At 44.3% G+C, this 288358-nt stretch overlaps 5 protein-coding genes across 7 annotated transcripts; 2 read left to right on the forward strand and 3 right to left on the reverse strand.

The window, feature by feature from the left end:
* Positions 1–55302: 55302 nt before the first annotated feature.
* Positions 55303–59462, reverse strand: LOC133137282 (BMP and activin membrane-bound inhibitor homolog). The gene is made up of 3 exons (XM_061255461.1): positions 58983–59462; positions 57380–57658; positions 55303–56347 (listed from the first exon to the last, which is right to left on the reverse strand). The coding sequence occupies exons 1-3, from the start codon at positions 59056–59058 to the stop codon at positions 55947–55949; spliced, it is 756 nt and encodes a 251-aa protein (XP_061111445.1). The 5' UTR covers positions 59059–59462; the 3' UTR covers positions 55303–55946.
* A 4502-nt stretch (positions 59463–63964) lies between these two features.
* Positions 63965–93476, reverse strand: LOC133137361 (WW domain-containing adapter protein with coiled-coil-like). Of its 2 annotated transcripts, none has more exons than XM_061255594.1 (13): positions 93199–93476; positions 92960–92993; positions 91975–92167; positions 86476–86567; positions 78790–78905; positions 78141–78259; positions 73357–73623; positions 68769–68891; positions 67883–68034; positions 67183–67292; positions 65836–66073; positions 65203–65330; positions 63965–65038 (listed from the first exon to the last, which is right to left on the reverse strand). In XM_061255594.1, the coding sequence occupies exons 1-13, from the start codon at positions 93237–93239 to the stop codon at positions 64969–64971; spliced, it is 1683 nt and encodes a 560-aa protein (XP_061111578.1). In that variant the 5' UTR covers positions 93240–93476; the 3' UTR covers positions 63965–64968. The 2 variants fall into 2 exon arrangements, with proteins under 2 accessions (XP_061111578.1, XP_061111577.1); XM_061255593.1 differs by having other exon boundaries at positions 65836–66076.
* Positions 93477–100738: 7262 nt separating this feature from the next.
* LOC133137550 (MAGUK p55 subfamily member 7-like) lies at positions 100739–166676 on the forward strand. Its single transcript, XM_061255882.1, has 17 exons — positions 100739–100766; positions 112012–112127; positions 119819–119896; positions 124976–125056; positions 127713–127844; positions 135353–135434; positions 137215–137300; positions 137647–137721; positions 139513–139709; positions 143284–143384; positions 146834–146884; positions 153903–154067; positions 158594–158674; positions 161595–161688; positions 164641–164749; positions 165061–165204; positions 166497–166676. Exons 1-17 carry the CDS (start codon positions 100739–100741, stop codon positions 166674–166676), a joined length of 1800 nt encoding a protein of 599 aa, XP_061111866.1.
* Positions 166677–206309: 39633 nt separating this feature from the next.
* Positions 206310–231245, forward strand: LOC133137188 (homeobox protein Mohawk-like). Of its 2 annotated transcripts, none has more exons than XM_061255289.1 (7): positions 206310–206396; positions 207310–207579; positions 210312–210471; positions 213453–213606; positions 216088–216420; positions 226930–226963; positions 227578–231245. In XM_061255289.1, exons 2-7 carry the CDS (start codon positions 207404–207406, stop codon positions 227762–227764), a joined length of 1044 nt encoding a protein of 347 aa, XP_061111273.1. In that variant the 5' UTR covers positions 206310–206396; positions 207310–207403; the 3' UTR covers positions 227765–231245. The 2 variants fall into 2 exon arrangements, with proteins under 2 accessions (XP_061111273.1, XP_061111272.1); XM_061255288.1 differs by lacking the exon at positions 206310–206396 and adding an exon at positions 207133–207219.
* A 24291-nt stretch (positions 231246–255536) lies between these two features.
* Positions 255537–265228, reverse strand: LOC133136525 (Y+L amino acid transporter 2-like). The gene is made up of 10 exons (XM_061254096.1): positions 264995–265228; positions 263313–263845; positions 260999–261124; positions 260504–260648; positions 260183–260306; positions 258589–258692; positions 258236–258332; positions 257743–257892; positions 256208–256391; positions 255537–255766 (listed from the first exon to the last, which is right to left on the reverse strand). Exons 2-10 carry the CDS (start codon positions 263824–263826, stop codon positions 255687–255689), a joined length of 1524 nt encoding a protein of 507 aa, XP_061110080.1. The 5' UTR covers positions 263827–263845; positions 264995–265228; the 3' UTR covers positions 255537–255686.
* Between the last annotated feature and the right edge of the window lie 23130 nt (positions 265229–288358).

The raw sequence follows: 288358 nt of genomic DNA on the forward strand, positions 1-288358 counted from the left end.
TTAGGGACACTTTGACTCACCCAGGGCCGGATCGAACCGGCAATCCTCCAACTGCCAGATGACTGCTCTTACCGCCTGAGCCAATGTCGCCCCCAATCAAACTGAAATCCCCCTAATTCTGAAGAGTAGAGCACTCAGAGGTGGGGTGTGGGAGCCGTGGGGGGTTTCTTCTCAATATCTCCTTTCCATTCCCTCTCTTTGAAAGTCTACGTACCTATATATCTTCACTGGAGCTCTGTTGCTGTCCATCACTGTTTTTCTAAGCAAGGATGTGAAGGAGTAAGATGGAGAGCATACATCAGTGAAGCATACAGACTGTTTACCTCTAAACCCAGGACAATACTGTATGCTCCAAATAGAGTAAGGATCTAAATATTGAGACAAATCTTTCTTCATATCATTACCATCCATTTTCAGATATAGACAAGGACTATTTCCTCCATTGCAATAACCTAGACACACTTTACGGATAGAGAAAGTTAAATGGGTTTACACTATTGCATCCTGAGGACGCTCATATCCGAAGGCACTTATTTACAAAAAGATTAGTCAAAGAAAAGTAATGATATCAAGTTGTCAACACAATAGTGAATGCAATGATGTAAACTTACAACATGACTTAAAGGCCCATAGAACACACAAGAGGGAGACTGTGTATATAATTCTACGGGTCACATAAGGGATTTGAACATACGGTGCGACACGTAGGCATGTCATGGAGTACTCAAAGCAATAGCAATGCTCCGGTTTCAGAATTCAGGGCATTGCTCTGTATTGTGTTGCTTTTTCCTACTTGCTGAGTACAGGCCAGGGCACAGGATGAAGTTGTGATGTCTTCGTGACTGGCTTTTTGTCAGTTACACTGCTTTTCCCTTAACTTTAGAAAGCTGTTCAGGGACAGAGTAATCAATCATGTGAATGCACCAGATCGTGTGGTGTGAGTTTCCTCAGGAGAACACCAGCCAGACCCCTGTAATGTTTAATCCCCTAAAATATTTCCACAAAAAAAACGGCATCTTCAGTTTACTCCAATGCACATTTTCAAAGGCTAACAACGACCATGTCTTCTTTGAAAATCCCCCATCTATCATGAACGCCAAAATATACAGTGTGGTCCTCAAGTATTTGGACAGTGGTACGATTTCTGTTATTTTGGCTCTGTAGTCCAGAACATTGCATTTGAAATGAATAATATGAACAATTATATGAGCATAACGTGGACACTGTCACCATTAATCTGAGGGTCTTTAATTTAATTAATTATATTTAATGTGATTCAATATATTGGTGATCTACATTTATACACTCAGTGAGCACTTTATTAGATAGACCTGTACACCAGCTTGTTAATGCAAATATTTAATCAGCAAATCATGTGGCAGCAACTAAATGCATAAAAGCATGCAGACATGGTCAAGAGGTTCAACTGTTTTTCAGACCAAATGTCAGAATGGGGAAGTGATGTGATCTAAGTCACTTTGACCGTGGAATGATTATTGGTGCCAGACAGGATGGTTTGAGCACCTCAGAAACTGCTGATTGCCTGCTTGGGAATTTCATGCACAACAGTCTCTAGAGTTGGTGAGAAAAACAAAAAACACCAGTGAACATTCAGCGAAAACAAGTTGTTAATGAGAGAAGTCAGAGGAGAAGGCCCAGACTGGCCAAAGCTGACAGGAAGGTGACAGTAACGCAAATAACCACATAGTACAACAATGGTCTGCAGAAGAGCATTTCTGAACACACAACATGTCAAAGCTCTAAGTGGATAGGCTACAGCAGTAGAAGTCTAATAAATACCTAATAAAGTGCTCAGTGAGTGTACATAGTGCCGCCATTTTAGGGCAACATTTGGAACAAATAGCTTCATGGGTGTTTCTGATTAGTCATGCATCTTCAGTCACTTCCTTAGAGCAAGAACTTCCTTAAAACACGAGCTTCCAGGATCCAGTCTTGATTGTAGGCTTTTGATTGCCTTTGGAGTCGTGCCAATGAAAGCCAATATGAAGCTGAAAATAAAAACAGTCAAGACATGGGCCGAACAATAGGCTTACTGAAATGTTTTCTTTTTTTTAAAGGAGGAGTTGGGGTTTCTTGTTCAATACCCTTCGTGATTTATTTTTTTATGATTTATATTTTCTCCGTACGTGCTTCAGTTTGCACGCAGCCAAACAACTCGTACCTCCAGTATGACAATGGATGAAGTCAGGTTGCTAATGCAGCTTGTCATGTAGAAACGAAACATAATACTATACCAGGATTAGATTTATGACAAAAGAAAAAAAAGATTGATGTCTGCGGAAAATGCAAGTGCCTGTGGGAGGCTAGCCGAGGAGCTTCAGGGTGTCTGTAGATACATTTCCTGCCAACTTCTATTGTGAAAGAGCCTGTGATTAGCTTTTATGAGCTACGGTTCAGGACATGCCATTCACAAAACACAAAAGACAGAAACTCGCTAGCCTGACAGTACGGTTTCGAACGCAACGAATTATCTCTGGCCCTGCTGTGAGTATTTTTAAATCGCTCACGGATGACTCACGTTCACTTACGTTGAATTTAGATAATTGCACACAACAACACAAAAAACACGACGCTGACTACGACTCTGACTACAAACGTACAATTCATATCTCTCCTCCTTGAGTGCTGTACAGAGGAATAGCAGAAGATGGAGACTATTCCAATAAACACAGCCAAAGAAGCTGAATATGCACTGAGGACATTTAGAAAAAGATGCATTTTTATCACATTTAATACAGCCAAAGTAGTTGAATACGCAAATAAAGAATGAGAACGAGAGAAAGAGAGAGATTGTGTATCTGTTAGAGAAAACACAACTATCAACTGTCCCTTGCAAGAGCCTCTGAGCCATGTGACATAATTTCACCTTCAAGAACTTCACTTTATCATTGGAGCAGGGAATAAACTTCCTGCTAGATAAAGCTATCTCAAGTGAGTCGGACTACAAGGCAACCTCAGCAGAGAAAGGCCATTTAATCTTCCTTTCCACAAGGATGTTGCAACCTTGGAGCAACTGCAGATCGTTATTCATCTTGTACTGTATCACAAATGTCTTCCACAACTCATTTTTTATCTCTTCTTTTTAAGGCCATGACATCTGTTCTGTGGTCTTCATAACTAAATAATGGCCCCCATCAACTATGTCGTACTTGTTGCTTACACAATATATCTACTCAGAAGGCCAAATGGAGCTTTTGGGGAATAGTCATTATCTTCTGTGGTTGGCGGATGGCTTTCGGGGAACCGTTACTTACAATTTCTTAAACTGCTTAAGGTCTGACTGTTTATTCTGGTTTCTGCATAAACGTTCGTAAGAAATGCTGACCGCCACCGAAAACGGGCTCTCGTTAAGTAAACAGGTTTCGAGAAAGTCAAGAAATGACCCAGCAGCGCCAACCTTTCCTTTGCTGAAAAGCGGATCAATCAATCGTGGGACATTTATTCCGACTGCATGAGTGTGTTGTGAATGACTTAACCCGGCAGGCCGTGTGTGCACAGGCCTCCGGAGGGTCGCTGTATCGATTTGGGTGGCCGATAAGATGTCGTCGCTTGGGAGTCACGTCAGGAGACACGTTTACCGGGAGCTCTCTGCCGCGACGGTATCCGATATACTTCTGTTCACTAGCACCAAAAACCAAAAAATAAGTCTCAACAAGAATGATTCTAGTCTTACATTTAGACTTAAAGGAGCAGTGCACCCGTAGGATGTGATTCCTGTTGAATAACTGTTTAACTTGGAATACTCACGTATTTTAGATACTAAACAGCTGTTATCAGTTACCAGCTATGCATATTGTGTGTAAACTATAGGTTTATAATGTCGTAATAAGTCTTACATGCTACAGGTTCTTCTCTCGTGCAGTGTAGCGGTTACATACAGTGGGGCCATCTTAAAGCACGGCATGGCTGAACACTCTTTCCCTCATTGTAAAGGAGCACAGAAGCTGCTTGCGAGGGTAATGAAATGCATTGGCAGGATGTAATGTATTCCACATGTGTGCAGTGATTGGAACTCCTCTACAGTGTCTGAGTCACTCCAGAAACACTTACTGTGCTGCTACTCACAGTGTATGCATAAGGCACTGCGACACCAATATAGAATCTGGGGGTGTATGTGTGTGTGTGTGTGTGTGTGTGTGTGTACGTGTGTTCATATGTGTGTGTCTGTGCGTGCGTGTGTGTGTGTATTTGCATGTGTGTGTGTGTTCGTGTGTATGTGCGTGTATGTGTGTTTGCATGTGTGTGTGTCTGTGTGTGTGTGGTCATATGTGTGTGTGTATGATCATATGTGAGTGTGTGTGTTCGTATGAGTGTGTATGTGTGTTTGCATGTGTGTCTGTGCGTGTGTTCATATACATGTATATGTTCGTATATGAGTGTGTGTGTATGTGTGTGCGTGTACATGTGTGTGTGTGTCTGTGTGTGTGTATGTGTATGTGTATGTGTGTGTGTGTGTGTGTGTATGTGTGCACATTATGCACAGTGTAAAAGCCATACAGGACCGTTAATCAGCGTTTAATGTAAAAGATACTTAGCATAAAGCTTCTTCACTGAACTGAATGTACATATGGATTTTTGAGGCTTTTTTTCCCGGAGCCTTCCAGATCAATCTGAGGCAGGAGCGGTATCGACGCAGGTACAGGAGCGGATGCAGCGGGGGAGGGGGGAGGGGGGAGGAGGGGGGCAGGTCTGCGGGAGAGACTGGGCCGTGCAGGAGAAGTGTGGCTGGGTGGATAATGCACGCTAGGCCCCCAGCCGGGGCCCACGCATGCCGCCTGTTCATTGATTAATCCCCCGCCGTGGAGCCCAGCTGGTCTCTGTGTGCTGGAGGGGACCAGGTACCTGCCCTGCTGTCTAACCCCTCCGGCCCTAAAGTCATTAAGGACCCAGCCCTGTCCCTCAGGAACCACCTGCACCCCGCCCCAAAATGCAACAGGATCTTCCCTGCACCCCCCCCCCCCCCCAGAGCACCCCATCAGAACATCCCGTCTAAATACAGAGCACAGCCAGCAAAGAGCCCGGAGTGTCATTAAAATGTCACCTAATACAAATCGAATCGATTTTGCCCTCTTTCTGTTAAAGCTGTGTTTCGTTCTTTTTCTTCTTTCTGTCTCTCGCGCCGATTCACTGCAACCAGATGCCCCCGGTCCCAAACCCCACCCAGCGGAAATCCTGACAGACAACAGAAGACCGAATATCCCCCCCCCCCCCGGCACAAACTGTACAATTGCTTGCGTCATCGTTTCGCTGAAAAGAGGAAGAGTGGATGCGTGCTCATCCGCCGCAGTCTGGCCTGCAGACTCATTCGCTCGACAGAGAGCGCTCAGTGGATAAAAGGTACGGGCACTGTGTAACTCTCTGGGTTTCTTTCACTAAATTGTATTGCGGTTTTCTTTTCTTTTCTCTCTTCACAAAGGTAATGTGACCGGAGGCCGAACAATGTGCCGCAGGGCTTAACAAGCAGCCCCTCCTTCCCACATCAAAGGTCTGCGCTCCTGGACAGAACCCTGTAGGGATGGGTCAGTGATCAGGCGCATAATTACGTTTAATATTTTTAATGTGCTGAAAATTGTAGCGTCACTACATTTATACTATATTACTAGCCCTCTCCAGCCCCCTTCCCTCTGTGTGTGTGTGTGTGTGTGTGTGTGTGTGTATGTGCGCATGTTTGTGTGTGTGTGTGTGTGTGTGTGTGTGTGCGCGCAGGGGTGTGTGTGTGTGTGTGTGTGCGTGAGTCAGTGATGATTTAAATTCTACCTCAGTACTTGTTTAAATGAAGTAATTATATGAATGGAAAGTCCTTTTAGCGGATGTTTCATATGCACAGTATATGTTGCTAACTTAATGGTCATGGTAAACCATACAGGACGTGTGCCATCAAACACAGGATCTTCCGTTTGCTGACTTACAATAATGGGATTTTAAATTACTGCCATAATATCCCAAACAATACAATTTATCCAACAATATATCGCAGTCACGTGTATACAAATGTAAAGAAATGCATAGGAAGAGACTGATGAGTTCCCTTGGTGAAATGATTGTTTAGTTTAAATCATGAACTAACTGTACATTCCCCCATTTGTTTTACACAAATATGCAGTTTCTCTTTGCACGTGTTCAGTTTCATAGCTGTAAATCTCTTACGATTGCAACTGTATGAGCTATTTCAAACATCTTAGAAAAACAGAAACTAAGAGTCATTTCATAGGGAAATATTTATATTTATATTCATCCAGAACTAAACTCTGGCAATGCTGGCAAACTTTCATTTAAAACCAAAAATTTAGAGCCAGTTGAAAATTTAATATAAAAATAGCACAGACTCAGTGGCTACACTATTTCAATATGATGGAAAAAATGTTAAGCACTCATCTCACTGCCTTAAAAATATCAGTCTATTGATTCTATCAGTTTTAGAAAAATACATTTTCCAATCACTAAAAATTTACTTTTCTTCCAAAACATTTATTTTAATTTAAGGGTTGACCATATTCATAATGGTGTGAAAGGAACGAGACACCACGGCCATTATTCCACACAGAAGACCCATTTCCTGATGAAGAACACTTCTCTAGTATGAACTCAATGCTACTGTTCACTAGCCACCATTGGTGTGTGTGGTAACCGCAACATGCATCGCCTGTTACAGCACTGAGGTGAGAGGTTACAGCACACGCACGCCAGAGTCTTAGTGTACACCCCGCCAAACACACCAGCAGAATGGAGGGTCGATGTTTGTGGCGTGTTTTTTGATTTACTTTACTACTCGTGTGTCGTGCGCTAGCCCTGGAGTAAAACCGCCGCCTCTCCTTTGATCTGCTCCCTCTGACCCCGCCATTCTCGCCATGTTTGCCGTGGTTCAGGCGGTTGAGAGCGGTTTCTATGGCGACGGCTCCCCCGGGCACTCAGTTACGCCGCGCTCAGTCCCCACTTTGTCCCGCAGCAAACAGAATTAAGGGCCAGAGGAGCCGCGGGCTGGAGTAAACATGAGCTAATGAGGGAGCGCAGCAGGGAGCTGCTCCACCGCCCGGTCCTGCTGCCCCCCAGGACCCTGCCCCACCACCCGGTCCTCCTGTTCCCCCAGGACCCTGCCCCACCACCCGGTCCTGCTGCCCCCCAGGACCCTGCCTCACCACCCGGTCCTGCTGTCCCCCCCAGGACCCTCCTCATGACTGAGACCCTGCCCCACCACCTGGTCCTCCTGTCCCCCCAGGACCCTGCCCCACCACCCGGTCCTGCTGTTCCCCAGGACCCTGCTCCACCACCCGGTCCTGCTGCCCCCCAGGACCCTGCCCCACCACCCGGTCCTGCTGTCCCCCCAGGACCCTGCTCATGACCGAGACCCTGCCCCACCACCCAGTCCTGCCGTCCCCCAGGACCCTGCCCCACCACCCGGTCCTGCTGTCCCCCCAGGACCCTGCTCATGACCGAGACCCTGCCCCACCACCCGGTCCTGCCGTCCCCCAGGACCCTGCCCCAGCACCCGGTCCTGCTGTCCCCCCAGGACCCTGCTCATGACCGAGACCCTGCCCCAGCACCCGGTCCTCCTGTCCCCCCAGGACCCTGCTCCACCACCCGGTCCTGCTGTCCCCCCAGGACCCTGCTCATGACCGACACCCTGCCCCACCACCCGGTCCTGCCGTCCCCCAGGACCCTGCCCCACCACCCGGTCCTGCTGTCCCCCCAGGACCCTGCTCATGACCGAGACCCTGCCCCAGCACCCGGTCCTCCTGTCCCCCCAGGACCCTGCTCCACCACCCGGTCCTGCTGTCCCCCCAGGACCCTGCTCATGACCGACACCCTGCCCCACCACCCGGTCCTGCCGTCCCCCAGGACCCTGCCCCACCACCCGGTCCTGCTGTCCCCCCAGGACCCTGCTCATGACCGAGACCCTGCCCCAGCACCCGGTCCTGCTGTCCCCCCAGGACCCTGCTCATGACCGAGACCCTGCCCCAGCACCTGGTCCTCCTGTTCCCCCAGGACCCTGCTCATGACCGAGACCCTGCCCCAGCACCTGGTCCTCCTGTTCCCCCAGGACCCTGCTCATGACCGAGACCCTGCCCCAGCACCTGGTCCTCCTGTCCCCCCAGGACCCTGCTCATGACCGAGACCCTGCCCCACCACCCGGTCCTGCTGTCCCCACAGGACCCTGCAGACCAACGAGCCCTCCTTCCACAGGGCTGCTTTGTCCTAAAACTGTCCTAAAATGTCACCTGTCTCACAACATGAGCGAGGTTCAAAAGATCCGTTTATTTCCTTCATACTCCTGCTCTGGCTATATAGGGGTCCCTGGTTTAGAATGTCAGTTTGAATTTAAATTTGAATTCAAACTGATTTTTTTTGCTTTTTTGTCTTTAAAAAATATTTCTTTGAAATAAGGGCCCTCTCAATGACTCACCCGTGTGTACCTGAACACACAGGTATACACGGGTTAATCGTCACATCAACTTTTAAAGCTAATGAGGAACAATAAGAAGAATACTAATAACACTTGTTCAGTTTCATGTCCAAACCAGAGGCTGGGTAAATGCAGTCACACAGGTCTACACTCTTATTCAACCCTCCTTCCTCCCAGTGGCTTGAGCCAAAGTGACAGAGGTTCTCGTTAAACGCGGAGAACAGCAGTCAGATGTGAAATTGACCCTTGGTTCTGCGGACCCCCTCCGCCCCCCTGCGATCGGGCTATGGGGACGGGGGTACGGCTCTGTGGGGGCTCCCCCTCGGGGCTCCCGTGTGGCTGAAGAGGTGTAGGGGAGTTTGGGGGGGGGGGGGCGGTTTAATAGAGGGCCTAGCCGTGACCGCACGGTGACACCGTCCTCCATGAATGGCCGGGTCTGTTGCTGCCGACGTTCCCATGGAGGAAGTGTTCTGTTCGGGGCGGTCGGACGCTTTTTTCCCCCCTTCTCCCAGTGCAGCGTTCCAGGTACACTGCCTCACTGTTCCACACGGCCGCTCCAGACAATTTCATTTAACGGGACGTTTTATTCCCGAAGTAGCAGCCCGGTTTTTCATAACGGCCGCTTTTATTTAAGGCTTTGATATCTCCCCCCCAAACACCTCTCACACTTGAGTAGCTACACTGTTCCACGCTACGCATACACACACACACACACACACACACACACACACACACACACACACACACACGGTATACGTAGCACTCTTACTGCTTTATCAATGTGGGCTCTGATCTCCCAGCAAACATAAACATCAACACAGAAAGATGTCTGCAGACTCACTTTAATTTCTGACCACGGCCTTGCCAAACTCATGCACTCTCAAACATATCAAAGACTCCCAAGGACATCTGTAATGAACAAGAACAGAACAGAAAAAGGATGTGTTCTCCCACACAATTTTGGTATTTTTCTTGTTTCAGAGTCAATGAATGAACCACTAAGCGTCTCTGTAGGGGACAGTAACGGAGAAAGTGTCCTCATTGTCCGAGGCACTTCAAAGGCATTATAAAAAAGCACCAAACCAAACAGGAGAAACCAGTCAGGCCTACAGAGACAAACTCTTTCCACTGAACTTCGCTCATGGAAAAAAGGGAATTGTGAAATATTCATGTTTGCTCAAGCAAAATAATATTAAAATATGCATGAACAGCAGAAGGATAATAAAGTTTTTTCTGGCAGGGGGGGCGGGGGGGTTCAGTTAATGACACTAAACACACGGATATTCATTCGCTCAGGACGTATGTGGGGAAAGGAGAGGGCAGGGAAAGCGGAGCCTAGCAGGGCTGGTATCTCAGCGGGCCGCTGGGCTGATACAGTGCTGTACACTGTGGGGGTGGACAGGGGGGTGAAGAAAGACATTGTTCGCTGTCTCCGCTCGTCACCGTACCCCCTAATCCCCCCCCGCCTCCCCGAAATCCATCTCATTAGGGGGCTGACCAGACAAACCAGGCCGTGGCGAAAGGGCACTCGGACCCCTCCCACAAAGCGAGAGGCAAGATCTCTTTCTCAGAGACCCTCACTTTCATTATTTCACCACCATCAGAGATTCTGCTAAAACAAAGAATAGAAAGTTTGAAATGATATATTGTTTTATATTTCAAACATACAAATGCAAGGAAAAGAAAGGGAGGACGTGGAAGTTTGGGGGGGAGAGGGGGAGGTGCGAGTGGGAGGGGGGGGCTTCAGATGCGATTGCTGTTCAGCTGTGCACATAACAGCCTCTGACACACACATGACGGTAACTGCTTGCTAATTACAGCCCCGGATTTGCAGCGAGAGGTTGTTGTGTCACCGGGTCCTCCGGAACAATCCGCTGATTGTTGTGTGAGTAGATTGGGCAGACAGGGGGGCCTGGCCACTTTCCCTCTAATTATCCTCTCTCAGGGGCTCTGCTTCAAAAGCCTGTAAAAACAGGAGCGAGAGAGAGAGAGGGGGGAGAGAGAGCAGGAGAGACAGAGAGAGAGGGAGAGGGAGAGAGGGAGTGAGAGAGAGCAGGAGAGAGAGAGGGAGGAAGAGACAGAGAGAGAGAGGGAGAGAGGGGGTGTGAGAGAGAGAGGGAGAGCAAGAGAGGGAGAGAGAAAGGAACACGGAGAGAGGGTGAAAGAATGAGAGAAAGAGGGGGAATGGGAGCTGAATGAGCCTCACTTTGAGGTCGCGGGGTGCTGTGCAGGAACTGGGCTTTGTTTACAGAACAAGCGGTCCAGTTTAAGACACCATTAGAAGCACCCAGGATCTAATGAGTCTGGACACCCCCTTCCTCCTGTCAGACAGGCAGAGAGAGAGAGAGAGAGAGAGAGAGAGAGAGAGGGGAACAGGATTGTGCTCATGAGTTCAGCTGGCAGAGAGAGAGAGAGAGACAGAGAGAGAGAAAAAGAGAGAGAGAGAGAGAGAGAGAGAGAGAGAGAGAGAGAGAGAGAGAGAGAGAGCATTTTATTATCTTTAATAAAAGCACACTCGGAACAACTTTATTCCTCACCCGTGAAGAGGTGATACCTGCAGGTGAGTATGTTGTGCATTGTCCAATGTCCACTCACTCCCCACTCCTCCTATAAGAAGACTCATCCCTTCACAGAGTACCTTGACAAGCTATACCTTCTGCTGGAGTGCCCTAATCTATCATCACTTGTGTATCACCATATTACATATCTACATACATACATACATATATAGCTGTGTCTGCTAAATAAAATGTAATGTAATGGTAGCCAGTGTCACCGACAGGGGGGGAAACTGGATACATTGTCCCACCCCTGGAAGAAGGAGCGGGGGGGGGGGGAATAGTTTATGAAGTTCTGGTAAATATTAATGCCCCAGATGTGGGGAAAAATAGAAAAATCCCAAGGAACTTCACCCAGCAACCCTTTTGGTAGCAACATACAAAACAAACCCTCTGCTGTGTATTATTCCGGGCTAGCCCCTGTGAAGTTATCCAGGTAAGGAGTCTCATATAGTCTTTTTGCCCTGGCCGTTGAGCACCTGTTTGGTCCTTTTTTTATTTGCCGCACTGGGTATTTTCCTTGGTGGATTCATCCCAGAACGCGGGGAAGCGAATCCGACTTTGCGAACAGAAACGCTTTCAGAAATGATGCAGCCAGGCTACATTTTCTCCTGGCTGTTTCTCTCTTGTTTATTGGTCAATTTGTTTCAATGCCGTATCAGCCCAATTTATCCGACGCGATTATGAGATCTCCGAGTTTATCCTGCGGCTGCTTCTGGGGGACGTGGGGGAACGCACAAAGCCTCTTTCAGCCGTGACGAGTGTCTAAGCCAGGCTGAACTCTGCCTCACAGATAGGGCACTGCGGACGGCCTGCCTTCCGTCACAAACGCTTTCCCACAAAGAAGATGGATGTTTCCCACAGACATCCTGGAGCACAGGCGCCCACGTGTTCCATATGGCGGCCATTTTTGCGTACATTTCAGGAATGCCAGGCCTTATCTCAGCGGTTATGAGATAATGTGGCTATGTCCCCAAGCACTTTGTTCATTGAATTTTACCATTGTCTTCTGAATGATTTCCCTTTAAAATAAACTATAATGTTGCCAGAAAACAATTTAGCACAAGGGCGTCTATTGTTTTGGTTTCTTGTTCAAAATGTACATTCCATTTGGGGATACAACTTCTTAAAAAAAAGAAAAAAAAAAGAATTCTGTTTCATTTTTCAGTTCTATTCCATTCAAATAATGTCTCGCTTTATGGTCAAGTTCTGCGGGCACAGTAAATGGTGGCACTGAAATTCTACTGATGCCCAATATTCTATCCTCAGAAAAGCGGACACTGGAAAAGAATGGCAGCTGGAGGGAGCTTCTTTGTTAGACCCTGGCTGGGAACTGCCGTTGTATGGCTATATTTCCACAACATCAGTGTCATGCTCCTTAAACCACTGGGCCACTACTTGTGGTCTATAGGATGGAGGACACAGCTATCCATCCGAGACAATTACAGCAACAACACTGACATTGAACCTGCATTCTAAGGGAATGTGTACACCCAACCATGCCAGAAAAATGTACCCACCACCCAATAAGGTCCAACATCACAAACATGAGACATAACTGAACATTCTAATGCTGATGTAACAATCACGAATGGTAATTGAAAGCAGTGGGGTTCTAGAACACTGACTCACAGTAGAATGTTGGAAAGCATTCTACTTCACTCTTCAGAGGGAGAACTTCCACAATCGCCTGCTGGATCACAGAGTTTCTGTGTTCTTCTTTTACAACCTTCATCTGCTGTTGTAGGATTGTTGTGACAATGGACCCTGAGTGACCCACTGACACACGTCAGGACCCTTGGCACTCCTTAAACACCAGGCCCCTTCATTAGACCCTAATGGCAAAGCCATTTCCTAAAAGGCTTTTTGTCACCTACGCGTGACAGGGGTGTGGGCAATTAGGGTCACGCTCGCTCGTAAAAAAAGCTTGTAGAGTTCGGGTTCTGAAGCGATAGCCGAGGTGTGAATTCACACCTCATTCAACAATCCGTTGTTTAATCTGAGGCCATGAGACACCACGTCTGCGTTTGTTTTGTTACTTAAGTCAAAGCGCTTGTTTCTGTTGCGGTCTATGGAGAAATAAAGCTGGCATGACACAAGTCACATGACAGTGTCAGAATAAATAATGACATCAGTAAGTACTGTACCTTAGGGGATTGGCACATAATGTGCTCCGCATGATTGATAAACAAATGCATTAAACATTTTAGACTGAAAAAGTCTTCCTGGTCGGGCGCAGTTCTTGTGAATGGGCCCGACGGTTTGGCATACAATCCGCTGTCACCCGCCGGTCAGTTTATCTGTGGACCATGTCAGTACGTGACGTGTCTTCCTCCACCTCATGTCTGTGTGAGGTTTGGCTTACCGCAGGGTGAGACGAAGTGGGACGGTGACATCACATGCTTCAGGAGAATACACACTTATGTATGACCAATGCCCAATTCACAGAGGGATGGAGATGAGCATTGCAGCACGAGCATGATTGGTCCAACATTCAAAACGGAGTGTAAGATGAGGACAATAATTAACATAACAAAATCAAAAAAATGAATGTGTGATCTGAAAATCTGGGTTTAATACCATAATTTGTGTTACAAATACCCTTGTGAACCCTTGTGAACTGCATTCTTGTACCTACACTTATACTGTATTATATTGTACACATGTAATATTGTGGGTTTATGTTAGGGTTCCTGCTATTGGTTATAACATTCATAACTTGGTTCTTGCATTAACCTACTTACTCTGTATAAGGGTGTTTGGTAATTGCCTAAATATAAATGCACAATATTAGCTAATTATTCATGGTACATTTTTGTCTCTGTGGAGAATACACTGTAGTTAAAACCAGAAGAATAAAAATAAATAAAATTTAAAAAAAGACAAAAAAAGGTAATTTGGGAAGCGTTACCCAAAATGGCCGACTGCCCTGCAGAGGACAGGGTAAAGGTTTGGAAAAATGGGTTCAGAGCAGGACACGGCAGATCAGCATGTACATCTGAGAACACTCGCACCCGGGACACCCTGTGTGCTGAAATACTCCAGAGTTTATGGGAAAACCTGTAAATCAATCCTATTATATACGGTAACATGTGCACCCAGTAGGGTACAGCATCCATGTAGGGTAATGCAATACATGTGTCGCACTGGAAATATATACAGTACAGCGAAATGTGCGAGAGCTACTGCCACTGAGGCTATCGCCAGGGTAGGCCTGGGTCTGAAAACGCTGCCTGTGAATCAAGTCTCTGAGTTCAGGGGGTAAAACAGAACATTTCTAATATAGCCCCGTCATAAGAAAATTGCGCAATTTCATGCCTCTATACATGCAGTATATGCAATCCTTTAATTTGGATCAGTCTGTGGATTTGGTTACTGGGTTTTATAAAGGACCAGAATTACAGGAATATACAAATTACAATTTGCAATTTAGACGTTTTGCAGACGTTTGTAACCTCGCTTACAGAATGTTATGGGAAAATGTCAAACGGCACTGATTGGACTCACACTCAGCAGTGTATCATGTACAATTCATTAGGATTATCATTCATGTTATTACTTTCATAACACCAAGTTATGAATGTTATAACCAATAGCAGGAACCAATACAAAAAAATCAGTGCCATTTGGATTTTTGAAAAAGGAATGTAATGTAATATAATGTGACCTAACATCATTAAAAAGGCAATGCTCTGTAACTAATAGCATAAAACGAGGATGCTGTATACTCAGTTGCACAGCAAAATAGGAAATTGGAACAGATGGGCATTGGTAATATTTGTTCATTTTTAAATTTTTTAAAATAAATGATGACTGTTTAGACCAGTTCACTTTTGTTCATTCAGCATTTGATCTAGTTCACTAAGGCCTTTTTTCACTTTGACCAAGTACAATGGTTCATGTCCCAATCCACCCATTTGTAAGTAAAAGTGAAAAACATTTTTTTTTATGTTTTGTCTGACAGTCTATCGGACGTTTACTGAGATATCTGTGCGCCTTCTGCAGCAAAAGGGTCCCACTCAATAATTCTAGGCTTGGTAGATTACATTTCCTGGACTAATTCAACAACGCTCTGCTTTCTTGTCTAAGTGGCGTGTACTTTAGGCATTCCTGGCTACCAGTTCACACACACTCCATGCCGATTCATTGACAGCCACATGTCTTTACTTTGAATGAACAGCCGGCTAGTGAAAGTGTTTTCATATCACATTGTGATTCTAAGTCTTACAATAACACAGTGGGACTACTCTGTCTAAGAGCTGAAAGGAAGCTAATCTTCCCTCAGAGTAGCCTAAACTGAGCCTAAACTGAGCCTAAACTGGGTGCTGGGCCCAAGGCAATCACGGTTCTGCTCTCCTCAGGGCAGAACGGAGTTTGATCGAAACGTGTTCACATACACAAAGTACATTAAAACATTTTATACACTCTTTCTCAAATGAATTCTCAGACAGAAATAGCCTTTGCAGATAGGAAAGTCTATGTTTCCTCATGGAAATAACGAATAATACTGATCTCCCAGACATAGCTCGACACTGAACAGCATGTTGTGACTACAGTATCTCATATTCACTGTTGACATAACCCAGATATATGAACTGCACTCTTTTGTGCGCCAAGCCACAAGGCTTGAGGCTTTTCAGTTGCCGATATAGAGCAACTAAATCACACTGTAATGACAAAATAATGCATATAATCCACCAGACATGTTATTTCACTTTACAACAGGATGTTTTCTGATCAGATTCAGCAAGTTTAATGAGTAAGGAAACAAAAATAAGTTGCTGACTATGTAGAAAGTACTGAGTATTGAGTCTCCAAGTACTGACCATTGGACCATTTTGATTGAGCAAAGTGTCCTTCCCAGCCCTGCTTGCTATAGATACTGTATGGAAATTGTGGACAGGAAAACATTTAGATTTATACACATTCTTGTATAGTGTCATACATGGTGGTCTCACAGCCTTACTGTTGGGGTATCTGGCTAAGGTACTTGCTATTATAATGATTTATAGTCCAGGCATGTAGAATACGTTTTTCTTTTTTATCCAAACCGACTTATAAAATATGCATTCAACTTGGTCAGAAAACCACCACAAGAGCTTGAGTATATAAAGCTATAATCAAATAAGTGAAATTATCAGGATAACTACTGGAACCGATTTTATGTCAGTTAGACAGCTTGATATGCATTTTTTTATGAAAGCAATTTGGGGTTTGCACCCTTGCAATGTCAAGGATGCATGCCCCACCTGGGACAGATAGAAGACAGACAGACGCGCGCACGCACACACACACACACACACACACACACACACACACACACACACACACACACACACACACACACACACGAACAGACAGACAAAAGACAGACAGACAGACAGACACACACACACACACGAACAGACAGACAGACAAAAGACAGACAGACAGACACACACACATACACACTCACAGACACACACACAAACAGACAGATAGACAGAAGACAGACAGACGCACACACACACAGACACACACAAAGGTACATGCAGACAGGCAGATAGAGACACACACCCATGTACACACACACACTCAAACAGACAGACAGACAGACAGACAGACAGAAGACAGACAGATACACACACACACACACACACATACACACACATGCAGACAGGCAGATAGAGACATACACCCACGCACGCACACACACACACATGCAGACATGCAGATAGAGACATACACCCATGCACACGCGCACACACACACACACACACACACACACACACACACACACACACACACACACACATACACACACACACACACACACACACACGCAGACAGGCAGATAGAGACATACAGTGCTGAGCAAAAGTCTTAGGCACCTGTATAACATTCTGTACAGATAAGATTCTTTCAGAAATAGCTAAATGAAAGGTCCTGAATCAAGGAACTATACATTTTACACTACATTTGAGTAATTTGGCAGAATAGTTAAAAACCGAATCAAATCAATATTTTTTGTGACCACCCTTTGGCATTAAAACTGCATCACTTCTCTGAGATAGCCAACACTGTCCTGCAGTTCTATAAGATAATCAGCAGCATGTTCTCCAAGCATGTTGGAGAACTTGCAACAGTTCTTCTGCATACTTTGATTGGCTCCTTGCTTCTCAGACAGCCTTGATCAAGCTTTTGTGTAGAAAGTAGTCAATTGCTTAGAGTAATATGTTACTTTTTCAATTAAATACACAAATGTTTCTGTAAAATGACATGTTTTAGAAAATTAATATTTTGAAATCTCCAATGTGTTCTTTTATACCAACACACACACAGAAGTAAACACACACACACATATATATATATATATATATATATATATATAATAAAGTCTAAGGTGCCTTACACCCACACACGCACACTCACACACACACACACACACACACACACACACACACACAGACACATGCAGACAGGCAGATAGAGACACACACCCACACACAAGCACATGCACACATGAACTTTCAGACTTCACTAGTTTGGGGTCTGTCTAAAATGAAGTTGATCGCAGATCTGTGTTTTCAATGATTACCAAACCTGGGCCCTTTTCCCACGGTCTTCATCAATGATTGAACTCATCGCTGGTTCGTGGCAAAGCTGGGCTTTATAGCTGCTGAGGTCCAGTTAATCCGTTTTTACCGACTTCCCCGACTGACCTGTCTGTGAACGCGGACCCATTCGGTCCCCGGCCCTGGTGAAGACATGTTGACTGTAATGACTGTTGCGTGTGTTTACTGTCCCTCTCTTCCTGTTTCTGATTTCACATAAAGCTCAAATCATAAAACCCCCGCATTACAGTCCTGTGCCCTGTGGTTAGGACTCTCTGAGGCCTTGCTCCACCACACTAACTAATGCAAATGCTTTTCATGGGGAAATTCCTCTGAAGTCTTTTTTATTTCTTTCTCCAAAGCTGTAAACAAAACAATGTCTGCTGTGTTAGGGCATTAATGACTAATTCTTGAGTCATCGTGTACAGACAATGCACAATGTGGCTTTTTTTAGTCAAAGCTAAATGAATCGAAATGCAGGTCCAAACATGGGTTTAATATCTTTTTGTCATTAAGGTACAGCAAAAATATATTAAACTCACCTGTAAAGTATGCCAAATGATTGATGTTCGGTAAGATATATTTAAATGTAACCAACAGAATGTGAAAATGTAGAAGCGATTAATTGGAGGTACGCCCAGAGCTGGGCCTTCTGGTGGTCTGAATCACAAACGCGTTCCTGTGTCATTGATGACCTTATTGGAGCTCAAATTACCAACTGTTGTTGTAAGTGACAGTGGTCGTGGTCCTAAGTGACAGTCGTCGTCTTTACGCCAGCGGTCGGCTCTGGTCTCCCCATATATTTATGCGTTTTCCAGTGTATTGCAGTATATATTGGACTATATTTCTGTTTGATAAGGGTATGTACCTGTTCACGTGATGCAGACCGAGGTACGGGCTGATTGGAGATCTCTGGAATCCGCCCTCAGTTAGCCGTTAGCCGCGGAGTAAGCGCGCGGGTCACATGACCGCCCTGTGAGCCGTTAGCCGCAGAGTAAACGCACGGGTCACATGACCGCCCTGTGAGCCGTTAGCCGCAGAGTAAACGCGTGGGTCATGTGACCGCCCGGGGGGAATTAGCCGCAGAGTAAGCGCATAGGTCACATGACCGCCCGGGCGCCGTTAGCCGCAGAGTAAACGCACGGGTCACATGACCGCCCGGGGGGGGGGCGTTAGCCGCAGAGTAAACGCGCGGGTCACGTGGCCTCCTCAGTACATTATTAAAATGGAAGCTCCCGGGGAGAGAAGGTTTAATTAAAGAAAGCCTGCGCGTTCGCTATGTCTATAATTAAGTGATTTATGCGTCCCTTTTTTCTGTTCCCTATTTTTTTTTTCCCTCGCAAAACAATTTAACCCACCTCAATTTCCAAGGCCGTTCCTGACTGTAAGCACTGTAATGAAAGAGTGCAGGGGAAAATCTGCTCCTCATTTAGGTGAATGAGATTGAAGGAAGGAGGAACACAGAGGGGGGACTGCATCCACCACTGAGAGGCTGAGTGGTTCCATGTGTCTGTGCGTCTTTGCTGTTCTGTTTTTCACTTCTACCCCCCCCTCCCCATTAACCCCCCCGCCCACTTGACTCCCGCTGCTCCTTCCCGTAGCCTAAAAGCCCATAAACCCAGGCACGTATGTTGTTGGGAGGGGCTTAACGAGGCGCGGCCTGGGGGCCCGGCCAATCGGAGGCCCCCATCGCCGGGCTCCCGCTCCTCACCGACTGCCTGGGATGCACAGATGTTGCCTCTCTAATGACTCCTCCACCGTTAGCGTAACAGCCGTTTATGGCTGTGAAAGACCGGAATGTGGACACAGGCGGGGTCAAAACAGGTACATATGCCATAAGATTCATACAATGGTTATGTTTGTGTATTTTCACACCACAAGTTTTTTCCAAGCAACTTTGAAAAATTTGAATTGAGGTCTTACGTTGTGTACCAGTTCAATTTTTCATTCTCCTTCTATAAACTCTTATTACACAGCGGCGTGCGTTCTCATTTGACATCCGCCTCCTCATTTAATGTGTCAAATCAACTCCATACCCTTCAAAAATTGCCCCTGAAAGATTAGTTTCACACATATATGTCCTATTGCGGAAGCTTTGTTTCAGCTCGTCTTTAAGAAGCTGTGACTGATGGGCAGAGGAACATGGTGGGAAAATGTAACTGAGGCGAAGAACAGCCATTATGTTTCATGCAGCACTGAAACATAATAATATCCTTGTTAATAGTTTTAATAAAAATGGCTTTTGGACTAATAAATGAAATAATAATACGTTTTTAAAAGGTTGTCCCCCTCAGAACTAATCACTTGTCCGTAATGGGCGTAGTTTGGGGTGGGGGCTCAAGCCCCCTTGTGTACAGTTGGTAACGGTGTTAACACAAACCTCCTGTTCGAACCAAATAAAAACAGGGCTCAATTTGCCCTGAACGGAGTTTACATCGTTATCCGGAACATTCCCTCCATCCGAGTGGAGCTCTGACCTATGAAGTTTCTATACCACGACTTGTATGCACTCTTGCACTTTTGTCAAGGCCAGGCGAACCTGAAAACATGGAAAGCGAAGTCATAACCTGACCCAACTCAGACACAACAGACGACGGTAATTTAAAACATGACCGTCTAGTTGTAGGGCACATAACGTTCTGTTATGCCAGTTAACGTTACGATGCACGCGCATGCAATGACTAATACTATCTGTTTTGACACCGATAATTCAATATAGCCTCTGCCTAAGCACACTATGCCGTTATCAAAAATATTTTGGCACAGTTCACTTTAAAAACAACACCAAAAAAATCCCTCACATCACCAGTCACCTTAATCATAATATTGTGCAAACTGCAAAAAATAACATTTGCTGAGTTTCACTGTACTGTGTACTGTCATAAAATGAACACATCCCGTGGTAATGAGTTCCAGACTTTGAAAAAAACCCTTCCTTGTACAGTCAACACACTGTTATATTACTTTGCATAGGCTTACGTAATTAACAATCTGAATGACTTTTACGGTCTAATTCAATAATGAGCAAAAATTCTCTGGAAGAGTTCCTCAGTCATCCGAGTGTGTCCTTGTCATGTTCTGCCTCAGATTAACTGGATTAATAAACACAAAGTCCCTTAAATCCTCCAACCAACTTTAATACAGATTTAATGCAAGACTTCTCTCGGTAATCTTACCTTTTAAAACAGCTGTGTCACATAAAGCGCTAAATGCCAGGATATCTGTTAAAAATCTTGGTGCTGCTTTTGACCAAACAGGAAATTAACCACAGATTGAAGTAATGGGAAGCAGCAACATCCGTTCAATAACATTTTCTCTGCTCAGTGCGAGTAATTGTGGTGGAGAGATCTCGACTTGCCAACATCACAGTCAATATCGCTCCGCCACCTCTTAATTTAGCGCACACCAAAAGCAGTCTGACAGGCTAACCCCGCATGCTTATGGTGAGAGCTGAGAACACAACCTTCTCCATGCTGTCATAAATGTTTTAATATAGCCCAAGTGCAGAAAGATGAAAACTGTTACTTTTTATGAAAATGGAGGCTGATGAAAAGTGCACTCAGCTTTTCTCAAGGGGTTTATGTTTCCAGTGAGTTTTTGTGAAATTCAATTCAATTTTATTTCTACAGCAATTTTTATTGAGACAATGTGACGAAGATGTTTCACAGAAACACGAAAAATTAGGTAAGACTGCGCCTGAGCCCCCAATATCCTACATATGAGGCAAAAATATATACGGGAAAAAACTATACCTAATGTATATTAGGAATCTATAGAAGGAAATGAACATGGTTGTGCAGAGTATAGCAAAGGCACTAATTGCATAAGAATGAGCTGACCAGAGGGTTGAGGCAATACATGCAGGCCTTCAAGCTGCATCTTGGCTCGGGATCAGACCAGGAGAGAGCCAGAGAGCTGGATTTAATGTGTTTAGTGTGTGTGTATCTGTGTGTGTGTGTGTGTGTGTGTGTGTGTGTGTGTGTGTGTGTGTGCGTGTGCGTGTGCGTGTGTGTACAAGTCTGCCTGTCTGTCAGTGAAAGTGTGGACACACCTCAGGGCATGTACTTGTGCGTGTGTGCGCACACGAGTGTCAACATTAGCGCGTGCGTTAGCATGAGTGTGCGCACACGTTAGCGTACACGTGTTTGTCCGTATCCGGGCTACTCTGGGAGCAGAGGAAAGGGAAGGGTTAAGGAGAGCAGCCGCCGGCCCCGTGTAGAACGGGAGTAATAATTAATGCTAACTGACAGATCCGCCGGGCTACTGTGGAGGAAAAGAAAACAGGGAGGAGCGGAGGAGAAGAAGAAAGCGCAGTTAGCGTATGCCTGCAGGCCGCCAGCAGATTACCAGCCTCCCCACGCCAGCCCCACAGCAGAGGACAGGGGCGACACTTACACTGAACAGGGGCTTCTGGGTAAGGATGGGGGGAGGGGGGGTGGTGGCACACACTCTCACCTCCCCTCACCGGTTAAGAGACGATGGGGGGGGGGAGGGGGGGAGTGGGGGCGTTGGGTGTGTAATTACACGTACTGTATTAACCTATTACATAACCCCGGAGCGAAACCGCGGCGGGGATCAGAACCGTCTCTCGGGGTAACCGCTTTTGTTGCGCGTTTTCGGGCTCGGCTTCCCGGGAGACGGGTTATCCGGCCGATGAGAGGGATGCGGGATTAAGTATAAACCCACACCCTCGCCCCGAGTTTGGCGAGCCACTTCCCGGCCTCTTTACGTCGCATTCAGACGTTCCGCAGACGGTCTTACCCTGCGGGACCTGCTGAATGCGTCTGAGAATGACACACAAAGAGCGGAGATGATACCACGTTTACCAGCGTCACACAGAGCAGTAGAGCCAGTCGCTGCATAAACGCACTGCCAAGTTCGGGCCATAATCGGTGCCGGAGAGATTGAGGGTAAAGCACTATTCAATTATGAAAAGGTTTTTAGTATTAAACGTAGCTCCTATAAGGTCCTTTTCAGAAGCCCTCCAGCATAACTGCTTGGCACTGATGATTCAATTAAAAACTTGGGCACGAATTTTACATGTAATCAAAAGAATCCTCTGGCACAAAATGAGTCTCTCACGCCCACTAACAAACAGCCCATTTTGTCCACCACACAGAAGTCAAAACCCTGGCAAAGTCTCCTTCCAGATCGCCCACTGGTTTCCCTCAGGATGGATTCCGCCAGTGGAGGTAACCCAACAATAAACAAGGGGGCTGGAGTCATAAACCAATTATTTTCACTCAGTATAAAGCCAGCAAACTAAACGATTTATGCAGCAAATATAACATCATTAAGTATATAAAAAACAATATGTGCTGTCCTCTCAAGTGTCATAAAACTATAAATAGCTGAATTATCAATCAGGCCATTTTATAATTTTTTATTAATACGGCTGTTCGCAAAAGTTGTTGCTAACATTTTTATATAACAATAAGAAGGAAAAGAGACCATTACAAATGGGCAATACCAGTGAATTAGACTCATAAAGTCATCAGTGCTGATGCACACTAAAAAGACAGGAGCTCTCAAAAATATTACAGCAATGGAATAGCAGTTTCTGGGATGGTGGGGCCCAATGTCAGATCTTTTCGTGGAGCTTAAAACCCCTGTTGGCGCCCCTAGTGCTGGGGTGCAGCAGTTTTGTGCTTGTCAGTCCAGGTAAAGCTGCTTCTGAGTACTGTAGTCTGCCCACCCCCGCCACAGAAACACAGTAAAATCTGAGCAGGGTCACTGGTGAAACAACACAGCCGACACGGCATCGATTTAAGAACAAATCTGGAGCCCTCCCTCGGCGTGTAGTTTAAAAACACTTCTGACACGCAGTGTGCTGTGCTTCCTCTGCTCACACGCGGATGTTTTTGGTTAATATCGCGGGCCTTTCTGTGTGCAGACAGGTAATGGCCGTGTTTATAGCCTAATTTGGCTTGTCTGTTTTGCGTTACATGTCTCAGCCCCCGTAATGGTGCTGGGCGTTGCCTTTGTGAGATCACAACACCATCCAATCATATCACATCATATCATATCAGCTCAATGTCCAGATGACATCGTCACAACGTCATCACAGCGTCATCACAACGTCACAACAACGTCTCCACAATGTCTCACATCATCACAGTGTCAACAGAGCATCATCACAATGTCACCACAACATTATCACAACATTACCACAACCTTATCGCAACATCATAGCTTCATCACAATGTTGTCACAACAGCACCACCAACGCCGTCACAACACAAATCCCATTTTCTGCATGCATGGTTTTTTTTCTTTTTCCCTGTACTTTGAACTCAATTTGTACCCTATCCCAGTCCAGTTTACAGTTTGTTTATTTGTGTGTGACTGAGTTTGTGTGTGCGTGCCTGTGTGTTTGTGTATGAGTGCATGCGTGTGTGTGTGCGTGTGACTGACTGTGTGTGTGTTTATATGTGTGTGCGCGTGCGTGTGTGCGTGCATGTGTGTAAGTGTGTGTGTGTGAGTGTGAGTGTGTGTGTGCATGTGTGTGTGTGACTGTGTGTGTGTGCGCACGTATGTGTGTGTGTGTGTGTAAGTGTGTGTGTGTGTGTGTGACTGACTCTGTGTGTGTGTGTGTGTGTGTGTGCGTGCGTGTAAGTGTGTATGCGTGTGTGTGTCGCTCTCAGAAGTGACTCCGGTCTCAGGTTACAGTGGGAGCTATAGTAAATGTGCTCCAGCCTTTGAGTCCCATTGTGTGGGGCTCTGATCACAAGCAGAGGGTGGGGGGGGGGCCTCTGTACAGGGCAGGGAGCCCCCATCACCACCCGTTTCTGGTTTCAGACTGGGAGGCTTTGGCAGGGGCTCTTAGCAACCAGGAGGGAAACGACTCCCGTTATCTGATTGGGTGGTGACCCCGTGACCCCGCCTCCTTGTATGGTTAAGAGCCTATGTGCTCAGGAAAAAGGTTTTCCTGGTCTTCTTAAGTGAAAGAGCCATCAAATCAAGTACGAACATACCCAGTGAAAGCACCGTCCAATCAAACCCAGTGACAGATTCACTGAAAGGTCCAAGATTTATCAGATCTCCCTGGTTACAGTAAACCAACCCCTGGAACCAATCAGAACCTCGAATCTCCAGGCCTACATCTGATTTGTTAATACTAGATTTGTTTGGGTTTTTCTTTGGTCTTTAATTATTTTACCTTATTTTATTACTTCAATAGATTTTAAATGGAAATAGCTTGGATGCTTTCATGCAATGCAGGAATCCAGCCTGCAACAGGAAGAATTCTCATGTGCAACCTCAGTAAGGGTACGTGGCTTTCGGAGAGTTCTGGAAATAAAGAAAACAAACCGTAAATCTCGGGAGGAATGCTGAGGCATTAATGTCGTCGGCTTGTTTCTACTAGAAACAGTAACTATAGCTTTGACTACGTATTTTCCACCATATGAGAGAACACTGTGCACGCCTGCTGATCACCACACACTGTAGGTACAGGACATGGGCCCCCCTTGGTCACAGCACCACTGTAAGGGAAGACTTCAAAGCACGCAGACAGCCATCATTGAAGAGACAATGAGCCATCAGAATCAACCGAACGATTGGACATGATGAGGTAGTACCAGGGAAGTGATACTGACTGCAGTAGCAAATGTTCACAAGCTCGCTCCTCTACATTAGCCCCCCCCCCCCCCCCCCAAAAAAAACCCAAAAACACTCCGACAGCTGCCTTAGCTGACTGGAAGAGGGGGCGGGGGGGGGTCTTATGTTCTGAGAGGCTGGCACAACTGTACTGTGGGGTAAATCAGCGATGGGTAATCAACCACAGCAGTACATGTGATTAGCAACGGGAAGAATGTACACACTGTCATTCAGACTCCCTGCTCACATACCCTCTGCCGCCCAGGGAATCCCCCACACATAATCAGGTGAAGGCAGGTGTTGGTGATTTACAGTTACCGTTGTCCTGCATCTCCCTGAATGTCCTGTGTTTCAGCCAAAAAACCATCCGCCCCATTTGATGTGCTGTGATAGCTCCCTTCTTACATTTCTGTTGCATCCATTGTACTCCCAGGTTTTTTCTCACCGGCATTGACTGTTTTTCTTCACACTGGGTTTTTCTTTAGTCTCAGTAGCTGGCATTTTGGGGGTTCAGGCGAAGTTGTTGCCTAATTTTTCCTCCATTTATCTGTAAAGCATCTTTGTGACAGTCCTCTGTAAAAAGCATTATCTACTATGTCAAGAAAACCATATTTTTATTTTTTTTACCCCAGCCTCCTTGTCTCTCACTTCTCCAGTGCTCCAGAAAAGAGAGAACCCCCTGTCAGCCAATCACGTCCTGCCTTAGTCACCTGCCACCACGTCACATGACTGGCACAGAGCCATCTGGTTGGCCTTCATCCCTGGTACTCATGTTTCCATTGGACGATCTTCTTCACATTCCAGACACATAACACATCATTTTCTGCTGTATGGAGATAGCTGAGGCATTATGGGTATGGCCTGGGGGCATATTCAGCCTCTTTAAAGTCTATCAATATCAACACGGCGCCATTTAAGAGATCCATTGTATTTTACAAATATGCCTATAGATCGTTTCCTCTACTTGTTTATTTTGGAATGTGTACATTTTTTAAAGAGTATCATTAAAGGTAAGATCATTTATTTTGTCTGTGATCAGCCTGTGGCTGTTTTGCTGTCTCCTCCAATGAAGCTGACACCACATTTTTGCACAATGTTCGCAACAGGATAATAGGGAATAGATTATTCACCAAATTGCCAGTCAGTAGTCAGCTGAGTTTATGTCTAGTTAGGCACATATAAAAACCATACATTTATCATACATCAACTTCCCTTGCCCTACATAGGGCATCGTCATCGTTATCCTTCCAGGTCATAAACACATCTCGATTAATGTACATTTGATTTTACACTTTACCCAGCAGGCACCACAAACTGCCAACCATTTTGCCTCCTCGACAGGCTCATCATTGTCCTAAAGAACGCACCTCTGTCCCGCAGCCTTGCCTCTCCTCAGGCCAGATTCACGTCTTCCTGGATACCACCTCCCAGCAACCGCAGAGTGACTTGCCATCGTCTCAGGAGATTAGACCTGTCTCCCAGAAATCCCTCACCTAAGACAATAATCTCGGAGCGAAACAAGAGTCGCAGAAGGGTTTTAAGGGTCCATTATACAGACAGAACATTCCGGAGACGGTCACTGACTGCAACTGAGGGGGCTTTCCCTCGCTCCCCCAGCCCCTGTGTCAGAGAGAGGTTGACTGCACAAATCATAGCGTGTTTGTTTCTGTCTGAGCCATTGTTTGGAGACCTATTGACCCACCGTCCCCGTAATTGCTGACTTTACCTCATAGACAAACTATAATTCCGGGGCCAAAAGTGCACATACAATTGTTCTTAAGTTGTTTCACAACACTGTTTTTTTATTTTTTATTTGACGTTAAACCTACACAATGATCTTAAAAAAGCACTTATGGAGCGCTGTAAAACAGCGGTGTAATGACCGAGACCTGTAAGTTAAGAAAGACATTTTACAGTCCCAAACAGTAGGTTTTTACAAGACACTTACGTCCACTTTACTGAACATAAACCAATGTGATAAGAGAGGCGCGGAAATACAAACTGCTTTAAAGAGTTTGTCATCTCCTGGAACATGAGAATGACACAAACTCAGGTCAATGCCAATGCATTAATGCTTATTTTGGGAATATAAAAATTTTCAGTCTACAACATTAACTGACAGAATACATTTAACTCTAATAACAGCATATTTAATCCTAATTTGCCTCATATGAACTACAGTATGTCAGAGTTCATTAGCAGCTGTTTTCTGTGTGATAAGGTATGGGGGGAGGGGGGGTTGCTGTACAGACCACCACCAGTCAGGCATGCCACCAAGGATTAGGCCCCACGACCCCAGAAAACGGTGTAATAGTTTTTTTTTGAGGGCTCCTCACCCTTAAGGCACCTCTCTCTCTACAGCCCACCTCCCCAACTACCTACCACAGCGGGTTTTCTGTTCATTTTAAGACTGCAATATATATGAATAGAATATAAATATATGAATAGAGGAAAGAAGCCTACATTTCCCTTAATTTTTTTATTTCCCTACCTGTGAGAAAAAGATTTAGTGCCAACCGAAGAAACAGTGTATGACTGTCAGGTACTCAGTCTCTGCGCAGGTGTAGACTGTATAAAGTTCAGCAACACACGGTGGCGTGGTTTACGCCCCCCCAGGAGCGTGAAATCCAGCAGGACTTCCTGTCTCTGACTATTTGGAGGAAACAGGAAACCTCACAGAAAGGAAGCAGCGGGAGAATAGGGTTTCCTCAAACCAAAATTGGGTGGAGCACTACGTGATATTTTCGACTCGCTGAAACTGAACAAACCGTGTGCTGCAGAGAGTGAACTCTTTATTTTGGTTGAAGCAAGGCAACGACCAACAGCTGTGATTTCCCCAGACTCTTTATAAAAGGGAAAACATCCTGATGGATGACAGGATATGTTTTCAGGGCACTGTTGTGCATTAGCGGGATTCGTACCATCTTACACTGCATGTGCCAGTGAATAACAACACATCACAAGATGTTCAGAAACAGCACGTCCTTAATGTAGTGGCCCTACAATTTTGCTGTCAGAGATATGGTTATATTTACTCTGGATGAGCAGTGAACACAGCTACAGGCAGAATAGAGCATGGTTTGTCCTTACCCACAGCACTGAACGATGGGTAACACATTTGAAGGGCATTTGTTATTTGTGTATGCCATTTCGGTTCAGTTTTTGTGTATTGTCAGGAATTGCCTGGGGACTATGTTTTAAAAAAAAAAAACTTTATTTGGAGAGAAATGGCACAATATGAGGCTGAAAGGCCACAGTAAAACAGAAATTATGGGAAAAGCTGCAGCAAGCGGAACAGAAACAGCATAGAGAGCAACATGGGAAAGTCAAGAGAAGTCAAACCGTGAGTGCGTGTGGTGACTGCGATTCTCACCAACTGGTGTGTTTTGCTGGGAAGGGAAAGTGTTTTGATCGGTTACCATGGTTTTACAGTCTTGTAACTGGTTTCCATCAGTTAAAACATTATTGACGGCACAAGGCATCCATTAAAAAGTGATTGACTCAATTCTGACTCAATGTCTGATTCACCGAGCCTGCCTCTCATGCTACCAGCTCATTTCTTGCTGAAATATACACAAACAGGCAGCTGGGTATCTCATCCTGTTAAGGTACTGATCTGACTCTATCACCGCCCAGGGATGGGAGAAATACTCGAAGTACTTTACAGTGATGAGGGGGAAACTCACGCCAACCACCCACCCGGGTGATGCAACGGCAGCCATTTTGTGCCAGAATGCTCACCACACTTCAGCTGAGGATTTAGCCAGTTAAAGAGAGTTTCACTCAGCCAGGATGACGGGGTTCTATCGCTCACCAGCAACCCCTACTTGTCGAGAAGGCACTCACAAGTTCAGCGGTTCAGCTGCACACAAGTGGTCTTCCTCTGACTCACGTATAGACAAGCCTGACATGCAGAATGTGGTGTGATAAGAGGAGCCAGCTGACATCACATGCTTTGGTTGAGAGCACACGGTTGGCCGAGTACCCCCCAATCAGCACCAGAGATTATAGTCAGCACTGCAACGAGAGCATGATTCGCACTTGAAATCGGGGAACAAAAACCAAAGTTCTTAATTCAAATATAAAAGAAAATTAAAAGATAGTGAATGCTTCGACGATTTTCTTTCTGTGCAAAACACGCAGCGTTCAATACATCATTAAATCATCTAGAAGGTCGTTGTTAGTGGTTAAAACTTCTCCCCAAAAAAGGAGTCCCCCAAATCGAAAGGCTGTGGTGATAACCTCTTTAAAGACAGAACCAGGTCCGGCTGAAGACAGCGCTCTAGTTTTGTCTGAAGTCGCAGCGCAGGTGAAGCGGGCATGTGCAGCACACCTTCCTCAGGCCTGACCTAAATCAGACCAGGTCTTCGGGAACGTCTGCCACATTGTGTTGCCTGGAAACAAAAGAGCCGCCACGCCGCAGACAAACGGGCGTCAAATCGCCGCGGCCCCCGGGGCGTCGACCTTCCGCGCCCCGCCCCGACGCTCCCGCCTGCGTGTCTGTCCTGCGGGAGCCTGAGGCACTCCCGGGGGCCTCCGAATGACGTTTTAAACGTTCGCCCACAATGAGCACTCTGCCTGCGTGACAGGGACACCACATTAGCGCTGCACTGGGTGGTACTGGGAAACCGTCGTCAATGGACTGCATTTATATAGCATTCTTCATCCAAAGTGTGTTACAGTTAATGCCTCTCATTCACCCATTCACACACGCACACACACACGTGCTGCCGTGCGAGGCACCGAACAGCTCATCGGGAGCAATTGGGGGTTAAGTGTCTTGCTCAGGGGCACTTCCGACACACCCAGGGCGGGGGATCGAATCTTCTTCCGCCCTTACCTCACGAGCTAATGTCGCCCCCAATCTACACCCATCTCACTTACTAGCATAATGATTGCTTTTATGTACGTAGATATATTTTAAGCACCCCCACCCTGTCCTCCCCAGCCATTCTCTCCCCTGGAGCAGGGGTGTGGCAGATCTTCAGGTAAACAAACGAGAATAACAAACAGACAGAGCACACACATTTGAACATAACTAAAAAGCTGCTTAAGGATGTTCTGAAGCAGAGGAATCCAGTTTTTCGGGGGGAAAGGTTGAGAAGTCAAACAGTAGCAGGACCACACAGAAAGCAGCCCCTGTTATGTGACTCGGGCATGGGAAATAGGGACATTATAGTATTTTTTATTTTTTTTATTTCACCAAGCATTTTTTCCATTTTATTTTATCTCATTTTAATTTCATGGGGTGATGTAACCCCATGAAACAAACATCAAACTGCAAGCCAGCTTGATGCACATTTGGGCACTCGATTCTAGGATCATGTTTATCTAAAGTATGTTCATCATGCCTTGCATGGCAGCCGATTGCCGTCGGTGTGTGTGTGTGTACGAATGGGTGAATGAGAAGCATCAATTGTACAGCGCTTTGGATAAGGCCGCTATATAAATGCAGACTTTCTGTGAGGTTTACCATGTGCCATCTAAAGTTGGTGCATTCATATCCAGTCATTTAGCCGCAGCTCTTACAGTGTCTGTTCCCACAGAGGGGTGTCAAAGCACTCTCCCCCCCTGTCTGAGTCTCGGGGGTGTCAGGGGGGGGCGGGGGTGGAGAGGGAGATCTGACAGACACGGCACAGGAGAAATAAAAAGAAAACAGAAACGAAGTGTGCGCACCGTGTCATTTTCCCCCTGTCTCCCCGGCTCCACCTCAGCCCAGATGGAGGGCTGTAATCCAGCCTGGCTTTCGGGGATCTGCCTGAACCCTGCAATCTTCCTGCCCCATAATTAGCCGCCCCAGCCCGAGAGCCGTGCAGTCACTCTCAGGGCGGTTTTGGCTTCCTCTATCGACGCGCAGGAGAAGCTACGAGAGGTCCGCTTCCAGAGGGAAAAAAAAGAGGCTAAATTATAACCCTGCCGGCAAGTTCTGCTGAATCATCAGTTTTCATATGTCATTGCCTTCTCTTTATATTTCCACCGTCTTATGGAGAAGAGGTTTCTTTTCTTCCTGTTTTCTTTTCTTAAAAGAAAGAAAGGGATATTTTTGCGTGCCCAACTGCTATCTGCCCTTGGTGATGAGCTTCACAGTCCTCGGAGACCAGTCGGAGACTGACAGGCAACAATTGTCCAATCGGTGGCCTGGAAACTCAACGTGGCCTGGACTTTCACAAGTGGCTGTAATCTCCCGAGGTGAAAAGAACCTTGTCAAAGCCAGCATATGAACTTCCACTGGGAACACACAATAATTCAGAACATGGCAAAGCACTGCAGCCATTTTGAAATGGCTTCTTAAGAGAGAACTAACTGGGTACCACCCTCAGTGATCACTTCATTCGGTACACCTTTACACAACTTGTTCACAGCTGTGTCAAATCTCCCAAGGAGCAGGGGGGAGTCAAGCGGCTGAACTGCGCCTTCTCGTCCACCGGACTGCGCCGAGCAGTTTATGACGGCTCTTAGAAGTTTAACAAGGTATGTGGTTGGAAACGTAGACTCCGGGAAACCCAAGTGTGCCTCATGGAACACTGAAAGAGACCGCGGAGCGTAAACGCCAACGTCTGAGGGTCATAAACGACCTTACACAGAGCCAGCGCCCTTTCCAGACCCGCGCGGAAACTTCCGGAAGGGTATGACAAAGGTATGGAGGTATGGGCTGCAGCCACAATTTGCCACAAAGTTTTGGCCTCTGGTAATGGGTCTTTTCTAGGTCTTTTCACGGGTGGTCTAAATACCTTCAACCACCGTGCGGTTTTGTCATATGCATGTCGTTTTTTTTTTTAAACAAATTTACATTTTTACAACTTTTCACCCGCACCCCATCTATGTATTCTCTTCCTGTGCCTCTGGAGTTAGCTTGTGACTAAATCTCACAGCCAACCATTTTAAACAGTGAGGCACTGCAGGTCAGATAGTGGCAGTTGTGAAAGCAGCCTCTCTCAGTGGTGACCGGTTGATACCCTGCACATGACTGAAAGCATGTAGTGATAACCTGGGCTGACTTTAAACACGTGCTGCCCTTGACAAGACAAAACCAATTCAGTCCTCCTAGTCACGGTCGGCCAATGACATAAAGCTTGAACCTCTGTATCACTTCACCTGTGGATCATAAGCACATAACATATATGAGTATTCAAGCATGTATCTGATCAACGTTTTTCTCTTCAGATTAAAATGCCCAGAGTGAAATGCAGAACATGTCTGACCAAAGGGATGTACAGCTCTCTTTCTTTTCAGTGTGACTTCCTCTATCTGTATCAGATGGTACCACCAGGAGGGTAATACCCCTGTGAGTTTCTGCGTAAACATTTCCTGTAATGTGGACGACACTTCCCCTTGAGCACCAAAACAGCGCTGGATCAGGAAGAAAAGAAACCGTCTTCTGCTGCCAGGACTCCTCCCCCGATGCATCTTGGGATACGCAGGGAAGAAAACCCCTTTGCCGGTTATGGGTGGAGCCAACTGGTAGCCAAGCGAACTTCCTGTTCCCAGGAAAAGGAGAAGAGCTCTCTCTTATCCAGTGAATAAAGGCTGAACAGATAAGACGGAATGCCAGCAGTAATCTTTTACCGCCATCTCGCATCTGACCTGCAGCCAGCCGACCCTCTGACGGGGGGGCCTCTCCGAACACGTCCCACCAGCCCCCCGAAAACCCCACTCCCGCCCCGCCCTGCAGCAGCAGCCTGCCCTGTCATTAAAGCCCTGTGCCCCTCCTGTGTAATTTCAGGTTCTCCGGGCCTACCTGCTAATGACGAGGGTTCCCACCCTGCGCTGTCCGGACGGGCACGGATTAGAGACGGACGGGAGGGCGGCTGGAATGGCGGGGGGCGCCCCAGAAAACACCCTGGCGATATCGGGGCCTGGCGATACCGGGGCCTGGCCCCGGGCGCGGCGTCCGTGAACGCACCGCTCTTTAACGTCGGCGGGGCGCGTGCGTTTGGGAGAGGGAGAGAGACGGAGAGAGAGGGGCCCAGCCGGGGCGAGAGAGCGCTGTGTAATTAGCGAGCGTGCCGGCACAGGAGAGGAAACATCTGGAGCGGCACGGGAGCGACCCCGCTTTGATCTCCAGCTGAAGCTGTCTCTGCGCCAACAAGCCCGGTCAGGGGACAGCGCTGTGTGCTGCTGATAACACCGCTAGACACATTCACTCCTGCAGTCTGTCTGTCTCTCTTTCTTTATTTCCCCTCTCTCTGTGTCTCTCTCTCTCTCTCTCTCTCTCTGAAAATAGCAGCTCAAGCTAGGTTTGGAAGCAGCTGGTAGCTGGTTGGCCAGTTCAGACCAGCTGCATTCTTAACATCGTTTTGACCAGCTTAAGCTATGTTTTGCAACAGCTGTTAGCTGGTCATTTCAAGTTGGGCATAACTGGATTTTACACCAGGGACTTGTGTCGCTCTCTCTGTCTGTCTGTCTTTTTCTTTCTCTCTGTCTCTGTCTCTTACACACAAACACTTTCTTAATTTCTTAATTCTATGTACTTGTCGCATGACAAACATACACATATTGGTTAGAACCATAAAGCACTTCAAGCAGGTTCAAACAGACTCATAATTTATACATTTCTAATTGAGGAAAGGCCCCAACTTCTGTTACGATGTGCAGTGAATAAAGCTGACTAACTGAATTTCCTGGAATAATTGTATTGTAATTTTTTAAAGGTAGCTATGTGAGAAAATATAAAATGAAAGTAACTGTGCTGTTTTAATACGCATGAGGAGTGTGTGTGGTGGGGGATGGAAGGGGCGGGGGTGATGCTGAGGAAATGATAGCTTTCGCCATCCCGACCAACAGGTTGTGGTTCGGAAAGACAGAAGATAAATCCTCCTGATACCAAAATAAGCCTCCTTTGAAGGAATGAGGCAAGATTCTGATTATACACCTGAGTCTTTTCACAAGGTTAACTATTCATAGGCAGCACAATCTTTTTTTACACCTTTATTTTGAGCTAAATATGGTGTATGAGAGTTAGAAAAAAAGCCCCATTATTTTTATTTTGGGCGACCATAACCAAAGTCAAATAATAATTAACTAAGAATAACCAACTATCTGCCCAAGCAAACATGGAGTACGTACAAAGATATTTTACCACCCTTGTTGTAATTATCCTTCTGAGAACACCTTGGGCCAGTGGGGGGGAGAAAGAAACACCAGGCTGGTCTTATCCTGCTGACATGAGTCATTACTCACTGTATGTATGACCTGGCAGTAAACAGAAGCTCCCTTGTAGTCGTAGTGTGGCACCATGCCTGCTGAAAGTATGCATGGCAGAAGAGCTATTCTATATTTCCTCTGCACAATAACTATCTGTCAAGGTAACCAATCCACAGAGGGTATCGCCTTACGCAAAAAATCCCTCCTGGCTTGTCCGGTCTGATTTTGGTCATAAACAGATCTCGGGGCAGATTATTCCTTCTTTCGAGTCTTTGACACGTATTGTAAACCACTGAATTGTAATTGAATGGTGTGGTTGTGAAAGTGGGGAAAACACCAGTTTTCTCTCACACCTCAATATGTGAACTGGCAAAGGCGGCAGCAGGGTTGCCATAAACCCGTCAAATGTTCAAACGTCGACGTCTTTGGGCATGTTTCTGGGGAGAAACCGGGCAGAGCTGGATTCATATGGGCAGTTCAGAAGCATCTAGGTGCACTATGAGCAAGTGTTGAAGTGGGAAAATAATTTATTTTTGAATCTTACTGTATGCTTTAATGTCTTGTTTCCTATTGGTTTTCAAGCGTTACCTTGGTTCTAGTCTGTAATTTATAATATTATAAATTTTGCTCCTAATGAATTCTCCTACAAAACACTAGGTTTGGTTGGATAATTGTTTGTGGACAGTTGCTCCCTATTGTGTGGTGTCCTTAGTATGCTGTAAAACTCTTTGATATGACTGTTATAGTGGTTTTCCAACATGTTGATTTTTAGGTAGTAAACCTCACTGATATGTTAAATATTTCATAATAATAAAAAATTCTAAACAGTTGTTGGGGGTTAAAGTTTACCTCTGTGTATGCATAGCCAGTACGGAGAGAACGAGAAGTAGTGAAATGCTATTTGACCTTAGCGGTTACCTTTTCATTGTTGCTCTTTTAGCAGCAGGTGACAAGGTGCTTGGCGTAATGGATGTCTGTAGTGTGTAAGAATGCCTGGAATGACAGACTCTTTAGCTGCACTCCAAACACGACTTTCAGTGGGGTTCAGAGGGCAGGATCCCACAGGGCACGCTGGAGTTCACTTTGGCACGGCTTGTGTTTCGCCACACATATCTTACCTGTTTGCTCCAGCGGACGTGTTTATTTATTAGGGGCTATTATTTATGTAGTGTGTGTGTGTTGGAACATTTCTAGTGAAAATGGCCTTGTTTGTTTACCCTTTTTCTAGTCAGTAATCTTTTCCAACTTTCACCTCAGATGCTACCAGTCACACACAGTTTACTCAGCCGAATAAAAGAAAGGAAAAAAAAAAACTGACTGAAAGCACTTTTTTTTTTATGGGACCACACAGCACGTGCAGAAACAGGCATTATATCCCCAAATTCTGCATATTTACAAAATACCGAAGCGTGCCTCATTTCCACGTGCGCCACAGAAGCACTGGTAAACAGCAAAATGGAGGACAGCTGCCTTGTTGTGCTCTGGTGTTCACCGGCTCCACCGTTAGCCACACTGCTACACTGCTGCCATGCTAGGCATGGACTCAATCACCATTAGCTTTATCGCTGACACCATTAAGCACACATTAAGTACTATTGCTTTTCTCCTGACCCGCACCGTTTGGTGAGTTAGCAGGCACTAGAATTTCCTTGCAAGGCGAAAAACCCAGTGCACATTTTGTGTTCAGTCAAACCGATACATTTTTTTTGGAAAGAATCCAGGCTGTGGGGACCAGCAGGGTTAATCTGCGGGGGTCTCCGGCAGGGGGGTAGTCCTCTTATCAGAGAAGGTCTGGGCAGAGACAAGCGCCCGGAGCCTGTCTCCCAGGAGGCCATGGAAACGAGACGCAGAGTCAGACGCTCCATCTCTGTTCCAGCCAATGGCACCAGCAGGCCTGATAATCCTGCATATTTCTCTGTGATTCATTAATTTTTCCAAGGACGAGGTGAATGACTCAGAGCATAGCCGATAACGTCCCGGGCTTTCAAAGCCAAAAAAGGAACAAAAAAAAACCCTAAAGAAATGAAGGAAGCACAACTCTGCCCTGTCGAGGTCTTTCCTGGGGGGTATCCTTCAAAATTATCTTTCATACAACACTGAGTCTGGACAAGTGTAGATTATTTCAGGCCAAATTTCATTTTGCAGCTTTGATCTGGAGCCCCAGAGCACATGTGGACATAGACACGGCCTGTTCAGAAACGCAGCTCACAAGCCACTAAGTAAGGCATTCATTTAATCTGCAGTTAAACAGCGCAGCACATTTCTTGTCAGTTCATTTTAAATACAGCAAAAGTGCGCATTTTATAGTCTTTAGATTAGGGACAATTACAGAGTTTATTCAGGCGGAGGAGGAGGAAGAGGAAGAGGAAGAAGAGGAAGAAGATGAAGATGAAGATTGTTTGAAAAGTGAAAGTGTGAGTTTAGCTTGCGAAATTAGTCTGTGAAACATTTCATTTGGGACACTCATTTGTATAAACCAAAGGTTTTATTTTCATTTTGAGGAAGGGCCAAATGGTAGTATCTTTTATTTTTATCTGCTAGACCTACTTGTTATGCTGACATTCCTGTCTGTGAAAATAAAGAGAAAAATGAGAAAACCAAACATTGAAAAACTATTTATTATGAAAGATATTCAGTGGCTGGCAGTCAGCTCGGTAAGGGAACATATTCACTAATTCACTGCTACATGTTTTCTTTTGGCACTGCGGTAGGTGACTGGCGGGACTCACATGTTGCATACAACACAACCAAATGAAAGACATGCTACGAGAACTAGACACAGTATTACTGTATAGCACATCCAAGCAATGCAGACACTAACACAAAGCATCTCCACTGTATGCTCAACTGAGAGCCATTTCTTCCCTTGGGCAATCATTGCCCAAGACTATTGAAACAATCATCGCTGTTGCCTGCATTCAATCTGCCTTTGCCTTTAACTTTGTACCAGTAAATGCAAGCGTTACAGTTTTAAACTTTTAAATCATCACCAAATTGTTTTTTGAAGAAAAATAAATGAAAAAGCTTTATTTTCATTCTTATTCAAACTTAAGGAGAAATGTTGATTAAATGCTAGCCAAATGTATTACATACCCAGAATGCATTGCTTCAGAATAAAGAATAAAATCATCCTGAAAAGCCTCGGTGGAACTGCCAAATTCGATAGATTTAATAAGCTGTCTGCTCTCTGATATCAGAGGAAGTACAGTCGGTCTGCTAAAGATATCAGCACTGATTCTTATTGGGACACCTCTTTCATAAATCAGGGTGATATAAGGCTGTTATAAAAGCACACTGTGATGTAGAGGCGTCATTATTCATTTCCTAGACAGAGTTTAAATAATCTTTCTCTACGTATTAATCTTTTATACGGGAACATGCTACATCCAGCTGTGTTACCAGAAGTATGGAGCAGCTAAATAACCTGAGCCTGTGAATGGACCAAACACACAACCTGCTCTGGCTTCAGGTGGAAATTTTGCGATTGACTGATCTGTAGTCGCTCACCTATTTTGACCTCTCACACTTTGAGGTGTGTGCATGAACATCACAGACCTGCTGCATGCTGGGATGTGTTTATTGTATAATTAATGGCTGCGCAACAGATGCTTATGCATGTACTCATCTCTCATTTAAACAGGGGTTTCCAGTTTCTTTTGAACCTGTACATATGCACATGTGCACACAAAAATATTATGCTTTTATTCATGCACCTGCAATTTTGTGACATAGAGAAATGGTATCAAGGAAAGTTAGTATATGCCTTGACGAGGTCACAACTGTGAGTGTGGCTCTGGGGAGGGTATCATTTTATTGCCCTGCTTTGCAAATAAGAGGCTGATAAGAATCTAAACTGCTGTTCTCGCTAGGGAGTCTTTTTAACAATCTGGCATCACCGGTTTGCGGTTATATTTTATCACATTGCAGTTTTTTGTATGAAATAAATATGAACACAACAATAATGTAATGGCAGAAGGGGGAAAAGGGAATAAACATTCTGATTATATGCACTCAAAATGCCATGTTCAGCTCTAATTTGTAATATTTACATATAATTGGTTTTTTTTTTTATCCACGATAAATGTTCCCATTTACAATCACAATAGCAGGCCCAGGTGGCATCACTCCAACATCTTCAGTAACTTCAGGAAGAAGCACATTAGCAGGCCACTGCTCTGAAATACACGCTCTTTATTTTTTAAACCTTCTTGTCAGCGGATTAATTTTTCAACTGAACGGGGCTTAAGGCTGAAACTGTGTTTATGTTGAAGAGTAAAGCAGAATGCCTCGAGTCAAAGAGTCACATGTTCGGCGAGACCATCAGCTGGAGTGCCCCACCAGTGTACAAACGGTGCTTTTTAAAAAAATATTTACTTTTGTTGCATTGACCAAATCAGTTTCCCTAGGTTTTGTTCTGTCACCATAGAAACATCCCTGTTGTCTTAGGAGCATTACCGTAGCTGCAGTACTGTTAGATTATATCATAATAGTGCTATAAGAATATCAACCGATGCATTTTCCACAGCACACAGCTCACTGCAGCACACATTTTTTTACAACCATGGAAAGGCCACATAGCAATAAACTCAATATATTGAATAGTTAGTTAGACAATGGTCTTCACCGCAGACTTAAAAGTTGCGCTTTCAAAAAAATGAGAAAAAAAACGGCCATCTGAACAAATAAGTCAGCATTAACGCTTTAATCTTCAGAGAAACATATCTGCGCCAGAAAGACAAACACAGTGCGTACACAGTGTGTACACAGCTTACAGGCAGCCGGCACACAGAAGCGGAGAGAATGCAGCGCAGTGGTCGCGGCGGGCGTGCTGAACGGCACTCACGATCGCACAGGCAGCTGTTAGCAGATGAAAAGAAAGCCCATAATGGGGCCAGACGGCTGCAGAGCCGCAATATTTTTTTCCACAAAAATCCCATAATTGTTTCTAATGGAGGGGACTGGATTCAGAGTCACTTAAAAGAAGAATAAATCGAATCCATTTGACTCCTCTACCTGGAGTGGGTGGGAGCTTCCCTCCCTCTCTCTCTCTCTCTGTCGGGAAGACGTGGCTCTCCCGGCAGGTCTGAGCGTAATGCAGGCCCGCGCTTTTAGCAGAACCCACGTTCCTACATTTAAAGTTTCTGCTGTTTTTCCACACTCGCCTCTCAGGAAATACACAAGGGCACACAAAATGAGAGCGGTGAAAAAACGGTTGAAGAAGAAAATGAGAGGGTCTTCAAACTGTCTGGCCTTGCTTTGGCTAGAACTACTTTTTCACATATCCATTCATTTGTGGCCAGAGCGCAATTGTTTTATACACACATCTCATTGTGTTTCTGCGCAAAATGGAGGTTTGTTAAGAGACACGGGGTTTGGCAGCACAGGCGGAATGACCTTTGGCCTGGTTCTCTATCATCATGAAGGTTTATTTTCACATGCGTGCACCCTCCAGTGAGAAAACGCTGAAAATCATAATTATGTTCATGATGACAGTGTCTCTCCCGTTTCAGCACTGAGAGTGAAGTTTAAGAGGAGCTGTTTTAAGCTTTGCCATTCTGTTTTATTCTGTAAAAAACACACGTGCACACAGAAACGCACCCACCCACGCACACATACCTACACACAGACACACACACACACACACGGCTCAGGACTGGTTATAACCAGTCCAGAAACCGACGGCAACTTAAATGCATCGAAACACAGAAGTACAGTCCCGCTAATATAATTTCACACAAACTAATATCACAGTGACTTGACTGCTTCATCACCTTAATGTTATGCTGAGGAAAGATCTCTTTTGATGTGCAAGAGTTGGGAGGTTATTATTTAACACAAAAAAATCCACAGTATGTACATTGTTAGCCGTGTAGATTATCATGTTTGTGACCTCGCTGTGCAGCTCGGAATGGATTTTTGCGCAGGCCGAGATAAGTCATTCTCCCTCTGAAGTCATTCTTTTCCCGAACACACGGCATGCGTTGGCACACTTTACGGTCTGCAGTCTTTCCTCATCTCGCTATCTAGTTGTGAAAAGCCAAACAGAGAGGAGGTTTATACTGTGACTCATATCTCACCGACTGTTTTCTCCAAGATACAGGAATGGCACATTCTGGGAGAAGGTAGCAGTGCGTGAATGTTTGCCATTCCATTCGGGTTAACTGCACCGTTCTGCTCACAGGGCCGTTTCCTATAGGATACTATACAACTCATGCCTGCTGGTAGGGACAGGGAGTACTTTCAATATCGCAATATCGCATTTCAAACACTTTTCCAGTATTTTGTACATTGTATCCTATGAAAAATGTTGATATGCAGTAGTGCGCAAAAGAAAATTGGGCACCCCTGGTCAAAAAAGCATTTTACTTATTATTAATATCTAAGTGGACAAAAGCAAACCTGACCTGTAAATGGTACAATGTTAAACATGACAAATTTCTACATATTTTAAAGCAAGATCACTTTCGATTTAAAAACAATTTCAGTTTCAAAATAATTCAAGAATAATCCAAAATGGTTCCCATACTTTCGCACAGGGCCGTTTCCGTTTTTTATAATTAATAAACAGTAAAAAGCAATCTTGCTTTAAAATTTGCAGAAAGGTCTCATGTTAATCTCTGTACTATTTAAAGTTCAGGTTTGCTTTTGATCACATACAGATTCATTGTAACAGACATTTAAAACAGGGGTGCCCAAATTCCCCTCCCTCTGTAATTTGTATCAGGACACTTGAAGAAAACAACTTTTAGTGTTTTTTTTTAATACTGGAAATACAATATTTTTACAAAACACTTGTCTCATGTCATGTTGTCATTATTTTTAATTAAACAAAGCTTTTGCGAGTCCCTCCCTCTGCCCCACCCCTGTTCACTTTACCTGCTTGTGTTCTGTCATTTGGACAGCTCTGATTCGCTGAACCACCTGTCAGTTATCCACCATTTAGAGAAGGGCTGGTAGAATGGTTAGTACTTGCCAGATATAGTAATTCCACTACCATTAGTTAGCCCTGACGTATCTAAGGCTGAGCAAGGCTGGAGTCAGTAGGACAAGGTGGTCCCTAATACCACCTCCTTATTCTGAATTACAGGAAGTAGAACTAGACTTATGTTCTTTAGAGAGTGTTAATTACAAAGCCGCGAATTCCATCAGAGAGCTGGTATTCATTAAAGAGAATTTCAGGGGCTCAAACATTTGGGAGGGGTGTGTGCATGTGTGTGTATGTGTATGTGTGTCTGTGTGTGTGTGTGTGCATGTGCGTCTGTGTGTCTGTGTGTCGATGTGTGTGTGTGCGTGTGTGTGTGTGTGTGTGTGTGCATGTGTGTCTGTGTGTCGATGTGTGTGTGTCTGTGTGCATGTGTGTGTGTCTGTGTGTGTGTGCATGTGTGTCTGTGTGTCTGTGTGCCTGTGTGTGTGTGTATGTGTCTGTGTGTCCGTGTGCGTGGGTGTGTGCATGTCTGTGTATCTGTGTGTGTGTGCATGTGCGTCTGTGTGTCCATGTGCGTGTGTCTGTGTGCATGTGTGTGTCTGTGTGTCCATGTGCGTGTGTCTGTGTGCATGTGTGTGTGCCTGTGTGTGTGCATGTGTGTCTGTGTGTCCATGTGCGTGTGTCTGTGCGTGTGTCTGTGTGTGTGCATGTGTGTCTGTGTGTCCGTGGTGGGTGATGGATGTTAATTTATAATGAAGCCCCCCCCACAGCGGATCCTCAATTAGACAGAATTCCACAGGGAGTCTCACAGCCGTCGCCCACTGTCTGTGCCTCCCATAAGGGTGGCATTTATAAAAACAGCAAATAATGATTTCATTCAATTACGCGCCGCGCTACCGCGTGTTATTTAGCAGCGGAGGAGGAGAGAGAGAGGAAAAAACAGGGATACATTTTGTTATTGCGAAGCTGGGTGGCTTCTCTGTCTGGCGCCATTTTGTGCCGGCAGGCCCTCCTTTCACCACTTACAATGAAAAATGTCGTAACAACCCTTTCCCAACACAAAATTACCTTCAAGTAGGCCTTGGGTCCTCTGCGATGTCATTTCTCCGGCAGGCTCGTCAATTTTGTTCCAGGTTTTGAAATCTGTCAGGAAACATGGTTAAAAAATACCTGACATAAAACTATGGTCTACACAAGCAATTACTGGTTTTCTAGCAGGAAGTATCATCATGACACAAAGGCAAACATGAAAGACGTCTAATTGCACCAAAACATTACAGGTGTGGTTGCCATTTAGACATGTTAAACTGTCAGTTCCATTACTGCGTGTTATTAGCAACACATAAAAAATGCATATGTTTTTAGACACATTTTTGGAATGGCTCTGCCCATCTTGAGTTACCTTTTGTCAGTTTGCATTCTGGAGGACAGTCTGAGAGAGCTCCAGGCACTGTGCTTCTGGAATGTCTCATGAAACAGGTTGGGAATTTCCCAAATATCTTCCCCCAGTGATACGCATGTCAGGGAGAGACGCACTGCACCGGGAAACAGAGATAAGGACAAATAACATAAATTACTCTATTGTCTGTTTCACCTGGAACTGAAGCTGTGCCCCTCACATGAGGAATGCAGAATTACACTGAATCTGGAGTAAAACATGACAGCATCATCACGGAGGGAACACTGAAATTCACAGTGGAGAGAGTGACGGTACACAGTCGAAAATCAAGAGTAAAGTGGAGGTACATTCGTGTTCTTCAAGGATCACATGTCCCAAATGTACCCGGAAAGTACAGTTATGTTCACTCTGGGTACCAATGGGTATGTTTTCCAAGCAAAAATGGTACAAATTAATGGTATCTTGCTGACTCGGGGTACAGTTTTATGTACTTATAGTGTACTGCCCCGGTGACAAGCATCTGTAGCTTCTGAGGCACTTTTCATACCGTTATTCCTGAGAGTGCAGGAGGAGAGGAGGAAAAGGAGAAGAGAAAAGGCTTCATTAGGAGAGGTGGAGAAAGAGTAGAGCTCTCTCCTCCCTCGGGGAGCGTTGTAATGAGCCGACCCTCCGTCCGGTTCCTTCCTGAGCTGCTCAGCTGTACCTGTGTCCCTAAGTGCTGGCTCCTTTGAATTCTGCCCTCCCCAGTCCTCTGTTCTTTCTACTTTTCCCCCTCCCCTGATCTGCCTCCGGGGCGAAATTAAGTGACGTGCGGAAGATTGGTCTCATTAGCGCCCGCCCCCACCCCTCCACCCCCTCACTCACATGCCAGAAACAGGCCTAATGGGCACATGTCAACATCAGCATGTCTTCGTTTTGGGTTAATGGCTGTTTTGTCTTCCCACACCCTGCTCCCCCCCCCCCCCCCCCTCCCTGACAGGACCAAACTCTGCACTTTATTAGAAACAGGCTGATCAGCTGATCTGTGCCTACCCAGTGGGTGTAGGTTGTCTGCTATGAAACAGCCGCTAATATGTATTGTACAGGGGATGGGGGATATGACCTGTTGCAGAAAGCATGGATGATCTATCATCAATAAAAACAGTCATGACCCATGACTCACAACACAACATGTCATTTTAACATGACAAGCGAAGAAGGCTTACATGAGAAAAGAATCCAAGTTTTTTCTTTTTTTAATCTATTCAATGATGTGATGAGAAAATATTGTGGATCCACCCGTAATTTCTGCATTCTCCGAGTCTCGGGCTCCAGTCCTCTGCAACATAGATGTAAACACTCAGATAGTGTTTGGAGACACAGGGTCTGGAGGAGTGACTTGAGGATTCTAGCAGAACAACAAAGCCACACAGCCAAGGCTTATGTAACAGGCCCTGCACCCTGAGGCCTGAACACGCTGCAGGCCTCCTCAGAAACAGCGAGCATGCTGGGACACGAGCAGTAAGTGGGGCAATAAACAGCATAAAAACCCATATTCATATTAGAGCCGTTTTCCTGGGGAGGCCTGCAGGATATTTATTGACTTCTGCCGTAAGTGCAGTCCCGGCTGAATTCAGCAGTCTGGAAAGTTTCCTGATATTATTGTGGGCCATTTCACTGCGCTGCATCCCTGAGGAAATCTCCAGATTTTCAATGTAATTTTCTGGCAATATAGAGAATGGTGTTTTTTCTACGCAGCATCTGTTTGGAAGGCATTTGATGAGACACTAAGCTTCATTTAAGAACCCGTGTTTATACAGGGCAGGTAGAGTGAGCACGGACGCTCTTTTGCAGAAACACTCTGTGGATTTACATTTCAAAGAATCTCAAGCTATCCGGTGTCGGGTATCTTTTTCACTAAGTAGTACGCGTCATATTTTAAGATTTTTGTATTTTGAGATATGGTTTAACTGGACATCATCCTGGTGTTAAAAAAGCAAACCTGCGAGTGAGTGAAGTGTTGCATGATTACATTTTCCTGTTCAAACCCGGGTCCTGTTACCAAAAGAGGCCCTGCATTGGAAGAATTTAATCTACGTACAGTACGGGAGGTGACCTGGGGGGTATCAGAAAAAATATCATGGGGATGAACCGAGACTTTTATGAAAAGAAAGAAAAACAAGCGCATCAAGACTCCCTGATCCATGATTAGTTTGTTTGTATGCTTGTTGGTTTGAAAGACTGCTGGTAGTAGATGAGGGTAGAGAGGGGTTAGGAAAAGATTTCAGATCAGGCATTTTGGCAGAAAGCTCCCAGACCCACCATGCTAAAAGCTCCTCCGATGGCCAGTTTCATGAACTATTCATTGAGGGAACCGTGCATGTTCACTGCCACATAATATTAATGAAGAATGACATCTGAATTAGCTATGCAACCCTAATTCCTGTCAGCTTGGAGTAAGGAGAGCCTGGAACTGCAAGGCTAGGGCACTTCACTCGGGGGTTCTGGTTTAACAAGCTGCTGCAAACAGACACCAGACGTGTGTGTGGTTTCTTTAGAAAGGAGTCCAAGAGGTACGGGGTGTTCCAGATTGTTTATTTCCCTCTGTCTCTGCACCCAGCTTAACCTGCATGACAATGTGTTTGTCCACTTGTTTACTGGAAGAAATTAATGCCCGGAAACATTCCTTTTAGTTTAAACACTGAAATGGTTTAAACCCACCACAAGCAGGTACACTGTGTACTACCTCTAAGCCTCTATGATCTCTAACCCCCCCACCCCACCCCACACACACACACACATACACACACACAAACACACAAACACAAACACACACACACACACACACACACACACACACAAGCACAGAAGTACTATTCCAGCGCTAAAGCAGTACGTGGCACCAGACATTTTCAGAATGACACGGGGCAGCCCCAGACAGGGGCTGAAAGCTGATATGATGTTTGTGCGATTGCACATGAGTGGGGTGGGTGGGTGAGTGGGTGGGTGGGTGGGTGAGTGGATGAGTCGGACAGCACCGGGGGCCAGGCCTTGGGTGTGTGGTTTCAAGAACAGCCCCAGGGCCATCAATGATCACGGTCCAGGACGGTCCTGTCCAGCCAAAACTGATTCCCCTCTGAGGATATGAGGATAAAGAACCACATATTTAGGCTGGGATTCAAACATTTGTATAACAATTACAAGCAACATTTTATTTTCTTCAAAATAATGAGTTCAACAATAATTCAAACTAACTTGCCAGGTTTAGAAGAATGTAACACTTGCATTTATGTGAAAGTTAATTGAATTAAAGCCTCAGTGTTGGGACTTTACATGATGAGGGAATTGGAGGTTTCAATAAAAATAAAAATAAAAAGGCATCGTTTTCAGATAGCGTGTTGGAACTGTTTTGTCTGTGAAATGAAAGGTGACACACTCGCTTGGTATCGGGCCACATCTCTCTCTTCATCAGGAAGGAGAGTGAGGGGTACGGTTGCAGGGGCAACATTTTCCTGACCATACAGAATGTCACCGTGAGATTAGCAAGAAGGTTCCTGCTCAAAATGCTCCGTTTTTTCCCCCCCACAGTAAATTCAAAATGTCTTTAACATTCCACCAGTTGGTAGAGAACGGAGGGTCAGAATCAGTTGTATTTACTTGCTGACCTATTTTATTGGGTCTCCAATTGGTGTTAGCAAGTCACGCCACCTCCATCATCTCATGTCTATTGACCTAATTCACAGAAATTAAAACTTGCCTTACCCAGTCATATTGCAGGAAATCAATCTCACAGTAAAAACCTAACTTCCCTTTCCAGATAAAAAAAGAGAGACACTTAGAGAGTTTCTTACCACTGACCCTGAGGACTAGCTGTGCAAACTGGATTTTATCCAACTAGCAATTCAATTTGCATTCATTTCAGTTCATTATCCTAACCTGCTTATCCTGAACAGGGTTACAGGGGGGCTGGAGCCTATCCCAGCATACATTGGGCGAAAGGCAGGAATACACCCTGGAGAGGTCGCCAGTCCATCGCAGGGCACACACACCATTCACTCACACACTCATACCTAAGGGCAATTTAGACTCTCCAATCAGCCTGGCCTGCATGTCTTTGGATTGTGGGAGGAAACCGAAGTACCCGGAGGAAACCCACGCAAACACGGGGAGAACATGCAAACTCCACACAGGGAGGCCCCGGCCGACAGGGATTCGAACCCAGGACCTCCTTGCTGTGAGGCGGCAGTGCTACCCACTGCACCATCCGTGCCGCCACAATTTTCAGTTCAAATAATGTGAATTCTGAAGATGATGAGAGGTCATGCTATGGGAGATGCTGCTATTAAAACGCATTCGGTTAGAAAGGGTCAGGACCGGCAGCAACTTTGGGCTGCAGAAAATTAAACTAAGGCGAAAAGGAGATGTGTATCTCTTACTGACAACGACTAGTGGTAGGCCAGTTTTTTTTTTTTTTTTTACAGAAAGAAAATAGAAATAGATATGTTTAAGATATACATTACAGGCCAAGAATGCGGAGGTAACTGAGTGATAATTCTTTGCTGGGGTGGGTTCACTCTGGGTGTTTTAAAAGCTCTCCTTTGTCAAGGAGACAGACTTAATATACCTTTGCCTCTTAATACTTAATAGTTACACACACACACACACACACACAAAAAGAGAGGGACAGAGAGGGAGGGAGAGAGAAATAGAGAGAGAGAGCCACTCAGAGGTCAGTAGCATAAGAAATATTACTGTGATACTAAAAATATATCAATGAGTCAGTTTATAACAGTTCGTGTCTCCACAGAAAAGAGAGAAAAAAAGCATCTCAGATGTTCATCTGAAACGGTTACGTGTGGAGAGAGAGAGAGGGAGGGAGAGAAAAGAATGTGCAGAGTCTTGTTTAAACTCACCCAGGGCAGTGGGTATAGTCCTGAGTGAGTCTATAAACATACAACTGGCACTTTGACCTCAGCAGTAAACAGCTTTTCCCCCCGGATGATAAATCGCAGGGCCGGCCTCTGCCGAGGAAAGGGCCTTTTTTCTTCTTCGGTTTTTTTTTCTGTTTTTCTCCCCCATTCTCCGCTGTTCTGTGGCCTCCCAGAACCGGAGCAGGATCTTAGATTACTGTAAATCCTCTTTAGCCCTGGGGCCCCAATTAGAGCAGTGTTGGGTTACCGGGGAGGCCTGGCACTTTTTTGCTGCGACCGGACCGTCGCTCCGAGCTGCAGGAGGGCGGCCATCTTTTTTTTATTTATTTTTATTTTTTTAACCCCTCCTCTCAGTGACCCAAACCCTGCCGCACATTAAAGCGTATTTACGTTTGGAAGTCAATTGTCCTTTAAAGAGTTATATCTAGTTGGAGGGAAATTGCCAGCACAAGAGCTTGGATCAGCTCAATTGCTATTCCCATTGACAGGTTTGTTGTTTTTTTTTTTCTTGCTTCTGAGGATTAACACTCATCTCCCCACAGTCTGACCTGCTCCTTCACTATTTGGGGCAAGAACATTTGCTCAGACGTGAATTTACAGTGTTTTATTGTTTGTATGTACCCTCCCTTCATTAATAATTTCAATCCTTACTTTCATGTGCCCACGTTGATAAAATGTCTGAGTCTAGGAGCACAGATCTAGGACCAGTTCCTCATGCCCATATCCTAACCTCAGCCATTATGGCCTACAAGTTCAAACTGATCCTAGATCAGCAGTCCTACTGTTCATGGGATACGGGCTCTGACTCAGAAAGCAGGGAGAGGTGAATATGTTCTGTTCAATAACCCGGCACGTTCTTAAAAAGCCAAGGCTGATCCACATTCCTCACACATTCAGGTTCAAAGTTCAGGCTGGTCAGCGGGTGGATTCTGCTGATGATTTGAACCAAAAGCAGCCAAGTTACACCAGGACCTGACCATCATTCACCGTATACATATACACACACGACACACACACACACACACACACACACACACACACACACACACACACACACACACACACACACACACACACACACACACACACACACACACACACACACACACACACACACACACACACACACACACACACACACACACACACACACACACACGGAACATCCGCATCCCAGGGAAGATTGTTGCCAGCTCCACAGAATATTCTGGAAGGCCAAGAACTGTTTGGTTAGATATTTATACATTTGCCCTTTTCTGTGAGTGCACTTTCCACACCCATGTCAGCACTTTCCCTCTGGGTCCTATTGAATATTCTTAATCTTTACTGATATAATACAAGGAATTTGGCTGGACGTTTATAGATCTGCTCTTTCAACTGTTCTATTGTATATACGCACTTGCATACCTCTTGAAACGTATATTTCCAATCCATTACAATGCAAACGTTAAAGTAAACTGTCAATTAAACTTGGGGGGGGGGGGGGGGAGAACAGGCAAAAATAAACCAGTGTATCCAATCAGATTGGACAGAACAGGAATTTTTGACATGCAGAATTAAGGTGTTTGGGTATGTGTTGAAACTCCTCAGCTAAACTACAACTGGTTACAAATTAAATCTACTTTCACTGTGTAACATGAGGAGGGGGTAGCTGGGCAAATGAACTACCTGTTAAACAGTGACCGATTACTCCATTAATGTTGAGTCAAGGACATGCAGGCCTGCTAAAAAGTGATCTGCTCTTACCCCATTAAGCAGATTGCATAGATAGCAGAGGCATTGAATGATATGTTTTTACACTGGAACCTGGGTTTTGTTTAACAAAAGTTAGTTCAGTGATCCCCCTTAGAAGTATCAAAACAAGGCAAAACAAAATTATTCAACCTCGGTAATGTTATGGGTCCCACTGCGCACCGTGGAGTATTTGAAGAACATAATTACCGTGCATGAAAGAGCCGCGGAATGCGGACAGCAGGCTACGCGTTTCTCGGGGCCTTCGGCGTCGTGAAAAACACAAGGCACGGAAAACTGTAGAACCATAAAGCGTCATCAAACACTTTTTGTCGCAGGTTTTACTGCGGAACTCTTTTCTTCCCGGGGGAACCCATTACTTCCGCGAAAACATTGACCGCGTCCAGCATTCTGACTCGCGGCGACGGGCTTGCGCTGAAAATACCAGCAGAATCTGCCGGTAAAACGCGGAAGAGCGACTGGACGTGAGCAGCAGGCGGATTACATCTATCAATGGCTGCTACCTTAGTGAAATCGATGGTAGGAGAGGGATCTATTCAGTTCGCCGGAGGCAGGAGCAGTCTGGCGCTCTCAGAGAGAGGCCGTGGGGGGTGTGGGTATCGATGCCAGACTCCTTTCATTTCAGAGATGGGCAGGGAGTACAGTGTGATCTCCCGTTTCAGTCAGTTAATCCGCCGCCTCGCACACAATGCAAATGCATTATTTCCCTCTGGACGAACCCAGAGCGAAGCAGGCACAGTCCGGGGTGGACTTGTGTCTCCTTCAAAGATGGCTGACGCATAAACAATTCCATTAATAGCAGTTGCACACATTATTTAGTTAATTAATGTATTTATTTATTTTCTATGACTTAATCCACATCTGTCAGCATTTACTGAAGGTGTTTTTCTCTGGCACATTCTTAAAATAATAATAATAATAATAATAATAATAATAATAATAATAATAATATATATTTAATTGAACACAATACCTGAACTGAGAACTTGAAGGGTCAGTGACATTGGTCTCACAGCTCAACTGCATTTATTCAGATAGAGTACGTATATATCACAGACCCATTTCCTCTGGACTGAAAGGTTATATCAATAATTTCAGCTTGTGTATGTGTGTGTGGGTGTGTGTGTGTGTGTGTGTGTGTGTGTGTGTGTGTGTGTGTGTGTGTGTCTGCATGTGCCACAGACTCTGTGGAGCAGGATGGACCCCTGACTTACAGTCCAGTTGTTCCTAATTGCGGCGTGACTAAAAACGCAGGCTGAAAACCCTTCTCCGCCGCTTCCTTCTGCTCATTCGTTTTTCTTGTTCCTCTGTGAAGCCCTTTCATTTTAAATAGTTTGATTTGTTCCAACATGTCTGAGTGAGATTAAGTTCCTCCCTCTCTCTAAACCCCAGCCCACAGACAGAGGACGACATTAGCTCTGGAGTGCCCCAGTCTTATAAACATTCCCAACTCTATTATTTTTGTTTTGGAGAGATGGATATCTAAATGTAAACAATGCACAAGCAGAAAAATGTTTACCGGCATAAAGTCAATGGGGACAGTGTTTAGGCCATGTTTTTTTTAGTATATTAAAAGAGACCTGATATTGCAGTGCAGCATTAGAGGTTTACATTAAGACCTTGACTAATGTCCATCAGGGAACTTCTCTAATGTCTCTGTCTAGACATCCGCTCATTCGCTCCGCTGTGAAATGCACTGTTATTGGATGATTAAGCTGATTTGTTTTGTTTATATTGGGGAAACTTTCAGACGAGAGAAAAAGATCCTTAGAAACATATATAGGACCACCAAAACATCCAGTTCGATCTCATCATCTTCCATTACTTTTTTGGGTGGGTCAGAAAATAAATACAATTTGGTAGGTTCTGGTTAAATAAATATATATACAACTTAAATGAGAACTCCTTCAGGGTGGTCATGTTCAACAATTTTCACCCCACTATTTACAACACATTACTAACTGTAGGACTGTGTCCCGTTTATGTTTTGTTTTTTTACAGATGGCATCAAATTGTTTCTTGTTTTTCATTAATGTTTTTCTGTTGTGGCTGTCTTATCAATAGACAATATAGAAAATGGCTTTAAAATGTGCCCATACTCCCAACATATGTGTGTTTATGTGTGTGTGTGTGTGTGTGTGTGTGTGGAGGGGGGAAAGTATATCTTATACAGTGCATGTGCTATATTTCCAGGAAGTGAACAAAAACATAGGAATACCATTGTGATGTCACTCAACATGCTCTTGGGGAACCACAATTTTGATGAAACTGCTACTCTGGCCCTCACACTGAAACTGACCTCTCACTGAAACTGACCTCTCACTGAAACTGACCTCACACTGAAACTTCTGCTCTGGGCCTCTCACTGAAACTGACCTCACACTGAAACTTCCACTCTGGGCCTCTCACTGAAACTGACCTCACACTGAAACTACTGCTCTGGGCCTCTCACTGAAACTGACCTCACACTGAAACTACTGCTCTGGGCCTCTCACTGAAACTGACCTCACACTGAAACTGCTACTCTGGCCCTCACACTGAAACTTCTGCTCTGGACTGAAATTCGCTCTGCAGTCGCTCCCCCATTTTGACCTCTCACACTTTGAGGTGTATGCATGAACATCACAGACCTGCTGCATGCTGGGATGTGTTTATTGTATAATTAATGGCTGAGCAACAGATGCTTATGCATGTACTCATCTCTCATTTAACCAGGGGTTTCCAGTTTCTTGTTTTTGATGTGTACACACACACACACACACATACACAAACACACACACACCACCCATAACTTTGCATAGTCTCGATAACTGGGCGGAATGAAGCTGCCGTCTGAATGGATACACAGGGAAATCGTCAGCCACAGCTCACCCTCAGCCTGACATGGGCTTTGAGAAGATCCGAGCGTTAATCAGTAATCACTCTGGGGGGGTCACGGCCTCGCCTTGCCACTTTTGGCAGGTGGCTCAGGTTTGATTTAAGCCACCCTCCCCCAAAACCACCCCGACGCTGAAACGTTTTGTGCTCCGATGGGACAGGCAATGGGATCCAGAGAGCTGAGAAAATCTCGCTAACAAAACAGAGAACACATGAGCCGTTTCAACGCAGAGCTTTGTTATTACTACAGCGGTAATGGTCCCAGGGGGCCCACAAAGCTAAGGCTAAAGCCTGCTAATGACAGTTAGCTTGGTTAAACACCCCTCTAATGGAAGGTAGCAGTGGTTTTAGAGTCAGACTGGCCTGGGACTCGCTGAGATTACCCAAACACAGGGTTGTGGAAAACAAACCGAGTGTTCAAATGGCTGGCCTGTTTCATAAATCTGTCCTTCAGACATTAAAAATCTTGCTTGAAAACAACTGATTTTTTAAATGTGGGAGGAACCACATTATTCTCCTACATTAAATGAAAGCTGGATGTTATTAAGAAGAAGGCTCAGTCAATAGTCACCAAATTTCAGTCAAAACACACAAACTGTTTTCTTAACCCCATGGGTAGGCTACATTCAAAAGAGACTGGGAATCTTTCGTTTTATTTGTTGATATTACTGAAGAACAGTGTGGAAATGTTGGCCTCACCACTGGAGACAGATTGAGACTCACTGCCCCCACTAGCATTGTCGAAACTCTCTTAAACTCCGGCCTGCACCCGCCATGACTGGAGGCTACCCTTAAAGGGAGGGAACTTCTGACGAGCGTTTCGAGATTGGGTCATCACTGGGTGAACTATCCTTTTACTGCTTGTAAATTGGAAGTGATGGATGATTCTTTAAAACATTTCACTGGCCTTGAAAAAATGTGTGTACTAGCGAAACAGCTGGTTGACTCAGGGTGCAGCCAGAGGAACTCTGTAAGGCAATAGAAGGATAAACAGGAAAGCTGGACGTTTTTGTCAAATAATACCACCTTTTGGACACACACAAAGCTAAATTTGCTGTAACAAATACGAGTTACTCTGTTACTGGCTAAATCAGAGCCCAGGGATTTTCCACAGTGTGTGTCCTCTGTGTTCGGATTGCCAGTTCGTCAACAATACCATAGACACTGGAAAATGATGCACGTTCTTTTTTCAACACACAAATACTGAGTAATTTAAAATGTTTTCCTTTTTTTTCCAGCTATTGACTGAGAAGAATAACAGCAAAATATTTCGCCCTCAACTTCCAGGCATTTCTGTAGAAGTTGTATTTTTTTTTCTGTTAATGTTGAAACATGAGTCTACTAACTCATGTCCCTGGCTGCTGAAAGATGCAGTTCCAGGAAAACACATCGAGAAAAATGAATACCTCGATATCGACGACTGCAGAGCGGTCCCTGTAAAAGCCGCAGAAGCACTGAAGGACACGCAGTCCCTGGGAGACTGTGACCCTGTTCCTCTCGCTCCAGGCCCATGACTGATGTCATCGCTCCGGCTCGTGTACCGCCCTAGTTCATTCGCTCGTTTCGCAACGCACATAAGCATGTAGGCAAGGCATTGGGGCGACACGGCTCAGGCGGTAAGAGCGGTCGTCTGGCAGTCGGAGGGTTGCCGGTTCGATCCCCCGCCCGGGCTGTGTCGAAGTGTCCCTGAGCAAGACGCCTAACCCCCAAAATGCTCCTGACGAGCTGGTATGTATGCCTTGCATGGCAGCCAATCGCTGTTAGTGTGTGTATGAATGGGTGAATGAGAAGCATCAATTGTACAGTGCTTTGGATAAAGGCGACCAAATGCCAACCATTTACCTGTGCAGAAGCTCACTCCATACATTATACAATATCCAGGGCACCAGCAAAGCCAAAAGGGTTTGTGTACGCACTGGAACATATTGTAACTTTAACATTTAAAAAAAGCACTGCTGTTAGCGAGATGGAGTTTATTCCTTATCAGGTCACTGCCAAGGGACCCCCCCCCCAATGTGAGTTACAAACCAAGTTCCCATGCAGTGTAGACCAGTACACTACACTGATACCAACAACAAGGGGATAGGTAGAGCAACACCTTTTTCCCCCACTGTGCACAACATCCGTTAAACAAAACATAGTAACGCCCCCGACAAGATGGGTCAATCCCAAAATCTATTACAAAACAAGGCTGTTACGCCCGGGAAATGGGATGGACCAAACACGAACGTGTCCGTCTGCCCACAGACGAGGGGAGAGCTCTCTTCTCAATCAGCAGTGAAATGCCACTTCATACACACTGAATGGGGCGGGGCTCACCTGTATGAGTATGAATATTAAATATTAAATTAATAACGTCAATATTAAATAATCCACAATAACTTCCAAGATAAATCCAGTGGCAGCTTGCATAAAACTGCTGGAACCGACTCAATCTCACCACTGGAGGTGAGTCAGACGTGTAGTGCAACTGTAAAACAAGACAGCACACCTTTTATCAGATGTAGGCATTACCTTAAGGGCTGCTAATGAGCTCACGGTGATGCAAATCTTCAGACCTGTAAAGACCTGATCCAACATATCCGGTCCCTCAACAAACATGAATTTGTCTGAAATGCTTATTTTGCATTTTCGAAAATAATTCTGTTTTGCATTTAATAATTTACACCCCCTCCCTCCCTTTCGGCCACAATTTAATGCACCACAGAGGCCATAAAATTTAAATGTGCTAATATATTTCTAAATAAAGATGCAGCACGGAGAAATACGTCATCTGAAATGTACAACAGCCTCTTGTTTCTTGCGCTCTTATTCTGCCTATTACACATAAATAAAGTGTAAATGATTGGGGTCCTTGACTGAAGCGTTTCGATTCCCACACACCATTTTCTGGCTGGAAAGCGGAGATTGTACTTTGTCCGCTTGGCAGCTGTTCGCAGAGCCTCTTATGTTTTGGCACTCGGGACCAATGAAGGTTTCTAAGTATTTTCTGGACAAGATTACAAGAATGTTCCAGCCATAGTACTTTTCAAAAGTACAATACATAAAAGGACAATAGATTATTATATTATTTTACAATGCATTTGCCTTATCTTATTCACTTGAAAGAATAAGAACAGCGAGTTACTAAATTATGACTTTAATTTGTAATTAAATTAAGCAAAACAATTTGGTTCCACTCACCAGCACAGGAAACACACCAAACAGGTTATCCGACAAAAATATATTTATATATACTTTGAAATCTTTACAATAGGCTGAATGGAGAACCGTAAGTGGAGGAGTGTGTGCACCTAGAGTTAACACTGAATCTCCTCTTTCCTCCTCAGCAAAGTCCGTCTGTACCCTGGTCAGTGTGGTTTTCTTCTACCGAGCTTCCTCTTAAAGCAGAGCAACCTATTCTCTTTATACAAATGTGCAAATACGAGAAGTTCTGGAATCCTTCAGAGGGTCCACTGGGGGCCCTGGTGTCAGGGGCCCAATCGGAGCTGGCCGTCCTGCGCTCTCCAGTTCCAGGGGGCCCAATCGGAGCTGGCCGTCCTGTACTGTCCGGTTCGTCTCTCAGCTCCATTTTGATTCGGCTTTCGTTTCAAGTAAAGTGCTGCCTGGCACAATCGTACAGATTGCGGTACAGTTTGTTTTTTTTTCTGAACAAAAATAATAAAAACAGGAATGGAAAGCAATGGACCAGAAATGGCGTCAGTGTCAACACGTGGAAAGAACGCCTGGTTCTGCCCAAAGAGGCGGGGGGGAGGGTAGGGGGCCCATCATACGAACTCCAGCTTCCCGTGGCCCCGGTACATCCCCCAGTGCACCAGGGGCAGGTCGGCCTGCCGCATCTTGTCGCAGGTCAGGCAGCAGTTCTCGTGGCCCGTGACGGGCACCATGCACTCCAGGTCCAGCTTGGCCAGGTGGCCCTTCTTGGCCTGCTGCCCGTGGAAGCTGTAGTGCAGGCGCGACAGCATCTCCTGCCGCTGGTCCTGCAGACGCTTGTTCTCGCTGCGCAGCATGCGCAGGGCCAGCATGATCAGCAGCACCAGGATCAGCCCGCCCGCGATGGGCACGGCGATCACCGCCGCCCGGAACCACACCTCCTTGGAGGAGGCCAGCTCCTGCACCCGCGTGCCCAGGCCGCGGCTCCCCTCGGACGGGTACCGGCCGCCCTGCTCTGTGGAGGACAGCGGAGGACCGTCACACACCCGCACTCCAGCACAGAAACCTTCTCACAAACGTGCTATGCACTCTGATAAAGAGCCTGGTGCAAACATCTGCAACCCTACCCATGTCTATACTATACATACATAAATTATACTTCCAAGTATTCCTCAGTACATAATAGTATACAGGTATACTTCAGCATACTTTTCTCAAATGGTGATCATGGAGAGCCACAGGGATGGCTAGATTTTGTTATCACCTTTCTAACAGCAATTTCCTTAGACCCAATAAACCAGGGGAGGTTGAGTTATATGTGTAATTAATTGCTATAATGGATCAATAAATTGCTGAGTATTAACAGAAACCAACAGACCCTATAGCTCTGCAGGACCAGGGTTACTGTCCCCTGGATTTGGGCTAGTAGACTTGCAACTATTTTTAGGGTTAAATTACATTTGAACAGAAGTTCTGTTTTCAGCCAATCTAGGCTTCTTATTTACCCATTCGCCAAAATCATTTTTAGAAACAGTGCTATACAACTTCCCAAAGTTTAGCATCTGTATTCAGCCACAAATTGTGGTTAACTTTGATTTACAATCAAACATGCGTACAGCTGCATGCTTACAATGATAGATCGAAATATTTATCTTCATATAAAGCTTTTACGTTTCCACTTCAATAAATATGTATTCATTATCTTACTGACTTAAAATAAGTATTTGCAAGAATGGCTTTTTCCTGTGCGCAAAATATTATTTATCCTGTAAAGGCACTCTATAGGAAATTACTTCTCCCACCATAAACCTGATCTGTTTCCAGGTGCTTCGGTTAAGACATGCAACACACTGTATATTCCAAGCATAGTCTGCCTTTGATGTTACACACCAATTTAGATCTAAACCTACAAATGGTGAAAGTGCATCGTGAGTCTCTTCCAAGACGATCATCCCTCATAAAAAATGCATATCCTTTTTAATCTTAATTAAAATAATCAGCCAAAGAATAACACAACAAAGACTTCAATCGAGCGATAGTTCCTTACCTGAAGCGTCTCCTCTGGGGTGGACCAGATCGTACAGGCCCTTGTAATTACACATGTCGTCATGACAGCACTCCAGCGCGGAACCTCCGCTCTTATCATCGGAGGTCTTCGAGCTGCACACGGCACTCGAGGTCGTGTAAGGGTCGATACACCCGTGGGTAAGAGGAGAGTTCGTGTTTTGCGGGTCCAACACCTTCGTGAAGCAAGCGTTAAGCTCCGATTTGCACATGTAGCCAGTAGCGACGCAGTGAGGGGCATCGCAGTAACACCTTATTTCCCCTGAAAAGAAAGAAGACGCCGAATTATTATCCAAGATAAATCAACATTTAATTTCAAGTGTGGATAAGACAAGAAAACAATAGCTACGTAAGCAAAATGCGGGCTATAGCCTATATCCAAGTTTGAAACTGTCACATGCCACCTTAATGCTCGTAAAACATAAAAATGTCTCAGACCGTGGGATAGTTAACTATGAAAACAAAACCGCAACAGTCCAGAAGTTGTATTGGACCATGTTGTAGTTATCGGAGTAGATTACTTTGACAAAGTCAGCTGGAAAACAGCAATCTGCACGCAAGTTCAGGGCCCAACATTCAAGGTAGCCTAACATTTTACATTGTTTTAATGAAGAGCATTGGGAAATGATGCGAAAACGCGTGATCTCCTGGACTGATCTACTTAGGGAAATCACTTACATGGGTAAAGACTACATTTTCACAGCAGTGGAAAACTAAAACGACAACCAAAGACCCCCCCACTGCATATTGCTAAACTAAAGATTCACGCACTGACTTCTGTGAAAGGAGGTTTGACGGCTGAAAACGCTTACAGTGGAAGTTCCTTGCGCATAGCTATAATCCTTGGAAATTTTAAAAACACTATAAAAAACGACTGTAAATCTTATGTCTGGCTGCGGTAACAAATAACATGTCCCATTTAACCCAAGCCAGCACCTTCAGCTAAATCCGTATAAACATGTATAGCCTTGCCTAAAGTGCCTTCTCTCGGGAAACTCGCGAAACTTCCCTAAAGCATGCTTCCCTGCGCATTACACAAATACACGAAACAGACGTGGGTGACGGAGTGAACTCGAAGTGCTGAAGACAAAACGAAAACATTCTTACAGGGGTAGTTTTACGACAGTATCCTATACAACTGTTTTAAAGAATGAAACTTTGTGTAACGCTAGCAAATTTATAGACACATATAAATTGGAATTGGAAGAATACATGACTGGACGCCAAAGTTGGACGCGCACACAGTATTGAGTAGTCTATGCATTTCTCTATTACGGTCAAACGAAGGCCTACACCTTTTTGATATACAATTTCAGTCAGCAGGAGCTAGGTTATATATATTTTGAAGTTTAAACTCCATATAATGGTCACGGACATCAATATGGTAAAAATGAACGCATTTTCCTTGTCGGCTGTTTAAAGTTGCAGTCGTTCATCATTTCCCTCTCCTCTCCCGAGCTAGATTGCTATTTGACATTAAATAAGGCTGCCCCTGAACAAAATTCATACACAATGGTTCATAAAATATTGTTAGCGGAGCACAGCTCAGTTGAATTCTATTTAAAAAACTTTAGTTCGCGAGCTACCTTTCGTTAGAAGAACAGCCATCGCGCAAATTTCCAATTGAAGCCAAATGGAAATGGGATTTGAATGGCGATCCATTTACGAAAAGACAAACAAAAACAATCTTTCAAATCCACTTTGCTTGTCGCTTAGCTTCCGTCACAAAAATCCGTAGTTAGTGTTGCATGGGTGACCGGTGTTGGGACTCCCGTTAAGTGTGCGGACAGAACGCTCCAACGCGGATGCTAAAAGCATTGGCTGGATGTCCAGAGTCGCTCCACTGCATTTTACATCACCGTAACACTTGTCAGCACTGCCGCTGAAACTGGGAGCTGGCAGAAACAAAATACATTCCTTCAAAGACGAACGAATGCCACAGAATTATATCCACCAGCAATACAGTTCAATTTGTTGTTGGCATCTACGTTTGAACAAAAAAAGAATAATCCAAAACCAAAAAACCCGTAAATTCGCACACGATCCCCTCTCGCGCCAGCAGTAGCCTACTCCGAACTGAATTTAAGGGGGGGGAAGATATCGGGACACACTTCGGAGCCTAACTAGTCCCCGCCTTCCAAAAACTCATTGGCCACTGTTGTCGATAATTTACATACAAGAGTCTATATGCACTGCGATTGGTTCACCACATTGTCAAACAATTATGAATCCCTCCTACTTGGACTGATAAAAAATGCATATTTTTCAGCATACACTAGTGAAATAAATTATTTATGGTGTGTGCCAATACCGCATCAAAAACTGGGGTAAAGTTAAATTAATGAAGAAAACTCTTGTTCTATCTGCATTTGTCCGATGACTGAAAATCATTCAGTCAATTTTCAAGTCAGGATTATTCCCAAAGGCAAACGAAACATAAACAGATATTTTCTGTTCACATCAAATGTTTCCTGTTGTTCAAAATTAGTCAAAAGTATTTAACTATTGACGACACAATAAAACAATACCATATCTACAAGGGAGCATTGTGTATACTTTTGATTTGGTTCGTTTTCTGTTTTAAATGCCATTTTATTTATACCTGTAAGTGTACACTCTAATCAAATGTGCTTGAGGAATTATAGGGTACTACTTGTTGACCTTTCGCAATGTCATTTATTTTATGTGATCGTTTAAAATGGACACAATACACTTTATACTGCAACAAGTACTTTTTATATCTACACGTTTTCGAGGCATATTGTATATTTATTTTGTCCTTCATGTTTTTGGCTATGCATATGCTTTTTGTGACATGTATCAGGCTGTAGGTTAATGCGAACGGAGCCCCGCAGAATAAATGTGCCGAACGGTTCTTCGGGGTCAGACAGCATGTAGAAATCTCCACCTTCCCGATCCTCTGATTTTGGCGAATGGACGTTGCCCTGGTGGCGCAGGGCAGGCGTTTTGTGAAATCAGCAGTCCAGAGACGAGCGCCCGGCGCCACCGAGACGACACAGCCAGGCCGACGCTCAATTATCCCCAAAACAACTCCGAGCGAAACACAGAGCTGATCGATATCAAAACCCTACCCGATCGCCTCGCTGATAGGCTGAGATCTAAAGCACTGTCTCCAGGCGTGGAAATAGCCTTAGGAAATGTATGAATAGACGTCTCTATTTTGTAGCCATACGGTGGCTTTCATCTGGGAATCTCAAGGCGTTTTACAGTACTTGGGTGGGGGTGGGGGTGTTCCTTACTGCATCAATCCAATTCTCATTAAAAACGGGCAGCAAGGCCGTAACTGCAACGGCATTGTTAACGGAGTGCAATTCCGCAATTGTATTTAAAAAGCTAAAAAAGAAAATATATTTTAAAGTTGGCTGTTGGTAGGCTACAGCTCTCCTGCATGACTTCATGATTGTAAATCTCACATTGTCTGCCTCACCCCCCTCCCCCTCTATCTGTTATCAAAGGCAATCAGACAGACTGAGAAGACATTGGCTTGCCCGCTTCCTATTGCACAAACAGGACATTCTTGCCTGCTGAAATTACAGTTCTCCTTCGCATGATTGTCTGGCGTCTTTGCAGAGAGACAATAGCCCTGGATGTGTGGTTGCGCGTATACACATACATGATTTTATCAGCCACCCACAAACGCGCTCACACACACACACACACACACACAGTTGCAGCAGTGGGTTGTTTGCATACACAGAAAACTTGATTGACCGAACCTACAGCTTTTTCAGGGCGCTTCAAGCTGCAGCAGGAACGTTGTGCTTCACGTCGCCGGTCTAATGGTGCCGTTGGGCCTCACTGTTCCTGTGACAGGCCGCGGCGGCTACGCCGTTAGCGCCGTGCGTGTCTTGGGCAGGCCTTGCTCCTTTGTGATGCGTAGCCGTAGTTGTTTTTGATGACCCCATTCGCACCTGGGTCCCAACTGCGTCCAGGCTGTGAGGGAGGTGTGATCAGGGGAGACGGGCTGGGGTGTGTGTGTGTGTGTGTGTGTGTGTGTGTGTGTGTGTGTGTGAGAGAGAGCTGCCTAACCTTCTTCCTCCAGGCTCCTTCCCAGGCTGCTGGCCTACCACAACAGAACCCCCCCCCCCCCCCCCTCCCTAACTGGCCATTTGGGATGCAAATCAGAGGTCTCACCTGAGACGGGGGATCCCTCACCCCTATCAGTGGCGCAAGAACGCCTGTGATCCCCCAATTCACCCCTGGGTTCAGGAAGAAGCCCGGATGACTACCTGATAGAAACATTCCAACACCCGCCCAGCACCGACCCCACCCCTCTGCCTTATCTGAGATGAATGCAGCCTTCAGGCTGGAAACAGATTCAGGTCACATCACTGGCCATCATCGCTTATGCCTGCCTTTGTGACAGAACGAATCGGTGAAATCAACCCTTTAAAGTGTGAGGTGACTCATATGCGATTGAAACTTTATAATGTGAAGATGCGGATATGACGATCAGGAATATCAGTTTGGATAGTTAACTTTGGTGACTTTTGCTCTGTTTGTTTGTTTGTTCAAAAAAAAAAAAAAAAAAAAAAACATGGCCCATGTCCTTATCTTTGTCGTACAGGTAGCAGTTGAAATTGTACTTACCTCTAGGGTCTTTCAGCGAACTTATCCCTGGTTATGGGTATGCACTTTGTTGTACGTCGCTCTGGATAAGAGCGTCTGCCAAATGCCAATAATGTCATGTAATGAATATAATTTAAAGCAATGGAGTTCTATAACGCTAACATAGGGGGAAGAAATTTTGGGGAAGAAAAAAACAAAAACAAAAAAAACATACTCTTCAAAGGGTTAGCCAGACTTCATTCGTTCTTCATCAGCTTTATGGACCCCCCCCCCCCACCACTTCCTCTCCAATGACCTGCTATCACAGGCCACCTTTCTGTAGATATACCACACCACCATAAAGCACTGCCACCCTGCCATTTTACACAGGCCAGCAATGCAGACCTGGGGCCGTGGGAGGTTTTATCAATGTGCAATCCAGTCCCAGATTAGATATACTCAGTGACACAACCGTTTGAGCTCCAATACTTCTGTCTGATCAGATTTCACTGGAAAGTTATCACAACTGGTCTGCTAAATCGCTTACTACAAAACTAGTATAATCATTTACTTAATGCTTATACTGGGGTGCAGAAAAAGGCACACTTACAAAACAGATCAAAGGTATCTGTGAATCATGCCAGTATCAACTGGGATAAAATCCAGTGACCAACTCATTCGGATTCAACAAAGTCTTTTAGCACCTCCTGGTGGTCACATCATATCAAAATATTGTTTCTATTCAGCACAGGTTGAATAGCAATATTTCTGATAGTCTAATATTATAATTTAGGTCAAAGAAAAAATAAAATCCACTGCATATGGACAGAAGCAGGGCTTCAAACTGCTGTTCTGGAGGTGTAGTTTCTGTGGCACCCTCCCAATCAGCAGGTACTTTCAGCCTTGAGAAAGGGTGTGGAGAGGCGTGAATCACTGATTTGCATCGGGCACAAAAGCTACAGGGACTGCAGCGCAACAAGTTATTAAACGATGTGCCCTTTGACCAATGTGACCCGTGTAACCGAAGAACTTGGGAACGAGTTGCAAATGCAGAGGTCAGAACCGAGTATTCAGGAGGCAAATCAGTGAGTGGAAGGTGCAGTCAAAGCAGGTTTTTATCAAGGGCACGCACACGGCACAGAAAAACAAAATCAAGCCACCAGGTACAATCGCGTTTTCTAAACAAATCGCGATGCAAATAAGTCTATTATGTTTTCGTTTGTTTTCATTACAGCCCTAGATCCCCAGGGCGTTTCTTTTTGGATATGTGGATGGGGACACTCGATCAAGCAGGATTTTTGGAAGCAGCCAGGAATTGCGCCGGCATAATCTACAGGACACTTTGCTCTTTGGGGGAAAAAGAAAAGAAAACAAAAAAAATGTATACATCAACTACACATCCAAAGCCATTTTCATCTTTTGACCAGGTCTTCATTATGACCTTTAAGGGGAAGTTAAAGGTAGATTTCACACTAATGCCAGGAAGTACCACTGATGTACAGCATGTCCGAGATTAAAGGGTCTCAAAACTCCAGTCAATCGCAATTTATCTTTACCGGTTCTATGAATTCCAATGGGAACAGGGCAGTGGTGCAATGGGCCAATACATGGAGGCTGTCATGTTTGACTAAGGGCCCTTTGGCACCAGAGCATGTGCAACAGGCACTTAAATGTGAAGGAATGATAGTTCAGTGTTAAGATTTTTTTTCAATGTAGAAGCACTGTCCAAAACTGCAGAAATGCACCAGGGTTTAGTTTTGAATGGACTTCAATGGGGACATGTGGTTTTTGGCAGCAGAGGCTTAATAAGCTGCAATACCTCCACCAGCCACCAGAGTTTGCAAGCTGCTGGAGGAATGTCAATCTCAGGTCCCCCCGGGCGGAGTGAAAAGCAGCTGGACTCCAGGCCTCCTGGGCCACACTGGAGGAAACCCGCTCCACGCTCTCATCCACCAGGGCCTGCATGCGTGTGAATGGAAGTAGGAGCGGGGCTCGGGGGTTTAGTTCAGTATCTTTATTACAGTATACACAGTTCACATTTGACCTTGTGACCTCCGCGTGTGGTCGGCGGAGGACAGAGCTCCGTTGCCGTGGTTTCCCGGTCACGCCCTTCTGTTCATTACATGGTGCGAAGAAACGAACAAAAAAAAGGAATAATTCATGTAATACGACAGTTCTGATACACTAGTATTCACGGCAATCTTTCTTAAAAAAAAAAAAAAAAAGAAAAAAAAAGAAAAGAAAAAAAATATTTAATTTAGTATTTTTTTTAATTTTTAAACCTTATTGAGCAACTGTACACAGGAATGAAGTGACGGGCAGGGTCCCGGGTGTTCTGGAAACACCAAGTAAAGCAGGTTTGATTTTTTTACCATTTCAAGTCGAGCTGTAAAATTGGTGTTGGTGGTGAGAAGGAATAGAATTTTGCCAGAAAGAGCAGAAACAAACAGAGGCAGTTTAAACAGGGTGAAGGGACCGGGGGCTGAGTGCAATCTCTGACTACCGTCCAACGCTGCTGTGGGGGCCCACCTAGGGGCCCCCAGGCACTGGAGACATCCCTATGGAAACGCAGCGTCGCTGAGACAAGACTGCTGGGACTGGTGGAAAGGCAAAAGCGGGGGGGGGGGGGGACGCAAGGGGGGTCCCCCCCCCCCCTGTCAATTATCCCACAGGGCTAACGTGCTCGGCCGGTACGCGGGCGTCGATCAGTCCGGATGTCGGAGCTCTCCGATAGGCCTGTCTTTCAAAGGGCTCCGCTCTACAAAAAGGTATTTACAACATGGATACATCTACAGGAAATCTACACTCAGAGGCCGCGTTCTCTTCCGCCTTTTCCCGCCGAAATTTCCCCGCGAGGCTCGGTCACCACCTCTGCCCTCGCGCTGGTCCGCCCAGCCCCGACGGTCCAAAGCCTGCCGGGACGGCGGCTCCAAAGTGCCAAGCCCGGGCACAGGACCTCGGCCCTGGGTCTCCGGCCGCGTGCAACCGGCCTACGCCCTCGCCTCAGACCATGAAGGAGTTCTGGTTCTTCAGCCTGTCCAACTCTTTGATCTGCTGTCTTAAAAACAGTATCCTGAGAGGAGAGAGAGGAGGAGGGGGGGGGGGGGGGTTCCTTAGAAAGGGCAGCCATGTATTCGTAAACCAAGTGTAATGCTCAAATTTACTTAAATTGTAAATTGACACCCTTCGTTTCTCTTTAATGTATTGTGAAATTAGGGAGTTTGGGGGCGAGCGCACCTCTGTTCCCGCAGAGTGGCCTGGATCTCACACACTCGCACTAAGGACCGCAGGTTCTTCAGCTCTGTGCAGATCTCAGACATGTAGATGCTCCCCATGTTGTGGGCTTCCTCACGCAGCCTGGAGGCCTGAAGTCAGGGTTCCCATACACATTATAAACACAATATAAAAAAACAAACAGTACAACAATAGAGGGCTAACTGGCTACAGTGGAGACAGTTTGAGAGGAAGTGCTTAAGAAATATTGTTTATACTCAGTATGTGACATTTGGTAGTGGAATCAATGTACAAACCAATGAAGTCTCATTTAACCCCTCTGTTTGTGTCCCGACACAGCAGAACATGACTGCAAAAAAACTATTGGCTAATAACGCCAAGCTAAGAGACGCTAGGCTAAGAAGGGCTAGGCTACGCGATGCAAGGCTAAGCGATGCTAGCATAAGTGATGCTAGCCTAAGGGAACTAGGCTAAGCGATGCTACGCGGCGCTAGGCAAAGGGACGCTAGGCTAACTAGCCCTAGACTAAGGGATGCTAGTCTAAGCAACGCTAGGCTATGTGACGCCAGCCTAAGATATGCTAGGCTAACCGGCGCTAGGCTAAGGAACAGGATGCTAAGCGGCGCTAGCGGTTACCTGCTTCTCCATGTGCTCGGCGGGCCAGCCCTGCACGTGCCTGATGAGGTTGTCGTTGAAGTGGGAGGCGAGGGCGGGCGTGAGGGTGCAGGCCGGCCGGGCGGGGGCCCCGGGGACGTACGCACACCCCGGCCTGGAGGAGCCGGGAGGCGCCGAGGAGGAGGCTGACGTGGAGGTGCTGTGACTGCCACCGCTGCTGTGGTTGGGGCTGGGCGAGGGACTCCTCTGGACGCTGCTGCTGCTGGAGAGGAGAACGTGTCACCCGCAGAACCCAGGAGAACCCTGCAGAACGTCAACCCTGATCTCACATCCGATAGCCTAGGCGCCAGACTGGGGCCAGGAAGGTTGGTGGTTCAAGCCCCTAAGGGTGCAGCTGTTGGGCCAGCCTAGATCAAGGCCCTTAACCCCACAATGCTCCAGGGGGGGATTGGCCCCTGCTTAATCTATCTTGCTTAGTCTTAGTATATCAACTGGATATATCTTTGCCAATAAAGGATCAGCAAAATAACTAATGTACTTACGTTATTGGCATTTGGCAGACGCTCATATCCAGAGCGACGTACAGTTGATCAGACTAAGCAGGAGACAATCCTCCCCTGGAGCAACGCAGGGTTAAGGGCCTTGCTCAAGGGCCCGACGGCTGTGCGGATCTTATTGCGGCTACACCGGGATTAGAACCACCGACCCTGCGTGTCCCAGTCATTTACCTTAACCGCTACGCTACAGGCCGCCCCATGTAATGGACACCTGCGGAAAAGTGGATGCTAGGTGTGCAATCATTCTGCTGAAAAACTTCTCCAAGCTACCGGAAAATCCCGAGGATCTAAAATAGGCCGCACGGCGGTGCTAAGGGTAGCACTGTTGCATCACAGCATGGTCCTGGATTTGGATCCCAGCCGGGGGCCTCTCTGTGTGAAGTTTGCACGTACGTACACATGGGGCTCCTCCAGGTACTCTGGTTTCCTCCCACAGTCCAACGACATGCAGGTCAGGTTAACCGGAGTCTAAATTTTCCCTAGGAATAGGAATCAGCAAGTACTGCAGCTGCACAAGTACTGGAATGAGAGACTCCTATGCTACATGAAGCAAACCGTATACTCAAACAATCTGCAGTACCTCGTGCAGCCAGAAGATGGCACTACAACACCAGAAATGTAAAAAAACCTACAAACGGAACCGCATTTCAACTGCGCAACTGTTAGCTTAAAGTCGTTTCATTGTGATTTAAGAGGTGCGTTCGGACTACACTGGCCCAGATTCGGACAAGCAGGTGGAAGCTACGTGGAGAAGGAAAAAGCAGCCCGTTTGTGATTGGCTGAGCAGAGGAGGAGGGATGTAGCGCCCTACCTCTGCCGCTGCAGCCGCGGAGAGTCGCGCTCGTGCGGTTTGTCCACGGCGACCGGTTGCTGGGATACGGTCTGGGGGTGTGGTCCTGCCTTCCCCACCGGTGTGCTAACCTGTGAGGGCAGCGGGGAGGGGGCAGAACCAGGGTCACTCAGCACGAAACGCCCAAATGCCTTTGAACGACAGATTCCCATACTGATAGGGCAAGACGGCACAGTAAATTTATGGAACACGATAAAGCAGGGGTCTCACCCTCCGGTTCTGGAGGGTCACAGTGTCTGCACGGTTTTGTGCTTGACTTTAAATCAGCAGCCAATTTAGGCCTTGGTAATGAGGCGAGTGGAGACTTCAGCCAACTAGTGACTTAAATATTTAGTGCTGAAGTCCTGCAACCTGAAGCTGCCAGAATGAGACCCCTGTGGTAAAATTACTTATGACACAGACACACAGACACAGACACAGACACAGACACAGACACAGACACAGACACACAGACACACACTCGCATGCAAACTTTTAGTATCGCAAATTAGAGGTACTTTGTAATAACGGGACACAAATGTTAAATCGCTCATCTTTCAGGGAACCCATAAAGTACACATATTAGCACAACATATTGGAGGACATACTCATTCCAGGGAGCCACACTGCTGTGACCGGTGTGGCTCGACCCAAAGGACGCACAGGAAACGCAGGCCCTTACCTTGGTCTGTGAAGACACGGGCGGCGTGTTGACCAGGGACTTCTGGGACACGGCGGCGTTGGTCTGCGGCGTGCTTGTTCTGGGTGACACGTAGGATCTGGGCGACGAGGCATCGGACGTTAATGACATCGGGGACTGACTGGACTGCTGGGCTGTGGGGTTTGTAGTTTTATTTATTTATTTTTTTTTAAATTGGAGAAAAGAGAAAATGGCAGTGAGAAAGACTACACTCTACTAAGGCAACACATCACCGCAGGACAGGGAACTAACCAACACCGCTTTCCTGTCCCATAAAAGGACAGACTCCAGAATTCACCTTCAGCCCAGGGCAGGCCAGGCCTGTTCAACCCTGTTCCAGGAGATCTAACGTCCTGTAGGTCTGCACTGCAACCCTAACAAAGCACAGCTCACACAACAGAGATCTAGCTGAACTGCTAATTAGGAGTGCCAAATTTGGGTTGAATTAAAAACCTGCAGGATGGCAAACACAGGGTTGGGCAGCCCTGGATTAGACAGACATACTGAAGTAACAGAACAGGGTTAGCAGGAGTAATCAGTTTCACCCGATATGAAGGAGAAGCTTAACTGCTGCCGTACCGAGATCTCTAATCACTGATAAATATCTGATCATAATACATGCATTATCACCATGACCTTACAAAACTGCCATAAACTACTGACCTAAAACAGCAACAGAACTCGGTTCAGCCCATGACCTGAATTTTATTACACACTGCTAATGTATATATATATATGCAACGGTAGATATTTACCAGCTCAACAAAACCAAATAAAACTGTCAGACAAAATCAAACCTAAAACCTAAAAATTGACTCACACCAATAAATATCTTGAATGAAACGGTTAGCAGACACGTAGGCCATACCTGGAGTATTGAGCTGAGCGGCTTGGGAAAGCAGAGCAGTGATGTTGAAAGCAGACGGGCCGGCAGTGAGGATCTTATGAAGCATAGACTGCAGTGAAGCTTGTGTGACCGCAGCCGTGAGGACTGAAGAGGGCAGACAAAACAGAGAAACAGACACGTGAAGCTCGGGTACGCCAACACGCCAGGAGCTACGCTACGAGGCGCGAGGAGCTAGGCTACGAGGCGCGAGGAGCTAGGCTACGAGGCGCGAGGAGCTAGGCTACGAGGCGCTAGGCTACGAGGCGCGTGGAGCTAGGCTACGAGGCGCTAGGCTACGAGGCGCGAGGAGCTAGGCTACGAGGCGCGAGGAGCTAGGCTACAAGGCGCGAGGAGCTACGCTAGAACGCGCAAGGAGCTAGGCTACAAGGCGCGAGGAGCTAGGCTACGAGGCGCGAGGAGCTAGGCAACGAGGCGCTAGGCTACGAGGCGCGAGGAGCTAGGCTACGAGGCGCGAGGAGCTACACTACAAACGCGTAAGGAGCTACACTACAAACGCGTAAGGAGCTACACTACAAACGCGTAAGGAGCTACACTATGACGTGCTAGGAGCTATGACACGAAAAGCAAGGAGCTAGGACACGCACAAAGCTATGCTACGACACAAGGCTGGAGTCCACAGGGGCAGAGGCTTTTAGATCTGTAATACACCAGAGCCACACATCATGTACGTAGACACACACATACACGCAAGCCACAAACAGACACACAAGCGGTTGCACACCTACAGGCACATACATAAATTGGACAAATACATGCATGAAACCCACTCTTAAGGTACCACTTTAACACTGTGACTATAAAATAAGAATTTTGTTCCAAATATTAATGAACACAAACATGCCTAACATGAACACAAAAGTGTGTCAAGGGTGTGTGTGTGTGTGTGTGTGTGTGTGTGTGTGCGCGTGTGCGCGTGTGTGTGTGTGTGTGTGTGTGTGTGTGTGTGTGTGTGCGTGCCCTCCCGAGTGTCACATCTGTACCAAGGCCATTCACAGCATTCATCCGTCGGTAAGCTACTGCATGATACCCGAATCACTTCAGCGGCTCTGAACAGGCCCGCTCACACAAAGCTCAGCGATGTGTACATCACATTCACTGAGCAGGTGTTCACACGCCGAGCCGCTCGCAACACAAGAGAACACCCGTGTGTTCCTCCCGAGTCACACCAGCAAGAGCGCACATCTTATCCCGGAACGCAGACGCCAGCTAAAGGCGCGGACTGAAAGGAGGACTGAAAATGAAGACCGTAATTATCGCTGCGTCCCCACTCTGCCAGGAAACCTCAGTCAAACGGGTGGGACCGAGCCACGCGGACAGGGAACATTCAGACGGACAGTAATGGTTTTCTCTGCTGCGAGAGAGACCCATCACTTCTGCTGCTGTTTTTACGGGCGGTTAGAACGGGGGAGAAATGAACTGAGAGGAACTCTTAGAGCGTGTTACCATAAAGACTTATTTACAGTTACACTCTCACGAGTCCCAGCTTTCCCGGGGCTCATTCCAATCCCTCATTTTTCTCCTCTTCATCCTATTCTTCACCGGCTTTCTTGCCCCTAGCTCCACCACGATCGGTTTCCAGGTCAGGAGCAAGTAAAAGAAAAAAGGAGGAAAAATAAGCGTTTGGAGTGAGCCCCAGGTCTAGAGAGAGTCCAGCCGGCTCTGAAATGAGCAACAGCAGCAGCCATCTTCCTGGCTCTGAATACAGCCGTCTCTCCCAGTAACATCAGCGTGTCTGTGAAACTCAGCACCATAACTAAGCCAGCACACCGCAGTCTACTAGTACAGCGTTACCCAACCTTTTCCCGTTCGTAGCAAACTTTCCAGATTTACAGCTCTCTCAAAAGCAGGCGACATGCTGACGTTGATGTGACGTGTCAACAGTAGGCCTAAATATTCCTTCAGGGGTTTAATCGAGCGATATGCATTTGAATGACATTTACTTCGTGAATGGGTTCTCTTTTTTTCCATGTTAAATTTCAAAAGGAGGATTTTGTACAACTGCCCACCCGGACGGCGCACCAGCGTACCACGGCAGCCCGGCTGGGAAAATACAAGGCTCTCAGACTGCAGACAAGCCTGCCTCACCACAGATATAACGCTGTGGGATCCCTTTGAGAATTACCCGGAAGCAGCCACCAATTGCCTTCGGCTTTATTCTAACGTTGTTTCCAATCTATTACGTGATTGGTGGAGCTCCTCTCTGCGCAAGACGAAATGAGGAGTCGTCACCATTTTCTGACGCCTGCCTCACCCCTGCGCTGGTCCCGCAGAGGGCCTAAGGGTAGAGAGGAGGCCCCGAGGCAGGGAGAGCGCATTTCCAGTTTCTCTAGTAACCTGTGCATCTTAATGACCGTCTCTCGCTCGAGCCGGAATGGCCGCTTCTGAACTGTGACTCAGCTGCGCGATAAGCACTCAGCCTTCAGCGCTCTGCGAGCTGGTGGTGAAAAAAAAAAAAAAACTTCAATCCTCAGTCAGCCTTAACCAACCGCAGGTGCGGCAAAGATACCTTTGAGCTAAAATCTGCGGAAGAGTTTAAAGAGAAAGTTTGAATACCTATCTAAAGTCAAAGCGGTTCTCAATGAATCTATGGCAGAGAAACTGCCTAAGCGCAAATCAGCTTAGCCTTCCAGCACGTAGGGCTTCTACACCGTTTCCAGTGAAAAATTTACTGCCCCTCAAGGGCGACCTTCCAGGGTTTCAAGGATGCCATTAATAAAGAAGTGACCTAAAAAAAAGCTAACGATACTTTCATTGAAAACACCAACTCTCACTGTCAACCATTTATCAAGGAGATCCGGCATTAGGAACAGACTTGTACGTGTTCCATCTACAGGTGTGGTGGGACAAAACCCTGTGGCAAAATCCAAGACCTTTCACACCACAGTGGTACACATTCAAAAGGTTTCTTGAAGTCAAGCTCTGTGGGAACCTGGTGTACACCCCAGTGCCTATGGAATGGTAAATTAAGCTCTTAATGAGGAGACCCTCACTCTAAATCGTAGCATGGTTTCCAGCAGACAGACACGAGGCTGAACTGCACACCTTACTGAGTGTCTGAGAGTGAGACGTAGTGGGGGGGGGGTGACGGGTAGGGAGACGGGAGGCTTCTGGTCTCCAGGCACAGAGGGAGGACAGGAGGGGTACAGCGGCACAGAGAGAGGACAATAGGGGCAGGGTACAGGGGCACAGATAGAGGACAACAGGGTACAGGGTACAGGGGCACAGAGAGAGGACAATAGGGGGCAGGGTACAGGGGCACAGATAGAGGGAGGACAGGATGGGGCAGGGTACAGGGGCACAGAGAGAGGACAATAGGGGGCAGGGTACAGGGTACAGATAGAGGACAATAGGGGGCAGGGTACAGGGGCACAGAGAGAGGACAATAGGGGGCAGGGTACAGGGGCACAGAGAGAGGACAATAGGGGGCAGGGTACAGATAGAGGACAATAGGGGGCAGGGTACAGGGGCACAGATAGAGGGAGGACAGGATGGGGCAGGGTACAGGGGCACAGAGAGAGGACAATAGGGGGCAGGGTACAGGGTACAGATAGAGGACAATAGGGGGCAGGGTACAGGGGCACAGAGAGAGGACAATAGGGGGCAGGGTACAGATAGAGGACAATAGGGGGCAGGGTACAGGGGCACAGATAGAGGGAGGACAGGATGGGGCAGGGTACAGGGGCACAGAGAGAGGACAATAGGGGGCAGGGTACAGGGTACAGATAGAGGACAATAGGGGGCAGGGTACAGGGGCACAGAGAGAGGACAATAGGGGGCAGGGTACAGATAGAGGACAATAGGGGGCAGGGTACAGGGGCACAGATAGAGGGAGGACAGTAGGGGTACAGCGGGACAGAGAGAGAGGGAAGACAGGATGGGCCAGTGAGACCAGCTCTGAGGAGGAGAGCAGGGTACAGGGCCACAAGCAGGGAGGAGCTGCAGCCTAATTTATTTATTAAAGTCAAAGTCAGCTAGAGCCCAGCGGCATGCTGGGTATTGAAGTCTTAGGCATGTGTGAAACCAGCACACTGCTGTGGAGGGCTGAAACTTCAATCACAGTCCACAGGAACCTGTCCAATCACAGCATCCAGCATCCACGGCAACTGCACAGCTGCCACTCCCCACAAGGGTCATGGGGTGGACTAAGGACTTTCCTCTCCATCAAAAAGCCACCCCTGTGATGCAAAGATCATTTTGCTACGGATGGGACCAATTTGTATCTTACAGGCAAGGACCTAGATCGCATGGGGGACAGGGGAAACTTGGCTTGTCCAAACAACTTTCTAAAGAAACTTTCCCCATTTGTTGATCCCTCCAAAGTTGAAATTTGATTCTACATCCCATGAAAACAAGTAGCCCCACTTGTAGGAGTTTCTCTCCTGAAACAGGCGTGTAACAGCACACGGTAGGAGTGTCTCTCCTGAAACAGGCGAGTAACAGCGCACGGTAAGAGTGTTTCTCTCCTGAAACAGGCGAGTAACAGCGCACGGTAAGAGTGTTTCTCTCCTGAACAGGCGAGTAACAGCACGGTAGGTGCATGGTCCCTCACCCTCGTTGATCTTGGACATGTCCACGCTGGCGTTGTTGAGCTGCAGGGTGGCTTGCAGGGCTGGGAGCAGCTGCCTCAGCAGCGTGGGGTCCTGGAGGAGGGGCGGGGCGGGGCTCTGCAGGACGGGGGACACTGGGACGGTGGTGGCGGCCGAACTCGCCGGCCCGCTGGGGTTCAGCCCCGTCGCCGCGGACGATGACGACGAGGTCGACGACAGAGGCTGGGAGGAGCAGGAATGGGAGGCAGGCTTGTCTGACGGAGTGCATTCTGGGAAAGGAAAAACAGAAGGAACATTTTATTAACTCTATAAACACTAAGTATTATTGATGCATCGCTATTTTTAGATTGGACACTCGCAGAGAGCAGTGTCTCCCCGCTACTGATCAGACTCGGGTCACATACAGAATAGTTCTGGATTCAAATACTTTTCTGAGCTTGTCTGCTTTATTGGAACCTATGAAACACTCCTAAAAAGTGCAAACCCCGGCTTCTGGACGTCAATTGCACCAGGCAGTCGAATACAGAAAAGTATTACGTATTTTGCCCAGATCTCCTCCTGGTACACCAACGGCACTTCAACAGCAATCGGACGACAGCCGGTACAGTAATAGCACTACTCAACTGGCACAGCAGGTCTATTGATGCACCGACAGCACCTCGGGAGCAATCAGAGGTCTCCCATCGAAGAAATAACCAAACTCCATTAGTCTTTTTCGTGAAAAAGGACTTTAACGGAAAAAGGTTTTCTGAAAGCCAACCGAGGCAAACTGAAATCCAACTCCTTGCGGGCAAACCTCTCGCACTTTCATACGAGACTCCTTTCAGGGGCAGTAAAGATGAAGAAAAGGTACACGGCGGTGTTTGAGAGCGCGAGTGCAGCGGGACGCTAGGTGACCCGGGCTCTGAAAGGCTTTGGAGACGCAGCGCTTCGTGTCTTTAGCCCTCCGGCAGGTCATTACGGTCGCCGAGTGCACACTGTGGGCTCAGCTTCCTGTACCCTTCACCGGTGTAGAGGCTGTGAAATTCGAGCCGGACCCAGAAAACGTATGGGCAGCAGCCCTAGGGGGCAAGCCCTTCCCTGCATCCCTGCATCGCAACCACAGATAGAGCGCAGGTGTAGTCCTGAGCCACACCATCGGAGATGAAAAGTCAAACGCTTCAGGGGGTTTAAATCTCATTCATAATTCCAACATTTCGATGCCTGAGGCTACTGCCAGCCCAAAGATCAGCTCCCATCAGAAAGCAGAGTCCACACTCGAAATTATGCAAGCAGGCAGGCTGCTGGGGTCTGGAGCAGATGACTACAGGAAAACTATACATACGCTGCTGTTGGAACAGGGACTACATTTCCCATAAGCCCCCCCCCCCCCCTATCTCTGTCACCTGGAACAAGCAGACTGGACACCAAGGGTGCGTTCCATCAGCAGCTCAGGGAGCACCAGGGCACACTCTGGGTGCTCTCCGGTAATTCCGAAATTCAGGGCGTTCCAAGCTTTCCGGTTCGGAAATTCAAAGCACTGCACCCTGGGAGAGATTGGAGCGCGCACAGGAGAGGCTGACGAGACTGTTCATCGGCACATCTGCTCGCTCTAATCTAAAAATGGCTGAAGAGGTGATTGCCAGTCGTAAATGAACAGATTTCTATGACATTCGAGGCACAGATGGCTGAAGTCAGAGCAGATTACCATATACAAACACTAAAACCCCAAAGCTAAAAGATAGCTGCTGAGCAGTCCATAGTATAATGTATGGGGTTGCATCATAAAGAAATGTGTTTGCCAAAACCCACCCTGTTGCAAACCTGCCAATACATGACAGACCATCTAGCACATCCACGAATAACCATTTTATTCAGGTAGGCTATAACTGCCAAGTCACCCATAATCAACCTGGTGACCAAAAATTTAATCTAATGTTGCAATTTACAGCCATTTTACTGGCCAGCTCTAATCCCAGTCATTCAGTAAACAGTTCTGCCACAAACCATCAGGTACAGAGATCAGCTTTCACCAACTAGGCCAGCTTGAATATTACCACCTGAAGAAACCAAACTAAAGTGAAAGTATAAAACTAAAAAACAAAACATTGTGATCCACGCCCTTCTAATGAAGGAGAAAACATTTGAAACGGGCAGACGTACTTGCAAAGTATGCCTATATACTAAAGTAAATGTCACCAGAGAAACTATTATTTAAATTGGGAAGGAACGGATTACACCGGCTGCATAACATTCCTTAATAAAAACAAGCCTCCTGAGATCCAAGGCAGCAGGATTTATCACAGAATTCAAATCACGTGTCAAATTTATAAAAGCACTTGGGGAAAAATATTTCATCCAAATTATGCAAGCAAGCTCAGGTGCTGTAAACAAACATCTTTCGGATTTTGCCAACACCTGAATCGGTCCATATTTTTGGTTGAAAAAGCACCTAAGCACTGTCTGAAAAGAAGAAATACCTCCACATACTCATTCAGAAAGCAGTCTTGGTACAATGTTTATGAGTGGATATAACCTCATGCACAATATTTCATATGGTTACACCTGCCTAATGCTGACTGTGTTACGACAACCTTCATAACTTGACACAATGAAAATCACAAACTAGACAAGAACCGCCAGTTTTACCAACTAATGCATGTAAATAATGGTAAATGTTCTGAATCCATTTCAATGAACAGAAAACCAACTTGACTTTAATTTCAAACAAACTCCAGATGAAACATATTTCAGACAAACTCATACAAAAATTAGCGATTTGAAAACCTAGCCCTGGAGGGCCGCAGCATTTACTGGTTTTTGTGGCTTTTAGCACATAAAAGCTACACTTAAGTCGCCGGTTGGTTGAAGGGGCCGCATTCCTTGGCTTTAATTGGCTGCCGACAGAAAAGAAAAGCACAGAAACCTCCAGACACGGCGGTCCTCCAGGACCGGAGCGAAACATCGCCGACATTAGCCACAGCTTACTGTATAAAGCGGAGAGGATGAGGGAGCCAGCGTAAACGAGCTCGGTTGCTTAGACACCCTCATTTCCCTCTCTTAACAATACCAGTCGCGTGCCGAGCAAGGCGCAGAGCAGAAATAACAGCCCCGGCTACCGCAGAGAAACCCTTTATATTCTCTGGGCATTATCTCCAGCTCGCCAAGGGTGTGTTCCCAACTGATTCTGCCCTCTGCTATTGTCGAAAGCGCTCTGAAAGAAAACGAAAACATAAAAAGCTACTTTCTTTCAAATGTGCCGTTCATAAAGCCCTCAAGCATGACAGTTATCCAGGTTACAACACTGCAACCTCACCAAACCTTGTACAGCGGTTCCCTACGTATCGAGTGCTTATACAGAGACGCAATGTGTCTATTTGCGGGGCAGAGGCGATATGGCTCTTGCCCAGGTCATGGTACCCTGGTTAGATAAACACGGTGCGTAATGTTTGCCGTTGTCCTCTTGGCTCCCAAAGATGAAATCAATTAAAAGCTAATGAGAGAGAAGAGATTTTCGGCTTCAGGCAAAACCAAGGGCACGCTGGTATTTACAGTGCCCTGGTATTTACCGGGTTTATATGCCGCATAAATCCTCCAAGTATTCTAACACTAAATACACTTCAATTCAATTGCAGCCAATTTAAAATGATTTAGAGGGAATTATCGGAGGAGACGTATTCCTCAATCAGCAGATCTGCTCCAGAATCATAAGAGGCTTAAATTAATTACGTTACATTACAATCACTTAGCAGGCTCTCCTGCCCAGACGACTCGTAAAAGAGGGGGAAAACATGAGGGTTAGTCTCAGGAATATCGCGTTTCAGTCTCCGGACCTCTGCTTTGGAGACGGCAGCAGTGCTGGAGCTCTCTGGAGACCAGTACACCTCTCACACTCAGGGGGGGGGGGGGAGCAGGGACACAGTGGCCTGCCCTGCGCAGTCACCCGGGAGACGACCCACTGAGCGCTCAGGGAGGGTGTTTTAGCCCAGGGGCACCCAGCCCTGGACCTGCAGCATCAGGTGAGGTGAGGTAATGGTGGCAAACTGCTTTAAACTGCTCCTCTGAGTGCAGAGGACAGCCGGCAGACACAAACACACCGCCAGAGCCCCGGCCCATGTAGAGATGGGTTTACAGAAGCGGAGGCTTGAGTTCAGGGGACGGTTTTCCATACCCGTTTTCGGAGTTTGCTGGGTTTTTCCCAATTACTTCTAAAAATATGCTCTTTGGGCCTTTGTGTTTCTGGAACTTGTGTCCAGTGGAACGAATTCCCATTCTGGGACACGGGTGTGCCCCGTGACTCATTACTTAAGTGGTAAGCAAACAGCTTCTGTTTTTTGTTCCAACCAAGAACCCTGGCTAAGCTAGCCACTGAGCTACATACACAAACACCACTTCACTTGTGGATTAGCACGGTAAAGCTTTTCACACAGGAGCAGTCTGCAGCTGTCATTAAAGAGTGTAGCAGGCATACATGATAATTTATAAAGCAGCAGTAATGCAGAAAGGACCCAGCTCTCCAGAGGCTGAAACCACAGACTCACTGGATCTGCTGAAGGGGGGTTTGAAATTTGGGGAGAAGTGTGAACGCAGAAAGGCCCCAGCTCTCCAGGAGCAGGGATCCACACTCACTGGAGCTGCTGAAGGGGGGGTTTGAAATTTGGGGAGAAGTGTGAACACAGAAAGGCCCCAGCCCTCCGGGAGCAGGGACCCACACTCACTGGAGCTGCTGAAGGGGGGGTTTGAAATTTGGGGAGAAGTGTGAACACAGAAAGGCCCCAGCTCTCCAGGAGCAGGGACCCACACTCACTGGAGCTGCTGAAGGTGGTGGGGGCCGCAGCCTGCATGGCCTCCCGCCGGTAGTCCCGGTCTTTGGGGAAGCTGTTGACCACGGCCGCCATCTTGCTCGCCTCCTTTTGCCGCTGCTCTCTGAAAAACAACACGCACACGCACGCACGCACACACACACACACACACACACACACACACACAGACACAGACACACACACAGCACGTCTCACGGCCGCATCAGACTGGCTGTTGCTATGGCGAGCACGGCACAGGAATGAGACCATAATAATAATAACTCTAAATGTCCCGGGGGTAGAGGTACTAGTTTTTGGCTTGATTGCTGAATGTTCCCCACCTGCTAACAGCTGTTAGAGAGGGATTTTTGCGTGTGCTTACAATACCAATCCTGTCTCGCGTTAACACAATCGTTCCTGATTAATCCCGCCCCCGACAAAGCTCCGGAGGTTATTCGGTTGCATTGTCCACAAGTTGGGAGCACAAACTGGGTGTGTCATTATTTGTAAATTCTCAATGGCTCGACAGGAAGCAGAATGTCCTTAAAACATACTGTAGGAGAGGGAGTGCCAAGCAGCAGAGGCGGTTTGCAGGGCCTATAGCGCACCGTGTCGGTTGCGGACGGCCGAAAGGCGTGTAAACGGACACCTCACCTCTCCAGCAGCTCTTTGGGTTTCTCCCACTGCGACACCTCCGTCCTGCAGTTGTAGTAGTACTTCTTCCCCGAGGAGCTGATGTGCTCCGACCAGTCATCCGCGGGCTCGTACGGCTGTGGGAAGGAACGCCATTGGTCAGCGTCGCCGCGGAGACCCGACTCGAGGCGGGGGAAAGGCCATTTTTTACGCAACCCGTCCCTTTTTTCCGAGATCGGGAAAAGGAAAACGAACAAAAGGCAGGATTTAGGTCAACTCTGATGCAAGGCCTTGCAACGCGAAACCCAGGGTGCGTTTTTTAACGTCCCTCAAACCGCGGCGCTCTCGTTTCGGGGCGAGGAAATGAGGGATGGGAAACGCTCGAGCGGAGGCACGACATTTCAGCTCCCCCCCCCCCTCCCGGCGGGCCCGGAGACGCGCCCATCTGTCACCGAACACCGGAGTCCAGCTCGTAATGCCTCCGATCGGACTGGCTGCACGCTCAGGGCCTTCCAAGGCATGCTGTGAATTTCCAATTCCATCACTTCAGACGCCGTCTAGAGAAGCTCCTACCTGACTATTTAACGCTGCCCGCGAGCCACGCGCTGCATAATGTGGAAATGTCTGCCCGCGACCGTCTAAGCGAGATGCAGGGTATCCTTAAAGGCAGCCTACGTTACAACATCAACCGCTACGGACCGTTTAAAGTATGGCCAAGATACCGGGTCACAGAGGGACAGCTGACAAAATAAAAAACAGAAATGAGAAAACCAGATCAAAGTGGATCTGTAAACGGGCAGAAGCTGTTTTTTGCCGTTATGACCAAGTCAGCGCCGATTGTGGTGGATAGCCGATAGTGTAAAATGATAAAGGGGCTGGTAGAATGCTTTTCCCCATGAGAGAGCGTGTGTGCACTTTCCCGTTTGTGAGCTCACCACAGTATTGAGCCTTCCCTTTGAAAACAACTGGACATTCCAGTTAATTAGAATAAAAAATATTGGGAATGAAGAGTTTGGGGAAGAAGCTGACAAGGACACAGGAACAAGGAAGGACAAGGAAGGGTTTGAATTTCATATTCCATTCTTAACCAACCCCAAGAACCATGGTTTTCATGGTTCATGAAGTGTAGGCAACAAACAAAACAATTTTAACTGAGATTTTATTCACACACACCACATAAACCACAAAATTGTCCCAAGGACCCCAAAATTTCAGCCATTATTAAAGTTTTTTTAATAAACTTTGCTTTCAATGCAGAAACAGCCGGTTTCTGCGTAGTTCCCTAAAGGCACACTATGGAGACTACATTACCCATGCACCCAGGACAACGCAGGCAGCATTCCCAGGGATTTGTAGGCTGCGAGTGGCCTCATACAGTGGAGACCTAAAGTCTGAGGACGCAGTACCAACAGGAGCAGACTGTTTACATTATTTATCAAGGGCTAATACAATTATATTCTCATTGTTTATACTTCTTATTCAAGAAGAAAAAAAAATTTTTATGAGTGGAAAGAAAAGTGCAGCTATTTATAGTTTGAGAGAACTAACAGAAGCAACATTAAAAGGAAGAATTCATGACGGATTCATCTTAGATTCAGTTAATAGACGGTGTAGTTGTAAATACCTCAGATATTTGCATATTGGGCTTTCAGAACACACATTTGAAAGGAGTAAAGGGTGTGGCAGTGAATAGGGAAATGCTAACCTTATGGCGGACAAACCAGATATTTACATAGCTTCCTACATCTATTTACATAGATTTCCTATGAGCTTTTGGAGAATGTTAAAGATTTGGTTTGTAACTGTTCTGAATAATGCAGTATTGAATACAAAGCGTAACTGCAGTAGCATAATTGCATTATTCCCTGAAATATAATGGAAACAGCCAGGCCTAGGATGAGTCATCAGACTTCAGTTCCCCACTATGCGTAGCCCCTAAGAAATGCGACAAAAATGTCTTTATATATATATATATATATATATATTTGTATATTCAGTACATTTATCCATAGATTACAAAACAAATGCCTCCAGCAGTTACATCAGTCAAGCTAGATTTTGTTGTACAGAAACAGACAGCTCTGGATAAGTGACAGTTAAAATGAGCAGCTCTGGATAAGTGACAGTTAAAAAGAGCAGCTCTGGATAAGTGACAGTTAAAAAGAGCAGCTCTGGATAAGTGACAGTTAAAAAGAGCAGCTCTGGATAAGTGACAGTTAAAAAGAGCAGCTCTGGATAAGTGACAGTTAAAAAGAGCAGCTCTGGATAAGTGACAGTTAAAAAGAGCAGCTCTGGATAAGTGACAGTTAAAAAGAGCAGCTCTGGATAAGTGACAGTTAAAAAGAGCAGCTCTGGATAAGTGACAGTTAAAAAGAGCAGCTCTGGATAAGTGACAGTTAAAATGAGCAGCTCTGGATAAGTGACAGTTAAAATGAGCAGCTCTGGATAAGTGACAGTTAAAATGAGCAGCTCTGGATAAGTGACAGTTAAAATGAGCAGCTCTGGATAAGTGACAGTTAAAAAGAGCAGCTCTGGATAAGTGACAGTTAAAAAGAGCAGCTCTGGATAAGTGACAGTTAAAAAGAGCAGCTCTGGATAAGTGACAGTTAAAAAGAGCAGCTCTGGATAAGTGACAGTTAAAAAGAGCAGCTCTGGATAAGTGACAGTTAAAAAGAGCAGCTCTGGATAAGTGACAGTTAAAATGAGCAGCTCTGGATAAGTGACAGTTAAAATGAGCAGCTCTGGATAAGTGACAGTTAAAATGAGCAGCTCTGGATAAGTGACAGTTAAAAAGAGCAGCTCTGGATAAGTGACAGTTAAAAAGAGCAGCTCTGGATAAGTGACAGTTAAAAAGAGCAGCTCTGGATAAGTGACAGTTAAAAAGAGCAGCTCTGGATAAGTGACAGTTAAAAAGAGCAGCTCTGGATAAGTGACAGTTAAAAAGAGCAGCTCTGGATAAGTGACAGTTAAAATGAGCAGCACTGGATAAGTGACAGTTAAAATGAGCAGCTCTGGATAAGTGACAGTTAAAACGAGCAGCTCTGGATAAGTGACAGTTAAAAAGAGCAGCTCTGGATAAGTGACAGTTAAAATGAGCAGCTCTGGATAAGTGACAGTTAAAATGAGCAGCACTGGATAAGTGAGTTCAAATGAGCAGCTCTGGATAAGTGACAGTTAAAAAGAGCAGCTCTGGATAAGTGACAGTTAAAAAGAGCAGCTCTGGATAAGTGACAGTTAAAAAGAGCAGCTCTGGATAAGTGACAGTTAAAACCAGCAGCACTGGATAAGTGACCTGGTAGCATTCCATAGATACCATGCCATAGATATCAGCCATAGATGCGATGCCATAGATACCAGCCACACCGTGTCTCGCTAAACATGCAGTCTCGAACACTTCTGAGACCGTGCCCAGACTCAGACAGAGGTACATCCTGAAGCCTGCCCACCGCTTTTATACAGATTCAGAGTTTTTAAGACCATTTTAACAGACGAGCAACATCAATACAAATCACCCTCAGCTTTTCCATAATAACAGCACTCAATCCAGAGCTTGGGCAAAGTGACACACTTCTGAAAACCTTGAAGGATAACACTGGTAATTTTCTTCTTTTTTTTCCCCCAGTATCGTCAACATTTCCTGTGAAAATACCAAAAACGAAAATGTTTCTGACATTTTCCTACCCAGTTCAGCGTTAAACCATGAAACCATTCATTTCAGTTGTGTGCTGAAGTCATTAAATACAGCTCAGAAGGACATTTCAGCATCAAATTGTTCATTTTGATTTTCAGTGTGTCGGCATTGAACGTTTTGCTAAGGTAAAACGGAAGTGAACAGGCCAGCTGAAGAATGACACGACCCACAAGCAGTATATACACTCAGTGGGCACTTTATTAGGCATTTTAGACTTATTCTTTAGACTTCTACTGTTGTAGCCTATCCACTAAAGAGTTATGATGCAATGTGTGTTCCGAGATGCTCTTCTGCATACCACTGTTGTAATGTGTGGTTATTTGCATTACTGTCACCTTCCTGTCAGCTTTTACCAGTCTGGCAATTCTCCTCTGATGTCTGACATTAACAAGGAATTTCTGTCAGCAGAACTGCTGCGCACTAGATTTTATTTAGTTTTTCGAACCATTCTTTGCACTAACTCTAGAGCAGGGGTGTCAAACTGAATCCCCAGGGGGCCGCAGAGTCTGCGGGTTTTTGCGGTTTCCTTTCAATCAGCTGCCAATTAAGGCCTTGAGAACAAGGTGTGTGGATACTTTAACCAATCAGTGACTTGAACCCAGAACACCCCAAAAACCAGCAGACACTACGGCCCTCCAGGACTGGAGTTTGACACCTGTGCTCTAGAGAATAGTGTGCATGAAAATCCCAGGAGATCAGTAGTTTCTGAGATACTCAAACCACCCTGTCTGCCACCAACAATCACTCCACAGTCAAAGTCACTTAGATCACATTTATTTATCTGATGGTTGATGTGAACATTAACTGAAGCTTCTGACCCATATCTACATGGTTGTATGCATTGCACTGCTGCCACACTATTGGCCGATTAGATAATCACAGGAATAAGTAGGTGCAATAAGGTAAACATGTTCCTAATAAAGTGCTCAGTGAGTGTACAGTAGTTGCCACGGCCTGTGTGTATTGGGTGTTTAATACAGAGAGCAATTCTCAGTGTTATCCTTCAAGACTTCAAGGGCTGGTTTCGCAGACACAGATTCCCTTTGGGCCAAATTGAGTTTTGTATGGAGAATCTCAGAATTTTAGTGTAGGATTAGGCATCCGTGTCTGCAAAACTGGCCCCAATAGTTCCAACAAAGATCAGAGAGAATACGGTCTCTGACTAGCCAAACCAATTTCACCAGTAGTCTGATTTTCCCAGGAAATATCCAATACAAGCATAATGGAGCCAGTCAAACCAATTCCCGATACATACCAAACAAACGCAAGCATGCAAAGGTTTGATGACACCACTGTGCAACAGTGTAGTGGCACAGATAAATGTACTGTCCAGGTACTGGGGAGGTACAGTACCATGAACTGCAGTAGATGGCGGCATTTAAAAAGTATCAATATGCCCCCAAGGGAAGCTTCATGTTCCTGAAAAAACCTCTTGTAAAAGTCTACATGTTATCAATACTTTGACTGGTTAAAGCACTGAACTTCCACTGACAGTATGGCTAGCACAAGCTAGCCGCTCTCTACTAATGGGAGCTTGGCAGTTGTGCACTCCCGAAAGTAGCGGTTAGCATCTTCACAAGCCGGGCCACGTACAAACGGAATCAGACGCGAGAGCCGCTTAATATATATGCACACCTTACATGTGCAAAACGCAAGGCCGGGCTGATTCAGATCACCTAGTTCTGCCTCAGACAACCCGGATCTCCGTGCTGCCGCCAGTGAGACGCACTATTCGCACAGAACTGAGAGACTGCTTAAATCACCGCTATTACGTTCCGTCTGAGTCACGACTGTCCAAAGGCCGCTCATCATCCTTCCTCCAGGTAGAGGGGAAAACTGTTGGCCCATCATAAGATAATGCATTCCCTCCGTCTGTAAAAATTAATTTAGGAGATTCCGCCCGAAGCTGCGACATGACGGGAGAGACTGCAGTGTTTTACTGGACCATAAAGAGAAAACCCTGGCTCCTGGCCAAAGCACTATGTCACTTTTATATTGTGTGGTTCCACAGCTATAGTTACCACCGCAGAACATACCGGAAAGATTCCTCAGAGTACTTTAACATAGTGAGGACTCCTGAAAATTGATGTGCTTCTAAATTATTTTTCCCATTAGCACACATCAGCTGCTGGGATGCTCCTGAATTTTTAAACTTACGAGATCCTCTGTGGAAATTTTGTTAGCACAGAGGCCGTTAGCCTAGCGGCGAGAGGCTTCGTGCTGAAGTTAGCGGTCCGCTAGCTCAATATGACGCATTCACGTTCAGCATTCAACACATTCAACAATTCAAACCGAACCAGTTATAAATAACCAGCCTATTACCAGTGGGACAACATTTTTCACTTTTGATTAATATTTCTTAAATAATCGGTTCTCGTTATAAATATTGCTGCATTTCCTTGCGCGTTCGCCTCTGAGATTTTTTTTTTAGCAGCTTTAATAAACAAAAGCTTCCCCCCCCCCTGTAAATGTTCAGTCTTTATTCAGTACGTGGCCTAATTATTCAGCAAACCACTAGAGATGAGTTCTGTGTGGGTAAGCCAACATCTAGAATTAACACTGCCACCTGTTGTAATACAATTACCCAACCTGTTGGGATATGGGAAAGTGTGCTATGCTCAGCTCACAGACACAAAGCAGGATGCTACCATAGAAAGGATGGCAGCAGGAAGAGGAATGATGCCAGGAACCACTTTTGTGTTGAACGGCTTGCTGGGACAGATGAGGACCTCCCACCATTAAATTAGCACACGTACGTGGATCTCAATCAGAGCGCAGACACTGGGTTCCCGAACACTCCAGGAAGCACTTTTACAAAGTAAAAGTAGGCCACCAAAACTACAATAATGTAAACAATTAGGCTATCTATAAAGGATTCAAATTCTTAAAATGCATGTGGGCTTCCCTGTCGCTTGTAAAGTTACAAACATTTCAGAATTTCACCCAACCTCCACTGCATATTTTATCATTTCTCAAAGATTCTACGGTTTTACTTGTTTGAAGACAACTTTTTAACTCAACAGCTAGAAATACAGACCCTCCAACAACAGCTGAAAATGGAAAAAGCGCTTAAAGAAGGAATATTAGGTTATACCTCCTAACTAATTAACCTACCCATCAAAACTAAAGTCTGCATGGCCATCTTCAGTCTCATGCATCAGATAGAGATCAGCTACAAATATTTCATCTTTGACTAAGAGGCGAGCCAATGCTTCCAATAGGGGTTATACGTGGTTTAAAAATAAAGAAACGACTCAAATTTGTTGCGCACACAGGAAGTACTCCCTGTAACACCATTCAGACTACAGAACAAGAAGTGTCTAACACCATTCAGACTGCCACAGACCAGGAAGAAGTGTCTAAAACCAACCAGCCTGCTACAGACCAGGAAGAAGTGTCTGCAGCACCATTCAGACTGCTACAGAACAGGAAGAAGTGTCTAACACCATTCAGACTGCCACAGACCAGGAAGAAGTGTCTAAAACCAACCAGCCTGCTACAGACCAGGAAGAAGTGTCTGCAGCACCATTCAGACTGCTACAGAACAGGAAGAAGTGTCTAACACCATTCAGACTGCCACAGACCAGGAAGAAGTGTCTAAAACCAACCAGCCTGCTACAGACCAGGAAGAAGTGTCTGCAGCACCATTCAGACTGCTACAGAACAGGAAGAAGTGTCTGGAACACCATTCAGACAGCTACAGACCAAGAAGAAGTCTCTAACACCAACCAGCCTGCAACAGACCAGGGTGTACCATCTGTAACACCATTCAGACTGCTACAGAACAGGAAGCTCGGGGTAAATTGAAGTCCGGGGATTAAATCAAACTTTCAACATCCTTACAATCGCAACCACACACCTGAAAAAGCATCAGATAAAGGCAAAGCCTGCTAGTTGTCCTGAAGCGCTCCCATATGTAATCGCCAAACAGGTTACGCACTGCCCAAACGGCGCTTCCCTGACACCGCAAGCCGCTAGCGAACGCCTGGCGGACGCTCTACGAACACAGTGCTTACCGTCTCCGAAGTTCTGCTGGGATTAGAATGGGAATTAGAGCTGTGCAGAGTGCCGTGGTGGTTTGAGTTCTCATGTGGAGAATAACTGGGCCCTGAAAGACAGAAAGGGAACAGAAAAGAGAAAGGGCTGATGTTACACATGACCAAATGCAGCAAAGACACAAAACTCAAAGAGCCTGAATGGTCAGCTGATCCACAGGGTATGAACCCAGAAGCAGCGTGCACAATAATGGATTATAGAGCCCCTTATCGTCACTGATGCAAGAACATGAGCACTAAGCAGATGAGCATCGCACATTAAACTACTCACATTTCCACTGACTGGAAGCGCAGCCTGGCTACAGCGAAATGTTTGAGTGCCAGAACAAAAGGAAAACACTCCCATGAGGACGCAGATAAGGGGTCACTATTAAAAAAAAGCTGTACAATTCGGAAAGCCAGTGTCGAACACAAAGGAATGTTCAAACGATACCCTGACGGGCACTGGTTTGATTATCATCAACTTTAAACTGTGCTACAAACGAAAAGTAGGCCATTAATACAAATATAAGATCACTGAAGCATAAAATTTGATCAATTATGGATTCCAAATATAAGATACAAGATACAAACATTTTAGAATTTCCATTGCAGATGTGATCATTTAGAGAGTGTCAGAGGTTCTACGGTTTGTTTGAAGACAACACGTTTTCACTCAATAGTTAGAAATACAGACCCTCCAACAGCAGCTGAAAATAGAAAAAGCTCTTAAAGAAGGGATATTAGGTTATATTTCCAAACTAAACAACCCATTTACCAAAACTAGTATGCATGGCCATCTTTAGTCTCAGTCTTTCGGTAAACAGTTCTCTAACACGCATCAGATGGAGATCAGCTACAAAGACTTCATCTTTGACTAATGAGGCCAGCCTAAGCTTAAGAGGCTACACAATGATTAAAAATAAAGAAAGAACTCAAATTTGTTGCACACACAGTAAGTTTCCAAACTACCAACAGTAAATAAAGACTGCAGTTAGACAGTTAAGATTTCTCTCTCCCCTCCAGCCTAAACTTCTCATTAAGAGACCATACATTATTTAAAATGAAAACAACGTGGAGTCTCTTAATTAGAAGTTTAGAGGAAAAAGAACCCAACCCACCCACACTGCCCCCAGCTGACAATGTGTTGGCCCAAACAGAAATGGATTTTCTTTAGTTATGGCCCAACATAAAGTAGTTGGAAACAACTATTCAACTTCTCTTATTTATTTATTTTTAAACACAAAACCTACATTTAATATCATTACAAAGACACCAACTGTATGTACCAAGGTACCCCACCCCCAATATCTCAAATGCAATTCCATACTGCATTTCCAAATTCCCCATGACCAATACTCTGACAACAAACTGTGAAGTACTGCACTAGAGGAAGCAGCAAGTGTTCCATGCATCTATAATTCGATCATAAAGCACTTATTAAACATATTAATAAAAGTAAACCAAGCCAGCTATAATACAAAAATCTAAAGAAACAAATCAAATTCCAGGTTTAGAGTTTCAATTCCCTACTCTGGGAGACTTGTCAGAAACTTGTGGTTATTTATTGTAGGAAAAATAGCAGGCAGTTGCGAACCATTACTGACATGACGCAACACCATGTTCACAAACAGCCAGTATGGAACTTCAAAACCCTTCAGAAAAATCATCACATTCGCAATTTCACAGCATCCTACCACAAGAACACACGCTCTCCTGTTAGGCTCGCCGACTGCAGTAAATCATTGAATTATCTACATTTTCTTAGCAACGGCCAAATCGCTGAATTGATTTGCGCTGCCTTTTCGGCTAGCGTCAATTAGGAGCCGCAAACAAACGGGAGAGCAAGAAAAAACGCAGTCATGGTTCCTGCATGATGTCACCCAGAAAGCACACCGAATCCTCCGGGGAGAGAAACTGCTCAAGTCTCCGAGAGAAAATTAAAGATGCAGCCAGTGACGCTGTGACCATGTGCGGCAATAAAAATGCTGCCTTGTAATTGAATTAAATTCATGCAATTAACCTTTAAACGGTAGAGGTTCATTAACTCCGTATGAATTTAAATTCACAATATTGCCTTATAAACCTAGTACTGCCAATGTAAAAAAAGATCTCATGGGAAACTGTGATGGTTCTCGCTTGAAATAAGACTATTGCAGGCCTCTGGGTAACTCATTACAGCAAAGAAAATCACAAACTTCTCACCATTAATAGTAGCACCACTGAATTAAATTTAGCGATGGTCTTCTAGCTAAATATGGTAGCACGGCCTGTAGCGTAGTGGCTAAGGTAAAGGACTGGGACACTCAAGGTCGGTGGTTCTAATCCTGGTGTAGCCACGATAAGATCTGCACAGCCGTTGGGCCCTTGAGCAAGGCCCTTAACCCTGCATTGCTCCAGGGGAGGATTGTCTCCTGCTTAGCCTAATCAACTGTACGTCGCTCTGAATAAGAGCGTCTGCCAGATGCCAATAATGTAATGTAATGTAATGTAGCACAACCCCAGAGTCTATTAAACTTAATTAACTGCAGCCAGTTGAAACTTTAATAATCACGATTTCATATGATGGTAAAAGAAACAGAGGTGGGTGTTACCAATAATGCTTCACATCAACACCCAGACATTGAAAAAGCAAAGAACAAAAAGGATCAAATTTAACAGCTAATGTTTGAAGTGACAACCAGCCCAAGAAAGTTAGCCTCCATCATTCTTAATACAATTCGATGATACAAAGCTTCAATCCCTGACTGTAAACATTTCAGTGTTCCAAGGAGCTCAACGACGGCACCATTTGATCGCGATGCCGCTGGTCCCTAGCTCTAGAGGTGGGTTGCTTACCGCGGTAAATGCGCCCTTTGACCAAACGCCAATGCCGAACACTATCAAACCAGGCTTATTGGATAAACCTGATAAAGATCAGCTGGGATCGGCACGTGTCTGATAACGGCAGACACGAGAGGGGAGTGTGCAGGGAAAGGGAACGGGTCCTCAGGCTGCGCTCCCACGAGCCCGGCAGAGGTGTGCGACAGGTGGCCGTAACCACGGCGCCGCGCTGACGGGGCTGAATAACTATGGCAACGGTGGAGGTGGGCTGGGCCTGCCATTGTCCTAGAGAAAGCCTGCGTGGCCACACCGCTCAGAGAGAAGCATGTTCCAACGACGACGTTATCTCATTAGCATAGCGTTCGGCTATATCTCTCTGGAAAGTATACTGCGGTTACATGAGAAAGAGGGCACTCTTCTGATATTGAGCTGTGTTCACCAGGCACACAGCAGGAGACTGCAAATTATAGCTAAACGAATAATCACGGTCCTGAAGTCCTGAAATGTAACCACCGATGCAAGGTGGAGGAAAGAACGACAGCTTTGCGAGGCGAAAGCTGCCAGGGCATTAGACTTTCAGACACCACCGGGCTTTTAATCGTATGGTTGTGTATCAGTCATTATCAGAGGTAGGGGAAGGTGTGGGCATTGCATCGTGCTCCTTATGCAGACCCTCTATCCAGAGCGACTGGAGATTGCTAGCCACCGGCACATACATTCATCTAATCTTTTATGGGATGTAAACAGATGAAGAGCAACTCCCAATTTTAATTTGGGGAGCACAGAACTTCCCGGAAGCCATTTCCTCAGAACCTGCTGTTCCTGGGGACGGCCGGTGTCCTCTGTGTGTGTGTGTGTGTGTGTGTGTGTGTGTGTGTGTGTGTGTGTGTGTGTGTGTGTGTGTGTGTGTGTGTGCTTGTGTGTGCGTGTGTGTGTGTGTGTGTGTGAGCAGACAGTACTGCCATTTATTTTATTTAACCTTTATTTAACCAGAAAAAAAAACACCAATGACATTAAATCACTTGCAAGGGGCACAACAAACACACAGCAAGATAAACAATGCAGATAAACTTATCCTCATACTTCTCTTACCCAGTCCCCTGCTTTTCAGAGCCACCTGCTCAGAATTTACTACCAAGCACAACATCCTGGCCAAGGCTCCCTAAACTATGGCTGTTGTCCAGGTAGGAAACACAATTTCAACGCTTCACAAAGACGGTTGAAATGGACCAGTCCGTGAGGACGTGGAGGAATAATGTGGAAAAACATTCTTTATGAATCATGGCACGCCTGCTTCTCAGGACACAAAGTGCTGGGCGGCACCGAATGAATCCTCAATCCGTACACCACTGTCTACATGACAGTTCGGTCATCGTCGTGAGAAAATAAAAAAGATTAGTGTCGTGGGAGGGAAGCAGGACAGCAGTCACGCAGTTTAGCGAAGAGAACGGCCTCAAACTGGCAAATTCACCATGCCACAGACGCCTCGCCACTCTTAAGAGCACGTTGTATTAAACGCTCGCTGAAATGACGAGACTTATGCACTCCAGTCTGTCACGGTAAGCTTTGTAGTAACAGAGCGGACCACAGCGTTTCAATGCACGAGCCTTTGATTTTACAACGCATTCATCACTTCTGTCCCCCGGAAAGCATAACTCGGTCTTGATGCCTACTGAAGTTCTAGACAGGTGCAGCAATCTTCACACAAAGTTTTTTTAATGTTTTTAAGGGGAATACACCAGTAGCAATGTCTTATTCCCAAAACTCAAGGGAACGGTTTACATGGCTACAAGTAGCCACAACTAAACGGATGACATCAACTCTGGCACACTGAGTCCTTACTTTTGAGTAGAATATCCTAAAATAAATGACTAGCCAGCCTAATTTTTATTACCGATTTAAACCTGAATGTACAATAAGGGTATTCACCATCACCCTGCCCGTAGTTACCATGACATTTTCCTGTGAAGAATGCTCATCACAGTAACAGACAATCTGGGCTCTTGATTGGCTGAGTCACTGTCAGGGCCGGGAAAACATGATGTAATTGAACCCATTAACACTCTCATTGATGAGACAGTGCAGTGCGAAATGCCACAGCTGAACGCCAATCTATTGATCATTTTATATCCGGGCCTTACAACTCGCATTATATTTTTTATGGCTGTGCCCTTTCCCTTAATTACAAGCTGAGAAAGCTCATGAGAACTCAAGCAGGGAACAGCAGAAAAACTGCCAAAGCGCTAGACAACCTGTAGCAATTCTATCAGGTGACTACTTTGCAAGTATTCTGTAATATTTAACATTTTTATTTAAAGATATATAGCTTGAACATAATTTAGCTCTTTTTTTATTTCATTTTATACAATAATACATTCTGCAAATAAGGGAGCTGTAAGGAGAGAATACATTTTGCCAGGGAGGTCCTTAAAAATTAAAATAGTCTTCTTGCATCTAATTCATAGGTTACAAAACGCTGACTTGCAGCTAGCATCTGCAGTCTTGGCAACATGTGGTTAAAACGGTGGTGGCTTCGCTGTCAAAACACTAAAACACTTCAACACTCAATAGGAACGTATACCACTTGTTAGAGGTTTTCAAGATTCATCCAACACCTCATTAACTGCTGTTAAATATATGCACGAGTCGTGATCTTACCTCCATCTCTTTCTCTGAGTCGATGCATGTACACTGCCTTTGCCTTGCTGTGTCCTGTACCGTCGCTGTGTTTATTTTCGGGACTGTCAGAGCGCCGAAGCATCTTACAAGGTGGGCTGGGGTCGGAACTGTCACGCATCTTCTCATGGCGATGATCACTGCCCGGGTGACTCTTTGATGGGTACTTAAGGGTCTAAAATGCAAATTAAACCCCAAACATTCACGAGGCAACATACATACAAATATCATACACTGTGAGGTGTGACACCGAACCAGACAAAAATACGACTTTAACAAGATGGCTTGCAGGCAATGTACGTCACGGTGCAATGCTGCAGCTGCAAAACACGACTCTGCTACCTGTCGGAGATATTCGACAGAAAATTTTACCGAACATTAAAGTATTCCTGGCTAAAGTAACACAACTAATTTCACCTGTGCGTGCAAATAAACTATTATAGCAAGTTAATTATCTGTCAACAGTAACGTTTACCAAATGTATGAACGTTATATGTATACAGCAAGCAAGCTTTGGGAATGTAGCTAGACCCACCCACTAGCTAGCCAGAAAACAACAGTCATGTAGCCAGTTAGCTAGCAAGATTAATATGGAACTTAAAAGTATTCAAAACAGAAATGTGTTCTAATGTTTAACGATAGTTGGCTAACGTTACATAATCTTGCCAACAAGTTTATCGGTATGTGGCTAGCACGCTAACGTACCTTTCTGGCCTTGACGAAATGAAAATATTACACAAATCAGTTTAGACGAAGTTAAACTTCGACGTGCAAAGTCAATTTCTTTATTCGCAAAACGAGATCTACTTTTAACTGTAATGGACAACGTAGCTAGCTAGCTAAGTCAAGTTTCTACATAAACATTAATACTTTTTTATTTTTCCGCACTGAGGCCTGTAGGTGTTCGTAAAGCCTGTGCTAGATTACCCCTTTTAATCTTATTTCTGTCTCTTACAACCATAGCTACCTGATAGGGTTGAGAATCCCTTCGGTCGTTGCACCTATAAATAGAAAGAGAAACAATTAACGTTAAAGTGATAGAAAATCGTTGACATGTCGATATTCGAAACTAAGCAAGAAATATCAACAGCCGAAACAGCTTTACTAAGTTTCTACTTATTTTGGTAGCAACAAAAATGGCGGATTTGTCAAAGCGGGGAAGGAAAGGGAGAAGAAATCGGAATATAAAAATACTGAGCTGTTTACCCATCACTGAGTCGCGGTTGTTTCCCTGCATGCATTACCATCAATGCCGTGTTAGGGTGTGTTGAGTGGAGGTGAAAGATTGACTGTTTATTTGCTTTTCTTTTTATATCTTCAGCGACTGAATCTCAGCTATTATTTCAATACTTCTGGGTGCATGAGTAGCTGAGGCTTCGCTAGTCGGAAGAGCGCCCTCGATCCATCTCTGAGTCGCACACACTAAACTGAGCTAGCGAGATATCTACACAAGAGCAAAGCGCAGCCCGTCAGCTGAGCCCCGCCTCTCCCCACAACTACATCCGGGACACTCTGGGCGTCCGATTCGTCAAAACTCGGCCAGCTTCATCCGGTCGCCGAGAACATTAATCGCCATAGAGACAACAGTCTTCTTTTAGGTTTTATTAAAAGTTCCGGTTATTACTTCCTTTCATGTTTGACGACATTGTAAAGTAGTTCCGGTGATGTGATATTACGTTATACTACGGAAGAGGATATAGTTTAATAATAAGCGTTAAAATCCGACATCTTGTATTTGTGTAATCTTTATGTTTCTTGCCTTGTTTCTTGATAAGGATTGTGATGTATGTAACTGGTATTGTAACTCGTCATGCGAAAGTTAATTGTTGCAAGGTTGAATGCTATTATTCGGTTTCGCGTTTTGGTATGGTCGACGATGTTGCACTTAAGTAAATTTTCTACCAAATCTAACAAGCTGCCCTAAATATTAAAGTCGGCGGTGCAGTAGTTCTAATTAATTGCGGCTATCGAGGATAGAAAAAGTTACTTTTGCTTCAATCTAACTGCGATTGCTTTTGCACATTTGTTGCTTATGTCTTGCTTGCAGCTGTTTTGCTTTCTCCATATTTGATAAATGCATATAAAATACACATTACATTGCTGTCTAAAATTACTTAACATCTTCGGAAGTATTGGATATATAAATACAGTGTTCAAGAATCACTTTCTGATGATTGCCTTATGATATGTTTCAAGCAGCAACAATCTACTGCCATCTGCAGGATTGTTTTATGTATTTCATGTAATAATATTCATGTATTTGTTTATTTGATCTATCTGCACCAATTATAATCCATTAAGAATGGGGGTTCGCAAACACTGAAAGTTACTGTATGCTTATCTAAGTGCAGCGTCTGGGGACCAACTCCAGCTGTGAGGCTCGTGCCTTGGTCAAGGGCAATGGCAGTACACTTAACCTGACATGCTTGTGTGGGAGAAAACTGGAGTACCAGTTATTTTATAATTGTTTTTTGCATAGGGCTCATGCTCTTGGCAACTGTAGTAAGTTCTAATTTCCATTCATCAATTTACCTTAGCTTCATGCTTCAGTTCCAGTGATTAGCCACTTGATGTCACTATAGACTATGATGCTATTATAATAATGACTGGATGACATTTTATTCTGCAAACTCGTTTCACGAAACAAGTACAGATTTTAGAAGTCTATGTTCCCAAACTGAGAATTATTTCCCTTTCTGTTTCCCACTGTAACTGCCACATGTGGGCTTTATTCACATTAGCATATTGCAAAGGCAATGCAAATCATGTGTATTAAATTAACATTACATTACATTATTGGCATTTGGCAGACGTACAGTTGATTAGACTAAGCAGGAGACAATCCTCCCCTGGAGCAATGCAGGATTAAGGGCCTTGCTCAAGGGCCCAACGGATTAGAACCACCGACCTTGCGTGTCCCAGTCATTTCCCTTAACCACTACTCTACAGGCCGCCCCAATTAACCAATTAAGTATCACCCCTTTTCTTGACACAAATGACATACCCAGAATAAAAGCACAGTTAAATACAGAATGAATGCAAAAAAAAAAAAAAACCCAAACAGGCCCAGCCTGGTGAGACCTTAGGGGTATCACAAATAATATCACAAATCACTTATTTCTGGTTTTTCAGCCTCTGTTGTAAGAACTGAATGAATGTTGAAAAATGAATATTGTATTCAAAAAGAAAAAATGCAACTGGAGAACAATACACCCAGTTCACTGTAATTGGTTGTCCTACTTGCATGTGGAAGGCCCTTTTGATGATATTTAAGACATAATTATCAAACGTGACTCATTGTAGTATTTTAAGCATAAAACATGCACAGAGTTTCCTGTGTGACATTTCTACTTCATGATTCTCCATGGCACTGCTCTGCCCTGATGCTCTTTCTTTTGTAGACCTGACACAGGAAGCACTTTTTTGGAGGCATGTTTTGCTTCTTTTTTTTTACGTTTTGAGACAGGGGGGGAGCCTTGGCAAGACCAATTTGTGCTCCAGAAAGAAACACTGCCTTTTGAACACAGATGGCAACAAATAGTCTGTGCTCAAACTCATGGAGTCAATTTCAGCATGGTTAAACCTCAGCCTTAAACCCCCTAGACCACAGGACTACACTGAACAGCTACTGTATACAAATCTGTGGAATAAGGTTTAGCGTTTTCAGTCATAATGCAGTTCTGTGATCTAGGGGTTTAAACTCTAGGTACTGTAAGCATGCTGTAATCCACTCCATGATTCTCGAGAATCTAAAATAAATTAAAGTAACGTTATCCTTAGTGTTTAGTAAAAAAGTAAAAATGGCAGTCTGTAGTTGTAATGTGGTGAGATCATGGCTGTTTCTGACCCACAGAGGGAACTGCTGTAATGTTGTCACTGCTTTATTGAGTGTTTCTGCCTGCCTGACCCATTTGGGTCAGTAATGGTGATCAGCACGAGTGCAGCCACTGAGTGCTGCTTGTTATTTGTCTTGAGGCTATGGGAGCAGTGATTCTACGCACTAACACACGCCACACACACTGTTCTCCATGCAGGGGTCAGAGGGGAGGGGCAAACTGATGACTTTGGGTGATGTTACTGGGGGGGGGGGGGGGGGGTGTTAGGATGACACATTCAATGTAGACTGGCTTGGTGTGTGGAACAGTTTGTAAAGGAGGCACATAGGTGCCTGTCTCTGTCTGTCTTTTTCCTGGTTACCTGTCCCTCTCAGATGTGTGTGTGTGGGACAGGGGTGTGTAGGTCTGTGGGAGGAGTGCAGGCAGTGTGAGATTCTCACTAATGGATGCAGAGATAAGAGCCACATCAGGTCAGTTCCACTGCTTTGCCTTTACATCTCTACCCACTGCTGTTTATAATGCTTGTGTGTGTACATGTAACATATTATGTGCTTGTGTATGCACTCATGTGGATGTGTGTGTGTGCGTGTGTGTGTGTGTGTGCGCTAATGAGAGAATGTGTGTGCACCCAGGGCGTGTGTGTGTCAACTCATGTGTGCAAACGTATAAACAAGTTCTGCCTGTGATCGGGTGAAGTTAGCTGCCTAATTTGTTTCTACTTTCGTGAGGATATTACATTATGTAGTCTATTCTAGAATCTTGTTCCATTGATGCAGGTTAGATGAGCTCAATGTGCAGTTGACATAAGGTATTTGTGGGTATTTGTAGTGGTACATGTAGTACTGTAGTAATGTAATGTCATGTAATTTGAGACTTTGCTGGGCGTTGTAGAAAGTGTAGCAGTGGTAGCATGTTAGTGAAGCGCCAGTGAATTCTGGAGATCTACAGCTCTGAACTGGAGGAGCTGACAGTCTGCCCACCCCCGGCCACACTATAAAGGCCACTTTATAGTAAAACATCAGAGCATCACTGATCACAGCGACATTTGTTTTACTCAGGGTGACTGGAGTGCCTTTATTTTCACTACAGTGCACGTCAGTCAACTTTCTCCAATGCCATTACTGCCGAGTGACACTATAAACTGGCCTCAACACCAGTTCTGTCTCTAGACTGATTTATCACAGGCCTGTGTGGAATTGCAATATCTGATTGTGTTGCCGTTCAACCTGGAACAACTCATAACAACTCATAAGAATGTGTGCATAAGCTCTGTTTTATATCAACTTTATGAAGCCTGTTATTATTTTATTCTCTGTCTTCGAATATTTGTCCTTTAGCAGTTTTTGCTGTTACTGCTATCATAATGTTGTGTTATTGATGATTTCTGGGTGCCTTCCTAGCATAACAGGAAATGTATGGCATCTGCATCTTTTTATGTAACCGCGGTAACAAGAGTGAGAGCTCTTGTATGGATGCCCAGCCTTCAAACCTCCTTTCTATTTCAAATTATGTCCTGCCCCTTTCTTTCCAGTGTGTCCTGTAGTAGATTTTAGGCCATTGACTTATGATCTACATTCCTGTCTAAGCACTGTTTGGTCACGGTGATGCAAACGTTTTCCATCTCCCTCTTCTCTCTCTTTCCCTGCCACTTTCTCCCTCGCCTCCACTGAGAAAGGAATGTTACTTCACTCTACGTGTACGTGTTAAATAAATGAGCTATGGAATTTGTAAAGTTGAAAGTCACCACTGGATAAATGCATTTTTTAGATTCAGAATTTCTCCTGTGCATACCTGTGTGTGTGTGTTTGTACGTGTGCATGCATGTGTGCACGTGTGTTCAGTTCAGTAAAAGAAATGGAAACTTTGGAAAAGTATAATAACATATCCCATGCTCTATTGCAGGACATTTTTACTGGATTGGATTGGATTGGATTTCTGTTTATTCTTCCTCTTGAGGTTCACACACAAACATGTTCATTATTAACAGTTAACATTATTGACAAGACACTATAGGTCTGATGCGCAAAACCTTTTAAGGCACAGAAAAACGGAATAACACAAGCAATGATTGAGGCTAAACAAATACCATGACCAATCATTCAACTAAAAGGTCTTGTGTGCTGAAGGCCTTAGTAAATCATACCTAATATTATGTACGGTAGTTATTTGTCTATTATTGAAGGTTTTAGCAATACTCTATACATCCACTAGATGGCAAAAGTGTCACAGGAGGCCTGTCATTCCGATAATTTTTATTTCCACATGGAGCGCGTCTCCAAAGACAGGATAGTCTGTGATATAGAGAAATGTGAAGTTTTGCCATTAGCGCTCTGAGGGATTCTTTAAGGCCTGTCTTTACAGACAGCGGGGGAGTATCTGTCTCAGGTGCAGTTTTACACACAGTTCGGTTATGAGGGGCTCGGAATGGAAAGATGGCTCGAGAGGTTCCCCTCTCTGGGTGTGTGTTTGAACTGGAACTAAAACTGCTCTTCAGTTCAGCTGGAGTTTAGTCTGTTCCAGCTGATCCTATTGGTTCATTCCTCTGGTTATTCTGCGGTTTTCAAAAAGAAAAGATGTGCAGCAAATTTTCGAAGCTCTGATATTTTTCATTTTTATTCAGTATAATTAGTTTTAACCGTGGCACTTTTCATTTTTATTTCAACGTATTTATTAGAATTTTGTATTATTGCTATTTCACAACTAGCTCTCCAGTATCTGTTGACATGGTTTCTGTGGTTTGCTCTGGCTGGGACACACTGATCTGGGTCCATTAGTATGGTCCAGAGCCTGAAATTCCTCTTTATTATACAGCCAGAGTCTTGTGACCGGCCTGATTTAGACTGTATCCCTGTGCGTGTGCTGTGAAACCTCCCTCTGCCCTAGGCCAGGAAGGACACGCCCTCTTCACCATTTAAGGTGCAAGAGCATGTGATTAGAATGTCTTAACTGAACATTCTAATGCTGATGTCACAAATTCACAATCACCACTGGTAATCAAATGAAGTTCTACACTTAGTGACCAATTTATTAGGTTAACCTGTGCACCAGCTTGTTAATGCAAATATTTAATCAGCCAATCATGTGGCATGTAAAAGAGGTTTGGCTGTTTTTCAGACCAAATATGAGAATGGGGAATACATGTGATCGAAGTCACTTTGACTGTGGAATGATTGTTGGTGCCAGACAGAGTGGTTTGGGTATCTCAGATCTCCTGGGATTTTCACACAGTCTCTAGACTTTGCAGAGGGTGTTGTGAAAAACAAAAAAAAATCCAGTGAGCAGCAGTTGTGCGGGCAGAAACACGTTGTTAATGAGAGAGGTCAAGGGTCAGACAGGTCAAAGCTGACAGGAAGGTGACAGTAATGCAAATGCGTTACTACAGTGATATGTAGAAGAGAATCTCTGAACACACAACACGTCAAACCTGTAAGTGAATAGGCTACAGCAGCAGAAGTCAGACCAATAAGTCTAAGAAATAAGTCTAATAATTACCCAATAAAATGCTTACTGACTTGGATTTTTGAAAGAAATAATATTTCTAAAAAAACTACTCTTGAAAGGGTCTATGGGGTTTCCTCCAGCTCCTGTGTGGGGAGGGGCCAGGCCTCTGTGTGGCTTGGGAGAGTCTTCCAGGTCTCCTGTGGGCTGGGGTGGCCATTCAGCTGAGGTGGAGGGCCTCCAAAAATACACAAAAATGTATCTTGCTATGGAATACCAATATAAAAGTACCTCCCACTAATTTCATGTTCTGTGGCCAGTATTGAAGCAAGGGAAGGCCCTGAACCCCGGCTCATATGATTGTGTGGCTGATCTGGGATCTGTGGATTGTGTCAGACTGCTGTTGGATGAGCTGGAAAGGCAGTTAAAGGTTTTACGCTGAGGCAGGCGTGTGAGTCGGTGCTGCAGCTGCCTCTCTGACATCAGCACAGCGGGGGGGGTCCCCTGGGACAGTAGCGCCATCTGGAGGGGCCTCCAGAGGTCACACACCCTCACAATGCGCATAGGCCCTCTGTTTCAGCACACACTCGCTCTCTCGGATGAGTGTTCAGTGCTGAAATGTGGAAATGTAGCCGTGTGTGTGTGTGAGTGTTTGAGTGTTTCTGGGTTTTTTCTCTTTTTTACTCAATACCAGGTGAAAATCTTGGATTCAGTCAAAATGAGCCTTTAATTTTTGTAACTCACAAATACTTGCAGGTGTTCATGCTGTTCTCCTTACAAACACAGTTTGGAGAGTTCAGCGGTCACTAGAAATAACTCACCACACTGTATTTATGAAGGAAATGTAGTCCAGCCGTATATTTGTAAGTGAATGTTAAGTACTGAGGACGACCATTGACTAAAAAAAGAAAAGAAAACAAGCAAAGGTAGGAACATCAAAAGGGAACACCATGAAAAACACACACACACACATGCATGTATGCATGCATACGCACACAGACAGACATGGACACACACACACAATCAGGCACGCACACACACACAGACACACACACACACAATCGCGCACACACACAGACAGGGACACACACACACACAGGCACACACACACACATTCACTCACGCACACACACACACACTGACACACACACACTCACACATAGACATGGACACACACAGACTCATGCACATACACGCACGCCCACACACACACACATATACACACACACACACTCACACTCACACACACACACACACACACATACACACACACTCACACACACACACACACACACACACTCACACAGCGGAGCCCTGTTTATTTTCTTCTCTTTGCTCCAGCAGTGTAAATCCGGTGGGAGACGAAGCGGCTCAGTGTGGTGTCGCCAATCTCACCAAACTTGGTTTCCGTGGTTCCCGCTCCCGGCGGTGTTACCGTGACGCCCTTCTGTGACATTCCCCCGGCTGGAACCATGCCGGCGCGGCCACGGAGCGACACAGGTACCGTCATCCCGCTGGGCGACGGCCCGTCGCCATGGCAGCACAGTCACCATGCTCGTCCGGTCGCCACGGCGGCCTGAGGTCAGGAATGTTCACCGTTGTTCTTGAGCCTGAGGGTAGCAGGGCAGGCTGGTCTGACCGGTAGGGCCAGCAGAGGGCGCTATTCCTTCTGGATCAGAGGAAGGCCCTGTGGCTCATCACAGTGAAGGGGAGCTGGGCTGTAAACATGCCATTAAACGAGTTGGGCTGTTAACCTCAGTTTCCTGGTCAAATAACATCACATCCTACATCACCTTGGCTTTGAAAACCCTCCGCATTCCCTATCAGTCCCCATACATGAAAACATGTGCATACCCTTAGGAATGAAGTGGAAAAATGAAGTGGGTCAATATTGTGAAGGCAGGCAAAAATAATAGATACACTATATGTCAATATTCTCTCTAATATCTCTAAAACAATTTACTTTATTGTTACTGTTGATTTGTCATTTAAGGTAATTATCGTCACCGCAATTTTCATGGGGAGCAAAAATGTATGGAATCAATGATTGATTAAACTAAGGTATGTGGTGACAGTCTTGAAGGTTTCAATGGAAGTCAATTCAAGGTTTTTGGAAGAGGGTTTTTTTTCGGGAATATTTTGGGGGAACAAAATGTTTCTTGCAAAACAAGTCCAGTGTCAGTTTGAGAGATGATCTCTTTTCTCCACAAACTGCTTCAAATAAGTCAGCCTCTCTCCTCCCAGTGGGACAGGGATTACGGGAAAAGGTGGGAAAACCAGGAACGGCGAAGGTTAAATAACATCTTTCCTTCTGGATCCAGGCGTTTTGCAATGATTACCTACCCGTAGTGGAAATTCTCGGAGGCAAATTGGAAAGCCAGACCACCTTATAACCATACCGCCACATGAGAGAGCTACAAGCGCAGGGCAGTAAAAACCGCGCGGAGCTACAGGTCTGTCCTTATTAATAATCCAGCACGGCTTTATTAGTGCAATAAGAGGACTGAAAAAAATGGAAAATGTTTGTTGGTCCAGCTGCTGAGAGCGGTGATGAAGGAGAGGTGGCTGGATAAGTGACAGGAACGATCCCCAGCGCATGAAACATTCATAAACAACAACACAAAAGCCCCTCTCTGTGCGTCAACGGCTAGAGCGGGGAGCTGAAGCTCCATCGCGTCCGCTGGTTTATGGTGTGCTGCAGCGCTGGAGTCTTAAGTCATCGATTGGCTTTGACTCCAAACACCCTGTTTTCAGGACGTATATCGGCTGCTGATTGACAGGAAATAGCACAAACCCACAGGCACAGTTCCCCTTCATAACTGGAGGGCCACAGAACTGGAGTTATTTGAATAGGTCAAAGGACCCTCAAGGACTATTAACAAAAATCTGAAATAAAAACAGCAAAAATGCTATTATGATAATTTTATTTGTATCACTGATATATTTTTATTGTACATTTATACACAATATGAAATTTCATATCCCTGTAGCATGACCTGAATGTAATTTTCTGAAAGTCAATGCATTTTTGAAAGCTAGCCAAACCACGTGTTGTTGCTTAAGCCAAGCGCATGTATCATCACCGGCTAGAAGAGCTGACATGTCCAACTGAACTCTGTAACCATATGTGCGAGCGCGTGTGTGTGTGCGTGTGTGTGTGTGTCCGTGTGTGTGTTTGTGTGTGTGTGCATCTGTGTGTGTGTGTCCGTGTGTGTGTTTGTGTGTGTGTGCATCTGTGTGTGCGTGTGTGTGTGTGTGTCCGTGTGTGTGTTTGTGTGTGTGTGCATCTGTGTGTGTGTCTGTGTGTGTGCGTGTGTGTGTGTATGTGTGTGTGTCCGTGTGTGTGTGTGCATGTGTCTGTGTGCATCTGTGTGCTTGTGCGTGTGTGTGTGCGTATATGTGTGTGTGTGCGTGTGTACGTGCACATGTGTTTGTGCGTGTGTGCATCTGTGTGTGTGTCTGTGTGTGCGTGTGTGTGTGTGTTTGTGTGTGTGTGCATCTGTGTGTGTGTCTGTGTGTGTGCGTGTGTGTGTGTATGTGTGTGTGTCCGTGTGTGTGTGTGCATGTGTCTGTGTGCATCTGTGTGCTTGTGCGTGTGTGTGTGCGTATATGTGTGTGTGTGCGTGTGTATGTGCACATGTGTTTGTGCGTGTGTGTGTGCACGCATGTGTGTTTTGTGCGTATGTGGGCACACGTCTGCTCATTGTATGAATACACCAGGCCCGATACGCGCAGAGCACAACAGTTCAGTGTGCATCACTCAGAGTAAAGGTGCAGTGCGCGATAGTGGACAGAATGTGTGTCAGGCATCTGTTCTTGGCTAAGGAATTGGCGACGCCATTTCATTTATGAGTGAAGGTGGATGATACAGTAATGTCATTACAATTTCTCGTCCTTCTGGGGATTCCATTTGGAAAAATAAAATATGGGACTGGATGTATAATCAGATAACCTGACTGAATTCTCAAAATTATTCTCTCCGGCCAAGTAAGGCATTATTCCCTTTGGTTTATTAAACTCATACTTCCCCTTAAAAGCCTCCTGAGCACAGTAATCTGTCCTCGATGTATAAATGGACATTATTTCTGCGCAGGACAAACACGCGCTTTGTGATAAACCGTTTTATTAGAACACAAATGCATTTGATCTAAGAGGAACCTGCTTTTTATCCGGACATCTTTCCTGCTTTGTACAATTACATATGTTATGGCAATTGAGATTCGCTGAATCAAACCAAAATGTTAAAAGTTAAAAATACTGTAAAACCGGTCTTAAATGCTCCAGTGGGAAGACTTCTGGACAGGCTGTGCATTCATTCTGATTACCCAGGAGAGAAGAGTGCTCATAGGAGCCACCTGTAGCTCAGATCTTTACACACTGTCCTACGACGTGGCTCTGCTCAGCAATGTACTTTCTGAGGTAATACAGATCGACTACCTCGATGAAAAGCAAAGCAGCACTTATTCTGTACTTGAACTTGCATCCTCCCCGTTCCCTAATCTCCTCTTTCTGCCTCCATAGCAGAGTGTCGCGTCCAAGTGGCATGTGGAAGCGCAGCTCAAATCGAGTCCAGCTCTGGACGTGAACCTTTAGCCACCAGATCAGAAACACGTGTGACTACACAGACAATGCAGAATGCTGTGCCAGACCTCCGTTTTCCGCGCGCACACACCACCTCTCCAGCATTGACTCGTGTTTGGATCCTTCGTTCCTTCAAGGAATATTTTTTTAATTTGTCAGTAGAAATAAGAGGCTTTGATTGTGCGCGCTCTTATGCGCTGTGTTGTTAACAGGCCATAACTCACGGCTGATTGGGTGAGGTCTGTCGGTCTCGGTAAGACTGGTATTAAGCAGGGGGGGATCTGTTTGCAGATTGAAGAGCACAGTGAAATGTACTGACACATGGTAGCAGTTCTATGGGTGCAGGGAGATGTGCTGCTTAATGTTTCTCTCTCAGGTCTGCAGTCTGGAGTTCACATGCTGTGTCTGTCACACGGTGTGCGTGAGTGTGTATGCGTATGTGTGTACGCGCACACTTGTGTGTGTGTCTGTACATGTGTGCATGTGTGTATGTGTGTGCATACGTATGTGCATGCATGCACATGTTTGTGTATGTGTGTGTATGTGTGTGCATGCGTATGTGCATGCATGCACATGTTTGTATGTGTGTGTCTGTGCGTGTGTGTACGTGCTTGCATGCACGTGTGTGTGTGTGTGTCTGGGCGTGTGTATGTGTGTGAGTGTATGTGTGTGTATGTGTATGTGCATGCATGCATGTGTGTGTGTATGCATATGTGCGTGCATGCACATGTGTATGTGTGTGTATGCGTATGTGCGTGCATGTGTGTGCATGTGTGTGTATGCATATGTGCTTGCATGCACATGTGTGTGTGCATGCGTACGTGTGTATGTGTGTGTATGTGTATGTGCATGCATGCTGACGTGTGTTTGTGGGTCTGGGCATGTGTTTACAGGTTCTCCATGCATCACTTGAAGGGGATTAGCCTGTTATTCTCATCTCCTCACACAGGCAGACAGAGCTGCATGATTCACTCATTGTCCTGTCAGTGGGAATAGTCCATGCCCAGGAAGCAGCTCTGTAATTGGCTGAGGCCGAGACTAATGTGTCAGAACATACTGGTTGATGGATTCTGCTTTTACAGAAGCCACAGGTGTCCATTAGTGCATGTCCATTAGCGTGTGTTTGTGTCTGTACCTACAGTAGTAGCTTATACAGTGAGCTCCATAAGTCTTAGATCATGTTGTTTTCTGCTCCGCATTCCAAGGTCTCGTACAGCTCTCTGTATACCTGCACCAAGGAAACGATTGAACACACCCGACTAATCAGAAACACCTGTTAAGCCATTTGTCCCAAACATTATGGTGCCCTGAAATAGGGGGACTATGTATGAAAAGTGCTGTCATTTTTACAGGGTGAAATCAAAATGTATAAAAAACTGTCATAAAAGTAGAAAATCTGTACTTTAACTACATATGAATTATTAGATTGTTGAGTACATAGCCAAATCACGTAAAAAAAAAAGAAGACTTTGTCCCAAGGCTTCTACAGCTCACTGGGAAAGTCGGTCCCGTTCAGCAATGCATTTAATGACCTTCCTGCCCAAGATGGATCCTGTCCAATGCTTACAGAGGTAGCAGGTCTCCCTCTCCCCATAAGCTCTGCTCCAGTGCAGGTTATGGGTCCTGTTTGACTCTTCAGACTCAGACTCTCTTATGGCTTGTGTTTGCTTGCACCCGATATGCACCCTTGGTCATTATTCTCCCTGTGAAATATTATCAAAGGCCTGATAGCAGAGACAGACACGCAGACACGCAAAGGAGGAGAAACCATCTTGCCGAAAAACGCATACAGTTATTAATTTCAGCTCCCCCCCCCCCCCCCCCAATTCCATGCTCTCCAAATGAGGTAGCACAGTTGTGCTATAATCAGTGTAACAATAACAAAACACCGTGCTTCCCCCTGTATTCCTCCTCATTAAACACTGGGGGTTTACAGTTTCCACTAACGCGGCCATGAGCGATATGACAAGTGCGGCGGTGTCCGGTTTCTGTAGACCAACAGTAAGTTTTTCCACGCCGGCGCGAAGAATGCCAGGCATGTGGAACGTGTGACACAAGAGCTCGGAGAGAGGGAGAGAGAGAGAGAGAGGGAGGGAGAGAGAGGGAGAGGGAAGGAGAGAGGGGGGAGAGAGAGAGGGAAAGAGAGGGAGAAAGAGAGGGAGAGAGAGAGAGAGAGAGAGAGAGAGGGAGAAAGAGAGGGAGAGAGAGAGAGAGAGAGAGAGAGAGAGAGGGAGAGAGAGGGAGAGAGGGAGAGGGATAGAGAGAGAGGGAGAGTGGGATAGAGAGGGAGAGAGAGGGAGAGGGGAGGGAGAGAGGGAAAGAGAGGGAGAAAGAGAGGGATAGAGAGGGAGAAAGAGAGGGAGAGAGAGAGAGAGAGAGAGCGCTCACTGCAGGAGCGCTTCATCCGTTTCCAGCCCTCTATGCGTCCCGTAGGAACTGGACTCACAGCACTGCCGCAGAGCTACACCACCGTAACAGGAGGATTTGTTGCCACTGGAAAACGGCCCTGTTTCCAATTTACTCTGCATCAGAAAGAAAATTTCCACTTGTTTTTTTTTTTTTCTCAAATGGAGGGTGGTGGATTCGGGGGTGGTGGTGGTGTGTTGGGATTTGGGATCGGGGTGTGTGATTGGAGAGTAATTTTTTATTTTATTTTTATTTTGCAAAAAAAATGTATAAAACCTTACGCACCTCGTCCAAAGTACACTCTGTGCCGAACAGGTCATCGTTATTTAACTGGCTGGTACTCGGGCTCAGTGGTACTGATGTTGCGTGTTTATGGGCACTAAAGGGGTTCTGAGACGAGATTTTGGGTCTCCCACCCAGATTCAGCCTTGGCTAACCGAGCCATAGCCTATGCCAGTCCTGACCAGGTCCTACAGAACCACAGGGAGTGCTGCTTTTCAGTGTTACCCAGAAGTTAGCTGATGAATTTAAGCAGATGTTTACACACTTTTTTGGGTCTGAACTGGCCTGCTGATTTTCATTTGAAAAGAGAAACCAAACACCTGCAGCTCTCCAGTACAGGGATAGCTGCCTTTGATTTACCGTCTAAGTCAGGACCTGTAACGAGTCAATGTGAGGGTGTGTGTGGGATCTGCTCTCTTTCTGTGAAGAAAAGAAAGATGTGCTTCTATAACTTCTCCAGAAAACACAGCAGGTGGTGACTAGAGAAGCACACCAAAGCCCTTTTTCCATGAAATAATTATATCACTACAACTAATAATTATATCACCTGCAAAGTATGGAATAACCGCTGAGAATTGTGTGCAGCAGGAAGGAAGATTGTCTCCTGCTAATCAACTGTACGTCGCTCTGGATAAGAGCGTCAGCCAAATGCCAATAATGTAATGAAATGTAATCACTACAACTAATAATTATATCGCTACAGCAATTAAAATTATATCAGAACTTTTTTATTGCAACAATGCTAATGGAAAACAAGTTAATTTGCCATATGCTAGACTAATTTGTTGGATTAGAGTAGATCTGATTTGATTTAGTGCAATGGAAAACGAATGTAACGATACAAGGGTGTGGCAGTTGAAACAGGCCAGTCTTCATCCGGATCTCAGTACCTGTAACGAATCATGTGAGGGTGTGAGATGGATCTACTGGGAGAATACGCATTTACAAAAATCCTTTTTGACATAAAATATATTTGAAAATATATTTGAGAACAAGTTTTGAAGATTTAAAAAAAAATCCTTAAAACATTTCATTGGTCTCTGCTGTTTCATATCGTTCCATCAAGAAAATTTTCAGCCCATAAACTATTTCAGGACTTCAACCATCGACATTTTGTTTGGCGAACAGGCACGGAGCACAAATCATGTAGCACAAAACAAACAATAACCTGTTTGTCTGAAAATATTATGAATGTGGCCAGTGCACAGTGTGCATGCAACCAATTAGCATCTGCGGTGAACCTTCTTCATTTCAGTCTTCTGCGGTGAACAGTTTTTTTTTGAGGAATAGCTGGAACTCACTCTTGGGGGGAAAGAAAGCTTGAGGTCAGTAATGAAGTGGTTGTGGAACAATAAAACATAAATAAATCAAGTCTGAAATGTTTGGATCGTTAGCTTTGATAAGTGCGCTTGGCCAGGCGCGGGGCGGTATTTCGATGTATGATGTCATGGTGTTTGATGTCTGAGCTCCGTTGCTCCGGGCGCTCGCCCCCGTCCAAGTTCCCGCGAACGCGCCGCAACCGCTGACACCGGCTGGAGGAGCGCGGACCAATCGCGGCGCGGGAGCTGACTCTTATTGCAGGCTGGCCGGCCCTGCGAACCCTGCAGCGAGAGTGATTGATTGCGACCGCGGTGGGTGCGGAGGTTTTTCGCTGCCTCGCTGCGCGGAGGCTTGTCGGAGCCAGCGACAAGATAAGAGCCGGTTTCATTGTGCCCGAGTTGTTATTTAGTATCAGCGGGGATCCAAGTTCATGTGGCCGTGCTGAAAATAGCCTCCGGCTTGCTTGGCGGTAGGCAGCCCGCGCTTAAATTGATGTACGTGGGGAACGGACTGGACATGGCGAAAACTAGCGAATAGTTTGGGTCTACCTGTAACTCCATTTATGATCTACGGGAGGCTATGCATGACTACAGACGAGAGTGCTGCCACACTTCTGTTATGAAGAAATGCAGTGCCTTCTGAAACAAATATGTCAGGGAGTGTTTACTATTGCTAAAATGTACATTCAGTGAGCAGGTGTTATGGCTGCAGGACCGGCTGGAAAGGGGTCAGTGCTGTGTCTGTGATATCAGGTGACCTGCTGGGCAGGGAAGGGGTCAGTGCTGTGTCTGTGATATCAGGAGACCTGCTAGGCAGGGAAGGGGTCAGTGCTGTGTCTGTGATATCAGGAGACCTGCTAGGCAGGGAAGGGGTCAGTGCTGTGTCTGTGGTATCAGGTGACCTGCTGGGCAGGGAGGCATTGGCCATGCTCTGAAAGAGGGGGTTTGAGCAGAAGCATCCAGTGAATTTTGAGTACAAGGTCCCACTGAGGTATTGGCCTGTGATGCACCCTCCTCCTCCAGATGTGAGAGGTCTCCAGAGGTTTTTTCTGTGCGAGTTCATCTTTGAGAGCAGAAGTGACACACTAGTGCATAGGGTGCTACTATTTTCCAGAACATCGGTGCCTTTTCCAGTAAACATCCACGGCAGGTGGATGGCAAGAGAGGCAAACATAGTTGGAAAGTTCTCACACGTAACAAGTGGATATTCGAGATGACTTACAAAATGGCTTGAATTCATTTTCAAACAAATTCACGTCCCTTCAAATTTCCCTGGTCTGAAATGAAGAGAACATTTAAAAAAAAGTGGCTCCCTTTTCTCTTTCTCTCACTCTCTTTCTCTCTGTGTTTTTCTTTCTTTATGTACTTTATTTCCACATTTTACGCTTCTTGTGTGGTTCTTGGCACGTCCGTGGCTCCATTGATGGCTGCTGGTGGACGCTAGCGAACGCAATGAGCTGTGCTAAAGAATCTGAGAGCAGCATCAAGGCTCACGGAAGCGGCCCCTTGCCTAGATTTATTTCACAGCCCATTGGAGGCTTTGCGAAACAACAAAGACCCTCCGCACATTGAGAACGCGGGGTTTCTTAAACCTGTCGAAGTGCTACATCGCTAACATCTGAGATTTTTCCATCATGTTCGGTCATCCATCCATCCATCCATTATCTGAACCCGCTTATCCTGAACAGGGTCGCAGGGGGGCTGGAGCCTATCCCAGCATACATTGGGCGAAAGGCAGGAATATACCCTGGACAGGTCGCCAGTCCATCACAGGGCCATGTTCGGTCACTGAAATGTAAATAGAGAGCGGGCAGATTCCGGGATCGTGACGGTACGATGTTGAACGGGAAAACCGTGCTCATCGTTGGGTCAGGAAATAAAAACATATTCTGGAGGCCCACCTTTCCTGGCATGTTCCAACGCTGCTGATCTCTCTCTCAGAAAGGAACTTCTATCAATGCTATCTCTATCAGAAATGATCTCTCACTGCTCTCTCTCTATGATAAATGATCTCTCACTGCTCTCTCTATCATAAAGGATCTCTCACTGCTCTCTCTCTATGATAAATGATCTCTCACTGCTCTCTCTCTGTCATAAAGGATCTTTCACTGCTCTCTCTATCATAAAGGATCTCTCACTGCTCTCTCTATCATAAAGGATCTTTCACTGCTCTCTCTCTATCATAAAGGATCTCTCACTGCTCTCTCTCTATCCTAAAGGATCTCTCACTGCTCTCTCTCTCTATCATAAAGGATCTCTCACTGCTCTCTCTCTATGATAAAGGATCTCTCACTGCTCTCTATCTATGATAAAAGATCTCTCACTACTCTCTCTCTCTTCTGGAAATAACCTCTGACTGCACAACCAATGAGAAAGGCTCTCTCATGCGAATCCAGCTGATCAGACAGTCAGCCAGCTCCACTCAACACACAAGGCTGGTCCAGTCAGGCTGTCTGTGATATTTCAAACTCAAATCAACAAGTGATCGCTTCCCCATACACCCAAGTATCAAATGACTTCTTTGAAAAAAAGAAGACATTTCTCCGTCTGTTCGAAGTGGTGCTGGTCCAGAGAGGAGCATGCAAGCCAGACTGTAACCCCCCCCCCCCCCCCCTCTAAAGGTCCAGCCCACCTGTACCTGACTACTGATGACTTCCCCACACGTCCCCGCCCCCATCGCCCGGTGGGCTTTAAACCTTTCATAATTTCACCCGGCCTTCACATTCCCAGCCCGTAAAGGAGGCGGTGGGGCAGGTGCTCCTGGCTTTGACCATCCGCACGCTCCGATCGGGGGTCCCGCGGGCCTGACCCGGGGTTCTGAGCCCTCCCACAGACAGGTGTGTGTGCAGGAAAGAGCTCCCAGGACACATATGAGCCTCCGTCTTATAGAAGGTGGATGATACGATATAGCTACAGCATGAGCCTCTTGTAAAGGTGAATGATAGAACCTCACATAAAGTGTGGTGCACTGTGTTGCCTGAGGAGGAAGGTATGCACTTTTGTGCACCTGGGCCATGAGGGTCCTTATGAAATACATATGTGGTCTTAGGGTTAAAACCTACAGAAGAGTGGATCTCCAGGAACAGGATTGGGCAGCCCTGCTTTTCTAGCCTCTTTTCAATTTGAAGCTAGTTAGCTGCAGAAAGGGATAGATTACCCCCTGCATTTCTCTATGTGGGATTTGAGTTCAGCTCATTTATCCTGTGCATCTGTGGTTCGCAGAATGCAGTCTGAGGCAGAGAAAAGGAAGGAAAGGAAAAAGAATGGCAATGTCCTCTGTCTTTTGCTGTTTGGTGATTTATAACACAAACCATCATGACAATCTCCACAGGGGCTGTCTGCCCTGTTCAGCTGCACAGAATGGATTTTTAAATTACATTTAAGGGGAGACTGATGAGGAGTAGAGGGAAGGAAAGAAAGACTGCACTCCCAACTGAACTCAGTTTGGGAGTGTAGTGAACTTCAAACAGGTAGGGGTGATCTGGTCTTCGGAAATTAAACTAGCAATCTTTCTGTATAAGTTGCTGGTGCATATTTGTGTGTGTGTCCGTGTGTGTGTGTGTGTGAGGGTACGTGGTGTCTGTGTGTGTGTGTATATATGTGGTGTCTGTGCGTGTGTGTGTCTGTGTGTGTGTGTGTGTGAGGGTACGTGGTGTCTGTGTGTGTGTCTGTGTGTGTGTGTGAGGGTATGTGGTGTCTGTGTGTGTGTGTGTGTGTGTGTGTGAGGGTATGTGGTGTCTGTGTGTGTGTGTGTGTGTGTGTGTGTGAGGGTATGTGGTGTCTGTGTGTGTGCGTGTGTGTGTCTGTGTGCGTGAGTGAGGGTATGTGGTGTCTGTGTGTGTGTGTGTGTGTGTCTGTGTGTGTGTTTGCATGCATGTGTTCGCATATGTGTGTACATGTGTGGTGTCTATGAGTGTGTTTGCGCATGTGTATGTATGTGTGTTTGCGTGCATGTACGTGTGTGCGTGTGTGCGTGTGTGTGTTTCTGTGTGTGTGTGCGCGCGTGTGTGTGTGTTTGTGTGCGTGTGTGCGTGCGTGTTTCTGTGTGTGTGTGCGCGCGTGTGCTTGTGTGCGTGTGTGTGTGTGTGTTCCTGTGTGTGTGTGTGTGAAAGTATGTGCTGAGCAGTGATGGCCAGCTCTCTCTCCTCCTCCCCCAGGTGTGTGTGACCTTGTGGCAGCCCTCCCCTCCCAGATCCAGCCCCATGTGACCCGGCAGGACTGCACCTTCCTACAGAGCATGCTCACAGAAGGGGGTCTGCTGTCTCTGTTCAAGGTAACCAGCACAGCATCTGCTTCACAATCTCTCTCTCTCTCCCACTGTCTGTCTTATCTCAAGGGTTGCATAAATGTAACACAACAAATCACATGCTTTCTATCATATTTGACACAATAATTTTACAAGACATGTTCATAAAGAATAGCCTTTGCATAGCACTAGCTTATGAAGCTGATTAATATAGTTAATAATTATGTCACACAGGCTGTATGATGGCTTTATCTTCTGGCCTAGTTTGACTAGGATTTTATAGTTCTTATGCATTTGCCTGGCAAAAGACTTTAGAGGATGATGGTAACGCTCAGTTAAGCTTTTTGATAGTCTGTCAATTTCAAGTAATTTCAAGGTTTTTGTCCGAGTATGTTTTGTCAACAAAGTTTCTGTCTGTGATTACCCACTCCACATGCAGTACGCCTTCGTGGTCAGCGAAATTGGGAAACACCAGAGAAATGAATAATGACTGAAATTATTTCCTTGTCATTAATAGCTCAGATTGCAAGACTTAAATGACCTCAGTGAACGCATACATTGGCCTATGTAATTATGAGGTCTGTGTACAGTGCGATTTGTGGACTTTTATACCATTCTGTGTTTCTGGGCACTGATTCACCGAAATGTTCCTCTTAAAATAATTGCCCCTCGGTAGAATAAATGTACACTACTCCCTCCTTTTCTAATCTGTTTTCAATTAGGTGGGGGCATGATGTCACTGCCCTTGTCTCAGAACTAGTTGTAAAAGAAAGTTCTGTGGGCCGGCTTGTGCTAGCTTGGGTCTGTTCGTTGAGCAGGAGTCTTTCAGACAGGTGGCAGGGGAACGGGGAATTGGAGAAGGGGGGAAAGAGACAGGGAGATCTACGTGAACTTAACAGAAATGAGGAGATTTACAGAGATGAAGATAAACAGATGGACGAGGGGAGGCTGGGAGATTTACAGGGACGTGGGCAGTGACAGATATGCAGAGATGCAGACAGAAAGAGTTGCATTGATAGTGACCAGACAGAGATTTAGAGGGATTGGGAAGATTCATATGATTTGTGAATGAGGCAGAGAAGTTTGCATAAAACTGGACAAAGAAGATTTCTTATATAATTTAATTTAACAGCGTATTTTGACTGAGCACACATGCATCGTCAGCAAAGCCCGCTTAATTCCACCCCAGTAGCTTAACCTGCATGTCTTTGGTTTGTGGGCTGAAACAAGAGTACCCAGAAGGAACTCACACAGGGACAGGGAGAACATGAGAGCACACAGCCTCTGTCGAGATTCAAACACAGGACTTACTGTGAGGTGGCAGTGCTATCCACTGCACCTCCATGATAATAAAAATAAGAATAAAAAAGTAGTTGAGAGTTTAGGGAGCTGGGATTGCAGGTTTAATTCCCAGGTGGGGCTCTGCCATTTAGGTTAAGCACCTTGAGCAAGGGACTTTACCTGAATTGCTTCAATAAATCCAATAAATTGGATTCTTTGCATATTGAGGCCGCAAACTGGATTGAAACTGACACTGTGGCCCCCTGGGAACATAGGTTGACATATCCAGCCACGTCTACGCAACACGGAGCAAAGACAGCATCAGTGGAGAGAGAGAGAGAGAGGGAGAGAGAGAGAGAGAGAGAGAGACTGTGGAGGGACAGGCTGACGTGTGCAGACAGTGCCAGGGTTCGAGGCTCTGGGTGTAGGAGAGGGGAAATGCCGGAGGAGCACGGTCAGAAGTCCAGCTGCTCCGCAGCTGTGGAGGTCTGGTCAGGGGGCCTGGAGCTCCTCGCTCTTTTTCGGGAAGAGTTTGGCAGCTCAATCATCCAATTACCAGCATTCACCAGTGCACACTGACAGCCCTAACCACACGGGCTCACAGGCACACGGCTGACCACAGGGGCTGCTTTTCCTTTCATTTCATTGATCTGTTCTTGGAATATGGAGTATGGCACGCAGAAACTGGACTGCACAGGAAATACTGCATGCATGAGGTTTGTGTCTCTTCAAAACAATGTGCTTCTTTATCCTGTCTGTTGGTTTGTTCAACAACAGCGGAGTTCTTGACAACTGTCTTGACAACTATGGCCAGTTCCCCAGTGTCCTGGCTACAATCATCTCCAGTTTAAGTGGTTCAGCTCTCTCTCTCTCTCTCTCTCTCTCTCTCTCTCTCTGTTCACTGAACCAATATCTCTCTCTCTCTCTGTTCACTGAACCAATTAAACCCTTTGAGATAAAAAGCTCTATGTAATTTACACCAATTATTATTAATTGGGTACAGCTACTGTTGTTCGCATACAGAGAAAACTTGACACAAGCAGCTCAGTTTTGCTTCAGTAATAGTGCAAACACTGCTCATTCCAGAAGATCTCTTGAAACAGCTGGTAGCTGATTGACCAGATCAGACCAGCTCCCAGCTCAACATGGTTTAGCTGGTTCACCGGTTCAGACCGGCTCCTAGCTTGACATGGTTTAGTTGGTTCATCAATTCAGACCAGCTCCCAGCTCAACATGGATTAGCTGGTTGACACGGCTTGACCAGCTCAAGCTACGTATGTTTTGAAACAGTTGGTAGCCGGTTGGCGCTTATACAGCAATACCTGGGATACAGGAGCCTACTCACCTTATTGGATGCTTGGAGAACCCCAGGGCGCAGGTGTGGCTAGCCTCAGCCGTCACACCTCTGCCGGATAGAGCGCTACACACAGATGGATTACAGGTGTTCAGGAGTTCACGGGGACTGCGTCAGACTCTGACAGGTGTGCAGGAGGCAGCAGTCAAACAGAAGCTCCCAGTGCCTGGGGGAGGCAGGTACTGCAGGGAGCCCAGAACAGTCTTCCTCGAACAGAGCCAGAGCTGGAGGACCGGGCCCCCTCGTAACTCAAAGCCTGCGTTCAGCTGGTACGGCGCAGGTCGCAAACACATCCTTAAAATCAAATAAAGTATGATCTACGGGGTGGGATCTGTCCAAAATATGCAACATTATACTCAGGTCTGTGGGCAGCATTCCAAACAGCGGTGAAAAAGAACAGACGAAGCACTCAATGACTTCCTCAAGGTTTGCGTACGCAAACTTTTTAATGTTATTGCCAATGTAGGAAAGTATGTGATGGATGGACCTGGCCTTATTAGCGAGCGCCCCCCGACTGAGTGTAGAGAAAAACCCAATAAAATAATTGCTGTGAATATCACTGGCGATTTTCGGGGCTAAAAAGTGTTTTTTTATGAGCTAAACCAAATGGGCTTAGAGGACAAGCCCATGGGTTTTACCTTAGGGAGGAGACAGGTCGAGCCAGGGGATCACAAGCGTCCAAATTCGACTGGTGAGCATGTGGGATGAGAAGAAGTGGAAAAACACCATCCTTTACCGTCCCCTATAGGGCTTCTTCTCAGACTGTGCGCAGCGCCCCAAAAATAGAACGAACAAAACAAGAAGCCAATGATCTTCTAATTCACTGCCTTTCCCCTTGTATCAGATTCTGCTGAATGTTTTCAATTTGCCTCGACAATTCAGCTGTGTTTACAGTCCGGAAACGTCCATAAATCACCCGAAATCACTTGCTTGATGAACGCTCGTGTCTGCAACACAAGCCGCAGTGCAACACAGTGTTCTCAGATTTTTTAAGAGCAGTGAATTCAGATATAAAACACGTATATGCTAAAAAGGAACATGGTTTAAAATGTCTGTGGTTTTAAGCTCAGCAGGGACGCATGCAACTTCCACAGTAAACAGAAACGGTTCAAGATTTAGGCAGAGTGTGTTCTAGGGTTACAACAGCCATACAGGATTTGTGTTCATAAAACAAAAATCAGAGGGGTTATGGTAGATGGGGGTTATGAAGAATGCATAAGATATTGCCTAATTCCATTCTTTTATCACCAAATTATTGTCCTACTATTCTTGTCATTATTATCCTTACATGAAGTATATTACATGGTGAATTGTAGTAACATCCACTTCCACAATTGATTGACCAGGGGCCTGTTCCACAAAGCAGGATTTCTGAGTTAGGCAGCCCTTTTTACTTCACTCCATGTTCCAGATTTGCGATGGTTCTGGGTTTTACTCAGCAATTATCTAGCTCATTCAGTAATTCTGTTTGTAGAACAGGCCCCAGAACAATACGTCTTTCGCGTTAGACCATCAAGAATAATCATTAAAAATTTGAAGAACAAGCCTACCCTATTTGGTTGGGTCATTGCACCAAAACGTTTTGGACTGTTACTTAGTAGGTGTTTCAAAATAGGTCCCCACTAAAGATTTTTGTCTCCATCATGTGAATGTGTAAAAATTTGTCCCCAGCAGGATATAAAAACAAGAGTGCACATACGCACGCACATACGCGCGCGCACACACACACACACACACACACACACACACACACACACACACACATTGTGAGCAGTGGTTACTGGAAAACAGATGTGGCCGGGGAGCAGTGTGATTGAGATTGATTGGATATTCTGTAGTTGACAGGATTTCACATTCAAATGCTTGTGTCTGCCTTCCCTGTGACAGTTAAGCCCCCCTCCTTCTCTTCTCTATATCTTTTTCTACCACTTTTCTCTCTCCATTCCCCTTATTCTCACCCCTCTCTATCCCTCTCTCCACTCTACCTCTCAAGCTCTTTCGCTTTCTCTCTAAATGACCAATTCAATAATACCTTATTGGCAAACAAAGTTTCCGGAAAGTTCAGGAGATCCACACCCACACCCCCACCCCCCATCCCCTCCCCAATCCTTCTCTCCTACTATTCAACCCAGACCCTGTCAGATTACCAAAACATTGAGAGAAGGTCTAATGCTTTCGTTTTAATTTCCACATGAGACTGCTCTGGGGAAACGTTTATTTAGTGGCACGTGCCCCGCTATGCTAACAACGTGGAGCTACACACTCGCAGAGTGCCAGGTCTTAATTCGTAGTGGCGCATCAACACGGCAAGTGTATTTTCAAATTCATACGTGTTCCGCAGGGAGAGGAGCATACAAATGCTCTATCATAGTTTTGCACGGAACGCTTTGTTCAGTTGTGTTCTTTTTGCCCCCACAGAGGGGGTGGAGTCTTTGTTTAAAGAAAGTACGCTTGAATTTGATTATATTCTGTATTCCCTTGCTGTTTTTTTGTTTTTCCTTGTCCTCTTTGACCTTCATTTTTTTGTGAGCTTTGGCCATTACACGGTGACTCCCCAAGCTGTATTTTTTCCACCGCTCTTTCGAATCGGTCCAGAACAATGTCTCACTGGGACCAGTAAAGTCTTTCCTATAAAACATTAAAGCAAGGTAAAATATTTTAAATTTGAGATGCAGATGGATAGACACATTCCACTGTAGGCGGACAGTTTGTTGGACCCTTGGCTGATGCGTAAACAAAGGCACGTAATTGCACGTTCTTTGAGCGAGTGCATTCCGCAGTAACTAGCCCCACTCTCTGGAAATAACCAGAATTATGGTGAGGTCATTTTTGGGACTTGCAAGGGGAAAGCAACACATTTTTCTCTTCGCACATTCTAAAACAATAGATGAACTACATGTACTAGATGTTAATTTCCCCCCCTACAGGTCAGAGGGCAGATAACTGCAGCTTAGCCTCCATAACTGACCTCAGGTTGTATTGTGTTGGGGCTGCCCTGACTGTTGCAGTAAAATCTGTATAATGCTTTTGTGAGACATTGTTTGCATGTTACATGATGAGTTTAACTTCACACGTCATAAAAAGGCTCTTGGCATGCACTGTCTGTGTATTAAATAAAATGAGATAAACAGCTGAATATTCATTGAGCAAACCCGTCAATTATAATACCATTGTCATAGAAAGGGCTGGGACTGGATTATGTGTCATTCAAATGTGATTTATTGATATTGCGCAATGTTGTATGTCCATGCAGTATATGAAAATATCGAAGTCTAATCTGATCTCTATTGCTGTGCCAATGATGCAATCGTCAGCTTGTCTCAGTGCCCTATAGTTTTTTTTTTTTAACTGTTTTCCATTGATAATGAATAATGAAGTCACTGGAAAAATAAAAAGAATGATTAATTTATTTATCAACATTTCAGCTTGCCAGATCTCAACCATTCACCACATGCAGCCATTTTAGAGGAAACAGAAAAATAAATGGCGTCATCATTCCTGCTAAATTTTTTTTTTTTAAGTGTCCAGTAAATACAGAATGCCTGTAATTAATTTCTGCAGCCTTCTGAAGTTTACTGAGGTTTTACTGTTTACTGAATACATAAGTGAAATAAATAGCCTTCCATTTCAGCTCCTTTCCTTGTGATCTGATATCAATGGACTTTCTGACAGATAATTGGCCTGGGATTTATCAACATTCGTCATGACTGGCAGTACAATAAAAAGTATTTATTCATTTATTTTTTTCTACATGCACAAACATCTAATGCTTACCTGCTGCCGAGGTCAGTGGTGGTCTGTATTCTTGCCTATTTGACAACGTGCCCCCCCCCTAAAATTGGGTGTGGCTCCCAGTCCTGAAAGGAAAGGAGAACAGTATGTACAGAGTGACCCCCTACCCGCCTTCCCCCTGTATCCCGATCTTCCCTCTCACCCCACGTGAACCCTAGTCTGAATCTGCTCCCAGGGGTGCCCCCCCCCCCCCACCCCCATTTAGACTGTGATTGACAGGCTGCACTTGCCGCCTTGGTCCGCTGGCTCCTCGGTGAGCTCTCTGATACCCCACGCACCCTCCTGTCTGACCACAGGCCTTAAACCATGCATGCCAGGGGCTCCAGATGAACGCTTCACTGCTGATTGCCCCAGCATGGCAGATAGCTGGGATTTTATACTTTTTTAAGTACTATTTTTGTTTTATAATTTTGGATCGGGTGGGGAAATGTTGTTTTGAGATGCCTGTTTCTTTGTTTCAAGTTTTTCTACTTTTTCTGTATGAATTCAGGAGGAGTATTTCAATTAATCTACCAGATTTTGTTTTTCAAATGGAAAAAAGGCTGTTTGCACCTTACTTTGTTGGTAGCCACTGAATTAATAAACATGTCATTTGTATACGGTACCTTCACTCTTTAACAACAAACATAAAAGTTTTATTTCATTGTTATGATTAGAGAGAGAGTGAATACAAAGTACAATGGTGTAATTGCATAGTAATAACAATGCAATAACAATAGTAAAATCCCTGACACGTGTAAGGTGGTGTTGTGTGCAGTGTGGCCAGTTCACTATGTGCATTGGTCTTCTGGGCTGTGATTTGGGCTCTTGTGGGAGAAGGGGAAAGGTTGGTGGCTGATGTTTCTGTGGATGCAGTGTTTTTCTCTGTGTGTTTGTCTCTGTTGGTTTTGATGTGTGGACACATCATCATCTTGCTTAATCCTTGGCGTGTGTGGGGATTAACGATGTACCACTGAAATAAGACAGAGAGTGATCCTGTTAATGGACTGTACAGAGTCTGGTTTTTGCATAACTCACCACCCAGCATGCACGCACATACACACACACACACACACATATACACACGCATGCACGCACACACAGACACACACACACACAGACACAAACAAACACACACATACACACACTCACACACATACACAGACACACACAAACACACACATACACACACAAATACATACACACACGCATGTACAATACACACACAGACACACACACACACGCACACACACACACACACACACACACACAGATCTTCATTACCGAGCCCAGAACTCTTCTCTCCTCATAGATTCATGAGAGGCTGAATCAGTTCCAGCACCAGAGTCCTTCCCCAGTCCTGGTCTTTGCTGGAGCTCTGGCCTATGAGGTGAGTCCTGCTGTAGAGCTATTCCTGTGAGCTTAGGCCACTCACTTTGTACAGGTAGCCCTGTTGATTTACACCACTCATTAATCCCACATTTTGTTGAGCTATCTCATTCCATTGCGGTATCCGTGTTCGTACATATCCTTTATTCTATAGAGCTAGTCCCTTATTCTATAGAGGTAGCCCTGTTTGCACATAGGTTATCCCTCATTCTATTGAGGTAGTCCTGTTAAGTCATATCTTTCATTATGTGGAACTTTACCTGATGTGTATTCAAGACAGCGAACGTTCACAGCAAACTATGTTTGCGGCAAACAGATACTGGATTAAAATTAGCATTTAAAATAAATAATTCCTTCTAGTTCGCCACCTGTCTTTTTAATTCAAATGGATGTGACTTAGGTCTAACAATGCTAGCTGGCTGATTAGCTGCCTACCTGGGACTTGAAAGGTAAGAACAAATATTACATTGATTAAAGGGCATCTTATTGTCAATTTTGTTCTCCGCAGCCATTTTTGTTCACCACTCTCTACCTTTTCAACCTTTTAGCTAATGTTAGCTAATGTTGTGGCAAACAGAAAAAAAATAGGTAAACATTAGCTAATGTTAGTTAACTTTCACGGCCTTTAAGGTCTTGAGGGCACGTCCGTTTCCTGCTAACACTCATAGCACCCGGAGGGAGGGTGATCCGCCTGGTGCCGAATTCTGTTTAACCAATAAAACATGAAACTCTGTAATTTTGTGCCCTGTTTGTGTATAACCCTCGCGCGGCGGAAACTTGTGCCGTCGTTCATGTGGAGCTGCCCTGTCTGCTTGAGCACTTAATCTGTGGAACTGGCCACGTTGGCTAATGCTCACGGAACACAGATGATCCGATTTCACGTTGCTCGTGCTGGCTGGGAATGCCATTTGCTGTGGCTCTGGCGGGCGTGCCAAGGATGTGCCAGCCTCGACACTGGCCAGATTTTTTTGTCCAGAATGTTATTGAAACTAAATGCAACCGCCCTCCCCCCAGTCCCCCCTCCCCCCCACCCCTGGCTGTATGACGTATCCAGATTCAGATCGGAGCAGACACTTTAACATGGATCCTCTTGCCAGGAACCAGTTGTCACGGGTGGAATGTGATTGATTCTGACCATAGACAGCTCCAGAAGCGTAACGCCTGAGAGAGACATCATCCAGTGATTCCAGGACAGCTCCCGTGGAGGATTCCAGCGTTGCACCAAAATATTTTTCGACTTTTTCACGGTCGTAGAAACGTATCTGTGTCCGAGAGTTAGGCTTGATATATTTCCAATAAATGGGTTCGTACATAGCCCCAGACCCGTTTCTCTGTCTAGGTTTAACTGCTGTGTGTTTCATAGAGGTCTCAGGGCTGGTTGAGGGGGTCGTTTGGATGGGGGGAGGTGGGGGGGGACAGAGTGACCCTCCGTCCGCCAGGGATATCCTCCACACAGAGACTGCAGGGCAGCATCAGAGGAGACCTGAATAAGACGGATGGGACAGAGGGGCGCTCACTGACACAATGAGAGAAATGGCGGATAAGAGCAACGAGGCATACGAAGGAAATAAAAGTAAAAAAGATCTCCTGCTGTACCTGTGATAGGGATTTAGCAATCCGTCTCGCTTCCAGACGTCAGTCAATGCGCTCCACCTTGGATATGATGGATGGGGATGGAGAAGGCGAGGGTGAAGGGATGTTTAATGTTCTGAACTCCTGATATGTCAATCCACATAGCTGCACTGTATGAAAGAGACATCTCTCTCTCTCTCCCTCTCTCTCCCCCTCTGTTCTGCTAATCCTTTGGTGCCGTACGGCGCTCTATGGAATAAACACCTGTGCTGACTGACAGGTAGTGAGTCTGGCCGATTTCGTCATCGTGTGAACCCCAGGCTTGGTTCACGATAATCAAAACTGAATTATTTTTGCTCTTCGGAAAGACAGATGCGGCAGCAATACGTTAGCGTTTCGCAAGCTCTCACTCTACAGGAGAGGAGAGGTGGGCCAGGTGGGTGTGGAGTGTGTGTGTGTGTGTGTGTTTGACCGTAGAGGGGAAAGGAAGCTTTACCAAAGTGTAAGCCCAGTAGCATTAACAGACTGGCTGGCTGCTCTCAGTGTTTCTTTAGGAAAGACTTCCTGGTCCCTGGGGTGGGATATGAAGGGACCAAGGACACAGAGGGGCCGGAGCGTCCAATAGGAGAGCGCCTTTTGTACGACGGCTCTTCGCCGCAAGGTCACAGACTCCAGAGCCACACGGTTTTGGCCAGTGCGTGACACCACAGCGGAAGGCAGACAAATTATGACAAATTTCGTCTTGCCGGGGCCCAGTTCAGACAGAACCTGAGTAAACACAGATGGATTTATAAGCAGAGCTTGAGAAGTGAGCGTACACTTCCAAATCTATTTATTTACTGTTGCGTTCCCTCCCTTAGGCTTTGGTGGATACCTGTTTTGAAATTACATTTCTTCGTGACTAACCGCCTTGGCTCTATCCGGCGTTTTAACTGCCAGTCTCCCAGTTGTTTTGTTTTCACCCAGTAATTTACACACGATTTCGCAAAAAAAGACATTACTCAATATCAGCCTTAAAAGATTTCATGCAATTGTCACAAAATATACATTTACACCAGCTTGCATGTCTAATTGAAATGGTTAAATGCATTCCAAAAGGCAGGACCTGTCAGTGCTATTTTGTTTTAGTTGTCGTGGAGCCCCTTCAGCCAAAGGCTTAACAGGAGTCAAAATAACGGATTTTGATGTAAAATGCATAAGGAGGGCACATGACGGCCCCCCACCCCCACCTGCTGAGGTGAAGAAGCGGTTGTTCATGGACACATACCCCTGTAGTTATCACTCCTAGGGCTGCCTGTAGCTTAGTGGTTAAGGTACATGACTGGGACCCGCAAGGTTGGCAGTTCGATCCCCAGTGCAGCCACAATAAGATCCGCACAGCCGTTGGGCCCTTGAGCAAGGCCCTTAACCCTGCATTGCTCCAGGGGAGGACTGTCTCATGCTTAGTCTATTCAACTGCACGTCGCTCTGGATAAGGGCGTCTGCCAAATGCCATTAATGTAATGTAATGTCCTAGAAGCAGATCAATTTCTGCTTTAAAGGCCAGCTCTCTTTACAATCACGATAGACTCTGTGGGAGAATAGAAGCCTGCTGCCCCGGTGCCTCGGTTGGTTGAGGGTCACCTACGCCCAGCTACGGTGTATTTTCTGATGTTTCCCTCATCGCTGGGGAGACGATTTCTTCAGATTACACACCTAATTAAAATCATCACTCCGCTGCAGCATGATACGAGACTGACTCTGCTTGCTGGTTCGGCCATATTTGTGGAAACGCTGTTTGGGTTTGTTTAGATTGTCTGTTCCAGATATTTTTGGACTGCCCTGTCTCCTGTCTGATTCATCTGCAGCTTAGAAGCTGTACGTTTGGACGGCCTGCCTAACATGTATAAGGATCCAGACACTAACAAAATAACAAGAAACACAGTTCATATTTGCTTTGCAACATCTGTTGTTCCCATGACAACATTGAGCTAAACATCGTGGGCAAATTCCTCAAAACATAAAAATAAATAAAATAACTATTGCTTTTATATATTTAAATTAAATTAAATTGTTTAGAGTATTCATGTGGATTTAGCCTCTACATCTCTACACTTTTACAAATAGAAATGAAAGACAAATATGGTTGTGATAGAGTGATATCTATCCTGTAAATTGATCATTCAAAAATGGAAAGCCAAATGATACATTTTTGTGTTCAAAGTAAAAAACTAATAAAATATGACGGGAGGGAAATGGAAACGGTGAACATTGTGTGTGGCATACGATCCCCATGTCCGACAGGTCTTTATTTCTTAAAGGCTTTTTTCTCAGGAGTAAGTACCGTAAAGGGTATTCGCTGATGTAAAGCTGAGGATGCTTACCAACAAAACCTTGAAGACCCCAAACACAAGCTAGACAATACATCCTAACAGGTTGTCCTTCACAATTAACATTCTGTCGTAAGTGAATTGAACTAAACTTAAAAAAAAAAAAAAATGTTTTTCTTAGCGTAGCGCACACAACTTTGGCTTTGCCAAACTGCATTTGCGAAGAAAAAGATGAACTCTTGCATTTAATCGCGAGCCAAAGTTAAAGACAGATGTTGACTGAATCCAGGCCATAGATGTGTCTATTTTTCTTTTTCACCGAACATTACTAAGTCTGCGCTGCTGCCTCTCCCTGAGATTGCCCTGGACGTGCTCCTCGCTCTGTCTCGCTCGCCACAGCCCGCCTCGCCCCTCTCCCCGCCCTGGAAACTGCGGGGATTCTTCAGGGCTGCAGCGAACATCAGTCACGGACTCCCCGGAGTGCTGGAATTGGATCTGTCTGAAGAGATAAAAAACCTGCGAGGGATAGACAAGGGAAGGGCCGTATCCGCGTCTGGATTTCATTCCAACCTCTGGTCCCAATTATACCATTAGTGCAGTCATTTGCTTGAGCTGACATTTTAGCTAAATTCTTCCATAATTTCATGAACTTCAGCTGGGCTGTTCGTGGTGCTGTCTGAATGGTTTTGCTGTGGTCCGATCTACCAGCGTACTACTGCTGATTTGTAAAACTAAGTGGCCAAGCAAGTGAAGTGAGAGTGACTGGTGGAAGGAAAAAGCAATGGACTCGCAGGCCACCCAGAAATGGGCAGCGGTGTCGTATAGTGGTTAGGAAACTGGAACTCCTACCCTCCAGCCGTGTAGCTAACCTTAACTGCCCCGGTAAAGTGTTGAGTTGATTTATGTAAAAACATGTTAATAGGACTGATCTGTTCAAGTGGCTGTGGATAAAAGTGACTCATTCATGCCTGTCAAATTAAGCCCTGTACAAGTTCCCGTATCGATGTAGTTTTGCTGAAATCTTAAAATGCTTTAATTCCGTAAAACAGGAACATATTTCCGACGACTGTTTACACAAGAGGTGGGTCACAGATTACTGATTATTGACTTCTCTTTCAAAATAGAGCATCTTTGCAAGCTGTGTGATAGAGTACCTTTTCAATGATGGAATATCTTCACTGTGCCCTCTCCTCCACCAGCTGTCCCGGGACCTCCAGAGCCAAGCTGACAGAGAGGAGGTCAAAGAGCTGTCCGAACTTCTCGCCAACCCCCACATCAAGGTGAGCGATGTCCCAGCCCTGCCTCGTGCCAAAGCCTGCAGTGTTTTCTATCCGATTAGAAACAGAAATCATTTGACCCGTACAACACAGCCTGCATCGCAGCAACATACATCATCCAGTAATGTGAAAATGTTGGGATCTGTCTTTGGGAGGTGTTTGATGGATGGAAAAAAACTCAAATGGGTTAGGAGGAGTCCCCAGGGGCACCAGGTCTGTGTAAATCACCTCCCCGCCACATGTAAGCCAAGAGATGAGCTGAAGAAGCACTGCGCACCACTGCAGGTTTATCCCCGGCGATTACAGCCAAAACGGAGCCGTTTTTTTTTACAAGGGGAAATAAATCAAAGAGCGAGGTCCTGCTCTCTTTCATACTCACACATGAAGAACAACAACACGAAAAAAACACACTGCATCACAGCAACCTCCGCAGACGCTCACGCTCTACGGCTATTAAAGACCTCATTATCGCAGGGTTGCCCTAAATGTTTGATTTTATTTTATTTGAACCGCTTCCCTTAACAGCAGTGGCGGAGAGCGTAAGAGCGCGTATCGCGGGCCGGCTCCGCGGCAGGCCCCCGGAGGGCTACCGCTTTTTTTCGAGGATTCTTCGCTAACGGGATCCCGATGGCGGCGGCTGCAGCCTCCCCGCTTATTTTGACAAGTCGGGCGATCTGTTTTCGCAGAGCTCCACATTGTTTACAGCAGAAATAAATATGTAACGACGGCACGGAGCGCGGTCAAGCGCCGGCCGCCGCCCCTCCCCAAACGGCGCGTGTTTTAGCGGAAAGCCGTGTCTGGCGCGAGAACGCAGCTACACCCGCCGCACCGGGAAGTTTATTTACTTCGAGGAAATCAGCCTGAAATCCAGTTTGGCTCAATTACGGTCGAGTCAGTGCCTGTGATACATCGCAGGGCTCCCTTCGCGATGAGAATGTCTTTCGCCATGTGTTACCTATTAGCATACCTGTGCCGCTATTAGCTATTGTTTCTTATTGTTTTTTCGCTGGCTGTTACTGGCTGGGCTCGTCATTAGTTGAAAGGGGACACGGGGACAGTGGGTAATGAAATCCTGCGAAACTGGGAATTACATTAGGCTTTATTGTTATAGTGCGCAGGGCAGGGTGAACTGGAGGTGAACAGGGAAGATGGTGCTTGACTGTGGATTTGTAGCAATGGCGGTGGGTGAGTTAGCCACCTTAGTGTGTCTGTCAATGGGCAGAGCCACTAAAAGGCGAGAAGTTAATTGGTTGTGGAACCTGCTCCACAAAGCAGGATTACTGAGTTAGCTGCACTGAGTAAAACCCTGGCCCCGCCCAAAATCTGGTACACAGACTGAAGTAAAAAGAGTTATTTCGGGTTATACTTTGCGCAGTTATCTGGGTAGCTCAGTAATCCAGCTTTGTGGACCGGGCCCCTGGACTCCCTGGAAGAAAAGATATTATATCTCAGAGGGACGTTCCTGGACGTTAAAGGATAAATAAAAGATGAAATATTACTCTAGATCAGTATTGAGGCCTGTAGGCTGTGTTGAATGACCTGAGTACACCACCAGGACCTCTTTCACGGAAGTGAACTGAACTTCCAAATCGTCATGCTCTCGAAACCGTATCTGTCCTGTAAATCACGCTGAGTAAAAGTTTCCACTACATAAATAATTAGATTTACCAATAAAATAAATGCAAAAAATAAAAAATAAATGGGTGGAAAAAAAAAATCTCCTAGAAGGAATTAATTACGGCAGGGGACGGATAGAGAAGACCAGGCTGATGACAAGGACGATGAAGACGATTACGGCGATGAAGATGAGGCTTACGTCGATGATGATGGTGATGATAACGGTGATGATGGTGATGATGAAGGTGACAGGGGACGCAGGCCTGACTCCCGTTGTTGAATCCCTGCCCGGACTTCCAGTGCACGTTGGCTCCAGCCCATCTGCTCTCTCAAGAACAGCTTGAGGGATGCATGACTGCCTGCTCACTTGCAATAAAATATTGTTTTTTACCGAAGATTTATTTCTCTGAGGCATGTGGCTAGAAGATGTTTCGCAGAAGAAAAAAAAAAATGTTTCCAGACTTGGGGATAATGAATTGTTAACTTGTTGGCAAAATAAACGTCACAATTTAGTAAATGAGGCTCTTTATATTGCGGAGGCTTGAGTTTTCTGACTGACTGACGTGTTCATTGGGCCGGTGTTTACTTTGCACTGTTGTACATTTGGATTTCCACTGGAACATTCGGCTAAATGCCGGTGGTTAGTTTAACTGGTCTACAGCATCCAGGTGCCTTGATTAATACTGTAGATCTCGGCTTGCTGACTAGCAGCTTCTCTGTGTGGTCTGTGGTTGGGGATGAAAAGAAACATATAAAAACGACATTGAGCTAACCGTAGAAAATTAGATGCCTGGCATTCGGCGGCTGCTACCGTTTTTATTATGATTTCAAATATTTGATCCTAACTATGTTCCATAGCCCGGAGGGATCTGTAAAATGCACTGTGAAATATCCTGTGTGAAAACAACTCAAATAAAAAAAAACATTTGATCTAAAAAAAACAAAAAAAACACAACTTCCCATTTTCTTCCTGGAATGTACTACAGTGTAAGTCCACCAATCTCTTGGCAAGATACAGGTGTTTACTACAGTCTGTTTACAGCGTCTGCTCTCTGTCCACGACGCTGTGGCACAGAAACGCTTTGGACCCGTCCTGCCTCCTCTTCCCAAAGACCTGGATGAAGAGCGAGACTCTGTGAAGATCATCCAACTGGTCAAGGACATGGAGCCACTCGTGAGTCACGCCGGCCATTCTGAATTTACTGCGGTTTAGTTATTCATTGTATTGTGTATCTCAAAGATTTCCTCAATAATGAAAATGAGCCTTGTGCTCGTTATTTCAGGGACGAAAGTAAGTTAACAAAAACTTCACCGAGAGGAAGCGACTCGGGGTGCTTTCTTCTTCGTTCCAGCAAGTCGAAGTTATTGTGTTACGCATGTAAAACTTGACATCTGTGCTCATCTTTTTCTTCCAGGAATGTGGAAATTCAATTAAATTCAATATTATTTGTCTTGCGTTGTTTACATGGCGCATAGTGACAAAGGAGCCTTACAGAGATCCAGGCCTGAACCCTGACTCTGGCATGCCTAGGGTGACTGTGTCACGGAAATATTCCCTGGCTGGTAAAACGAAGAAACCTTCGCAGACAGGGAGCCCATATGCTGCTGGCTGGCACCGGTCGATGGAAAAAGACTCATTACAAAATACATGTGTAATAAACAGAGAAATGACAGTACATAGACGTGAGTGACGGTGCGTAATTGAAGCCGGTCAGGGTGACTCTGTTTGTGATGAGAGGGCTGGGAGGCCTGGAGGGGTTGAATGGGTGGTGCTGACTGATGGGGGACAGGCGTGGGTCTGGAGCTGTCTGGAGCGGGGTGCTCGAAGTGGGGAAAACAGGAGAAAAAATCCGCTGGATGTTGGTAAGCAAAGCAGGGGCGATGTTTATCTGCAATAAGGAAAATAAACAGTATTGAAGCGTAGCGAGAGGAACAAAGGTAAAGGGCCAACACAGTCACGAGGGCAGCCATGAGACAAGAGCCAACAGAGATGCCATGCATGATTCAGTGACAGCACTTAGGGCTCCGTCTATCCCAGACTCTATTGTTAATGGCAGCCACCCAACCCTGTGCCTCAGCTATAGGACTGGTTTACAAAATAGGTCTTAAGCCTAAGATTTGAATTTAAATGTTGTACCTGGAACACAAGTAGGCAAATTCATGATATGAAAAGTCTCTACCATCTCTGGTACATTTCACTACGCTAGGAATCACACTGAAAAGCTAACACTGGACTAATGTGGACAAATCTCCTTGTTCTGGTAAAAAAATAGTCTAACCTTGAAGTACCAAAAGCATAGATTGGTATAAAATATGGTGGCATTTTCGTCTCTGTACCAATATGAGAAGTCAAATATTGATGATTGATTTTGGTCCCAGAATGTCCGTATGGTGCATCCCCATACACAGCGCAGGAGGGGCAGGTGTGTGGAGACAGTGTGCACTGTCTGTCCCTCTCACCCCACCTCTCCTCTCCAGTGCTCTCGAGACACCCTGCCCCAGCCCTGACACCAGGGCGGGGCCTTGAGCCTCGGCCGTCCTTCATGAGGTTTCCCAAATTGCGGGCTGCCAGCCCAGAGGAGGAAGCCGGCATGCCGGACTAAGTGAAAGCAAAACAAAAACCCTCCGGGAAAGAAAAAGAGATTATGGGTTCCGTGTTAGAGCCAGGCTGGTGCAAGTTATTTGTGTGTTAAAGGGCAGGGCCGGCAGACAGACTGCGGTCCTCCGCGGTTGCCTGAGCGACAAGGCCACCGCTGGGTTCATTCTCATATTCTAAAGGGAGCTGTGAAACTTAAACTTTGACCTTTGACCTGTGCCTGACCTTACATGCTACGAGGCACTTTGTGTTTCAGAACCAGCTGTGAAAGAAGCAAGAGCGAGGTGGGGAGGCAGGGAAAACAACGTGCTGCACTGTTCTGGTGATTTCTCCTGAAGAGCCTTTAAACCCAAACTGTCTGGGGCTTTCACCTCCCCCTTCAAACCAGAATATTTTCAACAAGGAATTTCATTGAATCAGTCTGAACTGAAAATGACATCACTACATCACCAAATCTCAATAAACAGCGGAAGTCCTACTCCCAGGCTTTGTTGGCCCCTTGCGGATCACCTGCTCCGGGGAGATCACAGTAATACAGTATGCACAGCCCTTGGATGACTTAACCCTTCCTCACGAACTTCACTGGGATTAGCTGAATGGATGGGGTCTCAGTCCTGCTAATTAATGGCATGAAGTCCATGACTTCATTCCGCGTTTCGGGGAACAGGCAAAATTGAATGTTTAATGATATTTCCTCTGTACACCCACAGAAACGAGAGCTGGGATCTTTATTTTACCAACCTGGCAAAGAATAGCAAGGATTCGGAAAGGGACATACCCACATGTGGGACCTCTTTAAAAAACCCAGGGGCAGCCACACATTTTATTGAAAGAACATGTTATTTTCAATTAGCATACAAAAACCTTGACAATCCCGAAGGAAAAATTGATGTAGCTCTGCCAAATCTACTGTTACATAGTGAATTAATAGCTTTTTCTCTTAAGACTCCTTGATAAATACTAATATTAGTTATACAATAGTGCAGTAATACAGTTTTAATATTATTATTAGTCTTATTTGGTATTACTATTGTTCTATTATGAGAATATACAGTACATATGTAGAGTATAAGTGAAAATGAGTGTAGGTTCAGTACGACTTAGTGGAGTGCACCTGTCTCTTCTCCCAGTGTGGCTATCAGTTGTAAAGCACTTTAATAAAAGTGCTATATAAAGAAAATATAAAAATAAAGACCTATTTTATCACAAGCAGACACACTCACTAGGGTGCACACCTATCCCGTGGAAACCCACCAGTGTTCTCTGGTGCATTTCACCAGTGTGCAGTGTGTGGGTAACCGGGAGCAGAACTGCCTATCATCACACTGGTGATGTGGACTGGGGTTAAAAGGGCAAAGCTGTCATTTTAGCACTGCCATTGATATACAATTGTGGATATTATTTGTGGATACAGGAAGATGTAATTTACATTTATTGCAGGAAGCATTTCGCCTTGAATACACCAGCCACTCGATCCTGAGGTTTTGAGTGATTTAACGTTTTTATTTTCCCTGTAAGACCTACACCTTCTTTTTATCTCTCATAACTCACGTTTTTCAGCTTTCTGCAAACACATGAGTACTCTGCGCACTTTATCCTCTGCCTCACCAGTGGCCGTCCTTTTGAAAAGGACGTTCTGAAGTTGTGTTTCCTCGACGGAATAATTTACCTGAACATACCCTCAAAGGCAGAGATACAAGGATGCCGTTGTGTTCTCGAGCTCTGGACGTGCACAAGCGCTCGTCTAGAGCTGAATTTGCGGGCGATTTGCCACAACCGCGCACCCATTTCACCCGGGAGTTTTGCTGTGTGATTTCAGAGGGGTTGTGTAATGAATGAACTACACAGCATTAACACTTTTGAGGGTCTGAGGTAAGAGGAGGTGAAATGAAAACAGGACTGTTTTACATTACCCCCGTCGGCTAGCTTCTAGCAGGAATTTCCATGTAATTATCTCGACAGTAATGTGTGAGGTTAGGACCAGGGTTACGGAAATAGGAAAAGAGGTTTCAGAGCCACGATCTTGGTAGAATTTTATGACTGCAATCACAAGCGCTTTAATAAAACAGGTGGAGAGGTGTGCTCTGGACCAAATAAAGGGGATAAGAGCACTACTGGGGAATGGGGTATAAAAGCGCTTTAATAGGAAGCACACCGTACAAACCACACTTCTTTTCTCCATACTCTCTCCTTTGGTTATGCTCCAGTAGTGTCTTCCAGCTGGGCTAGCAACCGTAGCTTCACGGTTCTGCATCAAAGCCCATTATTGTCTCGTGTCCAGATATGATCTTTCAATATTTTCATAAATAGCATGCATTTCAAAAAAAGAGTGGCACTGTATCAAACCCAAGATTGCATTTATTTTTATTAACACAATATGCGAGGTAAAAGACCCGAATTTGAAGTGCCGCACAACTTGATATGATTGCTGGTAATTGCATTGAAGAGCTATTTTCCAATGTGTCCGCTTTTGTATCTGCATTGATACCATCTGGATGGAAAGGAAGGAGGCTGAAGTGTTTTCAGTGGTGAATCTGTACTCATTTTGTGAATACTTTGCTCAGATCTAGTGTAAGCAGAGCTATTGTTCGACTTTTCAGTCCAATATAATTTTGCCACATGATAAATGGTAATCTTAGGTGACGGTCCTCAGACAATACTCTGATTGGTGTTGGCAGAAAATGGGTGCAGTGGTTGAAATGGATAACTGTGTGTGGTTTCCAAGGAAAGTCCAAGGGCAAATAAAACTTAATAGTAAACTATCAGAGCATATTAATCACTGCTACTGACTGTTGAAAACCAGAGCCAATGGGCTGCCAGTTCATTGAAATCCTCGGCCAATTAGCCAGCAGCATTTTAAAACCGCAGCAAATCCACTCTATGTGCTAGCTTAGCCTCAGCCAATCAACCACCAGCTATTCACAACCTAAGCAAACCCAGTCATTGGCTGTTCAAAGCTCCAGCTAATCAAACAGCAGCATTTTCAAGCCGCACTGAATCAGCCTCAAAGCCCCAGCCAACAGGCTTCTGCGATGATGGCTGTAAGATGGCCGCCTGTGTTTGTTGCCTTGCTTTGCGGGGTGCGCATAAACACGAGTTGTTTGTTTTGGAACGGGTGCCTGCGCTGGTATTCTCGCAGGACCGCTCTCTGTTTCTGGTTACCGCGTGCATCGCCGGACCGCGGGTCACCGCAGCCCCTGAGCCACGCGTGCCGGGAGCGCGATGACGGACGTCCGGGTTTGGCCCGGGAGAACGATGATCTGACGGAGGTGAACCCCGCTCCGCTCCTCATCAGCCTGAGAGGATTAAGTTATTGGGTTTCGGCCGGGGGCTACGCTAACAGCGCTGGAACGCGGACGTGTTAAAAGCTTTCCCCCGGCCCAGGGCGGCGTGTGCACCTGGAACTGATCATGTCGGAGGGTAGCGTCCCCCGGATCACGTTTCTGATGAGTGACTCGCCGTCGCTGGCCTGACACTTTGGTGAGAGGTTTGGAAATAACACTTTTGAGAGGCCTGTTACACTAAGGGTTCCATACACACAGACGCACACACACCACACAGACATACATACATATGTTTTCATAGTGTGTGTGTGTGTTCTTGGTATGTCTAGCTATTTGCTTTCATAGGCCTTTGATATTGTAGAAAACTTTAAATAATAAGAAATAGCCGAGATTCAACATGTATTTTTATATGACTGAGGTGTTCAGCCTGCCTCCCCTGCTGTGAAAGCAGAGGCTTATGTCTCTGTGAGTCCGGTGCTGATGTCACCCCGCACCTGCTGTTCTGCTGTTCCACTGTATCACACCTACTGCACTGTGATGATATGTGGGGATGAGCATCTCTGTGTTCCCTGGCTTTCTGTCCAATCAGACTGCATTGTGGGATGAAGCGTGTTGCAGAGTTTCAGATTTGAAGTGTGACAAAAATGAGAGAAATAAGAGAGACAGCACAGTGTTAATCCACTGTTAATTGTGTTAATTGAGTCCAACGTACTCCGTAAACATTGATTTCACACTGAACATTTTATTGTGTGAGAGTTAGGGAGTGAAGGAGTGAAGGATAGAGGGCAAAGGGGGGAGCAAGAGAGATAGAGAGAAAGGGTAACGAGAGAGGGAGAGTGAGAGGGAGAGCGATAAAGAGAGAGCGAGAGAAAGCAAGACGGACAGGGCGAAGAAAATGGGAAAACTGCCGGGCATGAGATGAACTGCAGGCATTGTCAGCAGCTCCTGGAATGATTCAAACAATATTTCTCCTTTCCTCGTGTCATCACTCCCCTCTCTCTCCGCTGGATCGGCTGCTGTGGCCCGGCCTAACCCCCCCTCCCCTCCTCCGGGAATCTGATTCCCATTTCCCCGACACTGTCCGGGAACGCTCCCCGATGCCTGTGTCTCAGTCAGTCAACATGATGCCGCATTCTGGAAACTTCCCCAAGGAAGCTCACTGTCTCTCTTCTTCATTGCTCCAGTCCCTCCAGTATTTTTTTTATACGAGTATACACTCAGTGGCCACTTTATTAGGTAGACCTGTACACCAGCTTGTTAATGCAAATTGTTAATCAGCCAATTGTGTGGCAGCAACTAAATGCATAAAAGCATGCAGATGTGGTCAAGAGGTTCAGCTGTTCTTCAGACCAAATGTCAGAATGGGGAAGAAATGTGATCTAAGTGACTTTGACCATGAAATGATTGTTAGTGCCAGACAGGGTGGTTTGAGTATCTTAGAAACTGCTGACCTCCTGGGATTATCACCCGCAACAGTCTCTAGAGTTTCCAGAGAATGGTGTGAAAAACAAAAAACATCCAGTGGGCAGCAGTTCAGGCAGAAATGCATTGTCAATTAGAGAGGTCAGAGGAGAAGGGCCAGACTGGTCATAGCTAACAGGAAGGTGACAGTAACGCAAATAACCACACATAACAACAGTGGTATGCAGAAGAGCATCTCATCAAACCTCCAAGTGGATAGTCTATAGCAGCAGAAGACCAATAAGTCTAATAAATACCCAATAAAGTGTATATGTATAGTATATTATAGGCATTGGACTTGGCAGACACTCTTATGCAGTGCATACCTATAACTAGGGGCAAGTGTGCTGAACCTAGAGGGAAGTATAGTTTCAGTATCACTCCTAGACTCTCTTTCTCTCCCTCCCCCTTCTCTCTCTCTTTCTCTCTAAATCTCTCTCTCTCTGTGGCCCCTGCTCTGTTATCTTAAGTCTCTCCACATTAGTCAGACGAAGGCCTGGTTCCAGACCTTGCCGGGTCGGTCTCCTTCCATCATGGTGGCAGCGGCCCTGTGGAGTGCTCTGCTCCTGTATGGCCCGATGTCCCTCTCCTGCCGTACTGCACCCGGACCAGAACACCACATTCTGAACTCAGCTCCGCATGCGGTCCCGACTGGACTCATGCACTCTGTTAGAGCTGAATTAACACTGGAAACTTTACTGTGTACCATCCCAGCTAATTTGCTGCCAGAAGAAGGGATTAAAATGATATATTGATTCAAATATCAAAATATATATATAATATAAAAAACATATAAGAATACACATATTTAAAATACAAATGTTTATAGATATTCTTAGAGATTAAAATAGGACACCTCCCTCTCCTCCCAGACTACTGTTGAGGACCATGGGGGCCCCCCAGTAGGGATTCTCAGTCCCCCAGTTTTGGAGCCCCTGCTCTGGGGAAGCTCTAGACCCTGTCCCCTTGCAGACATGGATGACTTCTTCAGTCAACTCAGTGAGCGCTGCGCTGTCTGCGTTTCTGCGCCCCATAACTGAAGTAAATACTGGATGATCCGATAAGTATGGAAGTCTATTTAAAGCCATAATGGGTCTGAGGCTTTGAATTAAAAGCATATTTTAATCGTATAAAAAATGAGGCGGGGCCACGCTGTATTTTCTCCCAGCAAAGTGACTTCATCACTGTCTTATCCTGGCTTTATTGTCTCTGACAGCTGTATAATCTTTCATAGTTACAGAACACGCTGCTGGATCCACTTAGACATGTTATTCCAAACAAGCCGGGCCTGATGTTTAAACGCGCGGTGCTCCTTCCCCTTTCCTGTCTGCGTGTCTCCAGGGCGCTACGGTCCGCCGGGACCAGGGGACCGGGGCCCTCGTGGTGGCGCGGATCATGAGAGGAGGGGCCGCAGACCGCAGCGGTGAGTTCTGGAGAGTTTTCGGCTAAATGGTAAATGTTTGCCATTTATATAGCGCCTTTATCCAAAGCGCTCTTCTCATTCACCCAATCATACGCGCACACTCACACACCGATGGCGATTGGTCGCCATGCAAGGCACCGACCAGCTCGTCAGGAGCATTTTAGGGGTTAGGTGTCTTGCTCAGGGACACTTTGACACACCCCGGGCGGGAATCAAACTGGCAACCCTCTGACTGCCAGATGACTGCTCTTACCTCCTGAGCCAATGTCGCTGGAGGAGAGGCCCGGAGTTAGTGATGTGGATGAACTGGGCATGCATGGGTGTGTTAGCAAGCGATCTGTGCTAGGTTGTCTTCTCAGACCTTCCATGCAGACTGTAAAGGCAAAGACACATGTGCCTACACACTACGACCATGCCCACATTATTTTCTAAATACACATAAGCCTCATTCTTAAATCTGGCTTGCACGCATTCTTTCATAAAAGGTGATTATTATTTTTATCTGTCGAGATGCAAAATCCTTTTTCTTTCAGTAGATTGGGTTCAGGCGACAATGGCACTGCTGGGTAAAGTCGGTGTAGAAAGACATCTCAGTATCCCAAATTTTTGCCCTCTCTCTGTACCGCCCCCCTGTGGACAACAGGGGAGCACGTTGGTGAAGTCGGTCGGACAGCGGTGACTAAGGAGGCACAAGCGCTGATTCCAAAAAAAAAACACAAAAATACCCAAAAAGGATATTTTTTAAAAACTTCTGCACATTCTGGCATCCGCTGAGCTGACTGTCATCCGAGCTGTGATGTATTCTCCGTGTGTGAAATCAATGTACCAGGGAGATTCGCCAGGCCCAATCTCACTAATACCCCCATGACATAAAGACACGCTGCGAATAACAGCTCCTGCGGTCTCCTCTTCCTCTCCTTCTCTTGGCTCTGGAGGGCGTTTTTCGGCGTGTACCCTGCCCTCTGAATGACAGGCTGCGATGGCTTCCAGACTCTGAAGGCCATGATGCGGTATCACTCCTCATCCCTCCAGTCCAGCTCCTCTCTGTACGCTCTGTGGCTTTCTGTGAACTTCTGACCAAAACTACTGTCAGATCCGCAAGCTTTCCACAGATACTCTGGACAGGGTTTCATAGTATTTAAGAAACTCTGTAGGATGACTCTGTAGTTTATGTTTACATGTTTGTGGGTGTGTGCGTGTGTGTGCGTTTGTGTGAGTGTGTGTGGGTTTGTGTGCGTGTGTGTGTGTGTGCGTGCGTGTTTTTGTGTGTGATACAGTCTGTGTGTGTGTGTGTGTGTGTGTGTTTGAGTGTGTGTTTGTGTGTGATATAGTCGCTGTGTGTGTGTGTGTGTGTGAGCGTGTGAGTGTGTGATACCGTCGCTGTGTGTGTGTGTGTGTGAGTGTGAGTGCGTGATGCAGTCTCTGTGTGTGAGTGCGTGTTTGTGTGTGTGATACAGTCGGTATGTGTGTGTGTGTGTGATGCAGTCTCTGTGTGTGAGTGCGTGTTTGTGTGTGTGATACAGTCGGTATGTGTGTGTGTGTGTGTGTGTGATGCAGTCTCTGTGTGTGAGTGCGTGTTTGTCTGTGTGACACAGTCGGTGTGTGTGTGTGTGTGTGTGTGTGTGTTTGAGCGTGTGAGTGTGTGATGCAGTCTCTGTGTGTGAGTGAGTGTTTGTGTGTGTGATACAGTCGGTGTGTGTGTGTGTGTGTGTGTGTGTGTGTGTTTGAGCGTGTGAGTGTGTGATGCCGTCTCTGTGTGTGTTCTCTCTGCGTGCTGCAGGTCTGATCCACGAGGGAGATGAGCTGCTGGAGGTGAATGGGGTGCTGATGGAGGATAAGGAGCTAGAAGACATTGCTCCCCTTGTGGTGAGAGAGAGCTTGTCACCAGCCCCTCTCCAATGTCTGTGTGCAGTGCCAGGGCTCCCAAGTAATGTCTGGCTCTGCTGCCACACCAGTCTTTCAGCAGAGCCGTCAGTGTGGAGGGAGACCGGGCCCCAGTGCCTACTGCCTGACCGGGCTGAGGGCCTCCTCCAGAGACCCCTGATCGCTCTTTATGGGGGAAAATCCAGCAAGAAAATACAAAGCAGGGATACCAAAGTATGGCCCGGAGCAGACTCCTGCCACCTGGTTGTCCTGACCCTGACGGTTTTATATTAGCGTGTGTTGGCGTCTGAGTGAATCCTGCCTTTCCCTTCTGTTTTTCCCATATTAGGTGCAGTCCCGGGGGGCCATAACGATTAAAGTGGTCCCAGGCATGAAAGAGGACACGGCGGCCCTGGAGAAGGAGGTAGACTCTGCCATAGAGATTAGATCCATGGTGTTACACGCACCGAGTGGGGAGAGCGCAATGACAGGCCGTCTGAGCCCCTCTGCCCACTGGCTGTGGGCTGCAGTCCTCCTGCGGTCTGCTGGGAGTCCATCTGGGGAAGTGAGAGTGTGTGAGGGTGTTTGTGTGTGCGTGTGTGTATGACGGTGTGTGCATGTGTGTGTTTGTGTGTGTGTGGGTGTGTGCGTGCGTGTGTGTGAGGGTGTTTGTGTGCATGTGTGTATGTCGGTGTGTATGTTGGTGTGGGTGCGTGTGTGTATGTGGGTCCCTGCGTGCGTGCGTGTGTGTGAGGGTGTTTGTGCGTCTGCGTGTGTGTATGACGGTGTGTGCGTGTGTGTGCATGTGTGTATGTGGGTCCCTGCCTGCCTGTGTGCATGTGTGTGTGTGTGAGGGTGTTTGTGTGCATGTGTGTATGTCGGTGTGGGTGCGTGTGTGTATGTGGGTCCCTGCGTGCGCGTGTGTGTGTGTGTTTGTGCGTCTGCGTGTGTGCGAGAATGCACCCGTATGACTTTGGGTTATGAAGTCACAGGAGGCACAGAGGTGGGCGTTGGGATTTGAAGTAAAAACCTGATGTCTGGTCTATGGGCCCACCTCCTGGGGTCCAGTTCTGCAATATTGTTTTTCACAGACATTTATCAATAGCACAAGGTCCACTTTCACCCAAGCCAGCACACGCACGCTAGCACTCGCGCACTCTGGAATATCATTTGCTGGAGAACAGTGCCTGTCTCTCTTGTAAGCTCTTTACACAGTGCTGTGGTATGTTCAAGTGTAATATGCCCTGAGGTGCAGACTGGCTGCCAGGAGTCTGCCTTTCCTATTATCCTCATTCAAATACTACTGTTATCATATTTGAGCATTATGGAGCATTGGACCATTTACATAACCAGAACAGGCCATTCCAGCCCATTCCATCTTTAGACATGTCTGAAGGATGAAAGTAAAGCTTTATAGAATAGTTCTTCATCTTAAAATGATAAAGATGGTGTTTACTAAATGATAAATAGCATTACTGTGCAGTAAGTATTTCTGCTGTGACTTAAAAGGCCATCTTGGCTCAGGGCTTTAAACACACAGCGTGTATGGAAGGCCATGGACTGAGCACAGACAGGTCTAGAAATACCTGCGATTCCAGGGACGCTGATTGAATGCACATCTGCAAAAAGAAAAGTACAAAAAATTATCAGCGAGCTTGTTCCAGTTACGCTCCACTGAGCCCCCCCCCCCCCCCCTCCAGCCAAACGGCGTTCTTGCACGCTACAACGTGGGTGCCGGCCTGAAACCTCATTTGAGACCGTCTCCAAGAGGGCCATGACGCCCCGGTGATATTACTGCGTCATCTTCCTTCATGCTGGCAGCCCTCAATGTCATAATTTACCATGATGTTCCTGGCTGAGGATCGAGCTGCTCAGTGTGTGTGTCTGTGGGTATGTGTGTGTGTGTGTGTGCGTGTGTGTGTGTGTGCGAGATCTAGCTCTTTGGTGCCCTGCCTGCTCCTCCTGACCCTGTGCAACAGTTTGATTTTCTGGTAGCGCACGTTAAGCATCAAATGAGATGCTGTGTAAATCTGGTAAGGGAGAAATAACAGCTACAGAAGTAACAGCTTCTGTGTGTGTGTGTGTGGTGCGCAGTACAATATTCAGTGTTAAGTCAACTCTTACAGTGTACACATGGTCCTGATTGGACTCATATGTACTCTGTTGTAGTAGAATTAACACTGGACTCTTTACTGTGTGTTTTGTGTCCGTGCAGCTGAGTGTCCGGGCCCTGTTTGACTACGAGCCCCAGGAGGACCCAGCCATCCCGTGTAAAGGGGCGGGGCTCGCCTTCAGGAAGGGGGACGTCCTCCGGGTGGTGAACTGGGAGGAGCCAGTCTGGTGGCAGGCCAGGCTCCACAGCAGTGCTAACCTCAGGGCAGGCCTGGTCCCCTCCAAACTGCTCCAGCAGGGGTGAGTGCTAACCTCAGGGCAGGCCTGGTCCCCTCCAAACTGCTCCAGCAGGGGTGAGTGCTAACCTCAGGGCAGGCCTGGTCCCCTCCAAACTGCTCCAGGAGAGGTGAGTGCTAAGCTCAGGGCAGGCCTGGTCCCCTCCAAACTGCTCCAGCAGGGGTGAGTGCTAACCTCAGGGCAGGCCTGGTCCCCTCCAAACTGCTCCAGGAGAGGTGAGTGCTAACCTCAGGGCAGGCCTGGTCCCCTGAACACTGCTCCAGCTGGGGTGAGTGCTAACCTCAGGGCAGGTCTGGTCCCCTGAACACTGCTCCAGGAGAGGTGAGTGCTAACCTCAGGGCAGGCCTGGTCCCCTGAACACTGCTCCAGGAGAGGTGAGTGCTAACCTCAGGGCAGGCCTGGTCCCCTCCAAACTGCTCCAGGAGAGGTGAGTGCTAACCTCAGGGCAGGCCTGGTCCCCTGAACACTGCTCCAGGAGAGGTGAGTGCTGAGCTCAGGGCAGATCTGGTCCCCTGAACACTGCTCCAGGAGAGGTGAGTGCTAACCTCAGGGCAGGTCTGGTCCCCTGAACACTGCTCCAGGAGAGGCAAGCAACTCAACTGAACCGTATACTGCCATCCCGGCTTGGTTGCCGCTCACTGTAAAATGTTCTACATCTGGATTTTTCCCTCTCCAAATCAGTCCAGGGTACATTTTAGGGCGGCCTATAGCGTAGTGGTTAAGGTACCTGACTGGGACCTGCAAGGTCAGTGGTTCGATCCCCGGTGCAGCCACAATAAGATCTGCACAACCCTGCATTGTTCCAGGGGAGGATTGTCTCCTGCTTAGTCTAATCAACTACACATCTCTGGGTAAGAGCGCCTGCCAAATGCCATTAATGTAATTTTACTCTGATAAGAGTATCTGGATTAACAGATGTCTGGAATGTCAGCGGCTTCCCAAACTCCGGGTCAGGAACTAGGTTGTTAGGGAAGGATTGAGGTGGGCTCCAATATTCGCATGAAAATATATAATACTGAGTCGCTGTAAATAATACACTTCCTTCACTTCGGCTCTTAACCTGAGCTGCCTCTGTGAATATCCTGCTCCCTGAAGGTTAGAGACGAAGGCTGGCATGTCAAGCGCTGTAATTCTCCCCACACGGGCGCCTGCCCAGCAGATGAGTAATAACACAGAGTGATGTAAAGTTCTGGATGGAACAAGCGGCCCAAAGTGGAAGCCTGTCTCCCGGTCGCTTCTCTGCGCACTTAGCGTTGTTCCTTAGCGTGTTCGAGTCCTGACACCTGGAGAAATTACCTTCTCCACGGGGAGCCAAAGGAGTTTGGATGTCCCGAAGTGAGCAATGAATGAATGCGGGCCAATGAGAGGCAAGCAGACCGTAATGGTCCATCAGACACTGGCGTTGTGGGGTCTGTGGTTCCAGTCGGGGTTGCAGGCACCAGTGTGTGTGTGTGTGTGTACGTGTGTGCGCGTCTGAACAAATGGGGTTTGAATGGGTGAGCTTTTGATCCAATCACCATTTGTTCTTAAACTGCTGAAGACAACTGAAATTGCAAGCGTTCAATTTTTATTCATTCAAGATGACAGAATAATGATGGTTGAACTCAGCAAACTTTGTTTTATGATGGAAAAAATACAACAAACCACAGCATAAATTTGTAAGTCAAAGTTAGGGACTGCACTGTGAACCCAGACTGCTGTGACTAAATTCTCTTACTCTCTGATAGATTTATGAGCTGTCTCTGTGCCACATCATAGCACAGTGCAACTGCTAGTCCCTGGTCATTTGCGGAAATGTTATTTATGGGCACTAACAGTAATTATCTCTCGCTGTCCACAGGAGATTTGTGCTGCAAAGAGCCACAGAATTTGTTCAACAGAAAACGTCTAAACAAAGATCTGGTAAGCTCGTGTGTCCGTCAAAGAGGAAACTAATTCCTACAGTTGTCTCTGGTTTTGATTTGGGATTGATGTGATACGAATTTCTATGCAGATTGCCCAGAAAGATGGATGCATTTTTCATTTATTCTGGGTAAAAACAACAAAAAAACCCTCAAAACCCATAGTGTAATTTGATACAAAAATCTTTCTGGAACTCAACAGATTTTCAATCAGAAACACCTCATCATGTTTTCCTCAATTTAGCCGTCCTCTCCTCATCTGTAATGGCACTGCGATTCTCGTCTCTCTACCTCTGTTGCTCTCTCTCTTTCTTGCTCTCTTGCTTGCACTCTCGCCCGTTCTTTTCACGGAGCATTTGGACGGCGAGGCCGCGATACGTAATCTCTGATTGCGCTCTGGAAAATATTTCTTGCTTTCCTAAATAGCAGAATTAATGAGCTGGTTAGAGCCAGAGATAGGCTGTCCTTATAAAGGCTCCTTTTTGACCATATAAAATGTTTTATGGTGAACATACGTCTGGACGGCACAGACTCATCCCCACTCGGCCAAACCCTTGCGGATGGGGACTGCTTTGGAGAACTGCCTCAAAAAATAAAACCTCCATCTTGTCATGTACTATCATCATGAGCTGGTGACATCGACCCAAGAATAATAAATAGTAAATAGGAATTTATTCATGTACTTGTGTCATTACATGGTTATTATTATGTAACTCGTGTAATTACATATCTACCCATTTCTACAATATTTTATGAATGTTGCATGAGCTTATGCTTCAAATTAAAAATAAATTAACCAGGTTGCCTCATCAACTTTTTTTATCCCCTCACCATTAATTCCATTATGTCTGACCTTTACCCAAAAACTTCAGCCTCACTATCAAATGGCTTGAACCTTTGATTTGAAATTAACTAAACTGCCATAATCTGCTTACCTGTGAGCAAAAAAGAGGAATGCATCATGCCAATATGTTCCTCTCTCACCTTGAGAGAGAGAGAGATGGGCACACATTTTGAAGGAAACTGTGTCAGGATCTGCTATTTGTCTGACCCATTCCTATCAGATGGAAACAAGGGTGTGTGTCTTTGTGTGTGTGTGTGTGGACATTCAAAATTGACCACATTTCATAGATTCTATCTTCTTTTCTTTCTTTTTTTTGGAAATAGCCATATTTTATTCAATTGTGACAAATCAGTGTCTGGTTGATAGATGGCTATCGGCTTGGATGCCGATTTCACAGTGGATGGAAAATTCCACTGGTGTCATCCTGGAAGGAGGCTAGCGGTAGCGGTCAGGCCAGCAATCCTTCAATAAAAGCCATGAGCACTCTGAGCAAGAACCGAGTGACATCTGTCTGTGATTCGGGCTCATTTGTACAGACAGCGCTGATGTCATTTGGGAGCTTCTCCCAGAGGAGTACTCGCACACTACATGCAGATGGCATACCCAAGGTCTTTGGGAGACATTTTCAGGAGGAACCAAAGAGGTTTAGAGTGCCTTTTCCGATGTTAGGTCTTGTCTCCGGACTTGATCCGTGAAACGACACCAGGCTTAGAATGGAGGAGGACATGCCAAGTCAACATAAAATTTGTTGTGACACAGTATGTTAAATGCGTTAAATAGACTCTTATGGTCCGTATTGGACACATATGTACTCTTACTATGTCCATCAAAGTTATTCCTGCTTCGTGTGCTCAGAGCAGGTCAAAGGTGACTCCCACAGGAACACCTGCTCCTACCTCAGCCAGGTGCCCCCTGCAAGTGCCCTGCTCGCCTGTAGGGGGCCTCAGCTTCACGCTCCTCTCCATCGTCCGAGTACAACCGAAAACACAAAAACGGGACCATGGCAGAAAAAAAAAACAGACGAAAAAAAAAAAACAAGACAAGGCAGGAGTTTGAGAGATTCCTCAAACGGAGCCAACATGTGTTTCTGATCCCCCGAACGCACATCCTGTCCTGATGTTTGTCGCCTTGGCCTTTATGGCAGCGCAACGTCGTGTCTCCAACATGATTGCATGTGTCACAGCGCATTAGCCTCTCAGCGCTCCCTGCTCGCTTCTCTTGGACGCTGAAGGCTTCCCTGCGGCTTCTGAAGGACACCCTGATCAGTGCAAGCTTCTGTTTCGCTTAGAAACATTTGTGCTGCATTAAGCCCTTTCATCTTCTGTCTTATGAGGGTAGGAGCGGATGAATAGCATCGTGACGCAGGCACTCGGTCCCTGAGCGTTCGACCTGCCGCTCTTCAGCGGGATTCTGCAGCGACTCCCTTCCTGTGGGCCAGCATACTTTAGAAAACAGTAAGGTCGCTTCAGGGCGGCTTTGCCACCTCACAGCAAGATGGGTTTTGGGTTCAAATCCCAGCCGGGGCCTTTCTGCGTGGAGCTAGCATGTTCACTGTGTGTCTTTGTGGGTTTCTGCCTACAGCACTGCAGAATAGGCTAACTGGACAGTCCAGATTGCCCGTAGGTATGTGTGTGTGTGTGTGTGTGTGTGTGTGTGTGTGTGTGTGTGTGTGTGTGTGTGTGTGTGTGTGAATAAATGGGGTGTGTGCCCTGTGATGGATTGCCGGACTGTCCAGGATGTATTCCTGCCTCTCACCCCAATGCATGCTGAGATAGGCTCCAGGCCCCACCATGACCCAAGTTAGATACTGGATAGATTGGTGGATGGAAATGCAGCTATGGCAAAATGTCCCACGTACTGCTTATAGCTAAAATAATGCTTGAATAAAATCCCTCTTGAAATGTCATTAACTATATTAGTCTGTCCATACTCGGGAATATGTTGACTCCGTGAAGACCTGGACATTCCTTGTAACATTTTAATGCTACTAAAAATACTTTATTTTCTTTTCAATTATCAAAGGACATCGATGGTGAGGCATGTCCTGCCCTTGGACTGCCAGTTAAATAGGCCTGCTATAGAAACTATCCAGCACTGCATATTTTGCCCACTGGGAGTATGTGTAACATTTGTCTTCATCAAAATGGATTATTTCCCCTCTCTGCCTTCTTTTTCTGTTTTCTCACCACCATCACATCATACTCATTGTATGGATATAGGGGAAAAGGTAAATGAAAACACACTGAAAACTCAACAGGAAGCCTGACTCCCCGGAGAGGAAAAGAGAGCTAACCCTAATGGAAGCAGCACTTTGCGTTTACCGTTTAGCGGTCTGTGCTAAACTAGTAGACCTTCCCTGTCACCATCTCCCACTTCCCGCAGCCTGTTTTTACTTATGGCGGTCGAATGTCGAATTAGTATCCCGGCAACAGCAGGGCAATGAGCACGTAATCCCCCGCAAAACAGGAAGTCTGACGTGGGGGTAGGCACCGGCATCGCCTGCTACCCTGAGCGAGAATAAGCGGGATAATGGATGGATGGATGGATGGATGGATGGACGGATGGATGGATGGATGGACGTCTGTGCGTGTTTTCCTTCAGCTCCTGTCTGCGCGAGCAGCTTGTGGATTGTCGCATTAACACGGTTGTGTAGCACAGGACATCCTAACATGGAAGAAACGCTTTCAGGCGTGATGCATGATATGTGATAACGCTTTGCTTAAAATGACGTTTCAGAGGTTGGATGTGAGTGATTTCCTGGTACAAATATTTTAATTCGACCTTGTCTCGGGAGAATTTGGGCTATTGCGTATTTTACCCGTAGACAAGTGCGTTTGTTTTCATACGTGTACGTGGATATTTAATCGCATGTTCGAGTGTGCACATGCGCAAATCTCTGTGCATCCGTATGTGCACCGGTGCCACCAAGGATTTTGGGCCCCATGAAAAGATCTCACATTCGGGCCCCGCCGCCCCAGAAAATCCTCTGTTGTAATACTTTTTTGCGGGCCGCTCTCAGTCAGGGCCCTTGGCGTCATCCTTGCTCCCTCCCTGTGTACACGCACGGGCGTGTTTGTGTGTTCACTGCACTTAATCCCGCCCTGCAGCACTGCTGACATGGCCGGTTACGAACATGAAGGCCCTCGTCCTCAGCTGTGCTTGTGTCCTGCACCTTGTTAACGTGTCACCTGGCAGCGATTAAACACCGTACGTCACGGTGGCACTGACCGTCTCTCCGCTCTCCTCTGTTCTTATTTCCATCTTCTTGTTTACTCCCTCGCTTGCGCGGACGCAGATGCTAATGAACACGGTATGTGACTTTTCTGTTTACATCCCTTCTTCCCTTTCATGTTCTGTTCTCCCTTTCCTTCTGACATGTTGTTCCTTTTTAATACAATTTCCTATCTTAATATTTTTATGCTTCCGGCAGAGGAAGCAGAAGGTACGGTGTGGTTTACTGTAGTATGACGGTTGAACTGAATTGAACTGAATATTTCTGTTGCCTCCATTTGATTAATTTGTTGCGCATTAAATGATCCGAGTCTAGGAAATGCAGGAAAAAGCAATAGGATTATTATTTTATACGGTTCGGTGTCCAGAATATCGGGAATACACATGGCATGACATCACAATCACCTGGAGGGAGGTTGTCACGGTAACCTTATTGCAACTCTCTGTTCCTATGTCTCTCATATCCACATTATTTGAGGACTACAGCTACCTCGAAAAAAAGATGTATACCTCATTCTGCACGTCAGATAACTCAAAAACTCATAATTGCATCCCTCTGACTTGAAAAGATACGCTGGAATGGCCTTTTAACTTTTAATTATGTCGGAAAGTAGGGTGTCATTTCACAGCTCCATGTTGCCAAGTAGGAGGAAACTGACATCATTCAAAATGGCTGAAATGTCACAACACAGACATAACCACGCAAACAACAGTTAACTCCAAAGTCTTCTTTACCTAACGAACAGCACATGTCAAAAAGTAGCTCTGAATCTTTTCCTGCTCAGAAAGCACCAGAGCTAGCGGCAGCTTCTTGCTAGCTGCCATGTTCCTCACGGTTGCTTAGAGATAACTACTGGAACGTTTTGTGATCATAACCTCGAGCTCCCATGTCAGAACTACGAGAACGGGAGAAATAGCGGGCGAATAAATAAACATGCGGGGAAGATGCAGTCTCGCGCTGCTACTTTGCTTGTCATCACTTGCGTTGATTTATTTCACTGTGTGGTGATGTGTGACCCTTCTGGCGTTCCTGTCCTGGGAGGGCCATTGAGAGTCTGGCATTATCTGTGAACTTCCTGTGATGTGTTAACTAACTCCCCCTGTTCTTTGACTGTCCTGTTCACCTGCTCTGGCCCTGCGTTGCGATGTAGCAGAGGAAGGAGGAGAAGCAGATTATGGAGCGATAAGTGGCATCCACATTGGTGAGGCATCTGGTCCTGTACACTCTTAATCCCCCCCACCCCACCCTTCTGCGATGTACACAACCTTTGTACTCAAGAATGTGTTGGTTCTTGAGTTGTCACTCACACTCTGACCCCAAAACATTTAGTAGATACATTCTTTCTTTCGAGAGAATTGCATCAGACATTGTACTCTTCTCATTCTCATACAATGGCCTCAATTGTCAGATATGCGATGAAGTCCAACATTATATAACGTTATAAGGTCACGATAACAAGAAATACTCTTCGGTTCTTTTGCCTAGCATGTCTACTTTTTTGTTTATTTTTCCTGTAATTGCACACAGGCCTCGGTATTACATTCAGCATTTTAGCTCAGCTCATCTCTCTCTCCCCGCAAACATTGTATGAAATGTCAAGCTCATTTATCCATTAGTGTGTTTTTCCCCCAGGTCTGTTTTCTGAATTAGTTAGCGCATTGTCCGTGGGCATTGTGCTCTGGGCCCTGTTGGAGAAGGCACTTTGGCTTGTTAGCGACAGGGGCTCTCAGCCACTTGCTAGCGGGACGTTCCTAATGCTCGTTTGGCTCCTGTGCGCCCGGCCGTGTATTTTTCCATGCTGTAGGGGAAGTCACGCTCGGGGCAAGATGGCCTGGCCCAGCCCACAGGTTTTCCCCATCTCTCTGCACATGAAAACAGCCCCATGCATGAGTATGCACCACTGGATGGGACACCTGTCAGTCACAGGTGTCAGGGGTCAGGGGTCATTTCCCGTGATTCGTCTTTCCTCAAACGAACGTTGGGCACCATATCAAACGAATTCTTTAGTGTTAAACCCGTATCCTTTCAGAATCTTTGTGCTTAAAAATGTGTATTTGGATGGGTTGATTTGTTTGTTTATACGTATACTTTGTGAAGTAATAATTAAAATGTTTGACTTTCTTTTTCTTTTTTACTCATTACAAGAGACAAGTTCTTGAGCTTCTCATGACTCTAGTCTCAGTCATGCATGTAAAATATGCTCCTCATCATATTCAAGGCATGCCTCTTTTCCAGCGGTTCATCTCTGTGTCCTTTCAGTTCCAACTGTGTCCTTCCACCAACACTTAACCCCAAACTCAGCCTGCAGACTTATTTAACAATAAGGCTACCCCTACTGCCGATTACACACCAGCTAATGTTCCTATCTCATCTGTAAAGTGCTTTGGGACACTAGGCCTCATTGCAGAAGAGTGCCCCCTCTGGTCAGCCTGGGTGCCTGCAGTCTGTGGAGCTGTCCTCTGAATCAGTGACTCCAGTCCTCTGAATCGGTGGCTAGAGACCCTTCACTGGAAAACAAAAACAAGAACTCAGAATAAAGAGAATGGAATGGAAAATTACCTACAGTAGATCTACATGCAAATACAAATCAACGACTATTAAAACCACTCCCCTGGATACCAAGAACCACGTCCTTCCAAAATGAGGCACTTTGGAGCCAGAGAGCCAGCAGTCGAATGGCGCTTCGCTCCATTGTGTTTTTAAACAAAGGCCGCACCCTTACGTAAGATGCAAATAACAAAAAGATAATTTTTTTAAATAAAAACCAAATGAGAGACATTCTTAATTTGCCATTTTCTGAAGTTTGAGTTGAATTTGTTTTTCCAGCTGAGGTTCTCCCCCAGCCGATGGAATGAAACTGCGGAATGAGGAGAAACAAGGGGCATCTGCATTTCATGTGGGTTCGTCCGGAATTTTCTACACTGAGCAAGGTCGCTGCAGCAATGGTACAAGCCCGCAAATACAATATGACACTCCCAATTTGTGAGAAGAAAGAAAAAAATAAAGAACGGGAAAAATATATACATTTATAACAAAACAAAAACATTACAAGCTCCATCGCAGTGCTATTTTCAGTATAATTTGAGCTGGATATGCAATATGGTATTACATCAATCCCAATATGGTTTCCCCAAATATGCTTTGGCTGCTGCTTCAGAAGTACTGGTTTGGGAATCACTTTTTCTGTTTTAGAGAGCCGTCCCTCGGGAATGGGGTAAACTGCCTGTAGACCTTTTCACTTGTCCCTCTCATGAAGACACGTTGCCATTACATACAACCTACACAGCAATGTTCCCAGTGTGTAAACAGCTCTAACAGTCTGAAATAAACTCCACCAGCATTTAGGCAATCCAAGACTGTATCACCATTATAATGTACTCTATCCGAGTTGATTTTACACTGAATATCTTGCCGTATGTGAGAGAGTGACTTAAAGGGACTCTTATTCCTCAGATCCTGGCCTGCGTTCCTGAACCATATCTCAACCAAAAGGCGAAACCGATCCTATCTGCTCGTATTCCAAGACATTTTCGGAATTGTTTTGAATGCAGGCCAGAGCTCAAAACTAGCAGATGATATATGGTTATGAAGCTTCTTTTTTGGGGGATATTTTCCTTATATATGAAAGGGGGAGGGGAGGGGGTGGGTTTTGGGTCCAGTTCCCAGATTCTCCTGAACGTTCCTCAGAAGTTACGGCTGGGATTGAGGGATTGAGTCCGGCGTGGAAATTTGGCTAACCCGGGACGAGGATGCCGAGCGCAAACTCCGTCGCTTTTTCAGCCTTCTTCTTTATTTTATTTCACATTTTTCGCGGCGCTATCAAAATCCAAATATAAATCTTTGCGGCGACATCGCTTTTCTTCGAAAAACAACCCGACATAACAGGCGAAGAGGAGCCTGCGTGGGAGGAACAGGACCTGGAAGAGGATATTGGCTCCCGAATCCAACCCATCGTTGCTGTGGAAAAAACAGAGACACGTTCAAAATGCCATTAAAGAAAGGGCTCTTATTTCCAGACCAGATTATCTAATCTGCAAGCAGGTCCCAAAAAAAAAAAAGACACACACACACACTGGGCTTTGGATGGCAAATCATTCCTCTTGCTTAAATTGAACCCCCCTTCCCTCTTAAATCACAGGTTCAGACAGTTACAGTACATTCTGTGTAGATGGACTGCAGTAATGGGGATTTCTGTATGGTTCATTATACGGATTGATTCTCCAGACTGGCCGGTTGAAATTTATATGACGTATATTGTACGTTGAAAAAATGGTTGATTAATACCTTGTTTGATTGCCGCTATCTAGTTCAAACATTTTTTTTTTCTGTGCAGCCATTAGAACACAAATCCGGTATTTTAACTGGATCATTATTTCTGCAGTTGTGTAATTTAATATCATTGCTGTACCAGCCAGGCTGTATTTCACTGTTGTACTGATTTCTGCTTTTGTCATTTTATGTGGCAGTGGATTGTAGTCAGAGCTGCATTCACTATCAGTTAAGTGGGGAAGCATGGGCATGGTGACCCCAGTGTGGATGCGTGCTAAGCACCTTAAGGCTCCTGCCAAAACAGCCATTTGGACGCCGTGGTTTCAGTTTGGCCGAGGACTGTGGATTAAGTAGGTGTTCTGAGTATTCATTCCTCAGAGATAAGACCAAAGGGAAAAACAAATATTGTTCATGGAGGTAGGGGTTGAGGTGGGAAGGGTGAGGGAGGAGGGGGGACTTCTTGGTTAAAGGGGCTCATGGGAATGTTTTTTTGTTCCAGGCTAAACGGGCTGGATAAGCAGCTATCCTCTGCCTGTCAGACTGTACGGACAGATAGAGAAACCCCACTCCTCCACATCGCCTCTAATGAATTTACAACATGCTCACTCTAATGGCCGTCCGAGAGATGTGCTTTTCTTGTCAAACAAACTCCGGGTTTTGAAGTGCTCCCTGGAGCGGGGGAAACCGAATCAATCACCAAACTGTGTAGGTACACCATCAGGCCTTTTGGACTGGTGAACACACCCCTACTGTCGTGGTGGGATCTGTCAGAGAGGGTCATTAATCCCCATGGTTTATTTTATTTGGAAAGGCTCTTAGAATAATTATGTATATATTTTTACAGGATCAGATTTGCTTTTTTGAACCTTGGGCAAACACTGAACAAATGATGACATGATGAATAAAAGTATAGCGCCTTTCATGGTCTCAAAGCATTTTATAGTGAAGTGGAGAAGCTCGCCTCAACCACCCCAGCTAGCAGCAGCCTGAGTGAAGCTTGGCATCCATTTTGCACCAGAACGTTCACCACACGTCAGCTGAGGAGGAAAAGAGGGAAACATGGAGGTAGTCCTGCTGTGGGGTGAATATTCTTCTCAGATGATTCTGTGGAACCCTCGACTTGTTGGTGCATCGGTTAATCAGCTTGTTGGCTGTGCCAGCCAATCATTAGAGAGGGCTGCTCACTTAGGAAGACAGACCTTCACACAACAAAGGCCTTTCATAGAAGGACCTTCTGCTTCCTGTTTTCCCATATTGGGCCAATAGGGCAAAGAAAGTTCTGATCTTTGCAATATTTCCTAAATGATAAAAGCAGGACTGACTGCATAACTTTTGTGACATGAGCATCAAGGCTTCGTGCTGAATCAAACATGACAGCAAGGATTCTAGCTGCAGGCTTCACATTTGCGGAGCAGCTGCAAACGTTGTGCCTCCTTTCGCCTGGGTCTCTGCGCTCTGTGGAGCGGAGCGGCTGCAGAGAGCATCAGGGGGCTCTCAGTCAGGATACTGAGCTGTGCTCTGGAACAGTGGACCAGTGCAAAGTACAGCAAGAATGATTGCACTCAAACAACCATGTCTTAACGGCTTGACCCTCTGTAGTATTCAGTTCCGCCGTCTACCTCCGGTTTTCTTCATTACTTCAAGTTATGTCAGTTAGCATGAGCTAACTGGTCTACAGTGCCTCTGAGCACAACACGCATTGTGTTATCCCAAGAGAGAGCCCCGTCCGTCTATCAGAAAAGGCAGTACAAAGAAACTGGCTTTTCATATCCACTAATGTGGATTCCATGGGGGACGGTGTGTACAGATGTTCAGTGATTTCGCCCTTTAACTCCCTGCCTGAGCTAACAGTGGTTGAAGATCCTTTCCTCCCCAGGCTATGATGTATTTCCTTGGAAGGAGCCAGGCCATGCAGAGAGGTTATTACCGTAATACTTATCTGGATGTGTCTGTCTGAAGGGATCAGAGTCACTCCTGGAGAGGCCATTTTGCAGTGTCCTTTCGAGATCAGGAGCAGGCCTTTCTGTATTAGCCACTTGAGATGATGGCTGTAGCACAGGAGCCCAGCGTTTCAGCTGGCCAAACGAAGCAAAGCCATTTACTCTGACAGTCAAATTAAATATACAATTTTGGCTTGTGCGAGTCAGTTCCACTTCTGGTTAAAGAGTGTCCGCAGCCTGACTGCGTTGAGTCACGGTGGAAACATGTATGACCTGGCCTTGCCTTGCAGGGACTCAAGCCTAATTTATACTTCACCTCAGAAAACTTTCTACAAATGTTGCTCAAACTTAAATGACATATTTTCTACTGGAAAAAGCAATGTTGCCCACCTGTAGAATATTACGTTGTGGACACTGTCATAACTGTTTGGACGGTTGACAGATGGTCAGTATACTGTGGGTCAGATTTTAACTGGATATAGCCTCGCTATGTCCTAGGCGGCTAGAAAACGTTCCCTTTTCAACCAAATGTAACTGGGTTGTCATCCTGAAGTTGACCTTTCACCAAATTTTCACTGACTTTTCTTCTCAAAAATGTTCACAGAGATGGTGCCACATGAATGTGAGTGGCAGTGTGGTATAACGGTTAGAGAAATGGGTTTACTGTATAACTCAAAGGCCCCCAGAAGTGCAGGGATGAGCAAGCCCTGCTTAAAAAAAGAGCTCAAGCTAGGTTTTGAAACAGCTGGTAGCTGGATGACCAGTTCAGACCAGTTCCATCCTCATGGTTTGACCAGCCTAAGCTATGTTTTTAAATGGCTGGTAGCTGGTCATTTCAAGCTGGCCATAGCTGTTTTTTACCAGGGAAGTATTACACCTGAATCTTTTCCTGAACTATCCAGCTGTGTATATGCATTGCGTGTACACAGCTTACATTTTTCCACGAATGTCCATCACTCGTGAATGTGGATGAGTTAATCTGCTAAATGTAAATGCAATCCATTATCCTTACTAAACAATGTCAGCTTACGGGGGCTCGTCATCCATCTCCAGTGAAGTTTTAAAGCATGTTACCAGCCTCCTAGCATTGTGGAAAGCATTGTAGGGATTAGTAGTCCTTTCTACCATAACGGCAGCACAGCTTGTTTCACCATAATGTTTGTGTTGTGTGAAAGGCCTTCTGCATTGTGGATCACCACAACGGGTTGTATGTTTGCTTTCAACAGCCAACATCGCTTCCAGACAGCAATCAATGTCCCACAAACGATCCACCTCTCTCCTTCCGTACAGTCGCTCGTTACAATCTGTATCTCGTGCTCGGAGTTCACGCGCGGAGACATCTTTGTTATGACATCCTTTGCGATTCCGATGAGCATAAACCAACCCCAGCTGACAGAAATCGTTAAGTAGCCAAAAGTGAGCGGCCAAATACTCCAGCTAAAAGACATTATCTTCCCTGTATAAAATCCCAATTTCATAGCACGGTTAATGTTGTTTATCGGGATAGAATATCTGGCAGGACATTAGCATTGCAGTGAATTATGTGGCAAAGATTCATGCGCTGTGTGACCCCTCCTGTAACCAGACAACATACCAGATGCTAGACAAAATGACAAGACACATGGATTGCATCAATGGTAAAGATGGAAAATTGGCATGTGTACGACATAAACAGAAGCACAGTGGAATGTGCAGAAATAGTTTTAGCACATCATTAAAGTGGCTGATAGTCCATTCCCTAAACATACATGACAACCATACCATGTCGAATAAACTCCAACCACTTCAGTTGATTTGATATTGCTTTTGATAGAGCAAAAAAAAACAGGAAAATACATGTTTGACCTGTAGTAGTTTTTGATTATTCAATTAATGAGTTACATACACACAGGCAGGCACAAACACACCATGAACATACCACATAAAGGCACACACACCCAAATGCATACAGTACACACACGCACACACACACACACAGCAGGGCAGTTAAGAGGTGTTTCTGATTGACAGCTGGCCAAAGGAGGAGCTTCCGCCTCAGCAAGTGGAACTGGAGGGTGGGGCTTTGCGAATGTGGGAGGAGCAAGGCCTATGACCTGGGTGAACCGCCCACCTATGAGGAGGTAGTTCCCTACCAGAGACAGCCCAATGCCCCACACAGACTGGTGCTCCTGGTCGGTGAGTATGAGCCTGCAGCAGGTTCACGGTGAACTATGTTTGCAGGAAACAGTTACTGTTGAACAATTTTAAATGAACATTCCATTTAGTTCGCCACCAACGCATTTTGAATACAAATGGAGGCAACTTAGATTTAACAATGCCAGCTCGCTGATTTGTTGCTTATTTTTGAAGGTAAGAACAAATATTACATTCATTAAAGTGTACGATTATCAACATGATTATCAACTTTTGTTCACTCTGCGTCTTCCCTGTCGGCAACCATTTTTGTTTACAGCACACTACCTTTTCAAACTGTTAGCTAACGTTCGTGAAAAAGTTTGAATATGTTGAACGATCTTGAACGTTCTCCGATCCTACTAATCATTGTCCTTAGCAAAGACACTCGTGATTGAATAGTATAATCTGGTGTGTAACTGATTGGGATGAAAGTCTGCCTCCACACCAGCCCTTTCTGGACAAGATTGAGGACCTTTGACGGAGACCAATGATATTCCCTGTCAGAGGGTGGATAGTCTGCTGGGCGTCTGTTTTGCCCTTAACATCAGCAGACTAATTCAGGCCCAAGAAACCAGGCAAGGCCAGGCAATGTTTTTAATTATGTTCAAAAATCTGCACACCCTGCAGCTCTCTAAGGCCCTTTAAGTGAATACCACTGAGGGTGAGGTAGAAGACTTTCACTGGCAAGGTCATGGCTACATGTGGTTAGGATAGAAGCTTATTGGGCAGCCAACCCTTTCTACTGTGTGATCTGGTCTGTACTACAACTTTAAAAATTTGTTTGAGTTTAATCTCGAGTAACACAAAAGGGGTGCCTGTCTAGATTAGTTTGAGCAGATTAAAGACAAACTACAAAGCAGATGAATACGAGATGTAAATATGTTTTTGTTTTCTTAAAGGATTGTGAACAATTACCTTAGATACTTTCATATTTGACCAAAGAAATGTGGTACTGTGTTAGTGAAGCAAAACTTAATTAACATATTTGAATAAAATTCACTCTACACACATAAACACACACAGAAACACATACGCTTAAATAATGTACCACCTATGCATGCACTTGTGCGGACACACACGTGCACTTGTGCGCACACACACACACTCACACACACACACAGACATACACACACACACACACACAGACACACACGCATACACATACACATGCACACAAACACACGCACACACAGACACACACACACACACACATATACACTGACACACATGCACACAGACACACACACACACAAACATGCACACAGCACACACACACAGACACACACACACAAACATGCACACACACACACACACACACAGACACACACACATGCACACAGAGACACACATTTTCCCACGCACGTCACGGTTCTCCCCAGCATACAGTGCGGTGTAAATATTTTCCGCAGGGTTGGGTTATTTGCAGGACACCTATGGGTAATTTCACATGCACTGACCCAACAGGTCTGCTTCACCCTCTACTGACTCCCTCGGTACTCCTCCAGGGCATATGGCTTCTGTTTGTGGGGTTGTGTTAATTTGCGAGAGGCCAAATGAGCCAGGAAAGTAGGCCCGTTTGTCCAAATACTCAACCGGCAGCTCTGAAGGCAGGGTGCTTGCTCATGGCCAGGGTTTCTCCCGCACAGAGAACTCTTTGGCATGCCCCAAAGCAGAATTTGCGAGCACCCATGCAGGAAAGCGGAAAAAAGAGGAAAGGGAAAGCAGAGAAATAGTTCAATGCAAACAATGTGCGACCGCAAGATCTAGCCCAGTGATGGGGAGCAGCAAAGACCCGGTTAGTGGAAAAACCGCGATTGCAGATACTCATCAATTCCAGTGTGCCCTGGTTACACTGGCAAATCCACACTCTGCTTATTAACCACAGCTCGTGGACCTTTGTACATAATTTCAGGATACACAGAAAAGGACAATAGTGTTCACTTAGGCTTTCACACAGTAGTGTAATGCTCAGAGTCCAGAGTGCAGACTATCAGACTATCAGCTTCCCCTTCAAATAGTTCAGTGAGTTTTCATATCGTTCCTTTTCTTCTCGCACTTCCAAAGAAATGTCGCCCTTTTTGTGGTTTCTGCAGGCATTCTCAGGCGCAGTTTTTGAAGCACAACTTTATATAAAACCTCAGTTTTTGGCGGATCCTGCTGGAACTTGACTCTGAGCTCAGCGAGATGACCACAGCCAGGCAGGAGGTCTCCCGGAGACAGATGTGGCCGTTCTCTGGCCCTCAACAGTAACTGCCTCTGATTGGCTCAGTGCTTGGCCTGACAGTTAAAGTTCGGATGACACAAGTGCGCTCTCTAATGAAGATAGTGATCCAGACACTTTGAGTAGCTAGCAGTTTTTTTAACACTGAACAGCACACGTAAATTTTAAAAAGTGGAGCTGAACTCCCAAAGCAATTGAGAAACAATTGGAAGATAGCAGTAAAAAAAGGTTGATTGATTGGTGTTGGAAAAAGGCTTCCCTGTCACATTAGTTATTGTAATTGGCCCCCTCCCCCAATCTAAACGATCAACTCTATCACAGGCACGGACGTTTAATGAATAAAACAGCCTCCAGCTTCGCTCATTTGGCAGACAGAGACTTGGAGCCTCTAAACTTAATAGATGTGTGATGAAATGTGAGCGCAATTTATTAAAGGTGGTAACATGGGTCAGTGTGCAGATGATGTAATGTGTGGAATCAGTGTATGGAAGCAGAGGAGTTGTTAGGGAGCTCATTTCTTAATCCAACAGTGAAGCGTCAACACTGATGTTTTGGCTCGTTATGGTGTCAACCAGAGAAACCGCACAGCCTGGTCTCGCACCAACAGCTCCTGTTTCACTTCCAATGAGGTCCACCCCACCGCGTCCCGCCAGGAGCACGGTCATAAAACAACCGCTCGCCGAGGTCTACAAACGGACCATGTCATAAAACTGCAGTGCCACATCACTGCAGATATTTGAGGTGGTAACCAGGCCTTAAGAACCAGGCCTAGTCTCTACAGGCATCTGTTTCTCAGACAGAAATGTCTGCATCCGGTTCCCAAAAGTCTTTGCACACGCACAGCTGCTTTTCAGCCCCAGATCGATCAGTTAACGGTAAAATTTGAAGTATTAAATAAACTCAGATTTTTCTCTGATAGAATACATATGTCCACTGTTGGATTCATATAAACTGGAGTTGAATTAATGTATGGTCTCCCCAAGGGTGGCCAATTTTTGACTGTGAATCAAAAAATCCGAATAATAGCTCAGGATGAATCATCTATTATAATGATAGCTGTATATGAACTTTTATAGAACTATGAACTATTATAATGATAGTTCACGATGACCACCCCCCTCACCCCTCCACCACCACCACCACCCTCCACAAATTTGATGTTCTTTCTGTTTTGTCGCCCAAAATGTCTCCTCCTGAACAGAGCGGCAATGACTCCGCAGAGAGAGCGAGAGAGTCCCTGGAGTAGCGGAGTTTGTTGCCGTTTCGTCTCCCTCTCTGCAATACGCATTTGCCGTGAAAAGGGAACACTCGATAAAGCTGGAGTCGTTTCACGCAAGGTTGATAAGGACATTCGGGGCGTCTCGGTTAATGTGGACCGGGGCGGCCCGCAGCGGCGGTAGGGGTCACGGTCTGCTGCCTCAGGATGTTTGGCTGCGTGCGCGAATGTACCCTTTGCCTCAGCCTTCCTCAGAGGCCGATACAGGGTCTCATTAAGTCAGCGGGCGGAGTAGACGGATTGCTGTGCCTAGCGCAGTGATATGGCTTTCGGGAGAGGGTAAGGTTAGCGATTTGTGTTTGGGAGGAGCGCGCGACCCCGGAGCCGCGGATAGGAGTCAGTTGTGTACGTCGCGCGCTAGTCGATCTCAGCGATCGGAAAAGCAGCTGCTGCAGCAGGGCTGCGTTTTTTTGGGGGTTGTTCCTGAAAACAGAGAAAATGTGTCTAGACAGGCTTTGAGTGGGTGTACGTGAATGCACAGCAAAAACTCTGAGTAGCAAATCTACTTTGATAGAGTACTTTTAACTCTAACAGAGTACATATTGTACCGCATTGGACTTACTGTATATAATTGCTGTCAGAGTTGACATAACACTCGGAATTTAGCTCTGTGTGTGTGCATGTGTGTGTGTGTGTGTGTGCGCGCACGTGCATGCATGCACTCAGAAGTGAACTGACTAATAAATGAATAGAAATCCCATGAAATCAAGAGATACTGTTTTAAGGACTTCTACATACAGACAATGCAAACCAAGAGCCCTGGTATACTGATATGACAGCATGTGCAAAACAGACAAACAAAATTAATAATACCGTTTAATTGTATTGTATTGCCTAATCTATCTAATACATAATGAGCACTACTACACAGTGGTAAAATGTCCAATATTAATTCCACTCTAATAGAGTACACAAGTCTATTCGGGACCATATATTGTATACAGTAGTTGCTAAGAATTTTTTTAACACTGAACATTTCACTTTGTATGATTTAGTGAGAATATAAATTACTTTGGCTTTGTTTCTCAGGACCCAGGGGAGTTGGTGTCAGTGAAATGAAAAGGAGGCTGCTAATCTCTGACCCCGAGCACTTCGGTGTAACCGTTCCATGTAAGTTACTACTTCCGGGTCACCGTTTATCTTTGGCTGCTGACTGAAAACACCTGTTTACGTTCATCTGGGCTCAACTGACACTGAACGCTGAGTATTTATTATTGATTTACAGGCCCCAACTTTGCTATGTGTAACACTATAGGCTCAAATCCATTTGCTACTTACTGTGTATTGTCAATCTCCCTCTGGCGCCTACTTAACCGTATGCTTTACGTCGATGTACTAACCACTGTCAGCTGTGACACTGGTTAGTCGGTATCATCTCTGCGTGTTGCCAAACTGACTATATATGGATGATCTTTTTAAGTCTATTCTGCATATGAGGTCTGCTAAGCGCTACGTACTCTCGTGTAATCAAGTTCACTGCCTGACCCTTGACCCTGTGCAGCGACCAATCACAAGATTTGAAAATCAACCAATAGAATCTCAAGGGGCATTGAAGCGAGGGACACGGGGTCTTATTCTATGATCGGGGGGGGAGGGGACTTCTCTTCTCCTGCAGTTTTGACGATGAGAACCCCCCGCTTGTGGCCGGCAGCCTTAAAGGCGCTTTGACAGCCAGGAGCGACGGACTGAAGCGCGTTTCACTCCTGAAGGAAGCCATTCACCTGCCTCACGCCCCGGCGCTCGGCTGCGGGCCAAATCCCGTCCGCACGCAATCCCCAACCGCGTGTAGCCGCGGCGATGCTCCGACAAGGCCGCGACCCCGCCCCCCCCCCGCCGTTACCGCGGCGAGCCAGATCTCAAAAGTGCTCATTCAGCCAGAGCAGTCAAAACAGATGCGTTTGGATACTCTATCCCCGCGATTTATGTTCGCGGAACGACAAAGTGAATTTGGCGTAACTCAGAGAACGTCACCCCCCGTGATAAAAGACGAGAGGAAAGCGGGAAACGGACGGCACATGCTGAGAGGGAGGTGCTCAAAACGTCGCTTGTGCTAAAAGTCCCAGCATAACTCTGCAGGGCGTGTTAATTGTTCCCAAATGTGGCGTGTTACACAGTAGCTGCTTCTTTCTCTGAAGAGGTCGCATAAAGCACTAAGAGTGACCTAGATGTTTCTGAAAATAAGGAATAATGTTTCTGACACTACAGGAGTAGTAGAAGATAAAACATTATATTCACCACCACCCTCATAAATTACATTATTACATTACATTAATGGCATTTGGCAGATGGTCTTATCCAGAGTGATGTACAGTTGATCAGACAAAGCAGGAGACAATTCTCCCCTGGAGCAATGCAGGGTTAAGGGCCTTGCTCAAGGGCCCGACGGCTGTGCGGATCTTATTGTGGCTACACCGGGGATCGAGCCACCGATCTTGTGGGTCCCAGTCATGTGCCTTAACCACTACGCAACACCCTGGCCCCCCCAGTCAAATTAAATCTTCTTTACAAACATTATTATTCATAAATATAAGTATTGCTTGTGGAGGGAATGAATGATGAATTTGAGATAGTCTTCAAACAAATAGACAAGTTAATAACACATGATTATAAATACATTTATAGATTGATAGCACACATGTTTTATCCCCCAAAAATGTAAAATAACAGACTAGTAAAATATATTGTTAAACCTTTTCGAAAATGCAGTGTTTTCTGGAAAAAGAAATCCCGTTGGAGCCATTTCCTGCTGGAGGTTGTTTAGCGGTTATTTAGGGCACTGCTAATGGGGTCTCTGTTACCACAAGGGGAACATTTACACATCAGTAGGGGGTAAAACTGAGTTAATTCCAGCTCCTTGGTTTAATTTCGGGTTCTAGGTTTAATTTCAGCACGTTGGTTTGTTATTCATGGCAGCCACAGCATGGTGGAGATTGAAGCCACGTCAATCACGAGAGAGGGAGAGAGGGGGTATGGACTCCTATTTTTACTCTATATTTCCAATGATAAAGACCAGATGCTAAGCTTTAAAAAGGCCTTGCTCATGGGGTGCACTGAATAGACCTTCCCCTGTCTTTACACGCGCAAACACATGCACACGTACACACAAACAGAAACAGACACACACACACGTACGTTTGCCCTCTCTATTAGATACATAAATACATGTTCTCTAATGGCTTTAACTGTCTGCCTGCGTGAGCCATGCGGTTCAGGAGGCCAAATCTAACGCTCGGACGAGCAGGTAATTATTAGCAGGGCCTGCTTCTGGGCAGAGCTGCCGCGGCCCCCGGGTTCAAGCTGAAACACAGACTCCGTAAATCACACCGCCTCTCGCCTGTACTGAACTCTGCTGGCTCTCGGGAAGCGCACAGAAGCGCCGTGGAACAGCAACACGTCGCGTCCGACCCCCCCTCCCTCCCTCCAGGCCCCCCCCACCCCCCCCAGGGGCCTCCTCTATGGAATGGTCCTGCTGCAGAGACACGTACTGCAAATGCCCACGCTAGCCTTCAGTCAGCTACGTCAGCTCTACAGTAATCTTTATTCAATCAAGGCTTAGCAGTAACTGCAGCTTACAATCGAATACAGCGGTCTGGATTCAATTAGCACTCGCCCCTTAAATTTGACTCATTTTTAAATGCCGTAGCCTGGATTCCATCAAAACGTGTCCTTAAACCTGACTCAAGAGTTCAATTCCGTAGCCTTGCTTCCATCTCCTTAATGTCCTTCATTTTTAATCGCAAGTCAATAGAATGGCCTTCGACATGCGTTCGGTGTTGGTGCGTGCAGAAGCTGTGGGTAAATGCTGATCGAATGACTGAATACTCAAGTTTTTAAGTTTGGTTCACAATTAAATTATATGTGAGATGTTAGAATTGCTTTGCCGTGATGGACGGTGGGGGTGGGTGGGGGTTGCAGTCACAGGCTGGGGACGGGAGATTACAGTGGAAAATGGCGGCTGCACTCACTCCAGTAGGCAGGCAGGAGGTATACGATGCTGTCTATCTGCCTGATTATGAGCTCTCTCCCGCAGACACCACCAGAGCCAGGAGGAGCCAGGAGACGGATGGGTTGGAGTATAAGTTTGTTTCCAAAATGCAGTTTGAGGCCTTCATCATTGACGACAAGTAGGTCCCTTACAGGAGCACATCACCGAAGCGCACCTGGTGGATGGTCCTAGCTCCACTGTATAGTACATGTTAAGTCACAGCCATTAGATCTTCAGATGCAATATGGAGCACCTGGATTAGTTACAGGTGCAATATGGTGCATTCATAGTGAGTATAGGTGTGCTATGGAGCCGTTGTATTGGCTGCATGAATACTATGGAGCTACACATTTCATTTAAGCCATTTAATTTACAATCCAAGACCAGTTTGAAATTGCGGCTGATAACTGGCAAAACAACCGATCTGGTCTTTTCTTCAGTTGAAGACCAAACAATTTCCATGTTCCGCCCATGTTATCCAGCATCCCCTGGAGTGATGTCAATGGGTCGGTGCCGTGGAGCCGCATGGCATGCGTCGCTGTGTGGGGAGTGAAGACTGTGGCAGGCCTCTGGCGGTGGAAATTAGAGGGAGAAAATCCAGGATCTATCTGGTTTCGTTTCGCTTCGTTGCATGTTTTCGGAATACGCTAGCGAGGCCAAGCGAACGCCAAGCTTAACATCTCACCAAAAGTGGCACTGCGGATGATTGCTGCTTTCCAGAGGAAAGCCCTGAGCCCCAAGGAAAATCTTTTCACCCCCCCCCCCGAATATCCCGGGTTCACTGAAGCTCGCGCGAATTTGCACGCGGTTTACACCATCGTCCGATGGTCAGGTCTTGTCTGGATGCAAACGTCAGGCATACTATGTAGGATTTCTTTCCTAACTTCAATCCTTTACATTTACAAAAAAACATCTACGCTCCCATTCTCAACCCCATCCACCAAACCCCTAAGATGATTCCACCATGTGATAGCAATGAGCTAAGAAAACCACGGTCAAGTATGATGCAGAAAATATCTGCTTTAGTATTCGCCTTTCACACAATCTATTTCGCTATTTCTACTCGTGTTTGTATTTAGCTAAACAATCGTGGTGATGCTAGCCTCTGATGCTAACTCCAGTTGATTACAGTCTGCACTAGCCTGCCTGGAAGGAAGCATAATCCTGCAACATATTGTAAGCATGCATATTCACAATCACATTAATTCATTTTCAGTTTCATCAGAAGTCTTCTGAAAGTCTGGGAGCCTTGGCATGAGGTCCCAGCACAGGAGAAGAAATAAGCCGGTAGAATCTCCTGAACATCAGCAGTACTACCCTTACTACTGTGTAGTGGGACCTGGCTATAACTTAATTTAGTTAGCTAATAACAGCAGCTATCTACTGTAATGTTACCAAATGCTAGCCAGTCACTTACTTAATCTTAGCCACAAAGTCTAATCTCTCACAAACCCAGCTCACCGCTGTAGTAACTCCAATCCATACAGACACAGGCTGCCAGTGTATCATATTAATGACTGAGCATGTTTGTTTTATAATATTTTTAAGGTGAAAATCCTGTGGAGTATGCCTTTAAACATCAAAGTCACGCCCTGGAACAGCAAATAGCAAACAGGATGCGTAAATTACATTATTTATTTTCTTAGCCTTTCCTCAAGGGCAACTTAGCATGTGTGCGCTACGTAATATCTATTTATAAACAGGATATTAAGTGAAGCAGATGAGTTCTTGTACAGTGCTTCGGTCAAACATGAAACGGCTGTGCGCAGGCTGGATTTGAACCTAGATTTTCACTTTTCAAGCAAAGAAGTCTTGGAATCTCCATTCGCACCTCTGGGGTGCTTGCTGTATTTCATGCACCTGTATGTAGGGGGCGCTGCAGCCAAAGCACAGGCACTCCTTCTCCACCTGCCTTCCAGATAAGGCCTCACCCAGCGCCACAGCAGAAAACAGGCCGCAATCAGAGAAGACACATCACAGTCTACACTCTCGAAAAGGATGTGTTATCCGACACATCACAGAAATGTGAGATCCCACACATTTTCTGTGTTACTACTTTTGTGTTACTTTCAGCACCTTTTGTGTCAAAGTTACCACTTTTGTGTTACAAACATACAATGTATGTGTTGCGAAGGGAGCCTTTTAAACATAGACTGTGTTGAAAATCAGACTAAATGTTGTCCTTAACTCGAAATGGCTGTGTGTTAGACATGACGTTATGTGTTTCTTTTTAACACATCTGCTTTGAGAGTGTACAACTGCTTGCTTGCGGATATCTGGCCCATTGCTGTAGGGAACTGATGTACGATAAAGGTACCAGACTTGAAGGCTGCAGTGTCTGCTGCAGTTATTTATTTAAGCCATCAATTGACTAAATAGTCAACAGTACCACTTATTTAGCACCCCACTGCCCGGCTATTGCCTAAATCAGATCAGATGCTGGAAACACGTACGCTTGCTTTACCGAGAAGAGGAGCGGCAGATTAACTGGGATCTTGGCGTTCGCTTTCCCCCGACTTTAAAGCAAGCAGGTGTTACTGATTTCAGCAAAACTGGGAAGATTAGATAAAAAGCACAAATGTGCCAAAACGTCTGGAATTGTTATCTGTTGAAATATGCTACAACTTCCTCAGCAGCGGAGAGGGTGATCCAGATATTCCTCACGGAGAGGGCCGTTATGTTTTATTTACACTACATGATTAGCCCCAGTGCTAAATCAGGACACTGCACGGGAAAAAAGTGATGCGGTTTTTGAAAGGCCGTCTCCAGTCACCCTCTTTTTCTTCTCTGCCATGCCGAGACATTGTTTTATATAGGCCTAGCTCCGTACGTATATAAAATTGAAGTTGATGTATTTATTCATGTTTTACATACCGGCATATATGAAGATTATTCTTAAATATACAGAAAATGATTTCTTTTGAGTTCATCTTTCACATTTAAGCAGATTTGACTCATTCTGTAAGGCTGTAGGGATAGTTGTTGCCGTTGTTTTGTTTTTTTTGTAAACAGTAAAGCTTTGCGGAGTGGTATCTGTGATGGTGTGACCGTGTGACTCACTGAGAGGCTTGTGGGTCTTTGTCCTGGGCAGGTTCATTGAGCATGGAGAGTACAGGGGGAATTACTATGGGACCAGCCTGGATTCGGTCCGCTCCATCCTGCAGGAGAACAAGATGTGCCTGCTGGATGTCTCCCCTCATGTAAGGACTGACACGCCGAAGATTATATGAACCAGAGACTCGCTTCCGAATTTTTCCCATTTTATTTCTCTAATTTCTCAAAGGTTGTTTGGGTGAAGCAAGACAGGTGAACTGGGATCAGATCCCTCCTCTCCAATCAATATTCATTACTGGAGAGTGATACTATTGTGTCGTGTGCCCAGACTCCTAAATCTTTTCCCAGAACCCTTACCTAATTGTATGGCTACATGACGACCCAGATTGGGCTTTGAGGGCCATTCTTGGGAGCGTGACACAGATTGAGGGCCAATCTTCTCTTGGGTCCCTTGCAGAGGATACAGCGTTTACGGACGGGCAAGTTCAAGCCGTACGTGGTATTTGTGAAGCCCCCTCCGATCGAGCAACTGCGACTAAGTCGGAGGAACGCGAAGGTCCCCTACAGACTGGATGGAAAGGGCTTGGCTGAGCCATTCACGGTAACGTTACGGAGACATTGAGATCCCTGCTCGATGTTAAATAACAATGTTAAACATTTTTTTATTATCCAGTTGGTTCCAATGTCTCTGCATGGTAGCACACGATGCAGATTAATCTAAGAAAGCCTTGGAAGAAAGCCAGTGATTGGCGCCCATCTCCTCCTATCAGAAAGCCTGGTGGTGAGGTAATGCTCACATGGCTGTGCCCATAAACAGCAGGTGAGCGCACCTGAACTCCATTACCATCCGTGTGCTGAGCGCTGATGGATCTCTCAGTCTGTCTGATCTGAATCTGACTCTTCTCATCTCGTCCTCCCCAACACCCTGCAGTTTTCACACATGTTATACACGTTAACAATGAGAATTACATTTAAACATTTCCCTCACCCTGTCTGAGTGAGCTACACGTGTGCCCTATGACCCCCATACCTACCCCCCGGGCCCACTTTCTCATCCTACCCCTCGCTGTCTGGGTCACCCCAATAAGATTTATTTTTCAAAGCATTTGATTCTTTTAATACTATAAATGATTCATCCATTTCCCATCCACCTCTCACTTATGTAGTGATTCCCAGAATTCAGGAACCATTGCACAAGGGCTGTAAAGTGGAATACAATGTATTTTATTTGAATCTATAAAATATATATTTTTTTAGTGTGGGAGTCTGTTCAATAACAAAAGTTCCCCTCTCTATCAAGTGAAGGGCTCATAATATCTTGATAAGCATTTATTATATGTTGAGTGAGTTTCAACTGGCTTGGAACAGTGATATCGGCAAGCCACTGTAGAAACGGTTGTGAAGCTTACCGGTTAAACCCTGGATCTGGTCAGTATTGGTACCAAACAATTCAGTGAAGTCACTGGATAGCTGACTGCAAAGTGAAATAGCAAGGGTATGCTAAAACTCTCCTCTAATGCCAAAAGGACTCTCCTACTTTCTCTGAACGTTCAAAATATTGTCAAGTTCTTTTTTGATAGGTAGCCGACTATTTAGTCATATATTGATTAAAATGCCAATTTCTTGTTACTTATGCAATTAAGCAAGGGTTTCAAATAACCAATACAAATCTTCCTCTAGTGCTCCTTTTAAATCTCACCTGACTAAACTAAGCTTATAGTAGTATGCATCTTATTGCTATGTATTTATCCTATTACTTCTAAAAATGTTTATATTTCCTGAATTAAGTAAGTAAGTAAGTAAGTAATCCAAACATTTTAAAAGCCTGTTTCATTCCTGCTTGCATTCCCAGGCCAAAATGAATGATTATTCAGTCTTTTGTGTGTCTAAAAGGAGGAAGACTTCCAGGAGATGACTGACTCTGCCCAAGCCATGGAGAAGAAGTATGGCCACCTGTTTGAGAAGATCATTATAAATGAGGACCTGGCCACTGCCTTCAGAGAGCTCAGCTTGGCTCTGAAAAGGCTGGAGACAGAGACTCAGTGGATCCCCAAGTCCTGGGGGTGCCCCTAAATCCTGCAGAGGGGACGTCATCCAGGGAAATGCGATCACCCACGTCCCAATGTGCCCTTAAACCTAGCATGGCTAATCAACCGATCAAATCAGGGGCTCAGTCTTCAGTCTAACAGCCACTTAGTGAAGAAAAATATAGATGAATTGGAATAACTTAAAGGGTCATTTCACCCAAAAATCAACAGCAACGCAACCGCATTGTCTCTTTCCGAATGTAATGACACAGTCACTCCCAAACAGGCAAAGACCTTATTGCACACGGTTTAATCAGAAACCGCTGTCTACTAAGCCTGCCAGCTGTGTCTATCTGAGTGAGCAGCCTCAATCAAAGCCTGCCAATATTCAATATTTGGAAAGAAATATTGCTGTTGAGTTTTTCAAATCGCTTTGAGTGCCACAAACACTGGCCCCATTGAGGTCTGTTGCATCAGGGTAAGATGCAGCAGATGTCTACAAAACCTGTCAAACCTCAGTGAGACTATCTGGATGGCTAGATACTGTACTGTAGGGTAAGAGGGCATATAGCTTTGATTTATTTTTGGGTGAATTGCCCCTTGAAACCAAATGAACATTAAGCTGGTAAAATATAATATTTTGAAACAAAAAAATTTAATGATGAATGGCGTTATAGAAGTGATATATACGTTGATCAATGTGCAGATTGCACTTTAGCTACAGTACGCGCATGCAGTTTGGTCCTTAAGATGATGAAGGATTTCATTTGTTTATTTGAAATGATCTGCCCCCATCAGCGCAGTAAGCCCTTGTTCAGTCTTTTGCTTGGCTGAGAGGCTGTGCTTGGTTCATGTAGAATAAAGTGCTGAATTGATGTTTAGAGTTTGTGCGCAGAGTTCCTCCGCCCGGCTGCCAATCAGAGCGAATCTGAGCCAGAATGCACTTATTTGACTGCGTACCGTTTCATTTAGAATCCTTTTTTATAAAGACCAAAGAGATTTTTTTTCTGGGAAAAAAGGGAGAGAGAAACCATTTGCTTTCACTGTCAATTTTTGTGATGTAGCTTTAAATGTTTAAATTTAGCCATAAGGATTTAAAACAGAGCATTATTTTTTTTTTTGGGTTAGATTACAGGCTAATTCATGTACATCATGCGAGGAGGCATAATTTTATTTACGATGCTGAGCTGAAGTTTTTTGCTTTGCATTTTCAAAAATAACCATAGAGAAAGTGCTTTATTGCACAAACCAACCGTCTTGGCATGTGCAGCCTACTCTGTGTGCTCCATCCATAAAACTAGACAGCAGAACTGCTGCTTCAGATTCTAACTTCATAAGCATGTCTTCTCTAAGAATGAGAAGTAAGATTGTGTAGGTCCATGCACCCAAACGGTATCTCTTCATCTATGAAGTCATCATAGCAAAGCTCCCTTCTTGTTGCCTACTGAACTGGAATATAACTATACGCTTCATAATAACAGTTTTGTCCTTTGTGAAATTATTTGGCCTTGGGAAATGGGGTCTTAAATATACTGGAATACTTTTCAGAATCAACCTTATCTGGCCTGTTAATACAATTCTCTGATTTACATGTTGGACAATTTATACTATAACTGAGCAGTGCACCTGCTATTAATCTATTTAGCCACTGTACAACCATAACTTACAATATATTCCTACTCTTTTAGCAGCATTAGCCGACTTGAACTTGTACATTCTTTTGTAAAACTTGCTTTATGTTATCGAGATAGATAGAAATTGCCCTTAATCTATCTTTTCAAAACAGCTTAGGCGTTTAGACAGTGATCATGAAAGATGACGCAAGCTGCGCACTACCTTTTGGAGAGCTTTCAGCAGACGGGAGAGCGTGGACAGGCCTGGGGACCTGCCCGAGACGCCGAAAACTTACAGCCCCGGCAGCTCGCTCCAGATGTGCAGCGATGCGGCTCTGGTCGCAGACCTTCGCGCCGGCGCTGAGAGAATTACGGTGCGGCGCGCGATGACAGGCGGCTGTTAATTACGCAGGCACTAACGCTCTTCTACGTCTCACCGGAGGACGCAACGCAGATGGAACAAGAAACGTGGGCTCATATTCTGCCGCGTGCGTTTTATGTGTTACCACGTTCCTAATTCATCTAATGTAAGGGCGTGAGATTCCTGTCCCGGAGGGGCAAGGCGTCTGCTAGTTTTTTGTTTTTCGCTTAAGTGATTAAGTGAACGCTTCGCTAGAGTCCGCGCAGCTTGTCCCCGCTGCCTAAATTGTCTGCTGATAGAAAAGAAACCACAGAACCGTACACATACGGCAGCTTTGCTGACCTGAGGTTAGGCACGCCCCCCTACAGTAACACACCACTCCCACAAAGAATGTCCAGCAGCGCGTTTCTCTTATTTTGTGTAATACTCTGTTGAATCCGACCTCCGTTTGAATTTCTTTCTTTTTCTTTTTTTTACATTTTGTTCTGAATTGAATTGAGCGATTAATATGAATGATTAATAAAAAAATAAAAAAATAAAAAATCAATGCATTTATGAATAAACCTTTCAGTCAATCAGTATATTCCCATTTAGGGTTACATAGGAATAATGTATTTAATCTGTACTGCTGTATATTAGAACTTTTTTCAGGTCATAATATTCCCTTTGAGATGGAAAATGGTTTGTTCTTGGAAAAACATTTATAGATATACAATTAATGTAAAGCAAATAAAAAATAATAGTAAAGTACAGTGAATGTCATTTAAGGTTGTAGCCATTCATTGGACAGCAGGGTATAACAAACAAGACAAAATAGTCATAAAATTAATATTTCTCTCTCTCTCTCTCTCTCTCTCTCTCTCTCTCTCTCTCTCTCTCTCTCCCTCGCTCTCTCTCTCTCTCTCTCTCTCTCTCTCTCTCTCTCCCTCGCTCTCTCTCTCTCTCTCTCTCTCTCTCTCTCTCTCTCTCTCTCTCTCTCTCTCTCTCTCTCATAGAAGAGCTGTCTACTTAGCTACAAGAATAATAGGCATGCATGGTATATAGTAACGGGTCATGTACAGGCTGATGTAATCTCCAATAAAAAGTTATCAGCATCCTGAGGGAGATTCGGTAGAGCAGATATTATGGGCCATGCCATGAGCCAGACTGATATATGATCAAGTATATCTGAAATGGACAGTGTTATGGAAAACCTTCCGCCACACACACACACACACACACACACACACACATAAACACACACACACAAATACACACATACTCACATGCTTTATGGATGCCATTTAACACAGCCAGAATACCTGAATGAAAAACAAGACCCAATTCAAATGAATGTTATTCCATTTATTTTCCAATTTTATTAATGCCACTGTTATTAAATCATGTGGTTTATGGCTTATTCCTTCTCATACATGGTTGGAGAGTTCCAACATGAAATATTTCACTGTAATAACTTGCTGTTTTTTTGTTTGCCTGGCCTGTGCAGAGTGCGGGAGCTGACAGAAGGGGATGAAAGCCTTTTTACTTGCTGCTGGAGGCGGGGTACATTACCGACACGGGGAGGGCAGATCGTCTTTGCAGAGCAGGTGTGGGCAGGTGTTGACGCTGGGTTGGAGTTACTCAAGCGGTCTCGGGACAGCGAAAAGAGAGCGCAGCGTGGAGTCTGGCCGCAGGAATTCTTTTAAACGATGGGCCAGTGAGTGATTTCCCGCTAGGCGTGTGACAGCCGGTCGGTAGGAGAGACATCCTGAGAGAGCTTAACTCAAGTGTCGGCAGTTTCATTACCCAGAATCCCCCGTGTCACTCCGCACCGGTTCCAGGCCATGTCTGCTGGCTGGAGAGTTAGACTTCACAGTTTCTGTTTCCATGCTCTTTGGTTCAGTTAAATAACATCAATCTTTATTTGTACAAAATTCATGCAAAATGCTACCCAAAGTGTTTTACATAACCAAAGAAAAGAAAATAATAAGGAAAGCATTGACTGATTTTTTTTTTTTTAAAGCCCTCTTCAACTGCAAATGCACTTAAGTAGATTTATACAACTGCATACACATCTTCATAATAAGTATAGCAGTATTTCTTTCTGTTAAATTCTATTATTATTATTATTATTATTATTATTATTATTAGTATTATTCTTCTTATTATTATACATGAAATGCCTCATTTGCAGATAGTAACGTTTTACTGACAGAATAGAAATCTGTTTTTTTGTCACGTTCTACGTCCTATCATAAATACTATTTTTTCGTTTTTACAGATTAGTTGATTGGTCAGTAAATATATGTTATTCTTAAATATAGTGTTAAAAAACTCCACTTTGACTGAATATGAGGACCCAAGGGATCAGTCCTTGGAAATAAACACTGGTAAATATACTCTGAAAGTGCGGTTTCCGTCGGTATTATATGTGCAAGCTGCAAAAATCCGCCTTAGTTTATTTTCTGCCGTGAAGCTGTACATTCATAAACATATTTTGCTTTACTATATTTGACAAGCAGTGATCAGGTCCAAAGAAAACATGAACAAGTCCAAAATATTCACATTTCCTAAAAGCCATAATTATAGTTCTGTATCTAGTAGTAATGATATTCATTCTTACAGTTAAAGCATTTTCAAGGGCATCTTTTCTTGTTTTCTTCATAAAAACAAGTTCACTAACGCAACCGTAGACTTTTATTGAATCAATATACAGTATGTGATGCCATTTACCCAACATAAGTTAGAAAAAAGTTGCAACGTTTGAGTAATTAGATACAGTTTGACGTCACCATTGGTCTTTTACTGAGATGATTTTACAATACTGAATTACTACATGCTGGATCATTTCAGATGAAAACACACGCGAATTTAAATGGGAACATATTTCCTATGTCAAAGAAGCAAACACAACCTTCGCTCGTGTGATACGGCTGATTAATACATTTATCTGAATAATCGCCTCCCAATTTAAACCCGCGATAGCGCTTCGAGCGCATTTTTATTACCAGACACTACACAACACACGCGGCTTCCCAGACGCGCGGTATCCTCCTGGTAACCTCGCATTCCCCGTCACCTGAACCTGACCCAAAATGTTCAGACACCCAGCGCGTCTCCGTAATGATGTCCGTATCAAATAATAATACAAAAACTACAGACAGCAGATGCGCAAGTGCCTGTCTCTGTGCCAGCAGTGAATTATAATGAGATGCTTTCTTTGGCACAGTTGCGACTTACCCATCCCAACAGACACACGAGGACTAAAAAGTGTTTTACTACCCAGTTAATCACGTGTTGTCTTCGCCGCTGAAAAAGCCAATAAAAACGTGATATGTCTAATGAGCGAGTGTGCTGGCCGGTAGCCAGAAGCGTAACCGCAACTACAGACCCGGGAGAAGGGATGAGCCGGCAAAGCACCGCATCTGTACAAATGCAATGACCCCATGCAAAATAAATGAATCAGTATGTGCACATTATGGTGAATTATAAATTATCTCATTCATTGCAATACACTGACATTAAGTATGGCCCTCAATGTGTACAAAGCCATGAAATATGAAACATGAAATATGACTATAAATTAAACCTGCAAGCAGGGTTGAAGGGGGCCAAGCAATCCAGCTGGGCAGGGTTGACATGGCAACTTGTTCGGATCATGTTTCAAGTGCAGCTGTAATCACTGATAGCAATGATCAAGATTGGGTGTACCTGAGATATGAGCTCACGTCCTGTTTGGGTAGTTTGCCTTTGATTTGGCTGTAATGGATGAATGTTTTTGAAAATCAGTTTCTTGAGGGTTGGTCTGAATATGATCCGTGCCAAGTTTGGTGAACATTTTACAAAATATGTTGGTGTTTAAATGTTTTTAAACATTTTGATCAAGTCCAATATGGCAGCCACATCAAATAAGTTGAGATCATAGGTTGTCATGCCTCAGCTTTGGGATTTACCAAGGTATCAGCATACATACATCAGTTTTTTAAACGTACCTCCAAATTTGACCCTTTGGCGGCGCTAGAGTGCTCACAGGGGAGAAATGAATCGTGGTAAAAAAATAATCATGGGCTTATTATTGTTTCCAATCAGTGTGCCAAATTAAAAAATGTTTTACCGTACGGTTCTAAGGGCTGCCATAGACACCCTAGCCAGAAGAAAAAGATGATGATGATGATGATGATGATGATGATGATGATGATGACGATGATGACGAGGATGAATAATAAGAAAAGGTAAAAACACACTGTGTGCCTACGCAGCTTCTCTGCTTGGCCCCCAAAAAGTTTGCCTTGTGCAAACAAAATACAGTGAGTAACGTATTTTTGAACTCATTAATTAGGCTATATTGATCTATTAATCATTGTTTTCTTCTTTTATTGTTATCTGGATTGCAGTTGACTCGCAAAATAAAGCAGTTCATTTAGGTCCAGGCCAGTCCAAACAGCTGAGGAGCAGGTCTACAACTCGAAGCGAAAGCGCTCCTTCTGATGCTGAAACTAACACCATGTGGAGATAATGCCCGCCATCTGTATTCACAGTTTGTGGGTAAAAGCATGAATGGGTGCACTCATTTCAACTGCACTGCTCACAATGGTAACTCCGGGCACGACCGTGGAAGTAACCAACCAGGACAATGTAATCAGGTGGAATAATGCTGGTTACGGAGGGCTTGTTTCTAGGCTTGTGTGGACAGCCCGATCATCTGTATTCACACTGCCAATGATACACAATCTCAGCACTGTTATCGCCTTGCTTCAACCAATCAGCTGTGTTGCCGGGAGGTTAGCTTATAGCAGCACGGCGGCACATAGACACGCTGTCAGAAACATTTAGATGCAAAGTGGTATGTGTCAATCTGTTGCATGCTTATTGATTGACATTTTCAAAGCACAAATGAGCTTCTAATCTAATCTGCTAACAAAAAATTTGAAATGTTTATTTGCATTTATGCGGGACTACAGTATAGCTCATGTCAGTATATTTTTTAGCTTATTTCCTAGAATTCCGAGTTTAAACTTTGTCTGTTCGCTACAAACATAAACTCTCTTACGAAACACCTGGATGTTGAAGATAAGTGGTTTTTCCTCTCAACAAAAATATACCTTACCCACGGTAGCTTTGAATGAACAAGCAGGCAGTCAGCAGCTGTGGCTGGACCCTGAGCCGTGTAGGCCATACCCAGCGCTGGGCAGGAACAGGGGGCTCTTATTCCACTGAGCGCGAATGTTCATGCGGGGAAGTTGAGACTAAGGTTTTTGGAGCAAGGGATATCAAGAATTCAGTCCAATGTGATGTGAACTGAATGAACTTTTCATAAGAGGCCTAGCAGATGAAATCTTCTCCAAATAGACCTCTTTCTGTCAACCGTCGTACTGCCAAATCATACAGTGGTCCACGAGGACGTTTATCAGGAGACTCTTAAATGTGCTGTTCTGCGAGCGCCACTGGATCATAATAAGAACAGATGTGCTCCGTCTTTGTGCAGAAAAAAACATATTTCTTACTTTGTGTCACCGGTGACAAAAATCTGTTCTATGGGATCATGTCTGATGGAATTGTTTGTGGTTATTTTTAAGCAATTCCTTTCTTTTTCTTTTTTGTTAAATATAAGAATGATATATTTTCTTAAAAACAAGAAAAAAAAATTTCTACAAGTTTTTTTTTAAAATTTGTTGAAGCAATGTAAACATAACACGATAAATATTTATAGTATTGTAGATAACGATACTTAATCACGGAAAAAAGTTACTGCATTCACCAGGTGTGCTGGAACATCTAGGCTGAATTTACAACCAATCTAACTGTAAAAGCCCTGAAATATAGTTTCACTTGCTATTGATGAAGGACTGAACAACTCCCTATTGATCTTCTGGTTGTTCTCAAACGGGCTTTAAAAGGTTATAGCGGCCATAGCTGCTGTATGGCTGGTGCCCAGATTTAGTCGCTGCAGCAACAGCGTGCACACTTAAGTACGTCTGTCAAAAAATACGGACAAATGCCCTGGACTGCAAGCGAACCTTGGACATCTGATTCATAACTTAATCCATCAAATGTTCTACATCCCCAAAATCAAAGGCGGCCCAAATAAAGTACAGTGCGGAGAAGAATAAGAAATGCATTACTTTTCAGCACGTACATCGTCGTCTATATAATTTAACAATCAAAATTTATTGCGCAGTCCCGTTCCAGCAAAAAAGGAGAGGTCGCTCACGTGACTTGTGGTTCAAAGAAAATATCAATTTACAATCGTTTCAAATTGTGGAACCATTTGATCGTGAGGGGAAAAAGCCAGACTACAGGACCTTACGAGCTAAAAAAAAAGAAATTAGGGATGACATCAAGGCAATGAAAGTGCTCAGAACAAGCCAGGAGATAAAACCTTCCCCAGAATGGTGGAAGCTTCATGTAGCATCTGCCCAGGGGTATCCCATAATACCATGCATATTCTGCAGAAATATTGAGTTGCTGCCACATTGTTCTTGCATATGGATACAAATCTAATTATATATATGTATTTTTCATTAGCGGGAATGGCTGAATAAAATAGCTGTACCTGTATATGAAGCAGATACAATGATCTAATGATAGCAGTGACCTTCTTTCTCTTCAGTGAAAAGTTATATACATAATTAAATAGCATGAAATGACTTCTTTTTATATTCACAGCATCAAGTAGTTTGTTTAGCATTTCATTTTAGTAGTATTATGCCCCGGAGGACCAAACGTAAGGCCTAAGCAGCTTTCATCGCCGTTGCGCTGTGTATGTACTGTACGGCGCATACTGTACAGTGTGTTCCGCACAGAGCTCAGAGCTCCGAGCAATGTCTCTTTCATTCAGACAATAAAGTGCTTTACAGCCCCGCTGCGGGGACTGGCAAGTACGTCTGTCAAGAAGCGTTCTGAGAAAGTCATCTCTTCAAACGGAGAAAGCAGGCCGAAGAACTGTAAACCTGACACTGCAGTGAAACTGAGAGGCACCACAGCACGGGCGACGGCCGGGGCCAGGAAAACCATCCGAAAATCTCTCCGCTGTCCCTGTGCCAGAGGCACAGCCACAACGAAATGTGAATTTACAGGGACTGTGCATAAGACACATAGCACACCAACGCCGTAGGTCACAAGGCCTCATAAACGAATGCTAGCGAAAGGGAAAGAATCACAGGAAACAACTGCATCTAATCAACAGCAGCAGTTAATGGCAAATGTTCATTGAATACGGTCATCCTAAGACCTCATTAACACAGACAAACAGCGTGGTTTAACATTCATTTTCATTTCTTGAAACATAATCTCCATAGAGAGTAGTTTACCTTCAGCTGGTCTGGCAGATATATGAATAATCATGTATCCTGGTTAGAAAAGAAAATAAAGAAATAAAATAAAGAAGACAAAAAAATCTGACACATATCAGACTTTGTATTTTCAATCGGCAGGGAGTAATACTAAGTTTAGCTAAAAATCTATTCATATTGATACACCTCCTATAGTTAAGTTCTCTTCAGAAAGAAATAGCAGTTCTCCCAGAGGAATAGATTTTTAAAATGCAAGCAAACTGAAAGCAGGAATTAGATGTAAAAATAAGAAAATAAATAGGTCAGGACCATATTAGAACATAAATGCACTGGTACAATGTGTCTTGTTCTGTAGGACTTGTTTGATATTTTGACTTTGAAAACACATTCCAGAAGATGGGGCTTCATGTCTGAAAAGTACATATTTGTAAGTGGCGCTTCCCCATATTTTGTCTGTCTGGAAAGTGCAGCGCGCAGTTATTTATGGGGTTAGTCCGGCAGTGATTTTATAATATCATTACCATCAGAAGCTCAAGCATTCCACCAGCCAAGTTAAATATCTGTTTTATTTTAGGAACAAGAAGGTTTTTTTTTTTCATTCCTGCTCTGTATAGAGAGACATTTGTGCTTTGAGAGGATTTCCTTAAAGTGAACCTTTAAAAAACACAAATGATATGTTTTGAGCCTTGAAACTATGTTTTTTTAAACATACCGCCATTTCCGATGAATCAAATATTTTTCAGATAGATCACTATAAACAGCGGTCATGAACATGCATCTACTAAATAATGAAAAAGTTTTCCAATAAAATGAGCAAATACTTAACCCCTAATAGGAACTGAATATTCAAGAATATATTGAAATTAAATATATTGCCGAGACTACAATCAGATACTGCACATAAAAATGCATAGTGACATGTAAGAAATTGTTTTCAGTATTTATACATATTTTAAATATATATATTACTGTTGAATGTAGCATATTTGCATAAACAACCACATAAACTCAGTGAGCACTTCATTAGATAGACCTGTACACCAGCTTGTTAATGCAATCAGCCAATCATGCGGCAGCAACTAAATTCATAAAAGCATGCAGATTCAACTGTTTTTCAGACTAAATGTCAGAATGGGGAAGAAATGTGATCTAAGTGACTTTGACCGTGGAATGATTGTTGGTGCCAGACAGGGTGGTTTGAGTTTCTCAAAAACTGCTCATCTCCTGAGAAGTTTGCAGAGAATGGTAAGAAAAACAAAATGTAGTGAGCAGCAGTTCTGCCTTGTTAATGAGAGAGGTCAGAGGAGAATGGCCAGACTGGTCGAAGCTGACAGGAAGGTTACAGTAACGCAAATAACCACGCATTACAACAGTGGTACGCAGAAGAGCATCTCTGAACACACACACGCATGTGTCAAACCTCTAAGTGGATAGGCTACAGCAGCAGAAGACTTAATAAGTCTAAAAAAAGAAGCATAATAAATACCTAATATAGTGCTCATTGGGTGTATATTGTGGTATCTATTTCCATAAAGGATAGCAAAGAGAATAGAAAAAGACTCTAATATGATAAGATTCAGACTGGGGTCCATATACTGTGATAGCTGGTATCAGTGCTGCTCAGACTAACTGTTCTGGCTTTGGGTCTGCCAACACTTTTCCACTGAAATGGTTTGCAGATGTGTTAAAAATGGGAAGTAACGTAATATATGTCCTGACATCAAAATCGATTGCAAAAAGATATGGCTGAAAACCTATATTTTACAATGACATTTTATCGTAATTTCACAATTTTTTTTTTAAATGCCGAAATCCAACTTGTCTCCACACATTAGATCTGCTTAGCTCTGAAATCACTGCCTGTCTCATATGCTTTGAGACAGAGGGATTATTTAGTTAATTTGTCGGTGTTTTCCTTTTCACTGTTATTTATGAAAGTTCAGAACAAACCCATAAATTAACCAGGGGTGTCTTTATTGTTTTTGGTGATTAAGGAAGCATGCGATATGACCCTGGCCAGACAGTTCCAGCCCTCTTCTGGTAAATAGAGGAACTACAAGCTGGAATAATAATTTTTAAAAAAAGGCAGATAATGTTCCTTTATCTTTAATTAACTGATCAGTGTGTACTGAGAATGTTTATATTTCCACATTTCTAGAAATGGGAGGTTTGTTTGTAATTGTTTAAGTTATTACTATGATTCATGATTCATTGCCTTACTAGAAGAATCATCATTATTATAGGAAACAGTAGTAACAGCAGTATATAGCAGTTAATATTTCCATTCAGTTAAAAATGACAAAGGGCCTATATACATGACGAATAATTCCCCTGTTATGATTTCTGCTCATATTGAAAGACGTATTGAAAATAAGCAATGATTAAGACACACAGTGGATGAGAGGAAAGTAAAGCACAGCACACAGCTGCTGGAGATGGCGAATGTGAGCACTGCCATTAAACAGGAGACCTGATGACTATCTGCTCTCTGACTGCTATGCAACTGTATTTCACATAACCACAGGCATGTTCATCCAATCCCTTCTATCTTCCCTGGTATGTTGTGATATTTAATATTTAATATTTCTTTAGTCTGTAATTTATCGAGGCATAATGGCTGCCCTCACTGCCAGAAGCCTTCTGAGAGCAGATCTGGAGTGCACAGGGCTCTAATAGCTGTACTGTATGCGTCATACATATGGTCTAAGGCTGTATGTATGCTGTACTGTATGTATCATACATATGGTCTAAGGCTGTATGTATGCTGTACTGTATGTATCATACATATGGTCTAAGGCTGTATGTATGCTGTACTGTATGTATCATACATATGGTCTAAGGCTCTATGTATGCTGTACTGTATGTATCATACATATTGTCTAAGGCTCTATGTATGCTGTACTGTATGTATCATACATATGGTCTAAGGCTCTATGTATGCTGTACTGTATGTATCATACATATGGTCTAAGGCTCTATCTATGCTGTACTGTATGTATCATACATATGGTCTAAGGCTGTATGTATGCTGTACTGTATGTATCATACATATGGTCTAAGGCTGTATGTATGCTGTACTGTATGTATCATACATATGGTCTAAGGCTCTATGTATGCTGTACTGTATGTATCATACATATGGTCTAAGGCTGTATGTATGCTGTACCGTATGTGTCATACATATGGTCTAAGGCTGTATGTATGCTGTACTGTATGTATCATACATATGGTCTAATGCTGTATGTATGCTGTACTGTATGTATCATACATATGGTCTAAGTTTGTACGTATGCTGTACTGTATGTATCATACATATGGTCTAAGGCTCTATGTATGCTGTACTGTATGTATCAACCATATGGTCTAATGCTGTATGTATGCTGTACTGTATGTATCACACATATGGTCTAAGTTTGTACGTATGCTGTACTGTATGTATCATACATATGGTCTAATGCTGTATGTATGCTGTACTGTATGTATCACACATATGGTCTAAGGCTGTATGTATGCTGTACTGTATGTATCATACATGTGGTCTAAGGCTGTACGTATGCTGTACTGTATGTATCATACATATGGTCTAAGGCTGTATGTATGCTGTACTGTATGTATCATACATATGGTCTAAGGCTGTATGTATGCTGTACTGTATGTATCATAGCCAGACTTAATAGTATTAAGTGCTTGAGCAGCCTGATATTCACCTGCCTGCTATTTTATTTAATTGTTTTCTAAAAGAAGTTGTTACTAAATGGTACTTCTAATCCCGGTGTCGCCACAATAAGATCCGCACAGTCGTTGGGCCCTCGAGCAAGGCCCTTACCCCTGCATTGCTCCAGGGAAGGATTGTCTCCTTCTTAGTCTAATCAACTGTGCATCGCTCTGGATGAGAGCATCTGCCAAATGCCAATAATGTAATGTTTCTGTTTGTCATAGAGGTGGTTTGAGAAAATGCATATTTTTCTGCTCTGACCTTCCCTTGATTCATCTGCCTTACTTGCAGTTACGCTGACACGTTTGACACACTTTGCCTATTCCTTTGCTTTGCCAGGTCTCCCTGTGTGTTTAGACAGTCGCCACTTTTGTTTTTAGTAAGAAACAAGTAAGAAGTATGTTCAGTAATGTAATCATTTTTAAAATGCACATACACTGCCTGAGCATGTTTAACCACTTCACAAAGAGCCAGCTCTGAGATTTTCCAAAGAAAATTAAACCTTCTGCAAACACTTCTCAATAAGTCAAATAGTGAGTGCTTTGCATAGTCTCAAATCAGATGTGTTTATGTAACGTGTAACTCAGAAAATCAGAAGCACGAGTTCTCTTGAATTCACCCTAAATCTCTTATTGGATGCAAGTCAATCTGTGGTTCACTTTAAAAATCCCAAATGAAACTGTTCGTTAGCCAACGGGTTGTTTTGCTGAGATTGAGTGTTACATTTCACTCATTTAATCAACTTAGTAGGATTCTGTTTTGTAGTTCCTATGTGTATGTTGCTATTCTACCTCCTGAATTTACATTCATTTCCTGTGACCTGTGAAATGTATTTCAACCATGTTTAATCAAACCTCTATGCAAACAACATACCTGACTGGAGTAAAATATTTTACACATTACAGCCAAGCAAGCAAAACAAAGTGCAGAAGGTGAGCATATGCTGCAGTATATGACAGGTTAGCACTTCAGTCATCTCAGTTAATTAACAAGACAAAGCTGTTCAACTGCCCTTTTCCACAGTTTACTGTGCTAATGGGATTAAAATCTGGCATGAGTTCTTAGTGCTCCAATACAGCCTGCTAAATGCTAGGTTCCGTACAGAATTCCACCCTTGTAGAAGTAAGTGCTGAATTATCATAACCACATGTTTGTGAAATGTTCTTTTCAAATATAACAGACACAGTAATTGATGTTATTTACTATTACATCCATTCCAATTGAGTTTTTACAGGTATAGTTGCAGGCTCAAATATATACTTGCGTGGGGAGTTTGCAGCCACGAATTTGTTTAAAATGTTCAGTGTTAATTAGACATTGTTAGTCCACAATGAAAAGAACTCGAGATAAATATTTGAGTATGATCCATCAGAATTGAGTAATAATGAATCATTTTGTTACTCTAGTGTGGAGACACTTGATTTTAAAATCATAGTATACTCTGTGAACTGCAGCAGCCATTTTGAGGAACAGTAGCAGCAGCCAATCTTCTCCAGGTCCTTTCTCTTGTTTTAGTAGTTATACAAATATATATAAAACAGACCAGTTCATAAAGCATTTATTTACTGTGTAATTACTTCATAGATAATTTGGGCAGCTAAAACTTAAAACATGTCCTGTGTATATAGCAACTGTCACAACATTACTCTCCTTGTTATATTTTATATTTAACATCTAAAGGTTTCTTGCTTAAGTCATTTTCTTAGGTTTCTGGATGCACAATACTGCTCCTGTGAAGTCAAATTGCATAAATGTTGACGTGGTGTAAGACTGGTGTTGTCTGTGTTAGTTACCACAAAAACAAAAGAATTTGCCATGTGGATACAGATATTTTGTGAGAACAATATAAAATGCAGATAAATATATTTCCAAACTTGGGAATGAATTCATGCTTTGAATGAATACTTCAGTAGGAGCAAACAGTCATTGATTTGTTGTGGGCTCAGACATTACCTACTACTTTCATTATGCAATGAAAATATATTGTCATATATCATACAATATTGTGCATTATACTGAATAAGAAAATAAGAAAATGTATATATTCATATACCAGAGTGAAAATAATAATTAAATACATTTCTCAATATCCAGAGAAACACTATATATACAGTAGCTTAGGAACAGGTTATTTTCCGATATGAAAATATTTTCAGAACTGGCAACCATTTTCACAAAAATGTACAACAAAGAATGGTAAAATAATGTATCTTAAAATACTTTTAAAAGTTTTTTTGTTGTGCAAGGTTTGGCTAATCAATTAATCATTAAATGTACGGTATTTGACTTCTCAGTAGTGTACAGAGTAGATTAAAATAATGAGTGTAAAATCCTGCCAAAGACCCTAGATGCCAGCAGACTAACAGAACAGCACTGTCTGCTATGATGACTTCAAAGCAAAACCAGGCATTAGAACAAAAAAAAAAAAAAACATGTTTCAAGACAAAATGGAGGCAATTGCCGGCCTTGTTTTCTTTTTTAAAATGAATGTACACTGGAATATGTTCACAGCCTGCATTTTATTTATCAAATCCTGGAATCGTGGTCTATTTTTAGCCCTGCCTTGTTTACATTCGGCGCTGAAATGCCGTGTTCCTCCACAGATGGTTCACCTTAAGCTGGAACATTGAATTGTACGAGTGATAAAGCGCCCCAGCCCTGTCTGCTGTCCCGTTCTAATAGAGTTGCTATGGCAGGGATGGGCTCTGGAGCTGGACTCCCGGCGGCTCGACCTCTGGGTCGTGCGTTTGGGTCCAGGCTGAGCCAACGCTCCTGTATTCCTGAGCAGCCCACCTCCATAGAGCACTACTTCCAGCGGTGCCAGTAAGGGGTTAAATACAGTAAACCAATGAGGAACTGCAGGTTCGGGGCTACGGATGAAAATGAGGTCATTAGCTAACTCTGGCGCATACACTCTGATGTGGAAACTGAAACTTGATGTGGAAACTGAAAATGTTGATTAATGTGCACTGTCCCTGATAAATAAAATAAATACAAAATAAAATGTGCATTTATAACTGCCTTTCACCATGGCTGTGTATTGGTATGTATGTCTCTCTCTCACCGTAATGACAGGGATGCTCAGTTTCCTCTCTAAGTCTGGTAACTGGCTATGGCAGTGTTCAACTGTCTATGTTCAAATTCGTCTCTCGGTATCATGGCTGTGCCCCAAACATCATAACAATGTCGGACTGTCTTCACGGGAACTGAATAAGCTGTGATAAACTGATAGTATTTATCCATTCTGAAAATATAATGACAAATATATTTTGGAACAGTATATTGCCATTTTGTTTAAATAATACTGTTGTGAAACATATTTGTAATTATGCTTTCAAAAGCGTACAAATATTTGCAATGGATTGCAGTTGTATAACTCATGTCTTTGAGGATGAGTGAGCTGTTTTCTGTTTGAACCAATTACCTACCCTGCTTTCAATTTCAAAACAGCTGCGCACAACAATGGACATTCACTCCCATTTCATAGCACATTTATCAAAAGCATTTCCACCAAGAACCCTTCCAGTCTGCAGCTGCAGCTCACAGCTAAATTAAGAGTAACTAAATCACTGTGCTAATTAAATAAGAGCGGAAGTGGAAATGAAATCCTGGAGCGGATTGGCCCGTGTTGGTCAGCTCTGAGATAGAGGAGGAACTGGTGAGTGAGTTACCGTGGAGACATCCATTGGCTGAACAGTGTTCCTTCAGTCACATGACTCCTGAACAGCAGTCAGACAATCCCACATGCCTCAATCATCACAATGCAGCAGGAATGTAGCTCTGGGCTAAAATCACTTCATTATTTTTAATGAGCACTAACGACTTGTTGTAAAAACATAAACTTTATGAGCAACAGTCATAGAACCACTGGAATCCCAGCTGAAAGTAATTCCTAATTTTCTATCACACTGTGAATTATCCCCGACGTATGTTACTGTGGAGATTTAATCGTTTCTGCTTGCAAATGAGCGATTTATGCGATAACGCGATAACCGCGGCCTTTGTAGAACAAATTTCCCAACAGTTCCATCAGGTTGGCAGCTACTTTTGTAAGAATGAAAAACACATAATCTGTTTCTCTGTAAGTGCACTGAGCCTACGGCCTACCCCATATACTGTACCAGCAATATTTTATGCAGGTGGTGATGTTGGTTTAGCACGGAGATGTTAAAGAGATACCCTGACCCACTTTGATGCTTTCTTATTCTACAGTGGACAGTTAAGACCAATGTCATTTCATGTAGGCAATGAAAAGAGAGACAGAGGCGATGCCCAAATGTACTCCTCATACTGTATGTATCAGTGTCTCCATACCATGCTACATATAGCCCAGCTGGCAAACATACAGCGGTCTGCCAGGTGCTTGCTGTCAGCACAGCTGTCAATCAATCAGTCAGCATTTTACTAGTCAGCACTATAGCACTCTCCTAGTGGCGCGGCCATTCATCAACTATTCGGCATTTTTTTTAAACAGATGATCCGCATGTCAACTGCCTTGCCTAAGATATCCGCTAGCAAACCAGCGGAGTGACGTTTCGCTAAATGTTGGTTGGCCAATAGCTCTGCTGGTAGTGGGTTCACTAGCAGGCAAAGTATGTTTGTCATGCTGTTTAAAACCATTGCTTACTGTCCATCATGCAGTTTCTATTATGCCTCATGTCACCTGCCACCCCTGAGATGGCCCACTCGCCCACTGCCTGCAACGTGAGCTACACCTCCACCATTTTACATCTCACCTCTACCTGCAAAGTGAGCTACACCTCCACCAGTTTACATCTCACCTCGACCTGCAACATGAGCTACACCTCCACCATTTTACATCTCACCTCTACCTGCAAAGTGAGCTACACGTCCACCATTTTACATCTCACCTCTACCTGCAACGTGAGCTACGCCTCCACCATTTTACATCTCACCTCTACCTGCAAAGTGAGCTACACCTCCCCCATTTTACATCTCACCTCTACCTGCAACGTAAGTGTCACGTTTCAGGTCTGTCTCGCCATGTTTTATGTTTATTCATTTTGTATTAGTCTTGTATTGTCTTATCATATTATGTTAGTCTAGGTTCGTCATGTTTAGTTATGTTTCGTTACGATTTATTTTCTTGTCATGTTTAGTTATGTCTCATTACGATTTATTTTCTTGTCATGTCTAGTTATGTTTTCATACGATTATATTACCTGGTTATGTTGAGTGGTTATCGTTCTTAGTTTCGCTTTGTGTTATGTTTTGATGCATGTTTATTGTTACGTTAACTGGTTGTTGTTATGCATACACTTTTACATGTTTTTCCGCAAACCTTGCGTTCCGCCTTCTCTCTCTCTCTCTCTCTCTCTCTCTCTTTCTGTCATTCACTCCCTAATTGTTTCCATTTGTCTATTTACTAAAACTACTAACGCTAGATCAGGATTGGGTAGAAACTAACAAACTAGTCATGTGTTCATGTTACCTTACGTTTCTTGTGCATGTCATTTACTAATTTACTAATGCTAGGGCAGGATAGGTTTATTACTAATCTCCTTGTTAAACTTGTCATCCATCGCACCTGTTTTCCATATCCTTGCTACGCTCTAACTAATTGTCTACACCTGTCTACACCCGCATTTATAGCCCAGTCGCGCCACTGTTCGCTGCGAAATTGTCTGCCTCTGTTTACCACGCAACTCTTGAGCATTTACTACCATTGATTACACGTTACGATCCACGCCTGTTTACCGACCATTGTTTATTGATTTCTGTTTTGTGACCATCGTTTGTTTTTTGACTACGTCCTCGCCTACCGTTTTTGTACTTTTGCTTCGCTGATTGTTTCATGGTTTCGACTGCCGCTTCGTCAACGACTATGCCTCTGCCTGCCATCCGTGTGTTCATCTGCCCCGCTGACAGCTCTCCTGCGACCGGACCTCCCTGCACGTCTACCGACTACGAGTTTGCCTCTTCCCTCGGCACCGTGCTTTTTGTTTGTTTACTTTTTGTTTGGCTGGATCTACGTGTATGGACTTTGCTTGTTTTGACTACTCTCCTGGGATTCGTCCCGAATAAAGCCCTGAGGGGTCTTTATATTACTATTGTTTCTGAGTCGTGCATTTTGGGTCCAACCCCCACGCACCCGTCTCAGTAAGCAACACCTCCACCATTTTACATCTCACCTCTACCTGCAACGTGAGCTACACCTCCACCATTTTACATCTTTTACATAGAATTATGAGGATTCTAATGCCCTTAATATAAATGGATCAAACAGTAATTAATTCCCAGTAACATAATGTGCATTATTATTCAGTATAAACAGTTCATGCTTGTTTTTGCTGGAAAATGCCAATGACACCATATCCCCGTGTTATTAACAGTGAAAATTGCTGATTGATCATGAGCCAAAAAACAAGTAAAAACAAGCAAGAAAGAAAGAGGTTTGGAAAGTGAGCTACACCTCCACCATTTTACATCTCACCTCAACCTGCAAAGTGAGCTACACCTCCACCATTTTACATCTCACCTCTACCTGCAATGTGAGCTACACCTCCACCATTTTACATCTCACCTCTACCTGCAAAGTGAGCTACACCTCCACCATTTTACATCTCACCTCTTCATGGAAAGTGAGCTACACCTCCACCATTTTACATCTCACCTCTACCTGCAAAGTGAGCTACACCTCCACCATTTTACATCTCACCTCTACCTGCAACATGAGCTACGCCTCCACCATTTTATATCTCACCTCTACATGGAAAGTGAGTCCATGCACTCATGAGCCATCATTTTACGAATTATGAGGATTCTAATGCCCTTAATATAAATGGATCAAACAGTAATTAATTCCCAGTAATATAATGTGCGTTATTATTCAGTATAAACTGTTCATGCTTGTTTTTGCTGGAAAATGCCAATGACACCTTATCCCCGTGTTATTAACAGTGAAAATTGCTGATTGATCTGAGCCAAAAAACAAGTAAACAAGCAAGAAAGAAAGAGGTTTGGGGCAAATATCAGTACTGTATGGACATATTTCTGGACGGATCTTCCATGAAAACGTGAATATATGAAGCTGAATGCCCTCTGAGTGACGGTAGGGAGGAGGAATGGCCTTTTCCCACTAGACGAGGCTGCTGCTGCTGCTGGTTTTAAAGCACACACAGCAGTATGTTCTTACAGGCTCTCTATCAGTATGTACCGGCCCCACCACGCAAGCTATCCCCAAAATGGACATCTCATCATGTACAAACAGACAGTTGTCTTGTGGCATTCCCAAAATCTGACATTACTATATTCCGTAGTGTACTATTCTAACTAAAAGTGCACACAGATAATGTGTCATCCAGGATCAATATGTATTTATTTATTTATTTCTTGTAAAGGTTCAGTTCTCTCATAAACGTGATTTATGTGTTTATTTTGTTATCCAATGTGAGACCGGGGACGTCCTGGATGAAGCTCGCGCATTGCTGCCGTTCATCTATACCGAGGCGTCCCCGAGATAAATTTGGGGTTTATTCCGTGAGCGTACAGCTGAGTAAACAGGCCTGCTCTTCGCGTGCTCCAGCCCGGAGAGTGATGTGCTCCTCTGCAGGAATAAATCTGAGAGGATGTTTTTAAAACTCTCATTATTCACATCCAGCAGGAAGTGAGAGCAGGTGCCTGGATGCCTACCATTTCAGCGCCGTTCGGCTGCAACGCTGAAACGTCGTCTACGCTCTGTTATAAATCTAGGGTTTCCTCGCAGTTGCCAGAACTATTGTACACCGTTGTCATGACTGACAGCCTTAGCGGTCTTGCCAGATAATACTGCAGATGGCTGGCTGTATATGAGCGGTATAATGTTCAGGGGAAGACGAGGAGGGAGGTTCTTTGGCCTACAGGTGAAAGGATAGCTCTAAAAGTGCATTTGGTTGTTTGCTTTTTGAGCAAAGGGACCATGTGTTTTTGGAGCTCCAGTTCACGTGTGTGTTGTCTGCACTGATCTTCATCACCTGCCTAATCTTTTACAGAAACTGTACAATATCATAAGCACAGTACTGTCCAAAGTCGCTGTACTGGCCAAACAAACGCAATGAAATACAAAAACCCATAGCACGTTTCTAGGCCTCTGGGGACATTACAAACCACACTGTTAATATAAAAATAATAATTTTGAACATAGATTATATTCAAATAGTATGGCAGGTTTTCATTGAAAATTGCATGGTGAGGGTTTACAAACTTTCAAACTTAGCAAAGGTGATCTTACGACTAAGGAGGTACGGTATGTCCGATATAAAATGAAAATAGCCGATTCCACAGTTGTATTCCTGTGTGCATTCCTTGTCCTTACAGCTGGTCGGGTGTGAAAGAAAATAAAACGGGCCGTTACCGCCGGAGGAAACCAGCGTGATGCAAAGTGGATGTTTTAATGTGCGACGTGCGGATTCTGGCTTTCAACTCTCCCAGGGTCATTTGAAAAACACATAAAACCGTCACGGGCAGATTGGACCCCAGAACCCAGCGCCCCGGCCGCTTGCTGTCAGAACAGAAGCATCGATTGTAAAAGAAGCTCCTTAAAGCAGTTGTTTCAGGGTGCGTGTTGATCTTGAGGTCGTTTAAAACACGGAGTACACGAACAGGACAGTGGTGATGCCTGTTCCAGAGAACACCGGGTTCTGTACGTATTTCATGCGCTTGAACATGTCGAAGGCACAGGCTTCTGAAACACGTGGGAACACGTTTTCCTGGTTAATGACGCATCTCAATGAAAAATGATTTAATGCAAACACATACATTAATGGTGTAAACACTTCACGGTTGAAATGTCCAGAGAATAAGCTTGTTCATACATTCTGCCTTTAATACTCTTTTCCGTCAAAACTTTGTAGTGTTGAAATTCGTTAAAATCAGCACTGCTTTGACCTCATACAGTACAAATGTATCTGTCTGTATTATGTTTTCATGTGGGCCAAACACCCATAAAGAACCGGTTGGTAACAGGGTGGGTATCTCCCAAGTGTTTATGTCCCAAAGGAAAGGAAAAGGATGTGCTGACTATACTTATTATACGAGTGAGGAATCTGCCACCGCAATAACCGCAAATTGGCTTATGGTGTGTTAGCTATGGCAAATGGCCATGTGAGGTTATTGACATAAGCACTTATGAATGCTTATGGAGTGCTTATGAATGTGCTATGTAGTGTTTATTAATGAGTTATATAGCTCTTATGTTGGATCCTTCAAAGCAAGTGTTACCCATTTAGCATATGTATATTTGCAGTTCCTGAAAAGTATTTGGGAATACCTATGTACCGAATATTAAGGAGTTTGTACCCATTATGAAGAAAGTGTTACCACATTTCTTCTGTACAAGAAGGAAGGTGCATTTATTTATTTTATTTATTTACCAGGGACAGTGCACATTAATCAACATTTTCAGTCTCCACATCAATGTACATGTGCCAGAGTTAGCTAATGAGCTCATTTGCAACTGTGCAGCATGAGCACCATGCAATTAAAATCCTTTGTTCAGGGATGCAATATAAGTTGAATACACTGCTGTGGAGTGTGCGTGTGTGCATGTGTGCATCTGTCTAAACAATATGCAGAAAAAAACATAGGAGTACATTTTAGTGTAGTCATGGAGAAATAAGGACACCAAGTGATCCCTGGAAATCAATCGTAAGTCAACCGAAGCAATATATCAAAGGCCGTACAAAGAATCTCCTCGAAGAGCATGCAAATGCAGATTTCTCTGCAGCGAGTACCGGGATCAAAACATCTTTTTTTCGAGGAAATGCCAGGATAGTGAGGGAACTGTTAAATGTGAAATGGACTGACGGGGATGTGTGAAGGAATTATGAATTTATCTCAGCTCATGCTTTACGGCTCTGTCTAGGCTAACCGCTTTCCCAGCTAACAAAACAAACCCTGGGTGAACAAATGATGCACTTCACACACAGCACCAGTTGAGTATCACTCTTTCAAAATACGTGTTTAAAAAACACACACTGATCAGGTTTAATTAGCTACGGAAGCTGCTAACTGCTATTATGTTTGAACCAATAATCCAATTACTTTGCCACCCCAAAATGGGAGGAATGATGTGTAAAAAACTCTATCTAACTCTATCTATCTCTGTCTAACTCTATATGAATGCAAATACCCACTCTGTACTTTAACCTCTCATGTATTGTTTCATTTCAAATCCAACATGCAGGAGTAGAGAACAACAACACTGTCCCCAAACTTGTGGGCCAGTATATGAATGTATATAGCATATCATAGTTTCCGTTAGCCGGCATACATATGATTATGCACAGTAGTCTGAACAATTAGCATAGCTCCCATTTGACTGTTTCCTGTCTGAAACCAACATAGCCAGGGCTGTTTTTGAAATGAGTCGAGTTTGCAGTGGTCTAGGGCCGGTGTGGATGACCTCTCCGTGACTGGAGAATTACGGCGTAATTACAGCCATCTCGCACTAACCCTCAACACTTCTACTTTTAACACGCGATCATGGGTGTTTCACTGTTTTCCACCCAGAATGGACACGGGTTTGTTTACAAAGAAAAAGGGGCAAAACCATGGGCTCAGCGTGATACGGTGGTGAAGGGCAACCGCAAGCTAAAGAGTATTTACGTTTCCTCAGCATATCGACTCCCTTCCCAGGTTACTGAACTGAGAAACGATATGTACAAGCTCCTACTATCACCATTCTACAGCATTCACTCAATTGACATTTGAATTTTTTGAATTCCAACTGACAGCGAGTGTAACTTTTGTTTTTTCACAATTTCAAGCCTTCAGAAGCTTGTTACTCCAAAATGAAATACTCCATTAGAACGTATAGTCCACTGAGTGCACTCAGGGTTATTTATTTATTGGGCCCTTTATTAGCTTTTAACCTCATCTGCCATTATTTAATGTCTTCCTGCTGGCTTTTTGAAGCCACGTCGGGGTTAAGCGCACAGTTTTCCTGTGCATCTTCACATTGACATTAAACTGAAGCAAGTTTGAACTCTAGTCCATTTGAAAACCACTTTTTTTTTTTTTTTGCTCTCAGAAACATTGCCCAGAAATAAGATTTGCTGCATCATTTAAGTATTGCTATGATCCTTAAAGAGTGTTTCTGATTTATCGTTCTGTTCTTCATATTTGCAATGCGGACATTGCCATACCATCACCCCCCCGCCTCCCTCCCTTGCGAACAAAACACAAGTTCAGTGTGTCACCGTGCTGGATTTAAGGTGCCCTGCGGACGCTAATATGCTCCGATCCCCCAGACAGATCAATGTATAAACACAAAGCATATGAGGCAGATGTCTGGGACTAGCGCTCATGTTTTTAGCCGGCGGTTCAAATGCTTTCATTAGAGAGTGTTTAAGCAATTAGCACAACGTTCAATGTCGGGTTTGTTGGTCGCGCACACATGGAAAATGCGTTATACGACGTTCATTCCAGACAACGGTGTATTGTAAGCCCCGGTCCTCTGCGTTTCCAGACTTTGAACACTGCCGTACGACTCTACAAAGAATGTTCTGGAATACGAGTCACCCTCACACGTCATGCAGGCAGAACCGAACACTGAGAGGTCCACGCACGGCACACTCGATCTGGAAGAAAGGACTCTTTCACTAAACGGTACGCCCTGCTGTGGCATGCTCTTCTTTTTTAAATTACTTTTTCATTCGCTTTCGGACAACCACCGGCACTTCTCCGAAACGTCACAAGTGGCATGACCTTCACATTGCTTCTTCTCATGCTCTGCTTGTCGGAGGGTTTTCTGATCATGATTTGACGATACCTCAGTGGATACCGTTCGGATCGGTTCCAAACCTACGCGTCGCTGGGGACGATCTGTCCATTGCGAGATAAAATATGAACCAGCCCTGTGCCTGACATGGACTGTACCAGCTGGATATTTGCTGCAGTAATTCAGGTTAAGGACCGTGATTGATGGATTTGAACCCGCATCCTCTGAGCTACATGGCCTGTTTCCGCACTGGAGCCCTGCTCAGCCACAGCATCCTATCATTCACATAATGACACGTTCTATGTTATAGGGCGATTCACTTCAGTGCATTTAATGTGTGCCCAGTAGCACAATTTATCATAATTCACAAGTCCTATTTTATCACTCTGAACTTTCACTATCAATATGCGGTTATCTTGATAACATTATCCACTGTGTAAAGTGAGATTCAAAAATATGTCATGCTCAAACAAGAAAGTATTTCCCAATGTGTAAGAAATTAAAATGCCCTTTAGCATACATATTATGATTCAAGTAAGCCTTTTTCTTCTTACTTTTTTACCTGTGTGCTGTAAAACCATGTAGGGGGTGCCAAAGTGGTACAATGCAAAAATATATATTTTGTAAATACGAAGCGTTCCTGAGCACATGGGTGTTTGGAAACGAGAGAGTGTAAGTTCCTGCAGGATGAATGCAGATTCTTCGACAGGAAGTCATTCTGCGTGCTCTTAAACCTGGCCACACAACACACTCAGACAGGATTTCATGTCCTGATTTCTGTGAAAAACATGCTTTTGCTGGGGTTCAATCAACATTTTCTTCTTGATTTTCACAAGGTTTACCAAGTTCATTGTTCACAAAACTAACTCCCTAAACAGAGTTATCATTCACTTGTAAGTCAAAGGACAATGTCTATCGAACAGGCATATGCATTCGATTTTTATGAGTGTGCATCAATTTTATCTTTGAAATACGACAGGAATCTCAAATAAAATGCGAATGTTTTTGCTTCTGCATCACGTCAAAGTGAACAAAATCCTGCATTTTTTGGAGTGGGTTGTGTTTTCTGTGATAAACCCTCCTCTCTTCATAGTAGAGATGTCAGATGTGCACGTTTGTAATGCGCGGGATTATATTAGTGATGGGTAACTGATGCTCAGGGCGGCTCTCTCTGGCTCCACACATCTCTCACCTGTCACTAGTTCTGTGTGCTGCTGCCTCTCCGGCTTACCCAACAGAAAGTCTACTGAACAGGAAGTTCAGTCTGAGGAGCTTCCTGTGTTTTCCTCAGGAGAAGATGCAGCATTTCATGGGCACACTGTGGGGAGGAAAGTTGGCTCTGCCAGGTTGGTGGCGGGGTACCACTGCTGCAGTTATAAAGTATAAAAAATATAAAAGTATAAAAGTAAAGTAAAAGTAAAGTATAAAATCCACAATTACCCTATCAGACCCTGTACCTGCAACGCACTGCAAGTTCACTGAGGTCCCTTTTCCATTTAAAATCACCTCGCTCTGAACACGCCCGTGGCTGTGACAGAAGTGCGCTCTCTCGGTCTCGTAGTGTCAGTGTTCCGGAGGAGGAGGAGCCGGCGGGCAGGGATGACCGGGGCTCCGCCCCCTGGCACAGTGATGGACAGCGGGAGCCCTGTGGGAGACAGAGAGGGACATTCATCCCTCGCCAGGCCCTCTGCTGAAACGCTTAGCGCCCATCGCCAGCCTCCAGTTCAACCAGCGCTCACTCATTCTCCTTCTCTTCTTCTTATTCTGTAGCGGGCTGGGCACAAATGCTGGAGCCGTGTCAGGACTGTCTTGTGCAGTTGGGGCACTGGGAAAGGGGAATAAGAAAAAGGGATATTTGTTTGTGGTTTTGTCATCTCATTGCAATAAAATAGTTGCCCACCAAAACAACAGTTTGTAGAATCAATTTGGTGTGTGTGTGTGAGTGTGTCAGTCCCAGAGACACACTAGTGGATGACTCTCGCCCTGCCAGGAGTTCGCAAATCTCCACAATTGTGGGTGGACAGCAAGGATCAGGCAGTCAATGTAAGAACTGTGAATAAAAGTAAAAAGGAGTTAATGAACGGTGCTGCTGCAACACTTATCACTGTAGTCTCTGCAAAATTGGGGCTGGTAAGTGGTTGCTTGCTCAGGTGTGCATGCCCAATGAAAATACAGAACTCTCTCCCCGTGCCTGGAGATCTGGGACACAACCCCCCCTGCCCACACACAAATACACACATACACACATGGACACACGCACACACACACTCAAACACACGCATGCACGCACACACACACACACATCCACACACATATGCACATGCACACACGCACACACATGTACACGCACACGCAAACACATGCATGCACATACGCGCACACACACAAACACATGCACACACACGCACTCACATACACACACAAACAATGCTTCCCTAATGTTCTTGGAACTGCGACTGTACACAGTCTGGAACATGAGCGCTGGGTACCAAGGAATGCTACAAAATATATACTTGTGGTACCGCAAAGACAACATCACAGCGTGACACACTGTAGTTTTCTTTCTGAAATCACTCTTGTTAAATATTGACTTTGGTTTGATTTGTATAAACAGCTGTTTTGTTTACTTTGCATGATCTTTGTGTTATTGGGAGTTATACACACATGAGCCCCCTTGCCAAAATAAAGCAAAGATCAACTCCTAATTTCTCAGATTAAAGAAATGGAAGGGGCATAATGCCTAACGGACTATGTCAGGTTTTCAGCCATGAAGACTGGGTTGGAGGTGGATTGGAAGTGATTGTTCATTCGCTGAAATAAACAAAGGATGACTTACCAGAAATGCTGTATGTCATCTCATAGAATAGCCAAAGACAAGGCAAATCGGTCCATCAACACAGATGGTGAGTTTCCCCCATGCTGTAGAAATAATCAAATACAATGAATAATTACGTAACATTCATATTCAAAACACTTGAGTTCCACATAGACCTTGGAAGACCACATAGACCTCTGAGGAATTACCTCCTGCACTGTTTTCCTGGGGAAGCCCTGAGTTCTAGATAACTGCATTCTCATAACTGCACATTTTAAATAAAAGTAATACATTTACATCACATGTTGAAATCATATTCTACAACTTTCTTCAATGTACTGTATATTTTTACACAAACACTAGTGCGTTCCCTTTAATGTTTGACATGTCAACGTGAGAAGCCTGATACTGTGTATATAAACATATTTTATAAAAATGTACCGTATGTGAATATGTTTAAAGATACAGCATGTGAAACAAAGCGTTGTACTTTGCTCAATTTACAAAAATAAATACATTTATATTGCATGTTTACTCTGTAGCTTTTCTCAATGTATATTTTAACATACAACACCAGTGCTTTTCCATTAATGTTCTCTATATCACTGTGAGAAGGTATATACTGATATCATCTGTGCAATAAAATCATTCTTGATATGTTTGCATGATTCATTTACTTTGGTGATTCGTTATCCTGACATGTTTGTACTCAAGTTCTCCCACATGCAACTGCTATCAATCATTTGAAAACAGAATTATAAAAATAGATTTCTGTTGGCAGTCACTTAAGACACATTATACATATTACATGTCTACAAATCCGACTGGCTTTCATTATTTATACTCTGAAAACTTTAGTCATTTAAAAATCATTATTCTTCATTCAGGGTCTTTGATAACTGAGGCAGAACAAGGGTTATTTTGTCTAAGGCGGAAACACAAGCAGATTTTCTTGCAGCCTTGGGAATTGGGAGAGAGTAAACATCTCAATGTGTGTTCAGTGGCTCTGCTCTCCAAGACTTCAAATGCCATTAGAAAAGAATTCTAAATACTGTATCTTGGGTAACGGTTGCTATGGGTTACGTCTGGGCACGGGAGTCCAAACGGTGCATCGGCACGGCAACAGGCACAGGCGGTTTTTGCAGATAACGACGTGTTGAATGAAAAAGCCAAGCAGCCAAGCAACGGAACCATCATTTTTGGCTACTGCCTGAGAACTTAAAATATCAGTGACGATGTTCTGCAATTCATCACAAACAATTGGGCATCATATAGGCAACGCTAACTATGAAAACCAAGGGCTTTCTGTGCTGAGAATGCACCATGGTTTGGACTGCCACATTCATAAACATCTCTGGAGAGAGCTATGTGGAAAAGGCAAGGCCAGATAAATCTTTCCTTACACAATGCAAGTATATTGTCAAATATTTAAAAATATAGTGTAATATAATTAATTATATGGTGGCATATGACATACATCAGAGTATCATTTTTAGATCACTAAAAAATATTCAAATACATGTTAATATATTGTCATGTTTAATAATGCATTCTGTTGATAATATTCAGATTCAACATATCTCAGTTAAAAGCAGCAATCAATTTTTACAAATATTTTCTTTTTTGTTATTTTAAAAGATCTCAATAGAAATTGCAATATATAGGATCTTTTTTATGTAATAAATTATTTTTCATACATACTGTTATGTGGTCTGTCTTGATATAATTGGCATGTGTAGATGAAATATTAAAATATCAGAACAGATCTGAATTGACTCCGTATATATGGAAATATACAATCTAGTGTTTGTGTGCAATCAGTGCTGTTTCTTCACAGTATCTGTGGCTTAATCTGCATGATTTCTATTCTATTTATTCAGTTCCTTGTTTGAACTGTGCTATAAAAAGGTTCAAAGAATAAAATACGTTCATAGCGTTCATAAATTGTTATGTAAATCTTCTCTTCTGAATATTTATTTCGGGAAATCCATAAATACTTTATGTATGAAATATTTTGCCAAGGAGTTGAACAGTACCTTTTACTGCCGACTGAATAATGAATTACAAGTGCTATCAGCTGAAGCCAAACTTATATTTTTGTGTGTTCACTGACTCGATGCAGTTTAGCTAAATGCACAGCGGCACTGAATGTGGTTCCAGGGTGCCCATAATTGGTGGCTGAGCTGAAATTTTGATGATCTGCAAGTCCAATGTCAAATCTGTGAAAGCTCTTAGAGGGGATGTTTCGAGCCGAAATGGCGGACAGCTGCTTTTGTACTCAAGTGTCAAAGTGCATGATTCGTGTTTTCGCTTTATTAATGTACCATCACGCACTCAACGTGGGCCCAGAGTGCATTCTGGGAATTCTGTAGAGAAGGCTAGCCTGGCCTGTGCTGAGAGGCTCTTGGGTTTAGTTTGTTTATCTGGGAGACGCTGTTTAAACTGCAGTTCACCAGGCCGAGTGGGCTGCACATTTAGGCCCCCACAGGTGTCTGAGTTTTGATTCATTCGTGTCTGTCCGTTTGGGGGCGGGCCAGGGGGGAGCCGGGCGTTCTCAGAGGCAAAAGCCACTCAGGTTTCTGGAGCTACTGTTGTGGTGAATTCTCCCAGCAGAGATTCACTTGAGACTCAAATGATCATTGGATGTGCAAGACCTGGGGCAGGATTACTGAGTTTGCCAGATAACTGTTAAAAAGAGTAAAAAATATGGAACCCAAACTGAAGTAAGAAGAGCTGTTCCGTGTTTTACCTATCCGGCTAACTCAGTAATCCTGCTTTGTGGAACAGGGCCCTGATGGGTGTTCATTTTACAGCATCGCTTACGAGTGTGTAAACGGTGCGCTTTGCGTGTTTCCACAGGATTATGCATTAGACTCATAAACACACACACACACATACACACACACGCATGCACGCATGCACACACACGCACGAACACACACACACACACACAGAGCTCTAAACCACACAGTAAGGCAGTTTTCAGGGAGCATACGCCTCAGCAGAACCCCTTTCCCTGAGCTTGAAGGAACACGCTTTAAAACAAAATAATTTTAAACCAGCAGATATACCGTTTGCACAAGTCATTTTTTCCCTTTACTCACTGATGATAAAACACATAAAAAAAGAAACACATTAAAAAAAAATCAGTGCAAAAAGCACACTCAAATTATTATGTTATTATGTTCTCACAAAGATTCACCTCTAAGAAGGTTGGTAGTATTTATGTGATATGGCAGTGATATGGATTATGTGATACTATTTTAAATGTAATATTTAAAATAAATATGCTCACTAACTATTGAAATGTTTTATGTTGCATCAAAAGTTATTAAAATTGGTTTTAAGTGAAATATATGCAGCGCTTATACTTCATTTCATGCTTTTAGTGCTTTATACCTAATATTGAAAGTTGAATCTTCAGTCTTGCTTTCATTTTGTTTTTTATGTTTATGCTCAGGTTCTTGAGCTAAAGAAGGTTTAATGAATGAGTGAATGAATGAATGAATGATTTCATGAATTAATTCGCCTTCGGAACATACGGCAAAGACAGAGACGAACCGATGATCTCATAAAGTATGTCCGTGTGAAACGGAACATTTCTCAGGCAGTTTTCGCACAGAGGTGAGTTTCCCCGACTCTCTGCCCTCTCGAAGAACGGGGCTTACGCGCGCACCAGGTCACGAAACCGAATCTATGTAATGGAACGAAAACAAAAAAACAACGCCGCGACGAGCCGTCATCCAGTTTGATTTGACATCTACGGTTGGTATTCCACAGTTTTATCCGCTTGATATCATCCCCTGTACAAAATCAACACGGGCTTCAGCGTGGTGTTTAGTTACTTCCAGAAGGCAGGGTCCTGTTTGCCGAAGCTATTAATCCTGGTCGACAGCCTCAGTCTGCTTTTTGTATTAAAGAGCCTCTTTCATGGGGAGGGCTTTGTGAAGTAAACCGATGTAAATTACAAAACGCAGGCAGTAATTATTGGTGAGTTTCAGCTGAAGGAATTCATAAAAACAACTGCTGCCAGCTCCTGGTACAAACTTTGCGCTTTGAAAACACAACCAGGGAGCGGAATTTGATTGTGTTTGCAGTATTTATGTTTCCATAATACGTGCAGTATTTTTCAGTGTTCCCTATACTAGCCTATACATTCACAGATGAAGTCTGTATGCATATGTGTGTGCCTAAACATTGGAGTGTGAGGGAGAAGAACCATTAGCCATTTCTTACTGCACGCACTGTGCGGAAAATCAAAACAACAGTCTGGCCAACCTCATGGAAAGGAATACAGTATATTGTTAAATATTTCAGGCAATTTTTATGTAGTCAAAAATCTGGAAGAATGCTAATTTTCTATTTGCCCATATATCAAGAGGCGCTGAAATATCTTTTCTGCTTTTGAAAATATCTCAGTATATTGTGTTATGAATCAGTGTTTAATAACCAATTCCCATATGTTCTATTGATTAGACAAGCTCTTTAGCTGTTCCACTATTGATTAAGTAGGCTGGACAATGTAACTGGAAGTTCCCAAAAAGAAAGAAAGAAGGAAAGCTAAATTTGCATATCTGTAGCCTAACGCATGGAATCAGCCGACCCGCCCCGAACAGCACTGCGACCGCGACGCGCGTACGACAGAGACGAGGCTTAATTGTTTTAGGGTTGTTGTTTTTTCTGCGGTCGGGGTCAGGGCCGGTGCTCGGGAAGGGTCGGGTACCCGGCGCACCCGTCTTTGACGGCGTGACCCCCCGGAGACCGCGCCGGGAGGGGCCCCCTTTGAAGCGGGCGAGCGACGGCGCTCCGGCCGCCTGAACCGCCGCCAGCGCGCGGACAGCGGTGACTCAGAGTGTCCTCCCGGGGGCCAGAGGGGCCCCGTCGCTGCTGGAAGAGCCCCAGCCGCGCCGCGACGTCCCAGATTTATGAACGCTCATTTCTCAAGTAGGAGTCAATTTATCGCGCGGCCCATGGCCTTGGGATATCGGACAAATGCGGTATTATAGTTCCTCGGCCCCTCGGGCGGGTTAGAGAGAGAGGGGGGGATGACGGAGAGAGGGAAATATACCGAGGGCTGCTGCGAGGAACGAGGGGAGACGTACTGTGCCGAGAGAGAAGAGAGGAGAGAGAAAATGAGACAGAGAGGGGGGGGAGGTAGAGAACAGCTAGATAGGAGATTGCGACAGAGAGAGACAGAGATAGACAGAGAGTCAGAGAGAGAGATAGAGACAGAGAGAGACAGAGAGAGATTAAGAGAAAGAGAGAAGCAGAGAGAGAGAGAGAGAGAGAGAGACCTTTGCCTTCTTCACCATGCACTTCAGATTGACGGAGCAGATCCGGCCAGGTGTAAATGCAATGCTATGTGGTCGCCATTTTGAGCACTTTTAGCTTCCACCATTTTGACAAAGATGACTTGTCTGTCTGAGCTGCATGACTTCTGCAGCAATGCAGAGGAGTTGATGCTGAACGGGTTCAACAGGGCTGAGTGGTGTGGATTCAAACCGCCAACTGTTAGAGAGTAAATGGTGTGTAAAAACTTTTTACAAGATTCTTCTAAAAGTCACTTACTTTCATGCGTACACTACACAGTAAAATGGTCGGTGTTAAATCAACATTTACAGAATACAGGTGGTCCCAAGTGGACTCGTATGTACTATATAAACACTGGACAGTTTACTGTGTTTGGTTCTGCTAGAAGAAAGAAAAAGAACTGACGCACTTGTAGTGAATTGACTTGCTTTAGACCACAAACCCACAAATGATCAGGTGCCGGGTCCGAAGAACCAATTGCAACCCGGTATGCAGAATAACTGCCTTTATTGAATGACAGGCAGGGCTGAATGCAGACAAACAGGTGCAACAGAGGTAATCAAGGTTGTGGCCGAGGTCACAGGCAAAAGTCCAAACACAAGAAGGCAGTCCAAACAGGCAATGGTACAGAATGTAATCCAAGAATCAGAATCCAACATGCCAAACAATAATGGGTGTAAGACAGACAGACAAATAACTGAAATGATGCACAGGACAAGAGATATGGGAAACCAGGCAGGAAGCAGTAAACTCTATGACATGGGAGCACGCAGTCCGACACAAATACCCCAGTTCCAGCCATTGTAAAGGTTGTCAGAAAATTCTGTTTCAAAAATATCCTTAATGACGCATAAAAACTGTCTGGGCCAATCAAAAACATGGACTAAAACTGAAAAGATATTTAAATAAACAGAAAGTGAGCGATCCCTTAAGCATGAAGCTGTTAAGAAACAGTAACTGCTCAGTCCAAGAAGTGAACAGAAGTGGTTTTCTTCATCAGACCGTGAAAAGTATTATTTTAATGTAACTTCTCACCAAGCGATTGGTAACTGTTGCTTCCATTAAAAACACGACTGCACTGCAGGAAAACAAGAAACAGACAAACCTTATTTGTCTTGCATTCTGTCCTTTTTATCACAAAGTGTTTCCACAGCGCACAAGGAAACAGTGGTTTCCCAAGCCGGGTCATAAGCTCCCTGAATACTCCTTAAAGGCTAAATAGGGCCTACATTATGAAATTAATTTGTGGTGCTGGGTGGTTTTGAGACATGTGAAGATGATTTCACCAGCCTAATAAATGTCCACATCCCCATAAAACATAAATGACTGTGGGTAAACAAATAAAAATGGGTAAGTAAATACCACAACCTCCCTTGACCTCTGTAAAGTATGTAGGTGGCTACGAACTTCGACCATAAATCGTTGGATGAAAGAGAACATGGCCAGCGCGCGGCCGATAAACCTACTCAGCTCTGCTCTGTACATGACGTGAGAAGAACGCTCTGATAAATATGTCCGTCGAACAAAAACATGAACTTGGCTGGCATAAATAATTGTACTGTCAGGTAGCAGTTAAAATGCGCCTGAGTTCTGTTGCATTTTACGCAACTAAAAATTGCGTAATGAACGACAGTTTTGCGAAATCTGATGTAAACGGGAAACAAGGACGCGTACAGTTCGTGGGGATTGGGGATGCCACGGTGAATTAAAATGCTCTCGGTCTCGGTTGAATAGCACTCCCCGTGTACCTGCTGCAACAGCAATAGAGCTATCGCCGGGTTGTTGTAATTTCTTACTGACCTGTGGAGCAGTGCTTTGACTCGGCCCTGCTCTTTCTCTTGGCTTCATGAACAGATTTACCTCCCTCCCCAGCCAGAACGCCGGATGCCTCTCCTCGAGTCAAGCGCACTCTGCGCGCACAGCTGGGAGCCATAAAGCAACGGTTTTTTCCCCCTCTACTATTTTCTCCTGATCTCTCAACCAACACGAGCAGTTGCCACGGCATCCAACCACGAATGATACGATCCTTTTCATCGTCGCTGTTTTCACCAGCCCTGAACAGGAGAGAGATGTTGGGATGAGAACTGAACCGAGTCGCCAGGGAGACCGCCGCCGTTCGCTTAGCATTCCCATATAGCCCCTTTCATTTCCTAGGCTCGGGAGCGTGAACAAGCGCGGCGGGAATCCGGGGAATGTTGTGGTATTCCCCGAACCTTGGATAAAGTGCCGTGTAGTTTATTTGTTGGCAATAGAAACATGATAATCTTTTCTTGTTTTTATCATATGGCCTGTCACTTTTTGTGTGTCATAGTCCCACTTTCCTCATTTTTATATGCACTGAACCTGTCATCGCTTAGGCTAATGCGGCTTCCAGGAGTCCTCTGCGTCACACTGGGAAATGCCTTGAGAATAGGCGTGCTTGCTGTATCTTGATGACAATTCCAAAGCATCTCGAAATGATCAGAACATTCCCCAAATAGTAACATAATAACATTATAATAGCCCCATCTGAAGTGTCATACTCTACAAACGTACTGACAGCAGATCCCTCTCCCCCTTCCCCTTTTTGTTATGATTTATTCATGATAGAAACATTGCAGATAATACATTCCAAGTACATTTTAAGAATGTTTCAAATTAATGTAGAGAAATTGCAGATGTATTCAACCTTGCAAGCATTCCTGACCGTCTTCATTCAAAATATTTTTAAGTTTTTAAGTTGTATACAGTATGTGAACTGAATAACATTCTCAGGCCGTGCAATGTCCTGGTTGAAGAGAGATCGAGCAAACTGGTGAAAATGTGCATGCTGGGAATGGTCACCCGAACCTTCTTAAGTAAGATTTTATTGTCTTTGTTTTGGCAACAGTATCTGCTTAAATTGACTGACAGTGTTGACATACGTAAATAAACCAAATACAGACTATCATAACCTCTGTTACATTACAAAATGTGATGCTTTTTAGCATGTACTACAAGCTGTAGAGGTTTTGTTGTGTTGCAAAAGTTAGTTTCTTATGTTTACACACTTTTAATTATTCAATGTTTAAAATGTTAATATTCATCTGGGTATATTGTGCACATTTTTACCAGAGAATATGACCCAGAAAACATTATTTATTATTTGGCGTGCTGTGAGGAATTTCCATTCTGAAGAAACTTTTTGCTCTGGCAATAATTTTTTTTTTTTTCTTGTTCTTTCTTCTGTCCTAAAAAAATACGGGTCCTCTTACCGCATTAACAATTATTCATCAGCTGTTTGTATCTACACCAACCCCCCCCCCCCCCCACCCATTAACTTCCCATCCCAAACATATTTTTAGCTGCAGTAAAGCCAGCCAACCATACCCATAGAGATAAATCAAGTTTCAAATTGTCATTCAAAATTTGTACTCTGGGACAGCATGGGTCCCTCATGGATGTCTTTATTAACAATATTGGATAAAGTTACGGCCACCTGGTTCCAAAACTGATTTGCAGTGGGGCAATCCCAAAACATACTCATGAAGCACCTAGGTCATCTCGAACATCTGTCAACCCATGAGACTGTTGGTCAAATGCATATTTGAAATAATAATTCATGCTTTAACACTTTAAATATTTAGATGGCAGCAAATATAAAAGAACACAAACCTTAATAATTAGCAAGAAAAGATTTCACTAATCATCAGATCTAGGTCAAATATTGTTTTGGATCCACAGATTTTAACATGCTTTACTGAGTTTGTCTGGTGTATTGGAACCTATTCAATACTCACCTTCTGGTCCTCTTGGCTTGCTAAATTGCATCAGGCAAGATCAGTTGAGCACAGAAAAGTATTTAAATCCAAAACAATTATGTATTTGCCCCAGATCTCGTAGTAACCATCAAAAAATCTTGCAGTCCTATTAAATTAAAATCATGTATGAATATTGGTGAAAATAGATGTTTCTGCAAAAACTTCAGTGTTTTGTATAAGATTTTATTTAACTTAATAGTGACCTGTAAAGCAAGACATGTGTGTCTGTCTCGGGGTTCATTTGCACCAGACACAGGAGAACCCTGTAGATTCAGACTCGCCTGCGGAGTGCAACATCCTCTGTGAACTTGCCTCAAAGTGAATTGCCCGTATAGCAGGACTGTGTGTGCTCTTTGTAAAACTGTTTGGTTTCCCGGTGAGGCATTTGACACGTTGACTTCACATTTCATCCGAATGGAACAAGAAGTGTACGCCACGACCGGACATTTAATACTGGGCTGGTGTAGAAATATGATTTAAAAGTGAGGTGCATGATTAATTACAATGCCCCCGCTGGCTCGGTCAGATAGAGGCAGTGTTCTGTAGCCCCACTGCTTGCCTGAGAGGCAGGTTCAAAGGAGCTTTCGCAAGGAGGCTAGAGGCTATGGGAGCTAATCCAGCATAGGAACCAGCACCTGTAATCTGGTTTTGTTGGATTTCACATGCATTTGTCATGCCAAGGGTGTCTGATCGTGCATGTGTGTGTGAGTGCGTGTGTGTGTGCGTGCGTGTATGCGGTAGAGAGAGAATGAGAGAGAGAGAGAGAGAGAGAGAATGATCTCTGCTAACAAGCCAACTGAACACCTCCCAGCATGTGGTCCAACTTTGCGAAATAGGATACCATGGTGGCGTTTCCTTTATTTTGGCACTTAGCTGTAAAACTATATCTGTACTGTATATGACTCTGTTCTGGAGCTTGTAATCGCCTCTTGTTATTCGCACTCATGGTGTCCACCACGACCTTGCAGGCAAAAGCACTTGCCAACAGAAGAAATATCAACGAAGGTGAGAGTCCCGCTCCGGCTGTGAAATTGGGGGTTTTGATTCACCCGCCACGACGCCTTCCTTAATCCCTGCTACCCTCGCTGCTTTCTCCCCCATTTGAACGTAGCTGAAATACTAAAGGAGGCAGACTGCCTGAAAGAAAAAGAAGAAAGTTAAATAGTTAAATGGCACTGGACCAGATCCGTACGCTCCCGTGGGAGTGAAGTTTTGACTGCCGAACCCTGACCCAAGGCCATATCAGATAAGGGACTGCTGGCAAGTGTGAAAAACATTTCGGCAGCGTGCAAGGCGGCCTCTGAATTCACCCCGTGTAATCCCCAGTGGAGTCTCCGGGCTGGCTTTTTAAAGGGGGGGGGGGTTGTGAGAGGGGGGTGTGTGTGGGGGGGGGGGAGCGGGGCCTTGGACATAGTAAGCCAGCCTCTGATTATAGTACTTCTGAAGTCATTATTATAGCAGCTGTCAGTATCACTCCATAACAACCATATTTCCTTTCCTTCAGCAGCAGCCTGCCTTGCCGCGCAGATCTGAGCCAGGAAACAGCGATTTGCATGATTTATACCACATTACCACCCCGCTCCCAACCCCCCTCCCCCCTTTACAGAGTGCTTGACCGGTCCGTTTGCCTCCCAGATGACGTGTCTGAAAGAAGGCTACATAATGGGTCTGTGCAGTAATCATTCAGCAAGACTGTCAAGTATTACTGTATACTGGTATTAGTGATTTCATTAATGACTTCGACAAGACTCCCAACCTAACTACCACCCTCCACAAAGTATATATTCCTCACTTAAAAATTAATTCTGGTAATAATTACATACTCTGTTTTTTTTTCATGTAAAGTTATGTCCGAGACTGCTTAGCATCAGCTGGTCACACTTTGCACACCATAGTAGTCATGCAATGTTAAGTTCTCTGTGACCATTTCCTTTGCTTTTATTCAAATAATGTACCGCAATTTTACAAAATTGTGATTGAACCACATGATTTGAAAATGAAATTCACTAGGACTGACTAATGTATTATACATTCTTAATTACTGTGTTATTAGTGCTAAAATTACAATCATTATCATTACTGTGTCATTGGATCGGATAATGGAAAAAAACTGCCATTGAATATGAGCATGAACCATAAGCATCTTACAAATAAATTGTAAAGTGAACATTATTGGTACCGCCATTATGTTAGAACAAGGTATAGCCGGTACCTTGCAGCCACTGCTCCAAAATTCCCCGGAGCGTATCACCATAAAATATCCTATTTAGGAAATTCCGAAAGCATTAAGTGAGAAGACAGATACTAACTGACATAAGCATACACCCTCAGTTTAAAAAAAAAAAAAGGTTCCAAATGCAACCCTGTGGTTCCATAGAAGAACCCAATCGAGTTCAAGTGTTCTTTGTTGGGCAAAATGGTTATTTGTCTAGCAGCTTTCAAACTTCAGGGTTCCATAAAGTACTAAAAATATGCCTATGTGGAGACAAGTCAAAGAACATTTTTTGTCTGCAAGTCCTTCGATAGTTCTGAATACAATTATTGTAAATAGGCCTACTTGCTTCGAGCATTGCTTGCAGGTACCCACATGAGGATAAAATTCAAATGCATTCCGTTAAAACTCACATTTGTGCATTCAGAAAATATTCTTCGCAAAATCGTTTTGTCGTTTTTATCTCATAAACTCTTACACCTGCAACCGCTCTCCCAGAACATCGCAACTTGTCTCAATTTGCAATAGCCTACTGTACACTCAACAGCACAGGCACAGCTACTGCGCTTTTATAAATTCCACTCAAGAATTAGAACAGCCGGCCACTGCTATGAACAAAGTATTTCTCTGTGCTGCCGGCTTCTGGAAGTGGTCCAGAGAGTTTACCTAGCGGGCAACACTGCGCGCTCTCACCAATCGTCTCTCGCACCTGTGCGGCGGAACAGGCATAAAACATCATCCCTATGTTCACACGCTGCTCTGATATGCTAGGAAACATGAGAAGGATAGCGTATTCATATTCCCGGGCGCGGTATAAAATTATCCCGAGGCCGGACGAATAAAGCAGCCTGGCTTCTGCGGATTCTGTGATATGAGCTCAGGAACTTTTAAAGGGGAACATGTGAGCAGGGAATGGAAATCGGAGAGAGATATATATCAGTAGAGAGAGACGCAGGAGGGGCGCTATTCAGGTAATGGATTTTATTTATCGTTTTCCTACTTACTATGCAAGGTTACGCGGGGCTCTGGCCACGTTTAATATTTACACGCGAACGAACCGAACGTTTGCTTTCCCCTTGAAAATACTTGCAGAGCTTAATTTGCAAAGCTGCTGGCTACAATGCGCGTATAGTTTATGGTCTAGTCTGATGAACATATACATGCAGCCTGTAAGTAAACACGTTTTGAAATCCCAGTTTAGAAATGACTACATTTGCAAAATTTCAAAATCGTTTTATTTGAATTATAATTTTAATGAAACATAATCGATGAAAGTGCTTTGTGTTTTGCGGCACTTGAATCAGCCGATGCAATTTATTTACTAAACGCGTTATATTCACGGTGCTATGTTGATACTCTGAGAAAAGATGCTTACAGCAGTAATGAGACACAGTTACCATTAACTATAACACACTGTCTGCAAGAATATTTTGACATGCACCAGGAACAGCTCTACTAACAGTACCACTGACGTACAGTAATATACAGAAATATTATACAGCAGGCTATATCTCATTTTAACACGAATTGCAGCCTGTAATAATCGTGAAAATTAACATAGACGAAGTGTTTGGCGTTTCAGGTCTTATGGTGTGTGTGCGTGCGTGCGTGCGTGCGTGCGTGTGTGTGTGCGTGTGTGTGTGTGTGTGAGACCGGGCGGGCGCGCATCAGTACATTCAGTATGCATGATGGCAGGAGTGGTTTTATTTTTGATTCAATAGCATTGCACTGGTGGATTACAACTAAAAATCCATTGCCTTCACGTACAACGTAACCATACAAAGTCGCTAGTAGGTAAGCTTCAAAACGTGGAATGAGACCAAATGTATTGATCTATTTATTTATTTCTTAATTTATTCATTTATGTATTTATTTATTTTACAGGGACGTAACCAGGACTAACTTGGGCAGCTCTCAGTAACAAGCCGGTTCCTGAAGACGTTCGCTGAGGAGATATTGGAAGAAACCCATACCAAAGATGAACGCGATAGTTTTCAACAAATTAAGCAACCAAGTCCTCATTGAAGAAAATGCGAAAGAGGTGGAAATGAGCAGTATAAACTACTTAGAGGTTCTTGATCGGCAGCATCCAGATATTCTGTCTGGCAACCAGCCAATCAAAGAGAGCTCTCCCATCAGGCATAGGAAGCCTGGGTATGTATACACATTTTTTGTCCTATAAAAAGCAAACATACGCATATCGTTTTTATTTTTAAAGACAACTTATGGGTTCTTTGAAAGTCCCCGGTAAATGTGTTGTTTGAGTCAATACCAATCGGGCAAACTGTATAAATCACATAAAAAAAATAATAAAATGTGTTCTCAACCCAGTCATTGAATATATGAGCAGTGCACATTGACTTATAAGGATATGTATTATAATTGTATGTGTGGTGTTTTTTGTTTGTCGACGTATAAAATGAGGGAATAATAAAGTAATGATAACAAAACAAAAATCGTGTTAATTTCAGGTTGTGCAGTATACCTCCGTAGCTAATCCATGATTTACACCAACATAATGTCACAAGATACGAGTTTTTACTTGGAGATATAGTATGTCATGTAGTTTGACTTGGACGTCTACTGAACTTGTGTAACGACAGGCTGAAGTAATAGCTCGTGCTTCACTGGCAGTTGAATTGCTAACGAAAATATTAATATAAACATTGCAGCGCTAAAATTGTACAGGGAGCAAAGAGTTCTTTGAGTTGCTCATACAGAACAAGATACAAGGAAAATATTTATAGAATACCAACCTCAGGCAAGCTTGAGGTTGAAAGGAAACGCATTATATCTGCGGTGCTTTCAGACGGGCTGAGATCCGTTTTCCCAGCTCTACGGTGACATCTGCAGGTTGGTGCATACATAGAATTACTGTTTGACGGGAGCAGGTTTTGATCCGATCTTCATTTCTTCAGATTGAATGAACTCTGAGCGATGTAAAAAGTGCGACACGAGCTTTGTTTTCGATGTGAAAGTAAAGTAGCGCATTTGATTGATCGCACCATGGAGCCTACTCTGCGAGAAAGAGGTGCTGTATTTACACTTATATGGTTCAAAAATAATTGTAAGCATACAGTAGAATCGTATAATAATAATAATAATAATAATAATAATAATCCTCACAGCAAGGAGGTCCTGGGTTCGAATCCCCGTCGGCCGAGGCCTCTCTGTGCGGAGTTTGCATGCTCTCCCCGTGTTAGCGTGGGTTTCCTCCGGGTACTCCGGTTTCCTTCCACAGTCCAAAGACATGCAGGTTAGGCTGATTGGAGAGTCTAAATTGCCCGTAGGTATGAGTGTGTGAGTGAATAGTGTGTGTGCCCTGTGATGGACTGGCGACCTGTCCAGGGTGTGTTTCTGTCTTTCGCCCAATGTATGCTGGGATAGGCTCCAGCCCCCTGCGACCCTGTTCAGGATAAGCGGGTTAGGATAATGAATGGATGAATGAATGAATGAATGAATGATAATGATTATAATAATAATAATTAATTATTATAAGAAAATGTATGTAGTAGTTGTAGTAACAGCAGTAACAGTCACAATAGCCTTGTCATACAATATTTTTATAATTGATATTATGAATATTACAGCTGAATATTTTCATTTGCAGCTGAGATTGCAATATGCTGGAGGGTAATACAGTACAGTACATAACATGTAATCTGCATCTTTTTGGGCACTGTTTTATTGTATATGTTCAAGAGTGTTCAAGACCCCACTGCACCCACTGTATTACGGTGTTCAGGCTGTGGCTGTACTGGGGATCAGGAAGAGTCATCACTTCAATGCTTTACACAAGTGTACTGGGAGAAGGGCCTTTGTACACAATCAGCATGTTATCTACTTTCTACAGTCCTTTATAATGTGGAAAAACTCATCGTGTTCCGTGAGTGAAGGTGTTCAGATTAGGATAATTTAGTACCGTTTAAGCACTGTTCAGCTGTGTTACATTAATAGCAGTAATATTTGACTGGTAATTTATGAATGGTTATTAAATTATTATTATTTTACTACTGTTAAAGATATCAGCAGTGTAATTAGGATCAAGGCGCCTTGGTGTGAATGTTCAGGTGTTGGGTTCTGGCTCTTGGTGGTGTTCAGGTTTTGGATGTGAATTGAGGTGGTTTTCGGTTGTGAGCGTTCAACTGTGGGCTGTGGATCTACAGTAGGTGCGACACAAGCGTGAGGGTTATGAATAGGCCGGGTATTACGGCTGTGTTCAGCTGTGGGGTGTGTATCTACAGTAGGGGTGTTAGGAATTGGCTGGGTATTTCGGCTGTGTTCAGCTGTGGGCTGTGTATCTACAGTAGGTGTGTTAGGAATAGGCTGGGTATTCCGGCTGTGTTCAGCTGTGGGCTGTGTATCTACAGTAGGTGTGTTATGAATAGGCCGGGTATTCCGGCTGTGTTCAGCTGTGGGCTGTGTATCTACAGTAGGTGTGTTAGGAATAGGCCGGGTATTCCGGCTGTGTTCAGCTGTGGGCTGTGTATCTACAGTAGGTGTGTTAGGAATAGGCTGGGTATTCTGGCTGTGTTCAGCTGTGGGCTGTATATCTACAGTAGGCCTGTTAGGAATTGGCTGGGTATTCCGGCTGTGTTCCGCTGTGCGCTGTGTATCTACAGTAGGTGTGTTAGGAATAGGCTGGGTATTCCGGCTGTGTTCAGCTGTGGGCTGTGTATCTACAGTAGGTGTGTTAGGAATAGGCTGGGTATTCCGGCTGTGTTCAGCTGTGGGCTGTGTATCTACAGTAGGTGTGTTAGGAATAGGCTGGGTATTCCGGCTGTGTTCCGCTGTGGGCTGTGTATCTACAGTAGGTGTGTTGGGAATAGGCTGGGTATTCCGGTATACGAGGAGCTGGGAATGAGATCCGGGTGCTTCTCCCGCAGGTCCCGGCAGAGTGGCGGTAAGGTCAGGCACAAGCGGCAGGCCCTCCAGGACATGGCGCGGCCTCTGAAGCAGTGGCTTTATAAGCACCGCGACAACCCCTACCCCACCAAAACCGAGAAGATCCTGCTGGCCCTGGGCTCCCAGATGACCCTGGTCCAGGTAAACGGACCGTGCCCGGTCCCATGGGGGACGCCGGCCTGGCTCCGGCACAATGCAATTCCGTCAACTCAGGAAATGAACCGAAATTCAATTTATGAATGAAATTATCATATATTATTATGGGCATTCATCAAATTTGATTAATTTCCTGAATTGACTGAACCCGAGGTGGATTTAACCCAAACCTTGGGTTACAGTCTGGTTTGTTGATCCTGTAACCGCATCTTTGTATTTTGAGGGAAAGTGTTTCCATGACATTTTGATGTTTATGTCAAATCAGATTTCCAGTTTTGCACTGGTTTGTATTTGAATGAAGTGAATCCCTTGGCAATGCAATTGAAGAATTAACTACAATTTAACTGTTTTCAAGAATTCTATTCAATTTCTACCAGCCAATAAGACATGTATGTATCCACAACAATTAAATCTTAAAATTAACCTAGAGTAACTTTTCAAGGAAAGATTCACATTTTTAAACTTATAATAATCTGTAAAATCCGGAAAGGAAATGAATCTGGACAGGAAATTGCAGGTAAAAAATAATCCGGAATAAAGAATGCATGAAGCACGATTTTTTGTCTATTCAAAAAACCCAGAGCCCAGCCGAGCAAACGCACTCGATAAACCTGTAAGTGGCTCTGCTCAAGAACATCTGCTAAATTACTCAGCACTTGATATTAATACCAGTCATATTTGTGAGTCACGATTTGCTATTGTTTAAATGAACCATCATAAAATATTTGAAAGATGAGGACTACTGGAAACCCTCTTCGCTGAATACCCTGCGCACCGCTGCCTTCCTGGCTCGGTGAAGGGAAGGACAATGGCAGTAATGGCATCCCTTCCAGGCCCTGCAGAGTCCTGTCTGCTGACAGCCTTTCCCTGGCACGCGCCAGGCATGGGAGGAAGGGCCCGTCAAGGCTAAGTTTAGGGTGACTCCAGTACACTTGGCTTCCCGTCAGTACAGTGTGTGACCGGGCCTGGGTCACATACACATCTGAAATACATTAACCCCTTATGTGCCCCTCATGTACATTTCAAACCAACCCGGTCAGAACCCGCAGGATTTTCAGCTGAACACCGAGTGAAATGTGCAGGGTAAATCTACTCTTACAGGTTACATATGGTCCAAAAAAGGCCATATGTTGTGTATATTTAACACAAAACATCCATGCACAGAACTGTCCATGCAAAATCAATGTTCCTATTTTTAAAATTATCAGTAGTAATCGGCTAGAACTGTACCGGTGCCTACGTTAAAGTATGTCAAATTACAATTTGACCCAATTCTGCGTGTGATGCAGTACAGAGGCAGTTTTGCCCTGTATCAGTACTGTAAGGATCGTGTGCTTAGCCCTGCTGCCCTGGCACGGTGAGCTCACAGCCTCCTACAGATACGTTCCCGGCTGCAGGAACTGCACAGCTCAGCAGCAGAGCTGCATTTCACGAGAGGCTTGTGACACCCCCGTGGCATCGTATGTACAAACGCTGTATATAGCCGTGTTTTCCTGTTTTATATATAGCCATTAAAGTACACCGCTGGGACAACGGCACCGAATCCTGTGATTTAGAGTCTGGCCTGGATTCAATCAACATTTGTCCTTAATACTGTGTCACAAATAAATAAAAGGCTCTTGGCTTTTGTCTTCACAAAAGTGCAGTTTGGCACGTACTCGCGCTCGCCACAATTAAATCACCAGTTAACTGGTTTTGGAGCCCTGCGCCAAATAATGTGACTTAGAAAGTGGCCCGGATCCAGTGAACATTTCTCCTTCAGACAGATACACAAATAAATAAAGCGGCTCGTAGGGTTTTCAGAGTTCAGCAGACACAATCGATTCACTGTATCCGTGTTTTTGCGAAAGGCAAAAATAAGGCTCGCGCTCAAGCTTCAGACACAGATAAGGGGACATATTGACAGGCTTCTGTGTTTGTTTGCAATTAGTGGTAACAGCTGAAGTTTGAATAGGATTCTTAGAAATGGACACGGAATGAAGACTTCCAAAAAGAACGAGGGACTAATGAAAGAAACAGGGCAAAACCCAGAGCGAGTTTCCAAAAATGAGTGGTCCAGGCCTTTTAATTCTATCAGCCGTGGAAAAAATGTCTTTTCCTCCTCACTTCCAGCAGTTTGATGTGAAATGCGAAATGGTCTGTGGTCATGGATGAGCTGACTGTCACTTGAAAGTGTACTGCCAGGCGAAATGTATTATCCTAGAGCCATTATCATGCTTCAGATGTGGACTGCCAGGTTAGGTCATTTGAAGCATATGATGTAGATTCAGTGCTGTTCAGCTGTGTTCCTGGAGAGCCGCAGTGTCCGCAGTCTGTCTGTCTGTCCAACCTGCTTGTCCTTAAACAACCTAGATGAACTGATCATGGCCTTCATTTAACAATTTTTTTTTTTAAGTTTGCAACTGCAGAAGACACGATTGCTTTTTCTCTGTTTCTGGGTAATACCAGATCTTGTAAATAATAATATACGATTATTCATTATTCATACAAAAATAATTATGAATCATCCATATATTAGGAATTGTGAGTAGCAAAACCGCTGCTTTGCTATTCATAATGTTAATGTTTGTGGAATTTATTCAACTTACTTCAGTCAGTGCAGTAATTCCCCTGAGGGTGAAATTACAGTACAGTCACTAGGGACAGTAAGGTTCAGGAGGTGCAGACTTCATTGGCAACTGGTCAACAAGCGTATTGAAGATGAAATTGAGTTATATAAGCAAGAATAAAGCTATCCTAAGGAGAAATGAACTATATTATATGAAGAACAACAAAGAGGCTCTATAGAAAAAAAAGGTCTAGGTCTGGGTAACAGTTTTAAAATGGTTAGCATGGAGATTCCGAGCTGGACTTTGAAGAGGAGGGTCTTAACTCTATCTCGGCAAGATGACCTACACCTCGAGTTGTCCCGAGCACCACGGGAAGCTGATCGGGCCGCGTTTTTGTTGTGCGGTGTTTTGCTGCAGGTGTCTAACTGGTTCGCCAACGCCAGGCGGCGGCTGAAGAACACGGTGAGGCAGCCCGACCTCAGCTGGGCGCTGCGGATAAAGCTCTACAACAAGTACGTCCAGGGCAACGCCGAGAGGCTGAGTGTCAGCAGCGATGACTCCTGTTCGGAAGGTACGCCTCGCCCTACGGACACTTACTAAACCCACTTAACCCCCGGAAGAGTTAGCTCATTTTCTTTACATCAGCATTAGGATCTTCGGTGAACAACGTATTTGCGATCTTATAGTTTCAAATAGATTAGATCAGATTTAATTTTCGAGTTTCACATCGTACAGCCCAGACAGTCGTGTCCAACATGGTCCTCGATGGAATCTAATTTAATCTAATCTTGATTTGAGCGTTTGAGGACTGCAGTATCTGCTGGTTTCTGGTGTCACTTGGGCACTTTATGGAAGCTTGCATGGAGCCATTGACTGGCTAAAGAGTCTGTTGACTTTGTTTTCAAGTTTTCAAGGCTGGCGGCTAATTAAAAAGAAAACCCAAAAATCTGCAGATACCGTGACGCTCCTGGACAGCAGTATGAGATGAATGCTTTAGACACTAGTAAATTACTATGGATTACTGACAAAGTTGGCAGTAAAATCCTTTCAGAAGATTATTACTGGCAGATTTAATGAAAGATTTAACGGAAGACTTTATTTTCACCAATATTCCGAACTTCCCAACCTTTAAAAATTCTTCTTTCACTTGTTTTTGTTACGTATATTTTGATGATTAATATGTTAGACAGACTCGGTCTCAGGGCACTCGCAAGTGTTTTCAAATGTTTTCAAACCAGTATTTATAGAAAAAAAAAGAAAGAAAGAACCCTTGTTAGGCTTTGGAGGGGTCAGCTGCTCTATGACAAGGGAGAGCCAGTTAGACAAAGTAAATTAACTTACATGACACCTATATAACTCCTTCATAAGCACTAAACAACGCATTTATAAGCACTACATAAGCATTTATGAGCACAAAATAAATGTGCTTTGTAGTGCTTATGAAAGAGTTTATAGCTCTTATGCAGGAGCCTTCAAATAAATGATGAACTGCACTCCTGAGACCTGCACAGTGCTCAGGTTACGCTCAGGGTGAGATGCCATCAACACTTAGGTCACAGTACCTACCCAGTACCATAGTACCCACCCAGCTATGCACCTGCCTTTGAGCTTTCTTTGTTGTTTTGTTTTGTTTTTGGAATGTGTTTACCATTGTTTTGTATGGAATGTGTTTACCATCAACATTTGATTTGATTTTCGAGTGAAGCAGAGCCAGAGTTTTGACAAAACCTTGACTGCAATTCTCTCTGGCTGTGTTTTAAATAAAAGCTGTGAAATTGGCCTGGCAAATGAGCCATTTCAGATATTTCAGATATGACAGTTCATAGACAGTGGGGTTTTAGAGTATGGCACAGTGGATAAAAAAACTGGACTAATTTGCAGAGTTTGAGTGTTTGACTTTGGGTAGGGTAGGGTACTACTATGGCATGGATTATTTTCCAGTAGTTCACTCAGTGTGAATTTGTGATATGCACATAGTGCACTACAGGCATGAGGTCCAGCTTTTCTAACTTGCTTTGACTCAAGAAGTATTGGTTTACACAACAAATATTGGTTTATTTTCTAAAACAAACAGGTTTCCAAGTTGAGCAATTTTTGAAATTATGTGCCAAACCATGAGAATAAAAAACACATCTTAGACAGTGTTACGGACTGTCTGTTGGTTAAATCAATGCCACTGGTATGTACTGTTTGTTGGATCCAGGGTCCGAGCTAGCTAGCACACAATGGCCTGATAGCAGCCCACAGCTGTTAGCCCCTTAGCGTCTTGCAAATAGGCACTAGAGAGGTTCACTAGCAGTCATGGTGAGGATCGAGCCAGAGTAATTGGTGAATGGGCCTGCTGTCAGTGTTTTGACCGCAGTGCAAAAGTGCTGCCATGCCAGCAGATGTCTCCGTCAGCGATCCAATAGGTCCTTGCTTGCGGGGTTGTAATTAAAACTAGCATGCCATTGAATATTCGGACTGCTTCAGTTGTTGTTTTGATTTTCTTGTGGAAGACGAAGCCTACCCTGCTGTAAAATACAGCTGTGACAGCTTCACCAGCACGAAAAATGAGCTGATCAAGCTGGTCATAAGATGGTCTCCCCTGGGCATAAGCTGTTTCAAAACATAACTTGAGCTAGTCAAACCATGTTGAGCTGGGAGCTGGTCTGAACTGGTGAATCAGCTAAACCATGTCCAGCTCGAAGCTGGTCTGATCTGGTCAACCAGCTAAACCATGTTGAGCTGGGAGCTGATCAGAATTGGTCAACCAGCTAAACCATGTCCAGCTCAGAGCTCTTCTGAACTGGTCAACCAGTTAAACCATGTTGAGCTGGGAGCTGGACTGAACTGGTCAACCAGCTAAACCATGTCGAGCTGGGAGCTGGTCTGAACTGGTCAACCAGCTAAACCATGTCTAGCTCAGAACTGGTCTGAAATGGTCAGCCAGCTAAACCATGTTGAGCTGGGAGCAGGTCTGAACTGGAATAGGCTACTGAGCCTACCCTGAGCACCTGTCCCTGATCCCAGGATTGTGTTGTGACTCTGCTCTCTGTTCCCCCTCCTACAGAAGTGGAGAACCCCCTGCGGAATGAGGCGGGACCCGTCGAGTTCAGCAAGCCCATGTACCAGAGCGTTATCAGGAAGGAGGGCGTGGTCATCGGGGCGGGGCTGAGGGCCGACGCGTCCCTGGGCGAGGACTACACCTCCCCCGCGCCCAAATACAAGAGCAACCTTCTGCACCGGTACCTCAACGACTCGCTGCGTCACGTCATGGCCTCCAACGGCGTCACGGACTCGCGCAAACGCAACCACTCCGGCTCCTTCAGCTCCAACGAGTACGACGAGGAGCTGCTCTCGCCCTCGTCCTCGGAAACGGAGGCCAACTTCGTCTACCGCGCCGGTAAGCCTCAGAGTTTTATCACGCCGTTCCGCTAAAGGTCTGCCGGGTCATCTCGTTATGTTCCGTTTTGATTCTCGCCTTTTCGCGCTGGTGGGCAGAACCCGTTGTTCCTGTATCCAAACAGTCTGACCACTGGACAGGGGGTGGTAGGTGTAGACCTTCTTTTGTTTCTTTGGTGGAAAATTCAAAGTCTTTGTTTGGAAAACCAGAGGCCTGTTGGGAAATTTGTTGAAAATACAGGGCTGGATAATTCCGTCAAATGTGCCAGGAGTTCCTTGGCAAATTATGCCTTAATGGGATATTAAACGCCTGGAATCTCTCGGCATTTTTCCTCCTGCTCAAAGCCATGCTTCTGTCACGGTGGATCTGATAAGGATAATTTAGGAAATAAATATCAATTAGCCCTGAGAATATGATGGGTTTTTACGAGTGAACCATAGATTGTGGGCAGACGTTTCGATGCCTGCGGTTGATCGTTTGTTCAGCTGAAATGAAACAGGACCCAGGAGCAGAAATGATTAAAGTCAAATGGGGGAAATACTGTATTTATACGTAACTTTCCCAGTGATGCTAACAGTACTATAGTTTGGGCTAAAGGGTTATTTCATGTCCTTATATGTTTTTAGTGTCTCTCTCTAACATTATCACTAGTACTAGGGAACAAAAAAATATTCGTTTCAAAGGTTTATTCACATCGGCTTGAGTGAAATGGATTTTTAACATTTTAAAGTGATTGTGTTTCTTGCTTCTCCTCCTTTTGGGAGTGCAGCACAGTATTTTCAATGATACTTTGTTACCAAACCACCTGTTGGCCATGTTCTTGGGCAGACCATTGCCTGTTTAACCACGGTCTAGAAATACATAAACTGTGTGTAATTCGTGGCAGCGGGGTTGGTGGAGGACAATAGCTGAAGCACAGTTAAGCCAGGAATATGTTAAGCGGACAGAAGAGAGCAGGGTTTGAACGGGGCCACAGAGACTCACAGAGTGAGTTCAATTAGGCCAAATTAGGTCACAGTGAGCACCTGATATTGAACAACCCCAGACATTATTGAAGCTCGGGGGACGCTGTTTGAAATGCAATAAAACTCAACTCCCGTGCTCGGAAACATTTTATAAGAACCAAAGCAGTTCCACTCCTTAACAGAGAATGTCAAACACCTTCACTCTTACTTTTAGTGTTCTTTAGACTTTTGTGTGCCGGTAAAATAATATTACATTACATTTTACATTATTGGCATTTGGCAGACGCTCTTATCCAGAGCGACGTACAACAAAGTGCACAGCCATAACCAGGGATAAGTGCGCTGAAAGACCCTAGAGGGAAGTACAATTTCAACTGCATTCAACTATTACTTAGATATGTTAGATGGTTATGAATGGATGCAAACAGAGTGAAAAGTTAGTTGTTTTTTTTTGTTAGTGAGCCTGATCATGTTTCATCGAAGCAGGTTTTTTAAATGTAAAACTAAACAATAACCCGCCATGATAATTACTGAATCATGCTTAGAACAGAGCCAGAAATGTACACAGTCAGTTATTTTGCGCTTGATTAACTCATCCAGCTTCTTGAAGGAGGACAAATCGATCATTTCAGGTACAGTGAGATGAACAGATGTGGATTGTTACTGAGGAAACTCGTCTCAGACATCCTTGGACTATAAGGTGCTGTCTGTTTTCGTCCGCTCCATAGTGGAAAATGAAATGGGCGTTCTGGCGAAGGCGGGGGCCGTGGCGTTTGTTTTTACTGCAGTAAAGTGCATCAGCGGCCTGTATTTATCCCTTACTGCTAAGCACTTCCACATTTCTGATGTCTCAGGCCCTGAGGGCCGGAGAGGAGGCTTCGCCCGGAGGAGTGTGTTCAGTGTGTGTCCTGGAAAGTGTCGCGGTGACATGGTGACTGTTTTCCTGGAGATGGTGTGTGTGTGGGTGTGTGTGTGGGTGTGTGTGTGTGTGTGATTGGCTAAAGATTTTCAGGATTGATGTGCTGATTGAAAATAAATGACAAAAACCGCTGAATGTTAAGGACAAATGTTGACTGAGTCCAACAATTACATCTTCTGAGAATGAATTTTGGAATTTCCCCAGAAAGAGTGCATAATGAGGTTAACATCTCAGTCAGGCTATCTAGGTGCATCTTGTACCTGGTATCTATGCTTTAGATGGAGTCAGCCAGTGACATAACCGGGTTCTCGTGTTTGAACCCCCCGAAATGGAGCACAAGTTAATAGTGAAGAACACAAACACCTCCATGTTCTCCTAGCACCAGCCAAACCTGGGCAGATTCCTCACCCAGGTACTGCCTGGTCTCACCCAAACTACTGTACAGGCCTTTGTTATGTGATTTCATGCCATACATGTACAGCCATGTCACATAGAAACGGATGTTTTCTGGAGAGATGAGATCAAGAAAATGCAGAAACAAATCTTGTAGCCTCTCAGTAATCAAGCGCCCACCAGTTTTGCAAATGGGCACCATAGTGGCCCGCAAAAAAATTGAGGATTAGCACTTGTCATAACATGGAGCTAAGTTTTGCTCTATTGCCTGCTCTGTGCATGGAGTTGCTGTATTGTGTGTGTTGGATTAGACTGGTGTAAATGTCAATGCAGACTACATCATAGTAGCCTACACTAATTTATTTTGACATTTATCTTATGACCCAATGTTTGGGAACTATTGCTATAAACATTAAAATAGTGTTTTCCACTGGTTTGGTTTTACTTGAATTTTTTATGAATAGTCCCAGCAGATCAACTACAAAGAAACATTCATTCATTTTAAATTCATTCTAAAGCAGTTTATTTGACTCTAATACAAGCCACATGTGCTCTATTAGAGTTAAAAATACTCCGTCAGAGTTCATTCTACACTGAACATTTTGCGTGTGTGCCTGTGGGCGATGCCAATCTTGTGGATTCATTTGTTTGCAATTTAATCTGTAGTGCTAAATCAACTCTCATAGTGTACATATTAACGAATGCATTTGTATCTCCCATGATGACTTGCATAAATACAGTTAGTGTCTGAAGCGCTCTTGTCCAATAGCTGCTTGTGTACTGATTTGATCCAAGTCAGGCGCTTTCTCGTGAGGGTTTCCAACTGCGGTTGTCCTGCCGTTATAAAGCTGTAACATCATCACCCACTGTGACCGAATAAGAACGCGTTCTCAGAAGTGGCTATGTGGCTATGCTAAGAATCAGTAGCTGTTCGGTACAAGTGTACAGTGACCCCCCCCGGAAGGCCACTGTCAACAGAGCCATCCATCTGCCAGTGTTCAATTGAGCGCCAATTCAGCACTACAGTATGGCAGCAGGGTGAGGATCGGTTGTAATCCTTTCATGATTTAAGATGACAGACAATGTGATTAGAATGTTCTAAACTGAACATTCTAATGCTGATGTAACAATCACGGCTGAATCCAGTGAAAGCAGTGATGTTCCAGAACACTGTCTTAGAATCTTGAGAAAAAAAAACATTCCAAAAACTCTACTCTTCAAAGGGTTAAAAGAAGGTGAAATAGCTTGTCAATGGTCCTGCCACTAGCGGATTGCCGCAGCGCCAAACTGCAAAATGCTGGCCAGCCGGCAGCTGTTCCTGATGGCGGTCCGATAAGTCCTCACTTGCTGGATGAGTCCCACAGTTAAGTGTTCTCTAACCTCCTTTCCCCCCCTCTGGGTAGATAGCCGATGAAAGGGAGACTGTCTGCTGTCTATTGTTCCTATTACGGGTCTGGCACAGTGGAAGGGTACAGTGATTGTTAGCCACGTCTATTTTCAGGAACACATTTCTTTCGGAGGGGCGATGCTTTTTTGTTTGTGAGCGTCTGCGTTTTAAATTCGACACAGGCCTTGAGTGATTTGTGCATTCACTGTGGTACAGTACATTGCAAGCAGAAGACCCAGAAGTATGTCTCCTCCAATCTGGCCCTTGTGTTAAATCACATTCTTTGAGCGTGATTGTTCGCCTGTTTTTTAGCCTTCACTGTAGCTGTCTTGGCCTGGCACTCTCTCCTGTCATAGGAATGCACAGTGATCTGCCACTAATGCCTTTCACAATCTACGAAAAACGGTCGGTAGCACCACACCAGAGCATTAAGGCCAACTGACATTCGGTAGCAAAAAACACACTCAAGGGAAAAAATTGATTTATAAAATGTTCATTTTCCTTGGCGTTAGGGATTGTTTAAAAAAATGTGCATTGTAGATGTTTTAGGCAAAGGAGTTTGGAAATAACATTTTGTTCCCCGTTGGAGGTCCACCTTCCAATTTTCTGTACGTGGCCCCCCCCGGTTTGGGCTGACCGGCTTGGACACGACCACGCCCTGGAGATGAGCGAGGAGCAGCAGACCGGACCTTAAATAAACAGTGTTTTAAGGGAGCTGGGCCTCCCACTGCGCCTCCCACTGCGCCTCCCTGCTGTGCCTCCCTATGGCATTGGGAGACTCGCTCCTGACCGCTAAGACAGCAGTCAACACTTCACTTTCGCTCGCAGTCGAAAGCAAACGTTATTCTCGTTCTTCAAACCAGTTGGCATTAACTCGCCAGGCTGCCCGTGAGGAGAGGTAGTCCCACTGGCATTTATTTGAAAGTAAAAACGAATGTTGATTGAATCAAGGCTATTGTTTCTCAAGTCCTAGTACATAGACCTGTGTTGGTCGGAGGTGCTGCTTCTCGATCCCTGCCTAAACTGGTTATGAGTACAGTAACCTGAGAATTTATTACATTGCATGTGACTACATCACATTCATTTAGCAGGCATTATTATCCTGAGTGACTTTCAATAGAAGAGAACATACTGGTTATGAGTTACTGTAGGAGCAACAGCGGCAGACCTAGCCAACAACGTCCCCAGCCCAGCAAGTGTTGGTCCATCAGTATCAGTACAATAAAGTTATCAGTACAGATACATGTGGTTTACTTGATAAGTTACTCGATTCCAGCCTACAATGATAATTCCGGTCTCATTCAGGGAGCTAACATCCACATATTAAAGCATGCCATTGAAGGTTCTACTATTGCGTGCTTAAGAAAAAGGTATTTCAGTGTGGAAATATGAATATGGACTAAAGTAGTCATTTGCATGAATGGTGCTAATAAGGAGGCGAATGAAACAATAATAAGACGTAACGTGAGATAATGTCAGTGCTGTGCTACGTAGTTCTCAACAGTTTTACCAAAGAGTTAAAACAAAGTACAATTTAAAAAAGTAAAATTAAAGAACAATACAGTGCTTAGATTGTTTAATTTGTTTTATTTTTTGCCATTTTACAGGCAACACGAAGCGCTTCTGAAGTGTTGCTAGGCTGTCAGATACAATGAATCAAAAGTGAACATAGCGGTTTGGTCTTGCTAAGTTACGAGTGACTTACCACGTGATAGGCAACGTCAGCTATACAAATAAAATGATTATTATATTATAATCACAGGTAACTGTTATTGTTGCTCACTGCAGTTGAGAAAGACTGTGCTAAATCAATGGCCTGGATTCAGTTAACTTTCTGTCTTTTTGGGACAGATTTTAGTTTACAACTTCCAGCAATACAGTTCACCGAGCTCAGAGATAATCAAAATGAACACACCAACACTTAGCTTGTAAAGAAAGAATTTAACACTTAGACTTTTGTTTCGAAAGGTAAAGTTAAGGACACCTTCGGATTGAATACAGGCCTCACTTTGTCCTTACAAATAAATGTCAGTGTTGCATAATGCTGTTTTCATTTTAATGGTCGAGTGTGGACAAATTGTGATTGAATCCATGGAAATGTTAATGAAAGTGTTGCTAGGGTGATCAGCAAGCAACCAAAAAGTGTCTCCACATTCACACGTGTGAGGCAGATGTAACTGTACACATGGAGGGAAAAACTGCAGCTTCCGAATGTTTATTTTCAGTAGAAAAATATAAAATTCAGACACAGATTTAGGGTTTCATTCTTCGAGCAGTTGTTTGACTTGCTGTAAAACAGCATCTTTGCGTTTTTAAGTGCTCATACCACATAAAATCTGAAACTGGTGACAACGTGCTTACACTCAAATGGTGTGAGGTCTGAGTTTGGGAGATGACGGACAGCGGTAGTGGGTTTTCTCTGATTGGCTGATAAATGAAGGCAATGAATAAAGAGTGACAGTTAATTAATTTTCTTTTTTTGTTGAAATCTCACTGAGACATTTGGATGAACATATCAGCTGGTTCCGCACCACTGCCCTAAGTCACAGGTTTCAGAATCCAGTCCACAATGTCTGCTGTTTTTTTTAATGTTCATCGTCATCAATGATTCACTGGAGTTGTCGATTAGCTTTAGAGTCCACAGACTGTGATCTCAGGCCCATAATTGGCCACTGACTGAAAGGAAAACCACAGATACCTGCAGGTATCTCAGCACTCAAGGGTTGACACCGTTGCTCTAAGATATTGGGCTCGAATGAAAGAAGGCAAGCCTAAATTAGCTGCTGATTAAACAGAAACCACGCATACGGTACTTGTAGATGCTATTGTCCTCCAGGATTTCACGTTCCGGGGATTGAGTTTGGAGTCACCGTGGCACAGAATCAACCCCAATGCATTTGTTCTGATGCTGGCTCAGTAGAGAGAAATGGAAAGTTTCTAATGTAAACACATTTAAATGTAACATGTATCATTTGACATACTATCGTACTACAGTATTTACCGGCTTACCAGAATGTACCAGTATGTACCATTGTGAAGCTAGAGCGCTGTATATTTTGTGTAAACATTGACGCTACGCCAAGCGGCGTTTCAGTAACAGCAGATGAAAGAGTGCGCGAAAGCTGCTGCAGAAAGGTTAGCCTCGCAGTCCGAGTGCTCCGCGGAGATTCGCAGTGGAAGAAACTCCTCGCTGGGGAGAGGGTGAGGCCCGGGCTAAAGGGCCTGTGAGGGGAGACAGTGTCATACTCATACAGATATTAATGACCTGTGAAGCAGCGGAAGAAATGTTCTACAGCAGACTACATGAAGTACGGCGCGAGTTTCGCTTTTCTCTCTCCTGACGGGGAGACGCGGCGGTGTTTGTTTTGGCGGGGCTGCGGAGAAGCAGACAGCGCGACGGTCCTCTGTTGCTCGGCGCGGTTCTGGCGGTACGAGCCGACAGCAGGTGCACACCTGGGCTCCGTGTCGTTTTCGCTAACCGATGCTTAGGCTAGGCGTGTGTTTAAAAGCGAAATCCACAGCTTTGGCTCTCCTGTGCTGTCTTCTGCAAACCGGTGATGCGTGCGTACCTCGTAAAAAGAGAGTCAGGAGGGGAGACGCAGCACCTGAGAGTGTTTAAAAACTGCAGAAAAAAGACACTGAAAAAGATGAAAATCAGCAGAAAAACTTCTACACACATACTGTACACCTGCTTTAAAACATTGGAGCATCGTTTGCAAGCAGCTGAAAGCTTTGGGTATTTGAAACTATGAGGCAATTCTCTCGACTGGAAAAACACGTTTTTTTATTATACTTATTTAGAATTCTTAGCAAACCAAAATATATAATTCACATATACGTTAGCGTCACATGAATCTGGATCTGGTGATAAAATCTCTGAGTTGGAAACGTTGTTCTGAGTTCACAGTGCAGCCCCAGAGAGAGTGGTCTACAGGAGAAAGAATGTTAAGATGTCTACCTTTTCTGCATGAAGGAATGATATGGTGTGCATATTCCCAGAGCTACAGAACGACGGGCTAGGCTTTTGAGCGGGGCTGCATTGATTGAATAACATGCTCTCGTAAACATTCCTGCCTTGGACTCAGAGGACCAGATTCCTGCAGAAGCTGGAGTGTTTGTAAAAGCCATTAAATGCCTTTTCCTTTGCAAGAAAGCTGTGCTTGGTGAGATGCCATAGCTTCCATGCAATGTCATGTGCAGTTCTCAAACCAAAACATCTGCTGATACAACCCTCATGGACATCTGCATGAAAGAACATGCCACAGAACAAATCAAGCTTAACCAACCTGTGTACAATTAATGAATACAAAACAACAAGGAGACCACTGAGTTGCCATAAAAGTGAGAGCATTGAGCAAATGGGGTATATGTTGCTTTGATAAACCTTATCCCACACACAGAGATTGGTTTCACAGACTCAATCATATGCTCACACACACACGCACACGCACGCACAGAACCCACACTTGTAAGACTGTTTTTTCCACACAAGGGTGTGCCTGCATTTTTTGTGTGCTAGATATTCGGATCCTGTCACCATCCGCTTCTCACTGTAGTCAGAGCTAAGTCAGAGTACCTCTCTCCCCCATCCTCTCCAATTCCACACTGAGTACCTCTGTCCCCTCCCTGCCCCAATTCCACACTGAGTACCTCTGTCCCTTCCCTGCCCCAATTCCACACTGAGTACCTCTATCCCCCATCCTCTCCAATTCCACACTGAGTACCTCTGTCCCCCATCCTCTCCAATTCCACACTGAGTACCTCTGTCCCCCATCCTCTCCAATTCCACACTGAGTACCTCTATCCCCCATCCTCTCCAATTCCACACTGAGTACCTCTGTCCCCCATCCTCTCCAATTCCACACTGAGTACCTCTGTCCCCCATCCTCTCCAATTCCACATTGAGTGCCTCTCTCCCCTCCCTGCCCCAATTCCACACTGAGTACCTCTGTTCCCTATCCCCCCAATTCCACACTGAGTACCTCTGTTTTCTATCCCCCCCAATTCCACACTGAGTACCTCTGTCCCCTGTCATCCCCAATTCCACACTGAGTACCTCTCTCCCCTCCCTGCCCCAATTCCACACTGAGTACCTCTGTTTCCTGTCCTCCCCAATTCCACACTGAGTACCTCTGTCCCCCATCCTCTCCAATTCCACACTGAGTACCTCTCTCCCTCCCTGCCCCAATTCCACACTGAGTACCTCTGTTTCCTGTCCTCCCCAATTCCACACTGAGTACGTCTGTCCCCTCCCTGCCCCAATTCCACACTGAGTACCTCTATCCCCTCCCTGCCCCAATTCCACACTGAGTACCTCTGTTTCCTGTCCTCCCGAACAGCCTTTTCAACTCGCTGTTTCTAATCACCATTTCTGCATACAGACCTGTTACATACACACACAGTGCTCACAGTTTAATTTCCCCTCTTTCGAAGAAATTATAAACAAGACTGACTTGCAGCATGTGTATAATATTGCTCATAATTTCAGTTTAGGCAAGCTCTCTGTCTATTCACAGGAGTCCAATCACAAATCCTCTTTGGACTTTTTTCCTGTCAAAAGCAGCTCAGTTTGAAATACCTGATGCTTTGAGCTGATAATGGAGGAAGTTGGCCTGTGTTAGAACACAGGTCTGTCGAGGGCTGAGATCCAAGAATAAATTTTAATGGACATGTTCCTTATTGCAGTTATGATTTCATTTTTACCATCCCAGTGAGAATTATCGTGGTGAAAAGTTGGTGAAATGCCACTTAAGCGTTCGGGTGAAAAGGTTTTCTCGCCGATTAGGATGTAGCCAGGCGATATCTGGATAAAACCTGAGTTGTATTGGGCTTAACCTGCATGCCAAAATGTATCTCAATCTATATTCCAACCCCTCTATAGGTCTTCTGCCTTTTGCTCACTGGGATAAATTTACTCTAGAGGAATAAAACTAAGGGATGATCTCTGATAATGAGGAATTGACCACAGGATATTTTCACATCCGTGAACATAAAAGTGACTTATTTTTGTTATTATTTATTTAAATGTGGCATAGAAAATGTTGACCATGGTCACCAGTTTGTCACCTTTTATAAAACATTTTTTAAAAGATACTGTCACCAATACCCTTATCGTGGGAATAGAAAAGACAAGTGGGAAAAAAAACAGTCCTGAGCCCCCAGAAATTGAGCAATTGAGGTAAAAAACTAAGAAGAATATACTCAAATGCAGGCCAGAGAAAAGCCTCTCAGATGGGAAGACATCAATGGGAACCTGGCTGTAGAGGGGGGAGCCTCCTTCACTGGTCAGCCTGCTGTAGTAGTTAAGACAGAATGAACGGTCACAGAACTGAGGGATCGAGCGGAGAGGATGATTAAAATGGCTCGGGCAGGTTACAGTCAGAGGCAGAGGCTGAGTGTGTGTGAGGGGACAATAACAAATTACACGTACACCTGGGCACTTTCATTCGCAATCCCACAATTCCCTGCTCATGGTTTCCAGATGGGACACGTGCTGCACTGATGTTGACCCAACCCGTTCAAACAGCGGTGGAGCAGAGCTGCCCTTCAGGCCTGTTCTCTTATCTTCGTCTGCTATTGTGAACGTCGAAGCGTCAGTAATGTAATTATCAATAATTATGTCAGATGTTTTCCACTCCGTTAGGAAGTTCAGCGCCTCGTTTGACTCTTTTTATCCACGTTTGAGTCCTTTTATTTCTGTTTCCTCAAAGCTCGGTGCAGACGTAAACGGAATAACTGCAGGTTGCCATCATCGTTTATTTTCTTACTTCACCGACTCCTCGGGCATGATCCTCCGAGATGATGTCACCGTTTTTAAAAGTAACCTTCTCCTCTTCTGTTTTCAGAGGCTGTGGACCACGGATCGAGACAATGTGACAAGTGAGTATCGCTCCTCTGATTCCCCCTCTGGTTGGGACTCTGTCCTTCCCTTACATGGAAACATGTAATGACTGCTCACGATTGGTCCGCCAGTGCTGGTCAGCCAGCTTTTTAAGCCAATCAGTGGTACAGCAGTTTTCTAACAGACAGTTCAGGGGTGGTTGTTGAGATGAATGAAGCAGCTTTTAAAAGGAAGTCCACTGTGGTGCCAGTTTAATGCCAGACCAGCAGCTGGCATTGGCTGGTTTGGTTCAATAGGTGCCTGCTCACTGGATCCTTCCAGTGATTTTCAGATTTTATACCAAATAATAATCAATCTTTTTTGCAATTATTTCATTGTGCTCTTCACAATGTGCCACGATTAAAATTAAAATCAAGTTAGAACTCCAAAGGCTATTAATGAAAGCACAGTCAAAAAAAAACTATTTTCACATTTTCAGTTATGATTTCAGCCTTTCAAATCTGAGAATATACAATGAGTGTGGAGCCGAGAGTTCCACACTCAGGGCGCGAAGGATCCCTACCCAGCCCAGTACCCGGTGACCAGCAGTAACGCTAGCGGTAACAATGAAAACCTTGGTGTGGATTTAAAGCGGTGTTTGATGTAATCCCAGCTCCCGGCAGGAGAAGGGCCGGGGCAGAGACGAGACGTCCTGGCGGGAGATCAACGCCGCCATGGCTCTGACCAACCTGGCCCAGGGGAAGGACAGCGAGTCAGGAACCACCAGCTGCATCATCCAGAAGTCCTCGCATATATCGGAGATAAAGACTGTCAAAGTGCCCCTGCAGCACAAGTATTAGCCCCTGTGCGCGCCACATTCACAACATTCCTACCGAGCTCTTCGCATCTTAACCTTTTTCTCTGGGTTTGTTTGGCAAAACTGCGTCTTTTCCCTTTTCTCAAGCTTTTTTTTATTTTATTTTTTTTACCCATGCATTGAGCAACCATTTGTTTTTTTTATAATAACTGTATTAATGTTAATTGCATTATGCCGAAAAAATACACTTTTTATAATGTTAAATTATTTGATGAATCTGACGTTTTTCTAATCTGAAAATTGTATTTTACTTTACCGATGTGCCTTTTCACCTAAGAAGTACAGTCCATGACTGAGACATAATTGTTGTTTGAAGTTATATATTTTTAAAAAATTATTACTTTTTTCAATTTTACAATGACACTATTTTTAAAAGACTGTTTTGAAGCTCAAATTGACGCTCTAATGCAAAAACCCAAGCAATTCAATCCAGCACTGAAGCCTCAATTGTCAAACCCTGTTCAGGTTTTTTTAAACGGAATCTGGAAGGTTTATGACTGTTTATATTTTCACTGCACATCCAACATTATCTCCAACATGAAATCATTTGAAATTAAATGTTACATATGTTGTCTGAGAAATGTTTTATTGAAAGGACTGAACAAGTGAGCAAGGCCCTTGTCTGTGAGCATTGGCCCTGTAATTTGTCCGTTAGAGTGTTAGCGATTTTTACAAACATACATTTATACTCATTCTTGCATGAAGTATTGCCCAAGATTGTTATTGGCCACATGGGTTGTGCCTTATTATTCCTCCTTATTATATGTTTTTTGTATAAGTATGTCCTTTTGGCAAAGTATTTAAAGATGAGGCGAAACCAGAATGGGGAGCTCTAAACACAGTTATGGTGAAGTATTCCAGCACGGTTATTATTCCCGAGTATCGGAGATCGGCGTTCGTTTACAACGCTGTGTTTTCTTTACCAGTTTTATAGTGCTGTGCTTTCATTGGCCACTATGTGAGGAAATGAACAACTCGAGCACCTCCCATTTTGCCACCCAGGGTTAAACGCTGTTACACGCACCCATCACACGTTACCTGCTGTTAGAGTTGGGCTGTTCGTAAAGATGGAGAGGAAAGTGTCCAGACTGTATGTTGGTTCATAGGATTGTGAGCTTTGGGGTTTGGGGTTTGGGATTGGCATTTGTGAGTGAGATTTTGGCATTTGTGAGTGGGACTTTGAATTTGTGAGGGGGATTTTGCATTTGTGAGTGCAACATTGCATTGGTGAATAGGACTTTGGCATTTGTGAATGGGACTTTGGCATTTGGGAGGTGGACTTTGGCCTTTGCGAGCTGTCCAGCACAGTCAAATAAGACACTAGTGCTGTTAGAAGGTATAGATGTGGCTGTATATCATCCAACCAATCATTTTATGCAATAATCTTCAGCATAATTTCACCATAACACGTGTTAATGTTTTGTCCATTAAACATCTTTTTACGAATTCCAGGTAACACCCAAGCACTGCTATAAGCAGAAAACATGTACAATTCATTATTAAAAGATCAGGAGCAATACAGTGTAATGAGAATGAATCCTGGCCACATATTTAACTGAGGTGAAGATACGTTTTTTTTAATGGACAGATTGATATTTTTTTCAATTTATTTTGACTGATTAATGGCCCTTTGTGAATAATATGGTGGGTTAAGAATGAGCTTTTTAAAATGTATGTTTTGCTTGTAAATTTGTGTTTAATGTTTTGGGGTCGATTTTATTTCAATTTTGTGATTTGGTTTTCAAGCTTTTTTTACAGTATGATTTGTAAATCAGTGTTCATCGATGTTCAAAATACAGCACATACAGACTTTCCTGTGTCCCTTGGATTTCCGAGCTGTTTTTCCACCGCATTTAACTGTGAGCTGGGTAGCTGGTAAATATGACTTTGTGAGGGGAGAATTTCCTGAAGACTCCTCACAGTGAACCCTGGCCGACATATGCCCATATACAGCCAGGTCCCCAGATATGGCCCTCCACAGTGACTAAATCGTACACTGTTGCGTCTAAGGCCACAGAATACTGACAGAATAATTTCAGCAATAACTGGGAATACAGAGATAGGTTAGCCCAGCAATTCTGCGTTCATGCATACACACACATACACACTCATAATCTCAGATTAAATTAGTGATGAAAATCGATTGGCAGCTTTATTATACTTGTTGCTATTTCCAGCCCTGCCGGTCTGTCTTAGACATTGTTTCCAGCTGGTGGAATTTGTGACTGCGTTTCTCCTGTAAAGTTTTTACGCTTTTTGTTTTCAGCTTTAAAAGTTCTGGTACTTTGTCTTTATTGATAAGTACGAAGTTACGCCGATGTGGTAAGATTACAGTTAAACAATGAGAGGTTTTGGAGGCATTTTTATTTTCTGTTTCCAGTAACAGTGTTAATACATATGAATGTGGCCTCTGCACAGTGTGGCTTCAGTCCAGAGCACGGTGCTCACCCTACAGGACAAAGGGACATCCCAAGGTGCTTGTCACACTGAAATTCAGCTGTCTGGAGTTTTTTCTGTTGCTGTTTACAAGAGGCTGGAGCGACGTTTACACGTTTGACTTCTTCAGTCATGTGTATCGGTGTCAGTATGTACAGTATGTCAGGGTGTCAGCGTGTTGTTCTCGTTAAGTCCAGTGTTTCACTTTTGCCATGTCACATTAATCACTGTCTTCTTTTGTTTTTTGTTTTTTTCAACTCATGAATCTGTCCACCTCCTTGTGTAAATATTGCATCACTACAGTTCTAATGAATGGCAAGAGAAAGTATGACTATGAACAACAGAAGTCGTTTTTTGTTTTGTTTTTTATTCTCTCAATGTTACAATCTGTTTGTCAGAAGTTACCACTTCTGTTCTTGGCAGACATAATGCACAATGTTTGAATTGTGAAGTTGCTCATGTACATATAAAAACACTTTTATATTTAGTCTCATTTTTGCCTTAATGGGAATATGTGGATATGCATTAAAAGCACTCTCGATGATCGATTTTAGAGAATATTGAATCAGAACTCTTCATTGACTGTCCTCAACCTGTACTATGTGCGTGTACATAGTATGTCCTGTTCCATATGATCGACTTACATGGGAGCATATGGTTTTAATACCTTTGCTTTAAAGTGCCTTTACTCAATTTGATTATGACAAATATTTCAAAAAGAGAGAAAGAAATGACCCAGCAGTGCAGTGAGAAATATGTTACAGAGAAAAGGGCTTGATACTGTGTTCTATTTGAAATTCTTTTTTCCTGAAGAATGGAAATAACTACTTTGTTCATACTTTTTGAATTCATAAATTATTAAGGAGTTTAAAACTGGTGATTCTTCTTTATTTTTGTTAAGTTATACAAATTAAAATGTTTTGTTAGAGACTGGATATTTGTCCTATGACCAAAAGCTTACCATCACATTATAATGTGGGAATTTATTTGTAAACCCTTTCAACAAAACAATGGTTTCTTTGTTTCCGGAGCAGTGAATAAATGTTTTTACAAAAGAAGCTGTTGCTCGTGTCTCATTTTTTTTTTTTTTTTGTTATTTTGAAAACAACTATAAGCACCTTGGACTATTGAAATCATACCAAACCACTGCCAATTAATTCAAATAATGAACGGCCACATTTTAACCTGGGTCAAAAGCAACCAGTTTTTTAAAAGAAATGTGGTATTTTATGCAACTTGCTATGTGACTTTAAACTGATAGATGTCTGTTTAATAAATTTTGCAGCTTCAGTGAAACAGAAATATACTGTACACTATTGTACTGTCGAGTGCTGGTAACTTTACTTTTATTTTGCCACTGGAACGACATTGGAGAGACAGGGTCTGTAGGTCTGTTGTTATTCAGTGCTCAAATAATAAATTTTGGCCTAAACTGGTTGTTGATTTAAAGGTGAAAACACAAACCAGCCCATCATACAGTCAGCATAATCGCACAAATCTCCAAGAGCTAGAGTGAACACCATTACTGCTAAGGTTAAAAATCATTTATGCTCTCAGAGTCATTTTTTATTAAATTGTATTTATTTTTTGGCCTGCTTCTATTTACACTCCTTACACTGGCGAGGTGAGCGATATTTTCCTTCGATTGGATTGGATTTCCATGATGTGCCCCGCTCCCCGCCCAAATCTTCCTTTTGATGACAGATCTGGAATGCGTTGGGAAGTGTGTGTGTGTGCTCCCTGGCCCGAGATGAATAAGAGGGGGATGTGTGTGAAGTTAATCTCCTGACACACACCAGAACACTTCTGTTTCCACTCTGGAGTTATGGAAAAATTGTCTGGGGATCAGAAAGATTGTGAAAAATAATCCGGAATATCCCAGTGTGACGGGGACACGCTGCAGTCGGTCTTCAGTCACAACGCTGGAGCTGGAAGTCATTCAGCAGGAATCTTTCTGCAAATAGTGCTGAAACTCAGGTTATAATCTGGCGTTACTGTCCAAAAGAGGAAACAACTATGGTCACCAACAGTTCCAAGTTGCAAGACTGGTCTAAGTGGCAATGATCACCTGTAGTTTATATAGCCATACTTCATAATCATGCTAAAAAGACAGTTTTGGAATGTGCCATGGCCTCTCCATCTGCTCAGCCTCAAAGCAAGTCACCTAGTTGTAAAATCCGACATTACATTATTAACATATGGGAAAATCAGGTGTTGAGCCAATAACGATAGCTATCTTCTCAATGATGATCAGTCTACTTACACATTTTAAAGAATGTATCCAATAACATATTTACACAGAAACATTGATGTTTTTTGGGTGGCTACACATAAACTCATAAACTGCTGATCTCCTGGAATTTTCACGCACAATAGTCTCTACAGTATGCAGAGAATGGTGTGAAAACATCCAGTGAGCAGCAGTTCTGCGGACAGGAATGTCATGTTAATGAACAGAGGTCAGAGGAGGGGGCTAGACTGGTCAAAGCTAACAGGAAGGTGACATGCAAATAACCACACATCACAACAGTGGTATGCAGAAGAGCATCTCTGAACACACAACGCATCATAAGTCTTAAGGGGATCGGCTACAGCAGCAGAAAACAAAGTAAAAAAAAAGTATAATACATACCTAATAAAGTGCTCACTGAGAGCAGTGATTTGTGCAGAATAAAAGCTCTTTCTCCTGCAATACACACACACACACACACACACACAGACACACACTCACACACACACACACACACACAATAGCCAACAGAGCAATGATATACTGTACAGTACAATATGAAAAAATTGGAAGGACATACTGTAATATCTGACACAAATACTCAAAAATATCCCGCATGGGGGTTTGTTCCACTACAAATATAATTCCCTGGCCTCGGTTTGCAGCTCAAACAATTGAAATTCACTCAGGCGTAATCACCAGAGTGGACTGGGTAAAATAAACAAATGGGAACTGAAATTCAAAGCTTTGCAAAATACTTGAGTTGTTTATTCTAGGGGTCTTAATCATAAAGCCTCTTGTTAATTTTTTTTTTTTTGTTCATTGCCATTCATGCCACTCGATGCCAGAGACGCAGACAACAGCTGTGAAACAGACTCGCATTCTAATAATACAGTAAAACCCGTCAGCTTCTACTGTTGTCAAAATGTCTCTCTTAGACACGTCTCTCTAAGGTTTCATACACAGCCACTGTGCCTTCAGGCCAAGTGGGAGGACAAGAAGTGTTATAAACAAAGCTGTAAAAGTCTATGACTCAGAACCAGTGAAACAGTCACCCATTTTAAGGCTTGTTCATATACGAGGCATTTCTAAGGGTATATTATCACTCACTTGCTGATGCCAACTGAGCCCATTTGGACAAAACTTGCTAAATAAACGAATAAAAAATTATCTTGTTATTCTTGTCGCATGTTTTTGCTTGTGCATGAAACTACACAAACGGATCATCCACATTTTCCCAGTTTGGCCAAATATGGGGCACATTAATGTGTAATGTACCTGTGGCTACACTGATTAGTGGTTTGTTTTTTGTTCTTTTTGTATTATTACTAAAGAATGCTGAGTGTATTGAAAAAGTGGGTTCAATGAATTTCATTCATCTGTTTTACTGCAGATATCCTTGAGAATCTTGAGTTTCAAATGCAAGAACATTGCACGTCCATTTGCAGTCCATTCCGATGGACTGTAAATATCTTATAACTTAACTTAAGCTCAATTAATTTCCTACTGCACACAAATTTTTACATGGCATTACAGTCATTTGGCTGACGCTTTTATCCAGAGCGACGTACAAGAAAGTGCAAATCATAACCAGGGACAAGTGTGCTGAAAACCCTAGAGGGAAGTACAGTTCCAACTGCAATCCAACTGCGGTCCGAGTGCGGTTCCGAGTGCGGTTCCGAGTGTGGTTCCAATTTAAAGCCCATCTCCTTCTCTTCAGGAAAAAGAGAACGAGTTCTGACAGCCGTATGTCACAGTGCCACTCGACATAACCCTTGTCACAGTGCCACATTTCTAGATTACCAGTAGTGGTAGCTTCATCAGCACTAGCATGTCCAGGTGTAATGGCATATTTGCGATCTGGCACCTGAAAGGGTTAATGGGCGTTGTTCTCCAGAGGGCACGCGTGAAGCGTGTAACCTTTCCCTCGCTGCGGGAAGGGTTCTGCTGCGGCACGCCGGTGCTCCGGTTTCAGGAGACTATGGCACCGGCATGCCAGCCAAGTCTAAAGCAAATATCACCTAAGGTCACTGTCTCTGTCCTTGTAACAGCCATATAAACAGGCTTTTATTAATATTGGCCAGCATTTCCCAACTACCGCGCTGACAAGCTAGGTCAGGTGTGCTCTCTAAAAAAAAAACATCCGCTGATATCAAAAGTTTACATAGATTGTGCCATACTAAGTTTGCTTGTAAGTTTTTTTGGGGCTTTCTGAAATGGCATGGCAGGTGATTTAGTCATTTTATTAAATGAGAGACACACTCTGATTGTGAGAAAAACACTGTTAAACCAGTGACTGCTCATCAACAAATGCTTGGGAACAACACGGAAAGGACAGAAAAAAGATCTCAACATTTTATCTGTGTAGTAGGCTACTACTGAGTACAATAATAACTCAATCCATCCAGGTGAAGACATGCCGGTACATATGTAAAAGACACACCATATGTTATGAGAATTTGTCTTGGCAGGAGGGGAACAAGAAGACTGAACGTCCCTGTAGATGTTTTGAAATCCAAAGATGTATAGTCAAGTCTCAAGGCACAATTTGCTACGGTTATGCAAGAATTGGCAGAGAATATAGTTATGAAGGATACTCACAACGTCATTAAGTACATATGAACTGTGAAAATGGTACTGCATGTTGTTATTTTTCAAACACACACACAGACATATGCAGACGTGAACAACCATGTACACGCAAGGACATACACTTTCACTCACTCACTCTCTCTCTCTCTCATACACACACAGGCCTTTAGAGAGAGAGTGGGTGATTGAGTGAAAGGGAGAGAGAGAGAGAGAGATAGAGAAAGTGAGTGAGAGGGAGAGAGAGAGTGAGAGAGAGTGGGTGAGTGAGTGAGAGGGAGAGAGAGAGAGACAGAGGGGGGTCAGAAAACAAATCTGCCTGGAACCAGTCCAGTCTGTACTAATTCAAAACAAAAATCCCATTAATCTGGACCCTAATGGCCCAACCCTGACAATCTCACAGGGAGCCATTCCGGCTCCTTCCAAGCCAAGAACGGCTCACGACTTTCCACATCCATTTTTTAATTCTGACATGTGATGTTCAAAAAGAGACCCTTTCCACATTACAAGTGCAATGCATAAATAAATACAATGACAGGCATAACATGGACAGCAGACTAAAAACCTGAACTTAAAACATAATACAAAACTTAACCGAAGTTTGGGTTAAACAGTACTAACTGGGATAGGACCACGACAGACTCTGGCAAAGCGCAGTCAAATGAAGACATCATTTGCAGGCCAGCAGACAGCACCTCCTACAACACAGTGTCAATGTCGTTTACTAATTTATTTCTTTTTTATTTGACCTTTATTTAACTGGGAAGGACCCTTGAGATTAATCTTTTCTTTTTGGAGGCAGTCCTCGCCAAGACAGCACACCATTACAAAGTTCCAAGAGTTTAAAAAAAAATAAAAAAAAATAAAAATATATGGAAACACAGATCAGACATACAATGCAATAGCAGATCCAGCCAAGGAAAAGCAAGTACACACTTCAGTTACACAGTCATAGATCATGGTCATTACATGGGAACATAAGTTTTCCTGCTTGGTTCTGAGAGAACCCCGTCTATACTGGCTCACCAACACCCTGAATTCTCAGTAGCTCACTCTCTCTCTCACTCTCTCTCTCTCTCTCTCTGTCACACACACACACACACACACAGGTACAGTGCCGTATGGTCACTGGCACACACCTTGTGGTTCCAATGCTTGCAATTCTGCTCTTCTGTCTTCAATCAAATAGCTATAAAAAGCTGGGCTCTCTTTGTGTGTGTATACATAGACCGTCATACATGCTGGGGCAGATGGTTTGGCCCTGTTCTGAGACCAGTATGCATCGGTGCCTCTGCAAATGGAGCAGTGTGTTTAGGATAGTCTACCCCGTGGCCCGTCATTACTGAGAGGGGAAAGAGCCATGTGTATCTTTTTTTTCATCGACAATCTCCACTTGAGTCATTTAAATTCTTTGTTGCAGCCACACCTTTGGTCAAATCAAGTCCACAGGACAGTGGAGAATGCGCGCAGTGTATGAAGGCTTACAGTGGCAAAAACAGTATTCATGAGCTACACAGTAGCCTGAGGCCAAGAGAAGAACTCACAGACAAAACAGTGGTGAAAACATTTAAACGTCACGCCATTTCTATAGTCTCGCAATTGCTGCTAACATATAGTTTGTTCGCATGAGCCAGGAGCCAAGTCATGGTTAGCAAGGTGCACTACTAAAATTTTGTGACCATCAAGTCATGGTACAATGTCCATCTGCCAAACAAATTCACTGCCAACCTAGGACAATACAAATAGGTACATTTTCCTGGGATGAATTCAACAATCTGCGATTCCTAATAACAGGTCCATAAAATATGCCTAATGTAAATACATTTGTCACTTAGCAAAATATACTTAGGCGAGATCCATCATAAATAACTGGTCCCATATGTAATTTCAAATAAGCCTTTACGACAGCTGAAATTCTCAGTAGATTCTAACTATAAGCCGTGCATGGTTTAATTTGGCCCTCCAGAATAAGGCTAAAACCTTCACGTCATGCAAGAGGAAAATATGTTAATGATTAACGAGCTGTCTGCCTGGCATGTCTCTCCAGGAGAATCATGTAGGCGGCTGGCTGCGACATTCCCATCCATTATGCCATGACATCCATCTTTTTTCACCCCAACTAATGCAGGCTACGACATGAACCCCGTTTCCCCGTGCCACCCTGTTGTCAGATTTAGGTTAGAGTTGCCTACAGGTCAGACCACAGAGACTGTTTATTTGAATCGCATGCTGTACAGTCAGTAATTTAATGTAATGAAAAGGGAAATAAAAGCCTTCACAATTTGATCCAAATGTTGTAAAGAGAGCAGAGAAAAAAAAATTTCCAATAAAAAAATAATTTGTACTGTTTCATGAATTATAGCATTTAAAAGAGGTCACTGTATTTATACTGAATGTCAAAGCTAAATATGGTCCGTACGGTGGGAGAGTGCCATTAATTTCGCGGTAATGGAACAATGAAATCTACGCGTTGACTCTGTATAATCATTAATCATTTGAGCCCTATAACCTGAAGGTAGAAGGCATAAGAAGAACACATACATTTAAATCAGGTACTGGTATGACTCATTCATGGCCATAGCAAAGTAAGCAGTGTAGGCAGCATAACCGTTGACGTCGCAAATCAATGTCAAAGAGTTGTCAAAGCCACTCTAACCTAACATCTAAAATACATGCATTTCCAAGCTGGGCCTAAACAGTCGAAGAGTCATTAAAGTCGCTCTGTAAAAAGCCTAAAACGTCGACGTGAATTTCCAGCCAGAAACTCTGTCGAGCCGATGGTTTCCACTTGTCAATGAATAAGCTCTGCCTAAAGTTAAACGTTGTTATTCCACTGTTTTTCTTCTGCAGTAGATGGCGGCAAAGCACAGCTGTTACTCATGCAATCAAAATAAAAGAGGAGTTGTTTAAAACTCATTCATTCAGTTTTATGCAAAGAGCAATCAGTGGGAGCAGTGGTTAAGTAGGCAGCCGTCTTACGGGCGACGTACAGTAATCCAGTGCCTGAACACAAAAAATGTGTCGAAGTCTTATTTTACTGTCTCAAATAAAAATATGGTTTGTCATAAAAATAAATGAAATAAAATGCAAATGACTGTTGGTGTAGGTGGGTTTTATTTGCAGGTAGGTTACAGGTGGAAGCATAGCACCTGTGTGTCCTTGCGATTCCATGGTGACAAGCCAAACGTGACACCACACCTTTAAAATAAATTATGTTTACTAGTCAATAATTTATTCATGAAATTGCACTGAATCAAACGTAATAGTATGGAAACGTTTATCAAAAATGCAACACATTTAGATGTGCTAGATTTATTAAAGATTGATTATACTGGTTACACTGGAGCAAAAATATGAAATAAATATAAATAAAATTAATATTCATAAATGTTTAATTCACATGTCAAAGTGTAAACTTGTCATATTATCTTTAAAGCTAAATACTCATAAAAAGAGTTTCTCTATCATTTCCAACATTACTGTCTTTGGAAGCAGGTGTATAATAAGCAGTTTGTGGGTGCAAACCCCCAGCAGTGAGACGTTTCTGTGACAGAGTAAGATACAATATAATTTCGTATATATAATTTTGTATTGCTCAAAATAAGTCAAAATCTACACAATTCCTTAATGTAAAGCAAACAGTGCCACACCCTGGCTATTGTTGAGTATGGCAATAGAAGTGCAAATATACCCAACCTGCCAAAATTACTTTAATTTGAAAACAAAGCAGACACGCAATCAAAATAAGTGACCGTTTAGGGGGTACATATCTGGTTGAAATAATTTTTAAACCCATGTTGATATAAAGAGAAATATAGAACGATGCTGAAAACAGATAAACATCGAGTCGTTTTTTTCTTGTTTATTCTTTAATTTGCTGCTTTTGTGCGGGTCATAGTCATCCAGCTGAGTGAGCCGGTACAATTGCCCTAGCTTAACACTGATTGGCCAGTCTCACCAGACCATGCTGCTGTCAAAGCTTGACACTGATTGGTCATTGGTCACCCACTGTGCGGTTGTGAAAGCTGTATTCTGATTGGTCAACCTCAGACGACCTCACAGTTGGCTGTGGAGCGCTGGTTGCACATAAAGTCGTTTGTAACCTCCTTGAATAGAGGGACGTTGACCAAACCGCTTCCTGTTGAGCAAACAAACACGCGAATGTTTCAATTAAATTGAGAAAAGAATCACATACGCTCCGAAAAGTAAATCATAATTTTATTATTGTAATTATTATTAGCAAAGAAAGAAAACCTAGAATATTACAGTACCAATGTCAGTAGTGAATGAACCTTAACGAGTGACTATATTAGGGAAAAATACACTACTAGTGGAAACAGCAGTGTAGTGGAGAGTGTTTAAAAGGACATCACTAGCATCTACAGTAGTGAATGGAACCAAATCAGAGGAAGAAAGTACTACTACAGGGTGCATGTCCAGTCAGGCTCCTCCCTTACCTGTCACTAGGTTGAAGAGGTTGCAGTAGTTGGTGCCATTGTCAAATTTCCGCCCATCATTTGGAGATATAGATATGCCCTATAGAAAGATCACAGTGTCAGGGGCACTGTGATTGACTGACTTTATTTGATAATTAAAGTACAACATCATTACTCACATCTGAGTACATATAGAAAATGATTGCACTTGAATGTAATGTATGTCTCGTAGATGTGAGATTCAAGCCCTTAAAATGTAGTGTTTGGCTGTGGATTGTGAGAGGAAGGAATCAGTGGGTTTTCCACTGGCGAGCTACCCAGAAAAACAAATATCACACCGAAGTCACCACAGACTTGTAGACACAGTTGAAAGGGGGTTTGATTGTGAATTACATTCTCAGGAAATGAAGGCATATACCTGGCCCTCAATCAGCCGCTAATAAGGACAGTCAAACCACACAGTGTCATAGAGTAATGCTGCGGAAACTTTTTGATTTTCAGAAAGAGGCCTCTTTCTAACTCAGTAATCCTGCCTCTGTGACCTTTGACACCGGTTGAGAATGTGATTGGAGGAAGGGCACAGCGCTGACTCACCACAGTGCGGCAGATTGGGGATTCGCGGTAGCGTTTCAGGAAGAAGGTCAGGGAGTCCGCGCCGCTCCTCTCCATGGGGTTGGTGTGCCTGGCGCAGATCTGCGTCTGGTTCGCTGATACCAGCTGGTGGAGAAGCATGCAGCATATTTAGAAGGACATTTTTATTGCGTTCAAAATGTCTATTAAGCCACAAGATGAATATGCAGACTTACCTTCTTCAAAGTGATAAGCAGGGAAATAATAGCCTTTTAATTTGAGTAATTAAATTATAAAAACAAGAGCTGCTCTGTAATGTATACTCACACAGCTGTGCCACTGGTTGTTATAATTTATTAATACCATTAAGAATACCAACGCAGATGTCATTAGAAATTACCAGTACCAAATCCTCCTGCAGTACACAGTATAAGTTCCAATAATGTTCTGAATTAAAATTTCAAAGTCAAATTTCAACTGAATGAAATAAGACAATATATAAAAATGACTATATTTTAAATAGCCATTATATGCATAAAGGAGCAAAGAAGACACATAACAATTGGACAGTTTAAGATGCCATTGGCAAGCCCAAAGGTATGTTGGAGCATAGCATATGCCCAATAATTAGTGCTCTTACCTCATACAGACATTTTTCACCTCTGGACAAACAGTTATCTGCATCTGACCACTTTTTTATCTGACTGACCAACGCTGTGGAGACATCTTCACATGGGAGGCCAATTACCCTGCAGGGACAGGAGAGGACATCTTAAAAAAGGAGCGGACGTCTTAAACAAGGCCTAAGATATACATTTACACCTGAAAATCAACATGATATAAAATACAGCTGAACAGAGAATTCACACACTGTGTAATGCTGCCACCTAAAGGTGGATGTGTGTTTTGCAACAACATTACACCTATATTTTCCATTTTTTAAATTTTTTTCAATCGGAAAAAAAAAACAGAAAATTGAGAACATTCTTATGTGTGATCTAACACATTCCAACAAATAAATCTGAACAATATCCATGCAGGAGAAATAATGCTCTGCATATGTTAAAATGTGCAAGATGCATTAGCTCTGAGTAACTCAGCAAGCAGGCTTTCATTCTGTTCACTAGCTAAGTGGCATTTCAATGGAAGGAAATCTGAAAAGATCATTTCAACAGGGCAAAACAAAGCCATTTAGGGTTTGGCTCAGTGTCCATGATCCACGTATTTTGAAACAAAAGGTTCTTTGTCCCACCTCTTTTTAAATAATAATTTTAAGTAGCATAACATAATTCTTACAGAATTTAATTAATTGAAATAGACATTCCTTCAGTGTCTGAATGAGTAGATTGTATCACTCATGTAAAAGTTAAATAAGCACGACATGTTTTACTGCGGTACATTGCCTTTAATGGAGTACATGTACAAGAGAAGTGCTCCATTAGTCTCCTGTCACTCTAGATTGGCCTAATGACCCAGCAGAGGTCCCTTTGGGAACCTGTGCAGATAGTCTCTTCTCTGCAAACGACTCCAAGTTACTGTGAGTTGCATGGACAATTTGAGGAGTCAGGGGCCTATGGTTTCAACATGCAATTCAAACATTACAATTAATACAGTACACAAGCTCAATAGTAGCTACATACATGGGTCACACTTTACAATAAGGTTCATGAATTGTCATTAACTAATGTAGTGGTTAACATAAATGAATGATGGGAAAATACATTATTCAAGTGTGAAATTAACTTTTCATTGGTAAATGCATTCGTTAACAACAAATCAATGTATTTGATACGTGCTATTTATACATTAGCAAACCATAGGATGAACGTATAATTAGTTAACCATTAACAAATGCATTAACTTGCTTTTTTATTCCAATATGAATTGGGAATGACTATTGTAGTGGTGTACAAGTTCATTAAGAGGCTATACAGATTCATTTCTCATTAGTAGTTACTTAACAGCTACATTAGTTCATGCTTATGCATGGAACCTTATTGTAAAGTGTTAGCGCAACATGCTCTCTCTCTCTCTCACACACACACACACACACACACACACACACACAAAAGTTATATGAACAACAATACCATATCGCTTTGCACATCAAAGGTAATGTCACCGCTCTGGTGAAGGCGCCACAGGACCCCAAGATAACGGCGGCGGTGAGCCAGGTTTTCACGTGCATGGTGTTATTTCACGGGTCCTTCGTCCTCCAAGTTGCTATCGCTCGCGGGCCTTCGCCGGTTTCTGTAAATTGCCTGCAGCGTCTCGCGAGCACAGCTCTTTAAACCCTGCTTTACACGCGCGAAATCACACGACCGCCGTTTATGTGGCTTGAAGGGAGCGGCACGAACGCTTTCCGCACGGACAAGTGCGTGTGAGCAGTGTTGAACAGTGGCACATATTCACTGTGCGCGCTTTTAACAACCGTGTGCGTTCCGTCTTACGAGTCATCCTCCACTTTACATGCTTGCTTCAGATATCGGATGTTCCAGTTCAAGGTTTTTCCTGGCGAATGCCAACATTCCCCATCAGATCTGGCACCTCTAGTTATGTAAATGCAACATATGCAAGTCATTGCTTCCTTTTCCCCTTTATTACTTATTGTTAATGTACTGAATTGCATGTAGGCCCCTACCCCCCCCCTCTCTCTCTCTCTCTCTCTCTCTCTCTCTCTCTCTCACACACACACACACACACACACACACACACACACACACACACACACAAATTGTATATTGTGCAGTAATGGTAACTGAACGGTTTTTATCTCCTGTGAATAAAGTGAAAAACAGACCGAATAAATTCCTGTTGACGGCGGTCAAAATGATGCAATTCCTGGCAGTATGACTCGTTGGAAGTTGTGCAATCGATGTTTGTATTTGGCTCGTTATTTATTTATTTCTTTCCTTATTTCTTTATTTTTATGAATTATTAATTACTCCGGAGCTAACAAATAATCAATACGATCTTACAGTTGGTTACGGCTGTAAATATTTGTAATACGACATCTAGCCTATTTATGTAGCCTGGATCTATTTATTTTGTTATATAACTTGTTGCTCATTAAAGTGGTGCTAAACTGCCCAGTCCAGTGCAGATAATGAATTGACCACGACCTATTTATGTAATAACTCCATATTTCTTTTCTTTTTTCTTTCCAAACACGTGTAACCCCTATGTTCTATATTCGAAGTGATCTCCACATCTATGAACTGTTTCATTTTATAGCTGCAAAAGAAAATAAAAGTAACATCCGCTTTTTTAATTAAAACTCAGTATGAATTGTGAAGTGTTTGCTGTCACTTTGTCGTAAATAAACACAATGTTTTGCACTAGCCAATTCACATTAAATTTCCCTTTAGAACTGAGCACGAAACGCAGTGCATTTATGTAACGTTTATGTAATGTAACGTTTAATCCCAGTCTTTGATCGGACATCGTTTCCGCCAACTCTAAGTTTATTGCAAAGTGTCTGGATTGCGTATTACCCGTGGTGCAACAAACATGATGGGGTCATACAGCACACCCCCCAAGTAAAATGTGGACTGCTACGATCCCGCTTCGCTTCGCTCACGTGCTCTGTTCTGACCTTATGGCGACGTGATGGAGGACACGCGCAACCCGGCGCACATTCGAACTGAGGCTGTGTTCGAAACCACATACTAGCATACTACTTGCACTAAATTTCAGGCTTTTTTTAAACGTAGTATGAGTGGTATGCAATACTTTAGTCGTTCTTTTATGTCAATCACGTCTGGGGTTCCTTCATTCAGTGCTAAATGAAACATTGCAGGTTGGCGGGAGTATCATGCACTAAATATTTCCTGGGCGACACCGATGTCGGATTACACCCATACACACACACACACACACACACACACACACACACACATACACACACACACATTGCCTCCATAGACACCCACATTAATTTCTGTACTATTCCAGAGATTTTCCATGAAAAACTATAAATTACAGTACCAACTTTGCTACTCATCCCAATAGTCCTCATTTCCTGTACCACCTTTATAGCTCCCAAGAGGAGGCTTTTACTTCATTATCCTAACCCGCTTATCCTAAATAGGATCGCAGGGGAGGCTGGAGCCTATCCCAGCATACATTGGGCGAAAGGCAGGAATACACCCTGGACAGGTTGCCAGTGCATCTCAGGGCACACACACCATTCACTCACACACTCATACACTCATACCTACGGGCAATTTAGACTCTCCAATCAGCCTAGCCTGCATGTCTTTGGACTGTGGGAGGAAACCGGAGTACCCGGAGGAAACCCATGAAAACTCCGCACAGAGAGGCCCCGGCCGACCAGAATTCGAACCCAGGACCTCCTTGCTGTGAGGCGGCAGTGCTACCCACTGCACCTAGACTTGTATACCAGCTTGTTGATGCAAATATTAAATCAACGAACCATGTGGCAGCAATTAAATGCATAAAAGCATGTAGATGTGGTCAAGAGCAACAGCTGTTGTTCCGACCAAATGTCAGCATGGGGAAGAAATGTGATCTGAGTGACTTTGATCATGAGCAGCAGTTCTGTGGGCAAAAATGCGTTGTTAATGAGAGAGGTCAGAGGAAAAAGGCCTGACTGGTCAAAGCTCACAAGAAGGTAACAGTAACGCAAATAACCACACATTACAACAGTAATATTCAGCAGAGCATCTCTGAACATACCAGGTGTCAAACCTTTTGATGGATAAACTAAACAGTAAGCCTAAAAATTAAGTATAATTACTACCTAATAAAGTGCTCACTGAGCGTAAATGAAATGTGATTAATGCATTGTGCAGATATAGGCCTACTAGTTATCTAACTGGACACACAGATTAGAAACGCTGAAATTGATTGGCTGCAAAGTGAATGGGCACAGCTGCAGTGTGTTGTGATTGGTCAGAGTTGGTGCAGTTTGTTGAGACATGTTCCCTAGCAGTAAGTCCTTGGCTCTCTGGACCAGTCCATTACATTACAAAGCATTTAGCAGACGCCCTCATCCAGAGCGACATACAAATAAAAAAATTCAAAGCAATTACATTTTTTGTCTTGTTAACAAAATGTTTAAATCGGCTAACAAATATTGATGACACATTTGTTTATTAAGGCATCTTTAAAACTACCCATCTTAAGCCAATTGATGTTATTTAAGGAAAAAATAAATCTCAGACAGTTTCCTAATATTGAAATCCCAACTTAATCTCAGTCAATTTCCCAATATGGATACTTTTTGAAATTATAAACTGACATTACTTATTATTTTACACCCCAAATAATAGTATTTGATTATACTTTATGGCTACCGGCTGTAGAATGCATGGAGCTCAGGTATATACGAGACCTCTGATACAGCTAGTGTAAAATGATGCAAAATTAGGGCTTGTGTTAAATTACAAAGAGCAATATGCAAAAAAGGAAAATATATTTAGCGCAAAATATATTTAGTGTAAAATAAAATAAAAATCCCATGGGCCTCAAAAGTTCACAGATGACACAGGAAGGGAGCAGAAGATAAGCCATGCATTGGGGTCAGCAGCATCTGCGGTGTGTCTCAGCACTTAAGGGCTTCATTTGAGTGTCTGGCTTGTTAATAAGAGTCCAAACCCCTTGTTTCCCAGGCCTGCACTGACCACATATTGAGTGGGAACCACGCTGTAGCCCGTAATGGGTTTGTGTTTGACACCTCTGGGCCGTCTGCCACAGTCACGTGGGCCGGCCTTCAGGACCACGGACAGCACGACCGCACACAGCTGAGGATGATTTTACACTTTATTTATTTTTAAATCAGTCGCTGTTCATTGCCTTTGTCATCTCTGTTAAAAGCCCCACACACACAATCGTTCTCTTCCTGGTTTTACGATCTAAAACGCCCACAAAATGTTCGCGAAGGAGTGGCAGAGGTTTTTTTGTCCCTCACCCATCCCCTTCCAACCCATGCGGTCAGCTTAACATGGACCGTGGCTAAAGCGTAGCTTAAGTAGAGATAATACACTAGAGAAGGAGAGGGGAGGGATTGAGGAGCAAAATAACTGGTGAATGACAAACAACTAACTAACTCATCTAGAACATCAACAGGGTTCTCAAAAGACCAAGAGCTTAGAAGGAGAAATTTATATTTATATGGCATCCGATAATTATGCAAAAACATACATCATGTCACTTGGGAAATTGTTTTACAAACAGCTCAGAAAAATATCAGTTTGATCCTGAAATATGCATACTTTGACCAAAATTGCTTCTTCTTTTTTTTGAATGCTTCAGCATTATATGAAAAGTTCAAAAATACAAAAACTATGTGTATGGGCCACAGTTCCCTGAAAATAGCCAGAGAATGATTTCTCCAGAAACCCCATAAAGACAAGTAGAATTGTCCCCCAATGCTTTGTACCTCTTTTGATGATTTGTTTCCTTCATTTTGAGTTTTTCAATTTCATTCTTATCCCGTAACACTCCCACTGCCTTTGGCCTAAAATGGTGGCTTCACTGGACATTGGACTACAATCACAATCTATTATTATGAAAGACTAGCTCAAGACAGGAAAAAATAATATTTATTCACAAAACTGAAAAATGAGGTAAAGTGATGAAATTTAAACAGTGGACTTAGCAAGGACACAAAAACCAAATAGTTATTCTGTCTTTATGATGTTTTGCTATTGAGCCACAATAATAATAATAGTGCTATCATTTGTTTTGTTCATTCATTATTGATGATGTGGTATGTTTATTCTTCAGGGATGAACAAGTGTATTGCATAATGTTTGCAAAAAAGGGCATGTGTTCCAGAAACATAAAGACAGGATGGAAATCAAATTTTTAATGATACATTTCTTCCATTTCGAATGTGCAGAGTAATAACGAATATAATTATTCACATGAAGGTGAATACAGCATTGTGAGATTCAAAACCATAACCGAAACAGTACAGCATAATAATAACTGATTGGTCAGTCTCCATGGCTTTTCCAGTTGCCTCCGCTCAAATGTGATATTCCAATCGGCTGTTCAATAGAGATTCGGGCTCACTATAGGTTGACGTCGACAGACGTCAGTCACTCTGGGTCCCGAGGGCGTGCAGGAAGTCGAGCTCAGTAGATCGTGCAGTTGGCGGTGGACCGCTGAGTGCACATCCTGTCATTGGATATCTCGTGGTATTCCGGGAGATTCGTGAGACCACTTCCTGATGACAGCGCAGACAACACCATGTTAAAGTCAAATCCAGTCTGTACATTAGTTAAATAGATAGATAGATCATCTAAGGGTGAAGTTAACTCTCTTTACCTTCCACTAGGTTGTAGAGGTTGCAGTAGTTGGTGCCGTTATCGTATACTCGTTCAACATCCTGGGATATGGATAAGCCCTGTAGCAGATTCACAAAGTATGCGCATAAATGGGGGAAAGACTTTAAACGACAGCATGAACAATAATAGTTTTCATATGACATCAACAGAGTAGTTCTACTGTATGAGTACTCAAAGCAATCAAATGTACAATGAAATATCACACAGAATTGCGAGTGGGATTCATGAATACAATGCAAATGCGGTGGATTCTGACTGTTTCTCAAGAAACAAACGCCCCTGTCTGACTCTGAATCGCTCCACTCACAGAGACAGTGAAACCATATTAATGTCAATCACCAGCACACTGGTAGAAATGCTCATTTCTATACATGAATCTGTTCATATGTACAGCTTCTGGAAACATGGTCGTTGTACAAGCAAACAAAAACGATTTGGTCAATCAATAGCATGCACTAAAAAATAAATAGCACCAAAAATACCAGGAGGAGAACTATTCCACTGATGAATCACTGATTCCACTGATGAATCACTGATTCCACTGATGAATCACTGATTCCACTGATGAAGCACTGATTCCACCAAATAGAACTGGGTAACAATCACTTCCATGACCCTTAACCTCTTCTGGGGTGCAGAAGAACGGGGCGTCTTACCACAAGGCGGCAGTTCAGGTTTGCGACATCTCCCCTCAAGAAGAACCTGATGTTGTCCACGAACCTGCCCACGGCTGTGGTGTGCTTGGCAACGATTTGGGTGAGGTTGGCAGAAATCAGCTGGCGTGGAAGCAGAGAGGGTAGAGCAGAGTTTACTTTAGGTTCCAGTTTAAACTATTAACGGTCAAGTCGTACGGTTTCTATTTCACTCGTCAGTGCTCCCACCAGGAAATGAGTGAACAGCTAACATGAAGAGCAGTCAAGGGTCAGTGATGCAATTAAGAAGGCATTCTTTGGAATGGGAGTTACACACAATTTGCAGTAGACATCCTCCAGGAAGAGTACCTTGGATCTCCTGCATCTTAGGAGTTAACTGTGAACTCTGAATAAATCATCCCCTCATGGTCCAGCCTGTAGCCTGGTGGCTAAGGTACATGACTGGGACTCGGAAGATCGGTGGCTCAAGCCCCAGTGTCGCCTACTAAACTGTCACTTTGGATAAAAGCGTCAGTCAAATAGCGAATGACTGTTATGTGTGCGTGAGTGTGAGTGCACACGTGCATGACTAGCCCTGCGTGTGCATGTGTGTGCACACGTGCATGATTAGCCCTGCGTGTGCACACGTGTATGATTAGCTCTTACCTCATACTGGCATTTCTCACTGTCCATGGTGCAGTCTGCTGCTCCCCACGCCTCAATCTGACTCGACAGAGCCAATTCAACATTGAGGCAGGGAATACTCAGTATCCTGTAGCAAACCAGAGAGAGAGAGAGAGAGAGAGAGAGAGAGAGAGAGAGAGAGAGAGAGAGAGAGAGAGAGAGAGAGAGAGGCCATCGAGTGTGTGCCTTCAGATTTCCATTCTTACACCAGACATCTTTCTGGCTTCTTTGATTATTCGCTCAACCCATGGCACTATGACACCACTGTAGAACACTGCCACTTAGTGGAGGCTAAAGTGACAAGAAGTCTGAGCCTTGCATTTTAAACACAGAGCTGTTCAAAGTCAGGCACAATTCATGTCAAATATTAGTATTCATATATCATACAGTGTGCATCCAAAAAGTTTTTTTTTTTTTTAAGTATTTAAAACATAATTTCAATGTGAAGTTACATTTCACCCTGAAAACAATACCTAAACAGTAACATGCAAGATATAATAATACAATAAGAACAGATGATTTAAAAGTCAATCTAAAATAACAATGTAAAATAACAATTACTGCCTATAACTGAAATGCAAAATTCAGCTCCAGGCTGATTCTGTGTAGGTATAATCAGCCTACATATTACTGAGAGAAACAATGATCACAGAAATCAATAATCAATTCAGCCTTTGCCCTTTTCATAACTTCATTTCTAATGATGTTCACGCAAGCAATACAGTACTTAAACACAGACACAGCGTATGCAAATGTTCCATTTCATCCCAGCACTTTCATAGCACTTCCGACAAATTATGTGTTACTTAATGTTTGGCCTTCAACTGCTCCCACAGGTGTTCAGTTTGCTTCAGGTCCAATGACTGTGGTGGCAATGCCATCCTAATAACCTCCCCTTGGTCTCAGTAATGTATTCGTAGCTATTGGAGAATTATAATTGCATTAAGCAACTCTTTGATGCACCATGGAAACAACCAGGACTTGGTAGTGTCCTCAAACCAAATTTGAATCCGAAGGTCTGAAATTACAACAATTACAACATGGCATTTTCATGTCCAGACTCCAGGGTTAGAAAACAATAAATTATACCAAATCAAATACGTCATAGGCAATAATAACCTACCATATCACTTTGCACTGTGCGTGGAGGGGTTGTGCGGCAATGATTACGCAGGCTCCCAAAACCAAGGCCGACAGAAACCAAAATTTATTTTGCATCTTGTCGACGTTTTTGCTCTCTTGAAGTCCACTCGGTAGTGATAGCGACCTGAAATCTGAGAGACGCCTTACCAAAACCGGCTATTTTAATCGTTCCTTTGTAAACACGCGCAGCAGGACAGGCCAGTCACAAGTGTGAAAGTAAGTTCCACGAAATCAATCTCGATGACCAAGACGGAAAATGAAGCGTTGATAAGCATCGGCTTTTACCCTTCTAAACGCCCGTACACCCGGAACTAATCTCCTGCGCTGGTTTGAAACAGATTTGCTTTATGTTCTCGCGTAATTGAATTTTCCACTTCAAGGATGTCATAAATGCTGATAGTCCCATTCTCCATCCGATCAGCTCATTTGAAATAGACGCGCTTCATGCAACTCTTGTCCTTCGTTTCTATAGAAGTTTATTTAAATAATGTCTATAAACACACGACATAGTATTAAGAAGACAATAATACATACATATACAATACGTGTATTTTATTTGAGCTTAACAGTTCAAAAGGGATATTTGATTCCCCGAAGTACTATAATTCGAATTGTGATCAGAGAACTGTCCAAACCAAACACAAACACGCGCATACAAACGCAGAACGATTATTATTGAATAGCGAATTATTCATCTTTGGCTATAAACTCACGTTGGCTGCAGTGTTACTCATAATGCACTACAATACAGTGACACATAATACCACTTAATATCCTATACGCATTCTTGTGTTGAAGAGCAAAGGTACCATATTTCTGGTTAACTAACACCTGAATAAGAATTAAAATAGACAAAGGTCACTGTTTTAAAGTTTAATGTCTGGTTACATTACGTTGGTATTCGAAATGACCGCAATGACACACGACACAAGCGCACACCATGTCAAACAACAGAGCAGCAGTGCTGATTAGTCATGTGAAACCATGTAAATACTTTAAGTTTACGATCTGCCCAGACTGTGACATCACATGCTTCATAAAGACAGTTCATACCATAAATGTCAAGAATTATCTGTGTGTTTCAATACACACACACACACACACACACACACACACACACACACACACACACACACCAGCGCTGATAGTACAAGCCAGTTGTCAAGTGTTGGAGAAGATGACTCCCCAGCACCAAAGTGGCAATGACAGATAGAGATTAAAAGTGCATTCTTTCCACTCGTTGCGTTCCCTTCTTCGTCGCGGTACATATAGGCGTAACGCTGTCCCGAGAAATGCCTGATGAACGTTAAAGGTACATAGGTATGTTTTTTTTTTTTAGTTAAAACATTGTTACAAGACCATTGTAAATCCCTTCCTAGCATTGAAAAAGTCTCACTGACATGTTGACTCACCCTCTGCCTGTCCTTAAATTCGGGTTTAAAAATATACATTTGACGGCCCGACACTCTGTACCAAACGTTGTATAACCGTACAATAATTCAAGCTCATTGGTTCATTGGTTCTAATTGCCACCGCCAATGGCGTTTCAACGTCAGCGCGTTTACAGTGAAGGGGGAGGGATAAACGGAGTTGTGGTCTGAAGGTATAAAATGGCATTTTTCACTAGCCAGCATGGATTATTCTCAATGTCACCAGGAGGTGGAGCAAAGATTACGCTATGTGTTTCGGATAGAGACTGTCCAACTGTGAATTTTGCAATGGAGCAGTAAGTCAGAAAATATATAGTCAGTCAGTGCTTATTACACATGAAAGCCTGTTACACCTGCTGTAAATATGTACAAACCCTACTGCATACTTCTGCAGATGTTAAAAGTACTGAATGACGTATTAGCTTGTAAGTAGAGCTATGCACACAATTGATCCCATCAATTTAACCATGAAGGTCAAGCATCCTGTTGAACAACTGCTCTCCGTCAAGCACTGGCGCTCACACACACACACACACACAGACACACACACACACACACACACACAAAGTGGCAGTTGTGATATTTAGGCCACACTCCTGTCAAATGCATCGAGCATTTCAATTAGACACTCATCCATCTATTCCCTTTCCAAACTGCTTATTCTTGGTCTGGGTCATGAGGGCGGTGGGCACCCATTAGAGTCTACCCCAGCATGCATTGGGCAAGAGGCAGGAACACACACTGAACGGTGTGTTGCCAATCGACAGGTAATTTAGACACTATCCACGGTTATTCTATTGCATGTCTCTTAAACTCCACACAGAAATTCCCTCTGGATTTTAACTCAGTTTCTTATTACTGTGCAGACAGAGCCACACTGTACCACCCTCTCCCCCCCCCAGTGACTTAGTACCAGAAACCCAAAGCTCATTCAGACTTACTCAAAATTCCTATTCAGTTTGTCAGAAATACTACAGAACAGAAACACATCATAAACTGGAAATTGGAAGAACATTGCTCCCAGGAGTTCAAACCACAGGAAATGGCGTTACCCCACAGAATGCTTTGCAAAAGGGGTTGATATTTCACATATACTTCTGCTCTTGTTTCTTCCTCTCTGCCGCCCTTCTATTTAGAGAAGGCGCCATTTATAAATAAAAGGCAACACAATATTTACCCTTGATTTGAAATCCAGATCACAGCGCTACAAAAAGGTCTGGCAAAATATAAAGGCCATGCTTAATAAGAATGAAATTATAAGTAAAATATACATTGAATATACACAAAGTATATACTAAAAATGCAATTGAACCCATAAAAAAGGTAATGCACGTTAGGTAGAGGAATGTTGTTTTTAGTTCCCAATATTAATTCAGGCAACAGAATTCAAACTACTTGCAGGGGTATGAAGGGGCACTTTTGTGCTTTGATAATGTTGAGAATTCTTTTTTTAACGTCTTCTAAGTAATGACCAGAGGGAACAGTTGTAAATCAATTCATTTCAAATTCTAATTTGTCAGCTATCACTGGACACGCCAGCCTCTGCAGGGAGCGGAACCTTTAAAAAACGCTGACTGGTGTATGGCAGAGAGGGTAAATGACCGCTGGTGCCAGAGAAGTACGATGGTCCTGATGGGTACTAAACCGCTCCCTCAACAGCTCCCCTCCCAAACTCTATTTAAAGCCCCCCCCCCCCCCCCCCATCATCCCCCAACAAACTCAAGAAGCTGACACCCATAAGCTGAAGCTCTCAATACATCTTCATCCAGGAACTTCTTGGTCCAGCAGTTTTTTTAAATCTCTCTCATCTCAAATTCAGTCCTGTTGTCTTTGAAGAGGTGCTTTTAATAAAAGAGCAAAGATTTTGTAGGCTGAACATCATGCAAAAAAAAAAAAAACACAGCAGGTACATCAAAAAGGAACCAGAGATTTTCATATAAAAGATCTTAAAATTGTGGAAAGAAATTACAAAACATTTAGCTTTTGTGAAGATGGCAACCGAAGGTACTACATTATTTTACATTTGTCTGGTGAAAAGCTTCCTTCAAGTAAATGGTTGGCATTTATATGGTGCCTTTATCCAAAGTGCTGTACAATTGATGCTTCTCATTCACCCATTCACACACACTCATACACCAACAGCAATTGGCTGCCATGCAAGGCACTGACTAGATATTTGAGGTACTGTATGTCTTTTGATGCATTTAACTCTTGGATGAATCTTGTCACAAACCAAAAGATAATATGAAGAATCATCAGAATTTAAAGATGTTGCTTTTAGAATTGTAGTAATTCTACAGGAATTTACTTCAAGGTATAGTAAAAATTGTCATTTGTCCCTGGTCAACTAAAATCACAAAACAAATGCACCATCCAAAACTATCACAAGCCATATAAAAAACTATGACTTCAATCATAAAGAAAATAAACAATTACTACATAGAAAAAAAGATTCAATACGTCATTTATTTCAATTTTGGTGCTGTAAGTTTTTTGTGCAAACATCAGTAAATCTAATACAAAGCCTGTAAACCTTTGCATTCTTTCAGTGTCCAAGGGCATTCTCTTGTTCCTTGGATTTGTGATGTACAGTGTTTTACATCTCTCGATGTATGTACTGCAGGGCTGCCCAACCCTGCTCCGCTGAAGAAAACAGCTCAAACTAGGTTTCGAAACAGCTGGTAGCTTGTTGACCAGTTCAGACCAGCTCAATACTCAACATGGTTTGAACAGCTCAAGCTGTGTTTTGAAACTGCTAATTAGCTGCTAATTTCAAGCTGGTCATAGCTGGATTTCACACCAGAGTGTTCTTGGAGATCTAGCATCCTGTAGAACAGCGCTACTCAACTCAACGTCCTGCAGGCTGCAGTGTCTACAGGTATTTCCGCCTACCATGTGCTACACTGCCTGATTTCAATAATTATTTGCCTGCTTGGTTCAGATAATAAGCCAATTAGTGAAAATGCCAACAGACACCCTCCAGCCCTCAGGACGTGGAGTTGAGTAGCACTGCAGACACTGCAGGACATTGAGTTGAGTAGCACTGCAGACACTGCAGGACGTGGAGTTGAGTAGCGCTGCAGACACTACGGCCCACAGGATGTGGAGTTGAGTAGCACTGCAGACACTGCGGCCCACAGGATGTGGGGTTGAGTAGCCCTGCAGACACTGAGGCCCGCAGGATGTGGAGTTGAGTAGCACTGCAGACACTACGGCCCACAGGATGTGGGGTTGAGTAGCACTGCAGACACTACGGCCCACAGGATGTGGGGTTGAGTAGCGCTGCAGACACTGCGGCCCACAGGATGTGGGGTTGAGTAGCACTGCAGACACTACGGCCCGCAGGACGTGGAGTTGAGTAGCACTGCAGACACTACGGCCCACAGGACGTGGGGTTGAGTAGCACTGCAGACACTGCGGCCCGCAGGACGTGGGGTTGAGTAGCACTGCAGACACTGCGGCCCACAGGATGTGGGGTTGAGTAGCACTGCAGACACTACGGCCCGCAGGACGTGGGGTTGAGTAGCACTGCAGACACTGCGGCCCGCAGGATGTGGGGTTGAGTAGCACTGCTGTAGGCCACTGTAGGCATTCAAAAACTAGAGACCTCACCGCGCTGATCATTAGTAGGATCAGGTGTGCCAAATTAGGGTTGAAGTGATAACCGACAGGATGGTAGATCTCCAGGAACAGAGTTGGGCAGCCCTGATGTATTGGATACCAGACATATTTCTTCAGCCAGCTTTGGCACATGTTGGTCCACCGTGTTTGCAAGTCCATACCCTGACTAGCAAATAACCTGACATACAAATACACAGAGAACTCTCTTCACAGCACTTAAGGTAGCAGTGCAGTGCATGTAAATACCTTAACCAGGTAGAGATCACCAAATTGAACAAACAAGTAGCCCGTGATATTAATGGAACGTAACACAAGCAACCTGAAAATGAATATAGAAATTGTTCCACTGCATTGTTGGGAGAGTGCCATGAAGCAATTCAGTTTCCACAGGTGAACAGCAAGTACTGTTTGTATTTATGAGTGTTGAAGCAGTCCACTTTGGCTGTCCAACAGTCCTTTAAACCTGAGTGCGTCTCAGGGCAGACCATGCAATCGGACTGAGGCCCTGCCCCACGCCAATTGCAGTCCATTCAAACCCATGGCATTGTACGTGCAGGACCAAGCACAGAACCACATTAGAACTGAAGTCCAGTGTCCTCCCGTTCAGTTTTATATAAAAAAAAATATTGTCATCCGAAACCACCCCCCCCCCACCCCCCCCACCCCAAAAAGGAAGAAAGCTGGAGAGCATGATGCACAGTGCGGGCCAGAAGTGGGGGTAGCACTCCGCCCATCACACACCCACTTGGTGACGGAGAGGAGAACTGTTCCTCGGGGTCCCTCCGGGGATTGGTGCACATGCGGGCGGGCCCGTGACATCACTGGGTCTTGCTGGGCTCCGTGTCGAGCTCCGTCAGGCAGCAGTAGCACAGCATCTGCGTGTACCTGGTGACCGCCGCTGGGGAACGGACAACAGCGCAGTTCAGCCGGAGGTAAACTCCGCAGACACTCACTCTGTACTCACAAACTCACTTTCAATGTTTTTATTTTTTGTAATTAATGTTACAGCTTTATTGTTACTTTTAGAGGTGTCACTCCTTCACTTAATAACATGCACACACACTCCCTGGGGGAAATGTGAAAGAGTTTTGTACTTGAGCTGCATCATTGATTTTAATTAAGTATGTAGTTAGATTCTTCCCAAGGAAAGTGCTCATATTGAGCTAAAAACATTTTTTATTTGCCACGTTCTTAAGTGTACCTGCTGACAACCACATACACCATGTCATGATAAACATTACATGACATTTTGCAAATTATCACAGCATTCCTGTCTTCCTGATTTGACAATGCGTTGCCTCTGACCGTTAAGCCCTGTTGTTTTTCTCAGCGCACTCACCATTTATTCGGCTGATGAATTTGGGCCTCCTCTCCTCGGGCAGGTAAATTCCCACGTAGTACACCGGCACTCCAGACAGCGCAATGCCCACACCGATCAGAGAGTTAACGGTGTCCCCATACAGCGGGACGACCACCAGAAACACGCTGCACAGGCAGTACACGAAGGGGAAGAAGAGGGAGAGCTATGGGAGAGAGAGGAGGGAGAGGAGAGAGGAAGAGGAGAGAGGAAGAGGAGTTAGCACTGATGCTCACTTCAACTCACAGCACACACCCAAAGTAAAGACTCTTGTAGCTTATGCACATTATACTTCCTCTTATTTGGGCTTTTTATTTTTCCAACTAGTTTATTAACTCAACTGTAACCTGCTCAACCCTGAGTATGATAAGTAAGGCTGCAGTAATATAGTGTGTAAACACACCAGTGTGTGATCCGTGACTCCTACAGTGACCCATGGGTACCATATGTATGGAAATCATGAATATTATATATTACACTGTATGTTATGACTGGAGTGACTCATGAGTATGAGACTCCTTATGGTGATTTGTGAGCACTGGACATTGGGATCCCTTGCCCAGTTGTTCATATAGAGTGTAGTTCACATTGACTCATATAGAGTGTAGTTCATATTGACTCATATGGAGTGCAGTTCACATTGACTCATATAAAGTGTAGTTCACATTGACTCATATAAAGTGTAGTTCACATTGACTCATATAGAGTGTAGTGCATATTGACTCGTATGGAGTGCAGTTCACATTGACTCGTATGGAGTGCAGTTCACATTGACTCATATAGAGTGTAGTTCATATTGACTCATATAGAGTGTAGTTCACATTGACTCATATGGTGTGTAGTTCATATTGACTCATATAGAGTGTAGTTCACACTGACTCATATAGAGTGTAGTTCATATTGACTCATATAGAGTGTAGTTCATATTGACTCATATAGAGTGTAGTTCACATTGACTAATATAGAGTGTAGTTCATATTGACTCGTATGTAGTGTAGTTCACATTGACTCGTATGGAGTGTAGTTCACATTGACTCATAAAGAGTGTAGTTCACATTGACTCGTAAGGAGTGTATTTCACATTGACTCATATAGAGTGTAGTTCATATTGACTCATATGGAGTGTAGTTCACATTGACTCATATGGCGTGTAGTTCACATTGACTCATATAGAGTGTAGTTCACATTGACTAATATAGAGTGTAGTTCATATTGACTCGTATGTAGTGTAGTTCACATTGACTCGTATGGAGTGTAGTTCACATTGACTCATATAGAGTGTAGTTCACATTGACTCGTATGGAGTGTAGTTCACATTGACTCGTATGGAGTGTAGTTCACATTGACTCATAAAGAGTGTAGTTCATATTGACTCATATAGAGTGTAGTTCACATTGACTCATATAGAGTGTAGTTCAAATTGACCCATAAAGAGTGTAGTTCACATTGACTCGTATAGAGTGTAGTTCACACTGACTCGTACAGAGCGTAGTATATTGACCCGTACGGACTCTTACTTTGACGGGCCGGCGCCGGTCGGGTTGAGTGAAGCGCAGGTAGATGAGCCCGGCCACAGACAGGCCCACATACAGCCAGTAGCTGAAGCTGAAGTAACAGATGAGACGGAAGACGTCCTCCACACACAGGAAGATCAGTCCCATCACTCCCTGCAGCAGCACGAGAGGGATCAGCACGTCTCGCCAACACAGACCAGACAGCGCCTCTGAGGTCTATCTGCTAACACTCCCTTATCACACAGAGGCAATCCGTTACACCTGGAGTGAACCATACCCACAGAAATGATAGAGCCAGAACCAATTATTTTTATCTTTTTCCCCTGCTGTATCAGCCGTGAAGAATTCCTGCAAAAACAAGGTGCTATCTCTCAGCTTAGCTCGCAGCATTTCTCTGATTGAGGTGCTACTATTTTCTGTTTCCGTTAAATTCAGTTCTGAAAGGGGCACCCGAACAGTCCCCAGTGGGAGACGGCGGCTCAGGAGGTTTTCTTACGTTGAAGAGGAGGGCTGGGATCGGGGTGTAGCGCTCGGCATGGATGAGGCTCAGACTGTTTGGGAGGTGTCCTTCCCTCGCCCCCACGAAAAACAGCCTGTCAACCAGAGAATCAGCGCGTCAATCTTATATCCTGTTTACGCACAGCAAAATGTTCAGAGTTCAATCAACTCTAACAGAGTACTCATGGTCCTTATTTGACACATAATAAACTAGAGTTTAATTTACTAGAGTTGAAGTTGAATTAAGACTGGAAATTGTACTTTGCACTACTACACAATAAATACATCCTTGTTATTATAGCGTGGTAATAACACAACTTCTGATGAATTAATTAAACCCGTGTGAGGTACCTGGAAGCAGCAATGATGGAGGCGTTCAGACCTCCATAGCAGGAGATCGCCACGGAAATGGGAATGATCCACTTTGCCGGTCCCAGGACTGCGTTCCCGAAAGTCTTGGATGGAGGGGGTTAATTCATTACAAGAGCAGTTGATAATCTGATACGTCTGACAATCTACACAGATAATGTACTGTTATGACTACTGGACTATTGAATGTAGTACTTTCGGTAACACTTTACAATAAGGCCACACGAATTGGCATTAGCTAATGTAGTTGTGAACTAACTAACTGCTGTATAGCTTTGTTTATGTATTTGTAGCTACATCATTACTTCATGTTAACAACTACAGTAGTTATTGCCAATTCATATTGGAACGGAAAAAAAACAGTTTATGTTGTTAATGGTTAACTAATTATAAGTTTATCCTATGGTTTGCTAACATATACATTTTCAAATAACTAATACATTAGTTAGTAGTTAAATACATGAACTAATGAAAATAATTAATGCTGCAAAGCCAGCAGAGCTAGTATGGGCAGACATCTCAAGAAGCACCGGCCCCTCACATGATGCTTCTATCTAATGGGAGCGGCTATATTAATCACCAACCTTACCTGTTTAGGCCCTTGCTCATTTTCACCCTATGCTGCCTGCTATCCAAAGCTGCCCTGTTGCCTGGTTCATTCTGCACGCTAAAGCCATTGCGCTGCTTGGCTCTTTATGCTGCACTGCCTGTTTTGGAATGCTGCCATTGCCAATATTGCATGCCATTGCCACTTTCGCTAGGTGCTTTTGCCCGAATTATCCTGCTATTCCTAATTCACGCCTTCGAAATGTTCGCGCTCTCACCACCACCCCAGCATCCACCGGTGAGCTCTGCTTCTCAAGATCCCCGTGAGGGGGGGGGGGGTTTGTAGCCACTTCCTGTTTCGGCAGGCTTACAACAGGGAGTGATGAAAAGCAGAGCCAACTCCAAAGTTTGATTTTCCATTAAACCTCAATAAATATTGCTTAAGTCATCATGAGTTGTCTGATTGAAATGCATTTGTGTGTCAATTAATTAATTTTAACAACTACATTTGTTAATGCCAATTGATGTACCATATTGCTAAGTATTACCATACTCCACAATCCATCCATCCATTATCTTAACCTGTTTATCCTGAACAGGGTCGCAGCGGGGCTGGAGCCTATCCCAGCATACATTGGGCGAAAAGCAGGAATGCACCCTGGACAGGTCGCCAGTCCATTGCAGGGCACACACACCATTCACTCACACACACACGCCTACAGGCAATTTAGACTCTCCAATCAGCCTAACCTGCATGTCTTTGGACTGTGTTCACGGGGAGAACATGCAAACACAAACACAAACACAGAGAGGCCCCGGCCGACCGGGATTCAAACCCAGGACCTCCTTGCTGTGAGGCGGCAGTGCTATCCGTGCCGCTATTACCATACTGTCTAAACAAATAACAACAATAATAAATACATAATACAATGAATATAACAGCCAAAACAAGTTCGCAATATTATCAGCAGAGATGAGTCTCAGATTGACCGTGAACCAGACATCAGCAGAGCTACGGAAGCACCCTCACCACGGCGACAGCATCGCTGGCCAGCAGGGAGGGCATGTCCAGCACCGCGTAGTACGCCACGTTGGTCAGCAGGTAGATCAGCGTCACGATGGGCATGGAGATGGCAATGGCCAGAGGCAGGTTTCTGGGAGAAAGGTACAAGGTTTGTGTGAGGCAGGCAGACAGGTACGAGGTCTGTGTGATGCAGGTTTCTGGGCGAAAGGTACACGGTTTGGGTGAGGCAGGTTTCTCTGAGAAAGGTACAAGGTTTGTGTGAGGCAGGTTTCTCGGAGAAAGGTATACGTTTTGGGTGAGGTAGGTTTCTGAGGTAGGCAGAGTTACCGTTCAGGGTTCTTTATCTCCTCAGTGACAAAGTTGAGAGTGTCCCAGCCAGAGTAGGAGAAGAGGGCGGAGTACAGAGCCAGGGCGATGTTCCCTGCGTCTGTGGTGGACCCCTCAAACGGACTCTCAAAATTCTTAGTCTCTCCTGGCCAAGAGGAGCAGCACAATTTTAGACATTTACACAACCAGAATCTCCATTATCCCCATTCACAAGCCACAAAGAACGTGTCGTTCATGTACTTTGTTGTATGTTCAATATAAAAGTACATTAATCAGAGTAGTGACAGGGGAAAAAATATGTGGCTGATTCCTATTCAATTCCAAGGCCTGATTTTGGACATAGGGTAACAAAGGAACTAAGGAGCTACTATCATAACTTTCGCTTAGCATAGCATTTGATAGTAGTTTGTTTTTGGAATTAGACTCATATGGAGTGCAGCACACTGAATAAAAGTATTGTTTTTACGAATAATGAAACCAGCATCAACTTCTCACCTTGTGATACTTTCATGAGTCCCACAACGATGACCAAAATGAGGGCCATGATTTTGGTGTAAGTGAAGATGTCTTGGACGAATGTGCCCCACTTAACATAGGCACAGTTAATAAAGATCAGCATACCTGCAAGCGAGAGAGGGAGAGATTGAGAGACACAGAGAGAGAGAGAGGGGGTACAATTTGGGTGTTCAGGACACTGGTGGCCGTGAAAAGATCTGTCATTCAGGAACATGTTGGGGACTCGATGACAGGAAGGACAGTTATGGCAGGATGGCCGGAGCGCCCTGGGACATGCACGAAAATAACCCGCACAACGGCCCCAAAGACAGACCCAACTGTGTCAAAGAGCAACTGGGTTTAAAACCCTTTCGCATAGTTGTCGCATGGGCACTGTTACAATGCACCGGCACGAAAATAGACAACAATATCAATGTGAAGATATTCTTCTCACTGCATTTCAGAGACCTAAATGTCGCCCCCTCACCTCTCCCCAGCGACAGTGGGGAACTCCACTTGGCCGGTGTCCACACTGCCCAGTACTTTTCCCTTCCTTCCTACACTCCGCCCCCCGAGCCTATCGCCTTCCCCGCAGCTGGACACACACGGGACTGCCCCCCCCCCCCCCCGGCCCCACCCCCAGCCGACAAACCCCTCACCCCGAGCCGACAAACCCCCCACCCCCTACGACTGACCCCCCTCCAGTCTGCCCCCGCCACCGACTGCCCCCCCCACCCCCAGCCGACAAACCCCCCACCCCCACCGACTGACCCCCCTCCAGTCTGCCCCCGCCACCGACTGCCCCCCCCACCCCCAGCCGACAAACCCCCCACCCCCTACGACTGACCCCCCTCCAGTCTGCCCCCACCACCGACTGCCCCCCCCCACCCTCAGCCGACAAACCCCCCACCCCCACCGACTGACCCCCCTCCAGTCTGCCCCCACCACCGACTGCCCCCCCCCACCCTCAGCCGACAAACCCCCCACCCCCACCGACTGACCCCCCTCCAGTCTGCCCCCGCCACCGACTGCCCCCCCCGCCCCCAGCCGACAAACCCCACACCCCCACCGACTGACCCCCCTCCAGTCTGCACCCCCTCCAGCCTGCCCCCCCCACCCCCACCCGACTGCCTGGCAGGCGTCTGAAACACAAGCGCCGAGCCGGCCCGTTTCCTCACACAGGCCAGGACATGGAGCTCACCCACTCACCCCATCCCCGTCCCCCCACATCGCCCCCACGAGGAACACTCTGTGCTCTGACACAGGAGTAAACACAGACCCCGCGGCCCACTGCCAGAATACGGGGCGCTGCTTCCCCTCCCCCATCGTCTGTTTTCTATTAGAATGGGATTGTGCATACACGATAAAAACACACGTGTTTGCGTCGGGAAAAACATGTTTATGGGAAGCAGAGATGTACTGCGCTTAGACCCAGAATATAAAGCACGGCACTAAAGTTACCAAATATAAAGAAAGTGACTGCAGAGAATGTACCCATTGTATTTATTTGAATACTTCATCCTGTATACTGTATGTTATCTGGTTTTATTAAACAAGCTTACTGCATTGTAAACCACAAACACTCGCGGAACAAAGGAATGGACTGCTAAAATTGCCACTTCAAATAAGATTTTAGATATTTCCATAATGTGTTTGCATAGGGATCCACATGGTGCTTCTGTAAATCGGACAATATGACAGCTGGTATGTGGTGTGTGAGTGTACATATTAATAATAAATTAATACATTTGTCTGCACATCTGCAGGAATATCCCAGCATGCCTTGGGGCTGAAAGTCCAGTCATTCAAAACAGATTTTATTTACTTCCAAAACCATAACAACCAAGCCTAACCATTTCCCTGAGTTTCTGAGCACGCAATGTGGTCATGTTTAAGAGTAAGACATTTAAGACTTTAAGTGCCATGTTGTTTAGAACAGGCATTCATACAACACGTCAACAAGTTGGTCAACAGTAAACAGAGCTGAAGCAACATATCCACGGCCCTGTGTCTCACAAAAAAAAAGAAAAAGTGTCATAATGAAACATAACACAGATTTGTGAATTATACCTGTATATACAGTGTACAGTCAAATGAGTGTAGCTTCACAAACCTCAAATGGGTGATGCTACTGAACGCTAGGAATCCTATAACCAATCAAAAGTCTGTTGGTCCACATTATGATTGGGTCAAAATCAACAATCATGTGAGAATACACCATATAGTAGCTCCAGCCATTACAGGGTGTGTAAGCCAGGCTCTGACGTCACTCTCCTATTGGACACAGACTGGCCAATGCGGAGGCAGTACTCACAGAGACAGGCGGCGGCGATGAGCCTGATGGCGTCGTAGGGAGGCTGGCAGGTGGGGTACATCCCCTCCACCAGGTAGTTGGCGAAGGTGATGGAGATGATGGCCTGGCTGGCGGGCTCGATGAGGAGGATGGAGGTCCACAGGCGGATGAAGGCGACGAAGCCCCCGAAGGCCTCCAGGATGTAGGCGTAGCTGGCGCCCGACTTGGTGATGGTGGTGCCCAGCTCAGCGTAGCAGAGCGCCCCGAACACGGAGAAGATGCCGCCCAGGGCCCAGATGACCAGCGACAGCCCGTAGGAGGCGCTGTACATCAGCACGCCCTTGGGCGAGACGAAGATGCCCGAGCCGATCATGTTCCCCACGATCAGGCAGATGCCGTTGAGCAGCGAGATCTCCTTCTTCATCTGCATCTTCTCCGCCGCCGGGGCCTTCAGGTCCCCCTCCGAACTGGCCCGGGAGCCCGGGCAGAGCTCCGCGGGACAGCCGGCCGCCATGGCGCGGACGTTCTGCTTCATCCTGCCAGCATGAAGAGGGCTGGGGAGAGGGACGGCACGCGTCACGCGGCCGGGAGCGGAAGAGCCAGGGGACAGGAAGTAGAAGACCTGCCTCGTGTTTCTTCCACCCGTGAACCCAGATGACCTCACCGGCTCTACCTCCTGACTGAGGACTTCTAATTAGCCAATACAGGTGATTGCGACAAAACACAGGGGACGACTTTTACTTACCTGGATTTTCCATATATGCGATAGGATAGGAGATCACTCAGACCATCTAGGTATGCTATTTACCTACAAACTAGAGCATCCACTGCTGCCTGAAGCCTAGGTGTGGACATCCGGAGTCACTCTGGGCCAAAGTTTCCCAGTTGGTAAACGGGTCGTGAAATTACCCTGTCACCAAAATCTGTGCCTGAGCTGTGCAGTACTGAAAATTCAGTGTGACCTTTCACCTATAATTAAAGGATTATGTCATGCATAAGGAACATTCGTGCACAGCATTCATCTGGGGAATCCATTTTTGTCAGTGGTTTCTAACTTGAACCTTGCGGAAAAACAATTCCCAATTACGTGAAACTGAACTATAAAGAAAGTTCATCATAATAATATAATAATAGTTTGGCACAAATGTTTAATTTCCAGACAAACCATCCTCCGTTGTTTTCATATCACGATGCAATTAATTCGCAAATCTGCAACCACTTGCTAACATGTTATTTGTAAGTTCGTGTTAAAACAATGTGAGTTGAAAATCCTGATTTAGTTACTGTAGTTGAAAATCATCATAAAATCATTAAGGGCTCAATGCATAGGCCTATAGGCTACTGCCAGTAAATATTTATAATTATTTCCTCAAATGCGGCTAAGACATCATAATTTCTATGCCCAAACACCTTGCCACTGCGGAAAGTTCGAATCGAAACTCGCCAAATTAAATCCTATCAAGTCGACCACCAATAGTTCATTAAACGATATAATTATACTAGTTTATGCTCATGTGTTAATATAAAATAGTATCATTATTAATGGTTTGCTTTCATTTTGTAGTGGGAAAGACGAAAGAAAAAAACTAATCTCAATCAGTTAAACAATGGCAGATGTCCAACCGCTGTCATTGTATGGACAAAACCAGATCAAAAAACACCCTGTAAAATACGAATAAAAGCAGCATTAGAGCTCCACTTACCACGTTAGGATGTGTGGATGCGAGGTAAACAAGTAAAGTCTTTGTGCGTCTCTCTGGAGTAAGAGCGTCTGCTAGATACAAAATTGTATAGGCTATTGTAAATTGTTCCGTAAGTCAAAGCTGAACGAGACCTTTAAATCACTCTTCAACGGTTGGACATTGTCACTCAACTGCACTTGGGGAGAAAACACCTGAACTCAGAGCTGTTTCTGGTAGAGCTGTGTTGCAAGAGCTCTTCATGTTTTGTTGCAGCAGGAACGGTCTCATATTTCCCTCTATTTTTGGATCTGTGTACTCGGAGGAGAGGGACTGTGTTTTTCCAGAAAGGCTCGATGGTGTTGAATTTGTTTACCACACGGTCCAGCCCTTCTGGACACAATGCGCGCCGTCAAACAATCTAGACAACTAGTTCGCATTGCTTTTGTTTATAAACGCTCTGGTGTTCGAACAACTAAATCGAAATGAATGACTTAAGGGAAATTTCAATTTTGTACATAGCGTTTGGAAGGAATATTAGTGTAGTCAGTAATATAGACAAATTGTGCTGAGAGATTCACACTTAAAGTAAAACATTTTTTCGTAATATACTAGTCTAATAATAACACTATCTGACATGGCTTACAGGACCCAATATATATATTTTTAAAGATCATGTTCTAGATAATTGAAAAATGAAACATTATTTCCATCTTCACCTGAACAACAGGTCAGATGAAACCTGATCTTTTCTTGTGTTGTCGTTGTTTTTTAATTTATTGATGGGCCTAGTCTGGTTCTTTTACACATGAGGACCTTGTATCTGTGTGTTTCTGTGTGTGCTTCTGTTCTTCAGAGGGTGTGGGCTATGCTCCGTCAGACCAGGCATGCTTGCTGCTATACTGGAGCGTGAATAAGGGTGAAAAGAGAGAGAAAACATCAGGAAAGCTATCTGTTTTGGTACTGATTGTTGTAAAAGGTCAAAAGGTAAATTAGCTCAAGCAAGAGTTTTCCCAAAGGTACATACTTACATACTGTACAGAGAGAGAGAGAGAGAGAGAGAGAGAGAGAGAGAGAGAGATTGAGAGAGGGAGAGAGAGAGAGAGAGAGAGAGAGAGAGAGAGAGAGGGCATAGCAGGACTACATAGCTTACGGTTATCATATAGATGATGACAACTTGAGTCCATACAGTATATCAGTTTCCAGGAATGCATCATGTTTGCCTTGAACCCAACGCTGCTTGCCAGAGCCGCACGCGAGCATGTTTTCAGTGCTGTAAATCAGGGCACAAGTCGTGCTAGCGTCACCACTTCATGCAGTCGGCTTGGATAAAACAGGGGTGAACAAAAATAAAAGCAATATAATTAATGCGATTGTGCCACTACCTTTATAATGTGATTGTGCCACTACCATGTAAACACTCTTATGTTCGTGAGCATTGCTAACGCGGGGTGAGGAATGTGGGTACCGGGTAGGGCCAACCGCTAAAGGCGGATAATCCGGTATCTTTCCATCTGCGTTTTACCCCCCCAGGTGTGATTCTGTGCTCTTCAGTAGGTGAGCCCAGGTAAAACTGTGACAGCGTGAACAGTGTTTACCTCGCTCACCCTTACCGCTCATCCCCGGTGTGTCTGAACTTGACTGAGCGGTAATTTCAGAGCGTCTGATCCGCCAAAGCCCGGCCCGCACACATCTTCCCACAGAGCTCGAGTTCCAGAGACGTGAGCGCCTCGGATAGATGATCGACAGGCGGTTAACACAGGGGCGTGAAATGTGTTGTACGCAGATAACATTTCCCCGTAAAAAAAAAAAAATATCAATTTGCTATCGATTGGTCCACGTTCCAGGGGATTCCAGCAGAGACTCGCCTCGAGGAAAGCAGATGTTTCGTCATTTCTGTCCGTCTGTCCTCCAGCTTCCTCAGTGGTGCATTCAGTGGGGAAATATCAGCAGTCCTTTATTGTCGAGTCCAGGAGCCGGCTCATGAATCAATGCTTTATCCATTTAATGGGTGACCTGTGAAGTACACAGAATTTATATACAAATATTGAAAGCCTGTGCCTTTTTGGAGTATTTAAAAGGAAGTTCACGTGTCAGAATGGATGGTGTGTTTGTGTAGGACACTTTACTATTTTAATGTAATTCACACCTACAGTAGTATCCAGATACCCAGTTATAACTGCATTTGATGTAATCTTCATAAAAAGAAAAAAAAAGAAAAGAAAAAGCTGCACTTTTTTCAGTGTTCAGTTATCCAATCTTTCCCGGGTCCCCTGGCAATAAACAAGCCAACAACTCCACCTGCTGACATTTACTACATACTGCAATGGATGTTCAATTATTTCTTACGCTTCACAAAGATTAGCTGTTTTTGCAACATATGCTTGTAGTGTTTTATGGCTGTCTTTGGTGTCTGCGAGTATTTATGGTTTATTTTCATTCAGCAGTGATGAATGCAACATGCAGTATGCACTCTTTATCAGTAATGGTGTTAAAAAAGCATTATTCTCATTATTCAGATCCCAAACTGCACCGTTGAGCCTCTGGCAGTAGTGAAGTTATGATTCTAGGACTAATTACTAATGCTGAGTTATTGTTCCTAACATAGCGGAGGGGAAGGCAGAGAGAGTGAATTTAGCTGGGAGGAGAAAATGTAAACATCAAACACGGCTCTGTCACAGAAGCACCCAGGGACCGAGGGAGAGAATTTCTCCGCCCTCAGGACGACTGGCTGGGCTAACTGTGCTGAGAGATTTGAATGTGAGCAGAAAATGACTGATGGAGAAGATAGATGAATAGAAGTACAGAGAGACAGTAATGATCCTTGACTGTGAATTTCGCAAATTATTATTTGTATCATTGTCAGACATCTACATCCATGCCGTTTGTGCAGTTTTTGAAGGTATGAAATGGTAATTACACTGTATACACGAGCTAGTACAGTCAAGCCCAATTTCTAGACTTTGTGCTTTTTTGTGCAATAATTGGCCAACACATGACTGAGTACAAGCAACAAAAAAGCGTTGCCATGGAAACACAATGTTTTTATTTATATAATTATGTATTCTTGTCAGAACTGAGAGACAGATAAAAATCGAAGTAAATCAATGCTAATGTCACCCCTCTTTTTGTAAGGTGGTTTTGACAGCAAGACACAGCAACAGGGCTGTTGTGGAGGCTGAGTATTACTGATTTATCACGACAACTGAGTTTAGACGAACGCTTATAACGAGGGGATCAAATTTGTGTCAGATCATCAGGATTTTGTGCTTGATTCTCCATCTGTGGTGCAATAAATATTATTCCCGTCTCTTGCCTCTGGGAGCACCTCTGACAAATCGACTTAATTTGCGACTTAGCAATGAAGGCAAAGCGGGGGTGGCTATGCCTATATTTCTCCATATCAAATTTAATATCTCGTAATTGACTCTACTTCTCACTGATATTCCAAATGAAACTCATTATAGATGCCAAGAAGCCACGGCAACCATCAACGTACAGCATTATGTACATGAATACTGTACACCGCAGACATATGTACGCATTCATAGGCATGTACCAACTGGAGCAAACACAAACGCACATATACACACACACACACACACACACACACACACACACAGTACCCGATACCAGACTGCTGTTGTATTGCTGCACAATAGGCAGACATTTTTCATAATACAAATAGCAGCATTAAATCACATCAAAACATAATAATACAGCAAGAACTACTATATTAAAAAAATGATAATATACAGGTTTATAGAAGGGAATGTTTTGGCGCATATATTTTTCGAAATATTCACATGCCCTACACCAAGACTTAAAAAGCTATCATCTTGTCAGTGCACCATAGAGAACACAAGGGATTATTGCGATTTATTTTCCATTACTTATTTATTATCTGTTACATACAGACATACAGTAAACTATAACTGCAGTGCAATTATATGTTTAAGTGATCAGTCAATGAAAAATATTTGAATTAAAAATACTTTTTCAAAACCCTTATGGCTGCAGGTATGACGTTGTCCCCGCTCTGTCAATTTCTCCTGGTGCGTATTTCGTGATGTGAAGGCCCAATCTGCTGTAATTGAATTGCTTGCCATTATTGGAGGCATGGAAAAATGCATTAACCAATCGCGCAACAGAGCTACTCCTGGAGTCTTCCTTCAGGCGAAGTCACCCAAGCAACAGCATTGGCCGGCCCGATCGACTCTTCACCACGCCTGGTCTGCTCATCCATCTTGTATTTAAATGAGTTACGTCTCAGTCCAGAAATCATTTTCCGCTGCGGTTGCTTATGCAGAGAGAGAGCCAGCAGAATTGAATACCAAACAGACAGCAAGAAAAAAAATGGATTTGAGGGCTGACATTTTGTCTGATGCATTTAACAAAATGGTCTGCCGGCCACCTCAAAGCCCTCACAGTTTGGACAAAATGTGGTATTCATATTGCTGTCTGGTTCTGTACACGTTTCAATCTAATGAAGTCAGATAGATGTTTAGCTACAGATGAAATTAAATCAATCAGATCTTATTTAGCAACAGCGCTCTCCTAGGGTGCAGCTGTCAGAAGGCTTCTCACTGAAGAACACAAGCCTCTGTTATACTCCAAACGACGTTACCCAGAACAAATTCAATCATGGCATTTTAACTCAATCCTATTGCCTGATTCCCTTCGCCCACTTACACGTAAATGAGTTCATATCACCAAATTATTGGTCTTTCGGTTTGGACGTGATCAAAGATATCTACTGCTGCAAGGGGAAAATGATAAGCGCAGGACTTTACGGTTGGCTAGCAAGCTCTGTTGAGCCCAGGACTGGACAGACTCTGAATTGATGTACTCATTAATCAGAGTGCCGGCTCTTCAGTTGTTGCTGAGGGAGTATCAAACTGTCTCCATTTCCTAAATGAGTTTGGTTTTGGTATCTTTTTTGCTACTTCAGATTGTGCTCGATTCTGCAGATTTTGCTATTCTAGATTTCGCTTAACAATATAATACAATAATTACAGACTCCTGAGTGGCCTGTGTGTGTGTGTGTGTGTGTGTGTGTGTGTCGGCATAAGTGTGATCATACCTATGCTAAACAGTAATCATGCATGTCTCTGTGTGCTTACCTGTGTGTGTGTGTGTGCTTACCTGTGTGTGTGTGTGTGTGTGTGTGCTTACCTGTGTGTGTGTGTGTGCTTACCTGTGTGTGTGTGTGTGTGTGTGTGTGTGTGTATGCATACCTGCACTGCACTTATCAGCTCGTAATGGTCGAAGCTCGCTCATCTCAAGTCCATCCATCCATCCATCCATCCATTATCTGAACCCGCTTATCCTGAACAGGGTCGCAGGGGGGCTGGAGCCTATCCCAGCATACATTGGGCGAATGGCAGGAATACACCCTGAAGAGGTTGCCAGTCCATCGCAGGGCACACACATCATTCATTCACACACTCATACCTATGGGCAATTTAGACTCTCCAATCAGCCTAACCTGCATGTCTTTGGACTGTGGGAGGAAACCGGAGTACCCGGAGGAAACCCACGCAGACACAGGGAGAACATGCAAACTCCGCACAGAGAGGCCCTGGCCGACGGGGATTCGAACCCAGGACCTCCTTGCTGTGAGGCGGCAGTGCTACCCACTGCACCATCCGTGCCGCCCTCATCTCAAGTCACCATGCAAAATGATTACCACAGCAAACCAAAGCAACATCGCTAACAGCGATGCTAACAGGTGCAATTAACAGAACAACTTCAAATTGTCAAACAGTAACCCTGAACCACGAAAAAAATTAGGGCTGAGAATATGAATGTTCTTTGCGTTTCCTGACACGCGGAGGCCCGGCCGAGTTTCCAGCTCGTGGCGAACTTGTGAAGAAGTGGCCCCGAAGTTTGCTCCTGCTCCGTACCAGTGACACAGACTGTGAGTTGACTGGGCTCTGCGTGGGAAGGGGACAGCTGTGGGGAACAGCCTGTGAATGAGCAAACCCAGCCGCCGCCATGGCTTATTAAGATTTCATTAAGATCGGGCGAGCGCCTCACAAATGAAACAGGGCTCATCTTAATTTCTTAAAAATCCATTTTGTGTCTCTTTTTTTCCCCTCGCACGGGTTACGGTCTGCACCACATTTCCTGTGTTGCAAGGTTGTCTGGGTGACATGACGGTGGGTTATAGGTTCCAGTCCCATACTCTTGTTGTGCCCATTACATCTAGTTACATTACATGATTTGTTTAACTATTAATTAAATGTAACTAGCGGTAATGTGTTGCTCTTTTGTATGAAGAGTAAAAGTGTCCTGAGTGTTCAGGGTTAAAAGCATAGAGTTACATCCCACTGAACACCTCTCACTGCTTATGGCCCACCACTTTGCATAAATGCATGATCATGCAGAGGATATATAGTAAATCCAAGCTACTGTGTGCCTACAGTATCTTACACACAAAAAAGCATACATTTCATTAATACATTAAGCAGCATATGATTCTTATTCTTATTGTTATGATATTCTCTTGGGTGAATTAATGGTTTCATTTGGGTGGTACAGTTTGCATGCACACGTGTGAGTTTGTGTGTCTCTGTGTGTGTGTATGTGTGAGTTTGTCTGTCTCTGTGTGTGTGTGTATGAGTGGGTTTGTGTGTCTGTGTATGCGTGTGTATGTGTGAGTTTGTCTGTCTCTGTGTGCGTGTGTATGAGTGAGTTTGTGTGTCAGTGTGTGTGTGTGTATGTGTGAGTTTGTCTGTCTCTGTGTGTGTGTGTATGAGTGGGTTTGTGTGTCTGTGTATGCGTGTGTATGTGTGAGTTTGTGTGTCTGTGTGTGTGTATGTGTGAGTTTGTGTGTCTGTGTATGTGTGTGTATGAGTGAGTTTGTGTGTCTGTGTGCGTGTGTATGTGTGAGTTTGTGTCTCTGTGTGTGTGTGTATGAGTGAGTTTGTGTGTCTGTGTATGCGTGTGTATGTGTGAGTTTGTGTGTCTCTGTGTGTGTGTATGTGTGTGTTTGTGTGTCTGTGTGTGTGTATGTGTGTGTTTGTGTGTCTGTGTGCGTGTGTATGAGTGAGTTTGTGTGTCTCTGTGTGTGTGTGTATGTGTGTGTTTGTGTGTCTGTGTGTGTGTATGTGTGTGTTTGTGTGTCTGTGTGCGTGTGTATGAGTGAGTTTGTGTGTCTGTGTGTGTGTGTATGTGTGAGTTTGTGTGTCTGTGTATGCGTGTGTATGTGTGAGTTTGTGTGTCTCTGTGTGTGTGTGTATGAGTGGGTTTGTGTGTCTGTGTATGCGTGTGTATGTGTGAGTTTGTGTGTCTCTGTGTGTGTGTGTATGAGTGGGTTTGTGTGTCTGTGTATGCGTGTGTATGTGTGAGTTTGTGTGTCTCTGTGTGCATGTGTATGAGTGAGTTTGTGTGTCTCTGTGTATGCGTGTGTATGTGTGAGTTTGTGTGTCTGTGTGCGTGTGTATGTGTGAGTTTGTGTCTCTGCGCACATGTGTAGGTGTGTATAAGCTTGCATGACCATACGGCCCTTCACTGCATAATCTGCAGTACCCTCCGGAGGAAAGCAGGACAGCGTGTGCCTTAAACGCCTCTCAGAGCTGTGCTGGAGATAGTGGCAGGACAGTCACGTCCCTCGTGCCGCACCTCCCCCGGGAGGCGTCAGCGGCTGCCACAGTTTACAAAACACACACAGATCAATGGACAGACAGGCAGACAGGCGGACAGACAGACTCATTGAGCAGTCATGTAGTCCTGCATCAAAAGATATCGACGTATCAGCTCAGATGGATGGACGAACTCATCACGGAGTTCACTTGAGCGAGCCACCAGTAATAGCCTTCACTTAGGCCAGCGTGACCGGCCCAAAAACCATGCTCTCCAGCGTGCCTTTTAAGAGCCTCGTGCTCCGTTTGAGAGGAAGCCCGAGAGGCACGGACCTCAGAGGGGGACGCGAGCTGCGTGGAAGCGCGCCAGCTCGCGAGCCGAGGAGCGCAGGGTGGCGTTCCGACACGTCTGCGCGCCGGCTCCGTCTCCGCCCCGCCCCGGTCTGATACCGTATATCACCCCGCGGAAAAAAAACACTGCGACAACATTTCTCATTTCGCTGAGTGTTGTCTTACTGCTACTTCATATTAGAGCACCGCTCAGAGTGCCAGAGATGGGGAGCGATAGCCGAGAAAGAGAGAGAGATAGTGGGATAAAGAAAGAGGGAGGGGGTAGAGTGAGAGAGAGAGAGGGAGAGGGAGGGAGAGGGGGGAGCGAGAGACCGAAGTGGGGGTTGGCACTGCCGGCACATCGACATTCAACACGTCGCCGTCTTTGAAGAAAATACAACCGCTACATTTATTGGAACGTATAGAGATTGCTATGTCGGGAAAGGCTGGTGGCGTGTGATGTATTGGACCTGGCGATGGAGCTCTCCATCACCAATACATTCGGCACCCCCCCACGCCCCTACGCCCTCCTCCGTGAGCCCAATCTGTCACAGCGAAGGCTGGAGGTAATAACACACAGAGAAATACTGTGGGGGAAACCGGGGGCAGAAGAGCTGCTGTATTTGAGCACGAACTGGAACTGGAGGCATGTGACGTATCCACTTTACTGTACCCGGGACAGGAGAACCAGCGACACACAGGGACAGAGCATGCCCAACAAATGAGCAAGTTTATACGTCGTAAAATGTTCAGTGTTAAATCAAATTGTACAGAATACATATGGTCCCAACTGGATTCATATCTTCTCTGTTGGAGTTGACTTATTAACACTGGACATTTTAAGATGCGTGAACTTGCAGATTTGTTGGGCATTTTACTGTCCATTTCATTACTTTTTACATTTGGAAAGCCTCAATTTGTTGGACCCCCAACTGGGTTGTGTGGAAAATGTGATGCTGGATCTGTTATTTTACCGTGTACGTAATGGAAGTCATGATTTCCAACAGCTTGATATACCAACAGCTTAAATAAAACAATTTAATGTTGGAAAGTGTTGCCCATCTGCGAACAGAGCTGAGGTAAAAAAAATGAAACAACAGGATGTCCGTATGTTTTTCTCCCTCTGTTCTATCTCTCAATGAATTTAGAATTGAAAAAAACTATTCTTAAAAGTGTGAAAATTAGCCCTAATTTAAACCGCAAAAGAGGAAAGGAGCTCCTCCCTACCAGTAGGGGGCAGTGGACAGTCTCTCTGTCCACCAGCAGGTAGGTGGGGATGCAGGCAGGTGCGATGTGTTCTCAGTAGCTCAGGCTGCCCTGCGGCTGGGCCTGGCTGACTCCGCTGCCTTATGTAGACTCTTCCCGCTCTTTTCAAAGGGGAGAGGAGGAAGCACGAGTCTTTTCGGTTGACCCCCAGGAAAGAGCAGTTACATAAGCTCACAAACATTCTCTGAGGGGGGAAAAAAAGTACATTTGAACAGTCTGTTTCACAGATGCACTCTCTAATCCTCAGACCGGTAAGAAACGCTCCCTTTATTTCTTTATTTTTACATTTATTTTGCAGTGTGCAGCGGCCCCACCCTCTGTAATCCACTCTTCTCCCACCCAGGGTTCCTCCCTCCCTCCAGGGGCCCCTGTGTATGCTGCTCCTCACCCCACCCACCCTGCTACTCCTGAAACCATAACACGGTGATAGGTGTTCTTAATTAGACGTGATTAATGCCTCTTCAAAGTTGATTATGTCAGAACTCATGCACGCCATGAAGATCGCCTCATAGCATGTCTTGGGACTTTTAGTCAGCCAGTTCAAGTTCAGGCTTTAATGTTATGTAATGTGTTTACGGCAAATAATGGCTGTCGGACTGCCGCAGAAAATCACAGTCTGTCAGCGGACATGGAGGAAACCATCCTTCCGTTTCATATTTTTAAATTTCACAATACGCTGCACATCGGCGAGGTACGCACAAAGCTCTTTACTCTGTCCTTCCTTCGGAAGATGCACCGTATTACGCAATGTAATTACATGTCATGTAATAATAAAACAATAATAACAATGAATCCCTCAACTTCACACAGTAAGTGCTGACTGTGAGATTTGTCATTAATCTCACGCCTGTATACACTCGCATTTCTTTGCAAACGTAACGCAACACATACACTGCACTATCTCCACTATCCCCAAGCAGAACAGAATCTCCTCTGCAACTGTTCACTAAGCTTATACCATGCACAAGGGCATGTACAGGGTAATAAACGTTTATTTCAAACAGGGACAATGTTCTACAGCCACCGTGACTCCGTTATTGAGAGCATGGTAATGTCTGAGGATAGCAACAGCCCATTAAGAGCATCTAGGCTTTACAATCATCATGAATGCTCGTCTTTCATGTTAGTGTCGTTATTGTTATTGTTGTGCTTATTGTTATTGTTGTGGTTATTGCCGTCATTGTTAATGTTTTCGGAAACTTTTTGCATGACACGTTACGGATTGCGTTCAGCCTCAGTGGCGCGGGATAGTTCTGATGCGAGGTGCGGATGACCCACTTATTACCGGAGCTTGGTGCGCCGCTAACACAAAAATAAACGTGTTGCTTGTTCTCCGAGAGGCTCTGACGAACATTGCCTTCCCCATATAAGGAATATTGGATCGAAAGCCGGTGGTGCCAGAGGGAGAGAGAGAGAGAGAGAGAAAACAGCCTCCTTCTGCTCTCTCCAGTGAGTCAGCGGCCTCTCGATATGGTGCGCCTTGTCAGAGCCGCGGAACCCTTCTGCAGCTCACGTCAAGAATGACCCGAAAAGCACAACGGCCTCCATCCGACCGGCAGCTCCGGCCATCTGACCGGCAACCGGCACCCCCGCCAAGATGAATGAGAAACAGGAACAGGTCCAAAAGATTTTTTTTTCTCTCTCCTTGCACTCCTTGTATTGCTACATAATATTAAATCAGAATAACTTTCCTGCAAACAACAGATGGCAGTTATGACATTTTACTGTGGCGAATGCTTGCACAGAAGCATAGAGAATGCCTGATTGCACAAAATATGCAATATAACATGAGCCATGAATAAAGACACACCCTTGTCATTTTGACTGATATATGAAAAGTGCCAGAGAAAAATAATGCTAGTGTAATTGTCTTCTTATTCTCTTGATTATGGAAATATCATATTAGGTTATGTATAAAGCTGACCCAGTTAAGGAAATAAAATCCATTCACAAAAACACATTCATTCATAAAACCACCACCTTTGCAAAAGGCCTTATAGTACACCAAATATTAATGCATTGACATTATGGAAGCTCAGCTCTGTATCATTTAAAAATACTTTCACTTTCTCCACCGTCACTCTCTTACAGAGCTGTGAATAACTATTTGTCCCCTTCCCGATTTCCTCAATTACTGCATCTTTGTCACACAGAATGGTTTCAAGTCTTTAGACAAAATTCAATGGGAACCTGAGTAAAAACAAAATGCATTTTTTCCTGTATTATTTAATTTCTTTATTGAATAATGTTATCAAACACCCATATCACCCATGCAAAAAAAGTAAAGAAACTTCAAAATGTGGTCAAATAAATAAAAATAATAAACTTGCACTTCATAATTTATACATTGAACAAAAACCCGACAGTTGATGTGAAAGGTTTCGGGTAACCTCATGAAAGGACATTAGTTATTTGATTGTGAATTATTATGTGATATGGGGTATAATTATTTTGCGTGCAATTGTGTAAAACGTGTAAAATGTGTGAGTATGGCAACATCAGTATAACACGATGATTTCCTGACTTTTATGTGAAGTGTAATAGACCAGTGGTGAATTTATCCAAATGAACTGCAGCTCTGTCTATGCAGTACAGTCCTTGCAGTCGTTGTGATTTGATGACAAATTATGCATCATATTAATAAAATTAGCACTGAGACTGAACATAATTTTTAAAAAGTAAAAAAAAATAAAAATCTGGATACATCAAAACACATCACACACCAGTGGAGCTGGCCCACCACAGGGGTAGCAATTAGTCATAAGATTAGAAAAAAATAAGAGTGTTTCATATTCAAAGACTGCTGCCGTTAACCTTACCCAAATTACATTTAATTGTGCAGATTATGTTTCTGTCCAAATGAGTCATTTTCCCAAACCCGAGTCTATTATTAATGCGCACTCATACAATCAGCATTAATTACCACATTGTTCGTTTTTAACCTGCTTCACCTGTTCAGGTTGTCGGGTGCTGCATATTTATTTGTTTATCCTTTCTTGACTGAACATCAAAGTATGTTATTATAACCTGTCTGGGTTTGCCCGTGGCTATTTAAGCATTTAATTATGAATGGGGAGCTCATATTCAAAATTTTAATTACGCAGCGTGCGCTCCAGCATTCCTCTGCAATGACCTGGAATCAGCTTATCCCGAACCTCTCCCTCACCGCTGGTCTTCTTCCAACAAGCAGTGCAAACTGACCCCAGATCAGGGATATTATCTGTTATATCTGCCCTTGGGATGCGGGATGAGTCTGGAAGCACGTTCCTCCACAGATCTGAGATAACTCCAGTGGAGAGCGTGAGGTCAGGACTCACAAGGGTAACCAGCTGACGTAGGAACAGGAAGCGGTGTAGGGAGGGGGTGCTGGACTTTGCTCTTTGTCCCTTACTGGTTTGTTGTGAGGATGGGGAATTGATTGAGTGAAACTCACTGAGGCACGGTCCTGTATTCAAGATCCAAGCATGACATCATTAATCATTGGAATAGCTCGTTTGCCTGAGATTAATTAAACAGGGCTGCAGTGAGCCGGTGAGGTATTATATCTGTGCTGAATTCTCATCTCAAAGCCAGAAGGCAGCAGAATTGATTTTCAAGGTTGTTAATATTTCCACTGCAAAGAGCTTTAGCAGCTTTACTCTGGTTGACAAAAACTGATAATAGTTCACTAAAAATCTTTTTCCAAAACTGCCCAGAAAAGCCAGTATACTGTATATTAAAAGATGTTTCTCAAAGAGCAGTTGAATGAACCCAGATAAGCTGCTTGCAAGCAGTAATGCTTAAACTCACACTGAAAGCTTACCATGTTCAATCTGCATAAATATCTCAAGGTCTATGCTGAATGTTGATAAAAAAATCAACGGGAACAGTCTGTATGACTCATTAATGTTATAATAAGTGTAATTACTAACAGATAAAGCAACCAAAAATAGTTTACTTTGAGTGAACTACTATTCCACAGGCAAGGGACCAGTTCTTTGAATCATTCAGTGAATGGAAAGTCCTGATAAAACAAACACAAGTATTGTGCACAGTGGCCAAGGACATCCCCAATGCAAATGCGTTTTGTGGAAATAAATTCAGCTTAATTATAAAGTACAGCCTATCAATACCTCCTCACTCCTGCACAATCAGCCAGCTCTGTAGCACCCAATTTTAATCACGGGCGGCCACTGCAAGCACAGTAATAATCACTTACTGCGTGGAGCCGTGAAGGTTAAGACTGTCGAGGGAGGGAGGCAAGCGAGCGCAAAATAAAAACCAGTCCCGCAGAGGTCAAGGGTCATGTTTATATAAAGCTCATTCCAAGGTCTCGACATGCTCTGTGAATAATTTGCCGGCTCCCCGTTTTCAGAATAACAGGAAATATGATATGCAGGGATGATCCTCCACAAGCAATTTGGTTTCTTGACCTTTGATCCCCATGTTATGCGAAATAAATGTGAAATAAATGAAACTTTGCCGTTAAGCCTGCTGATAACTGGCTGATTTGCGAGTGTTTCTGTGCCTTCCGTTCCCATCGGGTCGCTGCGCAGGGGATGATGAGGAAGGAGAAGAACCCATCGCTCTATTCATCTGTTCATTCATTTCAACAAATGTGTCTCATTTAAATAAATAAATATTCTTAAAAAATGATTGTGCAACTATTAATCTAGCAAGGAGCGCCAACCGTGGCCTCGGAGAAAATTATAAATAAATGAGTTTAATACGGGGAGTACAGGAGTTCATGTGTTGCTCCATGACACTTTCACAATTTCAGGGTGGGGCGGCAGAGTCGAAATTCCTTCGCCTTTTCCGAGATTATTTCATTTATTCTCAGAAGCCCGGCTGAGGAGAAGATTTTTCCACTTACGGTTGGCGGGCTAATAGCCACAGCCCCAGTCTGACCTGCCAGATTTATCTTTCACTTTGTACATCGAATCTTTCCATTTAGAATGGTAATAGATATGAGAATGGACATTTCTTGGTCTAAATATGTGAGTTACATCACATTACATTTTATTGCATGATGCTTTTATCCAAAGTGACGTACAAAACGGTGCACGTCAAGGTCATGGAACAAACAAGCAAACAGGTCAGATAAGGTACAATTCATATATGATTGGTTGTAAGGCCATGAACATAAATTAACATACAGGGCGGCCTGTAGCGTAGTGGTTAAGGTAAATGACTGGGACGCCAAGGTCGGTGGTTCTAATCCCGGTGGAGCCACAATAAGATCAGCACAGCCGTCGGGCCCTTGAGCAAGGCCCTTAACCCTGCATTGCTCCAGGTGAGGATTGTCTCCTGCTTAGTCTAATCAACTGTACGTCGCTCTGGATAAGAGCGTCTGCCAAATTCCATAATGTAATGTAATATGTAATGTAATATAATAAGTCCAGTACACAAGGTAGAAAGGCCAAGTCTGGAACTACCATACAGATAACTCTACAGCTTCAGTGAACCCCCCTTGACACTGTATTGAGTGAGCCTTGTAGTGAATTACTCAGACATACGGGTGGCTAAATGACTCAAAAAGCACAAAATGGGGCACAGGGAAAACATGAATCTATCTACATGCCCCCCAACACCCACAGAGCTCCAGAACCTGGACTGACCCGGCCCGAAGAGTGAGTTTCCATAAGAGCTGAATCTTTCACATTCCCTCCTTTAATCCCTCGGAAATATTCAACTGGCCTTAAAAATCCCCAAATTTGTTTTTTTTTCTTCCCCTTTTTAAATATATCTTTTATTTTCTTTTAAAACCTTTCTGACCTATTTTCATGCGTAGGGGTGGGGTGGGGGTGGGGGTGGGGGGGACTAATTTCTTTGGGAACTATTTTCAGGGCCTTATGTAAAAGGCAATCTGGAGAGGAAAGCGTAATGTCAGCAGCGCTGGTTTATCTCACTCTGCCACGGTGTGTATGAGTTGAGCGAGGTCAAGGAGCCGTTTAATGAGTCTAAGAGGGAGGGGGATGAGTCAATTCAGCAGGGAAAAATAGCACCTTTCTGTTCAAGCTTGCGGCTGGTTCACACTCTCTCTTAACCAGTTTTTCGGCTTTCAGTGCGCACCCCTCGAACGTACGCCTGTACCTTGACCTGTAGGTCCGCGGCCTCGGCCGTAGTTGTGTGTCCAGGTGTAGTTAATACTGTGAATGCTGTAGGTCATTGTTCGGGTGCTATGCGATATACTTACAGCTATGCTCAGTTCTATGCTCTAGTTGGTGCCTTAAATGATAGTTCAGGTGCTTAAATGACACCATTAAGCGAAGATGAACTGTTTAAAGTTACGGGCATGCGACTGAATGTAACGGATGAGACTTTGGATGACTGGGGTTTGTGAGTGTTCACCTCTGTCAGGGACTCCCTTTCCCTTCTCCACTGCACCTCCAAACGCCCCCCCCCCCCAACACCCCTTCTCCCTTCACCAGCTGCCAGACCGCCGAGGTTTAATCAAACCAAAGTGACAGGGATAAGAACGCTCAGTGCCGGTCAGGCCCGTAAATATTGATCACGGGTTAAAGGCAATTAAAATAAGGGAGCAAGGGGGCCAGGCCACCCTGCCAAAGTGTGCTTGGCACGGCAGCTGCTTAACCGCGAAAGCCTTAAAGACCAGTCCTACAGGAGTAAGCATTTAATATGCCTCTCTTTCACAATATACTGGACATTCTGCAGAGCACAGACACAGCCAGGTGGAACCCAAACCAAGGGATGGAGTTTTAATGAAGATAGATCGATAGATAGCCTTTAATCTACAACTTACCTAGTACTACAACACACCATCTGCTCTTTACATACTTTAAAAACAAGTAAACTAACTGATAGACATTACAAGAGAAGGTCATTAACCATATGTGTGCTCTCTTGTCTTCTTTCAGGTAGTTACAGTAATGGAAGTGTTTCTGAACCAAAGTGTGAATGTAGGTGAATTGAAAGGGATATGGGATAAATTATGTAAAAGGTGAATATAAATGAATCAGAGCTGTGTGTTGAAACGCGTGCATATACACATGCATATGCACACTCACATACATACAGACACATACAAGCATGTATGCACACGCGCACATACTGTAAATGCACACACATACACACATGCATATGTATGTGCATGTACTCGAACACAAAAAAACATGGTCACATTTCAAAGGCGCTGTTTTTATTACAGTTAACATTGACAGCTATACAAAACCCTCTGAATTCATTAAATAACAGACAGGACAATACAACCCTGACCTTTCTCCATTGCATTCAAGCTTGCAAGCTTGCAGTGTAATGCTGTGTTCTCTGGCCCCAGGTACAGTACTGCAATGTGCTTGTACCAGGCAGAAAATATACACATACCACATGGGACCAAAAAACATCCACACAGCACGTATACCCAAGGCCAAGTCATGATAGCTTGGTTATTTGTAGACACGTACCATTCTACAAGAAAGAAGCTGTTAAATTTAAAAATTTTAATATTCAAATTTCAAACCGTCAGTTGAATGGAGTAATAAGCCGTTAATAACGCCTGTATAAGCCCTTGTTACATACGCTCTGGCGATGAGAGCATTCCAGTCCGCGTATGGAGAATCAGTACCGGTTCCTCCTAGGGCCGGAGGAGAGAGGACAGTGCATTACCACCCATGCAGGTCAGAGCGAGGGATGATCCACTTTCACCTCCCCAAGGGTCAGCGAGCTGATCACCCATCATTTTCCATTAGTCCTCCCCTCCGCGCCCTCTTCCACTGAAGTTCCTCTGTGCGCCTATCGTCTACTTATGCCTGGGAGCCAGAAACAAAGAGAGCGATAAAGAGAGAGAGAGAGAGAAAATGAAATAAAGAGAGGGGAGATGGGGAGATTAGATGGAAAGAAAGAGTAAGGAGAGATGGAGAGATGAAGGGAGATGAAAGCTGAAGTAGAAAGGTGCAGGGAAAGTGAGACAGTGCGACGGCGATGGAGGGATGGAGATGCAGAGACACAGAGAGAGAGAGAGAGAATGACGTGAGCTCGGCCCGTATCGGAGGAAAGGAAGCGATAGTCCTGCAGACTCCTGGCTCCATATCGCACGGCCACTTTTGAGTCCAAAGAGCCCAAAGAGCCTGCAGCAGCCACTGAAAAAAATGTTTCACTGGATAAACCCACAATTTTTCACTTACATTTCTGACACTTACAATTTCTGCCTCAATTGAGAAACCCTAGAAAATACAGGCGCAACAAATTGAAGTCAAATTTTAGGTTTACCCAATCAGGCATGTTTTTCAGCGTAAACTGGGCAGCTCCCCCTACAGTGTTTCAGATTCAAACTCGAATGTTGTATTGGCAGGAAAAACACTGACAAATATGCCAAAGCAAACCGTAACAGATTTAAATATGGACGCATGGACAACACGTGCGGTGGATGCATATACTTTAAATCAGGATTGATTGACAAGACCAAGGGTGTCCAATCAGGGGCCGGTGAAAATGGCGTTTGTTTTAGCCCAGTGCTAACACACCTCATACTTCTCATCAAAGTCTGGACTGAAGGCCATGATCAGTTAGTTAGTCATAGTGCTGGGCTAGGGCATAGTGCTCCCATACTGGCCCTTGTTGGGTCCGAGCCCAGGACTAGACCATGGCTAGACAGACAGTTTGTGCGATAGGCTCCACGTGTTAGATAGCTGTCAGTCAATTAGCTGATGCATACACGCTCTCTCTCTCATGTACATAAACTGTACACACACACACAGATACAAGAGCGTGCAGAGTGTGCCAGGGGGAAAAACCGCCCAGCCTGCATGCGTCTAATGTCCTCAAAACATGAATTAATCATTCATGAAAACATTGCGGGAATATCTGTCACTCTCATGATTGCCCATGCAGCATTTACACAATATGTGCCACTACATGCCTTTGTCATACATTATCTTTGTGCCTTTAATATCCAGCTGAATCTGTTTGAAATGCAATTTAAAATACAATTTCCATTCAGGTACATTTTTACGCCGCCGTTTCACAAATCACTGATCACACTTCCTTAAATCCGTAACTGTTGGCTCCTTTCACATCTTGCTTCTGTCTTCTAATAAAGCATTAGTCTGCCAGAAAACACACACACACACACACACACACACACAATACCTCCAAAGCGTTAACTATACAAAGTCTTGGTGACATAAAAGTATAGCAGGGATTCCATGCGGAAGAGCCAGTGACCAGCTTTTGAAATACATTTTTGTCCTTCACGCAAGCCACCCCACCTTGTTCAGGTGTAATATTCGGGGCTAGTCTGTTATTTGTGGCCATTTTGTTAAGAGTCTAGGGTAAATTGTCCATAGTGCAGCTAATCCTACCTGCCTGAGGAACCTGGACTGTCGGAGGTAAACATAGCCCTGTCCTATGTTCTTACCACTGATGGCTTTTTGATGGCAGAGTACTTCACAAAAACAAGGAAATAATAGAGTCAAGATCCAGCCACAGTATCACTTCAGCTAAAATCTGCCTATACAAGGGTAGATTTCTAGAGGAAACTGCATTACATCCATTTGGTTGCACAATGCCAGCCTTTTTTTTTTTTTTTTAAAGATCCATTGCCAAAGGCAAGTCCCTAATGAGGCAATTCTTTTAAAACGCGTGTTTGGGCTCAAACCAGAAGCAACAGATGGCTGTTCCAAATACCTTGCGATGCTGACGAGCGCGGCGAAGTGGGAGGAGAGAGAAGGCGTGTTTACTTGGCAGTGCATCCTCTTGACTTCCAGTAATGCTCCCAACTAATGTCAGAGCCGCAGTCTAACGGGAAGGCAAGAGCTTCTGTCAGCACTGCCAGAGAAGTTCACAGGGACAAAGTCACAGCGGCCCTCTGGAAGATGTGGCTAACCTACACAATGAGCATAATTTAGCGACGTACAGTATGTAAAGCGTGGCCTGTATCGTAGTGGTTAAGGTACATGACTGGGACACGCAAGGTCGGTGGTTCTAAACCCAGTGTAGCCACAATAAGATCCGCACAGCCGTCGGGTCCTTGAGCAAGGCCCTTAACCCTGCATTGCTCCAGGGGAGGATTGTCTCCTGCTTAGTCTAATCAATTGTATGTCGCTCTGCATTAGAGCAAAATTCCATTAATGTAATGTAATGTAATGTAAAAAGAAAGAATAGACCATCCTGCTCCCATTCAATGCTTCATTCCCAACTATGTACATTGCTTCAACCCTCAGGTCATCAACCCTGGCCTGACCCGTACCATAGTTCAATAAATGGGAGCATTGAAGAGTAGTATGCAGGGTTTCCCCTGTTTTTACCTTTGAATTCCCCCACGCAAAGATGTGCATGGTGTTTTTTCCACCATAGTTTAGTGACAGTCAACGACCATGTCAAAGTCAGCTCCCTCAAGGTGATGTGGCCCCCTGGTATTTACATCACGTGCAATTACATACAGCAGTTCCCTTTAACGGGGGACTTTGGTTTTTAGCTCAGGAAACTTTACACTGAGCAGTGTGTGGACGGAGGGCAATAGAACAAACACACACACACACACACACACACACATTACATGGCCCCGTACTGCCAGCCTGCCAGAGACAAACCTCATTTGCATTATCACGAAACGCAGGACAGCTGTGACGATCGCGCAAATCAAATTAAATTGGGCTGAGTCATAAAAAAAGCAATTTTCATTATCAGTCATTACTACTCTCTCAGAAGAAATGCATGAGGAATGAAAAAGTTCCTATAAAGGTGAAAATGCTTGTCACTGGGTATGAACCTTATGTGCCCACACAATTGTACTACTCCTATCCAGCAATACATAAGTCCTCTGTACCATTTTCTGCTTGTAAAAGGTGTTTATTAGTACCCTAATGTAACATTATTGTGCTATCATGGCACATTTGGCAAATCCCTAAAAGAACAAAAATGTACCTCCACTGTACCTTTACTTTTGTGAGCGAATTAAGACGGTTATTGATCTTATGCTTTTGTTTTCTCAGAGAAAAGTCCCCAGCTTCACTTAACTAACCAACGTCCAATCAGGCACATTGTCAGTGTGGTAAATGTGTGAGTGTGCTTGTTGTCGGGCGGACTCTGTGGGAACTGCAGGACGATGAAGAGGGCCTGGTGACGTCATCTCTCCGTCTGGATAGAAGTAGGATTGTGGGAAGCTGGGTTTCACAGAATGCTCTGACACACAGCTCTGACCTACAGTGATGACTGAGAGCTTTTTACAGTCACGCCCCAAGCCTCTGTGTCATAATTCACTTCCTGGTTTCTTCGTTTCTATGCGTTTTCCGTGTTTTTCCCTATTACGTGTCCACACCCCCCGCTCCATATATTCTTTTCCTCTGTGATAATTGTCTCACCTGTTCCTCGTTCTCTCGTCATTTGTCTTGCTTATGAGCTCACCTGTTTCTCTATTCTGTGCCAGATCGTCTTGTGCTGCATTCCTGCTTGTCCATTACTTTCCAGTGTTATTCTTGCCTGCTCTTTACCTGTTCCAAGTTCCCGTCTCCAGTCCTGTGTCATCCCATCCTGCTCCTGTTCTCTCGCCTGCCTTACCTGTCTGTGTCCAGCCCTGCTCCAGTCCTCCTGCCCGCCTCCCCATCTCTGACAAAGCCCTGCTCCTCCCCCCTGTTCTCCTGCCACGCTGACTGATCTCCCGGTTCTGACTCCTGCCTGGCTGTGGACTTCACCCTACCCTCTCCGCATTGCTCTGGTTGCCTTGACTTTGACCTGTTTCCGTTAACTCCGATTAAAGCCTGTTATTTACTACACTTTTGTGATTGCAAGTGGTTCTGATTGGTTCCCCTCGCTTTACATAAATGTAATCCAGCGTTACAGTTCTTTACTCTCGCTAACAAGCATTTTCTAATACTGCGTTCACTTTCAAAACTATTCATACAATTCTCTTCACCAACAAACTTTTTTGTTGATCAACTTTTTAAGCGTTTAAATGCATTGCAATGTAATATCTGCAGCTTAGCAAATTGTTATCCATTTGAATTTCAGCCGATAGGTTTTGAACTTATCTATTTCTGTTTTGAAATAGAGTGTGCAAGCATTTGCAAATTGATCTGTAGAAAAATGCTGTGTTTCTGGTGGTTGAGCCCGAGTGAGAAATGAATCCGAGATTTTTGAAAGCTGTGTTCAATGAATGCATTTTTTGTCAAAGCAATGAAAAGATCCTTCACAGTTTGGTCCACAAAGAGTGCTGTGTGAAGAGTTCTGAAAAAATAAACTCCATACAGAAAAATGTTTGTTAGCAATTGTAAAAAACTGTAATAACCTAATGGTCTCTTATACTCACACTGTAGAGTTTCACCTATTAACCACCTGTGTGAGTGTGCACGTGTGCATGTGCCTGTGTGCATATGCATATGTGTGTGTGTGTGTGTGTGTGTGTGTGTGTGTGTGTGTGTGTGTGTGCGTGTGTAGGTGTGTGTGTGTGTGCGTGTGTGCATGTGCCTGTGTGCGTATGCATGTGTTTGTGTATGTGTGCGTGTGTAGGTGTGGTATGCGTGTGTATGTGCGACTGTGCGCTTGCGTGTGTGTGTGTGTGTGTGTGTGTGTGTGTGTGCTTGTATATGGGTCTGGTCCATATTCAGAAAGTGCCTTAGATTGAGAGTGCAGATCTGAGGTCAGTCTAATAATGGATAAGGCTGGGACATGGAGAAACCTGATTCTAGATGAACTCTCCTATACTGAGATGCAGGTGTCTATCTTGACTTTCAACTCCAATCAATCAACATTCATCTAGGCACCGGCCTATATTACTTAACAGTCACATTGCACAGCAAACCTTCTAAAGAACCCCAATCATTTGGATCCATATGATAGTTTAATCCATGATAAAATGTAATGAAAAATAAAATAACCTAAATGTGAGGGCAAAGCTGATCAAACTTGATAAAAATAATTCATTTGATTGCGTAATTTGATTTCACAACGTACAGACAAGCAGAAGCATATTTCGTGTGGGTAGTGCTTTTTAAGGGTTGGAATCCTCTGCCCTTTTTTTGCAACAGAGGGTTTTCTTTGTTCCAATATATTTTTAGCTTCTGCCTGGGTCGGCGATGCTGTGCTTTCAGGAACAGGAAGATGGCGACGTTGAGGTCGGACTGAGGGGAAGTGAGCTGTCAGGTGAGTCTGACACCAGCCAATGTGGAGTCTGAGCCAAGTGGAAGCAGCCAATAGAGATGAGGAAGTGGGTGGGACTGGCGCGCAGGTATAATGGTGGTGTTTTTTGGGGGGCGGGGGGTGGCATTGTGTACCAGACCAAGCTGAGCATGTGCCGAGCAGCACTGCTAAATTAACGACTTTCCGGAAAATCTATAGTCGTGCCAGAACATGATGCGGTGCCCCAGGTTCTGGTGCTGAAATTCACCCCCTATCCACCCCTCAAAAAAAACCTCATACTGCATTAATAAACATAACAGGATCCATGTGTGATCCAACAGCCCATAATCAAATTCATACACGGTTTCCAATGGCGCAAACAGACCTAGGACTCAACAGGGATATAACGTGCAAGGAATTCTACGTGTTCACAGGGATTTAACAGGCTAGACCGCCAAATCCCTATAGGACACTAAAAGACCTAGTTCTCAGAGACAGGAGAGTCACCCTACCAGCCTTCTATACTAACAGTCTTCTCAGCACGCACACATCTAAGTCTGGACTGTAGATCTAATCCATGCCTGCCTGGCAGGGGGCCTTCAGATCCAGTAGAATAGTTCCACCTCAGGTCATTTCTTTTTTTCTGCTCAGTTACCTGGGGTGAGAGGAGCTGTTACAGTAGGTAGCTTGTCTTGTTAGAGGATAGTTCCAGTGTGAGGATGGGTCTTGTTATTCGGTATCGAACCTGGATCACGCCTTAGTGGCCAGACTGGCCAGTGGTGCTGCAAGGCAGTGGGTAAGTGGCAGTAGTGTCTCTCAGGGAAGGGAGTTTTCTTTGTGTGGCGCTTTGTACAGAAAGCTGCCACAAAGACGCTTTAGAGAGTAGCAGTAAAAGAGCGAAAACCAGGCCCGAACCCGCAAATAGCAAAGCACAAAAAAAACTCACTAGTGGGGAGAAAAACTCTCAAAGGTGATGAGAAAAAACTCCCTGCTGGGAAGAAGAAGACTGTCTGGCCTGGTGTAAATTAACGGTGAATGGATGTAACAGAAATGAATTAAGGGATCTATCACAGCAGATAAAATTGGTCAGGCTGGTTACAGTTGAGGTAATAAACTAGCTGAACTACTGCAGGAGGTGGGGTATAATGTGCAG

The sequence above is a fragment of the Conger conger genome, chromosome 9 (assembly GCF_963514075.1).
Source record: "Conger conger chromosome 9, fConCon1.1, whole genome shotgun sequence".
Lineage (NCBI taxonomy): Eukaryota > Metazoa > Chordata > Actinopteri > Anguilliformes > Congridae > Conger > Conger conger.

Bases quoted from the DNA above. Each gene is read 5' to 3' on its own strand.
- LOC133137282 (XM_061255461.1), bottom strand. From the start codon at position 59,058: ATGGATCGCCATTCAAATCCCATTTCCATTTGGCTTCAATTGGAAATT. The intron at 57,659-58,982 runs GTAGCTCGCGAA...CTTTCTTTTCAG, and splicing joins GGCTGTTCTTCTAACGAAAG to GGGAAATAAGGTGTTACTGC. The intron at 56,348-57,379 runs GTAAGGAACTAT...TGTCCTCCACAG, and splicing joins CCCCAGAGGAGACGCTTCAG to AGCAGGGCGGCCGGTACCCG.
- LOC133137361 (XM_061255593.1), bottom strand. From the start codon at position 93,239: ATGGTAATGCATGCAGGGAAACAACCGCGACTCAGTGATGG. The intron at 86,568-91,974 runs GTAAGATCACGA...TCTGTCTTTCAG, and splicing joins ACTCAGAGAAAGAGATGGAG to GGCCCAGTTATTCTCCACAT. The intron at 67,293-67,882 runs GTAAGGGCCTGC...CTGCCCTCACAG, and splicing joins CCGTGTCTTCACAGACCAAG to GTTAGCACACCGGTGGGGAA.
- LOC133137550 (XM_061255882.1), top strand. From the start codon at position 100,739: ATGCCGGCGCGGCCACGGAGCGACACAG. The intron at 112,128-119,818 runs GTAACCAGCACA...CTCTCCTCATAG, and splicing joins GTCTGCTGTCTCTGTTCAAG to ATTCATGAGAGGCTGAATCA. The intron at 137,722-139,512 runs GTAGACTCTGCC...GTGTCCGTGCAG, and splicing joins CGGCGGCCCTGGAGAAGGAG to CTGAGTGTCCGGGCCCTGTT.
- LOC133137188 (XM_061255289.1), top strand. From the start codon at position 207,404: ATGAACGCGATAGTTTTCAACAAATTAAGCAACCAAGTCCTCATTGAA. The intron at 207,580-210,311 runs GTATGTATACAC...CTTCTCCCGCAG, and splicing joins ATCAGGCATAGGAAGCCTGG to GTCCCGGCAGAGTGGCGGTA. The intron at 216,421-226,929 runs GTAAGCCTCAGA...TTCTGTTTTCAG, and splicing joins CAACTTCGTCTACCGCGCCG to AGGCTGTGGACCACGGATCG.
- LOC133136525 (XM_061254096.1), bottom strand. From the start codon at position 263,826: ATGAAGCAGAACGTCCGCGCCATGGCGGCCGGCTGTCCCGCGGAGCTC. The intron at 258,333-258,588 runs GTACCTCACACG...TCTGGTTGACAG, and splicing joins TCCATCATTGCTGCTTCCAG to GCTGTTTTTCGTGGGGGCGA. The intron at 256,392-257,742 runs GTAAGAGTCCGT...TCTCTCCCATAG, and splicing joins ACCGGCGCCGGCCCGTCAAA to CTCTCCCTCTTCTTCCCCTT.